Genomic DNA, 288,358 nt, shown 5'->3' with positions numbered 1-288,358 from the left:
GTGTGTGCTGTTTGTTGAGGCCATAAGCATAGGTTTAAATTGTAAGATTTTCGACCTTGGCGAATTTACAAGACTTGCTCAATAATCTATAGAAAATCAGGAAGTTACAGTCTGAAGTTCTGATTAATAAATCTTGGAAAATTAGAATGGAGCTTTCCTTCCAGACATTAAATAGGTTTGATTATTGGACTAGACTATGCAATTTGAAGACAGAGCTATGGCTAAGTTCAGAAACCCAAGAAAATGCTGATAATGGAATCTTGAGCAAAATACAAAAAGCTGGAGGAATTCAGCAGGTTAGGCAGCGCCTATGAAAGAGTAACTCAGCGGGACAGGCAGCATCTCTGGAGAGAAGGAATGGGTTACATTTCAGGTCGAGACCCTTCTTCAGACTTGAGTCAGGGGAAAGGCAAACGAGATATAGATGGTGATGTAGAGAGATATAGAACAAATGAAGGTAATGAACAAATGAAAATATAAAATTAATGTTCCATACCTGTCTACATCACCATTTATATCTCTCGTTTCTCTTTCCCCTGACTCGTCTGAAGAAGGGTCTTGACCCAAAACGTCACGCATTCCTTGTACCGCTGAGTTACTCCAGCATTTTGTGTCTATCTTTGATTGAAGCCAGCATCTGCAGTTCCTTCCTACACATCTATGAAAGTCCTGACTCTACATGTTATCTGTCCATTCCCTGCCTGCCCAATCTCCCTGTAGCTCAGGCCCCTGAGCCCTGGCAACATCCTTGTCATTCTCCTTTGCACTCCTCCAGTTCAATGACGTCCTCCCTATAGCAGAGTGATCAAAACTGGGCACCTCACCAATGTCTTGTACAACTGTAACAGAATGTCCCAATTTCTATACTCCATGCCCTGATCGATGAAGGCCAATGTACCATGACTGTTTATATATTCTACATCCAGTGCAACAGGAAATTTATTTTTTGTTCTAGGCTGATTCTCAAGTATTATCTGGGAGCAGAAAGTCTATGCTTACTCTGTATGAGTATTTCACTACTTCCAGAGGGAACAACTATTCAGCACGATGTAAAAAAAAGGCGAAATTGCAAATAAGTATCATTTCTGATTTGGCTGGCACCAGGGCAGCAGAATTCCTTCAGAGGAGCACAAAGCATGCGTTTCTTCCTGAAGAACTATTTATTGATTTAAAACGAAGGTTGGTGGGAAAGCTTCAATCTCTATGTTAAATGTGTTATACTTTTGAATTAAAAAGTAATTTGGGAAAAATTGAAAGACCTTTCAATGTGGCTTTTGGTTCCTGATGATATCCCAAGGCATTTCATTACTTATTTAATAATTTGATCTTGAAGTATTTATATCTTATAGGCAAACACATGGATTCATTTGTACACTAGAATATCCCACTAGCAAGAGGTGTCCTTTATGGAGTCAGTATCGATAGAACTAAAGAGTTGTACGGGTAAAAATACCCTAATGGGACATCTACAGGCCCCCAAACAGTAGCCTGGACATAGGGTGCAAGTTGAATCAGGAGTTAAAATTGGCATGTAGCAAAGGTGATGCTGTGGTTGTTATGGGAGATTTCAACATGCAGATAGACTGGGAAAATCAGGTTGGTACTGGACCCCAAGAAAGGGACTTTAGAGATTGCCTTTGTGATGGATTCTTAGAGCAGCTTGTATATTGGAGCCTACCAGGGAGAAGGTAATTCTGGATTTAGTGTTATGTAATGAAAAGGATTTGATAAATGAACTTGAGGTTAATGAGCCATTAGGAAGTAGTGACCATAATATGGTCAGGTTTAATCTACAATTGGAGAGGGAGAAGGGTAGATTGGAGGTGTAAGTGTTACAGTTGAATAAAGGGGACTATGGGGCCATGAGGGAGGAGCTGGCCAAAGTTGACTGGAAAGATACCCTAGCAGGGATGACAGTGGAACAACAATGGCGGGTATTTCTAGGAATAATACAGAAGGTGCAGGATCAGTTCATTCCTAGGAGGAAGAAAGATTCCAAGGGGAGTAAGGGGCGACCATGGCTGTCAAGGGAAGCCAGGGACAGTATAAAAATAAAAGAGAAGAAGTACAACGTAGCAAAGATGAGCGGGAAGCATGAGGATTGGGTAATGTTTAAAGAGCAACAGAAGATAGCTAAAAAGACAATACAGAGAGAAAAGATGAGGTACGAAGGTAAGCTAGCCAAGAATATAAAGGAAGATAGTAAAAGCTTCTTTAGGTATGTGAAGAGGAAAAAAATTAGTTAAGACCAAAGTTGGACCCTTGAAGACTGAAAAAGGTGAATTTATTATGGGGAACAAGGAAATGGCAGATGAGTTGAACAGGTAATTTGGGTCCGTCTTCACTAAGGAGGACACAAACAATCTTCCTGATATAGTAGTGGCCAGAGGATCTGGGATGACGGAGGAACTGAAGGAAATCCATATTAGGCAGGAAATGGTGTTGGATAGACTGATGGGACTGAAGGCTGATAAATCCCCAGGGCCTGATGGTCTGCATCCCAGGGTACTTAAGGAAGTGGCTCTAGAAATCGTGGATGCATTGGTGATAATTTTCCAATGTTCTACACTCAGGATCCGTTCTTAAGGCCAAGTGACTTAAGTGTCCATGTGCGAGCTTTTTTGAGACCAGTAACCACAGTTCTATTAGGTTTTAAATAGTTATGGATAAAGACAGGGCAGGCCCACTAGCTGAAATTCAGAATTGTGGCTAGGCCAATTGTGATATTAGACAGGAGCTTGTTCAAGAGGATTGGAGTAGGCAAATGAACATCTGGAAAGTGGGATGCTTTTAAAGGTGTGATGACAAAAGTTCAGAGCATGCATGTTCTTGTTAGAGCAAAGATCAAGGCACGTGGCAGTAAGGAAGCCAAGATGACAAGAGAAATTGAGGGTCTGTTCAGGAAAAAGGCATGGACTGGTATAGGCAACTGGGAGGAGTTTCGGGAACTGAGGAGCACACCTAAGAAGGAAATCAGGTGGGCAAAAAGGTTGCAGAGGATAGCTCTGGCAGATAACATTAAGGAAATTCCAAAGAGATTTTATATGTACATGGAGGGAAAGAGAATAACTAGAGAGAGAGAATAGAGCCCCTCAGAAACTAAAGCTGTCATCTCTGTGTGGAGCTGTAGGAGATGGACAAGATGGGCTCACTGATGATTTCTCCTCTGTTTTTACCATGAAATCATGGGAATTTGGGATAGTTAATGGAGATGTTTTGGGGATAGTCTATCATACAGCAGAGAAGGTGCTGGACACCCTATGGAGTATGAAGGTGGATAAATCTCCCGGTCCTGATCAGATATATCTGAGGACACTGTGGAAGGCTAGAGAAGAAATTGCTTCCTTGGGGCGAAGTGGCCAAGGGGCAATCTAGGGGTGTATAAAATTATGAGGGTGATAGATAGGGTGAATACATCGTTTTTTTTACCCAGAGTAGAGGAATCAAGAATCAGAGGACATGCGTTTAAGGTGAGAGGAGAAAGATTTCATAGGAACCTGTGGTGTAATTTTTTTCAGACACAGGGTGATGGAATGAGCTGCCAGAGGAGGTAGTTGAACTATAACAATTTTTGAAAGATACATGGAACAGGTACATGGATAGGAAAGGCTTAGAGGGATATGGGCCAAATATGGACAGGTGGGCCTAGCATAGATGGGGCATCTTGGTCAGCATGGGCTGAAGATTTCCATGCTGTATGGCTATCGCTCTAATTTGATACAATTTTGTGATTAAACAGTACCTCTGATAGTTCTTCATTCACATCTGATCAGAAATACATAAATATTTTTGCACGCTCAATCGTTTAACACTTCCTTTTGTTGATAAATATTGCTGGTACTGCCAGGTTCATGTGTCCTTGCTAACAAAATGTTCAGTCACTGTAATCATACAATTGTCCCGTTCTTTTGGGAAGAGCCTACCCAATACTAACTCAATTTTCTTTCCCTTACCACCACTGGATCAAGAACTCACCATGTTGGGAATATAGTTGGAAATCTATGGTCTAACACAACTGTATGGTGAATTGAAAGTATTTTTTTGTATTTGTGCAAGTCAGTTCGTTTTGAAATATTCAGATCATTCAGATAGAGATACAGCATGGAAATAGGCCCTTTGGCCCACCGAGTCCACGACAACCACCAATCACCTATACACTAGTTCGAACCTACACACCAGAGATCATTTACAGAAGCCAATTAACCCTACAAACCTGCACACCTTTGGAATGTGGGAGGAAACCGGAGCACTTGGAGAAACCATGCGGACAAAGGGAGAATGTACACACTCCATACACATAGCATCCATGGTCAGGATCGAACCCGGGTCTCTGGCGCTGTAAGGCTGCGCCATTTTGCCGCCCTAATCCGATTTTGAAGATTTAAAAAGTGGCTTCAATCCCCTGAGTATTTTTGCCATGTTCAGACACCTCGATTAAATCATAAACTGGAATCATGTTGTATCATTAGTTACAATCCAGACGTTGTCAGCGATTATTACTGGCAAGCATTTGATCTTTAAAAAGGAATAACTTTTGTCAAATTAGGGTAGTTTATCAAAATAATATATTATATTTTATAGGATTCGCTTGATTTATTTTGATCACTTAGAGGAGTGGTATGGCAAAGCCTTGGAAAACGCCAATAATATTGTTGTGGCCAAGAAGACAGAATTTCAAGCAGAAATGGAACTTCGAACTCACTTGCATGAGCCCAGGGGAAAGCGCATAAAAATGGATGTACTCCATGTTCGGGCTGGTACTGTATCAGCATTATCTCAGAGTATCTAATAAACTGCAACAAAGTGGTACTCTCAATGTATCAATCAGTTGATCAATGCATTGAATAGTGGTTTATTATACTACAGAAGCCTACAGAGCCTCCAGCGTAATCCCTCATTTAATCACAACCAAAGCTGCAATAGAGAACTAACAATTGGCCCCAATATCTCTTGACGAAAGGGAGAGAACAGTGATTTATTTCTCATCGTTATTTGATGACTGTACTGATTCATACAGATGAATCCTGTATCTCAGCTGGTGAGATACAGGATTGAGCTCATCTGAGATGTCACTTCAAAAATTGTCTTTTCTCCTGCCCAAACAATAATTAAATAAAGAATGCCAGTGCTGGTTCTGCCATGTACAAGTGACTTTAAAATCTACTTGATCTTACCAGGCAACAAGCAACTAGTTTACTCCCTGTTTCTTTGGCAATTCATAATAAAGTCAACACTCTGAATTGGTAACCTGCTCCCTATCAGATGTACTGCAGCTGTTGTCAAGTATAGATAGGTACCAGTTGTGCTTTTAACAAGAATCCACACTGAAGGTATAGCAGAAAGACACATTTCTTCCTTGTTGAAATTAACCATTGGTTTTGTCCAACAGCGGAACTACGCCTTCACAGTGAGAAAGTGGAACGCCACTGCAACGCCGTGGAAGAAACTATGCAAAAGCTAAAAAAGGAATTTGCTAAAATTCAAACAACACACTGCAAATCTGTCTTGGACTTTCGTAACAGCATATACAACCTGGAGCAGATCTTCAAAACTGCAACTAGATCTGATAGGTAAACGTATGTTCCAAAGATGAATTACAATGATCATCTCCAATAGATTCATGCATAAATCCACTGCTCAACATTATACGGGGTTGTTATAAAGGGCACGGCAAGGTATTATGTGCTGTTTATTACTCTATAGGGTTCATTCTCTTTTTTTTGTACCCTAGGCTGGTCAACCTGTTAAATTCACTTAGCAGCAAGCAGGAGAAATATATGGACGGTGTCAACAAATTACTTCGTAACTTTCAACAAAAGCTGGATAAATCTCTCGGAAAGTTACAAGATGATAACGCACATTTTATTAAATCTTTGAGGTACCAATGAGAAAAAAGACTGAACTTGACTTTAGTGTAAAATACTAAGCTTTAGATGCCTAGTGTAATGAGTAAAATTATCATTAATATTCACTTGCAGCTGAATGATTAGTGGATTCAGGATGGCTGCTGGGTTCAAATCTATCCAAAATTGCTGAGGTGAAAGCTAACTTTGTCAAAAGTAAAGCTAGACAAAAATGCTGGAGAAATTCAGCGGGTGAGGCAGCATCTATAGAGCGAAGGAATAGGTGATGTTTCGGGTTGAGTCCCTTCTTCACTCCTCTTTAAAAGTAAAATGGGGTTGGCATTCTCAGTCCTGGTAGCATACATTGGTGTGGCAGGTTTGATAAGTATATTTGCATAGGGAAGATTGCAGATCTGAGCCTGGAACTGAGGAACCTCCGTGGGGCAGAAGAGTAGTAAATTTAATGTACAATTTTGTGTTATATCTGACCTGGAGGTACTTGATGCTGGCACTGTGTGTTTGAAAGGAAAATTATTCCACTCTGCACAAACTAACATCCACCCTCTTGCTAAAATAATATCCTGATGAGCGTGAAGTTTTTAATAAATGGTAATAAAAATAAACCCACTTTATCTGTATTAGCTTGCAGATGGCTGCCCATCTATGAAAGAATTGTTTCTGCAAACAATATTCAGGCAGTGTTTACTAGAGTGTGGCTGTCCAATACAAACCAACCAGTACCCAGCTATATATATTGGATTCAGGTTGAGTTGGGTCAATATTCTTATAAAATACTAGACCAAGTGCGGACCCGTTGGGCCTGCTCCCCCAACGCAATATTCCACCAAACTGCGCATGCACGGCTGCCGCGTTGAAAGTTGTGCCGTTGTCGGCTGAAATTAAGTTAAAGTTAATAAAGTAAATAGAGGACCCGTGGAGGCGTTTGTAAAGTAGAAGGAAACTTACCCCATGGAGCCGTTGGGTCCCCGTTGTGAGGCCAGGCAAGTACACGCGAAAAAAAAAAACATGGCAATTTAAAAAAAAAAGAAATTTGGGATCCCAATGTGACCTCATTGTGACGTCGAACGCAACTGATGGGCAGGGTGTGGAAAAGTGATTTTTATAACGTTTAAAATGTCAATAACTTGTAAAATATACCATCAATCTGAACGAAACCTGTTTCATTTACATCACACGACAATGGTGAGCAAGGTGGGCCAAACATTGTATCGCTATCTGGTTTCCTTTGAATGTACTGCCAGGGGTGGTAGTGGAGGCAGATACGATAATGACGTTTAAGGCACTTTTAGATAGGCACATGGGTATGCAAGAGATGGTGAGATATTGAGTATGTGCAGGCAGATGGGATTAATTTGTTCTTGCATCATATGTGGCATGGACATTGTGGGCCAAAGAGCCTGTTCCTGTGCATAAAACTGTTCCATGTTCTATGTGACTTGCATTTTAAAAAAGCTTTTCACAACCGGAGGATGTCAAAAGTGCTAATCAGACAACTATGTATTTTAGTATAGCTTCTGTTGCATTATGTATTTATAAAGTGTTCTATCTGCCATGGTAACTGCTATTTAGTATCAGCCTTGAGGTTGAGAAAGAAGAATGAACAACAATATAAACCGATGCCTAATATCCCACCAGCGAAGGGATTTGGGGATACTGGTGAGAGAGGAGAATAAAACACATTATGGTATAGCTTTATCAAATATTGTTTCGGCCACTGCCTGAATATTGTTTGCAGTCCCGTCAGCCACGCTATGGCAAGGATGTGATTGTACTGGGCAAGGGAGATTCACCAGGATGCAACTTAGAATGGAGTGTTTTAGTAATGAAGAGAGACTGAATTGGCAGGGTGACCTTTCCATAGAATGGAAGAGGCTGATGGGGGATGGAACCTGATTGACACATAAAGAAGGATAGTAAAAGTAGATAATGAGAAACGTACCAGAAGTGTCTAATTCATGGGTTTAAGATAAGAGCAGGAAGCTTAGAGCAACTGGATGAGGGAATTTTACAAACTGGTTGAGAGCAAATGCCCACAGTATTGAACTAAAGATTGAAATGTAAGAGTGCAGCAGCTTAAAAGGTATAAGAATGAAGGTGAAACAGAACTCTGGAGCTAGGCGTTTGAGGAAGATCGTTTGAAGTAAATAATTTATGGTACTTTAAAGTGAATGAGAAAATCTTTGAGTGAATGAATCTTAGAATAATTGCAGTGCAGGAAGAGGCCATTCGGACCAATGTGTCTAGGCTTGCTGTCTGCAAAAGCAATTCACTTGTTCCACACCTTTCGCCCATATCTTTGCGAATGTTTATGACTGTATATTTATTCATTTCTCTCCTCAAGACTATAACGGGACTTACCTCCACTGCTTCTGCGGGTGATTCATTCGAGATTCCAACCACACACTACGTTTAAAAATAGTTTTTTATCGTCATTATTAGTTCCATTACCCTTCATTTTATTCCAGTGACCTCTACCCTCAACCCCTCTAATGGGTACAGCCTCCCACTATGCATGGTATTTAGACTCTTCACCTTTACATAAACATATCACATCTCTCCACTGTCTTCTTTTGTCCAAAAGCAAATAATCCCAGCTTCTTGTGGCAGTTGTCTTTCAACCCAAGAACCACTTTCGTAAACCTACTCCGATCCCTCTCCAATGCTTGACAAAATAGGTCCATTAGGATTAGTCTACCAAAAAGGCACAGGACTGCGGGACTTAAATCATTTTTCTATTGCTACTAAATGCTTCAGTTACTATGTAATGCTCGAACCTCTAGGTTATTCGCAGAAGGTGGCAACTTTACAGCAACAGAAATTGACACATACCGGCAGAATGTGGAGCAGGAAGCCTCGAATATTGCCAAAATAGAAGGGACAATTATGGTCGACCTGGAAGTAATGGAGTCGCTATCCATACAACAGGTGTGAACTCAATATCAAAGAAGTTAAGACATTTCATTTATTTTAAATTATAATTGGCCAGGAGATAGAGCTTAATATAGGATATATGCCTACAGCTGGCTTGGCTCTATGGAGACAAACCTCATTTACTTGATAGAGCCTGAATTTGATAGAGCCTGAATATTTCTTATAATTTACAGCTTGCAATTGACTTCAAAAAATGGTCATTTAAATGATTTGTCCAACCTCATATTTGAGAATTGTAGATGCTGAAAATCTGTAATTAATCCAGAAAATATTTTAGAAGGATGAGGGGGAGGAGGGGGGGGTGGGAGGACCCATTGATACTTGGCTGGATAGTGCAGATGTGGAGAAGATGTTTCTACTAGTGGGAGAGTCTAGGACCAGAGAGCACAGTCTCAGAATAAAATGTTGTTCTTTTAGAAAGGAGATGAGGAGGAATTTCTTTAGTCAGAGGGTTGTGAATCTGTATAATTCTTTGCCGCAGACAGCTGTGGAGGCCGTCATTGATTATTTTTAAAGCAGAGATTGACAGGTTTTTGATTAATAAGTGTGTCAAAGTTGACAGGGAGAAGGCAGGAAAATTGAGTTGACAGGGGAAAATAGATCAGCCATGATTGAATGGCGGCGTAGACTCAATGGGCCAAATGGCCTAATTCTGTTCCTATGATGTATGAACATAGGAAACACTCAGCAGGCTGGGCAACATCTATGGAAAGAGAAACATTCAAGATTTCAATCCCAGATTCTTTATCAGAGCCAGCTAACATTTCTTTGGTTTGAACGTGGATGTGTGGAGCTGATCCAACCTACGTGTAGAGTCCTTAAATCAAGTCAAGTTTATTCGTCACATACACATACGAGATGTGCAGTGAAATGAAAAGCGGCAATGCTCGCGGACTTTGTGCAAAAAGACAAACAAACAAACAACCAAACAAACTACAGACAGAATCACATGTTCTTTTACATATTAAATATTATGGGCGGAAGGAAAAAGGTTCAGTAAAGTTAGTCCCTGGTGAGATAGGAGATTACAGTCCAAATGGCCACTGGGAAGCCAAGGAGAAGACTTTACATTTGGAGGGGGAAAAAGCATGCATTTATTACAGTACCATCATCAACATCAGACCCAACCTATTAACCACAATCAGCAATTTTGCCTGAATTATTTTTCTTCTGAAGGCACTACAGCAAAGCTCAATTTGAGGACAATCAGTGTTGCATTTGTTTAAATAAAGTGGGTGATGTGCATGCAGCGATGCATAACAAGCTGCCAAGGGTAGCAACATGTGCAGCACCATTGCTCTGACAAGGTCAGCAGATGAATGCATAGTGATTTAACACCACTTGGGCTACATTTCAGCTCCATACACCAGCTAATTTCTTTAGTCAGAGGGTGGTGAATCTGTGGAATTCTGCCACAGAAGGCTGTGGAGGCCAAGTCAGTGAATATACATAAGGCATCGATAGATAGATTCTTGATTAGTAAAGCTGTCAGAGGTTATGGGGAGAAGGCAGGAGGGAAAGATAGATCAGCCATGATTGAATGGTGGAGTAGACGTGATGGGCCGAATGGCCTAATTCTGCTCCTATCACATGAACTTATGAATTAATACCTCTTACCTTGTGTGTCTGAACAAGTACTATTGTCAACAATTGACGTTTGCTCGATGATTCTATAATGGGTGCTTTTTGGACTTGCTGAGAGTTGTTAGCACCTACCTACAGGGTATGATGTGCCAGGTGCGATGGTGCATATTTTTCACCTCACATATATTGAATCGGATCTGAACACTGACACTCAACAATTGAAGTGTACAATGTCAGGCACAACATTTCCCACTTCAATGTTTAAATTCAAGATAGAATACAATCCTCCAGGTATCAACGTGAACATGAAGTATAAAATCAAAACTTGTCAAAAATTAATATATTGTTAAAATAGTATACACAAAGTTTAACAAGTTTCTACCACCAGTTATTTGTCCAGTTACTGTCAGAGTTTGTCCAGTTATTGTCAGAAACAATCTCCCAAAGTCATTCCTCGCAGTTGTTATCTATGGCAAAATATGACATTGCTATTCACAGCCTCTAATATAACAGTTCACATGAAGATATTAGCTGCTGTACATCAAATAATTATGTCCCCGCTGCCGCTAAGTTGCTTAAGCTACTTAACTGCCTGAATTATGAATTACATTTTATTTTTTAACCCTTAATAGTATTTTTACAATAAAAACTGATAATTTATAATGGAAGACCATAAAAATTAAAATTCTAACAATTTGAAAATCTTTAAATTTTTTTTTTTGGAGTTGCTTGTTCGATGTACTGGCACGTACAATACCAAAAAATTAGCTCATCGGGATGGGAAATCAATACGACAGCAGCAATAAAAGGAAAAGTTACTGATGCAAATAATGCATAGCAGGACTGGTATTGCCTGGCGGACACAGATTGGATAAAAGTGAGGCTGCTAACAACTGCAGACTCCCTTCAAATGTAAATTAAGGGCAGATTGAAATCACGATACACCAATCAAATTATTAATATGGCATTGCAAAGAATGGATAAAGAAATGTGAGTCACGGCATGTTGTTGAACGTTGATACTTTTGTTTATTCTTGCACAAGTCTTTTGAGGTGATCAAAGAGGTTGAAGACAGGTTTATGCGTTATACTGTCGATTTGATCTTCATTGAGAAGATTAAACGATTTCTGACGAACACTCAAGCAAGAATCAAAAGTGCGGTAAGAGAAGCTTTCTGAGTACCTGACCCAGTTAAGTGTGGACATTACACAATCCAAGCACTAATCAATTCATTTAATAGTTCCAGGTTCTAGCCATCCTCTGAGTGAAAATATCCTTCCCTCTGCTCCTCTTTTGTATCTCACCCGAAAACTTTGCCCCACTGTGTTAGACACCTCTGGTATGGGGAAATCTTTTGAAAACTATCCTACAATTCATCACCTAATTTGCCTTACCTATTTTGCTAGATGCAAACTCAAAATGTTTCAAGCCGATTTGTGATAACTTCTCATTCATAAATCCATTTTGATTCTGAGTCTTTTATGACTTCTTTATTAATGGTTTCCAACCTTTCTCCTGCTTTTGTTAGGCTAACTGGTCTAAATTGGAGGTGCTGGTACATGTACATATACTCAGTACATGTCAGTCCAACCTTGCAGATTAAATTGGCAATGTTAGCAATAGGTACAGTATGTACTGGTAAAAACCTGAAGCCACTTTCAACTTTTCAATGATTCTATATATTTCTCTTCCTACTTTCTTAAATAGCGAAGTTATATTTCCTATCTTCCACCCTGGAACCATGCTGTAATCTATAAAAAATTACAGACGCAAGAAACTTCAGGTGATGGAATCTTGAGCAAAAATTAAAGTGCTGGGGGAACTCAGTTTCATCAGAACTTAGTAAAAACCAAAGAGCTTGGCAAAAAGCTTAGAAAAACTTGCCAGTAGTCAACTGTTCTGCTGTATGCTTTGCCATTGGTGATATGCTGCATCCCATAGTTTGATCAATCTGCCTCAATTGAAAATAAAATTCATATAATTATCCCAAAGTACATATGAGAATGGAGTACTGATGAAATAGCATCGACTTGAGAAGTTAAAACTGGTTTCCTCTGCATGCTGTCTGATCTGCTGATCAGTATTTTCCATATTTACACCTTACCCTTGTGCCTTGGCTGAAAAAAAATTGAATAATCTGAGATTTTAACTCTGGTACAAATTGTCATTTGCTAAAGATAATTTCACATTTTCACTAGGCTTTTTAGGCGACTGCAGGAGACTATGCGGTCGCCACATGTTCGCAGGTGGTTGCCGGGGAGTCGCCTTCATGGTCGTGAGGAGTTCCTGCATTCTGGGAACTAGTCGCGGCCTCATGATGGTCGCCGCGAATTTTTCAACATGTTGAAAAATTAGTGGTGACCAGAATGAAGCCGCCATGGAGAGCAGCAAGAATTCTCGTGCCGTAGGTGGATCGCCAGGAGGTCCTAGTGGGTTGCCAAGAGGTCGAAGTTTCTTGTAGGTTCTTGTACGTTGTAGCCGGTGCTGACCGGTGAATTTCAATGGCTCATTGGGAAACTACTAAGGCGTAGTTTTCAGAACCAAGGATAACTGACCAGTAATGTTAAATGTCCGCCAAGCTTCACAGCCGTGTATCTCTGACTTCTTAAAAGTTGTCTCCACTCCTTCTCCCTCCTTCTCCCTCTTTCTCCCCCTCTCCCCCCTCTCCCCCCCCCCCTCTTTTAAAGGACTAACCATACACTGTGCTTTAGCCATCTTAATTACAGCGCCAATCTTCCTGTTCATCGCGGTGTGTGTCTGTATCACCTTGGCTTTGCACCGTGTGAATTTCACTCAGACAGCGCTCCCCCTCGCCCCCCCCCCCCGCTTGCCCTGTCCCCCGCCTGCATAACCGGCTGATGATGGAAGTGATGTGTGTGTTCCACTCTTGTCAGTCGCCAGCAGTCACCTGAAAAATTGCCTAAATGGGACAGGCCCATAACATGTATAATTGTTTCCAAAGTTCATTCTTGATCTATATCTGAGGCCATCTCCTCCAGTCCTAGATTCTCCAACCAGCAAAAAGAGTTTATTTACATTTGCTTTGAATTGCACTTAATACCTTGACCAAACCTGAGGCTAGAAATCTGTATATACCGTCTGCATTTCCTATGACTTTATTTTTAGTAATTAACATTAAAAGTCTGCATTATCAGTGTTTTATTAAATCATGTAATCTAACTTGATGACCATTTGATTATCGTGTGAAACACATGATCTATTTTATTTTTTATTTATTTGATTATAATACAGGTCGCCAAAAGTAACCACCAGCTCCAATGTATAGCTTCCCATCTTGAGCAGCTTGAAAAGAAAATAGATGCATGCGCCAAACCCAACCTGGACAAAGAAGTGAGTTTTATTTTGGAGACACAAGGCATCTTTAAGCAAAACACATAGCAGGCCAGGCAGCTTCTGTAGAGGGAATGAATGGGCGCCGTTTCAGGTGGGATCCTCATTCAGACGAGTTCACTGCACAGTTTCACGGTACAGGGTTGGATTCAGTTCTCATACATACTGCAGTTGGCACCGTTTTCCCAGAATGAGTCATGAAGATTAGCCACCTGCTAAATGTTGAAAGATTTAGCAGCACACTGAAAATCCAGATACTTCAAAATGAGTGAAAACTAAACAAGTGGAAAATCAGGAGAATGAAAAACAATGAGGCTGAACAAAGCAGGGATCCTTCCTCTCCACCAACTGCTGGTTGGCACAGAAACTCACAATGATGAAACCTCTATAAACGATTAAATATTACTGCATGTTTTAAAGATATGGAATACATTAGAACTGTTAGAAGCTACAATAGTAAATAGCAGCTAAATATAACAGGATTCAGGAAGAGGAAAAGGAAGGTAACAATTTAGAAAGGAAATTTGCAGGTTATCTGACCATCTTGCTGAGAATTCTAAGGCAGGAGAGTGAATCTTGATTAAACCTGTGAATGTTATATTACTGTTACTTCATTTTTACCCTCCTTACTCCATCCCACCCTTCACAGTATGTGTTGTCTTGGGATCTATATCGCTTTGCCAAAACTATCAGGGATCTAACAAAGACATTGGCCATCTATCTCAACTGTTTGATGGTGAGTATGATTGAGCATTTTTACAACAACAAAAAATCGTAAAATCCGATCCCTGTTTTGTTCAGCATCAAACTGCAGAGGACAGAGTGGCCCCATGTTCAGTCTTGGATTTGAGCCTTCACACGTTCTCCTGGAACTGAATGAACTCGCTACACCTGGACTCCACGTCCCTGTAGTACAGAGATCAACACTCGACCAAGGCCTCAAACATTGCAGATCGACCCAGCACAGCACCTGGTAGAACTGTTGCCTCACAGAGCCTGAGACCCAGTTTAATCCTGACCTCGGGTGCTGTCTGTGTGGAGTGTGCACATTCTCCCTATGACCCCGTGGGTTTCCTCCAGGTGCTCCAGTTCTTCCCACATCCCATAGACATGCGTGTTTGTAGGTTAATTGGCCTCTGTATGTTACCCCTTCAAATTAATACAAAAGTAGGATGACATAGAACTACTGTGAACAGGTGATAGGTGGTCGACATGGACTCGGTGCATTCAAATGCCCGGTTCCATGCTGTATCTTTCAATCATAGCACTGGAAGTCAGATATAATGAGGCGAAGAACCTTGATTGTGAGAGGAACAAGAGCATGTCATTCACTCAGACACCATATACTGCTATTAAAATAGATCATGGTTGAATAATAGCTTAACTCCATCCACCCACCAATGGCACTCATCGTTGGATGAGTACTAGATTAAGGTGCCCAAGACCATAGCTCTGTAAGTCCTGTAAATATTGAGAGAAGAACTTGCTTGAAATGTTTGTTTGATGCCTTTCCTGACCTGAGAATATTCAGAGATGCTTTATAGTTAAATGAATGCCTGTGAAAAGATATCACGGTTATAAATCATCGCGCAACAAAAGGGATGTTTTTGTTAACAGCATTTATGTTTGCATAAAAATATATAAATTTTTCAGTGTTTCTCAATAACAAATAAAAGAGTTATTTGATATAGTCTAATAGATTAAGAAACATAATCTACTTCAGTGAAGGATTCAATGGTAACTATAAATGTTCCTCTCAGTAAGAGTTTCCAAACATCAGGGGCCACATGCTCACGCATTTAAGATGATCTAACTTTGATGTCAGGAAGAATTGCCCTGTTCTGGACAATATTGGAACAGTCTGCAAGCTCAAATGCCAGCTGGTTCCATTTATTCAGAAAAGAGCTTGGCCTTTGATTTTGAGCTGATTTGTCTGAAGAAGGGTCTCGACCCGAAACGTTGCCTATTTCCTTCGCTCCATAGATGCTGCCTCACCCGCTGAGTTTCTCCAGCATTTTTGACTACCTTAGAAATCACTCTAAATCAAAGGCCGGGACTGTAATACAGTAATCAGGGCCAGGGTGATCTCCAAGACTGGTTTTGATCATCTACTGGATGAGAAATTTCCCAGCTAGTTTTTCCCCCTCACATGACTTGTTTGGGTCAGATGGAAAATGTATACAGTGCTTTGTACAAGACGTCAGAATTCCCTGCCAATCACTGTTCATATGTTTCATGTGCCACTGGCTTGGTGCCCCAAAAAAAAAATATTCTGATCTTTTCTGCTTGTTGTTGCCAGAGCATTTCTTTTGCTGTGTGGTTACAGTAACAGCAGTGACAGTGTTTGCTGTTGGCTGGCTAACATTGTATTCTGGTTTCTGAGAATGTGACAATATTTTCAAGGAAGCCTCTGAATATCCTATTACCTTCACAGATTATTTATTTGCAGTGGATTTGAGGGCTGTGCCAGTTGTGAGAGTACTTGCTTGATCAGTACTTTGCAGGGTTTCCCTTCAGCAAAAATCTAAAATCACTGGTTTGATCCAAGGAAAAAATATAAAACAGAAAATCCAAGAGTGGGCGTCTGTAATGCGATATGTTGCAGTTGTACAAGATGTTGGTGAGGCTTTGAAATATGTCATTTAAGCTGGAAAAAGTCCAGAGAAGAATTATAAGGATGTTGCCAGGACCTGATGGCCTGAACTATAGGGAGAAGCTCGGCAAGTTAGGACTTTATTCCATGGAATGCAGAAGGCCGAGGGCTAAACTTGCTATATAGGTGAATGAACTCAGGAGGAGAATGAATACACGGGGTATTTTACCCAGGGTAGGTCAATCAAGAACAGGAAGGCATAGGTTTAAGATGAGAGGGGAAAGATGTAATAGGAACCTGAGAGGCATCTTTTTCTCAAAGAGGGTGGTAGATATATGGAATGAACTGATGAGGAAGTCATTGAGACGGGGACAGTAACAGCATTTAAAGACACATGGGCAGATACATGGATAGAAAATATTTGGAGAGTCATGGGGCAAACCCAGGCAAATGGGATTACCTTAGATGGAGCATCTTGATCGGCATGGACAATGAAGGGCTGAAGGGCCTGTTTCCATGCTGCATGCATTTAAAGCACAAAATGTGGTCTTGGTAAAAAAGGCTGCATGATTGAACACTACTCAACGCTGATTGCAATCATTATCAGCAGGACCTAGAACAGCGCAGTGTGAGTACATGTGAAAATATGTACATTTATCTAAATGGCTGTTGTGGAAAAATCATGTGCTGATGTGCACTGATGTTTTACTGTGAAGTTGTATTGAATGAGCGCAGGAAGTGAGGCAATCTCAGCTTTACGAATTCATAAAAGTACCTTAAAGTACCTATGCAGAAGTATGAGTTTATTATTGATTTTCAAAATTGTTCTTCTGCATCCTGATTGTTTCATTTCTTTCTTACCCACGGTGCACTTTTGTTTCAATTATTTTCCTGCTTACCCTTGGTCTTCTCGTGAGTAAATTGCTGCTGCCTGTTGATTTTTTGTTGGTGGCACCTTGTTAAATCTGAGTACTGGCTCAGTGAGGAATATCACTCATTACCCGTCCTGGGACATGGCCCATTGTGCACAGCAAATAAGAGATATTTAACAAATAAACTGGACTGTGCACTTCAGCCCGCATCTTTATTCTTTATTCGTTTATTGAAATTATGTAATCACCTTCAAACAAAGAATCTTTTACAACTGACATAAATAGCAGCACATATTGGAGACTACCTTGAGCCGAGATCCTATTCAGCCATGGTTCCTTCCAACCCCCTGAGGCCATTGTAAAAATATACATGTGGCAACACTTGGTGCAGAGGTTATTATGTTTATCATTTTCCCGTAATAAAACAAGAGCAAGATCAGCACCAACGGCAAGTGGGCTGTGATGTTACATCTGTGCCAGGTTTATAAAGATGGCTTCTTGCATTGAGCTTTGATAAATACACAATGGTTCTCATGGTGAAGTACTTTGGGAGGTCAAATATAAGGGACATGTATACAGTTAATGGCAAGACCCTTACCCAGTGATGTACAAAGGATCTTGGGGTCCGCGTCTATAGCTTCCCGAAAGTGGCAATGTGAGTAGATAGAGTGGTAAAGAAGGTGTATGGTATGTTTGCCACAGGGCATCAAGAGTCAAGAAGGCATGATGCAGCTTTATAAGACTATGGTTGGGCCGCATTAGCAGTATTGTGTACAGTTCTGGTCGCCCCATTTTATGAAGGATGTGGCGGCTTTGGAGCGGATGCAGAAGAGGTTTACCAGAATGCTCCCTGGATTAGAAGATAGTAGATATAAGAAGAGGTTGGACAAACTTGGATTGAATTCTCTGGAACAGTCAGAGGCTGAGGGGAGACCTGATAGAAATATATAAAATTATGAGAGACATAGGAAGGGTTGGCCGTCACAACCTTTTTCCGCCAAGGTGGAAATGTCAAAAGAGTAGAGGGCATAGGTGAGAGGGCAAAAGTTTAAAGGTGATGTGTTCATACATTCATAAGTGAAAGGAGCAGAATTAGGCCATTCGCTCCATCAAGTCTATTCCGCTATTCAATCATGGCTGATCTATCTCTCCCTCCTAACCCCATTCTCCTGCCTCCCCCCATAACCCCTGACACACATGTAGGGTAGGTTTTGTACACAGAAGAGGTAGGTGCCTGGACATTGTGGGCAAAAGGGCCTGTTCTTGTGCTGTACTGTTCTAAAATATAATTAATGAACCTGTGTGTCCAAATAATTTCACTATCAATCATTAGTTAACTAAACTGTTTAAACCCTAATGCCCCTGTCCCACTTAGGAAACCTGAACGGAAACCTCTGGAGACTTTGCGCCCCACCCAAGGTTTCCGTGCGGTTCCCGGAGGTTGCAGGTGGTTGCCGGAGGTTGCAGGTAGTGGAAGCAGGTAGGGAGACTGACAAAAAACCTCCGGGAACCGCACGGAAACCTTGGGCGGGGCGCAAAGTCTCCAGAGGTTTCCGTTCAGGTTTCCTAAGTGGGACAGGGGCATTAGCTTATTTTCATTTTTTTCCCTTTTTTTGTAGGATCCAGTTTTAATAGATGTCCCCCTCCAGGGGTCAATTGCTACAGCTACTCGTATTGATTTTCTGAAAAAAGAGAGTAAAGTAAGCTTCCATGTGAATGAGAATTTGTTTAATCCCATGAGAAAAGGAAGAAATGCCGTTGAAGATGTGGCTGTTGGCGTCATCAAAGAATTACAGATGTAAGTGAAAAAGGTTTCATCATTTCCCTGACACAAGCAGGCTATTTCACTGACACTTATACTAGATGGTAGAGCAGAATGCCTGAAAGGTACTACTACCCAATCCGTATTGTGAATGTGAATCCTCTCAAGTAAATGTAGAATGCTGGATATGTCTGTGCACTAAACCTTTGAACAACATTACACAGCGTAATGCTGATGACAACCTACACAACATGGAACATTGAGGAGGGCTGCCAAAGTATACAGTGTGATACAGACCAACAACAGAAATGGGCAACAAAAATGTTTAACCTGAGCAAGTGTGAGGTTTAGTGTTAGTTTTTCGTTTTAGAGATACAGCACGGAAACCGAGTCCGCACTGACTAGTGATCCCCGCACATTAACACTATCCTACACACACTAGGGACAATTTACACATATACCAAGCCAATTATCCTACAAGCCGGTACGTCTTTGGAGTGTGGGAGGAAACCGAAGATCACCGAGAAAACCCACGCGGTCACGGGGAGAACGTACAAACTCCGTACATACAGCACCCGTAGTCAGGATCGAACCCGGATCTACAGCGCTGCAAACACAGTAATGCAGCAACTTCACTGCTGCGCCACCGTGCCGTACATTTTGGGATGTCGAATGTAAGGGGAGGGTGTACAATGATCTGGAAAAATGTAAGCATCATAAATTGGATTTCACCCACTTCAGGTGAACTAAACTGATGTTATATTTTGCCCTGATGCTAAATCATGTGTTTTCAAACAATTTGGCAAGAACTCACTATAAAAAATCCAACTTAAAACCTGTGGGTCAAAAGGTACTGTTTCTGTACTGTACAATTCTGATGTGCGTTGACGGGTGGCAGCCACAAGCTGAGCGTGCAGCTGCAAAGTCATTTATGCGCTATGCCTGGCACATGGGTCAGCTTTCATCATGGCAGCCATGCTGGCTGGAGACTCTTCTCACCGCTTGTGAAATTTGGAGAAAAAATAATTATACGTTCAAGGATATTGAATGTAGTGTCCAAAGCAGTAAGAAGGGAAGGAAAAGTGGCTCATTCATGCTGGCACAGGTACACTGAAACTGATGTGATCTCCATTGAATATATGATAATTCTGTATTGTATTGAAAAATTTAATCTGCAGATCTCATAAGTCCGAGGTCGTATCCGATACCGTGAATGAGGACAGTAATGAACAAGCTAAAGTTGTAGGTAAGGATTCAATGGTACTTTATTGTCACTTGTACTTAGGCACAATGAAATTCCTCTTTTGCAGGGAGATGCGCCGTGGAAAGCATTTTATCGGGACTCATCACAGCATGGTTTGGGAACAGCTCCATGCAAGACCGCGAGAAATTGTAGAGAATTGTGGACACAGCTCAGACCCTCACACAAACCAACCTCCCTTTCATTGACTCCATTTACACCTCACGCTGCCTCAGCCAGGCCAGCAGCATCATCAAGGACGAGTCGCAACCCCGGCCACTCCCTCTTCTCCCCTCTATCATCAGGCAAGAAGTATAAAAGTGAAAATGCACACTTCCAGATTCAGGGACAGTTTCTTCCCAGCTATTATCAGGCAACTGAACCATCCTACCAACAACTAGAGAGCAACCCTGAGCCGCTACCTACTTCATTGGAGACCCCCGACTATCTTTGATCGGACTTTCCTGGACTTAATCTTGCACTACATGTTATTCATGTTATTTCTTGAATCTGTACACTGTGGATGGCTCAATTGTAATCATGTATTGCCTTTCCACTGACTGGTTAGCACGTAACCATATAACCATATAACAATTACAGCACGGAAACAGGCCATCTCGACCCTTCTAGTCCGTGCCGAACATGTATTCTCCCCTAGTCCCATATACCTGCGTTCAGACCATAACCCTCCATTCCTTTCCCGTCCATATAACTATCCAATTTATTTTTAAATGATAAAACGAACCTGCCTCCACCACCTTCACTGGAAGCTCATTCCACACAGCCACCACTCTCTGAGTAAAGAAGTTCCCCCTCATGATACCCCTAAACTTCTGTCCCTTAATTCTCAAGTCATGTCCCCTTGTTTGAATCTTCCCTACTCTCAGTGGGAAAAGCTTATCCACGTCAACTCTGTCTATCCCTCTCATCATTTTAAAGACCTCTATCAAGTCCCCCCTTAACCTTCTGCGCTCCAAAGAATAAAGCCCTAACTTGTTCAACCTTTCTCTGTAACTTAGTTGCTGAAACCCAAAAGCTTTTCACTGTACCTCGATACATGTGATAATAAACTAAACTAAACTTCAAAACTGAATCATTTGCATCTTCTCATCACCTCAAATAACAGTGTCAATTTATTCCTCGTTCCTTTTTAGTTGCTGAAAAATACAAAAATTGAGATGCTGCCATCTGTAATTTCAAATAGCAATGATTTGAAGCAACATATATGGTCACTTCATGCCTGGTCTTAGGTAGGGGAGAACAAAATGAACCTGCTTTCTGTCGCTGCCTGAGTGGCTATTAGAATGCCATCCTCATTCAATAATTTATTGTTTAATGTTTTATGTGTCATTACTAACTCTCACTGTATGTCATGTTGTTGCTTGTGGGCAGAGCACCGAGGCAAATTCCTTGTATGTGACTACTTGGCCAATAAACCTATTCATTCATTCATTCATTCATTCATAAGCTGATACCGTATGAGTTAACAATAGGGAAATACACGTGAATTACACGGTATCAATTCCACAGCACGAACCTTACCATTAAATAATTTAAACTTATAAATAGGTTCGATTTTCAAGACCAATTTATTTTGCAGGTGTTTTTTGCTGTGGGATTTTAACTGAACATCCTCAACTGCAGTCAACAGTACATGAAAGTGTCAATCAGGACACAGTTTGTGGTTGATCGCTTTGATTTTTCGAACATAATTTGCTTATTTTTACATTTTCTTCCCATATCCTCTCTCTTCGCAAAAGATACTGGGAGAGCAATTTTCAGGGTACTGGCAACTTCCACTATTTCACTCAACTGACCCTTCTGCAGTAGCTACCAGACTCTTACCCTTACTGTCAAACCCATTGCTGCACAACTTCAGCTTGGTCTCGCCGAAATAGCCACAAGTCACTAAATTGTGATTGCAAATGGAAGCCCTGGATGAATTTTCTTCAGGAACATTAAGATCAATTACAGTAATGTCCTTGTCATTGTGGATAGAGAGTTGAATCACAGATGCTGCCTGACCCGCTGAGTTCCCCATACACTCTGTGGTTTCATCAGGATCATAGTATCTGCTGGTTCTTGTGGCTCTAATCGAACTTGCATCTTTTTGATTCAGCAGTTCACCAGCTCAGCCCCACATCAAACGAAGCTTACACATTTCGCCACTGCGCCATTAAAGATTTTTGAAATTTTGTTTTTCTATCTGTAGAATAACAAATAACACTGCCAAAAATATTAGAAGTATGTGAAACACTAACTGCAGCTCCATAAAATATCACACTGTTTTTCATCCACTTTAACAGGATCTCAAGTATCTTTTTTTTCTGGCTCCATACATGGGCGCTCCAATATTGCATCGTCTAGAGGACAAAGGAACGTCTCGTCACCACCCAGGTCTGTTCATGTTTAAGACTATTATTACTTTTTACAGAGTTAATTTCCAGGGTTTTTATGTGAGCGTGGTTTATTTTTTATGAATCTGTTCATTCATTCATCTGGATTTGAACAGAACCAATAAATTCAGGTTCAGGGGAGGACCTGGGTAGGGCTTGAATGCTGTAGTAAATGCACTTTCTTTCCCTTCACGTTTGTCCTAGCATTAAAGAGTTTCTTCAGAAGGTGTCCTCATGCCTCACTTGAAATATCCTGTCCCTATTCCTGCAATTGGAACCGGGCACATCCCTTCTGAGACCTGATAAAGCCCAATTCTCTGCAGCGCAGCACCAGAACAAACTAATTTATCCCCCTGAGCATTAGTTAGCTTTGCTGAAAACACTGGGGACAGACGACTTGTACAAGAAAAATCTTTGTACCATGTGGATCCCAGGGGAAGTATCAAGATACTACCGTGCCTTACAAACCCAAGTCTGCTCAGTTTCAGGCCAACTCCACTCTACATGTATTCCTGCAAGTTTCCCTGTATAACTCTCATCACCACTCTGCACCTCTGCCCACCTACAGTTACCACACCCAGTAAACTACTAATCTTGTTCCCCGTCTTGTGCATTTTTAAACCAATGAAAGAAAGCATTGAGAGAAAATGAACAATGACCACATTTTAATGTTCCGCTAATTGTTGCTGCAGTAGTCTATAAACTGCTGTGATTCCAGCAGCTCCATGGAGAATCAGTAAAACGAGTTGAGCTTAGTTCAGCACCATTGATGGAACCTCTGCTAAGCCATGGTGTGTAAATGAGCGCATCAGTGGCATGTGGGATGGATACTTCTGACTAAGGCTTGAGTGCATAAGGTTTCTGCAGCATCACATTTAAACATGTCTCACTACAACTACCCCATGCAATAGCTTCCTTCATACTGGCCCACAAGGTTTGCTTTTAAAAAAAAAATGTAAACAGATGATTTTGTTCATCAACTCATTAAACACGTTGAAAATAAAGTTTCAAAGAAACTTTCAACTAACCCTTGCCACTATTTATCCCTTGATCAGCTCCTGATCATCTCTGTAAAAACAGATGATTTAGTTATTATTGGGCTTGTATTATATTTTATTCTTTGGCGGTGTTATGCATTTCGTAATATTCATGGAGTCAGTCAGCTTCACTTTCAGCAGCAGTGCAGCAGTTAGTGCTGCTAGCTCACAGCTCCACGGACCTGGGTTGGAGCTTGCATGTTCTCTCTGTCACCCCATGGGTTTCCCCTGCATGCTCCAGTTTCCTTCCACATGCCATAGGCATACAGGTAGGTTAAGTAGCTACGGTGCATTATCGTTAGTGTCAGTGGCTGGCAAGATAGTCCGTGGGGCATTGACAGCCATGTGAGAGAGAGTAGGCTACGGGGAAATAAAGGGGGAACGGGACTGACAGAATTGCTCTGCTGGGAGCCAGCACAGACTCAGTGGGCCAAATGATCTTCTTCAGAGACATAGTATGTGATACATACAAACTTAAATGAGCATTTTTATCTTTCTAGTGCAACTAAATATACTAAGCCAAACCGCTTTGATCCAAAGTATCAAGTTTTTGGTGAAACTGCAGAACCATCTGAGTAAGTAGATTCTCAGTTCAATTACTTTTCTGATGACTCTTGGCAAGTGTGTCCTTGCGTTTGTAAGAGATCATTAAAATGAGCCTTCCTCCATTGGTGAACGTTTGCAAAGTAAGTATAGCTTCTGTAATCATAGCAACAACATCAGCTCAGGAGGGTGCTCTCAGTGAGTGCCAAGGCGTTTTTAAACACTTTCTTGAGAATTTCAGCATGTCTCACCTTTTTAACACATTCACACGATATTAGCCTGATGCCAGTTACATGTGGCAGTCTTGGCAACAGCCAAGCCCCAGCAGTCAGCAGCTAGGCTCTCACACATTCAACTAAGCAGCCAGACAATCACGAGGATCAGCATGAGCAACAGCAGACTGCCACCTGCTCTGTTGGAGGATGTGGTGGGAATAGTCACCCAAGAATACCTTTGTCAACGAAAAACCTTATAGTTCAGTTTGGTTTATTGTTACGTGTACCGAGGTGCAGTGAAACGCTTTTGTTGCGTGCTATCAAAACAGTAGAAAGACAATACATGATTACAGCCATTTACAGTGTATAGATACATGATAAGGGAATAACATTTAGTGCAAGGTGAAGCCAGCAAAGTCCAATCAAGGATAATCCGAGGCTCACTTTTGAGGTAGCTGGAAGTTCAGCACTGCTCTCTGGTTGTGGTAGGATGTTTTAGTTGCCTGATAACAGCTGGGGAAAAATTCTGTCCCTGAATGGTGGTGTGCATTTTCACACTTCTACGCCTTTTGGCTGATGGGAGAGGGGAGAAGAAGAATTGGCCAGGGTGTGATACGTCCTTGAATATGCTGCTGGCCTTGCTGAGTCAGTGTGAGGTATAAATGGAGTCAATAGAAGGGAGGTTGGTTTGTGTGATGGGTTTGGGTGAATATAAATTGAAAATCAAATACCTTTTTAGCCATTAAAATGAATCACCTTTATTATATTTAGTACTTTGGTGTGAGATGTAATTTAGTAACTACTAAATCTATATAAATATTACCTGAATGGTTTGAATTGCCGTCACTCGGTGGATGTTAAGTGCCATGTTTATGATACTCGATCATGATGAGGGAAACCTCCCATATATCATTTTTTACTATCATGTCTGCCTTCTCCCCCCCCCCCCCCCCCCCCTCCCCACCCACAAAAGTACAGCCACCTGAATCACTGTCATATGAAGAATCAGTCTGAAGAAGGGTCCAGGCCCAACGCATCATCTGTCCATTCCCTCCACTGATGCTGCCGGACGTGTTGAGTATCTCCAGCACTTTGTGCTTTGCTCAAGATTGCAGCATCTGCAGTCTCTCGTGTACCGACCATAGTTGCTCATGTTCCTGTGTTCAACCACCTGTGTGGCTGGGATGTTTACATGTGATAAGATGCATGTGGAGGGAGCCTATCTCTCGGTGGCCATCCTGCCGCTGGGATGAGCAGATACTGTGGTATTGTAGATAGACACAAAATGCTGGAGTAACTCAGCGGGACAGGCAGCGTCTCTGGAGAGAAGGAATGGGTGATGTTTCAGGTCGAGTCCCTTCTTCAGACTGATGGGATTGTAGAATGACCACTGACCTGACAAAGTTCTGCCAGTGGCTGCACGTTGATGGAACTGATGGCCTTAACTGCTGATGAATATTACTTGCTTGTATTTAACCCAGAGAGTGACCGGACATGTGGCACGGTAGCCATTGCTGCAAATCCCTGAGCCTGAGTGGCGAATCTGATGTGCTGGTGGAGTGCAAACGTTGCGTTTTATGTTTCCTGCTGTCTGATATCACACTGCTGATGCCCCGCAGCAGACTGATCGAAAGCTGCAACATCCAGTTTTGAAGTTATGATGGAATTACCTGCACTCAGACAAATATGGCCCAATGATGTGGAGGAAACTAGCCCCCATTGCAGGAGAATGCAGAGGAATTTATAAAAAGGAATACTGCTACTGCCTCTATAAATTGATCCAAAAATCAGTGCTTTCATTGTACACAAAAAGGTGCCGGAATGCACGATTAATAAACATGTGTCACGTGGCTGGAAAACAAAATAATGACATTTAAGTTTTTAGAGGTGCCCTTCTGCCCTATCATCACTAAAAATCACCGCCAAAAATAATCTGATGTGCACCCTCTCAGAGGATGTGGCATCAATGGATGGCCAACACCAATCCCATCTTCCACCCTCACCACCACACGCTATTTTCTGTCACCTTTAGAAGTAAAGTTGCTTCTGATGCTGGTTGTTATTGATTATCTGAAAACAAAACAAGCAATGTTGGCATTAAACATCAGCAGATAAAGCTCAGTTAAGGTCATGAGTGAATGAAATGACCTTGAACCGAGACGCATTGCTCAGCAAGCAGGATACCACAGCTGAATGTTTATTTAAGTACAAGCTTCAGTGCCTCTGACACTTCAAGTGTGGCTTCCAACCAGGTAGAAACAAAGAACTGCCGATGCTAGTTGATGCCAAAGATAGACACAATGTCGTTGAGTAACTTAGCAGGTCAGGCAGCATCTCTGGAGAAAAAGGGCAGGTGGCATTTCAAGTTGGGATCACTAGTCTGAAGAAGAGTCCCAACTCGAAATGTCAGCCATCCTTTTTCTCCAGAGATACTGCCTGACCCGCTGAGTTACTCCAGCATTTTGTGTCTAGCCTTCCTACCTAGCAGGAAACATAGAAACATAGAAAAATAGGTGCAGGAGTAGGCCATTCGGTCCTTTGAGCCAGCACCGTTATTCAATATGATCATGGCTGGTCATCTAAAATCAGTGCCCCGTACCCCTGCTTTTCCCCATATCCCATGATTCCTTTAGACCAATGAGTTAAATCTCTCTTGAAAACTTCCAGTGAAATGGCCTCCACTGCCCTCTGTGGAAGAGAATTCTACAGATTCATAACTCTCTGGGTGAAAACGTTTTTTCCTCATCTCAGTCCTAACCGGCCTACCCCTTATTCTTAAACTGTGACCCCTGGTTCTGGACTCCCCCAACATCAGGAACATTTTTCCTGCATCTAGCCTGTCCAATCCTTTAGGAATTTTATATGTAGTCCTAACAGGACTCCTAACAGTTTCAGTTAAAATCCCCCCGAGATCTTTCATCTTTCCATTTGACCATTTGACCCCTGTCTGTAGGTACCTTTCCCATAACCTAACGCAGCAGACTGTTATGTCAGTGGTGAATCATCTTTACGTTGGTTCCTTCCCCGTTAGCTCTCCTCAGCCATAATTGGTAATAAATGATCAAGGTCAATTTCTAGATGTATCATCTAATGAATGCCCTAAAACTGGTGAATAACTTCTGCCGGAGGACTCCTTTTAAAGCAATTTATCTCATAAAGGGACTTGAAATGGGCTACTTTTAAAATATATATGATAATCTAGGCGGCGGATGGCAGGGAGACCAGTGGATTTGAGGAATCTCGCACCACTACCACCTTGAATTCTTCTATGGTCACAAAATGTGGGGTTATAGATGTTGTTATCCTGCCTGTGTTCAGTTGCAGAGGTAACATGAGTAGTGGCGGATCCATGCCACTGCTTCCTTCAGCGGTTCAGATAACATTAATGTCCGTCGCCAATACGTGTTCCCAATGAGTCAACTTTGATCCAATGTTGGTCATGTGCAACTTGGCTCCAAAGAAATTCCAGTCCAATATACTGTATGAAACCGTAATGCAAACCATTTGTCTTTTCCAGCTATTATAAAGGAACAATAACTTACATTTTGTGGGAAAGTACCAATGCCTTACTGTCAGTGGCTGAGGTAAATAATTAATTTGTTAGAGTTGAATATTTTACTATTACTATTATGTTTTATTATTAAAGTTAAAACATTTGTCATAATTTCACATTTACATTGATCAGTTTAAGTGATATGTGGAACTATTTTATTGTAGTAATAGGATTAACTTTTAAGCCCTTCTAGCCTTTTCTACTAGTTTTTGAAGAACATACCTTGCAATGTTCTTTACTTTCCTTCTTCTGAAGACACTGACTCTGCTGGGGCAAGGTTCCGCTGTGCTAATTTTGTTTCTGTACCTTACATAAGTGGCTTTTCATACAAAGGTCCATTGTGGACTAGAGTTTGAGTCACACTGAGTTTGATAGTCAGGTGCTAAATAGGTTCTTAAGCTTGCAACATACCAAACAGCAAGTGTGTGCTCTTTACAAGGCACAAGCACATCGTGCTCCTGCTATGTGGTATTAGGCAAACTGATAAGCACAAGTTCATATGTCATAGGCGTAGAATTGGGCCATTCGGCCCATCGAGTCGACTCCACCTTTCAATCATGGCTGATATATCTTTCCCTCTCAACCGCATTCTCCTGCCTTCTCCCCATAACTTTTCACATCCTTGCTAATCGTGAATCTGTCAATCTCCCCTTTAAAAACACCCAATGACTTGGTCTCTATAGCCCTCATCATCCGAGTACAATGCTCAAAATAGGCATTGAGCTTGGACCCATCACATGTTCAGGCAGGGTACCTGCTGCACGTTAGAGACAGTGGGGGAGTAGTTGGTGAATACAACAAGGACCCAGGTGGAACGATGTCCAAGTACGGCTAAACCACGAGGCTGCCATCACAAACAAAATTTTTTTTACAGTATTACCTGAACATACAGCAATAAGTGTTGTAATGTTCCTTCGCACTCCATGTAAAAACCATTGGCTGCTACCAACTCCCATCCCAGTTCTCAGCTCTTGGTTGGCATCTGCCTCCGTCATGACCACCTCTCCCTTCCTTTTCCCTTAAACAATTAATCAAAGGATGAATAAAAAGTCACGGTCAGTGGCCCTGTTGAAAAGGAGAGACAAGGAACTGCAGATGCTGGAATCTTGCATCGAACAATGTGCTGGAGTAGCTCAGTGGGTCAGGCAGCATCTCTGGAGGACCAGGATAGGCGATATTTCAAGTCGGGGACCGTTCTTCAGCCCCATTGATAGCACAGATTCTGAAAAGCAGATAAATATGCAAGGCAGTTACCATTCAGACTTTTAGTAACATTGAAGTATTGCCCTGCATCACCCAAAGAATGAATGCCTATTAGTACCTGGTGTTTGCGAGTGAATCAGTTTAAATGGATGGCATGTCCTCGGTAGTGTAACTCGACTGTTATTGGTGTGGTACATTGTTATTGAAGGCACAGACATGATGAGCCAATCTCTTTATCAGTTCCTACTCTTCCCAATCATATTCTTATTAAGGTGGCCCGACAGCTTAATTTCACATGTCCCTCGACTCCTTTCATCATACCCGCTGCCTTTTGGCTTTAACCTAACAAACTCTTAAGTACCATTAATCCTTTTCTTTACCTGTGAAAGGACTATTACAAAAAGAAAGAACGAACTCTAATCAGCAGGCCTGAGTACTTAAAGGACACATTTGAACAATGCGCGGAGGAGGTGATTCAGAAGATGCTGTCATATCAAGTTCAGGCAACTGACTATTACAATAACAGTCTGCAAGGTAACGGAACAGTAAATTTTATCATGTAATTTCCATCATTTGTGTAATTTCATGAGGTTTACGAAGAAATACATAGCAGAAAACCATGTGTCACCCTTTGAGTACATTTTATTTTCTATTTGGTAATGTCTTCATAGTTTGTTTCAGTTCATTTTGTGGTGGCAGGAACAAGATGAGTAAAAGGGTACTTTTGTGGCGTCAGCTGATACACAGACCATTTATGGTCGAACCCTCGTCAGTAGTTACAAAGGCTGTCACGTGACGTCAGGGGCTAATGGGAGTGTCCTGCTACATAAGTATATCTCACCTTGAGATCACCCCAGTCAACAGGTAGCTGAGCTCGAGACAACACCCTCGCTCAGCTACAGCAGCAATGACAATTGAATTGAATTGAATTGAATTGAATCCCTTTATTGTCATTCAGACCTTACGGTCTGAACGAAATTTCGTGCCTGCAGTCATACATACATCATACAATAATAAACAACAATAAACACAAATTAACGTCCACCACAGTGTATCCACCAAGCACCTCCTCACTGTGGTGGAGGCAAAAAATCTTAGGGTTACTGTCTCTTCCCTCCTCTTCTCCCTCTGCGCTGAGGCGATTCCCCACCGGGCGATGGCACAACAGTCCCGCGGCTCACCGAACCCCGCAACGGGCTGGCTCAAACACCGCGGCCCGGGGGTGGTCGAAGCTGCCGCCCTCCAGTCCAGCATACGCAGCCGCTGGCCCGCGGCTGAACCCAGGACTCAGGTCACCGCCGCCAGAACGCCGTCCCAGCCACCGGAGCACCGTTCCAGCCCCGAGCCGGATCGCCCTCACGTGAATGCCGTTCTCCCTCAGGCTGGGCCACTCCGACGGGAGCGCCGTTCCTCCCTCGGGCTGGGCCACTCCGACGGGAGCGCCGTTCCTCCCTCGGGCTGGGCCACTCCGACGGGAGCGCCACAGCCCCTCACGGGAGAGTCTCGGCCCCTCGTCAGGCCGTCCTTACGGGAGCGCAGTTCCAGCCCCGAGCTGGGCCGCCCTCACGGGAGCGAGCCCAGGGCAAGTCCTGACAGGCTGCCTCCGGAGTCCCGAGGTCGCCAGCTCCGCCATTAGGCCTCAGTGCAGACGGAGACAGAGAGGGGGGATACGACGAAAAAGTCGTATTCCCCCCAAGGGAGAGACAGCAAACCCCGTTTCAACCCCCCACCCCCCCCCCCCCCTCCCACATAAACACAACCTAAAAACCAAAAATGCAACTACACAAAACGAAAAAAAACAACACAAAAAAGTAAAGACAAACGGACTGCAGGCGAGCCGCAGCCGTTCCCAGCGTCGCCACTTCCGGACAATTATGTTAGTGGACCAAACTTACATGTAACACCTGAATAAAGCAACTGTTTATTCACCACGTTTGGTGCCGCTACACTTTTGTACTTTTTCTCTTCCCTTTCCTCTCACCCTGAGGTTATTTGCTTGCTGGGTTACAGCTCAGTGGGTATTGACTCTATGTGAGCACCAGTACTGAGGTCTCTGATACCAGAGGCTGGAAAATTATAAAAGCTTCTAACAGTATCAGGCAGAGATCACATTATTCAGCCCAAACCAGCCATGTCACAGAATATGAGACTGAAGAAGGGTCTCGACCTGAAGCATCACCCATTCCTTCTCTCCAGAGATGCTGAGTTACTCCAGCAATTTGTGTCTACCTTCGGTTTAAACCAGCATCTGCAGTTCCTTCCTACACACTTTGGAACTGAATAGTTTTCAAATATTGTAAGCAGTTTACCTCTGTTCAGCTTCTGTCTTCTTTGTCACATCCATTCAATCATTTTTACCGTAGTAAGTCAACACATTTTCCTCATATTTTTCCCACATTTATGCTGCTCCGTGCAGTTATGGTCGAAAATAGCTACAAAGGCTTCCATCACTATTATTTCGAAAGTGCTAAAGTTTTCCGTCTTGAGTCTCTCCCTGGCATGTCTGTTCTCCATTGTCTGATCTAAGGCTGTTATGACCATTGATCTGACACCCACACATGCAAAAAAAGAAAGCCCGGGAGTGAAAGAAAAACAGAGAAGGTGCATCAAGTGTTCTCTCATGCTCACTCAATTCTTTATCTATTAAAGTATAAAGGAAGCATTTCCATGGTAACTCTGTTACTTGGTGACGATAACCACTGCAGTTAATGATAGGATCCTCAGAAAAATGGCATAAGCAAAAGATCTGGGGGTTGTACAGTGAACCTGTGAAAACTTTTCTGACCTCTTCCAAGGCTGGGTCCAACACCCTTGGTCACAGTTTGTGGGAATTTGGCCAAATGGGATTACCTTAGAGAGTCGGGTTGGGCCGAACGGCCTTTTTCCATGCTGTGTGACTCCCTACCTGACACATTATTGAAAGCCCATTCATCATAAGTTCTGTCATTTTTCTAGGGTACTGCTCACCTCCACACTGTGAAGGGGCAGTTTAGGCCACCCATGGATTGTTGCTACATCTCTGTAAGAAAGTAGTGTTGTAATATTTACTTTTAGCTAAACATTGAAACCTTCCTTCAACCTTCGTGTTTTATTTTGTTCCTTCAGAGTTCAAAGAGCTGCTGCTGCTGTTTGAGCAGTTGCTCCCTGCTGTTCCTCAATTCCTGATTGAAGAAATCCTGAAAAATCACATGGAATCATTCACAAAGTCGATAGCTGATAAACACTGCGCATTCTGCAAGAAACAGCAGCAAATGGCGAATGTAAAGGTAGAAGGGCAAAATGGAAAATATATAAAAGTAGATAACTCTGCTTATTGTGCCTTTTCTGTTGCTGCAGTTGGCTAGTGACTACTCACACTCCTCAAAATCATCCCATCTTCTTCAGACATTAAGATTGTTCTTACACCTCACCCTATTCACCCCCAGCCATCTGCCCAGCATACACACATGTACAATGGATGGTCATCTTGTTATAAATACTTCAACTAAAAACTAAGCTGAGAATGTGGAGAGGTCTTTTTCCATCATGATCTTTAATATGCTTAAATTTCTGATTTCACTATGTATGAACTTAGTTTAGCAGGTTTTTAATCTATTTTTACTACATTGTCACAAAAAAAAAGTTAACATGTAAACTAGACTGCATCATAGGCTGAATGAAGGGGCTAAGCCCTGAATGCATACTTGCTTTATTCTATTTATTTCCATTAGGTTGGGAACAAACAGAGGCTGAGGCCAATTCTGGGTCATCCCAACAACCTCGAGATGCTGAAGAGTTTGTGCGAAGAGGAGGAAGAACGACAAGGCACTGAAGCCACAGAGATCACATCTAATTGGGAGAATCTCAAGGCAAGAAGACAATTTACCAAAACCAGATGGGCCATTAACGCTCTTAAATCATTTGCTGTTTTTGGACGGTTCTCTAGCAGAGATCTAGTGAAAAATCCTAACTTTAGATCCTGTAAAGATCTTAGTTCTTAACTGAGATTTAGTTATAAATGAAATCCCACTGTGAGGGGGGCAAATAATAATGCACTCAGGGAGTTATAGAGATGCAGAGCATGGTAACAGGCCCTACGGCCCACCATGTGCATGTTGGCATCCTGGGCTAGTCCCATTTGCCAGCTTTTGGCTTACAGCCATTGAAACCTTTTCGATCCATATCCATACACGTGATCCATAGATTGTCTTCACGTTGAACTTCCTACAACAATCCTTGACATAGATACTTTAGTGAGGTAGTGGAGAATTACTGTTACACCTGGAATTGAATTCTTGAAAGAATCATTATTATTACAATATTACTCTCAGAGAGTAAACAACATGGCATTCATTCATTAAAGTATTCTTTCATTCATGGCAAACCAATGAACAATTTGCTTGTGATAAGGTATTATTCCCACCCGGATGTATGGCTGTATGAAATATGTTCTAACCAGACCTTCTTGCCTCTCTTCCATTAAAGTAATTTTTATTTAACATTTTCACAGCAATGTTTAAATGAACACGCAAATAATTTTGTGTTCGAGCTCTCCAAACTCTCTGAACTGCTCCTCCTGGAGTTTGACAACTTCCTCATCATTGATGATATCGAAATTTCCGGTAAACTTTTTTTTTTCACATTTCTTGTTTGTTCAGTCTAAGTCATCTCGGGGGTCTCAGAGAAAGTGAATTGTTTGTGTTAAATTATGCTGTAAACTCTTTGCCTCTCTAGATATGCCTCTGAAGATATTCCTCAAATACTGCTCTCCCTCTGTTGCAATTGATGAACAAGTTTGTTTACTAATAATAATGTTCTTGTGAAGCTTTTGTTTCTCATCTACGTTGAAGGCACTACATAAATGCAAACCATTGTTATTGCTTCACAAGTAAGTGTGGTTGCCTCACCTACAGTGCCCTCCATAATGTTTGCGACAAAGACCCACCATTTATTTATTTGCCTCTGTACTCCACAATTTGAGATTTGTAATAGAAAAAAATCACATGTGGTTAAAGTGCACATTGTCAGATTTTAATAAAGTCAATTTTTATACATTTTGCGTTCACCATGCAGAAAATACAGCTGTGTTTATACATAGTCCCTTCATTTCAGGGCACCATAATGTTTGGGACGCATGGCTTCACAGGCATTTGTAATTGCTCAGGTGTGTTTAATTGCCTCCTTAATGCAGGTATAAAAGAGCTCTCAGCACCTAGTCTTTCCTCCAGTCTTTCCATCACCTTTGGAAACTGTTATTGTTTTTATTAACATGAGGGCCAAAGTTGTGCCAATGAAAGTCAAAGAATCCATTATGAGACTGAGAAACTAGAATAAAACTGTTCTTCATCAGCCAAACCTTAGGCTTACCAAAATCAACTGTTTGGAACATCATTAAGAAGAAAGAGAGCACTGGTGAGCTTACTAATCGCAAAGGGACTGGCAGGCCATGGAAGACCTCTACAACTGATGACAGAAGAATTATCTCTATAATAAAGAAAAATCCCCAAACACATATCCGACAGATCAGAAACACTCTTCAGGAGTCAGGTGTGGATTTGTCAATGACCACTGTCCGCAGAAGATTTCATGAACAGAAATACAGAGGCTACACTGCAAGATGCAAACCACTGGTTAGCCGCAAAAATAGGATGGCCGGGTTACAGTTTACCAAGAAGTACTTAAAAGAGCAACCAGAGTTCTGGATAAAAGGTCTTGTGGACAGATTAGACGAAGATTAACTTATATCAGAGTGATGGCAAGAGCAAAGTATGGAGGTGAGAAGGAACTGCCCATGATCCAAAGCATACCACCACATCTGTGAAACACGGCGGTGGGGGTCTTATGGGCTGGCATGTATGGCTGCTGAAGATACTGGCTCACTTATCTTCATTGATGACACAACTGCTGATGGTAGTTGCATAATGAATTTTTAAAAATGCCTCAAAACTCATTGGCCGGCGGTTCATTCTACAGCAAGACAATGATCCCAAACATACTGCTAAAGCAACAAAGGAATTTTTCAAAGTTAAAAATGAGTTTTTCAAAGTTAAAAATGAGTGGCCGTCAATTACCCGATCTGAACCAAATTGAACATGCCTTTTATATGCTGAAGAGAAAACTGAAGGCTACTAGCCCCAAAACAAGCATAAGCTAAAGATGGCTGCAATACAGGCCAGGCAGAGCATCACCACAGAAGACACCCAGCAACTGGTGATGTCCATGAATCGCAGACTTCAAGCAGTCATTGCATGCAAAGGATATGCAACAAAATACTAAACAAGACTTCTTTCATTTACATGACATTGCTGTGTTCCAAACATTATGGTGCCCTGAAATTGGGGGACTATGTATAAACACTGCTATCATTTTTACATGGTGAAACCAAAATGTATAAAAATGGCCTTTATTAAAAGCTGACAATGTGCACTTTAACATGTGATTTTTTTTCTATTACAAATCCAAAATTGTGGAGTACAGAGGCAAATAAATAAATGATGGGTGTTTGTCCCAAACATTATGGAACAGTTGTATTTAACCAACTCAAAGGCTATATTGCCCCTGAATAAGAATATAAGGATATTTGAACACTTTTTCTCTGGGTGGGGTATTCTAAAAACGTACCATCTCCGAATACGTATATAGATAAAGCAGCTTAGTCAAGAGGAAAGAAACTGGAGGCCACAGGCTTAACATCAGAAGGGAGAGATTTAAGAGGGGACCTCAGGGGGTAGTTGTTCACATCTGGAATGTGCTGCCAGTAAAAGCTATAGAAGCGGGTATTATTATGACGTATAAGACATTTGGACAGATATATGGATAAGGAAGGGTTTGGAGGGAGAGAGGTGAAATGCAGGCAAATGGGACTAGCCCAGTATGCCAAATTGATCGGCATGACGATGGGCTGAAAGGCCTGTTTCCTTGGTGTACAGCAAAGGCAATAGGTGAGCATCAAGCCACAGACTGTGATTATAACTGAAACGTATCTCCCATTTATAGTAGATAAACAATGCCTGACCTAAGTGACACATGATGGGTGTGACCCTATATATGCACACAATCAGTAGTCAGAAGTTCACAGCTTCTTCCCCCTTGGTTAGGCTGCTTAGTTTTGGAAAATGTAACTGCTGAGTTGAACAGGCAGCATCTCTGGGGATAAGGAATGGGTGACGTTTCGGGTCGAGACCCTTCTTCAGACGGATTCCCTCTGTCTCCATCCCCTCCCCCTTCCCATTTCTCCCACCAGTCTTACTGTCTCCGTCTACATTCTATCTCTGCCCCACCCACTCCCCTGACATCAGTCTGAAGAAGGGTCTTGACCCAAAATGTCACCCATTCCTTCTCTCCAGAGATGCTGCCTGGTCCCGCTGATTTACTCCAACATTTTGTGTCTACCTTTGATTTAAACCGGCATCTGCAGTTCTTTCCCACACCATGCTGAGTTGAAGCTACATTTTACCAGCAGGAACAGAATATACTGTATATTATGATATATGTTTTCTGTGCAAGCGTTATCTTTGCCCTACACTGACAGCTAAAACCATGGGAGGGCATGGTGCAGTGGGGAATGTGTTTTGCAACAGATAGGTCAAGTGAAAGGGGAAAATGCTCAGTAAGTGGGGTTTCGTGTAGGAAAGTGTCAGATCAGGCTCTTCTTTATGAGGAACCGGAAGGCAGACTGTTTTATAAATGAAAATAGATTGCAAATGAGTGGAACACGAAGCACAATAAAATGTGTAGTCAAGACAATAATGCAAATATATATTGGCCTGATTGATATGGGCATCAAAGGTTAAGGAGAGGAAGGAGGCAAGAAGATGAGGTTGAGAGGGGGAAATAGATCAGCCATGATTGAATGGCAGAGCAGACTCAAAGGGCCAAATGGCTTAATCCTGCTCCTATGTCCTTTGGTCTTATGGCCTTGGTTGCAAGGGGATTGGATTTTAACAATATAAAAATATTCTTACAATTGAATATGGTGTTGGTAGGCTGCACCTGGAGTACAGTTCTGGTCCCTTTATTTAAGAAGGGATTTTCTAGCACTGGAGCCAGCCAGAAATGATTCACCAAAATAATTCCTGGGATGAAAGGATCGCCTTATTGCAAAACGCCTAAAAATGTTTCACCTGTAATCTTTGAAGCATGGGAGAATGGGGGGTGCTATTATTGATAGGGGACATAACAGGTTGGATTTAAGATGTTTCCACTTGTGAGGGATCCCTAATGAGGCAACAAAATTACAGAATAAGGAGGCAGTCATTTAAAACTAAGGTGCATACATATGTCTTCCTGCAGAGGCTAGTGAATCAATGGAGCACAGGGGGTTGTAAAGGATAGTTCATAGGGCAAGTGAACGCATTTTGAAAGGCTGGCAATTGTGGGCTGTGGGTAGCTGATGCAGAAAAGGAGATGGTGTGAATCAGCCACGACCATGTTGAATCGCGAGGCAGCTTGCTGAGCTTGGTACCCACTCCGGTTCCCAGTTACACCTTACATCTTATGTCAGTTGTGTAACATGCCCAGTACTATATATCCTTGCGGTGTAATTCTTCCTCTTGATGTAATTCAGTCATTTTGGGCCCCATTGTTTAATCTACAGACATTTCACTCCTGCGGATAGTTACAACGCTGATCACATTTCTTGTGTTTCTAGCTTCTACTAACAGACATGAGCCATAACATCAGAAATATATGTCACAAAATAACTCAAGAACGCTGCCTTACTACAGATAGCTGCTGTAACTCAGCAGGTCAGACAGCAAGTCTGAAGAAGTCTGAAGTGAATCTGAAGAAGAGGCCTGACTCAAAACATCACCCATCCCTTTTCTCTAGAGATGCTGCCTGGCCCGCTGAGTTACTCCAGCACTTTGTGTCTATCTCTGGAGAAAATGGATAGGTGGCGATTCCGGTTGGGACCCTTCTTCAGTCTTCTTCAGTTCCTTTTTATTACATTTAAATTCTGTTTTATTTTTCAGAAGTCTTTGCAGCACATGAAAATGACTTCACTTTGTCTGAATGGAAGCAATCTGGGCCCCAACTGCAAGAGAAGGAAGCCTACGACAAACTTTCAGTCCCAGATGATCGAGCTGGCAGGTGATCAGTTCAGAATTACCTGAAGCAAACTGCTATATTGTCATTTCCAAATCTTGCTCCGAAATCTCACCAAGCCGTGTAATCATCCTCTTAAACCCCAATTTTCCTGCGGGACTCAGGATGGGATAGGACTCGCTAGAATTTCCATTTATCATCATTGTTCAAAACTTGCGATCTGAATATCTAGCCTTGATTGTGAAGGTATTGACCATGTGGCAGAGGGGAGGTGTTGGAAGCATATCACAGTTAAGCACATCCCTGAAAGTGGCATATCTGCTAGACACAGTGGTGAAGAAGGCTTTTGGCACCCTGGCTTTCAACAGTCAGGATATTGAGTATCGAAGTTGGGACATTATGTTACAGTTGTACAAAACATTGGTGAAGCCACACTTGGAGTACTGTGTTCAGTTTCATACAACTCCATCAAATCAACCCTCAGTCTCTTGTGCTCTGGGCAGGTGAGGTCTTTGTAAGGAACAAAGACCTCACCTGCCCAACCTCTCCTTATAGCTCAGGCCCTTGAGTCCTGGCAATATCCTTGTAAATCTTCTCTGCCCTTTTTCCTGTTTAATGGCATCTTTCCAATAGCAGGGTGATCAAAACAGAATGCAATACTCCAAGTGTGGCCTTTGCCAATGTCTTGTACACTATAACATAACGTTCCAATTTCTATCCTTAATTCCTTGACTGGTGAAGGCCTTCTTTATCACCCTGTCTACTGGCGATGCCTGGTCCTTCCAGCTTTTCAGTTTATGATTCAGATTCCAGCATCTGCAGCTTTGGTTGTTTCCCATGACATTTTGTTCATTATGGATTATTATTTCCCCCCCACCCCACTGGCAACTTTACCCAAAAGAGATGCTTCGTGGATCACTTTGAGGCAGTGCATGGATTTCATGTTCCGTGGAATATATTCCACAATCCACGTCCCTTGGAGGATTTTTTTCCTTACTCTATACCTGCATGAGATTACTGGTGAACTTTGTGATTTGGTATTGTTTTATTTTTTCCTTATTCCCTTGTGCAGGAGCTGGCCAGGAATTCCAGCAAATGAACTTTTACAAGTTAATGCCCTGAGTTCGATCAAGAAGCCGGTAGCAGCGGGAGCCTTGTCTGCAGAAACTGCAGCGGTAACAACTGCTAAGAACACACTGGCTCACCTGGCTACCATGGAGGCGAGAGATGCAGCTTATGTGGTCAGTTGTTTTCTTTTTATTGATCTTTCTTCATATTTCTCTCGGATGTGAATCATTAACACAATCTGCTGTTTCAGAAAATGCACATGCTTATTTCGAATGTAGACCCATCTAGTTGTGATGCTTTGTTCCACCCATCTGTGGCAATACTCTCAGAGCAGCAGATGCAATCCTTTTATCAGTGTCATCTTTTGCTCAGCGGGTAGAACAGCTGCCTTTCAGACAGAGAGCTATTGTTTAAAATTCCACCTCAGAAATAATCCTAGTCAGAGGCTCTGGGCTGTATTCTGGGAGTGTTGCACTATGTGTCTTTTTTTTTAACTACTCATAGGAGCGTTCTATCTATCTGTCAACTGATTGCTGCATAACATAACAAGTCACTACACTTCAAAGGTGCTTCATCATTGTAAGTGCATTGGAGTGACCTGAAGTACTAGATTAATGTATTTAGCAGACAACTGGCCTCAGCATTGAAGCTGTAAAAGGCAAAATAACAACCCACCCACTGTGGATAAACACCAGTGCTTTTTTTGTAGACAAAAACTTTCTATTACCATATGTATGTAACACTCCACGCGCAGTCCATCAATCTTGTTTTTAACTTTTTATGCCGTACTCATACAGAGTGATACAGTGTGGAAACAGGCCCTTCGGCCCAACTTGCCACACCGGCCCACATGTCCCAGCTACACTCGTCCGATCTGCCTTCGTTTGATGCATATCTCTGCAAACCTGTCCTATCCATGTACCAGTCTAACTATTTCTTAAATGTTGGGATAGTCCCTGCCTCAATTACTTCCTCTGGCAACTTGTTCCATATACCCACCACCCTTTGTGTGAAAAGTTACCCCTTAGATTCCTATTAAATCTTTTCCCCTTCACCTTAAACCTATGTCCTCTGTTCCTTGACTCACCTACTCTGGGCAAGAGTCTACCCGATCAATTCCTCTTATGATTTTACACACCTCTCACCCCTACTAAGATCACCCCTCATCCTCCTGCGCTCCAAGGAATAGAGTCCCAGCCTACTCAACCTCTCCCTATAACTCAGACCCTCTAGCCCTGGCAACATCCTTGTAAATCTTCTCTGTACTCTTTCCAGCTTTACATGTCTCCTATAACGTGGTGCCCAGAACTGAACACGCTACTCTAAATGTGGCCTCACCAACGTCTCATACAACTGCAACATGACCTCCCAACTTCTATACTCAATATTCTGACTGATGAAGGCCAATATGCCAAATGCCTTTTTAACCACCCTATCTACCTGCGACCTCACCTTGAAGGAACCATGCACCTGCACACCTAGTTCCCTCTGCTCTACAACACTCCCCAGAGCCCTACCATTCACTGTGCAGGTCCTGCCCATGTTAGACTTCCCAAAATGCAACACCTCACATTTCTCTGTATTAAATTCCATCAACCATTCCTCAGCCCATTTAGCCAATCGATCAAGATCCTGCTGCAATTTTTCACAGCCATCTTCACTATCTGCAAAACCATCCACTTTTGGATCATCTGCAAACTTGCTGATCTTGCGGCGTATGGTCTCATCCAAATCATTGATGTAGATGACAAACAGTAACGGGCCCAGCACCAAACCCTGTGGCACACCACTAGTCACAGGCCTCTAGTCTGAGAAGCAACCTTCCACCATCACCTTCTGCTTCCTTCCATGAAGCCACGTACTGTCATGTACTGTCACACAAATAACACTGGTAAAAACAACATTTGGTACAGTAAATTAGTACTTTTGAAGTTAGAAGCACAGCCAATTAACATACAGCAGGCTTCCTCAAACAGCAATGTGATAATGACAATGCAGTATATTTAATTATGTTAATTGAGTGATATATATTAACATGGATACTAGGGATGACTCATTTGTTCCTCTTTGGGCCCTGGAGCTTTTTTATCTGACAGAGCTAGCATAACCTCTGATTATCTCCTCGCCTGCATTCGGCACTTCTGGTAGTGCCTTAGCTTTTCTTAGTATTTCTGTTCAGTGAGGGGAGAATTTCAGCTGGTTTTCAAGCCCGATCATCAAGCAGGGATGTAACAATGCTCTCTCATAACCATTATCTTAATTTGCATGAACTTGTGGAATATGATTACCAATGGGAATCCATGGGATAGATTGCCCAGCGTCTGTGTGAACGGCTATTAATGAAGTCAGCAATATTGGATGATCAGTTTTGTTTATTTATTGTCACATGTGCAGAGATATATAGAAAACCTTGTTCTGCAAGCTATCCATCCACTGTTCCCGACGTATCGTCCGTCACCTCTACTTCTGTGCGCCGAGGTCACCAGCAAGATTCATAGAAACATAGAAAATAGGTGCAGGAGTAGGCCATTCGGCCCTTCGAGCCTGCACCGCCATTCAATATGATCATGGCTGATCATCCAACTCAGTATCCTGTACCTGCCTTCTCTCCATACCCCTTGATCCCTTTAGCCACAAGGGCCACATCTAACTTAAATATAGCCAATGAACTGGCCTCAACTACCTTCTGTGGCAGAGAATTCCAGAGATTCGCCACTCTCTGTGTGAAAAATGTTTTTCTTATCTCGGTCCTAAAAGATTTCCCCCCTTATCCTTAAACTGTGACCCCTTGTTCTGGACTTCCCCAACATCGGGAACAATCTTCCTGCATCTAGCCTGTCCAACCCCTTAAGAATGTTGTAAGTTTCTATAAGATCCCCCTCAATCTTCTAAATTCTAGCGAGTACAAGCCGAGTCTATCCAGTCTTTCTTCATATGAAAGTCCTGACATCCCAGGAATCAGTCTGGTGAACCTTCTCTGTACTCCCTCTACGGCAAGAATGTCTTTCCTCAGATTAGGAGCCCAAAACTGTACGCCAAGACCCTGTACAACTGCAGTAGAACCTCCCTGCTCCTATACTCAAATCCTTTTGCTATGAATGCTAACATACCATTCGCTTTCTTCACTGCCTGCTGCACCTGCATTCGAGTAAGGGCATGGTTACTGCCACTTGCCCAAGAAACTCAATGCCATCAACTGCCCCCGGTGCATCCCGATCACTCTTAGCAATAAAACATGCCCAGTTTGTAACGCAGTTGGTTTGAAATAATTGTTTTATCCCGCACATGTCCAGCAAGACATGTTTGCCCGATACACACCCATTGCATAGTCACCATCCCGATATTAGCACATGTCCTGTCCAACCCTGATTCTTCAGTTTCTATTTGATGTAATTATTGAATTCTTTCTTCCAACAGAAATACAAGCAGTATTTTCTACAGCAGATGTCACACGTAGAACAGGAGATAAGTATGCAGCTTATTGATGTTCAGCGATGGACACAAGGCTGGAAAGACTCAGTGACAAATATTAAGAAGCTGTATACCTAGCTGACCTCCTTGGAATATGCTTTAATACTGTGCTTTGGATTGCTTAATACCTAGCCATGTTTGTACTTTAGTTAGTAAATTAATAAATATATGTTTTTCTCAATTATTGAGTAACTTTATTAATTGCCCGTGAAATAGTCTCATATAGTTCCTGGAGAAAGTATTTCTCTCAAAAATGTTTTGTTCCAATTATGCATCGCACAACCCGACTTTTACAGATACAACACACACACACTCCAGGTGAAAGGGAGATTTGAGGAGAGTCAGTATTACAGTCGAGGAGGTGCTGAAGGTGGATAAATCTCTGGGGCCTGATGAGATATATCTGAAGGCACTGTGGGAAGCTAGAGAAGAAGTTGCAGGCACCCTGCCTGAAATATACAAATCCTCATTAGATACGGGCGAGGTGCCGCAAGACCGGTGGATAATGTTGTGCCTCGATTTAAGAAGGGCTGCAAAGAAAAGTCTGGGAACTATAAACCAGTGAGCCTAACATCTGTGTTCAAAAGGGAACTGCAGATGCTGGAATATCGAAGGTACACAAAATTACTGGGGAAACTCAGCGGGTGCAGCAGCATCTATGGAGCGAAGGAAATAGGCGACGTTTCGGGCCGAAACGTCGCCTATTTCCTTCGCTCCATAGATGCTGCTGCACCCGCTGAGTTTCCCCAGCAATTTTGTGTACCAGCCTAACATCTGTGGTAGGTTAATGACAGGAGAGGATTCGGAGGGATGTGATATATTTGTATTTGGATAGACAGGAGTTGAGTGGGGATAGTTAGCTTGGGTTTGGACGTGGGAGATTGTGTCTTACGAATTTCATTGAACTTTTTGAAGAAATAACCAGAAAGGTTGACAAGGACAAGGCCATAAACATGATCTATATGGAGTTATACACAAAATGCTGGAGTAGCTCAGCGGCTCAGGCAGCATCTCTGGAGAAAAAGAATAGGTGACGTTTCAGGTGGGAAACCTTCAGAATATATGGACTTCAGCAAGGCCTTGTTGCTAAGGTTCCGCATGGTAGGCTGCTCTGGAAGACTAGATCGCATGGGATCCAGGGAGAGCTAGCTAACTGGATAGAGAATTGGCTACCTGGAAGGAAGCAGAGGGTGATGGTGGAAGGTTATTTTTTGGTTTAGAGACCTGTGACTAATGTTGTGACTAACCTTCTTGGAATATGCTTTAATATTGTGCTTTGGATTGCTGGGTCATTTGCTGTTTGTGGTTTATAAGAATGATTTGGATGAGAACATACAAGGCATGATTATTAAGTTTGTAGATGACACATAAATGGGTGGCATCTGTTCATTCCAACTCTTAATATTAAAACTTTAGTCCATTTTCTTTGATCTTAACACTTACAGGCTTTTAATTCGTTTTTTTTTCCCTCTCTGAACTATTGGCTCCAAACCAGGTGCTTGCAAGGTCTGAAGAAGGGATTAGACACGAAATATCACCTATCCATGTTCTCCACAGATGCTATCTGACCCACTAAGTTACTCCGGCACTCTGTGTCCATTTCTGCTTGGAATCAGTTAGGTGAAACACGTTTACATCATATCCGGAGTCACAGAAGCAAATAATGTGGAAAATGCAAAGGACAACTGAACTCTAGCAAAAAAGTGACTAGGAATTAAGAGATATAGCATAGGATCCAAGGTTAAAACAACTTGATTAAGAACCATTAAGGAAAAGCAGATTTGGGATGGGGGTTAGTGTTGCGTCATAATGTCATAGTCATACGGCACAGAAACAGGCTCTTTGACCCAACTCATCCATAGATGTCCCATCTAAACTTGTATAGGAAGGAACTGCAGATGCTGGTTTAAACCGAAGATGGACACAAAACGCTGGAGTAACTCAACAGGACAGGCAACATCTCTAAAGATAAGGAGTGGATGACATTTCGGGTCGAATTCTTTCTTCAGCTGAGTTACTCCAGCATTTTGTGTCTATCCCCATCTAAACTTGTCCCATATCCCTCTATACCTTTCTTATCCACTTGAGTGATAGATTAGAGCATAGGATTGGTTAGAACTAAATATAGAGTACAGTCTTGGGGAATAAGGTGTGAACATTGAACACAATCGAAGCCTTTAGTGCTGCCATCCAAGGAACTGACTGGAATGAAAGATAAGAATGGGATTAAGAAATGTAGAGATATACTCTGGGGCTGAGAGAGACAGTAGTTTTTGTGAGCTGATATGTTGAACAGGGTTGATGTAGAATAAGTGATGGCACATTTTAAATTTGATCGTTTTTCTTTGCGCTGTGAGCTACCTGCGGAGCGAGAACAGGAAAGATTTATTTTGTCCTAATTTTCCTAATTGTTGTTTACACAGAATGGTGGAGAGGTCTGGGATAATCCAAAGTGTAGATAGTTGGCACACTCTGGAGACAGAATATCTTGGGTACAAATCCCACTCAGTTACACTCCAGTCTAGTGCCTGGATTAATTTATTGTCATATACACCAGAGGGCATGAAGACAAAGGTAACAATAAATACAATGTTGAGTGCAAAACAGCAGAATGGTGCAAGATTGCGGTGTAAAATCTGAATAGGACAAAAGACTATTAAAGTACAATTCTGGAATAACCAACTGAGATATAGTTAAGAGTACGTGGTATCTTCTCCAGGAATGGGGTGTGACAGAGGTGATTGGTTCAGGACCTGCTGAATAGCTGTAAAAGTGTGTAAAACGTTGCCTATTTCCTTCGCTCCATTGATGCTGCCTCACCCACTGAGTTTCTCCAGCATTTTTGTCTACCTTCGATTTTCCAGCATCTGCAGTTCCTTCTTAAACAAAGTGTGTATGTCGTTTATTTCAAGAAAAGCAGGGATGTTATTCTTGATATCCTCCCTACTATTCACAAGTCGACCAACATCAGCTATCTGTCCATTATCATACATACTGTAGACCCTGACTATGAGGAATTGCCTGCTATGTGTCCGCTATTGCTGCTGTGCTCCGTGTTGGCTGCAAGGTTCTTTGACCTAGATGTTTAAAAAACTTTCTTTTTTTTGTCCATATCCTTTTTCCTAAAAGACACCTTTTTTGAACAATTGCATAACATTTGTAGATATTTCAATTTTGAAATTAAATTGGATAATGCAGGAAGCACACAGATCTGTGCAGAAGAAAAACTGTATTCAAAGGTCAATAGTATAAATATTTCTAACTTGGCATGCTCCTGCAGTCACTTTTTTCTACATGGAACAGATCCTTGATATAATACAGGCAGCCACCCAGTGGCTCTGAGTTTGTGGGAATAGTAGCTTCCTCTGGATATTTCAGACTACTGGGCTAGTTTAGTTTATTGTCATGTGTACCGAGGTACAGTGAAAAACTTTTTGTTGCGGCTCTCCAGTCAGCGGAAAGAATATACATGATTACAATCAAGTCGTCCACAGTGTACAGATACAGGATAAAGGGAATAACGTTTAATACAAGATAAAGTCCAATAAAGTCAAATTAAAAATAGTCCAAGGGTCTCCACTGAGGTTGATGGTTAGGTCAGGACTGCTCTCTAGCTGGTGATAGGATGGTTCATTTGTCTTATAACAGCTGAGAAGAAACTGTCCCTGAATCTTGAGGAATGCATTTTCACACTTCTTGTCAATATTTGCTAGTAGTACCTCATCTTTGTCTCCCTATTTTTGGGCTTTGACAGTGAGGATCAGCTCATAATTGATTCACAATGATCAGCAACACCCAACACCATTTCACGCTCGCAGATAAGCATGCACATTTCAGTAAAAACCATCGGGTTGTGAACAGGAGCAGCTCCTTGACTGAAGGACCATTGAGAGAAATTGTAAACAGAAAACCTGTATTTCTAGGACACTTGCGTTCAGATGGTAACTGTAGTGTTACTGGACTGGTGAGTTACAGTTTCGATGTAATGATTTAGAAACATAGATTCCACGCTAGTCCCACATCTGGAGAGTTTGAATTTAAATAGATCCAAACGTAGGCAACTGCTGGATTTCTGTTAAAATCCAGTTGAGTTCACTTGCAACCTTAAGGAAAGGAAGTTTGCCCTCCTTGTCTGGCTCCTGTGTGAATTGAATTAAATACTTTATTGTCACGATGAAGTCACAGTGAAATTCTTTGCTTGCATACATTGCCAAGGTATGCAAATAGTCACTCATAAAGGGTGATTGCAAAGTTACAAATTCCCCCCCCCTCCCCCGAGCCAGTCCCCCTTCGTTCTCCCCCACCCCCACCCCCACCCCCTCCCCCTCCCCCTCCGTCATGGCAAATATTCCCCCCACGCCGGGTCCTCTATTGTCCACTGTTCATTATTCCCTTCTCCGAGGGTCTCCACCTTGTCATGCTGGAGAAGCTTGCGTGTGCCTGCGATCCTGAGATCTAAACCCTCTGGAGCTGTGCTCCTGGCAGGGTCACCCACAGCGGGCAGGTCGATTGGGAGGTTCCTGACAGAGCACGGACCGAGAAGAAGACCTCAGTGGTGGAACACGTGGAGAGTGGAGGCCGGCGAACAGGTGGAGCAACCCACCAGCTGAGAAGGCGGCAGAAGGCTGCAGCAGATGGGGACTCCCAACCGTGGTGGAGACTATGCCGTTGGACCAGGTTCTGTCTCTGTCAAGGGCAGAGTGGTGTCTGTCCGTGCACCACTTAAAATATATCAAACACAGGCGTCCACATGGAGAGCATCGCACCTAGTCATGCCTGTGAAGGTCCCGTCCTGCTGTGGTGATTTCAGATCCACAGCAATGTTCACTACTCTCTGAAATCCCCAGAAAGCTAGTCTGTTCATGGGTTAATTAGAGAGAGGTATTAAATGCAGGTAAGTCACAAAATGCTGGAATAACTCAGCGGGTCAGGCAGAATCCTGGGAGAACATGGATAGGTGATATCTCGGGTCGGGACCATTCTTCAAACTGATTGTGAGGGTGGGGGGGGAGGAGCTTGGTAAACTAGGCTCTGCAGTTCAATGCTTTTGCTAATAAATGCAGGTAATGTTCAATAGAAAGCATTCAAGGGGACTCAAATCCTGGTGCATCCAGTTAAGATGCAGTATCATTCTAATATAGAAACATTTCAGCAGAGTTGAGTTAAAGTTTCTGGTCGGTATGGTTCAGCAACATGGGCGGTGAGAGTTAAAACCAAATCACATGCTGATTCAATTCTAAACATGGCAGTGATCTGATATCCCAAAGCTGCTTTGACAGACCTGCCGTGTAAGTCCAGTGTTCGCTATTGTTGTTGACATTCTTCATAGAGACTAAAGGATCTGTTCTTGTGCCATCACCTTGTTGCAGAGCGACCTTTGGTTTTATTTCCCCGGCTCCCCCGCGGCACTTATTCCCTGGAGGAGTTCATTACTGAGGTTGCCCCCAAAAGATCCCTGGTGTGCAGTTAGCTGCAAGCATTATGCCTGAAAAAGCAACAATCATTCTCCCTCTCGCAACCACCTCCTCCTAGCGTGGTGCAGCTACAGTCTTTAGTTGCCATGGCGACAGCCGGCTAAAAGGGTTGTGACACATTTCCATGTCACCTCCTGACGAGATGCAAACGGCAAGTTGAACAAAGCAACATCAAGGCCGCCGACTACTACTGGAGGTTTCCGAGCAATATCTGACAGAAGGAATAAATTGCCAAGAACTCTCTCTTTACATTTGACCTATGGTTCGGTTTGATTGAAGACATCTTGATTACATCCAAGTCCTGCCCTGCATGCAGCTTTCAGTCTTGGGAAGCAGAGGGTGGAAGGCAGATAAGGTCTTTGGTTAACAAGGTTTAAAAAAAAAATCAAAAGATTGTTAATTCCTGACGTGATAGGAACCATATGTGTTTATACTGCAAGCAGAAAACTATCATTGCTTTTAAGCCAATGTTTGTGGAAACAAATTCTCAGAGCCCATCGACTGAAAGGGGTCTGGATTTTGCTCTTCTTTAGTTCCCCGTGGCAGCGAGACTTGCACAGATAGTTGCCAGCTGGGATCTCGTTCCTGAGAGAGGTCGTAGGGTCAAGTCCCATCTCAGAAATATGAGCACTATACCTGGGAGTCTGATGAAAGGCTATCAACATGAGGCATTAACTATTGTTTCACTCTGACATCAACACATATATTGTCTGCTGTGTGGGTACTTCTAATATTTTCTGTTTCTGCTTGACCTTTCCACGATCCCCATGGCATTTTGCTGTTGCACAGTAGAGGTTTCTCATGCGAAACGCAAAGTGCTGGAGGAAGTCTGCGGGTCAGGAAGCATGTGTGGAGGGAATGGACAGACGACATTTCAAATCGGGATTCTTCTTCAGACTGATTGTCCAGAGTGGATAAGTCTGAATAACAGACCCGACCCAAAACATTGTCAGTCCATTCCCTCCACGGATGCTGCCTGACCCGCTGACATCCTCCGGCACTTTGTGTATGATCAGGATTCCATTATCTGCAGTCTCTTGTGTCTTCATTTTAAAACTGAACACAGTCCCATCTTACTCAAATAATTTGATTGGATCCAGCCACTTTGGAAGCCACCTCTGATCTGAACTAAACATCAATATGTTTTCATGGAAGAACACTGACAGACTTAATGCATTTTTAACCCAGAGCAGAGTACTGGAATTCCAAGTATCCACCAAGATGAATAATGTATAGAATCTGCATCAAGCCGGACTGCGCAGGAGGCACAGTCACGCAGTTATTTAATCTTTTCTTGGAGAAGTGATCCACATTTTTTTGGCTATTTGGATTGCCAGAGGTTTTAATAAACTTTGGGTGTAAGATCAAATGCTTGAGCCTTGAGTGCCTGCCAGTTTCAAATTCCCTTCAAGGATTCTGGAGAATGTTGGCAATTTGGGGGCATTTCAGTGTCATTTTCCACGCCAAGCTTACTGTTTTTCACAAAAAAATGTACACTTACAATTTTAATAAGTTTCTCTGAGACTTTTTTTTCCGAATTGTCAGCTGTTAGTTTCCTCCAATTTTGATTTTTTTTTTGCAATTCCCTGATTTCTTTTAATTGACCATTGGTGGACATCCTCGCAGTCATTCACAGTACCAGGCTTTGGAATCCTGTCTGGTACTCTGCACTGCAACGTCTCACCAAAGGTTATTCGGTAGCAACTCTCAGACTCGCAACTAGCATCGAGAAGGACATGGGCAGCATCTTTAAAAGGACACCCATATCCAGCCCACACGCCATCATTGGCTGGGTGTGTCCTGCCTGTCCTAAAATCGTGGAAATGCCTAACTAAGAGCACCGCCAGAGCTCTTTCTCCACAGGGTCAACAGGGGAGTGGTGCAGAGCACAGGGATCTAGGAGTGCAGGTACATAGTTCCTTGAAAGTGGCACTACAAGTGCATAGGATGGTCAAGAAGGCTTTTGGTACATTGGCCTTCATCAGTCAGGGTATTGAGTATAGAATTTGGGATGTTATGTTACAGTTGTACAAGGCATTAGTGAGGCCGCATCTGGAGTATTGTGTTCCGTTTTAGTCCCCCTGCTATAATAATGATGTTGTTAAACTGGAATGTGTGCGGAGAAGATTTATGAGGATGTTGCAAGGCCTGAGCTACAAGGAGGGGTTGGGCAGGCTGGGACTTTATTCCTTGGAGCGCAGGAGAATGAGGGATGATTTTATAGAGATGTATCAAATCATGATGGGAATAGATTGGGTAAATGCATTGAGTCTTTTACACAGAATAGGAGAATCAAGAACCAGAGTGCAGATGTTAAAGGCGAGAGGGGATAGATTTTATAGGAACCTGAGAAGCAACTTTTTTTACACAGAGGATGGTGGGTATATGTAATAAGCTGTCAGAGGAGGTAGTCGAGGCAGGTACTATAACAACATTTATAAGACTATATGACATTTTGACAGATAAATGGATAGGAAACGTTTAGAGGGATATATGCGAAATGTGGGCAGATGGGACTAGGTCTAGATGGGCATCCTGGTCAGTGTGGGCAAGTTGGGCCGAAAGGCCTGTTTCCGAACTGTATGACTATGAACCCTCATATGGGTGGCTATAATGCTATGTGTAAAGAGAAATGGAAGAGCTAACACTACTGGGTCTAACAATAATAATAATGTGAGGTCAAGGCAAGAATGTGATAATAGTTTTACTTTTTTTTTAATTTTGTAAATATTTTTTATTATTGGGGAAAAAAAATTGAGGAACTTGCACCAAAAGTTTTCAAAGGCAAATGTCTTCGAATTAGTCTGGAGGCTTTTGGCTCAGTAACAGTCGGTGATGCACAAGAAACTGCAGGTGCTGAAATCTTGAGCAAAACACAAAGTGCTGTAAGAACTCAGCAGGTCAAGCTGCATCGATGGAGGGAGTGGGCAGGCAATGCTTTGGGTCTGCACTGTACTGTTATTCACACTGATGGAAAAGTGGGGGAGAAACCTGGAATGGGGTAAAGCCCAGCAAGTAATAGGTGGATACAGGTGAGGGAATGGAATACTTCAGTGTCACATGTGACTAGGCACAGTGAAATTCTTTGCTGCATACCCAATGTATAGGGGGGGTTGCACTTAAGGTCATCAGGTCGAAGGGCATGACGCACGGAGTAGCTCAATCCTTCTGGAGTACAAGGCAGCTTCCGGCATACACTAGTAACATGGGAAACACGTACGTTCTTACCTGTTAGAAACCGCCAAAATCTTCAATTTCTGCGCTGTAAAATATTGTGGAAATAGGGGTGACCGTGAGAGGAAACCACCAAAATCACTGCTGCTCACTGACTTGCGAAAGAGCAGCGTGCTAGCGGATTGAGAGTCACCCTCCAGTCTGAACCCGAGCACCAAGGTGTAAGTGGGGTAAGCCATTTAGAACGGAGATGAGGAAACACTTTTTCACACAGAGAGTTGTGAGCCTGTGGAATTCTCTGCCTCAGAGCGTGGTGGAGGCCGGTTCTCTGGATGCTTTCAAGAGAGAGCTAGATAGGGCTCTTAAAGATAGCGGAGTCAGGGGATATGGGGAGAAGGCAGGAACGGGGTCCTGATTGTGGATGATCAGCCATGATCATATTGAATGGCGGTGCTGGCTCGAAGGGCCGAATGGCCTACTCCTGCACCTATTGTCTATTGAGACCACGGCGCCTCGATAAAGCCCTCTGGCCGCGTTCCCAGTCCACAGCCACGGGCCAGCGAGAAGCCTTCTGGCAGCGCGGTCCGTCAAGCAGCCTTGCGACCGTTGTTTGCGAGATGGGTGGAGTAAGTGATAAAGATGGGAGGTGAAAAGGAACCAAAAGGAGAGCAGCTAAAATAAAGACGTGAAATATAAAGCTGGAGGGAGGGAGGGATCATGGAGGAATTGGACAGGAGGTGGTGTAACAAAGGAGATGTGCAAACAAACGGAGGAGGGGAAAAGAATGGTGTGTCTGGGGTGGTGGAAGATAGTGGTAGAAATAGGGTGGGAGCAGGAGAAAGAGAGGTTGGTTAGGAGGTTATTACTGGAAACTAGAAGACTCAATGTTGATAGTGTGGGATGTAAGATAGCTAAGAGGAATATGAGCTGTTCTTCTAGTTTGCGTGTGAACTCGTTTGCATGTGGGGATGGTTTTGCATCAGTATTCCTCATTGGGCTGCCATTACTCTCATCAACTTTTAACTGCTTGCATCCTTAAGGGCCTGTCCCATTCGCACGCCATTTACGCGACCTGCTAGCGTGTGGGTAGCGCATGGGTAGCGCGGGGCAGGTGCATGGAGTGGTGTGGAGGAGTGTGGACTTCGTCCCGCACTAAATCTTCGCGCGCCACTGCCCTGTTGCGTAACTGATGGCCAAAGTGGGACAGGCCCAAGACCCTGGCGCGGCGCAACATCTCACCTCCAACGATCGCCGAGCTCGGCCCGGAGCTCACGGCCGTTGCAGATCCGGATCCGCCCCCACTCCTACTCCCAGAGCGGGGCCAAGACGATTGGAGATAGACACAAAATGCAGGAGTAACTCAGCAGGTCCGGCAGCATCTCTGGAGAGAAGGAATGGATGATGTTTCGGGTCGAGACTCTTCTTCAGTCTGAAGAAGGGTCTTGACTCAAAATGTCATCCATTCCTTCTCTCCAGAAATGCTGCCGGACCTGCTGAGTTACTCCTGCATTTTGTGTCCATCTTCAAATGACGTCACACGCTCCTGACGGCTGTGCGGGCGCATGTTGACGCGCACGACCGTCGCGCGTCTGTCACTACCGGCCTGTCGCGTAAATGACAGCCCAAGTGGGACAGGCCCTTTACACCATGAGCATTGTTCAATGTCCAAAGCCCAGGTTCCCCTCCTCGCCCACCACACCTACCCTGTGTCAATCTGAGAATCAGTGTGCCAAATAGACGCATGATATTTGCCGACCAGTCAGTGATCCTGATCAAAATAATAAAACCTTAAAAAAATATGCAATAGGATTACTAACTCGCCAAAGAGTGAGACAGGAGTCTGCCATGGTCACTGGAGAATTTAAATAATTTGACTAAATTTGACTCTGGAACAGCATCTTCCCCAACCTCCATCACGGACAGGAGAGTTTTTCTCTGGAATTGTTCTGCTACAATGCTGAGAAACTATATTCTCCACTCTGGTATTTTTCCATTCGCTTTACCTGTTGTACTTATGTTTGACTTGATTGTGTTCAAGTATAGTATTATTTGATTCGGTTGGATCGCACGCAAACAAAAGCTGGTCACGGTGTCTTGGTACACGTGGCAATAATGAACCCAAACCTAAACCAAACCAAACCGAACAAAAAGGTGGCACCATGACTAAATAGTGACTGTTTCGTTAAAACCAAATCTGGTAGACAAATAGGTAGACAAAAGTGCTGGAGAAACTCAGCAGGTCAAGTCAAGTGAGTTTATTGTCATGTGTCCCTGATAGGACAATGAAATTCTTGCTTTGCTTCAGCACACAGAACATAGTAGGCATTGACTACAAAACACATTAATAAATAAACTGATAAAGTGCAAATAACAGATAATGGGTTATTAATGTTCAGAGTTTTGTCCGAGCCAGGTTTAATAGCCTGATGGCTGTGGGGATGTAGCTATTCCTGAACCTGGTTGTTGCAGTCTTCAGGCTCCTGTACCTTCTACCTGAAGGTAGCAGGGAGATGAGTGTGTGGCCAGGATGGTGTGGGTCCTTGATGATACTGCCAGCCTTTTTGAGGCGGCGACTGCGATAAAGCGGTGAGACAGCATCTATGGAGCGAAGGAAATAGGCAACGTTTTGGGCCGAAACCCTTCTTCAAACTGGTTCAGTAATGTTCTCTGGGACAGGAAAGCTGTCACATTAATCTGATTTGATCATAATGTGACTCCTCCTCCAGAAATGTCTTCGCCAGCCACCCAGATCCAGGGCAGTTAGGTGCCCAGGGTAACACATGCCCTTCTTAACAGTCACACCCACATCCAGAGGCTAAATAACAAAAATGACAATGCTTTTTATTCACTCCACTAATTTCAGTGGAAATCCTCTTAACAAATTATGCTTCAAGTGCCTATTTGAAATCACATCCATCATTATTCAGTAACCATGGAAATAAGACACTTGCTATAATCTAATGCAATTGCATTCTATGCTTCCCATTTTACCAAGCAATACACAAAATGATGAAGCTCCACAGCCTTACATTGGGAGCACCAGGATTTGGATCACATGCTTATGGCACATTAGCAATGCAATTAGCCACATCTATTTTCTGAATTGGCTACAGATGGCTGATTGTTGATGGGCTGGTTTAGATGAATCCAATGCTGCCTGCGATGCCTTCCATTGTCTTAATAGTTACTGGCACTCACTGTTTGCCCTAACATGAAGCCTGAAGAAGGGTCTCGACCTGAAACGTCACCCATTCCTTCTCTCCGGAGATGCTGCCTGTCCTGTTGAGTTACTCCAGCATTTAGTGTCTATCTTCGGTTTAAACCAGCATCTGCAGTTCCTTCCCACACATGAAGAATGATGATTAGCCTTGGAGCCAATAAATATTTGGGCAGGATATGGTTGAATGAGAGAAAGACTACATGTACTCAAGTGAGAGAACAGCTCCTGGTATAGAACTAAGTCACACTTCCAGGGCTATTTGAATGCCCATGAGTGCCCCAAATTAATTTATTAGAGAGGGTCAGAAGATTAGATTACACCTATGAACCGTGTTCATGCAAAGAGAACAAACAAGAACGTTACATGGAATGAAATGTTTATTTTAAGGATTAAAAAGGGGGAGGGGAGAGGGGGAGGCATTACCCAATTAAGGCATAGGTTTGACAATTCCCCACCCCACGGGAAAACTGTGACGCTCTTCTACGGCGTCAACCAACGTGGGATTATTTTGTATTGTTGAAACGAAAGAGGAGCGAAAGAGAAGGGAGATTATGTGATGGTCTGACGGATTGAGACAGTGGGGGGGAGAAGGAGAAGGTGCCTCGTGCGAGTTGAATGTGAAGCGGAGGGTGCAGAATTCTTCGAGTGTGAGCGGTGAAACATCAAAGAAAGCGCCTCTGTACCTGATCAGCCGACAACCTGCGGGAGAGGGGGAGATAACAAGGGGGGAACCGAGCAGCGACCTTTGCTCAGACTGGTCCTCATTTGTACAACAGATTATCATTCCTTTGGATTTCTCTCTGTGCTGGAATATCTAAAATGAATTCGTTTATTTGCTCATCCATTTTTAATCGCCTCCTCGTTTTAATGGTTTCCCAAATTGTTCCCGAAGGCTGGATTTCTCCTCGGTTGTCAAACTGAAATTGCAGGTTTTATTTCGCTGCTCTTAAAGTGACCGTGCACTCGCCGGAGGTAACCCGTGGATTTAACGCCGTGGGTGGATGCTCGCTTCATTCCTGCGATAGATAGAAGCGATTTCACCCAGGATGGGACGAGCCGGGCAGACGGTGCCGGGGAAGACCGTGTAGACCCACCACCCCGCGGCCCATCGTCCCCAATACAACCCGGAGCTTCGCATCGTTCGGCGCTGGGGGAGACCGAGGGCTGTACGGGGGACCCTGGGGAGACTATGGTTCGGAGATGATGAGGTGGAATGCCCAGGTAAGGTGTTTCCCAGTTCCCGCTGCATACAGGAGCTGTACATTACATCCATGTTGGCGGGGGGTTGTGTTTACAGTTGAATGTCTGTGTTGTGAGTTTCCTCATCTCCGGATGGCTGTTCCCCTAATTTAATGCTTCCAAATGAATATGTAATTATTATTAATATGCATATGGTAGAAATATGTATATATGCACAACGTATGCATATTAATTATAATACACGCATACACATATTAATATATATTATGTGTGTATATATTATATATATATAAAACTATATAGTAATATAATATATTGTACATATTTTGCAAATAGATGGATGCATACGAGCTAAAAACTCGAGTGTTTTGTTTCTCCACGATGTGCGGTCAGTGACACAACCCTCCGGGGTTGGTTTTCGGTTCAATCTCTGTCGTGCATGAAGAGCAAAGGCAACGCTGAGTGTTTGTTGCTCGGCGTCGCCCACTCCGTGTCGTGACGCCGGCTTCTGCATGATGTAATGTCAGTCAGCACAATAGCGGCGGGTTCATTTGTAAAGCACAGAGTAGCCGGCTGTTTTTAAAACTCGAGAGTACGGCTGCAACTGGTCTCCTGTGGCAGTGATGGTGTTGGTCCTGAATGCACTGCTGTGGGAGTTTAATCCAAAGTGTGTCCATACTGTGGGCAAGGGCGACACTGTGGTGGAGAGCTGCCGCCTCACAGCGCCGGAGACCTGGGTTCGATCCTGATCTCGGAGTTTGTCTGTGTGGAGTTTGCACTTTTCCGGGTGGGTTTCTTCCCACGTCCCAAAGCTGCCGCGGGAGCTTTACAGATTAGATTTGGAATGTAATGGAATAATACAGAACTAATGTGAGTGGGTGATCGATAGTCGGCAAACACTCAATGGGACCTTCCTGTTTCCATACTGTATCTCTAAACAAAACGGGTTACATAATGTAAACGGTGGCGCTGGGAGTGGAGCCCCATTGGTACCTACTGGTTGTCATTCTGCAATCAAATCATCCATAGATACTTGACTTGAGTGCGGTGTGATCGATACTGCACCAATCACGTACTGTACATCGATACTGTACCAATCACATTCTCTGCACTCTAGGGATGAAGGCATTTATTCTGAATTTCTTGTTTTATTGTATTGACATTCTCTGGCACTTTCTGGTAAAAGCTATTTCAATTTCAAAAAGAGTGCAACCTAATTTTATAGCCGCGTGTAATGAGTGCCTTGCTGTTATCTATGTGGAAATTCACTCGCCATCAATCTGGTTACTCTGCAAGTTCATTTTTTCAAGGGCCTTCTCTGTGTCATCAGCCCAGAAAATATTGTGCTGTTGTCCAAATTGTAAAGATTAAATATAAATAAAAATGGGCCCAGCCCCAATACTATGGACTACTTTCCCACCATCTGCATAGTTGGCCCTTCTACTAAAGGGCCTGTCCCACGATGCGAGTTTACCCAAGAGCTCTCCCGAGTTTAAAAAAAATAATTAACTCGTGGTATTCTATGAACTCCTACGACCTTCCATGAGCTCCTACGAGTAAAAAGCAACAATTTTTTTCATCAGGAGTATTTTTTTTACTCGTTGACATTTTTCACAGTGTTGAAAAAAACTTCACGAGTAAAACAATACTCATGATGAAAAAAATTGTTACTTTTTACTCGTAGGAGCTCGTGAACATACTGTGGAAGGTCGTAGGAGTTCATAGAATACCACAAGTTCGATTTTTTTTTTAACTCAGGAGAGCTCTTGGATAAACTCGCATCGTGGGACAGGGCCTTTACTTTCTGCTTTGTCTTAACCTAACATTTTTGCTTTTTCTGTTCTTTTAGAAATTCCATGTGTAATTTAGCAGTTTGTTTTTATGCTTGTGATGGGCTGCATGTAAGATTTTCCATTGCATCTCTACCTTACTTTGTGTATATGACAATAAACTCAACTTGCTTGTTCCCTACTCTGACCTTCAGGAGATTATCTGGCATCGTATCAAAGATTTTTAAACTCCATATTAATTTCATCATCTGACATACTTTTGTATGCTTCCTCTGTGAGAAAAATAATAACAAGGTTGAACAAACATTTTGAAATCCACATGAACTATTCAATGCTGTTCTAGTAAGGAGACCTTTGTTGTTAAGGTGATAGGTCCACCTTGCGTTTGGTATTTTATCTCCTTCTTAAATATCCATCTGTGTTCGTTGATCCTGAATATCCACCTTTCTCCAACAATTAAAAAGATGTGTAACTTTGTATCTGGTGTCAATTCTGATGTCAGATGCATGTGCACCTAATAAGCTCTCCTGATTAAACCTCAAACTGAACCCAAGTTGTTATTTCCTATTTATTCAATTTCATTGCGTGTTAAGCAAATCCTTGATTCAAATCCATTAGCTATTTGTTCTTCCTCTAACCTTTGAAGCGTTTTTCCTTTGTTCTTGATGGGTCTTGGGCATGTTCATAAGGTCATAAGCGATAGGAGCAGAATTAGGCCATTCGGTCCATCAAGTCTACTCTGCCATTCAATCATGGCTGATCTATCTTTCCCTCCTAACCCCATTCTCCTGCCCCCTTCCCATAACCTATGACACCCGTCAGGTGTTGACCATCAATGTTGACCATTCTTCGGTGTCCAAGGTAACCTGGTGGACTGGCAGTTTGTTTAGATATGTGCCCTAGTTTGGGTCAAAGATCCTATAGTGGATGAGCAAGATAGACCACTCCTGCTAAATGCAATGGGCTGCCATGTAGTACGCAACAGAGTGGAACGTGGGCCTTTTTTTTTTCATCCATTTCAGTAACCCGACCCGACTTTGTAAATCCCTCTCGGCGTTAAGGGGGAACAGTTTGTATGTGTGATATAGGGTTATTCATAATTCTGTTCATTCATAATTCTGTTAAATTTTGTTGAAGATTAATATGTTAACAAATTATGATTCTGTTAATTGTCTTTTTTAATGTTTTTTTAAAAACCTTTTTTTAAATGGCTCATGTGCTGTGTTTGAGTTTGAGTTGATTTTTGTATTACTCTTGCACTCTGTAATGCATCTAATCGCACTGTTCACAACTGCAGCATTTGGAAAATAATAGCAATATGAAGATTCCAGTTGCTCTGCTCTTGGAATCTTGGAATGTTCCTTAATGTTTTTTTGTGTCTGTGGAATAGTTTTTCAACAATAAAATGGGTCTGGTCTTCCCAATAGTCAGAGTGGAGCGCGATCTGTCTGTAATGGTGAGATTATCTAAATGAGGTATTTAACAAAATAACATTAGTTTTGAGCTAGATTAAAGAAACAACGTATAATTTAAGGATGGTTTTATTCAGCGACCATACAACTGATTACATTGTGTAGGAAAGAACACACATACACACATATATGTTTAAGGAGGAACTGCAGATGACGGAAAATTGAACCCGCACCCGCTGAGTTCCTCCAGCACTTTTGTCTACACACATATATGAATGTGATATAGATGTATATAATCATATCACACACGCACACACATACACACGCGCACACACACACACACACAGTGTCCAGAAGGTAAATTGAGATTTGATAAGTAAGAGGGTAAAGGGTTACTGTGAGTGGATGGGAATGTGAAGTTGAGTTTACATTCAGATGAGTCAGGATCGTATTAAATGAGACAAGAAGCTTGAGGGGGTGGGTAACCTGTTCCTAATTCATGTTATTCTGTTTATCTAGTTCAAGGACTCTTGTTACAGGTGATGTGTGAGTCATCATTGTAAGGTGTGGTCGCAAGTTCCCCAAAGAATAATGAACAATAGATTAACAGAAGTAGAACAAAATGTGCAGGAAGGAACTGCAGATGCTGGTTTGCTCCGAAGATAGACACAAAATGCAGGTGAAACTCAGCAGAAAAGGTAGAAGGATCTCGACCTGAAACATCACCAGTCCTTCTATCCAGAGATGCTGCCTGTTCCATTCAGTTACTCGAGTACTTTGTCTATTAACAGAAGTAAGAGTTTAGGGTCTTGATGTGGACTTCATTAAGCCAAGAGCAGGCTAATGGAGATTGTTAAATAGTCCTCTCTCAGAAAGCCTAGACAATTTGCAAAAGACATGTCTGAGCACTATTGTTTAAATTAATCTTGGGGTTACTTCAGCCTAATACAGGAGATCAAGCAGCCAACACTGCTGCTGTAATTCCATTCCCTGCCTCACAGTAGGCATTTGTGCCTTTCATGTTAAAACAGCATTGTCAGCCCAGAGCTATCTGAGGGGCCAAGGCCTACAGTGTGAAACTGGTCCAAAATAATCAAATCTGCAATTGGACAGGAGGCCAGATTGTTCTTCAGCCCTTCGTGACCCCCCTCCCAATGTTTAAATGTCAGATTGAGCTGACTATTCACACTACTAGCACAGAAAGTGACCAGCACATGTCATTGCCTAGACATATAACCCCTCTAGACCCACCCCCCATTTAAAATTATTGAATGGTGCTATGAATTTGACTATAAAGGAGGCATCACTGATTGTATCACAAAGAGTCTCGACCCGAAACGTCACCTTTTCCTTCGCTCCATCGATGCTGCCTCACCTGCTGAGTTTCTCCAGCATTTTTATCTACCATCACTGATTGTAAAGTACTTTTGGATGCTTCGAGGCGGTGAAAGATGATATAACATTACAAGCAATTCCCAGTACAAAATGATGTACATTGATATAGTGAGATAATGAAATTATTCAATTAGTTCTCCTTTGCCTTATTTAGCACCAGGAACTGCCACACAATGCTTCCTGAAAGAGGAAGCACGGCTGCCATGTATTTCCCACATCAGCTAGACGTCTTGATATCCTTCGGCCTCTCAGAGCGACAGACACCCGGGCACGATATTGACCTCATGATCGCACATTCTCCCTGTGACCGCATGGGTTTCCTCAGGGTGCTCCTGTTTCCTCCCACATCCCAAAGATGTGTGGATTTATACGTCAATTGGTCTCTGTAAAAGCCCCCGAGTGTGTAGGAAAAAGATGCGAAACTGGGATAACACCGAACGAGTGATGGATGGCCAGAGTGGACTCAGTGAGCCCAAGGCCCTGTTTCCAGGCTGTATCTTTCAATTCAATCAATTCTGTTATTTACCTTCTTTTGGGAGACCTCTGCTGCTTCCTGAGTGGTGTCCAGCTGTGGGGTCTGGGCCGTCACTTGGCAATGCTGAGCATACACGTCCCAACAATCTCCAGCTCATCCTTTTCACTGCTGGACAGGAGGTTCTTCCTTTGTTACCTCTAGGTTTCAGGTTCTTCTTCGCCAGAAATGTCTACTTATTTTGGAAGGTCTCGAGCTTCTTTCATCAATCTCCGTGCCAGCTTTCCCCACTCCGAGTCAATTAAAAAAAAACATACCAAGGGTATTGCTGTTTATAGTAGCTTCAAAGTGAATGGTAGCCTAGTCCTTTATGTTGAGAGGCAAATCTTTTATTTTTCTAAAGTAAAATGGACAGCATAGTGACACAACCTTTGGAGCTACCTCATGGCTCCAATGGCCTAGGTTCAATCATGACCTCCAGCAATGACTGGAGAAGGAGACTGAGAATTTCAGTCGATGCGAAGGACTTTCACTGCATATCTTGTCGATCCAAAGCCCTGTCCACCAATGACCCCAAGATCTGCTGCTCCTGATCCTGATCTCTGGCTCCTCGAAGCCAGAATTTGTCGCCTTTAATTCTGGCCTCTTCCTTCTCCAACCACCCCCCATCGTTACCAATCTCTGCCTCCTTCCCCCCCCCCCCCCACTTCTGAATGCCTATCCACACTCGGCTGTCTTCCTCCCAACCCTTCACGTGGTGAAAAATTAGTAATCGACTGTCCAAGAATGTTGTGCATTGAATAGTTATGCTACTACTACAATCACAATATTCCTAATTGGAACTGATCCAAAATCTATATTCTCTTGTATCTGCATTCCACTGGACTAAGTGAAGAGCGAATCCACATTCAATGTATTGTGGGCTCCATGATGTAACATATGCTTATTTTAATACATTGTGATTACTGTGTTTAACAAGTCGTAACATATGTTTTTATTATGTTTTGCTCACTGTTTATTACTTGCCCCATGTAAACGCAATAAATGTTTCGTAACATTAGCGGGCACTATTTTGCATAAATGGCACAGGCCATACACACTGTAGAGTCTGTACTTGCTTTTGGAACAATCCCATTTCCCTGCAATGTTCTTCTCTTTTACAAGCATGTCAATATCCAACCCCCTGCCGATTCTCCTGCCAGCCTCCTCCAACATGGTTGATTTACACCAACTCAATCTACTGGCCAGCGTGCATTTGGGATGTGGGAGGAAACCAGATCAACTGGAAGAAACGTAGAAGCACTAGGAGAATGTGTAAACCGGAGGTCATGAACAATCTTGGCATTATTTATAATGTTTTACAAACTATATTGAGAACAGCACTGCTGAAGGCTTATACAGATTAGTGTCTAAACCAGGCATGTCAGAACAACAACAGGAAATGCTGGAGACACTCGGGTCAAGCAGCAATGTGGAAAGAAAAACCGAGTTAATGATTGAGGTTGAAGATCCTTCCCCTGATGAGAAGGTCAATTCCCTCTCTTCCTACATATGCTGCTTGATCAGCTGAGTGGATCCAACATTTCATGTTGTTGTACAGCTTTACAGCGTCTGCAGGTTTTATGTCTGAATAACACTCCCAGTTTTGTGCAGATCTGCTTGTAAAGTTCTGCCTTAAACACGTTATTTCAAGCAGCCTCAATGAAACAGACGTCCAGAGGTCGCACCTCCCTGACACAAATAGTTGCTGAGCATGTCGGCCTCATCCTGTCAGGACACATCTGTGTCTGAGTCGTGCATACGTGCTCTTGCGGTTTAAATCGGCACCAAACGCTGCTGAGTTCCAGCCCTGTTATCTGCGCTCCTTAATTCTATGGCAATCCAATGATTCAGCCTCTCCCAACATCATGCACTCTTCCTTTCTGGCTTATTGTGTGGTCTCGTCTGTCAACACTTAACTCTGGAATTCCTTCCCCAAACTTTTCTTCTCCAAACTGTTTCTCAGAACCAATGCTGTGGTCATATGACATAGTGATCCTGTGAAATATCATAAAGTCTGAGTTGTATTGCATGTAGACAGGCCCTTCAGCCCAACTTGCCCATGCTAACCAACATGCCTCATCTACACTAGTTCCATCTGCCTGGGTCTGGCCCAAATCCCGCTAAACCTATCCTATCCATGTATCTGTCCAAATGTTTTTAAAACGTTGTGATAGTACATAGAAACATAGAAAATAGGTGCAGGAGTAGGCCATTCGGCCCTTCGAGTCTGCACCGCCAATCAATATGATCATGGCTGATCATCCAACTCAGTATCCTGTACCTGCCTTCTCTCCATACCCCCTGATACCTTTGGTCACAAGGGCCACATCTAACTCCCTCTTAAATTTAGCCAATGAACTGGCCTCAACTACCTTCTGTGGCAGAGAATTCCAGAGATTCACCACTCTCTGTGTGAAAAATGTTTTTCTCATCTCGGTCCTAAAATATTTCCCCCTTATCCTTAAACTGTGACCCCCTTGTTCTGGACTTCCCCAACATCGGGACCAATCTTCCTGTCCAACCCCTTAAGAATTTTGTAAGTAGCTTGCTCAACTACCTCCTCCGGCAGCTCATTACCTCTCTAACTCTCTTTAGGGAGTTAGATTTAACTCTTGGGGCTAAGGGAATCAAGGGATATGGGGGGGGGGGGGGGGGAAAGGCAGAATGGGGTACTGATTTTGGATGATCAGCCGTGATCACATTGAATGGCGGTGATAGCTCGAAGGGCCGAATGGTCTACTCCTGCACCTATTTTCTATGTTTCTATATATCTTCCATCTTGGTACATGTTATAAAGGTGCTAGATAAATGTAAGTTTTTGCCCAAAGCTGGAGAGTGTCAGATTAACAGGCGATGACTCCAAACCTTGTGTCTGCGCAGGTACAATGTTGAGCAGCTGAATGCCTTGCAGCTCCTTACACAACCCGTTCAGCCACGTCTCCCAGAAATGCCTTGGGCTGTTCTAAGTAAACTGAGCTGCTTTGCGGGACGGTGATTGTTGGAGCCAAGTGTCTTGTGTATAGTGCAGCAGCTTCAGCGTTGACAGTACAAACCATCATCTTCCAATTTACAACCTTGCGTTGTGCAATGAAAACAACCATGTTGCATGTTTCTCCTTTGAATTTTCCCGTTGCTATGTTGAAATCAAAACATGTTTCACCAACCTCTGCTTCAACTTGCCCTTCCTTGGAACTCAGCTACTCATCAGCCCAAGGATTTTTCTTCCCATCTGAAAGGTTTTGAAATGCAAGCAGGGTGTTGGCGAGCAGCTGTGTTTACTCCACTGTGGTTTTGTTCAGTGCAGCTCGCCTTCTGCCCACTAGATGGAGTCATTGACTCAACCCCATACCAGCAAAGGTAGACAAAAATGCTGGAGAAACTCAGCGGGTGAGGCAGCATCTGTGGAGCGAAGGAATAGGTGGTGTTTCGGGTCGAGACCCATCTTCAGACTGATGTGGGGGCGGGAAGAAGAAAGGAAGAGGCGGAGACAGTAGGCTGTGGGAGAACTGGGAAGGAGGGAGAGAATGGAATGGAATGCTATTTATTGTCATTCAAACTTAGGTTTGAACGAAATTACATTTACTACAGTTTTTTACATTACAAAAAAAAACCAAGACCACACTTAACACAGTTTACATAAACATCCATAACAGTGAGTCTCCAACACCTCCTCACTGTGATGGAAGGCAAAGTCTTATCTCTTCCCTTTGTTCTTCTCCCGCGGTCTGCAGCATCGAGGCGAGCTGGGGCTCCGATGTTAAAGCCCCTCCGCTTGGTAGGATGGTAAGTCCCGTGGCCATTTAGCCACACCGGGTGATGTTAGGCCCCAGCTCCGTGTCCTTTAAACCCTGGGGATCAAGCAGGCCAACCAGCGGTCCAGCAGTCCAACTGCAGCGTCTAGGCGAACTGGGCCTCCGATGCTAGAGCCCCCGGTGACGATGGTAAGTCCCCGTGGCCACTAACCCGCACCGGGCGATGTTAGGCTACGCTCCGTGTCCTTTCAACCCTGCTATTCCAGCGGGAGAAGCTACCGTTGCGGGAGCTCCGAAAAGCCGTCTTCCACCAGGGACCTGCGAGCTCCCGGTAGAGCAAGGACTACCTGAAATTGGAGAAGTCAATGTTCATACTGCTGGAGTGTAAACTACCCAAGCGAAATATGAGGTTCCAATTTGCGGTGGGACTCACTCTGGCCATGGAGGAGGCCCAGGACAGAAAGGTCGGATTCGGAATGGGAGGGGGAGTTGAAGTGCTGATCAATGCGAACTGGTTAGTGCGGAATGTGCGGTGGTGTTGGGCGAAGCGATCGCCAAGCCTGCGCTTGGTCTCACCGATGCAGGGCAGTTGACACCTAGAGCAGCGGATGCAATAGATGAGGTTGGAGGAGGTGCAGGTGAACCTCTGCCTCACCTGGAAAGACTTGGATGGAGTCGAGGGGGGAGGTAAAGCGACAAGTGTAGCATTTCCTACGGTTGGAAGGGAAAGTGCCAGGGGAGGGGGTGGTTTGGGTGGGAAGGGACGAATTGAGCAGGGAGTTACGGAGGGAGCGGTCTCTGTGGAACCACTGCTCCACTGCCAAACCAGCAAATCTCAGGCTAAACATTAACTTGCACCACTCAGAAGTGTGGCAGCATTAGACTGCTCCCAACACAGAATAATGCCATTTTGCACACATTCTGGGCTGTTCTAGCTGAGATACATCTCGTTTTTTGGAGGAAGCTTCATTCTTGTTTTTGGAAGCCAAACCTTCTCCAAATGACATCGGTAGAGGTGCAATACGTAAACTTCATCCACAGTGAGATTTTCCATCCCAGAGGTGTGAAAAATGACAGTTCTTATTTACTCACAGAATAATCTGTTCTTTGTAAATCCTATTTTGCCAATAACTGAGACTTTATAAGGATCAACGTCAAATGTTTCTTTGTCCTCATTCAAATCTGTGATCTGCTGTGACCTCAAACACAGGCTCTCACATGACTGCACTGCTTGTCAAGAGAGCTCAAGGTCATGGTGACTCTCAGCAAACCTAACCTCAGGATCAATCCTGGATGCTATTGACCAACACTTCCTCCACACTGCTATGTTGGGGATGTTGCTTAATCTTTGGGCTTGAGGAAAGGAGACTTTAACTACTTTGGACTTGAGGTGAGGAGACTTTCGCTTGGGTAGTTTACACCCCAGCGGTATGAACATTGACTTCTCTAACTTCAGATAGTCCTTGCTTTCTCTCTCCATCCCCTTCCCCATTCTCCCACTAGTCTTACTGCTTCCGACTACATTCTATCTTTGTCCCACCCCCTCCCCGACATCAGTCTGAAGAAGGATCTCGACCCGAAACATCGCCCATTGCTTCTCTCCAGAGATGCTGCCCGACCCGCTGAGTTACTCCAGCATTTTGTGTCTACCTTCGATTTTAAACCAGCATCTGCAGTTCTTTCTTACACAGACTTTTAACGACCTCCAGCTCGCATCAATGGGCAGGGTGGGTAAATGCCAGTGTTACAGGCTGCACTAGTGCACAGGCTTGCTTCTAATAAACACTGGGGGGTTTTAACCTGGTAGAGTTGCTGCCTCACCAGGTAGCACCAGGTGTAATAGGTTGTGGGGAGAAGGCAGGAGAATGGGGTTAGGAGGGAGAGATGGATCAGCCATGATTGAATGACAGAGTAGACTTGGGCCGAGTGGCCTAATTCTACTCCTATTCCTAATGACCTTACGACATCCATAAATTGCAACCTTCAATATATTGGTTTCTAATTGTATGTGCACCAATATACCGTGCTTACCTGCAATTAGTGGGGAGGGGGTTGTGGGTGGTCCATAGCATCTCCATCTCGAGAGAGGCTGACTAAAAAAGCAGACTCCAAAATGCACTCAGCATGCCTCTGTCAATCTGTAACAGAAGAGCTGATTGATCAAGGGTTATTCCTGCACATAACCTGCTCTTTAAAGAGACACCTGTAATGAATGGACATTTGGCAGGCCCACTAATTAAATACATTCCATTCCCAGTGTCACATCAGCTTTTACCCGAGTTCCTGCCATACGTCAGTGAGCAGCTGGGTTGTACCCACTGGATTTGATCTTCTGGTCATGACCTGAATCAGGGGAGATATTAAACAGGGAACTGTCTGTCTGTCGGTTGGAATAATTGTAAACAATCTCATCGTTCTGCTTGGGGTCGAATCAGATGTCAATACCCAAACTCTTCCTTTCAAACAGATAGATCATCATTGATCCTTTCAATTGCTGGTGGGATCCTTCTGGGCAAAGGTTGACCTGTGAGTTTGTGTTTGACTGGACTTTTAAATTCCTGAGCTGTGAATCACTTTGGGAAATCCTGGGATATGAATAATACAACTTAAACTCTGCCATTCCCTCGCTCCGCTTTCATCCTCTCTTCTCCACCACAATCACTTTTACCTTACTTTTCCTTTCAGCTGTCCTAATGGAATGTAACCCTTTATATCCAGTGGGCTGGAAAATAAAGCAAGCCCTGGTTGGACCACATCTTGGAGTGCTATAGCCAGTTCTGACTTCAGAAAGGATGTACATACTGGTCTTGGGTGAGAGCAGCAGAGACTGGTTGTAATGCTTCTGATAACAGAGTTAAGGAAGTAGTTACGGGAATTTTAGAAAATCATAAAATCTAATCATGAAGAATAAATGCGGTTTTATGAAAGAGAAAACCTGTTTGCAAACATATCCGTTTCTATAGCATTTATTGAATAAGGTGGATAAAATGGATTCTGTTGATATTCCTCTTTACTCATGTTGCTTAATGCTGGAAATGGTTTGAAAAGTTGCCACATGAAGGATTACTACACAGGTAAGAGCTTGGGGCACAGGGTGTAATTTATTACTATGGCAGGAGGATTGGCAATAACTAGGAATAAAGTCCAAATAAACAAGTCTTAAACTGGTGGGAGCTGTCACATCAACTATTTATAATCTACATTAATGACTTGTGTAGATAAGAGGTGGAGTGTATTATAGCCTTGCACTGATAATGCAAAGACAGATGGGAACGCACATTGTGTGGTGGACACAGAGACTGCACAGACACAGATAAGGTTAATCAAGCATACAAAAATGTGAGCTGAGATTAATTTGAGAATCTGAGGTTTGGACAGAAGAATAGAAACCCAGAATGAAAGTTAACCTTATTGAAACACACAATTGTGAAAGTGCTTTAGTGGGGGAATGCTTATTGGATGTTAACTCCCAGGGGGAAATCTAAACCTGGGACATAGTTTCAGAGTAAGGTGGAGACATGAGAAACTGCAGATGCTGGAATCTTGAGCAAATACACAATGTGCTGGAGGAACTTATTGGGCGGGCAGCATCTGTGTCACCTCCTCCACGGATGCTGGCTCTGACTGACCTGCTGAGTTCCTCCAGTCCTTTTTACTTTCAGAATACCATGTTGTCCATTTAACACTGAGATGAGGATGACTTTCTTCCCTTGTGTTTGTGAGTTTTTGCCGATCTCTTCCTGCCACAATAAAACAGTGGAGGCTGAATCATACTGAAGGCTGAGGGACATTTTTGGTTTATGGAGGAAATGAGTTGTGATGGGGAATGTCAAGCTGAGACCAAAATTAGCTATAAACTTATTGAATGTTAGTCCAGGCTGGAGCCATTTGGTTATTATTTTTTCTCCGATTCTTGTGTTCTTCCTCTTCACGGAATAGGTTACCTAAATTGGGGTTCTGGTCCTGGGAATTCTGGAGTTTGATGGGACAGATAGAATTTTAGGCTTTGATGGAACAGATGGAAATAAAACTTTTGGACAAATTGGAAAATCTAGGGCAACTTAGTATCAGAGCTGAGCCACTGGGATGGAAAAGTAGGAAGATAGTGTGGAATTGTCTCTTACAAAAACCCATTAAGTTAGTGCTTTATCAACATATATAACTCCCAGATTGATATTCAGCTGTGTTGTGCTGTTCAGTGAAATGCTTCCAGGTCAATTCAACGGAATTGGGATTCACATCAGCAAATATGTAATTGAACGTTGAGAAAGCCTCAAAGAATTGAATGGCCTCAGCCTGTTCCTAGACCATAAAACATACTGTAGAGTTAGTTGAAGGTACACAAAAACGCTGGAGAAACTCAGCGGGTGCAGCAGCATCTATAAATGTCGAGTTAGTTGTTCTGCACATAGTTCATATACAGCTCCTATATTAACCCCCTGCCTACAGCAGACATTCCAATAGCACTATTCATAGTACAATGGGATAAGCTAATTTATAGTTTCCAGAAACATTATCAGACACAAATTGATCCCGTGCCAAAGAAACATTAGGGCAGGTGACCAAAGAGAGATTTTTTAAAGTATGTTTTAAAGGGGGAGAACGAAATATTTAAACAGGAAATTTCAGCTTGGGACGAAAGCAGTTCTTTCTCTCCACACATCGCTACTATTCAAGTATGAAAAGCACAAGCAGAAAATGCCCAATAGATCAGGCAACACGTGGAAGAAAAAACAAGTTAATATTTCAGTCAAAGACAAATGTCCATTAAAAGCCACACTGACTCCCACAGTTATCCTGATTTTGCTTCCTTCTGTAAAGACTTTATTCCATTAGACTTACAAGGAGAGATTGCGTAAACTGGGTACGTAGAGGTTTGAGTGGTGACCTTGGAGCGATTGACAAAATTAAGAGGGTTATACAAAGGAAAGATCATCGGATTCTTTCTTTTCCCCAAGCAAGGAGAATCTTAAACAGGAAGACACAGGTTTAAGTTCAGAGGAGAAATTGAATATTGAATTTTACAATTTTGGAAAAACTCCCTTACCCTGTTTATATCAGAACTAGTCAGTTTTGCTACATTTCATCCACTTGTAATATTGCCTTAGTTTTTCTCCCTCCAGCAGCATCAATTGGTTTGCTGGACTGTTCTTGTAGCTCTGTATTTCACAGCCTTCACATTCCTTTATTTGCATTCTTTCTAATCCTCATTTCCTAGCCTTTACCTTCCTTTGCTCGTCCCTCTCTCCCTCTCTTAATTCAATTCAATTTTAAAACTTTATTGGCATGATAAAAAATACATTGTTATATTGCCAAAGTATAAAACATGACATACATATTTAAGCTGCATAAGTATAAATACAAGTATACAGTGCATGGATAGATATGTCCCTGTACATAAACTCGCAATAGGCCTATAGCCCTTTATTGATTGCTACACGTTCTTGCAGCTGTAAGCAGTACAACACAATAGCAAGTTTAGCAATTCAATATTAATTTCTTAGTGTCAGCTAATGTCAATTAGTGTGTGCGTACATATGTGCATGTTGGTCATTCACCGTCTCTCAGGTTATGGCATGCTGTTACGTATTGTGCACCAAGATGTGCCGTATTTCCTTCGCCAAGGATTATTCTTAGTTTTGATGTATCATCTAGTTCTTTAAAATCAGGGGTTGCCACACTGAGTTTGTCAAAGTATGCTTTCCTTGTTTTGTCAAATGTTTTTGCATTTTAGGAGGAAGTGCACCTCTGTTTCAACCTCATCTGTCAAACAGTGGCCGCATATTCTGTTTTCTCTTGGTTGCCAGAATCTCTTCTGTCTTCCTTTTTCAACTGCCAAATAGTGGTCACTTAATCTGTATTTGGTGAGGGTCTGTCTCTGCTTTCTGTCTCTAACAGTTGAGAGATAGTCTGCCAATTTATAATCTCTTTTTAGGGCACGGTAACATTCTAATCTGCTTTGGCTTTTGGTTTCTTTATCCCAATGTTCCAAATACGTTTCTTTACATTGTTTGATAATTTGGTTCACTCTAACTGGTGATTGGGGATCAATATTGATCTGAGGCTGGTCAGGATTTAGCTGGATAGGGTTGAACAGAATAGGGGTAGTTAGTCTCAGTACCAACTGGCACAAGTAACTCTTTTCTGGGCTTCTCTCTTGTGTTTGAAGGGCTTTAAACTGGAGGGTATCTGGGGGGCTAGATTTAAGATGATTCCAAAAATGTAGTGTTCTTTTCTGGATATTTATTATCACTCTCCCTCTCCCTTCATTAATGCATCAACCAGGTAACTTCATCTACAGTTTATCCCCATGACAATCCCGGTTTTGGTGATATATCCTTTGTCCTATCCATTCCTCTCCCACACTCTCATGATATTCTCTATTTTTCCGGTTCTTCGAAACAGTCCTTGACCTTAAATGTTAACTTTATTTCTCTTTCCACGCATAATGCTTGAATGCTGTGTGGTATTTTTGGGGGCATTTTCTGGTGTTTTAGATTTCAGATTTCCAGCAGCTGCAGCTTTTTTAATTTTTAATGATCACGTGTCTGGTGCCTTGAAATTGTAACTTCAACAGACACGGCACCCTCTGGGGATGAGAGGGTGCGATTATGCATTGTACACCCTGTAACAACACTAGCTGAACTCTCTGCTGTGCTAAGTCCCCCACCCTTCTAATTATCTGTCTGTGTATACGTTTTCTACTTTGTTTATCTTCGATACAATTCTGGGCTGAACCTATTGCTTGGAGCTAGAAGTATGTAATTGCTATTACTGTGCAACGTGACCTAGGTTGTCCTGGGTCCCCAAGGTACAGCTTGGCCTCTGAAAAGTTTGGCAGAATTCCAAGTGAAAGGACAGCCATCAAACTTGCGTCAGGTCGGGGCAATCTGCGTCAGCTTCTGAGCAAATCTCACGTATGTTGATTTTGCCCCAAGCAAGTCTCAGAAGGGTGACTTTAGGGATAGATGGTTTATCATTGTGTGTGGCCAAGATCAACAAATTATCTTCGAGAAATTCTTAAAAATATATATTACTGTACAAATGGTTCCCACCATTACTTTCTCCCTGTCCCCCCCCCCCCCCCCCCCCCCCCCCCCCCCCACCAGAAAGGAACAGACTGTTGAGAAATGATATTTAAGTGTGAGCCTGGACAGCAAATTTGATAACATATTTGACAATGAAGCTCCATTCGTGTGTAATCGTCCACATTAGGAGTTGGGGAATGTTCAGTGGGGTCTTGGGGAGAAAGATGTCAATTATATTTTCATCAATCTGAACATTCAGATCAGTCTGAAGAAGGATCCCGACCCAAAACATCATCTGTCGATTTCCCTCCAAAGATGCTGCTGACCACCGAGTTCTTCTACAGGTTTGGTTTTTTATTGTGCTCAATTAAAGCATCCGCAGTCTTTTGTCTGTATCTTATTACTCCACTGTGAAATCTCTTCAAGTACACCCACTTTGAAGAAGTTTGCATCCTCTATCAGAATGGGAGTTCTGAACAATGCTCTCTCACTGCTCCCCCTTCATGACTCCTACATCAATCTGAAGAAGGGTCTTGATCCGGGGTACTAGTTTAAAGTTGAGCACCGAGGTTTTTCTAAGCCGCTTGTCAATCTTTATATATATTTTCCTATTTTGTACAGCCTTTGTTTGCCAAGTTCATTCCCTCCCTTCTTACTCTAACTGGGGGAGGCCACATACCTGGCAGTACATTGCATTAGGGAAAGAATGACCTGTTGTTACAGTACCAAACTATGATTGCAGGTATGGAAAATGTTGTAACCTCCTCATAAGCAGGCTGATAAGTACTGATTTTATTTGAGAAATGTATAGGCCTTCAGGAAGATTCCAAACACTAGTGGACAATCAGTCTTTTCCAAGGGTATGAGTGTCTAAGATGAGAAGGCATGGGTTTAAGGTGAAAGATTAAAAAGGGACGTGTGGTGCAGCTTTTTCACAGAGGGGTTTGGCATATGGAGCAAGCTGCCATAGGAAGTCGGAAAGGCTTGAATAAATCTGTTTAAAAAGTGTTTGGACAATAGGAAGGGGATAGATGGGGAACGGGCCAAATGCAAGCAAATGGAATTAGCTCAAGTAGGCACTTAGGCCAGCATGGGCTGTTTCCATGCTGTAAAACTCTGTATAAATGCTCTCCCTTCCAACTGCACACAGCTCTGCTATTTCTCCCCATGTTCTCACACTACTCTCTCCCATGATCTTGGATGACCTCCAGCCAACATAACCTCCCACCATTTCCCCACTCAACTATTTATGACTCCACACTGTCCTCATCTACAGAGCTGCTGTAGAGATAGTTGGCAGCTTCAGGTTCCCAGGCATAGATACCACCAGCTACATAATCTGGTCCCTTTACACTGATGCAGTTAATCAACTTCAAGAAAGCTCTTCAGTATATCTACTTGCTGAGAAGATTCTGCATGTCCACAAGGATGCTCTCAAACTTTTACAGATGCACAATATAAAGTATTCTGACAGGATGCATCTCGGCCTTGCACAGCAACTGTTCTGTTTTTGACGGCCTGAACTTGCAGAGTGATGAACACAACCTAGTCCATCACAGGGATATCACTTCCTTCCATCCAACCCATCTTTGTGGTAAATTGCATCAGTAAGGCTGGAAGTATTGTCAATGATTCTTGCCAAACTGGCCATTCTTTTTTTTTCCCCCTCGTTTTCCTTATGTGAGAAAGTACAGGAACTTGAAGCCTGGATGTCCAGACTTAAGAACATCATCTTCCCTACTTGAACCTCTTTCTCACCCCCTTGCTGGGCGTGCTGCCATGTACTGTCTCTTAAATACCTCATTCAGTTGATCTGTTATTGCACTAGTTTTGCAATACATTGCACTCAAACCTTTGCACCATTTTCTGCTTTGCATTCGTTATTTTATTTATCTATCATTATCTAAACTGGGCACTCCGCTTCTCGTGAACAAGGAGTTTAATTGCACCGTCATTTATATGACAATAAAGTAATCTGAATCTGAACTAACCCAGATGGCAGGAATGCGTGACTATGATGCAAAATTAGGTGGAGCGGCAAAGTGTAGAGAAAGTAGGGACTCTGCAGAAGCAGGTGGACAGGTGGGGAGAGAAGTGGCAGATGGAATATGGTGCGGCAAAGTGCGGAGTCATGCAATTTGGTAGTAGGAAAAAAGGCGTAGACTATTTTCTAAACCATTTTAGAGAATCCAGAAAGTGGAGGCAAAGGGACTTGGGAGCGCTGGTGTAAGATTCTCAAAAAGTTAATTTTCAAGTTGAATAGGTTGTAAGGAAGGCAAATGCAATGCTAGCATTTATTTCAAGAGGGCTAGACAACAAAAACAGGGATTTAATGCTGATGCTCTATAAGGCGCTGGTTAGGCTGCATTTGGAGTATTGTGAGCGATTTTGGGCACCATATCTGTGGAAGGATGTACTGACTCTGGAGAGGGTTCAGAGATTTACGAGAATGATCCCAAGAATGAATGGGTTAACATATGATGAGCGTTTGACGATACTGGGCCTGTACTCGCTGGAGTTTAGAAGATTGAGGGGGGACCTCATTGAAACTTACCGAATAATAAAAGGCTTGGATAGAGTGGATGTGGACAGGATGTTTCCACTAGTGGGAGAGTCTAGGACGAGGTCATAGCCTCAGAATTAAAGGACGTTTCTTTAAGAAGGAGATGAGGAGGAATTTATTTAGTCAGAGGGTGGTGAATCTGTGGAATTCTTTGCCACAGAAGGCTGTGGAGGCCAAGTCAATAGATATTTTTAAGGCAGAAAGATAGATTCTCGATTAGTACGGGTGTCGGGGGTTATGGGGAGAAGGCAGGAGAATGGGGTTAGAAGGGAGAGTTAGATCACCCATGATTGAATGGTAGAGTAGATTTGATGGGCCGAATGGCCTATTTCTGCCCGTATCTCTTATGATCTTATGACTTGATTTTTGTCGCCCTTTCCAACGTGTCCTAATCACACTTTTAATGTTGGAAACATAGAACCCAATTTCTGCACTGCAACTTCTCACAAACAGCCAAGTGATAACCTGTAAAAAAAACAAGCGGCTAATCTGTTATTAATTATGTTGATTAATAGTAACACAGTAAATAACTTGTGATAAACCTCTGGCTTTAAAATGACTGCTTACAATCTTCAATGTTCAAAGAGGTTCTTGTCCAAAAGCACCTAATCTAAAGCCAGCTCCTGGAACAAAGGAGCACTCTCAACAGTGTGGTGGAGCAGCAGTCTGGATTTTCTAACTGCGATCCCTGCAGTAGGACTTTAGCACTGAATCTCTTGCTCCTGAGCTAGCCGGCCACCACTGGTGAAAGATGGAAGCTGAGGCAAAAGGGAATCCAGCTCACCTTCTATATCTGCACTGTTATATCTGAACACCACTGTATTTCTGACACACAGTGCTGGAGTAATGGCCCTGCCCCACGATGCGAATTCATTCAAGAACTCTCCCGAGTTTTAAAAAAACAAAAAAAAACAAACTCGTGGTAAGCACGGAGAATGAACATAGCGGATACTTCGGAGCTCGGGGACGTCTCTTAGCGGCTCGTAACGCTAACGGCAGGTAAGCTCGGGAAGATTCGTGAAGATTTTACAACATGTTGAAAAATGTCAACGAGAGCCCCGAGTACTTTACGAGCGGCCATTACCGTAAATCTCCGAGTTCGAATCAGGGTAAACTCGGGAGAACTCTTTGAATGAACTGGTACAGTGGGACGGGGCTTTTACTCAGTGGGTCAGGCCGCATCTCTGGAGGATGTGGATGGGGGACATTTCCCAAGAGTTTGAAGAGTCAGAGTCTGAAGATGGATCCCAACCCAAAACATCGCCTATCCATGTCATGCCAGACCCGCAACCACTCCAGCCCTTTGTGTTCGACTCAAACGTCCAGCATCTGCAGTTCCTTGTGTCTCTGTAATTCTGAACTTATTTTATTATTTCTTGTTTAAACTTAAAGAGCAAGTGAACAAGTTGTGGATTCTCCCACAAAGCGTCTGTGCAAACCTGTTCACCCGCAGATATGTGCGACAAATCAGAACGCAGGGAATGGAGGAATCCAACAGAAACAGACTAACCTAATTGATGAAAGTACCAAGAAGATGAGGATAGGATAAACATGGGAGTGACTGGAATATATGAGCAAGAACAAAATAACCAGGTGTGAAGATAGAATGCGTATACACATTGATGAAATTATAAACAATGATGACTGCAACTTAACATGATCCGTAATACAAACAAACCATGAAGCAAAACCGATAACATTTAAAATAAATTAATTCAATTCAATCCCTTTATCGTCATTGTGCAGTGTACAGTACAGAGACAACAAAATGCAGTTAGCATCTCACCCAGAAGAGCGAACATAGAATAATGAACAGTAAAATATAACAACCTTGCACCAGTATTGCTACATTTGCCTGCTGTTTTATCGTGTTCTCCCTGTGACTACGTGGGTTTTCTCCGGGTGTGCCCACACTCCAAATGCATATGGGTTTGCAGGTTAATTGGCTTGGTAATAATTGTAAATTGTCCCTAGTGCGTATAGGGTAGTATTAGTGTACGAGGGTCGCTGGTCTGTGCCGATTCGGTGGACCGAAGGACCTGTTTCCACGCTGTATCTCTAAACTAAACTAACGTGGGGTGAAGAAACTGGGTAATGGGGTTGGGAGTGGACACAACGTGTGAGGCTAAGAAGCTTCACCCCCTCACCTCTTTACACTGGCTGTTGTCACATTACATTCTCATACCTGATGATGCATGGTCTCAACCCAAAACGTTGACCACTCCAAATACGTACAGGTTTGTAGGCTAATTGGCATCGGTGACATTTGTAAATTGTCTCTAGAATATGTAGTAGGATAGAGCTAGAAACACAGAGGGCGTGAAACTCCACCCATCCGTAAATGGGGCTGGTCAGATAAAGATATTAGCACTCCACACATAGCATTAGACAGCAAAGAAGACAAGGATGGGGTGGGAATTGGGGTAAGGTGTGTGGAGCTGTAGGAGCAGGTGGTCTGTGGACGTTGTTTCTGTAGATAAGAAATATAAGAAGAAATGGAACATTCTGTTCTACCAGTTTATGCATTTTAACCTTATTGTTTGTTTTTTCCATTGAACAGGGTCGTTACAGTACTTGAATTAAACCGTATGAAGGTACTGCAAATCTCTTGTAACAACCAACACTTGAAATATTATCTGTATAGTTGGGATAGCATCTTTACCCCAAACACTCTCATTTTATGAGCAGAGTGTGTTAATGAAATATCTTTGTTGTTGAGATGATTTAATTGCTTATCAGACGTTTGTACTTTGTGGGAGGCCACACCCAAATTCAAGAGTTATATTATTCTCATGTCCTGGGCATGTTGAGGACAAATGGATCTCAATCATATTAATGGCATGTCATTATAGGTTGCTCTCTGAAATATAAATCATGTGAAATGTGTTTACCATGTATAAAGGAAAGTATGTTGGTTTCTGACATGATGATTCACATCAACAATATTCGAAGCTCAAAATGTGCCAAGGAGAGTGAGTCATTGCAAATTGTTTGAAGTGCTCAGCTATGGAAAAAAAAAAGAGACTGCCTGCAAACCTGTAATTTTGCAAAAATAAGCTATCTTTGCTGACAGTTCAGCCAATCCAGTAGAAATCTTTTCGAAGGGTTATGGGCCGAAACTTTGCATATTTCCTTCGCTCCGTAGATGCTGCCGCACCTGCTGAGTTTCTCCAGTACTTTTAGACAATAGGCAATAGACAATAGGTGCAGGAGGAGGCCATTCGGTCCTTCGAGTCAGCACCGCCATTCAATGTGATCATGGCTGATCATCCCCAATCAGTACCCCGTTCCTGCCTTTTCCCCATATCCCCTGACTCTGCTATCTTTAAGAGCCCGATCCAGCTCTCTTGAAAGCATCCAGAGAACCAGCCTCCACCGCCCTCTGAGGCAGAGAATTCCACACACTCACAACTCTCTGTGAGAAAAAATGTTTCCTTGTCTCCGTTCTAAATGGCTTACCCCTTATTCTTAAACTGTGACCCCTGGTTCTGGACTCCTCCAACATCGGGAACATGTTTTCTGCTTCCAGCGTGTCCAAACCCTTAACAATCTTATATGTTTCAATAAGATTCCCTCTCATCCTTCTAAACTCTAGAGTGTACAAGCCCAGCTGCTTCATTCTCTCAGCATATGACAGTCCTGCCATCCCGGGAATTAACCTTGTCTACCTGAAATCTTTTCTAATGTGGATTTCAGAGTGAGAATTATCTGACACCACATCGCCACTTGCATTGACGGGCCTTAGCTCAACTTCTGGCCTGTCCCAAGGACATTTATCTTACCCAGAAAGGGAACATCTATGTTTTCATGATTCACACCACCAGATGCATCCATTGGCAGGCCACATTAAGGACACAAGATTTCCTTCCCTTCACGACATGGTGAATCTGTTTTTTTATAAAGACACATTTTAATGAATAAATTGTCTAGTTATTTGAGCACATTATTCCAGATCATTATTTTCGGGTTAATCCGTTAATTAACATAAGAATTAACAGTAATCCTGTAATTTTTTTGCCTTCGCTTGGGTGATTACTGAGGTTCCTACTGTTTATGCTATAAGGGTGAGTGAATTAGACATTGATTGCTCCAACAGGTGTGATGAGCTTTGGGGGCAAAGGCAAAAGTATTTTCATTGTTCTCATTTGTCAGCTACTGTGGTCTTCAGATACACGCTTCCCTTGGAAAAATTACAAATGTACTCTGCACCTTTAATGTGGTAGAAAATTCTAATGTGCTTCAAGTGGGTCGAATGATGAGACGCAAAAGGAAACAGGAGGCAGGGAAGATGTATGATCTGGAATGAAGGCATGTTATTATCTAGCAAGGTAAAGAGGATTAGAGTTTTCCAGATTAAAGATAAATTAGCTTGAGAGTAGGATGAAAAGGAGCCATAGTGAATTAGAGTTAGAAAAATTGGAAGGAATGAGGGGCCAGAAGAGAATGGAATAATAAACAAAGCTTTGAAATGGAGAATTTTGAAGATCGGAGAAGGAATTGAAGCTGAGACATGTTCTGGGTGATGGGAATTACCTGCAACCAATAATATGGGCGGCAGCCCAAGGCTGACTGAATTGTACTAAAGACTTTCTTCCCATAATTAGAAACCTCCACGGAGACAGCAGTTGACAACTCATAACATTTTGAGAATCAAACCATGTGTGAAAGTTGGTTGACATGTTTTGACGATCCTTGTGACAGAATCTCTTTCTCTGTAAATAAACTGCTTTGTGAAGGAGGCACTTGTTCCTTTCTCAGTTGAAGGACACGTCCTCAGAATGTTAGATTAAGTTTACTTTTCATACGTCTGTCTCCCTTTGAACCTCTACCTCCATGTTTTTGAAACATTGAAACATTGAAAATAGGTGCAGGAGTAGGCCATACGGCCCTTCGAGCCTGCACCGCCATTCAATATGATCATGGCTTCTCTCCATACCCCCTGATCCCTTTAGCCACAAGGGCCACATCTAACTCCCTCTTAAATATAGCCAATGAACTGTGGCCTCAACTACCTTCTGTGGCAGAGAATTCCACAGATTCACCACTCTCTGTGTGAGACCCTCACCCCGCCCCCATTGTCCAGGCCCCTCCCCCATTGTCAAGACCACGCCCCATTGTACAGACCCCTCAGCCATTGTCAAGACCACGCCCCCATGGTACAGGCCTCGCCCCCATTGTCCCGGCCCCGCCCCCATTGTCCAGGCCCCGCCCCCGCAGAGCGCGGTGTGTTTGAAGGGCCGCGAGGCGCCGCTGGCGGTTGGTCCTCAGCGCTCGAGCCCCCTCCTCCCCCCCCGGCCCCCACTCACTGTTCTGAATATACCGGTCATTATACTCTTCCACTTCTCCCCATCTCATTAACTTTCACCATTAACCCTGAAGGCAGAGGTGAGGTAAGGGCTCAACATGATTTCCATCACTGTCTCCTCTGACACTGGCTGCCTTTTCGATAAAATAGGTCAACATTTCATCTGCTTGCCTCTGGTGGGGGGGAAAAAATACCATGATATGATATTAAGATGAGCAAAATTGCCCTGGCCCATATTTATCTTTCAGTCATTCATATGCTCTTTATGGGAGCTTGCTGTTTGCAAAATGGTTGTTCCAAAGTACTACTTGGGCTGTGAGGCAACCCAGGGTGTACTGAGGTTGTATAAGCAACTGTAGACCACCTATCATTGTGGTCCCAGGAGCAGGCACTGGGGCGCATTTAACATGGAAGTCGCACAAGTATAAGGTGCAACAGTAATTTAAAAAATAAATGGTCTCAGGATCTGGTAAGGGGGGGATGAAAAATACGAAGTTGGTATATCCCTTTTTGCGATGTTTTTCATAATAGAGCATTTGTTTCTTATTCTTTCTTTCTTTTCTAGGGTCTATTTCTTAACTTTTTTTCCTAACTATTTCTCAAATGGACTTATTTTTGTTTTTTGTTTCAACACTCTTTCACACTATCACGACTTTTTCCTCACTTTCTTTACTTTCTTTATTTCTATCTTTCTTAAAACTCAAAAAATGAAGGGGTACAACAAATGTAATAAGATATATGTGGCTTGTACTACTGTAATTTATTGTACATCTAATAAATAAAAATGTAAAAAATAAATAATAATAACATGGAAGTCGTGACCCCACAAAATAATTAGGGTCTGAAACCCAATGAGAGGAGCAGAAGGTGCTTCCTCTGAACTCCACCAAATGACACTGGACTGACCATAGATCTCTTTGATGTTGGGAAGATCAGGAGCCTTGATGAACCAGGCAATGCCCAACACTTTCTGCAACCTCCTTCATCTTAACAAGAAACTAATACCAATTGATTCTCTCCACCATTGTCCCGTCTATGAAAACACATGCACGCACCCTCGACTTTCCCTTCCTCAAGTCAACAATCAGCTCCTTGGTACACAAAAATGCTGGAGAAACTCAGCGGGTGCAGCAGCATTATAGATAGATCATAGTTATCATAGATGCTGCTGCACCCGCTGAGTTTCTCCAGCATTTTTGTGTACCTTCGATTTTCCAGCATCTGCAGTTCCTTCTTAAACAATCAGCTCCTTGGTCTTGGCTAATATTGGAAAACAAGATTGTTCTGACACCACTCGAGTTCTCGGAGCAGAATTGGGCCATTTGTCCCATCAAGTCTATTCAGTCACTTCCCCAATTGCCTGCCTTCTGCCCATAACCCCCGACAACCTTACTAATCAAGAATCGGTCAATCTCCACCTTAAAATTATCAATTGACTTGGCCTCCACAGCCATCTGTGGTAATGTATTTATTCCACAGATTCACCACCCCCTGACTAAAGAGCACAACCAGATTATCGATCTCCCATCTGCACACTGACTCGTTGATACCTGTTATTCATCTAATGACCGTAGTATCATGGGCGAATTTACAAATGAAGATGGAGCTAAGTCTGGCAACATAATCATAGGTAGAGAGAGAGTGGAGCTAGCTACTGAGAATACCGCCCCGAGGTGCACTTGTGATGAGAGTCAGTTAGAAAGACGTTCTGATTAACGTCTGCCAATACGGAAATAGAGGCTCCAGTTACATCGGAAGGAGCAGAGACTCTGTTTCTAATTTCAACAATGAGTTTGGAAAGAATGATGGTGTTGTATGTGTTGCTGTTGTCCAAGTGGTCCAATGGATAGCAGTGAGTTTGCTGTTGATTTGTTGTGGTGAATTGAAGTTGATCCAAGTCGCTCTGATGCAAGAATTGATTTGTGCCATAAGCGACCTCTCGAAACATTTCATGACAATGGACCTGAATGCAGTCGTCAATGAAGCGTGTCACTTTGCATTTTCTTGGGCACTGGAATGATGGATGTCCCTTTTTACGCAGATGGAGGCCTGGGATCATAGTTGTGAGTGTTTGAAGATGTATGTGAAAACTCTAGCTGATTGATTCATGCACGTTTTGAGAAAGCAGTCGGGTACGATTAGTTTCCGAGGGTTCAGCCTCAAGAAAGATCTTCTGACACGAGCCTTGACTACAGATCACAGGATCATCTGTGGTTCTGGGTACCCATGAAGGTACATCATTAAAGAAAGTGGATAAGGCATTGAGCTTGTCCGGGAGTGATGCGTCACTGTCACTTGGGCTATTGGGTTTTGCGTTTTAGGAAATGATGGCACATAAGCCCTGCCACAGTTGCCGAGCATCTGTCTGTGCCTCAAGTTTAGTCTGGAAGAGTTATTTTGCATTTTTGATGGCCTGGAGGGCGTACCATCTTGTATGATTCTGGATCGCCAAACTTGACTGGTATAGTTCTGGTCCTCAGTAGATTGTGGATTACCTGGTTCATCCAAGGCTTCTGGTTGGGAAACACTCCAATGTTCTTGGTAGGAATGCATTCCTCCACATATTTTGTTATGAAGTCATTAGCAACCGTGGTGTTTTTATTTAGGTCCATTGCCAGGTCCTTGTATGTTTATCCAGTCTACCAAGTGAAAACGGATGTAAAGTCATTTTTTTCCACTCCCTGAGCAATCCTCTTTGCCAGATCTGTGTTCTTCAGTCGTTGCCTATACATAGGAAGGAGGAGCCCAGCCAAATGTGATTTTCTGAAGTATGGTCTTGGGATGGAGCAGCAAGCGTATCTGGTGCTGTAACAGTGGTCAATGTTTGATCCTCTGGTGCTGCTGCAGATGTGCTGATAATAGTTTGGAAGTGTTTTCATGCCAGACTTGTTGAAGTCCCCAGCAACGATGGAGAAGGCTTTCTGGTGTTTGTTGACCACAATGTATGGTTCCTCAAATGGTAGCAGAATGTCTGCCTGGGGAAGGATGTAGACTGCAATTGTGACAATGGAGGTGAATTCCCTTGGGAGATGGAAGGATGGCACTTTACTGCTAGATGTTCCAGGGAGCAAGAGCTGAATAAGATTGTGTGTATTATTTATAAGTATCCATGCTGATATGCTATGGGACATCCTGGGGGCATAAAGGGCATTTTTAAATATGAATCAGCAAGTTTGGAAAATTACTTATCATACATTACGGGGACTTTACAGAATCTCTGTATTTGCACGATCATATTACAACAAGGAACTTCTGTGCTTTTAAGGTGTGCTCATCCTATGAAAGTAACAAGATACATTGTGAAATCTTTGTACACTGTCTTTAGCAGTTTTTTGTTATGTGTACACATGTCTTTAATATACCAATTATAGGCTTGGATGCAAAGCAAATTCATCAGTATTATGATCCAAATGGTAGAGTCAATCTGTACACAGCAATTGCGCAAACACAAGTGATAATTGAGGGATGAACTTTGATTAACTAGTCTTGTTTGGTATCTTTTATGTCCACTCAGAAGGGCAGACAATTTCTCTTTCTCGTGTTATCTTTCTCTTGCTAAATTAAAAATAGAAGTTGTACAAAATGTATTATGTCTTATGCCACGGTTCTACTGTACACTGTTTCTAATGAAAATACAAATTTAAAAAAGCATCTAATCAAAAGAAACAGCATCTCTGACATTGTAACATTACTCATTGCCACCCAAGGGATTTAAGTTTATATGTTTCTGGAATTGGACTCTTACCCCCAGCTCTTGGAATTGGATCCACTGAACCAAGACCTAACACACAAAACCCAGAATCACATCTATGTGCCAGGCAGATTATCGTGGATGTTTTTCAGGAATTGGGTATTTTTGTGAAAAAGTTGGGTCACGAGTCCCTGTTTCTTTGCTTAAATGAAAGTGATTGGCCCTGCAGCTTTAGCTATCACATTTCTTGGCAAGAGGCTTAATACCATTTTCAGTCGGGCACTTGTGTTCTCCACTGCAACAGCTGAGGAATGCTGACCTTTAACTTCAACTTTATCAGCCTGCAAAAAGGAAACGAGGGAACAAGCTGACATTTGTCATAAACAATTACGCTTCCATTGACATGGCGATCAAAACCATGTGTTAACTGAATTAAATTGGCTTGTTCATTGACAAAAATCTATGGTAACAATCCTTGCTGGAATCCATGGTATTTTAAAAGGACTGTATTTCTCTATTGTGAAATTGGGTTGTATGTCTGGTTTTTGAAATAGATGGCTCCAAAAAGCACATTGTTTAACCACTGAGCTTTATGCATATTGTAATTGTATTGTCTCTCACAATACCCACTTATGTGGCAATTCTCACGTGCTTCTAGTTAGCATATGAATTGCTAGTGGTGAATGGAGTGCCTGGCTATCTCACTCAAGACCAACAGTCCAGGTTTGATTTTGAATTGAGTGTATACTCTGATAAAACATTTGGGATTTGGACAGAGCATGCTGTGCTCTCCCAGTTCAGTCTGTTATCCAGATCAGGATGATTTTAATTTAATATTAGATGTTTGTTTTGACCTCAACTGAGTGGTTAAAATCTTTTGGAAAAATCTGAGGTGGCTGTGACTCCTTCCCTATGGACAAGAGCCTTGCACATAAATAGTACTTTTCATAACCTCAGGACATGTATGATATTTTAAATATCATACATAAATATGATTTAAATATTTTAAGAGAGAATCATTAGAGACACACTACATCCAGCTCACTCCCTGCTCAAACACAAAAACTGCACATACAACCTCAGGCACAGACGAGCGGACAGTATCGCCACAAATAGAACACGCTTTTTTAAGAGTTTCTTCCCTGCAACAGTGAGACTCTTGGCCAAAACAAAACAAAATGAACTGATGTCCTGATATAGGGTTTGTGCAAGTTACAATGCTCTATGTGTCTTTTTTTTTTTTTAATTAATTTTTTAATTTTTAATTTTAATTTTTAACTTAACTTGACTCTCTGACTAGCCACACAAGAGTTCCTATGTGTGTAAGCACAAATGGCAAATAAAGTTTTTGACCTTTTGACCTTTTGACTTTTTTTAAACAGAAGGCAGAAGGAGTGATAGAGGTTTCAACATTTCGATTGGTAAATGTAGAGCTATCTAGATGGGATTAATAGAAAGGACCCAGGCAACATCTAGATTTACGTTGATTAGTAGAAAAAATAGATTTGTGTTGAGAAAAATATATCACTCAACAAGTGGTAACTCATTGTCTGAAATGGTGGTGGAAGCAGAAATCCTCCCCATATTATAAAAGAATCTTGGAATCACTTGTAGAGCAATAACCTACTGGGCTATAGACCAAGAGCTGGGAAGTGAAATCAATATAAAGTATTTTTTCCCTGAAAAAAAGTTTATTTAGGGATTTTTTTTTTTAACCAGTATAGATATATTGGGCTGAAAGGCCACTTCCTGGGCTGTACATGTCTATGAATCTATCGCTTCGGAAGTCTAAAACTAGGGAACATGAACTCAAGAACAAGATTAATATGTCTAATGGGGCGATTGGGAAACATCTTACCTCTGGAGTGATGAAAATATGGAGCTAACCACTTCAATGAATCGATGAGGAGACTAGAAGGAAAAATGAGACCAGTACTAGAGGGGAAAAAGGGTATTGGTTTAATATTGTCACATTGAAAAACTGTCAAATCATACTATGTATGAGATCAATCAAACCGTACAAAAGTACAACAGGTAGTGTAAAGACAAAAAAAACAGAATGCAGAATATAATGTTACAATATTGTAGCATTACAGTTACAGGGAAAAGTTATATGGTCAAGGGATGCTAAGAGGAACTTTTATTTAAAAAATAAATTAAAAAAAATAAATTTAAAAAAGCTATGCCAAATGGCCTATTTTTGTACGGCTAATTCAATTAAATAATCCTGGTAACCTGAGAATCCGAATTGGTAGATTACACTAAATCTGTGAGGACATTTCCTTAGATGAGGGATTAGAGAGCCAGAGGGAATGATCACCAAATAAAGGTTTGGCCATTTAGGACTCGAGACTCAAATGATGAGGAAGTGACCTGTGAATATCCTGGAATTTTATATCCTCGTAGATCTGCGGAAGATGTGTCATTGAGTGTACTGGAACGTTTTGAGCCCAAAGATTAGATTTCCCATTATCATACTGAATAGCAGTCGGCTTGAGGGATCAAACGTCTTACTGCTGCTCTTTTCCAAGATAGATCGCCAAGAAGTCGCCATGAATAAAAATAAAAGGAGGCTAAAGAGCCTGTCCCACTTGGGCGACATTTTCGGTGAAAGCCTGACAAGAGGTTGTCGCGGCGTGGTCGGAACGTGATGCGGGGTGACGCACGGTGTCTCCACGCCGCCCCTGGATTTTGGAATGTTCAAAATCTGCAGGCGACATCTGGGTGTCTTAACCTGTCGTGCGCCCTGTCACACGCTGTCGTACGCTGTCCTGCGGGTGACGTCCAGTGACGCTGACGTTAAATAAACAATTTATTTGTTAAAGAGTTATTGGTCCTTAGATTTATTGTAGATAAATTCATTTCCAATGTGATTATTATACTTCGGTCGAACCTTCTTGTGTTGTGAAGGCAGGTGATGCGGAGTGTCGTTGCTTGACGTGACGGTGACGCGGAGTGTCGTACAACTTAGGGCGACTACGGGCGTCGGTCGCTGACGTTCGCAGTCGCCGAAGAAATCGCAAAGTGGGACAGGCCCTTAAGTAAACATTGTGTGTTCTAGAGGCCCGTGATGCATGGTGCTACACTATGTGTTAACCAATCTCTCTTTACAATTGCTGATAAACCTGCTATGACTGTCAGCATTTTCTATCCATTGACCATGTTCTTTCAACTGGGCTTTGTCCAGCCTGATCCCAGTTACTGCCGGTGCCAATACTACTGTCTGGAGTATAAACACTCCTGACCATTGAAGTTTTTTTTCCAGCCCAGTGAAGACTCGAAGACATCTTGTCAATACTGGATCGAAAATGTCTTGCAGTCAGGGTGAATTAGATCAAAGAGATGTACTACTGTATGTATCTGCTGCTCATCCACATTAAATCTGAATCTGTGCTTGGCTAAATTAATCCAAAGAGTATTTGTTAGTCATACTTTTATTTCTGAATTTTCTGAATATCACATTGAAAATATCAATCTATCTGCATTAATGTTGTCGACAATAAATCAGAGCATTTGTTCATTCTCCGGCAACTGCCAAGTTCATTTTGCTGTTATTCTGGATCTTTTCATGTAGTCATACAGTGCAGAAACAGGCCCTTCAGCCCAACGCATCCATGACAACCACGTTGCCCCATCTAAGCTAGTTTCATTTGCGCGCATTTGGCCAATATCCCTCTAAACCTTTTCTATCCATGTACCTGCCCAAGCATCTTTTTAATTTTGTTTTAGTGCCTGGTTCAACTACTGCATTGGCAGCTCATTCCATAAACCCACCACCATCAGAGTGAAAAGGTTGCCCCTCAGCATCCTATTAAACTTGCCCCTCTCATCTTAAACCTCCGTCCTCTGTTTTTTGATTCCTCTACCCTGGGTAAAAGACTGTCAATTCTCCCTTTCTATTCCCGCCATGAATTTATACACATCTAAAAGGTCACTCCTCTGCCTCCTCACTCCAAGGAATAGTCCTTCCCTGCCCAGCCTCTCCCTGCAGTTCTGGCTCACGTGTCCTCACAACAGCCTCATAAATCTCAACACTCTTTCCAGCTTTTCTTTCATTTCTTTTGCAAAATATCACAGTTGTTGGACATCTGATGAAACAAAGAAAATGCTGGAAATGCTCACATTTTGACAAAGTTATCAGTTTTGAAGGAGTAACTCTGTTTTCCCCTTTACTGATGCTGTCTGACCAGCCGAGATTGTCCACTATTTATGACATATGCATTGATACTCCTCCGCTCATCCCAACATTAAAGTCAGTATTAGGCTTACCAAGAAAGCCTTGGAAATAATTATCCCGAGGATTCCTAGGCAGGATATCCTTGGGAATCATGGTCACCATTCACTGGGAATATTTATACATAACATCTCAGTAGGAAGCCATTACGTATATCCTGCATTTTATTGTAATCATTCATGTAACCTCTTCTTTTAGTTATAGACTTTTGCTTGTTTTACTTATTCCAAATCAGAATTTAAATTTAGGGAAAAGGAAGGTACACAAAACTTAATGTGTGAAGCAGGTGCTGTAATTGCTCAGTTAATTCCCCCTGTCATATTAAAATCTACCTCAATAAAGTTTTTGTAAAGACCAACCCATTGACTCATCTGCCCGGCGCTCATTAACATGCTTAGAATGGTGATGCACTGAGATATAACATCGGACAAGAAACCACTGTTCAGTTCAATTCGAGCCAAATACTGCATACAATGTGAGCCATTGTATTCTGGGTTGTAATAAAGGCTATTTTGATGGTTCCCTGGAAGCTCAGTAATCTTCCCCAATCAATGAATAAACTGATCCAAGACATTTTGTGTGGGGGGGGGGGGGGAGAGTCTACAGGGCTCGCTGGAATGTTCTGAATCAAATTTTTACTTTTTGTTTTGGAATGATGGACACATGATACATTTCTAGTATTTTGTTTTGGATGTTTAACTATTCAAATAAAAATATTTTCAGAGCTATGGTAGGTTAAATTCCTCTCAGTGCAGTATATTAGTGATCTTCAATTGCCTTTCATTTTATTCCATTTTCTGGTCCAAGCTGAGCAACATATATGTGGGTACACAAAAATGCTGGAGAAACTCAGCGGGTGCAGCTGCACCCGCTGAGTTTCTCCAGCATTTTTGTGTACCTTCGATTTTCCAGCATCTGCAGTTCCTTCTTAAACAACATATATGTGGCTTGGGTGATAGCTAAAATTGGCCTCAACACTCTTAGATCATAACATGCTAGATTATTCACTCAATTATCAATTGGGTTGAGTGGAAATGGCTGACAAAATAGAATGGCTAACCACAGCCAGGTCAATTCTTGTCTGCAGCCATTGGTGATAGCAGGTGCCATATTTGACAAATGACCATCTTGAAGTCACTAGGATGGATGTGTGGACCACAAACTGGTTTGAGAATCAATTCAATGTCGGTGATATCACAGTTCATTTTATCCTTCAAGTAAAACAGCTATCTGAGTATATCCTCTCAGCGTCAAACTCACTAAAACCTGGCCCAAATCCTCTCCCCCTGCCTTTTCACTGCATTCCCAAACGGGAATGCTGCCTTGAACCATGGAAATGTTGACAGATGGCACAATGGGCTAAGTGTTCGGCTGGCGACCGGAAGGTAGCCGGTTCGAATCCCGCTTGGAGTGCATACTGTCGTTGTGTCCTTGGGCAAGACACTTCACCCACCTTTGCCTGTGTGTGAATGTGTGTGAGTGATTGGTGGTGGTCGGAGGGGCCGTAGGCGCAGATTGGCAGCCACGCTTCCGTCAGTCTGCCCCAGGGCAGCTGTGGCTACAGAAGTAGCTTACCACCACCGAGTGTGACTGAGGAGTGAATGAATAATGCGATGTAAAGCGCCTTGAGTATTAGAAAGGCGCTGTATAAATCCCATCCATTATTATTATTATTATTGTCACTCAATAGGCTCTTTTTAGTAGCAATCAATGGTTGGGTAATGGGGAATATGAGTTCCGCCTTATTTTCTGCTCATCTCCGACCACCTCAAGTATTGGGGTCAATAATTGTCTATCCACTAAGATCCATAATACAATACAGACCAAGGGATCTCTACAATCTTCCAAATACCACAACCTAGCTCCTCGAAAGGAAGAAAGCTAGAGAAGCCACAAGAGACAGCTGCTCCCAGCCATTCCACAGAGGGTCTGTCAGCCTCTGGCCAGCTGTAGTAGAACACTGGGGGAAAAACTCGGGTAATTACAGTATCATTTAAATTTCCAAATCTTCTGAGCACACTCCATTGCCAGCACTCAGTGCAGTGTTGAGAGCAGCACTGCCAGAGGTGTCTTCTAAGGAGACCTGAATTGTAGGCAGTCCAAACATCAGGTGTGTGTACAAATGCGAGACCTCACCTTTTCTTCAGTATAGTGGCATTGGATTTGTAACAAATCCAATGCCACTATACTGAAGAAAAGGTGAGGTGCTCGCAGTATCTTGTCCCTGTAGCAACGATCCTCGAAAACCGTGTGGAGGACATTGCTACCACCTTTCTTGTATCGGAACAATGACCCCATTATCAATACCACTCAATCATTGAGTCAATGGAATTCCTTGGGATAGCACGAGGCGATGAAAGACGTTATAAATATGCAGTTAGCTGATATTTATTTTTTGTAGCTACACTTGTGGGCAGTGGTCCACGCGTCAGTTTACACAAATTGAATTGATCCGATGTTTGAGCCACAGGGGATGAGGGATGAGGCCGCGGCGACTCCACGGCAGCGGTGAACTCTTTATTCCGTTCTTTGACCAGCATCTGGCCTGGTTTGGCAATAAAATGCAAATCCGGGAGCGTGTTGCCGCGTGTGGAGGGAGCTGCTGAGGATATCTCGAGGGCCGCAGTAAGAGGAAGGAAGCTTTGTTACAGCGTCCGCCACATCTCGGCGAGGAGGGAGGGGGGGAGTTTCCTATCTTGTCCCGTCGAGCTTGGGCTCGAGTCGAGTGCGTGGCGAATCCAGCATGTGAAAGGTTCAACTCTCTTCACACAACACCGGGGAAATGGAGACCAAATCGCTGTTTAATCTCCAGAAAGCACTCGCACAGCCCGTGAAAGTCTGCATGTTTGATCTGGTGGACGATGCGGTAAGTCGGATGTTAAGATCTGCCCTTTGGCACTGGGTTAAAACTGGCCGCCCGCTGTCTCAGCACCGCCTAGTGCAGGCTGACTTGCCGCGGGGTGGGAATGAGGGCAGGCTCGGGAGCGAGTCGTCTTTCGAGTTTATTTACTGATTGCTGCGGATCGGTGGGGATTACAACACATACAATAGATTGTGCTGAACAACAGTTTGTTTACCATTTGCTCGCTTCGGTGGGCCACACGGTAGTTTGCATTGGATGCATTACCAAAAGAGCATTTGCATAATAAACCCAAATAACAGAACAGGCACTGGTTATATGGAATTAAATACAGAATACACAGAGTTGCTTGTCCCGTCCGCCTGTCTGTCTTATTTAAGGATCGTCTCATCTGGGGTCAAGGTGGAACTATGGTGACACCACAGCAAAAGTTATTAATCATGATTATACTCTTTTAAACTTTGATCGTACTGTCAGTTGCCCTGCGCATTTATTATTATAAAACATGCTTCTAAAATGAGCTTGTGAGTTTTTGAACAAATGGAGAGGATGTTGAAGAGATTTAAATGTGGATCTGCTTGCTGCCTGCACTTTTCAACATTGAATCATTGTCACCTTAGCAGTTCAGGAAAGAGCAAGTGTTATCTTTCACCTCCCCTTTACACACCCATTCCTGAAGGAGGTAGGAACCACTCAGACATGTGGCAAAGATAACAAGGGATCTTGGTGTTTGAACATCTCACTACTGACAGCTCCATGCGAATGGAATCTTTCTCCCTGGTTCCTGGAATTTAGAAACTGAGGGAGATTTGTGGTTTACACAGTTCTGTTAAGGGCCTGTCCCACTGTACGAGGTGATTCAAGAGTTCTCCCGAGTTCTCCCCTGAATCGTGCTTGTGTAATGTACCTAGCGGGTACGTAGGAGTTTGTGGATGTCACGTAGCGGCTCATATGAGTAACGGTAGGTACTCTGGAAATCCGGTAAACTCGTGACGTTTTTTCAACACTGTGAAAAATGTCCACGAGTAAAGAAAATACACGTGATGAAAACAATGGTTACTTTTTACTCGTACGAGCCCCTACGTACCCGCTACGTACATTACACGAGCTCGAATCGGGAGAACTCTTGAATTACTTCGTACAGTGGGACAGGCCCTTCTTCCAGACATGGCCCCTGGAGGTGGTTCGGCATTCCCTTTCCTAAACGTTGCCAACTCTCCCAGTTGAAAACCTATCTCTTGAATCAAGTTTTTTGATCACCTGCATATATAGCTTACACACGTGCATGCAAAAAAAACTAAACATGCAAAACCGGTTCTCCCAGCAGATTACAGTCAAAGATCAGAAGTAACATTTCGGTTAACGAGAATCAAGAGTCAAGAGAGTTTTATTGTCACGTGTCCCAGATAGGACAATGAAATTCTTATTGTCAAATTCTTAGTCAAAGATCTGAAGTAAAATTTCGCTCACTCTGGGCAGAAACCTTTTAGGGAATATCTCTGTGTTAAAGATGAAACATCAGCACATGCATACAGTTGCTTTAGAATGATTAAAAACAACAAAACACCATCACGTTATTATAGACGTTACAAGAAACTTCTAATGTTGGAATCTGAAGCAAAAAAAAGCCAAGTTGACAGAGGAAACCAGCAGCCTATGTGGAGGAAAAGAGACCACCCCTTTCCCTCCATAGATGCTGCCAGGCTCACTGAGTACCACCATCATTTTTGCTTTTTGCAAAGGATTATAGACGTTTACCTCATAAAAGGTGCTGTTTAACCTATGAGTCCATGCTAAATGATAACTGGAAATTTATTCATGGCATTGTTTCTGTGATCCTTGCAACGGAGTTCTTACTGTCATTCCATGGAAAGTGGTCTTCAAAAACAAGAACGAGATGCAGCATCAACAATAAATCCTTTGATCTCTCCGCATTTACCTAAAGGCCCCAACGCATTGATCAGGTATTGATACCTTTCTCTTCCAATGCTCATTCCTTGAAGAACAAACCCTGGAAGGATTTGCAGGCTACCCAACACCAATTATACTTCCCATTGAATGGCAACATTTTTATGCAATCGGTAAGGTGGTTAGTCCTGTGGAGAAGGATTTTATGGAAATCACACAGCTTTTCCAATGAGAAGCATTCTTCGCCAGAACAAAATGCAAATATTCTGCCAAATATTAACCTACAATTCGACTTTGGAGCTTCAAACTCCGCAACACAGATCTGTTAATTGTGCCACATTCTAAAGTCACTGGTATTAAAACAATTACGTGAGTTGTAGTTTCACTAGTCAGCTTGCTCTCTGAACTTTCATTGTTTTCTCTTGCAAATGATCTCCAGCTAACTCTTTCTGATAAAACAAAAATTAATTCCAGTGTATCTTCTCGACAGTGATCATGTGATTTTTGTGTTTTCTTTTGGAAAAATCCATCCAATTTTCGGCCCACACATGGAGTATTGTGTTCAGTTTTGGTCACCCCGTTATATGAAGGATGCCATTAAGCTGGGAACACTGCACAACAGAGAAGATTTGCGAGGATGTTGCCAGGACACAAAGGCCAGAACTATAGTGAAAGGAGAGGTGGGGGTGGGACAAAGTCTAGCAACCAAGCCTCCCTCACCCATAGATAGGTACAAAGAGCTGGAGTAACTCAGCGGGTCAGGCAGCATCTTTGGAGAAATAAGATGTGAGACGTTTCTGGTCTTCAGTGTCTATCCTCAGTATATACCAGTATCTACAGTTCCTTTCCTGCACCTATATCCACCTCTCACTTACCAGTTGAGCCAGGTGCAGGAAAATGAGAACGGCAACTTAGTCAACGTGTATAAAATGGGCTGCAGCTTTTGCTTTGTGCTGAGTGACTCTAAATGAGCTTCTCCCATCTCCTCATTTCCCATCTCCTCCCTCTGCTGGGTGCTGTAAACTGCTTTTCACAACTGTTGCATGCAGTTGATGCTTCTTTGTACAGTTGCTCAGAAAAACAACCTGCGCAAGTAAATCTTACTCATTCAGGGACATTGGTGCATGTTGTTACAAAGCATTTTAAATGGGGATGGTTGGCGTGCAATTTGAAAAGATGCTTGAGATTTTCCAGCAAAGGAGGTGAATGGTAAAGGGGAAACATTTCAATGCCAGCTTTGAAAGTACGAGAAAAAAGCAGATGGTTTTGATTTCTGTGTTTTCCTTTGGATACGCAAGTTTATTCAAGTACACAATCAACTTTATTCGGTCTAATACGTGTCCTATCCCCACAGTGCATGAGAGCTCTAGCGATGGTTTAGATTTATTACTGCCACGCATAGCGAGGTACAGTGAAAGGTTTTGTTTTGCATGCTATCCAAGCACAACAGATATACCGTACATGAATGTAATCAAGTCAATCTCGAATACAATCGTTAAAGCAAAGATGAAGTGCAGAATATAGTTCTCAGCATTGCAGCACATCAGTTCCATTGACAATTACCAATGTCCTCAATGTGGTTGAGGTGAATCAGACAGTGCCTGAGCCTATGGAAGGACCATTCAGAAGCCTGATAATGAAGCTCGGGAGCAGGCATAGATTTCTTCTATGGATCATAGTGGTGGGAAAGGCAGATCAATGTTAGTATTGTGCTCTTTGTTCCCCAGACAACATATCAGGTGAGGAACAGGTTGTAGAATAGAATATGCATTTTATATGGATCCTTAAAAAAGAAAGGGAAAGAGAGAGAATGGTCACCATTTATAATAAGCAGAAGTCATTTCATTCTGAGTATTAGGTTTGTACTCTGTTATCAAGGGGATTTTTCATTTACATTTAGTATTAGTCCACGTGGGTTTTATTTTCCATTTTAACTACACTATCCCTGTTATGACTGCACTGTGGTAATAGTGATATCGAAAGCTGCTTTTGGCACCACATTCTAAATTTATGCAATTTTTTTTCCCCCTCTGCATTCTTCTGAAGAAATTATTATTTATGTCAGTTTTATTTTCCATTTGTAAGGGAAAGGCTGGTAAAAATATGAACATCGATATTGAAGATGAGAGTAGGGCAGTCGAATGGATGAATGGGAGGAAGACTGGTAGTCTACAGACATAGTAGTATAATCGGGCAGACAGGAACTTGTGTGAGCGCCTGATCTTTCTTAAATGAGAAAAGTGGTTTGTTAAAAGAATGTATTAAAAGGTTGGACCGTAACAATTTGTAATGTTAACTGTTGGGAGGAGAAGTCCCTAGAGTGTAAATGGTAGAGAAGATTAATTTAAGAATGAAGGTAAGGAACATAGCGTACTCCACATCGATAAGCGACATTTTAAAAAACTTTTGTAGCCCCTGAACAGTGGGAGATGTCCACAGACACAGCTTGTCAGGGGCTTAGAAGAAGAGGAATTTCTTCCCTTGGAGTGCAGTAAATCTTCGGAATTCTTTACACCAGAGAGAATTGATGCTCAGTCAATATGTATTTTCAAAGGTGGGATCAATAGAGTTTAGGACGATGAAAGGTTATAGTGCAATTGAAGATCAGTTCAGTTGTGAATGGCAGAGTAAGCTCAAGAAGCGGTCTGATTAACACCCACTCTTGTGCGGCAACAGAATATAACTACAGTGCCCTCCATAATGTTTGGGACAAAGATCCATCATTTATTTATTTGCCTCTGTACTCCACAATTTGAGATTTGTTATAGAAAAAAAATCACATGTACGTTAAGTACACATTGCCAAATTTTAATAAAGGCCATTTTTATACATTTTGGTTTCAACCGTGTAGAAATTACAGCAGTGTTTATACATAGTCCCCCCCCATTTCAGGGCACCATAATGTTTGGGACACAGCAATGTCTTGTAACCTGAAAGGCGGTGACAGAAATTTAGGGGACAAATTCCAGAACTGGAGGCCCAGGTGGCAGCAATTACTATAACGGCACTGAAAATGGGCACTGCACAAGAGGTACAGGCAGTAAGAATGCAGAGTTGATCCCCTAGAGAAGGCTGATGCTGTAAATACATCATGAATAACGTGTTAAAGGCAGTGGCATTGTAGTGAAGGGAAGGTGTGAGGAAGCTCTAAATAACAATTGTACTAAACAATTGTGACTAATGTCACATGAGCAGTCGACGAGCGGCAGCATAGTATTTTGCATATGACATAGTCTGCAGCACCCGTGGCACTGCCTCTTGTGGAGAGCAATAACTGATGCAATTTAATCACACACTTCATCTAACTCATTTAGAACTTTTTATTTGTGCATTATATCCCTCTGAAAATTAGCTTGATTAACTTCCAATCAAGATCTTTACAGGCAGTTATTTTTGACCTGGCTTAGATTCAGAGTTTATTCCAACTGCCTATCGGGAGTACTTTCCACATGACAACAACTCACCACGCAAATCTTTCATTCTCATTTCTTCCTGGTTTCTTTTCTGATTCTCTCGAATCTTTGTCCTCTGGTTACTGACTCCCCTACTGCAGAAAAACTGTCTCTTCATAATGAGATGCATGTCAATGTCCATTATGATTTTAAAGACTTGTATTAAATCTGTTAAATGCCCTGGGTCTGACCGGGTGAATCTTAATGACTGTGATCTCCAGTCACATCTTCAAACTGATGGAGTAGGGGGGGGGAAAGCTGGCAAGACAATAGACAATAGGGTGCAGGAGTAGGCCATTCGGCCCTTGGACCCAGCACTGCCATTCAATGTGATCATGGCTGATCATCCCCAATCAGTACCCCGTTCCTGTCTTCTCCCCATATCCCCTGATTCCGCTATCTTTAAGAGCCCTATCTAGCTCTCTCTTGAAAGTATCCAGAGAACCGGCCTCCACCGCCCTCTGAGGCAGAGAATTCCACAGACTCACCACTCTCTGTGAGAAAAAGTGTTTCCTGGTCTCCGTTCTAAATGGCTTACCCCTTATTCTTAAACTGTGGCCCCTGGTTCTGGACTCTCCCAACATCGGGAACATGTTTCACGCCTCTTGTGTGTCCAAACCCTTAACAATCTTATATGTTTCAATAAGATTCCCTCTCATCCTTCTAAACTCCAGAGTGTACAAGCCCAGCCGCTCCATTCTCTGGTGGAGGTCGTGCAAAGCTTGGCAAGTGATAGGAGAGTGCAGGTGAAGGGGTCGATTGGCAGATGGGTGGAGTAAGTGTCAAATGTTAGAGGTAAAAAGGAGACATGAAGTTGTCAGAAAAAATCGAAGATGAGGAGTGAAATGTAGAGCTGGAGTGAGAGATACGGGTAGAAGGATATTGGTAGCAATAAGGGAGATAAAAGGAAAATATTTGACACAGGGATGGGAGATGAGTGTACAGAGGAGGGGAAAGGAGCAGGGTGTCTAGTGTGGCGGGTGAAATGTGTATGTACTGGAGTAGGGATGAAAGTGGAGAATTCAAAGATAGCGACAGAGACTGGGAGGTAATAAATGAAGTCCACAAAGAATGACTGCAAGTTATGGAATCTGATAAAAATGGAAGAATGGGAGGCAGATAAGGGAAGGATGGGCAGATTATTTTTCCATACCGCGCTAGACTGGCATTGCTGTAACAAAAACAGCTTTAGTACAAGGGTCAAGCACAAAGAATTGGACAGATTGTATTTAAACAATGTCATGTTTCATAGAAATAATGTGACTCACACTAACAGCACTGGGTTGTGGTGTTGAGCTGAGATTGTTTTTGAAACAAGATAGTTTACTAAAGAACCAAATTGCCACACCAATGCTTTTAAAGAGCGAAAGAAAGATTGATTTTCAAAACTGAATACAATGGCAATTTCACTTTAATGGTACGCTAGATTGATAACTGATAAAGCCGTGTCATTAAGATAAAAACTGCCATCTCTGCTCAGTTATTACTGACAAACTAGCCTGGTTCTATCAAAAGTAATACAGCACAAAAATTGGCCCATCTGTCCAACTTGTTCCTACCGACCAAGATGCCTGCCTTAGTCCTGATTGCCCCATATCCCTCATGTACGAGTCCACACTTCTTTTAAATGGTGTTGTTGTACCTGCTTCAACCATTTCTTCCCACCGCTCAATTCATAAATGTAAAACCCTCAGTGAAAAAGTGGTCTCTCGCGTTCCAATTAAATCTGTTCCCTCTCACTTTGAACCTTTGTCCTCTAATTCTTGATTCCCAACTTTGGGGGGGAGGAGACTATATGCATTCACCCTATCTATGCCCCCTCATGATATAATACATCTCTATCTGGCCACTCCTCAGTCTTCATCGCCTCAGGCAATAACATCTTAGCTTGCACAACCTCCTCCAATAGCTCAGGCCCTTGCCCCCGTGAATCCTTTCTGCACCTTTTCCAAATGAATGACATCTTTCGATAGTAGCATGACCCCACTCAATAGAATACTCCAATTGCAACCTCTCCAATGTTTTATACATCTGCAACATAACATCCCAACCTCTGTACTGCACTGTTGGAAATTACATCTTTGAGCTGAGACATTAAAGCAAAGGATGGTTTGTATCTCTGGTGGTCATAAAATATCCTATAATTTGATCTGAAATCTTTTTATACATTATGAGGAGCACTATATATATATATATATATATATATATATATATATATATATATATATATATATATACACAGTGCTTGCTGTACACTATATATCAAATAAAACAGCTCGCTTTATCTATTATTACTTACTTAGACTTAGTTCCTCGAAACACTGTTGATGGCATTTGGGCAGCAAGCTTTCGCCATTCTGTTCGGTCATGTGCGATGTCTTCCACCCTCGATAGGTTTATGTCCCGGGCTTCCAAATCCTTGTGGAATGTTCGCCTCCATGTGAGTTCTGGTCAGCCTCTTTCCCTTCTTCCATCAGGTTGCCATGTCATTGCTATCGTAGGTGCTCGTTATGGTGACATTCTGAGTATGTGTCCTGCAAATTTCACCCTGCGTCCCTCTGTCCTGGCTGGGAGGCGTTCTTGCAGTTTCCCGATAGATACAGAATATACAGAATTATACAGAATAGTATTCCATAGAGTGAACATTTTGCCAATTGCATATATTACATCTTGCATAAATTGTTGAACGGAAGGGCGTGCCTTCAATATGTGACAGGGGAAAGAGCATATTGTACACATTATAAATAATGATATATGCTTTATGCATCGTTGTGTAATATGTAATCATATCTTAATGAGTATTTTGAGTTTCAAATTACACATATTCTGCTCAAGCTTCACTTCTGGGATTTGTGGCATTAAAGTCTGTGATTGGGTTGCTGTTTTTGTAGCTGTCATTTCATAAATTCTATCCACATGCCCTGTGATTGCTTGTAGTCCTCAATTTAGGAGGGAAAAAAATGAGAAAGAAACGCTTCTTAAACAGAACGTAAATTTCCTGCTAGGAATCGCGGTGCCTTGTGCAATAATGTGCAGGTGTTATTACAATGTTGTTATATCTGAGGCTGAGAATAAGATCCCTCGTAAAAAAAAAAAAGAGTGCTGGGTGGTCCACTTTAACTTATCGAAGGGTCTCGACCCGAAACGTCGCCTATTTCCTTCGCTCCATAGATGCTGCCTCACCCACTGAGTATCTCCAGCATTTTTGTCTACCTTCGATTTTCCAGCATCTGCAGTTCCTTCTTAAACAATGAATGAAAATGGTCTCTTTACTGTCAGGTTGTTAGAGATACAGTGAAATGCTTGTTCTGCACACGATCCATCAACTTATACTGTACTTGAGGACACTAGATCCACTCCTGAAATGACACACAGAGTTGCCACGTTCTGGGGCTATCTTGCACCTTCCAAGTCTCGGAGAAATCAGACCTAAGCCCGAGGAGGCATGCAAATGTTTATATTTCTCACTTTTAAGCCCTGTGTTCTGGCGGCTCTGGATGGATGAAGTAGGGTTGGCCTGGCCCAGGGTGATGCTGTCTGCTCCTTCCATCGCCATTCCGTGCAGCTGCCATCAGCTGCACACGAACCACTTGCTCATCTGGTTGCTCGATGTAGGGCCTCTCATGGCTGTCTCTGCCACCATCACGTCTCGACACCACCATGAACGTGCTCTCCAGCAGCCACTTCACACTTCTGTGCACCGTGGTCGACATAACCTGCTTCCTGAGCTGATCTTGGACATTCGAGGGCACAGGAGATGAGTTAGAACCACTGACTTTCCTCCCTCACCTTCCACCACACAAATTCATTGTGCAGTGATTTGCAATGCCCGGGCTGATGATATTCTTATTATACATTCATGCGGGTAGAGTAAAGTTCCAGAGTGTAATTGGCACTTGTGAAGTTGAAAGATGATTACAAGTTAAATTATAGGCAAATCCCAATACTCCGACAGAGATGTGTTAATGTCATGTCTCACTCCTTTGACGTCTGATTGCGAGACAGACACTAATTTCTGAAAATACTGCACAAAGCTGACTAAAAGTTGTCACTGAGCAAGAAGGGTGTCACAGGCTTTAACAAGAGGTCTGATTCAAGCCCTCCATTTGGTGGAATACCTCTCTGTTTGATCACAGTGCCTTTTCTGTACAGCAGCTTGTGTAGGGTTGGAGCAGTCGGATGTTTTACAAGTGCATTGTGAAATGGAAGAGGAGAGGTATCAAAATGAGACTATCATTCCTGAAAATTCTCTCGGTGCTGATTCCACTGCTGATACTCTGAGTCAGATGGTTGTGGGCGAAAGGCTCCTCTCCAGGCTCTTGTCCACAAAAGTTTGGAGAGGACTAGCCCTCCAGTGCAGTGCTGAGTGACCACTGCACTATTGGAGGCGTGATCTTACAGGCCTGTCCCACTTATGCAACCTTTACAGGCGACTGCCGGTACTCGTCATAGGTCGCCGAAATTTCAACATGTTGAAAATTCAGCGGCGACCGTGAAAGACGCTACGACTCTTTGGAGACCTCTCACGACCATTGGAGACCTCTCACAACCATTGGAGACCTCTCACAACCATTGGAGACCTCTCACAACCATTGGAGACCTCTCACAACCATTGGAGACCTCTCACGGCCATTGGAGACCTCTCACAACCATTAGAGACCTCTCACGGCCATTGGAGACCTCTCACAACCATTGGAGACCTCTCACAACCATTGGAGACCTCTCACAACCATTGGAGACCTCTCACGACCATTGGAGACCTCTCACGACCATTGGAGACCTCTCACGACCACTGGAGACCTCTCACGACCATTGGAGACCTCTCACGACCATTGGAGACCTCTCACGACCATTGGAGACATCTCACGACCATCGGAGACCTCTCACAACCATTGGAGACCTCTCACGACCACTGGAGACCTCTCACAACCATTGGAGACCTCTCACGACCATTGGAGACCTCTCACAACCATTGGAGACCTCTCACGACCGTGGTCTCCAAAGAGTCGTAGCGTCTTTCTGGTCGTTGAAATGTTGAAAATTTCGGCGACCTATCACGGGTGCCGGCAGTCGCCTGTAAAGGTCACGAAAGTGGGACAGGCCCTTTAGAGATCAGCTATGAAAACTAACCCTTTGTGCTCTCAGCTAGATGGAACCAACCGTTTGCCTTGGTGTGATATCCGATATTTATCTCTCAATCAATATCACAAACCAGGTTGTGTGTACATTATCATATTGCTGATTTGTTTGGAGCGTGCTTAAATTTCTTGTCCTGCTTCTTGTGTTACTTTATTGCCACTGCAAACGTACTTTATTTACTGTTAACATTTTGGGCTGTTTGAGGTTGCAAAAGATGCAAAGAAAACCAAGTGTTTCTTTTTATGGAATTCAGTATTTCAAATTTAGTTTGATTCTATAATGAAAGATCACACTAGATGTCATCGGGTTCATGTTTCCGTGGTGTGGTGAGCACTGCGACTTTCTTTTCGCAGATGTTTGTCTGGCCAGCTTCTTCCTTCAATCTGTAGTGAGCTAGATGATCACAACCAGGAAGAGATGGGGAGGGAAAGGCTGGGACTCTGACTGTTAGGTTCCACAAATAGATAGTCTGAACAGTTTGTATAGTCTGATAGGCTCGGTCAGAGGAAGGGTCCTGACCCGAAATGTCACCAATCCGTGTTCTCCAAAAATGCCTGACCCGCTGAATTACTCCAGCACTCTGTGTCTTTTTTGTTGTTGTAAACTAGCATCTGCAGTTCCTTGTTTCCACAAGTCTGGATAGATTTGGGCTTTGCCAGGACACCCAATCTCCCCTACAATTGTTTATTATTTATTGTGTTATCTGATGGTACCATCACTGGTGATTTTTAAAGGAAATTGGAGGAACTACAGAGGGAGAAATAACTGAACGATTGCTGGTTCTAGTCGAGAAAAAACATAAGATTAGGAACCGGAGAGTGAAGATATGGGCAAAAGATTGGCAAAGATGGGGCATATTGGTCAGAATAGAGGAGTTGGGCCAAAGGGCCTGTACCTGTGATGGACGGGGTAAGCTAAAGGGCCTGTTTCTGTGGCTCTTGCCCAAGGACCATCCTGGTAAAATAATCTAATATTTCCATAATGCCGATTGTGTGGATGAACACATTCAACTGCTCTTCCCTCATACTGGAGAACAAGTGGCCATGCCAGATGTCTTTCTTGATGTTGGAGGCAGCATTGTAGGCTCTGCCAGCATTGCTTGCAGACATTACTGGCTTTGTACATTGATGAGATGCTCTTGGCCCACAATCCATGGGTCCCAGCTGCAGCCTACAATTAAACAAACTGATTGGCTGCTGCATGAGCAACACACTGACATTTTTCACTTGCAGGAAAAGACTTGGAACGAGGGCAGGGGGTGATAGACAGACAGGGCAGAGTATCTGGCCTGGCCTGGCAATCAACTCGCTTATAACTGCAGCGAGTAACAGCTAATCTCTTTAACCAGCTTGCAGCAGTTTTGAACATCTTCCTTTTGAATAAACTTTTCCAACCTAGACCACACTGATACCCTAACCATAGTCGAGGACTGTGTTATATTGTTTGACACCAGCTTGTCTTTCTTTAATGAAAGCACTTCTCGTCACATTGTGTGTGTTTCCTGGTGAGTTACATGATATAATTATCTCAGAGCTACTTAAGGGCAGTGGCGGACTGACCAGGGTGTCAGCTTGCCCGATGGCAAGTGGGCCCCTGATGAAGTGGGCCCCCGATGAAGTGGGCCCCCTATAGCAAGTGGGCCCCTGATGAAGTGGGCCCCCTATATCAAGTGGGCCCCCTTTGTCTCCTGGCAACCAATATTTTTAGACCCAGTCCACCACTGCTTAAGGGTGCAACATGGTTGTCCCCTATCTTGCCAATAACCTCTGAGACCTGGAAGGGCTTGTATTTGCTCCAACTTTTACATCCTTGTAATATTTATTCAAGAGTTCCAGTGAACCAGAGTAAATTTACGTGCGTTACTGAGTATTAATCTTTGTGCTTCATCTTAAAACGTCAAAACAGGCCATCTGCAGGTCGAGAACAAAGGGGGAACCGTCGTGGAGTGGGGGGGGAAGGGTGGTATCGGGGGTCGGGAGGCCTGCGCTCTCGTGAGGCGGCAGGCAGTAGATGGGACGGTTCGGTGGAACATTTGTGTAACATTGTTGGCGCCAAAAGATTGTGACACTTTTGTACTGCCTGGGTGAGGTTTGCTACATGGTTTTACCAGGTTGTACACAAAACAAAACATTTCACAGCACCTATGTACATGTGACAATAAAGTATTGAATTGAATCATTGTATTCTGTTGATGCTGGTGTTTAAACTGCATGTGAGCTATTCACACCATGCTTCATTTATCCCCATGCGAATAATCCAGATGTCCAGTCTAGTAATCAAGGGATCAGAGTTCAAATTCATTGCAGCGCATGGGTAATTAGTTTAATCAGGAAGAGAAATCTGTGCCTGACTGATCTATCTTGATTCTTGCATGCCCTCTGAAATGAAATGAAATGAAAGTATCTTTTTATTCAAACTAACTCTAAGCATTGTAGTATGAAGGGCACTGTGCACTGTTGCAGGTGTGTCTCTGATGAAATGTTAGACTAATGCCCTGTCTGTTCTCTCAGCCATGCGAGACCAAAGAAGAGAACATCATTTTCATGGATAGACACAAAAGCTGGTGTAATTCAGCGGGACAGGCAGCATCTCTGGATAGAAGGAATGGGTGACGTTTCGGGTCGACGGCCTTCTTCAGACTGAGAGTCAGGGGAGAGGGGAAACGAGAGATATGGAAGAAGGGTCTTGACCCAAAACGACATCCATTCTTTCTATCCAGAGATGTTGCCTGAGTTCCTCCAGTATTTAGTGTCTGTCTTCGGTGTAAACCAGCATCTGCAGTTCATTTGCCTTCCACCACAGTGAGGCGGTGTTTGGTGAACTCACTGTGGTGGATGGTAAATTTGTGTTGATTGTGTGTTTTTGTCATTTTTTTATGTATGACTGCAGGTCTGAAAGACCGAAAGGTCTGAATGACAATAAACTAATCTAATCTAATCTATGCATATCATTTCCTGGCTTTTATTTACCCTTTATTCAACACTTAGAATCACAGAGCAGTGCAAGATGGAAACAGGCCCTTCTGCCCAATTTATCCATGCCGACCAAGTAGGCATTCTAGGCTAGTCCAATTTGCTGCATTTGAACCATATCCCTCTAATTTCCTTCCTGTCCATATAACTGTCCAAATATCTTCTGAAAGTCATAATTGTATCTGCTTCCATGGCTTCCTCTGGCAGCTTATTCCCGATATGGGTTATTCTCGGAGTGCAAAAAGCTGTCCCTCGTGTCGCTCTTAAATCTCTCAACTAAAGCCTCTGCTCTATGGGGAAAGAGACTGTGAGTGATCACTTTACCCATACCCCTCATTAACTTGTATACTTCAATAAGGACATTCCTCAATCTCCTACACTCTGGGGGAAAAAATGTTCCAGCCTATCCAGAAAAAGAGATTATTTTTGAAAAATTGTATTATTCAGTCATTGTTGTATTGCAGTACAGATCTGTTGCAATTGCAATATCACAGCAGTGAATACACTTCAAAGGCACTTCGTTGACAGTAGAATGTTTTGGGATATTCTGTAAGAGGTGGGAAATGGCTATCCGAATGCATTCTTTACCAGCATTCCTAGCTTTCCCTTAAACATATCAACACAGCTTTCCTTAACCATTCTGTAGGGCAGTGTCTTCCATATTTTCCTCACTATCTATCTCACTGCACCAGAGGATTTCTCTGTGTGGAAGACTATAGAAACTCCAGAAATCCTCATCGTAAAACCATGAATTGATTGCAGAGTCCAGAACTAGGGGTCACAGTGTAAGAATAAGGGGTCGGCCATTTAGAATGGAGATGAGGAAAAAAAAATTCACACAGAGAGTTGTGAATCTGTGGAATTCTCTGCCTCTTAGGGCGGTGGAGGCTGGTACTCTGGATGCTTTCAAGAGAGAGCTAGACAGAGCTCTTAAAGATAGCGGAGTCAAGGGAAATAAGGACGGAGTCAAGACAGGAACGGGTTACTGATCGTGGATGATCAGCCATGATCACATTGAATGGCGGTGCTGGCTCATATGCCCGAATGGCCTACTCTTGCACCTATTGTCTATTGTTTATTTTGAGGGATTTGAAAGGGTTAATAATAGTTGTTGGGAGCAGAGATGCTAATTAGATGCTTTGATTGCCACAAGTTCACAAGTTGCCGAATGAATGTAATATTTTGCGGTTAACAAAACATACACTCTGCATTTGTGTTTGCAAATCCCTTTAAAGGTCAGTAATAGCGAAGATGTGGAAAGCTGAGTTACATGATTTGTGGAGTGGAGCACACCATATCCTGTGCAGTCAAGGCAAGGAAGCCTCAGCACAGTCTTGTTACCATATGGGAATATCATTATAGGGGATCCTGGGCACGATCAAGGTCCATGTCACATGAGGACAGGAAACTAGGTAAGACATTGCTGGAACAAAACAGAGCACACATGATATGGGCAATAGTTTGAATAATTAATTAAGTTGTAACCAGATTAATGAAGCAAGCTTGGATGGAGTTGTGCCTCTGTGTACATGGTAAGGTCAAGCCAACGTGATGGGAGAGATGGAGAAATCGCAATGATTAATGTGGAGGAATTGTTGCCCGAGTGATAAAATGCAATGATGCTGTTCCTTATGACCCCAGCATACAAGCTCCTTGTTTAAACATCATGATACCAATGAAGATAAACATTGCTGGCATGGTTCTTTTCCTCTTTATCTTCCCCAAGCAAGTTCCACACGGATTACATAGGAGCCCATGTATTCCGAGTCTAGTGGGTGACACCAGTCATTGCCTTGGCTAAGGACTCTCCTCATTGTGGAGGCAAAGTAGCTCTAAAGTGATGCTCTTGGCAATGAAACATCTACAATTTGTAAGCCCTCCTGTGAACTCAGCAAAATAGCATTGGATTTTCACAGTCTAGGGACAGGTGTCCTTAGATCTGCTGTCTGGTACCAGGTAAACAAATACAGCCTATTCCATGTTTGGTTTGTTGGCAACTAACCTGACATTGTCGACACAGGCTAGCCCAGGTGCAAAGGAGGTGAGTCTGAAACCATCCTGTCAATGTGGAGATGAATTACCCATGAGCACTGGTCATTTGTACCTGGAGAGAAGATGGATGTCAATGAATCAAAGCAGCTCTCAACTGCTCACAATGGATCATTTGAGCCAACACTCAGTGAAACAAGATGAGCATTTGCTGGGCGGAGGAGGTTTATGGCAGCAGCTAAGTGATCCATGATCAAAGTTGCATCCGTCAAGAGTGCTTAATGTCATATATATTGAAATAGAATAATGGATCATTGAAATTTGTGCTTGCAGTGTTGACTTACATCAACGTTGACTCAACCACACAATATTGGCAACAGACATGTATCAGCTGTTGCACTTTGCACTTTTTGCCTGCTAGAATAACAAATGGCTCGGCTCAGTGCGAACTATGCGGCAGATCCTGTGCCCGATCAGTGATGCCTCCAGAATCAGTGGGTTGGTGGAGATTCAGGGTGCATCTCGGAACAGATGAGATGTGCAGTGTACAACGTGCAGTGGTCAACGTCTGACAAACTGCTGACCAACACGTTCTGAAAGATTGGACAAATGGAAAGGAAATGTTGGCTTGGAAATTGATGGCACTGAATAAGAAAGGCACTTGGTAATGCATCCCCGAGAAGTGAAAAGCTTGTATCTGCAAAAGGACCATGAAATCATTGATCTGCTTTAATAAAAAACTTCATCTAGTTCACTAAGTCCTATTGGTTGAAGGAGGTCCTGATCATTTTTTAGAAAGTTAAAAAAAAATTAATCTGTATCCCAGCTGGGGAAAGAATTTGGGGAGGACAGTAAATGCTGACAGCCCTTACATAAAACTTGTAAAATGCCTGCCATCTTGCATCATGATTGGTAAACGGTGATTTGAAAATGAGAATTGTGGAATATATTTCTTCGCACCATTGGTTCAAAAAAGTTCTCAAATAACAAAAACATAATCTCTGCATGAATCGCAAACTGTGATTAAGGACAGATGGAGCAACATGATGGGATCCAAAAAAAACACTGGTTTAAAAAAACAACTGGTATCTCTTAATCAAAACCAGGATTTGATTAATTCTGATCTTATGATCAACACACCCCTGTTGTCCTGCCATAGCCTCAGATTTTGTCATTAATGCCCAATGGCTTGTTGTCTCCTTCAAGAAGATCTTGCCATCTTGGTCTGCAGTCATAAAATATATGTCTCTGAGTCAAACGTTGTATGATGTTGCTGCTGGTGAGGTCCTTGGGATATTTGGTTATGTTGGAGATGTTTTAAATACAAGTAGTGGTTGGAATGCATGTACTGTCAATCACGGGCCTTACCTTCAGGATGTCAATGTACGGTTAGACCTTAACAGGACCGTCTCAAAAATAATACTGTCTCTAGTTCAGTTTAGAGATACAGCGCAGAAACAGGCCCTTCGGCCCACCTAGTCAGTGCTGAGCAGTGATCCCCGCACACCAACACTATACTGCACACACTAGGGACAATTTACAATCATACCAAGCCAATTAACCTACAAACCTGCACGGCTTTGGAATGTGGGAGGAAACCAGAGCTCCCAGAGAAAACCCACGCAGGTCACTGGGAGAACATACAGACTCCATACACACAGCAGCCTTAATCAGATCGAACTTGGGTCTCTGGCGCTGTAAAGGGCTGTCGCACTTGGGCGCCATTTGCACGGCACGTAGATGGCGCGCAAAGATTTTGTACATCCCACAATCCTGGGGCGCTGCGCACGACCACACGTCACTGCCTATGTCACCACGCACCATGCGCGCATAATGCCGTGCGTTGTGACGCGTAAATGGCGCGCAAATGTCGCCCAAGTGGGACAGGCCCTTTAGGCAGCAACTCTTTTGTAGCGCCACAAAATAATTTCTGCCATTTGCCACATTTCTGTCTTGCCTATTAGCAGTGTTAAGTAATTAACAGTTGCTGCAAGCACTTTGGGTTTCACCTGAAATTGCTAATTGTTGCTCATTAGCTGGAAATCTCAGCGAGTGCAAAATGAAATAGTTTCACAGGAAACCAGCAATGTGCTGATGGGTGGGGCTGCTGCTTGAGCCTGTTTGAGGAAAACAACAGAGCCCCCTTCATCCTCCCCTGCCGGCTGTCTGCTCCCTCAGCCTTCATTTGGCTATCTCTTGCTCCTTTAAAGTTGGGAACTTCTGTGAAAGTGCGTAACTACCGACCCTGGCCCACTTGTATTCATCACACACTGAGTCTGCAGTGTCTACAGGTCATTTTGCCATGAAGGTTTCATAATTTATCATTCCTGTTCCTCCCAATCCCCAAGTAAACTCGTATATATACCAATGACAAATACAAGATGCTGGAGCAGCACAGCGGGTCAGGCAGCATCTCTAGATGATAGTCTGAAGAAGGGTCCCGACCTATCCATATTCTTCAGAGATGCTGCCTGACCCATTGAGTTGTTCCAGCATTTTGTGTCTATCGTTGATATAAACCAGCATCTGCAGTTCATTTGTATTACATTTATACCAATGACATTGAGTTCAGTTATAACGTGCAGAGTATATATAAAAATACAATGATCTCAGAAGAGCCCTGGGCACTTTAGAGCTTGCTGAGTGTTTTGAAGTATGGTAACTATTGTAATGTAAGAAATACAGTAATAATTTTTGTCCACAACCAAGATATCACATATGAGCATGGTAATAAAGACCAGAATATCAGTTGGATGAGTGACAGCAACAAAGTGATCTTCCGGACAGGACTAAGCCTGACATTACCAGCAGTGTAAAAAGCAAAATGCTGGAGGATACACAAGGCATTGCAGGTGCTTGTTTAACAAAAAGAGGCACAAGGTGCTGGAGTAACTCAGCAGATCAGGCAGCATCTCTAAAGAACATGGATAGGCGATGTTTTGGGTCAGGACCCTTCTTCAGACTGTTGTAGGGGGGATAAAGCTAGAAGTGCACAGAGGTTGTGAAAGGTGGTCTCACAGAACCTTTGTGAGGGAGTGGAGGAGAACCTCATCAAAGTGGGCATACCTTGAGGAGCAGTAAAAATAGCTCAGCAGGCCAGCGGTATCTGTGGAGGGAAATGGACAATGTTTCAGGTCGGAACCCTTTGTCAGATTCAACAAATTCTCTCCACAGGAAAATGCTGAACTGGTGATATAATACTTGCGATAACCTTATAGGAACATTTGGCTCCTCGCCTATGAACGGGCACGATAGCAGAAGCCATTCCTTGCTGGGAAGTATGGGGTCAACTCAACTCTAATTCTGCTGAGTAAGCAAATGAACTCATCAGGGGTTCCCTGCGGGTTCAAAGGGAACCAACCTAAGAATACATTTTGTTCAAGAAGGAACTGCAGATGCTGGAACATCGAAGGTACACAAAAATGCTGGAGAAACTCAGCGGGTGCAGCAGCATCTATGGAGCGAAGGAAATAGGTAACGTTTCGGGCCGAAACCCTTCTTCAAACCACATTTTCCCTTCCCATCTATAATACTTGGACATGTCGCATCGTTTAAATGAGTTAAGGGCAATTAGTAAGTGGATTCATAAGGTGCACAGAAATAGGATGTTGTACATAATCGAGGCTCCTGTGATCATTTGTCACTGATCTTGTCTGTATTAGACATTATTGCAGGGAACAAACCAAGTTTAGCAGATGATTTTGTGTATCGTTGCTAATGTTGATTCATTCTCCTGTTATACTTCATCAAACAGATTCCTGATATCATGGGTTTGTTGTACAAGGAAGATTTTCTAGAGCTTGGAAGAATGAGAGGTGATCTCGTTGAAACATACAAAATTCTTCTTAAGTTTGACAGGGTAGATGCAGAATGCTGCTTACCTAACGGGGTATCTAGAACACAGCCTTTAAATCGGGTTGGTCATTCTGAACTCACAAAGAAGTTTGTTCACTTAAGGGGTTGGGGATTTCTCACCCCAAGTAGACTGTGGAGGCTCAACTGCTGAGGATGTAAACCAAAAGATCGATAGATTTTGGGACATTGAGGGTATCAAAGGGCAAGAAAGTGGCACTGATGCAAAAGATCAGCGATGATATAATTGATTGGCGGAGCAGGTGCGAGGAGCTGACTGGCCAACTCCTGCTTATGTAGCTTATGTTCTGTCTGCTGAATGCAAAATGGAATGGAATGTACAGTGAGCAGCCGAGTCAGTACTGACTGCGTGATGCCATGGAGTGGGGAAAAAAAACCTTTCTCTCCCTGGGACATCCATTTTTGGCCTTGTCCTCAATGACATCTCAACTATGGTATGAGCAATGCCTGGTGATTGAAGAGGGAACCATTTACCATTCATACCTTCTCTCGACCCAACCAAAACTTGGCAATTAATTTTGACGGGAAAAGTAGAACCAGAGTATGAGGAACAAACAGACATGGATGCAAAAAGGGAGGTGTGACCAACCTCTTTGGAAAAAGCAGTCACAAGAGTGTAAGTGGCCACCCTGTGCTGTAAATTTTCATGATCCTTCAGCTTTGTCGCCATTACCACCTCCATCAACTCCTTTAAGTCGAGACTAAAAACTCATCTTTACTCTCAAGCCTTTCTTCACGTCCTCTGAGTGAGGGATATATGTATGTATTTATGGAATTAATCTATAAACCACTGTTGTATAACGGTAGTACCTCCACCAATGTAAAGCACTTTGGCCAACGAGAGTTGTTTTGTAAATGTGCTATAGAAATAAAAGTGACTTGACTTGACCTGACAGAATTTGACGATGAAGTGTAGGACAGTTTAACAACCAGCTATACATACTCATTACTTGACTCTGATGTGGAGCTGAGATTTTGTGAATCACGTCACCACTTGAACAGGGTTCAAGAAAAATAATTGCAGAAAGACTGAGCATTTTCCATTGTCTCACTTGGCTGAAATCACACAAGATGTTTGGATGAAGCAGGGTTGTCAGTCAATTTTATTTCATTCTTCCAGAATGCCAACTCTACTCTTGCCCTGATATAGCATTGAGCTGTTTCTCGAATGAGATCAGTGTTCTGGTCCTGACGAGATTTCCCGGCAATGAACTTCAGCTGTTGATCACGTTCCTGCTGGCATCAGTCCCAAATTTGGCTTATCATAGTCAGATGGTGTGTGCATCAGCTCCTGCTAAGGCAGTTCAATGAGGAAAGTGACACTAAACTACAGAAACCAAGCTGTGTTGGAGGCAGCCAGTACCACGTTTAATGGAAATAAATAAGCCGTGTATAATCTTCAGAGAAAAAAATTGTCATTTAAAAGAAAATCTATACATAACTAAAACTCTGATCTTGTGCTCTTCCAGTTTGCGCGGATTTTCTATTTGCGCAAAAACGGTACATGATAGCGTTCCGATGTTTCACCTGCGTACTCACCGTTCGCCTGTGCTGCGAGTGCAACAAGTTTCATTCCGATCGATGGAATATTGTAAAAGTTATTAATGTTTATAAATCCTAAAAACCACGCATGCGCAGATTGCTGTCAGTCACTGCCACGCAGATTGGTCTCCTCTCCTGTCAGTCTGCTGTTCCTGGCACCATCGCCGCACTGATTGGCCGCTGTCGGGGCCTGGACTGCTTCCCAGGCAGCGGCCGAGCCGAGGGCCGGAGTCGTGCCCAACCCCGGGGCCTGGTCATGGTGTACCAGTTCCTCGGGGGCCGCCCGGCCACCATCATCCTGGTGCACAGCCTCTGCTTCCTGCTCTGCGGGCAGCTCTAGCTCTGCCGCCCGCCGCACTCACCCCGCCCCCGGCACAGCAAGACCGGCTCCGTCACGGCCCAGGTCCTCGTGTGCTTCAGCCGCCAACAGCCAGGGCCGGGCCAAGTACGAGGACCAGGCCGAGTTCCAGGCGCTGTACTACCACCTGGGAAGATGCTGGGGCAGGGAATTGGAGTGAGGGGAGGAGGATGAGGGAAATGGGGAGGAGGGAGATGGGGTGGTAGAGGGAGAATGGTGGGGGGGTGGGGGGGGGGGGCAGCACCGAGCCCCGCCGTCTACCCGCTGGTGAGGGACACCGTGGGTCCCGGGATGGGCAGCACTCCAGCGGCTCCTGCCCGTGGGCGCGGTCACCGGGAGCGGCCCTAATGCACCACAACATTACATGGAGAGAGGGAGCGCTGTAGCCCGGCCCACAGCTTGGGGGGGGGGGGGGGAGGGAGGACGGAGGGGAGAGAGGGGGAGAGGAAAAGGGGGAAGAGAGGGAGGGAGGGAGGCGGGAAAGAGTGGGAGCGAGTGGGGTAGAGGGGTTGAGGAGTGCAGGGGGGGAGGGAGGGGGGTAGAATGGAGAGGGGGACAGGGAAGGGTGGATTTGATGGGGGGGGGGGGGGATAGGCGTGAGTGGTGTAATATTGCGTTGAAGAACGCAATGAGTTGGGGGAACAGGCCTCCTGTGTGACAGGGACCCAACGGGTCCCACTTAGTCTAGTATCTTTTAAAATTCATAAGAGTGTTTGGAAAATGCAGAAGTCATTTCTCATCCAGCTTCTTACAGCCGAGATGTAGGGTACGGAATTGAGTTGCAGAGAAAGAAGTCCAATAAGTCCTTTGATTCTTCACTCCTCACTCCCCTTTCTATTAACTGAGTCAATAGCTGTTAATTCAATTACAGTATTTAACTCTGATCTTTAATTGAAGTCGGGATTATTAGGCCCCCCCCCCCCCCCCCCCCCCCGTGCTCACCGACCCACCATTGTTCCCAGTTAAACAATGCAACAGCATTTAAACATCTCATTACTCTTTCCAAATCCCTTCAGGATATGACCCCCCTCCCGCTTCCCTTTGTCTCTACATCTTCCAACTCCCAGATTTCACCACTCCTCCAATTCTTACTTCCTGTTTGTTCCCTGGATTTATTGCTGCAGAAACTCTGGAATTCTCGCTACCACGCTGTCTCTGTCTGGATTTGAGAAGCTCCTTCACAAACTCTCTTGACGATGAAGCATTTGGGCTACTGTCCTAATAATATCTCCTGATGGAGCTTTAGTTTGAGAAAACCCTGTTGAAATACCTTGGAGTTTATTTGCAGCATTAAATGCACAATGTTACCTGTACATAAAATTTCACAGCCAATGCAGCCTTTAAAAAAAATATTTCATGCTGTTGTGAGAGAGAATCATTGTGGGGGACTGCTAGTTCAGAATAAAGACCAACAAACAGCAACTGAAAATGCAGCTGGCTGCTCAACTTTATTTACAGTTCCGTCCATATGTTAACCAGGAAGCGAGTTGATGATGGTAACGTCGTTTCAGTGCCATGAGTGCCTTTCACCCAAACACCTGCAGAAACACAGTGCTCTCTCTGTGAGATTATACAACTGCCACTTGAAGCCTCAGAAGTCAGTATCCTGCTGATTAAGCCGAGTTAACGCCAACACGCTCAACTGGTAAAGCTGGGTAAGGGTGCAATCAAGAACCCAAGGATGCTTTATTATCATTTGATCAGACAACTGAACAATGAAATTCTTACTTGCAGCAGCACAACAGATATGTAACCACAGTACTCTGTACACACAATAATAGACAACAAATAGTTCAGTAAAATATCAAAATACAAACAGATCAAAACAGTGCCCCCTGCAGTTCGGAGCTTATTTGGAGGTTGTAGTGTTTAATAGCCTGATTGTTATAAGACAAAGTTGCTCCAGAACCTGGATGTTACAGTTTTCAGGCTCCTATACTTTCCTCCCGATGGCAGGAGTGAAATGAGGGTGTGGCCAGGGTGGTGTGGGTCTCTGATGATGCTGGCTTCTTTTGTGAGGTAGCGACTCCTGCAGATCCCTTTGATGGTGGGGAGGTCAGTATCGGCGATGTACTGGGCAGTGTCCACCACTTTTTGCAGTCTCCTTTGTTCTTGGGCATTCGAGTTGCCAGGACAGGCCGTGTTGCAACCAGTCATTATGCACTCAAAATACGGCCTTTGGTCTGTGCTGCTTTATTTTCCAGCCCGCGTATTGCCATCGTATGAATTCAGCAGCGTTCCGAAAGTACCTGAAATGAATGGAGAAAGGCAGATAAAGAGAGAATTAATAATTTATTTTAGAAAACAAATGAAAATTTGATGCACAGTGGACCTAGATCAGGAACTTCCTAATTTGGAATGAAAATTGTCAAACATATTTTGGGGTGGGGATTACACAGCCTAGAAGATTGTGCTATTTGTGAAACGAAATCTACTTATCTGATCAGCCCAATCCTTTGTTCATTTTCTCATTACCACTAATGAATATTAATTCCACCCTGAAAGGTGAGAAAGGATGTTCCTTTAGTCCACAATCCAAGGAGGCAGGGCATCTGAGGAGAGAAGGGGGGGGGGGGGGGGGGGGAAGCAAGCGTAGTGGAGCATGTGGCTAGGATGGAGCTGATTGTTTTACTTCAGGCTCACCTCTGTCAGCCAAGTGTTGACCATCTGTCAGTTATTAGTGCACTTGCTCCTGAATCGGATGGATGCCTGGGGGTTAAGCTACAATTGAATCATTTGAGAAGAAAATCTATATTGATGATGCTGCCAGGGCAGCATTGTAGGTAACTTAAGTTTCTTATGCATGAGAGGTCTTAAGGGGTTGGACAGGCTAGATGCAGGAAGATTGCTCCCGATGTTGGGGAAGTCCAGGACAAGGGGTCACAGCTTAAGGATAAGGGGGAAATCTTTTAAAACCGAGATGAGAAGAACTTTTTTCACACAGAGAGTGGTGAATCTCTGGAACTCCCTGCCACAGAGGGTAGTCGAGGCCAGTTCATTGGCTATATTTAAGAGGGAGTTAGATGTGGCCCTTGTGGCTAAGGGGATCAGAGGGTATGGAGAGAAGGCAGGTACGGGATACTGAGTTGGATGATCAGCCATGATCATATTGAATGGCGGTGCAGGCTCGAAGGGCCGAATGGCCTACTCCTGCACCTAATTTCTATGTTTCTATGTTTCTATGAGAGGCTGCACTGATCTTTTCCCTGTCTTTAAAGTGGATGCAAAGGATCCAAAGATGAATATGGCTAGGTGATGATTTTAGGTTTAATTTCTGTCCATTTTAGGACCCTTTTTGAATTTCTAGTAGGAAGGGGACGTAGGTATTTAAATATCCACAACCCATATTCCTTTCAGAAGAATGGATGAGATCAGGACGATGTTAGAATCAGAATGTCTGCTTGCCCCCCCCCCCCTTCCCCTCGTAATGTTGGTGTATTTTTGAAAGAAGGTGGACCACATTGCCGAGCTCTAAACAATAAAGGCCAATTCTCTGGAAATGGATTTCCACAAGATATTTCTCAAGAATTCCTCTGGGACATATGTTGGTGTATTAGAGGAAAAATCAAGAAAGGACTTGTGCTTACATGCATTTCAGCCCCCCTGAATCTCAAAGCTCAGCGCTTATCAGGACTATTGAACTGACCTCTCATAAGCTAAGGATGTATTCCTGATCCCCCAATCTAGCTCATTGCAGTCCTTGCACATTCTGGGGGGGATTTTTCCTGCAGCTGTAACACTACATTCTGCACTCGGTTTCCTTTTGCTTTGCACTAGCCTAGAGAACGCATGTATGGATGGTTTATTGTACTCGTACATGGTACGACTTGTCTAGCAAACATGTCAAACAAAGTTTTTCACTGTATCTTGGTACATGAGACAATAACAAACACATACATTGCTTATGAAGTAGAGTTACCATGAGAAACTGTGAAACTGGAAAATCAATGTGCACATAGAAAGCTCCCAATGATGAATAATGGTGATCAAAGGGAACGTATTGGCCAGGCCCTCAATTTTTTTAATTACAGGATTTAAATCTGATGTTTAATTGAAGTCTGGGTTATTAGGTAGTATAGAGTAAAGATGGTTAATAAGAGATTTTGTTTAAAAAAAATACAAGTTGATTTGATAGAGTAGAATGGAAAAATTCTTTCCAGGAGCCTTAGATTTTGGAAACCTGGCAAAAGTATCAGGATTTTTGTTTTTGGCATGTAAATTGGTGAGCTGGATAAAATGTCCCAGAGGGTGGTGGAAATAAAAGTAATTGTCAAATTGAAATGGAAATTGGATATAGAGTTTAAAAAGTAAAATTCAACGCAGGATCTGAGGAAAGAACAGGGGTTGTTGAGCGGGAAGGGGTGAGTGGCATTCTGCTGTGCTTATACTAGTCTTTGATTCTTGTCCAGACCAGTTTTGGGCCAGGAAGAGCGGAAAGTCAACTTTCCCTTTTGTTATGCTGTAAATTGTCCTATTTCTCTGCACAACAGAGGAAGAAGTTCATTTTCCAACAAAACATGACCAGAGATCTGGAAACTCATCTCCCTGGAATTTCCTGGGAATTACCCATTAATGCTTTTGCTGAAATGGCCCATGGCAATTATAATTGGTACAGCATTTCAAATAAAAAAAAACAATTTAACTCAATCATTTTGGGGAATTCCATTTAATACAGGCTTTGTGCGGAGGATTTATGCACTGCAGGAGGAGGCCAGGGTTCAGTTTATCAAAATAAAATAGGTATGTCCTGCCAAAGTGACCCCAAATTCACATTTCTAAACGCTGTGGGTCATAGAAAAAAAGGGAAAGGTGTATAATGGAATTTATAGCCAAGATGAGGCGACCCTTTTAGGGAGAAGCATGCAAGCTCAGAGGCAGTAGGGAGAGCTGAATGCTATAATGAAGAGAGAGATTGCCTTCTGAAAGGCAGCACCACTTACATTGTCGAACTTCCTTAACCTGAAGAAGGGTCTCGACCCGAAACATCACCCATTCCTTCTCTCCGGAGATGCTGCCTGTCCCGCTGAGTTACTCCAGCTTTTTGTGTCTATCTTCCATAATCTTACATTTGTTTCAGCCTGAGTTATGTGCTGCATTCTCCAGTGCTGCTTTAACCCTTGGCCTTCCAATCTGGAAGCATGACGGGTACCAACCGAGCTACTGTTGCCACTTGTGTGGTCCTGGGGCTGTGGACAATGAGGAGGGCATGTCATGCACTAGTGGGAGCTTCCGGCTTAGATCAGTAGTGAAGTGTTTCTTAACCTTGACAACAGATTCTCCAAGAGGGTCACGCCGAGGAATGAAATGGTGTCACTCCTGAACTTGTGCTCCCAGCCCAGAGCTTTGCATGCCTGGAAATGAGTCTGGTCACGGAGTGTTGAGAAATTCTGCAGTGAGCTGATTTTCATCAACCAGGTCCCATATGCACTCCTGGCAAAGACTGCTTGCTTTAATAAACAATATGGGTTTCTAGTCCTTCCATTGATATTGGAAACGTATAATTTTTTATCACTGTATGTTTTGTAGTTTCTGATCGTACAACCATGGGAGAAGGTTGCTAAACTAAAGCTCTATGTGATCTATATCTATAGATTCAGATTCAGATTCAAACTTTATTGTCATTGTGCAGTGTACAGTACAGAGACAACGAAATGCAGTTAGCATCTCCCTAGAAGAGCGACAAAGGATATGAGCAATAAATATATTTTTATATATTTAAATATATCGACATAGCAATGGAATACTGTGGTTATACATGATTATAACTGGCTCTTGTCATGTGTGTTAAACCCGAAACCCCATCTATCTTCTCAGACAGAGAGTGGTTCCTCTGTTTTTAAAAGGATGGCTTCTGTGCCTGGTCCCCTGGCCAATGTATATCCCCCAACTAATCTTTAAAACCAAAGCTTTTATCTCATTGCCCACTTGGGAGCTTGGCTGTGTATGAATTGACTGCTGCTTTACACCAGTGACTATATTTCAACACCTTCATGAAACTACTCAGATGGCAGTGAGGGATGGAGACTGGAACACCAATACCTGAAGAAGCGCAGTTGTTCAAGAAAGCAGCTCGCTGCCTCCTACTCGAGGGGCATTGAGGTGGGCAACCTGGCTCAGCCTGTGAGGGTCCATTTCTCTTGAATGAATAAAAAAAGTTGCTTCTTCCTTAGTGCTGAGCTATACAGAGTGCAAAGATTACCCGGTTGAGTTGAGCTGTTTCAAACACCACAGTCACTGAAGGAGGGTGAAGTTATCAGCTCAAATGTTAAGCACAAGGCTCATTCTACCTGACAAAGATTCCCATAGTATAATTGAAAGAGCAGCAGGATTTCCTCAGTGTCTTTTACAAGATTTTAAACTGCATTAAGCTCAACTGATTAGAGGCAGAACAGTATTGAGGCTAATAAATCAATCATGACCTTATTGGATGTCAAACCAGGCTCAAAGGGGTGTTGGGCCTGTGCCTACTATCTTATATGTTATAAACTATATATCTTATAAACAATGTTATTTTCTTATGCACTGAGTCATGGAATATACAGCACAGAAGTAGGCCCTTCGGCCCATTGAGCCTACACCAACTATCAAGCACTGATCCTATATTTTATTCTCCTGGCATCCCCATCAACTAGCCCCAGATTCTACCATTTGGCCTAAACGCAAAGGACAATTAACAGCAGTCAAGTGGCACATCTTTACGATTTTGGAAGAAACCTACACAGTGACAGGAAGATCATACAAATTCCACACATTCGCTGCACAAATCCCAAGAGGAAAGACTGCATTAGTTTAATGTTTAGTTTTCTGTTATCGAAGGGAGAGACAAAAGAACACGAAAGAGATTGCACTGGAGATCAACATTGAACCGGCATTGTTGGAGCTGTGATGTAGCAACTCGATCAGTTGCACCACTGTGCTATTTGAAGTGGGTTTGTTATGATTGAAGATTTTCTCCAAAGGCACTGAGAGAATAACAGGAAACTCTTCAAACCCTCAAAGACTTCCAGATTCAATAGTTGCTTCTTACAAGAGAAAGTGCTCTGCTCCTGGCCCTCAGCCAAGCCTATGCAGTATTATCTGTGTGTGACTCATTTCTCATTCACTGTTGGGACCGGCTTGTTCTGCTGTTTGATGTGAGGTCCTGTGGCTGCCACACACTAAAAGTTATTTTCCCCAGCTCAGCAATAAACAGACCACATGATCTAAACGGTGTGCCAGAGGAGTCGTCGTCTTTCCACCCCCTCGGAAAATGCCTGTGCCCCATGAGCTGTTTCCCTGGGTCACATCTTATCTTGAAGCAAGCAAAAATAATGATGCTATTTATCACAGAATGCAGTGGGCCAGCTCAGCTCTTTGCCATTGTTTCTGCCTCAGATAGATAAGCATAGATACAGCAGTGGTGACGGTGGAGGGGTTAGATGCAGGAGGGAAGAATTACACGAAACAATAACATCCAATTTAATCCTCCCCACATCCTTCCAAAGCCGACCACACATCTTGCAGAGTACTTGCACACACTGCAGCAGGAATATTGTCTTAAGTATGCTCAGCCCAGACTCAGGAGCCCCATGGAAATCCCACCCTCTTCCAGCTAAAAATTATAGTGTGTAGAAACCATTCACAAAGAGCCTTTAATGACGGCATTTGGCGTGATATTTCCAGAAGATTCAACTAATAAAATAGTCACTGCACAGATCCCAGGAGGAAAGGTTGCAATAGTTTGATATCTGGTTTTGTGTTATCCAAGAGAGACCAGAACACTAAAGAGATGTTAAAGTGTGATCATTCTTCCTGTGACTGCACTGAATGTAAAGATCTACACCGTTTATATTTTGCACAGGTTGTAGGTAAGAGAATAGATATGAGCTTCGGGTTATCAAATATGGATGTAGTCTTGATCTGAATAGTTAGTTTACAACTTAAGAACACTCTAAAGACATCATGAAGCACTTATGGAGTGACTACAGGATACTGACCAGATGATCCTCTTCAGTGATCGGAATTCGCAAGTGAGGGATGATTATTGGCTGAACCATCAAGGAGGACTCTGAGTACAGTAGCCCCCACTGTATTGTGATGGATTTGGCACTTTGCCTTTTGGAGAGGGACTAATGCTGACATTCGAGATGGTTTGGAGCCTCTCAAGAAACAATGTGGCCATCGTCAGCTTCTCAGGGTAGAATGATCCTTCTCATTTTTGGACCCTTGCCAAGGAAACATGACTGTGAGGAGACAACCATATTAATGGATAATGTTGGATTACACTTGTATTTATTATGCTTACGTAAAGTTTAAGTATATGGTTGCAGTTCTTGAGGAGTGTCAGAGTAGGAGGGAGAATGTCTGAGAGTGTTTTGGAAAAGTCCCAAGGATATATCTGCCAATAATCACTATTTTCAAGAGTGTTGGGAGAGAGCATAATGAAGAAAGAGGTGGCCTGAGGGCCATGTGTAAAGCAGCAGTTGAACAATGGTGCCACCCAGTAGCTTGGAGTTAAAACCACAGTTATGCTGATTGAACAGGGTGACTGAGAGCAGGCGAGTCATCCCTGACTCTCGGCTTCTCTGTGGCAGTGATTGCCTGTGAGGCGGTGGAAGCAGGGATAGGAGCTACCTCTGAGCACTATGGACGGCACCCCCACTGCCTTTTTCTCAACCTTCTGCCTGCCATTGGCCTGAGTTCGGCCAAACCCCGCCAAATCATTAACTCACAGCAAGCCCCCTGGTCATGGAAACACCTTTACAAACCTTTCATCCTCAATTTTGATTCATTTCATAGCCTTCCCCTCCTTATCTCTGCAAGCTTATCCAGGACACTGTGATACCTCCAGCTTCAGGTTCACGCACTTCCCTTTTCTTATGTGTAATTCCTTGGTTTATAAAGCAATACACTCTCGCTCTTTCTCTCTCACTGCTCACCAACTCGCACTCTCCTCCTTTACAATCTGCCTTTCTGATCAGAGGCATTGGTCAATAATAATGTCTCAGAGTCTGCTGATCAATTTTGTGCGATATCACTCTTCGGAACATTTACCTACATTACAATTGCAATTTAGAAGTTACTGGTCCTTATTCAACCATCGTCTGTGATGCAATTGGGTATAATCCAGATTCAATAAGGATTAAGATTTCCTCCCCAGAGAGTTACAATATTCTGTACTTTCATTGTATCCATTTCAGAGATTAGCCTTTATCTTTTAAAACCATAGATTTATTTCATTCCTTGCATTCCTAAGTTATATTGGTAGGATTTGTATTTGTGACTCCCGGTGAATTATCAAAAGTACTAGACATTAGATTCTTGATTTAACTCCGTACAAGCACATTCCAACCAGCATTTATTGCAGCACGCTGCTTTATATCATTAGCCCAATCTGCTGTTGCCGACTTAAAAAGCAAATTTATAGAAAAAAATAATTAAGTTTGTCTTTTAAGAGAGATGACTGGTGCCGGGGGAGTGCACTGCTTATCCTCAGGCCTGGTTTGTATTAATTTCAGTACAAAGTGGGTGCCTCCCTCTCATGGCTGGATATAAGAGTCCTGTCGGCAATGAGTTTGAACAGCTTTAACCCAACAACTGCCAGCCAGCAATGGAAATTTGCCCTAAATTTGAGCCTAAAATGATGCAGTCGTGTTTGCCGTTTGATACTGGGGGCAATGGTATATTCTTGTGCCAGATTAGATGGCTAACACTAAACGGATTATTCCATATGATGCTGACATCAGTTGAGTGGAAAATGAAAGGTTTCATTCCCCATTGTCAACGACCTCCGATAGACTGATACAAGAGTATTTCAAGAGAGTTAATACATCTCAGGGTGGAGTGTTTAAGAAACAAATTAATTTCCTACTTGATGTGCTGTGTAAGTCACCCTTGAGCGTGCAATGCACTTAACCTCTTAATTCTCCTGGATGCAACATGCACCCACATTGGCCTGTATATAACATATTGCCCTTTCCATGTTGACCGGTGTATAACATTATCCTTTGAGTGTTGTACTATACATAATGTATTACCATATTTGTGTTGCCCACTATCTTTCACATTACTACTCATGCATTATGCTTGATATAAGACATCATCACAAGTATGTTGTGTCTTTTATAACACATCCTCACCTCTAGGTTTTCTTGATGTTCAACTGTGCCCCTATAGTTATGACCACTGACTTTGTGATGTTTTTTGGTTCAAAACAGTTTTTTTTAAGAAATAACTGTGGAGGAGAATAAGTGCTGTCAAATTATTTGTTTTATGATCACAGACAGTTCATTGGGAACTAATCCAGACTCAGTTGCCAAAATCTGTTTTCCCGATTGTTAAAAATGAGCAAATGATGGCCTTCTCTGTAATATTAATCAAAACACTTAAAGCAGCTTCACAAGGCTGCAGCCACTGTTTGAATATCTAAAGGGGCTGCTCCTTGCCTTCTGGCTGCATTTTTCGCCCACCATCCTCATCTTTGGACACCCTGTGCGTAGGGGAGAGGGTAGGGCTCAAGATGTCCTGGTTGGGTTGCTCCTGGGCCTGGCCAAGCTGGCCATCCGCGAGTCACGGCGCCAGACGGTGGAGGGCTCTACCCGAGCCAGCTGCCTGCCCCTTTTCCGGGGTTACGTCCGTGCCCGGGTGGGATTAGAAAGGGAATACGCCCTGTCTGCGGGCACCCTGAGGGAGTTCCGGGACCGCTGGGCTCTGCAGGGTGTTGAATGTATCCTCAATAAGGATTGTATCATAGTTGTATAGTAGTTTATTACATGTTTGTATTGTATTATGGTGGTGGGTTCTGGCTTGTTTTATTGTAGTGTAATATTATTTTTTAATAATTGAATAAATTTATATTAAAAAAAAACAAAAAAAAAACAGCTTCACAGGTCCATAAACTGTGCATATCTACGCGTATCTTACAAAGGCAACATCCGAGGGCCTTGGCTTACACCTGGTGTTCCTGATGGATTTCTGCTTAATCAGGAAGATACTTGAAATTTCACTGTGCTGTGTGTTTTCTCTGGATAACATGAGTATTTTTTGCACATAATTTCTGTAATGATGCAGTAACAACAACAACAACATGTGATATTTATTTGACCAAATAGTAAGGCTGGACTTCCTTCTTTGTCGCACTAGACTTCATTCTCCCCTGGGAATTGAATGCACAAAGCTCTGACTTGGTGCATCTCACTAAGCCACAGTTGATACTCACAGCAAAGCTAAGAAGGAATTACAGCTGAGTCCTAACTCTGTGCTTCATGCAAGGGTTGTTGGACGGAGATCTGTGTGGTCTCTGGCTCATTTCCCATCCTGACTCGGACGTGCTGTGACCATTTGTTGCACATCCAGTATTTCTCCAATTGGCATTAACTAAACCATTTAAGGTTAACACAAAACTATTCTTGCTTCTTCAACCAGTCGGGTAGGGGGAACTGTTGTTTCCAATTCCTTGCGTTTATGGGAATCTCCAACCTCTGATTAGGGGATTCACTGAATGAAAATATCCTTGAAGCACAATTCTGAAAACTTCCCCCTGAACTGCAACGTGGCTTATTGGAAAACTACTGAGTGGATTGTTTATAGGCACAAGAGACTACAGATGCTGGAAATTGAACAAAAAAACAAACCACTTGAGTAACTAGGCAGTATTTGTGGAGGAAAATGGCCAGTTGACAATTCAGGGCAAGACCCTTCATCTGAACTGGGATTTCAGTTTTGTTGGGAATTAACTTCTGAAATTGATAATTATTTCAATCCTGCTTGTACCTCGAATGGCACATCAGTTTCTCTGGAATAGTGCACCAGTGTTGCTAATATGACACTCATTTACACGCATTCATCTCCTTTTTACCTTGTCACCTTGGGATTACCCCTTTTATTCCCACTGACTGTTCCTGGACCTGTGTTCTGGGCAGTGGAGCTAACGATGTTGCTACATTTGCTCCTTCATAGAGTTTGAACAATAGCTTTTGTCTTTAATTCAGCTCTCATTTTTGAGGGGGTTTTCAGCTTAAAACTTCTGAGCTCTTCTTTATTCATTTGTTTTGTAGATCTCAAATTTGTCTGGAGAAGGGTCCCGGCTCAAAACGTTATCTCTCCATTTCCCTCCACAGGTGCTGCTGTGTTCCCCCAGCACTTTGTTTATGTTCAAATTTGCCAGCTCCCCCCCATGTTAAACCATATAAACACATTGAGGACCTCTGCTGTGAAAGATCTACAGTTTTGTTTGCAGTCCGTTACTTTGCCATCCAGATGTTCTTCAGCATGGCATAGGACAGATTGGGTTTTGCAAATTCTTGCCACATCTCAGTCGTTGATTTGGTCTCATGCCATTTCACATTTCAGATAGATGAATTTGTTTGTTTCCAGTGTATTCTTGCCAAGGTTGGCCGAAAAATGAGTTTTATCTTTTATTCAATTTCATCAACTTTGGCTTGCTGGCGTTCACTCTTAGATTAAGTATCTTCCCTTGTAACCTTAATAGTCTTTCTCAACACCTATAACTAGAAACATATATATAATGTTGTCACCTACCAATGCACAGTAACCAGCAAAATTACTGCTAACTTTAGTAAGTTACTAGTATAAGTAATAGGCAGAACAATGTCAGTTTTGATAATTGTAGTACTGAAGAAGTTTCGACCCAAAACGTTGCCTATTCCTTCTCTCCATAGATGCTGCCTCACCCGCTGAGTTTCTCCAGCATTTTGTGTCTTCCTTCGATTTTTTTTCCAGCATCTGCAGTTCTTTCTTAAACTAACCATCCCTCAGGGCAGTAAGCATCTGTGTGAAAAACATGTGAGTCACTGCTTTGGTCTTTGTACGAGGAACTTCCACTCTGTTCATCAAAGGATCCAAAATAGTCGCGACACATTAGCTGATTATCCAGTTCATTGTCAGTATAGATAAGAGAAATCTAGCGAGTAGCACCCTCCCGCTCTCCCCCCACAGCCTTGCAAATGATTAAATATTTAACACAACAATTCAGTCAGACTCCACAACTACGCCGGATGTAAGTATAGAATATTGTTCCTCATGTCACATTTGGGTCTGCTGCCACTCATCTTCATTCTGTGATTCGTAGTTCCACCAATAGGAACAGCTTATCTGTATCCACTCTGTCGTGATTTTATCAGGCCTTTCCTCGAATTGCTGCCATTTACGGCCTTTTCCGTTTCTCCAGTCAATAGCTGGCTACAGGCCACAGTGACACACACTGGTGATTGATGATGCTATGTACTTGTAATGGTGGAACGCTGCAGAGCAGTTGTAGTCAAACACTTGTTCGATCCCCCAGCTCCCCATGGATTAGAACTGATTGTGGCAGCTGTGGTAGGGGAGGGGTTGGAAGCAGGCCAATTACTTAGTCCTCGGGCCAAGGAAGGAAGGTCACTGTGTCCCTTGTCCGCTCTCCCTCAGCTTCTCTGCAGCCTCATCTCCTCTCAGCAGTCCCCCTCCCTGGTCCACCTAACGGGTGGAGGAAGAGAGAGTGGGGGAGAGATCAAAAATAACAAGGACAACTCTTTTACATCTTAAACAGCATGGAGAAGAGGTCAAACAAAATCACAGAAAATCATTCAGCCAGCACAATTCTGTATGGATTAATCAGGCATGTCCATTTTGACAGGCTACAGTGCACACAGATTCATTGACTAAGCTAGCGATTCGAAAAGGGCAGCATTGGTTAGCAAGGTAATTCATATTAAACCTTAGTAAAATGACCAGTTCAGAATTACAGTGACCCTTGGTGAGGCATGTTGAAACATAGCGAGAAACACTACACAGTGAACAAAGCAACATCTCCCAGATAGTGCTGAAAAAGGTTCAACAGATGCTGAAAGCTTCATCAAAAATGTCGGGACCTAAGATGTCGCCCATCCATTCCCTCCATAGATGCTGCTTGACCCACTGAGTTAAGGGCCTGTCCCACGAGCATGCGACCTGCATGCGGCAAGCGCGACCTAAAGGGCCGGTCCCACCAGCATGCGCCTGCATGCGACAATCAGTCATGCGACCTAACGTGGTCGCTTGAGCCGTACGGCATGCGGCAAGCGCGACCAAACCAGAAGCGGGAGCCGCGCGGAGGTCGAGTGAGTGACACGGCGTTGAAGCGGCTGCGGGCCGGCAGGTCGTTGCCGCGCGGAATTTTTAAACATGGTCAGTTTTTCGGAGCCCCGCGCGATGTCGGGACCAGCTCCGCACAACTCCATACGGCTCCGGCGATCGAAGTGGGACCGGCCCCGCGAGGCCGTACGGCTCAAGCGACCACGTTAGGTCGCGCTTGCTGCATGCAAGTCCCATGCCCGCGGAACAGGCCCTTAACTCTAGTTATTTTGTGTTTTGATCCTTATTGATGCCGTTAGTTGGTCTCAGTTTAGCTGGCAGCGAGGAAGCCTCAGCATTCCCGATCTCTGAAGGGTTATTTCACTGTACTAATTACTGTGGCAATGTGTATGTGTGAACATCAGGTGATGACAGGTCCACATTTGCACGCGACTAATAATCGCCTGCTGATGCTGTGTTGTCACCAGTGAAGAATGACCACTTGAATAAAGTGCTGCAAGAAAAATATTAGTCCTGGCATGGCTGAGTCGGATGGTGATATTGATCAAATGTTGTCCTTCACATTTTTCCTGCAGTAGTATCACATTTGTCTACCTTGCCTGTGCCTACTCGTGGAAATAATTAATTCCAGTTCCCCTTCAAGTTCATAATGGATTCTTAATTGAAAGTTGCCATTGAGTTGCGTCCACCACTCTATCCTTTTGTGCATGCTAGATTATAATGCACCTCACAGATATTTATTTTTTTGTCAATTATCTGAAATCATTGTTCTGTGATTAGTGACCGTCCTTCTTTTGAAAGCAGCCCCAGTGCAAGGTATCCCCGATGAGACAGAGGTCATCATTCGGCAGGAGCTTGGATTCCACTCTGCTGCAGTTCCCTTCCTGCAGTGCAGTCCTGCTGCCAACTGCGACAGAAAACAATGTTAATCATTAAAACCGGCTGGACTGATGAGTAAATCTAATTAAGGACACTCACTGCCAGGCTCCCATCAGAGGGTAGACCACTTAGTGAATAAAGCTGAAAAGCACAGCAGAGCTGCCAGTTCTGAGTTGGAAACATTCCAGGAGTTCTGATCGTGTGACTTTCGGCTAGGGCTAAGTAAAATGAGACAGTTCTGACTCCATGGTAATGTTGTCATTTTGCAGTTGCATGGAACTAAGTGTTTTGCCTTAACTGCCAATCATGCTACTTGCTTGTCAGAATGTCAGAGCAAGAGGAATACTCTGATCCCAATTCAGTGTTCTGGTCGAGATGTGCTTTCAAGTATTTGTATCTTCTGCCCGATGGGAGAGAGGAGATGATAGAATGACCGGGTTGTGAGTTGTTCTTGATTTTGTGGGCTGCTTTCATGTTGCAGTGTGGGGAAGAGACTGGACAGGGATGCGTTCACATCTCTGCAATATCTTGCAGTTTGAGCACAGCCGCTGCTATACCAAGCTGTGATGCATTCAGATTATATTTATCTGTAGAAATTGGTAAATCCATCAGAAACATGCCAAATTTCCTTCTGAGTTAGTCCAGGCAATGGTATTCTTTCTTAGATATAGCATTAATATGGTTAGACCAGGACACATTATTGGTAATATTTACACAAAAGAACTTGAAACTCTCGACCATCTCTATTTCAGCACCATCTGGGGCGTGCAGTCTACCCCACTCGTAAAGTCAAAGACTAGCTTCTTCCCTTTGTTAACATTGAGGGAAAGGTTGTTATCTTGACACCACGCCACTAAGCTCTCTATCTCCTTCCTGTGCTCAGTCTCGTCATTATTTGAGATCTGGCACACTACAGTGGTGTCATCTGCAAATTTGTAAACCTAGTTATGGGGCTGAGAATAAGGCCTTGTGGGCACCAATGCAGTAAATTATCATAGAGGATGTTTTGTTGCCTTTCCTTATTGATTGCGGTACCTATGGATCACATGTATCTATGAGTACAGGATACTGAGTTGGATGATCAGCCATGATCATATTGAATGGCGGTGCAGGCTCGAAGGGCCGAATGGCCTACTCCTGCACCTATTTTCTATGTTTCTATGTCAGGAACACAAGGATCCAGAGGGGGTGCTGAGACCTAGGTCCTGGAGTTTGGTGATGGGTTTGATTGAATCTGATGTAGGTGTCCTTGTTATTCAGATGTTTCAGGGCCAGGGAGATGGCATCTGCCTTAGACCTGTTGCAGTATTAGGCAAATTGCCTCCAGACAGCAAAAGGCTGTCTGGAGGCTGGAGTTTGTATACACCATGGCTGGCCTCCCAAAGCACTTAGTGATGGTGGATGTCAGAGCCACTGGAGGGTAGTCATTATCTTAGTATCTTTGGTTTTACTTTGGCACTGGGATGATAGAGGTCTTCTTAAACCAGGTGGGACTAGGGTTGCCAACTTTCTCACTCCCAAATAAGGGACAAAAGGTCAAAATAAGGGACTAATTCCCGACGACAATTCATTGACCGACTCGGATGTGGCTGGGTGAATGATGAGTTGGCCGGGGTGCTGGACTGCACACAAAGCCCAGCCGGCGGGCCAGTTGAGGAGTTTTAACCCGGGCTGCGCGGCGTCGAGTGCAAAGTCCAGCACCCATCCAAAAGTCAAAGTCGAGTTTATTCGTCACATCCAACTCTTGAACCGATGATCGGCCATGAGAAGGAGGGAGAAGGATGGTGGTGTCGGCGGTAAGCGAAGGTCCGAAGGTCGGACAGCTGGCCGGGCTGCCGACCAACGGGGCCACGGGGGAGGCTCTGCAGCTGCACTCCATGGGCTGCACTTCATCGGGACGGGTGAGGCGGGGCCGGACAAGGACAGTCCCGTATGGGACAAACCAATTTAGCCCAATATACAGGATGTCCCGGCTAATACGGGACAGTTGGCAACCCTAGGTGGGACCATCAGATACAAGTAGGGAGAGGTTTAAGATGTTTGCAAATAGCCAGTCAGCCGCTGGTCCATGCAGGTTCTGAGAGCTCCAATTGATTTTCCATGGGTTCACTTTCAGGAAGGCCAATCTAATATCTGTGACGGTGACCATGGGTACAAGTGCAACCGATGCTGTTGGGGCAGGTGACTTCACTCCACTGACATGTTAAAATTGAGCTTGTCGGGGAGGGATGCATTGTTGCAGGGGTTCGGCCCAACTTCGCTTTGTAGACTTATCACATGCGAGTCTTGCCAGAATGGATGGATGGATGTCTGCGTGGTTAGTCTGGGACCATAGCTTGGTCTGGAATTGTTTCGTGACGTCCCTGATGGCTTTGCCAAGGTGGTACCTAGATTTCTTGTACAAGTTGGGATCATCTGAATTGTTCGTCTTTCTCAGTTCTGATTAATTAAAATTGTTCTGTCTCCACAGATGCTGTCTGACTTTTGACTTTACCGAGCAGTTTCCGTTTTTAATTTCGGATTTCCAGCATTAATTTTAATTAAAGTTGAAGGCAATGTTGTGCCGGAGCTGACCACACGGGGCAACATAGTGACTGCTCTTGCGTCCCTCCTAGAGTAGCGACTGTGGTTGGAAGCTTCCTGGACCCAATATGTTGGGGGTGAAAATAGGATGGTTTCATGATCACAGCGTCTTGCAGCATAGAAACCGGCCCACAGCCAAGCTCACTGTCATTCGAAGAATAAAATGTATTCATAAGAACATATATATTGAAATATAATGGATCTCTTTTTTTACATTCATAATGTCATCACGTGTATGGAATTATTGCACAATCAAAACAATACATACAGTTTACAAAGCAGAGGCCTCTGAACTGTACATTCAAATATTTGCGGAGTTCTTTAACAGGGCCCAGCCCCTTCACTGTCCAGCGGCGGTAGGACCTTGGGCTGCAGTGTTTTCCTACCAAGCCCTAATGGTCTGTCACTCTAACTGTTGATCACTCAGAAGGTCATCGATCTTCGTACTTGTCGATTTGTTAGCATTGAATTGCGATGCCGCATCAGATAATTCGGTCTGCTTTTTGATGATTTTGTTTTGCACTGGGCCACTTGGCTGTGATTCCACGGGCCAGATGTATTATTGACAAATTTACAACCTAACTAAACTCTTCTCCAAAGTGCCCTTTGAAAGTGAGACCGAGGTCTCCACAGGGAAGTTTTCTTGGGGGTATCAACATAGAGCTAGCTGTAGCTTGAAAACAAGGGCCAGAAAACATGTGGTGGAGGACAGCCTACACTGGATTGGAGTGTAGTCGGAGAAACAAACGGTTAATAACTGATGATCTGAATTTATTTTTAACGAAAGCACTACACTTCATTTAAAGGTCACGTTGAACGTGGCGATTTTAAAACAATTTAATCAACTTTAGTTCAAATGGAATGTGGACTGTGTATTGAATATTTGATGCAATCCGGTGCCCAGGGAAGTCTAGTCCACTATTGTGAGTCTGCAGGAGGCTCCGTTGAACAATGGTGACATCATTGGGCTGGCTGGCTGGCTGCCCCAGAGGGCGGGTGTGAATCGCTGCCACATCCCATTTATGGCTCAGCCGCGGCTCCGCTGAGAGTTGAAGCAAGGTCTTTCTTTAAAAGGACCCAGCACTCGTGTTTACATTCGCCCTTGGCTTTTTACGAACCGACGTGGCTTGTTTCTTGTCATTTTAACAAGTGGGGGCACAATACACGCAAGCCTTTCTCATGGTTTACCTAACGTGGCCGGAGTTGCAAAATGACTGCGCAGAGGGCGGGCAAAAGATGTTTGACAGTTCGAGACGCATGAAGAACCTCTGGGATGCGGTGAGACTGGAGGTGACTGGAGACCCGAGCTCCGTGGTCCTCAACAGATTCACGCAGTTGGATCCCGATCTCCCCCTAACCGAGGTAAGCTTGGATGGAGTGTAAAACTCCCTGTGATGAAGGGAGCGGTTCCGTTAGTGGATGCTTCAACTGCGGACACAGATGTAAACATTTAGACCAGAAACTAGTCCAGATGGGCTGCAAATATATTAGAAAAAATCTCGATCTGGAATTGCATCAAAGGACAGTGGAAACGAAATCAGTCAGTGAATTGGACGGACAATCGAGGGGGAAAAGTTTGGAGGGGATGGGACTGCCGTATTTGTTTTTTTACCAGGCACTGGCATGCAATCCGCGGTCTGGAAGGATTCTGTGATTGCAGGAAAAATATTTTCACCGGTTAGTTGGCGCATTATGAGCCATCCCCGCAGTTACTATGCAGTTCTGAGTAATTTCTGCAATGTGTTTGTTTGTGTAGTGGAATCCCGCTGGTGTCATGAGGTGTTGTAATGCCACTTAATCATGTGTTTAACTCTGCTTACTGTAACCCAGTGAGCAATCGCGCCTGGGGAAGAAGGGGGGTGTGGTATTATCAGCACCAGTCTCGGATTAATGGGATGTTATTCCATTATTTTTCCCTCAGACTTTTGACCTATTCAGGGGAAAAACAGGCTCTCCAAGAGTTACATTTTTGTACAAAAAATGAACTCATAAATGGAACTGGGCAATTGGTGTAACAATTTCAAATGCTCAAAAACAAAGTGCTGCAGGAACGCAGTGAGCCAGGCAGCATCTGTGAAGGGAATGAAGTCTGTGGAAAAGTCCCGACTGGAAACGTCGACCGTCCCCTCCCTCCACAGATGCTAGCTGAACCACTGCGTTCCTCCAGCACTTTGTGTTTTCACTCGAGATTCCAGCATCTGCAATTTCTTGTATCACGAACTGAATCAAATATTACGTGATTTTCCAGCTGCCCACTTACTACAGTTTGCAGAACAATTTATTTCAGGCGTGCAATGATTGCAATTTATTCTGCAGCAGGAGAGGATTTCTCATACTTTGTGTAGCTAAATTGTAGATTTTTTTTTTAAAGGAATGGCTTGGGATCGGTCTAAATAGATACACAATGGCCATTTTTTGTCCTAAATGTAGAAGAGTGAAAATTGTCTACATAGCTCATTGACACAAGGAGACATCAGTAATTTGCTCTATCAAAGATGAAAAGTTAGGCTGATTTAAGTTAACTGTACCAAGGTGAATTTGTGACCTCTGCATTTTTAACTGCAATCCAAGTTGAAACTGCCCTTGTGTTTCTGTGGTATTGATTCGATCTCATTGCAATATACCACATGGTGTGCCGAAAGGCCCATTTCTAAGTCCACACTGAAAATCGATCGCTCGTTCACACTAGTTCTATGTTGTCCCACTTTCACATCCACTAGATACACACTGAAAGCAATTTATAGAGGCCAATTAACCTGCAAACTTGCATGTCTTTGGGATCTGGGAGGAAACTGGAGGGCACAACAGATATCCTTGCAGTCACAGGGAGGATGTGCTAACTCCACACATACCTGTTCTTGCTGCCACCAATCGATATGATGCACTGCTCATCCAAAGTGGTCATTTGACGTCCGAAGGCATCACGCTTGCACTTGCTTCTCCCATTTCCAGATAATCAGATGCCTAATGTCCTTCGGGGAAGGAAATCTGCCTTTGCATCCTGCCATTGTCTGGTCAATATGCGTCTCCAAGTCGACCACCATAATAGCAGGTTATCTACCTCCTCAGTTCAGGACAGTTAGCACTTAGTTAATAAATGCTCAGCCTAAGTGTAACATTGCACCATTGCCCTTTATTAATCTGAGCTTCTTCTGCTTTGTAGATGCCTTATAATCACATTCGGGAATGAAATCAGCCTCTGGTGTAAGGTCCATTTAACAATATTTAATTACTTTTTAAGATGCACTGAATCTCACAAGTGGAAAATCTAGCTACATTCTCTGTGGTCTTGGAACATCCTGAAATGTAATCCTCTGCAACTCGTTTTATTGTAGGTGTGGCTTTAAAAAAAAAAAAGACTCAAGGACACTTGGATTAAAAATAAAATGTCCAACAGGAAGCCACAATACCTGGAAACAGGCTCTGCAGCCTTCAACAAAAGTCACATCGCTAGAACACCAAGAACAATTTCTCCTTTTGTAATATCAAGAGGAGGGAATGCAGTATGCTTGTCTGCTCTGTACATTAACCAGTGATGGCTGCCCTGCACTTTGAACATACAGATCATTAACCTTTTGCAGCCTTGAGTGGGAGTGGAGTTCTGCCCAACACTGCTGTTCATCAAGCGTCACCAGGGTAATAGGTATTGGCATCACTTAAGCCATGGGGGAGGGTCGCAGCCTACCCCTGCCCTTTGCTAACAAACAGGCATGCGGTTTCATATAGCTACTGAAAGAGGAAACTCAAAGCAGCTCGGTGGAAGTATCGCTACTACCACCTGGCACTGAATGGCCAGAACTGACCCCTCCCTAGTTCTGCCTTGTAAAAGGCAAATATAGAGACTGCAGACCAGGAAATGAAAGCAATTAATATATTTCTAGTGCCTCCTTCACAACCAAAATAGCATCCTAAAATGTTATGAGTGTCATCGAATTCATTGCTGCACTGTAGGAAATGGAGTGTCCAGTTTGTGCACAGAAATCTCCCTTAAAGAATGATGGGGCAATGGCCTATTTATCTATTCTTGGTGATGAAGGATTATGGATAGGTATTCATTGATGCAAACTGCCTTGGATGTCTTGGAAATTCTGCCAAGAGGGTTTCTACATCCAGCTCCAAGGAAATCTGGATCCACTGTTCTACGTCTCATCCACAAAGACGGTCATTCCAACAGTGGATCACTCCCATGGTATTAGAATTGAAACAGTCAGCCCATACATATACCATCAGAACTAACTTCTCGAATGGTATTTAAACCCATGATCTTCTGCATCCGAATTAAGAAGCATCATTAACTGAGCTGCGATGAACACTTCAGGGATAGATAGCAGAGGCAGAAAATCTAAAATAATTTCAGAAATACTTGAATATAGTAGTGAGGGGATATGTTTGCTCATAATATTGGATTATATCTGGTAACTATTGTTTAACTTTTAGCATAATTCAGAAACCTAAAGATGATTCGGACGATCTCCTTTTCCCATTGATGCAGAATAACTGCCAAAAGAAAGGAATTGTAAAGGAAATATATTATGTTGAGTTTGTGAGCTGTTTATCGGCATCTGGCCATCATGTGGAATGTTGTTGAATTGGAATTCAGGTCACGTGTGGATGGAATTCAGGTTAAATCTAATTTATTGCCACATGCACAATGAGGCTAGGTACAATGAAAATCTTGCATGCAGGAGGATTTTTATTGCAACAGATTACAAATAGAGAAATTAAGATACTGTAGCTGCTGGAAATCTGAAAGGAAAAGAAATGCTGGGATCAATCATATGTCAGGCCGATATCCTTTCAAGAAACCAAGCCTTGAAGATGTAAAGTAAGACAAGAGGTTATACGGATGCAAGGTAAAAATGTAAGGAACATGGATATGGATGCAGCCAAATCACTCAGCTGCTCCTGGATGGAACAATAAGGTTATGTTTATTCCTCAACCAACATTCATAACTCATATTATCTGACTATTGCTTATTGGGAGTCTTTGCTGTACGTAAATTGGTACCTATGGTTCCTTAAATTACAAGAACTCTTGTTTTTAAAGTTCTCCAGGGTATCCAAGTTCATGGAGGCTGGTGATAAATACACATTATTTTCCCTCCAGCATAAAGAATGCTGAGATCATAGATGTAAAACTATACTATCCAGTGATCTCAGCTGGTCAGGTCCATTATCATTGGGTGTAGAGCACTTTTCCTTGCACCCATATCATGACCTGAGACAAGCCATGAAGAGCAGTGTGTCTCTAGTGATGTATCTCTGTTTTTTACATCTAGCTACCCTGGCTTAGTGATATTGCTAATTAGTTAGAGCTTGCATTGTGCAAAGAGCTAGAAGATAGATTGAAGCTGTAAAATTTCACACTACTTTAGACAAGGTGGGGAAACGACTTGCCAAGGGCACTCTCATGTACAAATCTGTTTTAAAAGGGTATTTATGGGACTCTCACATGGTCAAGAAGGCTTTGAATATCAGGATCACCATTGACCCATCTGATCATCGGCTATTTGCGTTAATCGTCTCTGCTCTGATTAGTGATAACTGCACTCTTGCTTGCCTATAATTGTTTCCACATGAGATAGAAAGAAAACAAGTACATTGTTCACAGAAATAAGGGGTTCAAACAAGCGAATTAGCTCAGCACAATGATTGATGGTTGCATCGGTATACCATCTGGAAATATTGCTTTCTCCTTACAGCATATAAAAATTGCTATCATAATTTAAAAAATGAATAATGCTTGCAAAGAAGTGGTGCTGCTTTAATCCACAGAGCAGTAACTGTGCTGAAATCTAGGCGGGGCGAGGAGGTGGAGAAATGTGAAGTCAGGGTGGGACAAGATCAGTTTGTCCGTCATTCACACACCCATAGATACACTCACTTAGAGACAGAGGTACATACACACATTGCTGTTTACTTTCAGATGTACATCATGCAATAAATCTTGGATGACCTTTCTTAAGGTTATTGTTTTACTTGCCAACCTCACCATCTCAGTTACCTATTCCAGCCCACCAACACTAAAATGCTCTTTTAATTCTAGTCTCATGTTCTTTAGCCGCTCTGTCTGAGGACACATGATAAAGGGTGCACAGCTTTGGAATTCTCTCTGTAACCTCCTCCATCTTTGTATTTTCCCAATTTCAATGTAAGAACCTCCTTAAAACCATGTATCTTGGTCACCTGTTATTGTCACATTGTGTTTGACACTTCTGTGAGACTCGTCAGGGCCAGGTTATTATTTTTCCCCACTAATGAAGAATGAGCATGCGCACAACGTTATGACTGATTTGGATGAGTTAAAGTGGATGGAAACTGCTCCCATTAGTGCTCCATTGCTGAGGTGGATTTTGCTGAACCTGGGAGTTGTAGGAACATAGCTGTTGTTGAACCTGGAGGTGTGGGACTTCAGACTGATGGTAACAATAAGAAGAAGGCAATGTTCGGAGGGAGGGGATCATTGAGGGTAGATGTCGCTGTCCAGATGCAGCATCTATCTCATGGTAGATCCTTTTGATGGTGGGGAGTGCTGTGCCCATGTGGACTGGGTGACTCTACCAGCCTCTGCAGTCTCTTGCATTTCTCTGCATTGGCATTGCTGTACCAGCCATGGCGCACCCAGTCAGAACTTACATGGAAAGATTTAAGGAAGAACATTTTACACAGAGACCGGGAAGTTCCGACCAACAAAGATGGTGGAAACAGAATTAATCAAGAGAGTTTATTGTCATGTGTCCCTGATAGGACAATGACATTCTTGCTTTGCTTCAGCACAACAGAACATAGTAGGCATTACTACAGAACAGATCAGTGTGTCCATATACCATTATATAAATATATACATACATGAATAAATAAACTGATAAAGTGCAAATAGCAGATAATGGGCTATTAATGTTCAAAGTTTAATAGCCTGATGGCTGTGGGGAAGTAGCTATTCCTGAACCTGGTCATTGTAGTCTTCAGGCTCCTGCACCTTCCACCTGAAGGTAGCGGGGAGACGAGTGTGTGGCCTGGATGTTGTGGGTCCTTGATGATACTGCCAGCCTTTTTGAGGCTATAAAGTTTTATAAGGAGATTGGAAAGACACTTGAAGGGAAATAATTTGCAGGGCTCTGGGAAAAGACTGGGGAAATGGGGTTGAAGGGATTGTTTCACAAGGAGGTGGCATGGACTCAATGGGCCAAATGGCCCTCTTCAGTGAGGGAATTTTAAGGGTGAATAGCTGAAATGTAATGGTTGAATCATCTCCAATGTGATTGATCAGGAGTGTAGAGGCATTTGTCGTTATGATTATGCGCATTTATGGTAGGAATAAAAGAGGGATCTGTTCTTCCTTAACACTGCAGCATTTATTGACGAACTGGCTACATTGTGAAAATGTTCCTTTCTTTCACATATTCGTGCTTGTTCCAGAGTGACCCAGCGTATTTCACTAACACTGGCCTGCAACCCCTGGTGGAGTGAAAGAGTGGATAAAAACTGCAGCGTGCTTGTATTTTTTTTTCTTTGTCCCTGCATTCATTTGAAACCTTTAACCTATTTGTCTGGCCTGCATTGAGCAAAATAACAATACATTATTGAGCAAATGTGTTGCTGAAATCAGTTTTCATAGACCCAGCATTGTGCAAGGCCACAATTGTTGGGGCTAATGAATGCTGCTAGTCACACAGCCTGAGCAGGGAATATTGCAAAGTTTCAAGTCAGGCATTAATGATATAATTATGGCTGTGGCGCTGGCTGGAGATAATTGCGATTCAGCAATGGTTGGAGGTCTGTGACTCTTCACGGACATGCTGAGGGATTGCATTCTCTGTGATCCGTGTACATTTCAAAATCAAACTGGGTTGAGATTGTTCTCCTGTCATTGTAGGGCCTTTTCTATTGCAGGCGCTATGTTCGTTCCCCCTGCCAGCTGGTTTCCTGACAATAAACAATCTAGAAAATAAGGCACGAACTTGTGGCTCTGTGAGTTAAAAAATTTAATCCTGCAAAATCAACGCAGTTGTTTCCCCCTCTGTTTGGATGTCTCTTGCCAATGGTGGAATTGACATCCGAGTTTGAAAGGCCAGAGCATGGAGAGTGGGAAGCGAGGGTTCCTCGGCTCCACTAACAGATCAGACATACCATGGGCTAATCACCCGGAGCAGTGCTTGGTCATTCCTGGGTTAGCTGGTGAGTAAGGGAAGCTGCTCTTATAAATGGTTAAACAGTAATGGGCGAGCAAATGATCTAGTTGAAGGTTTGGGATCAGGCATGTGTCATTTTTTGAAAGAATGTTAGGTGTGAATGGGATAGGGCTTGGCTTTGATTAGCTCCATTAAATGGTCCCTGAATGTTCACCCCCTAAATGTTTGTTGCTGAGCTCTTCTCAACTTCAAGGCAGCCCCGATGCTCTACACTCACTGAATAACACTCGAAGTGTTGCAGCTGCTGATTTGATCGAAAGGCACAGCAAGATCCATCAAACAGGAATATGATGATCTGCTTCTAATGCTGTTGGGTGAAAGATAAATATTGGCCAGGGTACCTAGGATAAACTCCCCGCTTAGCTTCAAGAGAGGGCAGATAAAGTGCAGAGGCGCAGCGGTGGAGTTGCTGCCTTACAGCGCTTGCAGCGCCGGAGACCTGGCTTCAACCCCGACTACGGGTGCTGTCTACGGAGTTTGTACGTTCTCCCCGTGACCTCGTGGGTTTTCTCCGAGATCTTCAGTTTCCTCCCACACTTCAAAGTCATACAGGTATGTGAGTAAATCGGCTTGGTAAATGTAAAAATAAATGTCCCTAGTGTGTGTAGGATAGTTTTAATATGCGGGGATCGCTGGGTGGCGCAGACACGGTGGGTCGAAGGGCCTGGTTCCCTGTTGTATGGAAGTGAAGCCTGAATGTTGCTGACCCAGGTGTGCAACTACAATAAATCATCTTGGGAGACACGAGGCAGAAAATTAGAAAGAAAACATTCAGCAGTTTTTACACTTGACTGGAGATTAAGATTTAATGGGGAAGACAAACTAATCCACAAGGAGACAACAGTTTCAACATACATCGTTTTGACAAAGTTCCCCAGTTGTTTATGTGGCTCTCTGAGGAATGTTAGGCAGCAGGACTCTCTGCTCCTCCATGTCCCAGCACTGCCCTGCTCCCAATAACCAGACAAGCTGAGTAGACACAGGCACTGGAGTTCAACTCTCTCTCTCTGTTTATTGAACATTCCACAAATATTCACAGTAAAGGGATAGTGAAGAATATATCGACTACCTCAATTCTATGAATGGCTTTTCCAAAAAGTGCCGTATCTCAGCTGCCAGAGATACGTGGTGCATCAGTAGATGGGGTTATCTGGTGCTCTGCACATGCTCACTTGCATTCATTCTACTCACTGTCACTTTCATTCTTGTACTCACGAGATTGACGGACGGCAATGCTTACTTTTTTCTCTTGAGGTGCAGGAACATCAAACGTGGTGATGGGGGAGGGGGGGACCATGGGCGAGGCTTCCGATTATAGTTTCCATGATACTTTATTTCAATGATGTTTTATTGTCGCATGTACCTAGTTACAGTGAAATGCCTTGTTTTCATACAGCCCGGTAAAATCATATGGCAAACGCCGAGAAAGTTACAAAGTCACTGAACATTCTTATCTAGTGCCTGCCACCGCACGTGACAGCAGGTATCCCCCAACCCACACCCTCCCCCCCACCGGGTCCCCCTTCATTCTCGACAGCTCCCTGCCAGCACCCCGATTGTTCTCAGCGGTTTAGTTTAGAGATACAGCTCTTCGGCCCACTAAATACAACTATTGATCACCCATTCACACTAGTTCTGTGTTATCCCGCTTCCTCAGCCACTTCCCTCACACTAGGCGAAATTTAGAAAGGCCAATTACTCTGCAGACTCCCACATCTTTAGGATGTGGGTCAAACCAGAGCACCAGGAGAAAACCCACGTGGTCACAAGGAGAACGTACAATCTCCACACAGACAGTATGCAAGGTCAAGATAGGATCTGGATGTCTGGGGTGGGTGGGTGGGTATGTGTGTATCTGTGGCATAATTAGAATCCGCGTCGAGTCTGTTTGCTGCCATCTGCAGTCGGATACCCCATTGCTGCTCACCATCGAAACTCGCAGATCAAGAATGGATAATGAGGGTTTCGGGGAGTAGCTGAGTGCTTGAGTCATCAACTCGAGGAGGGAAAAAGTTTAACACTGAAAGGAGGAAGTGTTCTCGGAGTGTCTTTTGTTCTTAATCATCATTTCATTCTGCTAGCAACAACTTTGACATGGTTATTTTGAGGAAGAAGGTTGAGAAGGTTCTCTACACGTTGCTAAGTCTTTCAAAACAATGAGTCTAAATGTAACCTTAAAGTACGGAGAAATGCCTTTCTTAGCATCAGCAGTGATGTACAACACACAATCGAACATTCTGTTCTGATTATGTACTCTGAATATATTATCTTTGAAAAACTAGTTCAGCAAGGTCTGTTCAACCCTTTAGTGCCTCTATTTGAATATAATGTTAAATAGTAACTATGCTTGCTTACTGTTATGCCTCTTGCCCTGAATAGACAACATGGATATTCTGACAAGCTGAACTTCCAGATGTTACAATTTCCATGATCTGTCCTTGAAAATGAACCAGAAATGAACCAGAGAGCCTTAGCTAACTAAAGTGGGGGAGAATATCAGTCCATTCCTTGTGTTCTAGCCTGTCCACCCCCTTTGTTTCATTCTCACATGAAAGAGTTGCCTTGTGTAGGTGCAGGCAGGACACAAACTGAATTCAACTGAATAACAAAGCTCATAGCATTGTAACTTGTTTAAGAAGGAACTACAGATGCTGGAATATCGAAGGTAGCAACTACCTTCTGTGGCAGAGAATTCCACATTAGACAGACATCTATGAAGCGAAGGAAATAGGCAACGTTTTGGGTCTGAAGAAGGGTTTCGGCCCGAAACGTTGTCTATTTCCTTCGCTCCATAGATGCTGCTGCACCCGCTGAGTTTCTCCAGCATTTTTGTGTACCTTCATATCATTGTAACTTAGTTGCTAGCACTCTTGTGTCAAAGCAACATATGCTGGAAACACTCAGCAGGCAAATTGCATCTAATATCCTGCATCACATAAAGGGTTGTGGTTGGATGGGACATTTTGACATAACAAAAGGTGCTTTGAATTTGCAAATCATTTGCTCATTTGATCCAGACCTGTAGTTTATGGGAACCAACCTATTATGAACAGAGAAGATCTGGGAGATGTCTATCTAATGTGGAATTCTCTGTCACAGAAGGTAGTTGAGGCCAGTTCATTGGCTATATTTAAGAGGGAGTTAGATGTGGCCCTTGTGGCTAAAGGGATCAGAGGGTATGGAGAGAAGGCAGGGATGGGATACTGAGTTGGATAATCAGCCATGATCATATCGAATGACGGTGAAGGCTCGAAGGGCCGAATTGCCTACTCCTGCACCTATTTTCTATGTTTCTATGTTTAATGGATCATCATGGATCCTGGAGAACATAATTAATTACTGAAATAATGACGTAGATCTCTTGTATGCCCTTAATGATTCGCAGTTGGAAATATGGACGGGGGGTCTAAGCTCGTCGGCTTTATTCAATTAATTCCTCACCGGGCTGACGATGAGCATGTTGAGCTATCGTTCCTACCAGCCTGGATATCGCATTACACTAATCACCCAACCCGGGTTTACACACAATACTTAGTCGCCAAGGCAGCTGGCAACCCAGTCGCATCAGAAATGAGGATTGGAAAACTAGAATTAAACTGTAGTGGAGTAGTTGTCATTGATGGCAAATGAACACTTTTTACCTTAACATCAATTTGGATGGTAAATATTTAGCGTAACCATGGTGCTTTATCTGGCGTGGCTCCAACGCACTAAGAGATGGGGAGCAGTGAAAGGAGAATCAATAAACCTTCTCCCTGCAGGAAAATAACTCCAAAGTTTTCATTTCATGCATGTGGGATTAAAAACCATGCCAAGTGTGTGATGTGTTCATGTTCACGTGCATTTGTATAGTTGTGTGTTTGCACTGTGCTAAGCTGCTCCATGGGTGGAAATACTAACCACAGGAATACTTCCATTAACCTGTGCAGGAAGGAATCCAGTAAATGGAATTGTAGACCATAATCTTTCCAGACAAATTTTGGAATTGAAAAGAGAATGAAGGACAGATCTGCATTTACTCAAAACAGTTTCAAGATTCCATCCAAATCGGTGTCCATAGCTACCATCCACATAAGACAAAAATCAAGGCCAATGGATTTGTTTTGTGGTTGAAGGAAGAAAGTGAGTCAGTCCCATTCGAATTGGTTCGCATCTTTCTGGACAGGTAGAGGGAACATCACTGCAACCTGACAAAAAGAGTGATGCTGGGAGAGGAGAGGCTTGTGATGCTTTTCGAAAGGAGAATCTGATGATGTGTAAAAATAATGACATCAAGCCAAGCGCACTCAGCACTTATGTGAGTTAAATGTTATGAGTTGTAGATAAACCATTATTTTTGCTGTAATTGGTTCACACTTCAATGGAGTTGTGACGGCATTACAGGCAGGTGTAGCAATATAGCCTTTGCGCAAGCCTCTTGTGTTACACGCCACACGAGAGCCTAGCCTCTTGTGTAACCTTTCCTCAGGACTGTTGAAGAACATTGACTCTTGCCTGAATAAGTTTTATTTTTAGTTTTAGTTGAGTTCGCAGCACCGAAACATTTTTTTCTTGTGACACACAAACTGAATTTGTGCGTCTAAAGTGTGCGCGTGTACTGGTGAGAGGACATAGCAGAACAGGCCACAGGGACGATGGTATTGACCACACCAAGTTTGGCCATGTCACTGTTCAACTGTAGTGGGCAACATGGCTGTCCTGATACTAAGCCTCGGCATGTATGAATAAATTAAGAATGTGGACTGGTAAATGAACAAATTCACTCTACGTTTTTGAGAATGCAAAATCTTCACTTCAAATGTCCAGACAAATTACATAGTTTCTATGGAGGAGACATTGAAGAATGTGGGAGAATTTCATCAACCACAAGCGACTAATACAGCTATAGACGTAAACAAAGAATCAAAGCAAAGTCCTCGGCTACAAAACTTAGCATGGGGTGCACTGAGACCAGCCATTTTAAAACGGCCAACTGTTGTTGTTCCTTAAAGATGGGTCGCATTTCAACAGCTTGCAGATTCAATGTTAGTAGTGGCAGCAAATGGCCAGTGCATTAACATGTGAAACGATATAGCTACAGACTCGAAATAAGTCAAGATGTTTTACTATATCAAATTCATCCCTAAAGTGCTATTGGAGAGTCTTCTCTACCAACCTACTGACAGCCTTCTCTACCAACCTACTGAGATTTGTGTCATTAAGGTCAATGCAGTGCACAGTGCAACACGACATAACGTGAGTTATACGAACTGAAAGACTTGTGAGGAGCCTCTGCTTTACATCCAAAGACACTCCAATGTGCATCCCTCCCTAGGTAGTGTCGGTCTGGATTATGTTTCTAACCAGTTTATCCAATGACGCATTTCATTTAAAAACATCCTCAATCTCCCAGCCCGGATTACTTGGGAATTAACTCTGTGCAGACAGCACTTTATCTGCATGTCTTTGCGGCACATTGTTTTACAAGATGAAGGACAATATATAAATGCAGTGTGTGGTTGAATCTACTTTCAGACTTAATCTAGATGCATCTTGAGGGAGGCATTATATAAAAGTGGCAACAGCAGCTGCTGAGGCAGAAGCGGTCGGTGTGTGTGATGACACAGCGGGGAAACTCCTGCCATGTATGACACAAAGGGTTTAAAAATAAATAAGAGACTGAACGGCACAGTGGTCAGGGCTGGAGTGGATAGTATTTGCACTGTTCCTTCCACTCGCCGTGAAACTGAATTTGCAGAAGTTTTGTGGTTGTGGCTCCTTCAGAATGTATTCAAACCGAGAAACTCAGCAAACCTTAAATTAGTAACCACTGCCTTCTGAGTCATGGAAGATTGAATAGTGGAAGTCTGAAATCACGCAAGCATCACAAAAGCGTGATATGAAAGTGTAAACTGAATGGTCAGCTCAATTCTGTTTTTTCGCTTTCTCCTGAAGATGTCCAGAAGGAATATTCTCGAGGCCGATCTCTCTTTCCTGCAAATATTTTATCCAGATGGACATTGTTAAATGATGAGCTATTGTAATTGAAACAAAATCTGAGGCCACACATTTACCAATTCTCATCAAAACATCCCACTTTTTAAAAATCAAACTTTAGTCAATCCAATGCAACCCTGGTTTTCTTCATCATTGGTGCCCAGACCCAAACATTGGCTTTTCTTTCTTGAATCTCCTTTTGCATGGTGCTTAAAACCTTCTACATTGCTATGCCGTTGGGGAACGTTGACCAAACAATTGGAAAAGTAACTGGTTTGAAAAAAATATCTTAGGGCTCCTGAAAGGAAAGCCAGTGGTTTCGGCCTCAGTGAAATGATGAAAACTAGGGTTGAACTGGACAAGATTAGCTTTGAAAATTTAGTTTTTCATGAGAAGCAGTAAAAATGCAAGGTGTTAGTTTTTGTTTCAGTTTAAATAGCCTTTCATAATCTTACAATGTTACAACAGCTATTGTAGCTGGGTGTTGAAGATCATGTTATGGTTAAGTATTGAAGATGATATAGAAATGTAGGTCATTATTTTGTGTTATGTATATATCTGATGTATCCCATCAACAGTAATAAAGCAAAAAGCCAGTCAAACTGCAGAGACTTTTAGATAATAATAATAATAATGGATGGGATTTATATAGCGCCTTTCTAATACTCAAGGGATATGGATCAGGTGCCGGCAGGTAAGAGTTGGTCTAGGCATCATGTTCAGACATTCTTGGCCGATGGGCCTTTTCCTGTGCTGCATTGTTCTACGTTTAACGTTAATTAGGTTCTACTGACATTACTTGAGCGACACTGTTACCCAAAGATCTTATAGTGGAGCTATATATATCTATAGGATCTTTGCTGTTACCTAAGCAGGTTCAGTCTTTAACAAAAAAACTGCAGCTGCCAGAAATCGGAAATAAAAGCAAAATTCTGCAAATATTCAGCAGGTCAGGTGGCTTCTAGGAAGAGAGTCTAACATATTTCAAACTGACCGTTCATGTTATTTAAGGGTTTCTGTTCATGATGATGAAGCATTAACAGTCAAGTTCAAGTAATGGTAGGGTGTTTTGTGTAAAGCCAGACTTGATTCATCTCAGTGGTTGGAATCCAGAGGGCTGGGTCGATGCTTCACTCAATTAATCCTCAAATAGAGCCGTGTTCAGTCTTGAAACATATTCTTCATGAAAGACACAATGTCCTTTGGAGGGTACAGTAGGAATTCACCGGGGTAATGTGTGACTTATAGGGTTAAATTCTGAGATTTTGATGCATGAATATGGCTTCTACTTTTAATTCTGAAGGCAGATCCGTTTATCAAGGAATAGCTTTTGTGTTTGGATGAGATGTTTAGTAATGTTAAAAGAAGTTTGTTTACACAATGCAGCGAACTGCAACAGTGGAATTGCTGATTTAGCAAAAGTAACATCTGCTGTTTCTGTCTCCACCAACCAAGTAAGACAAAAAAAAAATTGTTGAGCATTTTATTGTGAAGAGATTGAGCAGCTATTTTCGACAGGAAGTTAAAGCGAAGCTACATCGAGCTATTCATTTGGTATTCAGAGAAGCTGGGATAGTAATCAGAGCCTCATAACTGTGCACATGCTCAGGGTCATCAGACAGGACAGAGAACCAGAGGGACGTCTAGGCTAGAGGGATTATACCCAAATGCCATGGCTGTTTTGGCAACTCTTTTTCCTATCCTCGTCTGCACACACGCCTGTTTGCGGTCATATATCAATGGATTTGATGCTGGCTCATAAAGTCATTCAGTACGTAAACAGGCCCTTCACAAGTTCTAGGAGCAGAATTAGGCCATTCAGCCCATCAAGTCTATTCCGCCATTGAATCATGGCTGATCAACCTTTCCCTCTCAACCCCATTTCCTGCCTTCACCCCATAACCCCTGACACCCTTAATAATCAAAGTTGGCCCTTCTGCCCAACTCACAGATGCAACCAAGTTGCCCATCCAAGCTAGTCCCATTTACCTATATTTGGTCATATCACTCTAAATCTTTACTATCAATGTACCTGTCCAAATCTTTTAAATCTCGTTGTTCCACCCGCCTCGACTACTTCCTCTGGCAGCTTGTTCCATAGCTCAGGTTAAATATAGAATCTCTCACTGCAGTAGCAGGCCATTCAGCTTATTTATGCTCGTGCTCGTGTGTTTGACTAACACGATACCCCTCTCTTTCCATGTAAACGATACCATCACAGATATTTATCGAATACCGTCGCAAAACGTACTGTTGAATCAGTTTCCTCTGCTCTTTCAGGAAGTGCAGTCACGATCATATGAAGCCAATGTAAACCATGTTGGTTCTTTTGCCTGGGCGATATTTAATAGCTATACTTGGCATGATATTTGTGGAGCTAAACTAATAGCCCTGTCCCACGGTATGAGTTCTTTCCAAGAGCTCTCCCGAGTTTGCCCTGATTCGAACTCGGAGATTTACTGCAATGGCCACTCGTCGGTACTCGGGGCTCTCGTGGACATTTTTCAACATGTTGAAAAATCTTCACGAGTCTTCCCATGCTTACCTGCCATTAGCGAGTCTTCCCGAGTACCCGCCGTTATCGTTACGAGCCGCTAAGAGACGTCCCCGAGCTCCGACGTACCCGTTACGTTCGTTCTCCGTGCTTACCACGAGTTTGATTTTTTTTTATACTCGGGAGAGCTCTTGGAATGAACTCATACCGTAGGACAGGGCTTTAAAGCTTTTCACAGGCCTCCCATGTGCAAACAGAAGAGAGAGCTATCCCTTAGCTCCATCCTTAGATTAGAACTGAATGTGTATCTCTGCTGATTGTGATAGACTGGCTGACCATGTTGTATCTGCCCATAAAACAGTTGCTGGACTTTGAACATTTGCAATGTGAAGCACCTGCTGGTGTTTTAATATTGTAAATTAATGCACCAAACAGTAAATGGTTCACCACCTGAATAAATCCAGTTCAGATTTTTCTATTCACCTTTTGGAGATTCTGCATAGTAAATTTTGGCTCTCATAGCATCAAAGGCAAATTTTTTAACAACTGGTCTCAATACTGCACAGACACTGTCATCCTAAGGAGCCAGTTTTTAAATTAGTGATAGGTTTCACACACCATCTCCATTTTAATTAAAAGGTAGGCAGAACACTGATCATAAGAAGTTATATTCTCGGCAGATTCCATCCGAGTCCGCAGTATAACAACTCCGAGCACATGTATTTATTTGGAGTCTTTAACATAACAAATCGTCCTGGGCCTCTTCTTGGAGATATTAACTATGGGTCACATAAGGGGTACTGAGGTACATAATTATCACAAAAGGACAAATGTTAAGGAGTTTAAAAAGAGAATTTGATCGAAGGAGGAAAATCTGGAGCTCAATGTCCATTGTGCCAGAATTTCGACACCGCATCCATTTATTCTCCCCATGTTCCCAAAGACCAGGTTCGACCACCCACTTACATAATAGGGTGAATTTACAGTGGCCAGTTGACCCAATCAGCTGAAGGTGGAGCTTACAGTGGTGGATGAGAGAATGTCATTAAGTTTAAACCACTACCTTGAGAGAGGTTCCAAGATCTCCAAGGACACCTTACAATATAGGTACATTTCTGGTAGAAGCTATCATTTTGTCTTCCTTCAACGAGCTATTAATGGTTAAGGTAGGAAATAGAAATTGATTTCAACCCAGGGCCAGCAAATCAAGGAGTGTAATGATTCACTGAGTGCATAATGTGGGAGAGTCACACTCTGACGGAAAAGCCGCACACACAGTAATGGCTTGTTAATGTTTGACAAGACTTCACCTCTGGCATTTTACTGGCATGATTCAGGAGTGTCAGAGACAACTCTGTGCTTGCCTGGATGAGTATAGCTGCAACAATTCAAGAAGCCCATCTATCAGGACAAAGCATAGGCTTGATTTGGACTCCATCTAAACCAGGGGTGGGGAACCTACGGCCTTCTAGGCCATTAAGTGCGGCCTTTTGAATGAATCCAATTTTTGTCGAACAAATCTTTTTATTTGTATTAATATGTTTTTGTTCGTCTATTACTATTTTTATTTTAATCTCAAAATGAACGTATTTAAAATACCAAAGAGTAAAAGAAGATTCAACAAAATAATCCTTCCCCGCACGAGAAATGCTTTCTTGCTTTTCAACCACTTATTGCTGCAAATCTACATTCTCCTACCTAACCCAAATCAAGACGCCCTTAAGGTCACAAATGACGGATACCCATCTAGAAGATCAGCTGAAACTGCGTACCTCCATGTTGCAACCAAATATTCAAATGCGTTCCCACAAAAAGCAGTCACAACAAAGTCATTAGAAGGTTAGTTAACTTTAGAATGAAGAACATTTTTTCATTTTCTTGAAGTTAGTACCTGTACATAGTAGTTAGATTTTTACAAAATGGTGTACATTTTGAAGTATATCTAATTGAAGTTTCTTGGATGCGGCCTTATTAGATTACAGCTAACTTAATGCAGCATTCCAACATGAAAAGGTTCCCCACCCCTGGTCTAAACATTGAATCTGTCCACCATCTACACAGTGTGACTGCAATGTGTAAATACATTGTCTAGGATTCCTGCCACCCTGGCCATTTCCTTTTCCCTCTTCCACCATTTGTGAGGAGATAAGGGAGCTTGAAAAAACAAGACGTCCCGACTTTAAGAACAACTTCATGCCCGCTGCTATCACTCCTGAAACCATGGCTTTTTTCATACCACATTCCCAGAGGGGGCTGCTACGTACGCTAAACTCCACCTCATTAGTGTTTCCATTATTGTACTTTAATATTCTTTTGCACTACAATATCACATCATTCTTTTGCACTCATATTTATTGTTGCGTTTATCAATACTCTATGTACTTTGTTTACTCTGAGCTCAATGTGAAATTCATTGCATCCTGGTGTAGATAACAATAAACTAATCTGTAATCTGTAAAATAAGATGTCAAACTCAATTTGTCTGCAACAGCAGGGTTTTAATGGGCTGTCCAGAGAAATATTGTGTATCACCATGGCAATGCCCTGTCTACTTCCCCGTGACTGCCTCATCGTTCATTAATATTTAGGGCAAGACAAGCTACAGGGGACACTCTAATTACCAAGAAAACAGCAGGAATGGTGATGCTGGGCACATTGTTGCAATGTGTTTTTATTGGACATGGCAGGCTGCCTTTGTTACATTCCCTCCCTCTAATAAACTGCTGCACCGCCCTCCTCTTCTGCTTGTCCGGAGAACAAAGAGTGTCAAACTACAGCTCTGGTTTGTTTACAGCATGCGTAATGTCAGAGGGGTTTTTAACAGTAACTCTTTTGCGGAACTCCTAAAGGCTCTTGGCCTAAATGCCAGTTCGACATTCAGAACAGCCGGAATCTGGGCACCACGGTATCTGGCCTTTGAGGCTACCGTGGAGGGAATGAGTTGATGCCCATCTCCCACAGAGTGTGTTGTCCAAGGAAAACTGTAGTGTGTGTGTGCTAAGGCTCATCCCTTGCTCACTCTATCCCAGGGCTCTATGGATTGTTCTCAGTGATGCACACAGCGACAAACATTGATTGCTGCTGGGTTATCATTAGCTCAGTGAAAAATACACTTTGGTCTGCCCGGGACCTGTTGGTCATCAAGTACAGGGAGCTGCTCGTAACTGAGTGTTGCCAACTGGCACATTCCATGCAGGATTACGTGCGGAGGGAGGGGCTGGCACGTAGTACAGCTGCCGCGAAAGCTCTGAGGAAATGCCACAGTTTTAAGGCATTCCCACAACAGCCCATGGAGGCTGGGCTCTGCAAAGCAAACACCTCAGACAGAGAATGATTGGGATGCCTTGCTGACATCATGTAACTATGGTAAACAGATGTACTACAAGGCACACATACAATGGATGAGTAGGATATTATGCAATTGCAAGTTTACTAATGAAGTTGTTAGAAATACAACTTTCAGATCTCCATGACAGGCGCGAAATCTAGAAATAGTTTGATGGGCTTTTGTTGACTTATCTTCAACAGTATTCTGCACAGGTGCTCCTCAATGCATTCTGCAAATTCTCTTCTGTGTCTCCCTTAATTTGTCAAAATAGCAGAGACGTGCGTGCTAACCCGGAGTCACTGCAGACTGACAATCCTGACCACCACCCATCCCCAAGTTACTTGTGGACACCCAACAGTATTGCTGTCGAAGGGTCTTGGGATCAGCAAACATTAGAAGTTCCCACACTGACCAATGTGGGTCAAGGTGGTGGGGCAGTATCGTCGAGATCCCCTACTCGTGTCTGATGTGGGCCCAGCATAGAAAACATAGAAAATAGGTGCAGGAGGAGGCCATTCGGCCCTTCGCACCGCCATTCATTGTGATCATGGCTGATCGTCCCCAATCAATAACCCGTGCCTGCCTTCTCTCCGTAACCCTTGATTCCACTAGCCCCTAGAGCTCTATCTAACTGAATTGATCCAGTACATCATTGTATCAGTGCTTTGGTTCGTCACTGAAAGCTTGAGGGATGCCTGTGCTACTAAACTGCCTTTTGTCACAAGCTGACAGTAGGTGTAAGTAGTGTTATTTTGATTTAAGGTTTAGCCTCTAATCAGATGTCAGCGCTTGAAAGAAAACAGCTCTCTCCAAAACATTCAGGCTGCGGCAATGAGTGGAAAAACAAATGCAACCGGGCTGCCTGGCTACATGGTTACAGAGGGTAACCATCTCCCGGCCGGTAGCAGTTCCCACTGTGTCCCAACAACCCGTGACACTGTTCTCTGGGCACAGTGGCTGCACTGTGCGAATTCACAAGAAACTGCAGATGCAGACTCTGAAGAAGGGTCCCAACCCAAAACGTTACTGTCTCAAATCCTCCGGGGATGCAGCCTAGCCCGCTGCGCTGCTCCAGTGCTTTGTGTCTTCTTGCCTACACATGCCTTCAGTATCCAGGGCTGGGAACGAATGGAAAAAAAATCAGCAGAGTTTCCCAATGAGACATACTGCTGAGTGGGTACACAAAAATGCTGGAGAAACTCAGCGGGTGCAGGAGCATCTATGGAGCGAAGGAAATAGGCAACGTTTCGGGCCGAAACCCAAGGGTTTCGGCCCGAAACGTTGCCTATTTCCTTCGCTCCTTAGATGCTGCTGCACCCGCTGAGTTTCTCCAGCATTTTTGTGTACCTTCGATTTTCTAGCATCTGCAGTTCCTTCTTAAACATACTGCTGAGTGGTGTGTCTGCGGACTTCAAAAAGCAAATAACTACGATGTTGGGAATCCAAAACGAAAAACAGAAACTGCGGGAGGTACTCGACAGGTTTGGCAGCATTTCCAAGAAAGGCCACAAACCTGAAATGCTCTCTCTGCTTCGCTCTCCACAGATACTGCCTGAGCTGCTGAGAGCTTGCAGCATGTTCTGCTTTTATTCACAAGAGCTGAAGGTTACATGGGGCATTGTAGTTAAAGGTGTATTTGCCTTACAGAGCGCAGCGCAGGAGATTGGTGAGGAGACAGAAGACGGTGCAATCTATACCATAACGCTGAGGAGGGTGCAGGTGCACCACACAGCGAGCAAAGGACAACGATGGCTTGGGGTAAGCATTGACCCAGTACATCACTACCAAAATCCCACAGTGCCGGGACCACCCCCAACTCCGCCAGTTCCCACCAGTAACCCGCTCATGGTTATTATTAGCAACATTCAAAATAATTGCTTTGAGTGACCATTAAAGACAAAGATGTAGAAGAACAAGCGATACATTTGCATTTCTGTCACACCTGTGTGTGGAAGGAGTGCTGAGGTTGCGTGCGAGGATGTGGCCAGGACTAGAGTCAAGTCACATTTATTTATATAGCACATTTAAAAAACAACTCTCGTTGGCCAAAGTGCTTTACATTTGTTATAAGAATAGTATAAACAAACAAACTACATACATATAGCCCTCGTTCAGTGGACGTCAGGAAAGGCTTGGGAGTATAGATACGTTTTTAGTCGTGACTTAAAGGAGTCAATGGAAGGGGCAGTTCTGATGGGAAGGGGGATGCTGTTCCACAGTCTAGGAGCTGCAACCGCAAAGGCGAGGTCGCCCCAAGCTTATGCCTAGACCGCGGGATATTCAGCAGCCCCAAGTCGGCCGATCTGAGGGACCTGGAGGTGGAGTGGTGGGTGAGAAGACTGTTAATGTAGGAGGGGGCAAGCCCATTGAGGGCTTTGTAGACATAGAGGAGGGTCTTGAAATGTATACGGAACCGCACAGGGAGCCAGTGGAGAGAGGCCAGGATCGGGGTGATGTGGTCCCTTTTTCGGGTGCCCGTCAGGAGTCTGGCTTGAGCTATTGGGAAAGTTTGGGCAGGCTAGGTCTTTATTCCTTGGAGCGCAGGACAACGAGGGGTGAACTTATAGAGGTGTATAAAATCATGAGGTGAACAGGCTGAATAAATGCATCATGTATTTTTCCCAGAATAGAGGTACCAAAAAACTAGAGAGCATAGTTTAGTATAGTTTATTGTCACCTGTACCACGGTACATTGAAAACCTGGATTGTATTGCGTGCTAACGAGTCGGCGAGAAGACAATACATGATTACAATCAAGCCATCCGCAGTGTACAGATACATGATAAAGGGAATAATGTTTAGCGCAAGATAAAGCCAGTAAAGTCTGATCACAGATAGTCCAGGGGTGTTTTTAAACGTGAGAGGAAAGATTTAATAGGAACCTGAAGGGCAGCTTTGTCCACACAGAGGGTGATGGGTATACAGGAGGACCTGCCAGACCAGCTAGTTGAGGCAGGTACAATAACAGCATTTTAAAAACATTTGGACAGGTACATGGATAGGAAAGGTTTGCCCAAACACAGGCAAATGGGACTGGCTTAGATTGAGCATTTTGGTCGGCATGGATGAGTTGGGCTGAGGACTTGTTGTCATGCCTCATGACTCTGTGACTCTATCCACTGTTTCTCCCTCAATGTATGCTCTTGGCTGTGTGCGTCTGGCCATTTGTATTACTTACACTGGAATTTCTAGCTTACTTTCATGTTGCATTTTGTCTGATTGGCTTGTGTTACTCAGCCCCTCCCTGGATAATTTTGCCCGAGCCATCATGGGAGCTGGCATTTAGGGCTGTAATAATGTTTTGTTGTTGTTTATGCAATACCATGTAGCAGCGGGCAAGAAGCTGACCTTGTCCCAGGCCATTTCAACAGCAGTGATATCAGGGCGTTCAGTTCTGAATGTCTTGTCTACAGTTTAATGCTTTTAACCCTGGGTCCCTTGCGTCCTGACATGATGTGCATCTCACAAGGCACTGGAAGCACTCAGCAGGTCAGGCAGCATCTCTGTCGGGAATGGACAGGTGATGTTTTGGGTTGGGACTCTTCTTTAGATTGGAGAAGGGTCTCGACCCAAAACTTCTTCACCTGTTCATTTTCTTCACCGATACTGACGGACCGGCTGAGTTCCTCCAGTACTCTGTGTTTTGCTCACGATTCCATCATCCGCAGTTCCTTGTACCCCCTATGACATGCCTCTGCTTCTTCTTAACAGGTGGAGAATGAGTCTGCCATGAATCTGTACGAAACGTGCAAAATTCGGACCATCAAGGCCGGGACCCTGGAGAAACTCGTGGAATACCTGGTATCGGCCTTTAAAGGCAATGACTCCACCTACGTCACCATCTTCCTCTGCACTTACAGGGCCTTCGCATCAACCAAACAAGTGTTGGACCTACTGCTCAACAGGTGACTGCAGCGGGCTGGCCTGTTCCCTAGAGCGGAGACAGCTGGGGACGGTGACTCAATAGAGGCCGTTAAGCCGTGTGAAGATTCGATAGGCTTAACGTAAAGTTAATTTGTGCTTGTAAAGAGATGAGATAGAGGGGGACTTAAATAAAAGCAAGTCATTAAAAGCAAATTAAGGGGAAAGCTCTTCCCAAGGAGCACTTACATGTAGAGCTCAACATTGTGAGCTCGAGCTGAAGCAAATGTATTGAAGAGAAAACTAGTTAAATACTTGAGGCAGAAAGGAATAGAACGTTACAATGAAGAGATGTGTGGAGCACGAGTGTAATTACCTCAGCTAATTTTTGTCACTGGCAAATTCAATCGAGCCACCCCTGTAGCTTCACTGGTAAAGAGCTGATAAAAGACTTGGAGGCATGGTGTCCTTTAGTTTATTAGGGCTAAGCAAGAGCTGGCATTCCCATTGTGACAGTTCTGCTCACTCTATAGCTCACCAGTAAAGCTAATATCTGGCTTTTCGCATTGAGAATGGTTATTTGGCTGAAGTATTGGATGTTGAAACTGCACTCCAGTCTGAGTCTTTCCTCTCATGACCCAGTACAACTGGCCCAGCAGAAACCCTCAGGCCACTACTCCAACCCCCCTGGAATCTGCATGGTGCATCACCAGCTGATCCAGCAGAGAGACGGGATCAAACCCGAGTCCTTTAGAACGAGAAGCTACAGTAACTGGATATTCAGTCTCATCAAATTGTTTTCCCTTCATATAACCTGAACTCATTTGTTTAAATCTCTCGTGTTTCTTACAGATATGGAAATTTGCATCAAATGAATGGAGACGTTTCTAAACTTACACCTGATGACAGGATGGAATTGAAAAAGTAAGGCCTTTTGTGTACCAATACTTCTACAGCATTATTAATCATTTATCTCAGAATTTGAGGAAGGACATTCTTGCTATTGAGGGAGTGCAGCGTAGGTTTACAAGGCTAATTCCCGGGATGGCGGGACTGTCATATTCTGAGAGAATGGAGCAGCTGGGCTTGGAGTTTAGAAGGATGAGAGGGAATCTCATTGAATCATATAAGATTGTTAAGGGCTTGGACACGCTAGAGGCAGGAAACATGTTCCTGATGTTGGGGAGTCCAGAACCAGGGGCCATAGTTTAAGAATAAGGAGTAAGCCAGTTAGAACCGAGACGAGGAAACACTTTTTCTCACAGAGAGTTGTGAGTGTGGAATTCCCTGCCTCTGAGGGAGGTGGAGGCAGGTTCTCTGGAAGCTTTCAAGAGAGAGCTAGATAGGGCTCTTAAAAATAGCAGAGTCAGGGGATATGGGGAGAAGGCAGGAATGGGGTACTGATTGGGGATGATCAGCCATGATCACATTGAATGGCGGTGCTAGCTCGAAGGGCTGAATGGCCTACTCCTGCACCTATTGTCTATTGTCTAATACTGAGTAACAGTTTTTGCTAAAACTTGTTGCATTCTGAAAAGAACAGTACTGTCAAATGAGAATGATTGTTATTTGTGAGGGAGGGCTATTTCTAGGTGCCAAGTTTTCTTGCTTTGCACATTTGTGCTGTGCCAGTGAATGTTGAGGGGATTGGCATCTGCTTAGATGTGGGCTGTAAGTTTGATGTTCTTTGGAAGCAGTTTAATTCTCATTGACCTTTGCTCATACATAAACAGATGCTCTGACGATGGGTTTTGTTTTTCTTTGGTAAGGGGGAAAAACTCTAAACCTACCTCTGGAGGTTGTAAGGAATGAATTCCATGCAAGCCAGGTTAGTCAGTGGTGGAGATGAGGTAGACAAACTTCCTTTACCCTCTACAGTCAGTGCTCGGCTATCCATGAAAATGTTTATTATTTATTCGCGAGGCTAAGGCAGCATTTCTTTCTGCATTGCTCATTTTACCCTGAACCAAGATGGTCGCATGACTATTTCAGAAGGCAATTAAGAGTCAACCCTTTAGTGTGAAGGAGCCAGGCATGAATTGAGATAGGTAAGAGTGGCAGGATTTGTACCTGTCAATGAATCATTGAGCTGTACGGCACGAAATATGCCCTTCAGCCAGCCAACGAGCCATGGTAATACAGCCGTTTGCTGTTTGTCATAAAGCATTAGTCATTCATCGCCAGGTGTTCACATGTTTTTCGTATTCTTCTTTCAGTACCATTTCAAACATTCTTGGAGCCTGGCTCGATCAGTATTCTGAAGATTTCAGGAAGCCACCGGATTATTCCTGCTTGAAGCATCTCTACACTTACATCCATCAGATGTTTCCAGGTTCGGATCTGCAACGCCGTGCTCATGTCCTCCTTGGCTCATTCCAAAGGCACAAAGAGCTGGACCTTGTTCAAGGTAGGTTCTTGCAGCACCATGCCCACACCCCCAAACCCCACCCTGCACACAAGAGAAAGATGCCACAACACGTTCACTTTCTCCTGGCACTTAGTCTCTCACTTGTAATATTACTTCCTGGCAGTGGGTATAAGATGGCTGTTGGCGACCACCACCACTCACCCTCACAATGATAAAGAGGGTTACAGGGAGGAGACTCTGTGGGGTTTGGTGCAACCTCACAACTTCAGTAATCCTGGATCGATATAGACCTTTGGTGTTGACGATGGAGTTTGCCTCTTCTCCAAGTGGGTTTATTCCAGGTGCTCTGGTTTCCTTCCCCATTCAGACACTTGCTGGTTGGTAGATTCATTAGGTACCTTAAACTACCCCAACTGGATCTAACAGTGTAGCTGATGGGCGTGTGAGCGGGAATAATTTAGATACTGCGATTGATGGGATTACTTTGAAAACAGCAAAGAGTTAACAGGCCAAACAGTCACTGTCACGAGGAAATATGAAACATGCGAGATGGAGTGAAGCTAGAAATACAGACAAGAACAAAAGATATGTTGTTGCTTCTGTGTATGTAAATAATCTCCACAATGTTCTCGTCCCGGCTATTGTGTGTTTCTGCGAATCCAGCAACACGCTGCTTGCAATGTGCTGAACACCATATATCCATGTGGTCTGTGGCAGCAGTTATTGCCTGCCCAGTCTGTTTCCAATTATTTTGCTTGCAATGGTTTCTAAAAAGTTGAATAACCGCAACTCATGTTTACCGATTGCTTTCAACATCCCAAGAATGTTATCAAACTCATTGGACTGTGCAAGGCAAAGAGATTGGAATCAAAAAACTATAATATTGTGAAATCCTGAAAGAAAAAATGCTAGAGACACTCAGCAGGTCTGGTAGCATTTTTGGAGATTAGATAAAGTGCTTATATTTCAGGTTGATGGTTTTCCATAAAAATTGACCATAAATGTTAACTGTTTTTCTATCTGATCTACAAGGAATTTCCACCATTTTCTGCAGATAAATAAGATTTTAAGCCCACGTCCAGGTGGCTAGTAGAGCTGCTGCCTCACAGCCAAAGACCCGGGTTCGATCCTGACCTTGGGTGCTGCCTATGTGGAGTTTGCACATTCTCCCTGTGACCTTGTGGCTTTCCACCCACATCCCAAAGAATTGTGGGTTTGTAGGTTGATTGGACTCTGTGAAATTGCTCTGAGTGTGTATGGAGAGGTGTGGGACCATCCCCCTCCGCCCCATGTTTTGTAATCCGGACTTTATCAAACGCTTTCTAAGGGCTGAATCGGCCCATTTGCAGGGCCTTTCAGCGACCGGCGCAGCTTAAAATGAAACTGCTGCATCGAGGCTCACGATGATGAAGCCCCCGTCGGCCGATGAAAGGCCCCGCGAACGGGCCGATTCAAGTCCCACGTTTCAGGGCGGACGAAGCTGCTGTTGCTGGAGTTCGGAGTCAGTCACCGACCAGGTCAACTCCCGATGTTACTGTCCACAGGGGCCACGGCCGAAGTCTCGCATGTGTGTGTGTTTGTGCGCGCGCGCATGCACACGAGTGGCCGCCAAGACATTGTGTCCCCCGCATGTTTTGAAAGCGATTTCCGTGCCTGGTCAGTGTGGACTTGGGCTGAATGACCTGTTTCCATGCTTTATCTCTAAACTAAACGAGAAGAGATGTTTTTCAAAGAGTACTTTAAAGAAGGAGAAATTGGGAGAGGCAAAAGGGAGTGAATTCTCGGGACAGACAGTTGAAGACATAGCTGTCAGTGGTGAACAGATAGGACTAGTAAGAGACAGTTGAGAACCTAACCTGTCACTCCTGACCTGACGGTGAAGTGGAAAGCTGATGATTGTTGACTATATCTTGTGTTGTGTTTACAGCGGCAGATCACCGTAGCTGTACCTTCACGATGGTTGAGGAGAACGGTTTTGAAGAGCCAAAGCCTGACTTCCTCTCCTTTGTTGCCAATGTGGTGGCCGAACAGTTCACCTTAATGGACGCGGTGAGTGGACATGAGGCTTGTCGCTTACCCGACTGTGAAAGCACAGAGATGATTTGTTGATTGGCAATGAGAAATCATCTCCCATTCCTGTGCCCCGGAGGAACTATTGGCTTGAACTTTAAATTAATTTATAGTGTACTGCTGGAGGAACAAGGTGCTGGAGGAACTCAGGCAGCATCTGAGGGCCCGACCCAAAATGTCGTCTATCCATTCCCTCCTCAGATCCTGCCTGACCCACTGAGTTCTTCCAACACTTTGTTTAAGAAGGAACTGCAGATGCTGGAAAATCGAAGGTAGACAAAAGTGCTGGAGAAACTCAATGGGTGCAGCAGTATCTCTAGAGCGAAGGAAATAAGCAACGTTTCGGGCCGAAACCCTTCTTCTGACTGAAGAAGGGTTTCGGCCCGAAACATTGCCTATTTCCTTCGCTGCATAGCTGCTGCTGCACCTGCTGAGTTTCTCCAGCATTTTTGTCTACCTTCTTTCAACGCTTGGTAGTTTTCTCCGTTGCACTTTGTGGATTAGATTCAATGTTGTTAACTTTCTACAGCGCCAACTTACCCAGCTGAATGAATATTTTCACCTTGTATTTAAGCAGGCAGAGGGATACAAAGGTTGAATATCTGACAATTTTGAGCTCCCTAGGGTGGGCTAGTTCATGGAGCACGCTTGGTTGTGGTGGCCCTGTAAGAATTCCCAGTTTAGAGGGAGATATGCATTGTCACATTCATGCCAACTGTATCAGGCTCCGCCCTGGGACATGAATTTGATCACTTACATTGGAACACATGTAGACTAGTCCGCCCCTCTAGAATGCACTGAAATTCACAATTATTCAAATAAATCAACGTACAGAGGGTTGTTGATTTTCTATGATTGTTCTGTTTTCTGGATGTTCAGGTTATGAGTTTGTATTTCTTTTGTGCAGGAGTTGTTCAAGAAAGTAGTTCCATATCACTGCCTGGGAAGCATCTGGTCCCAGAGGGATAAGAAGGGGAAGGAACATGTGGCACCAACAATACGCGCCACCGTCACACAGTTTAACCGGGTCACCAATTGTGTCATTGCAACCTGTTTGAGTGACAAGACGTTGAAGCCTCAACAGAGAGCCAAGATCATAGAGCGATGGATTGATGTGGCCAGGGTAAGTTAGAAGTCTGAAGAAGGGTTTCGGCCCGAAACGTCGCCTATTTCCTTCGCTCCATAGATGCTGCTGCACCTGCTGAGTTTCCCCAGCAATTTTGTGTACCTAAGTTAGAAGTGAGGCAGGTGTATGAGAAATATTTCTAAGCACCAGCGTTGTATTGGAAAGGCATTCATGACCATCCCAAATGGTGGAATCCCAGTCTAAGAGGAGTCAGTGAACATGGCAATATCTGGATAAGTCACTGCATCTCCATTACAGCCCAGAGCTTAAGTTGCCAACTCTGGTTGGAGATGTTCCTGGAGCTTTAGCCACAAGACCTCCCCATCTCCATTGTGCTGCCCATACCTTATTCTACACACCCAACGCCACCAGCACTTTCCACTTTTCAATTAACTTCCCTCATAAGATTGTTAAGGGCTGGGACACGCTAGAGGCAGGAAACATCTTCCCCATGTTGGGGGAGTCCAGAACCAGGGGCCACAGTTTAAGAATAAGGAGTAAGCCATTTAGAACGGAGACGAGGAAACCCTTCTTCTCACAGAGAGTGGTGAGTCTGTGGAATTCTCTGCCTCAGAGGGGGGTGGAGGCAGGTTCTCTTGATGCTTTCAAGAGAGAGCTAGATAGGGCTCTTAAAAATAGCGGAGTCGGGGGATATGGGGAGAAGGCCGGAACGGGGTACTGAATGGGGATGATCACATTGAATGGCGGTGCTGGCTCGAAGGGCCAAATGGCCTACTCCTGCACCTATTGTCTATTGTCTATAATAAACACTATGGAACCGATGCGCCACTATATTCTGCAATTTGTAACTTCCCCATTGCTTTATCTAGTGCACTTGGCTTTAACTTGATTGTGTTTATATATAGTATACCAGATCTGCTTGGAAAACATAGCTTTTCACTGTACCTCGGTGCACATGAAAATAATAAACGTAATCCTAATCCACTAGCTCCCTGAGTGAATGAGTAAAGGGCTGTCATGGCCAGGCCAGGTGGTTTGATGACTCCACTAGGAGTTGAATGCTTTTCCCTACAGAGCTGCTGGGGTGAGGAAATACAATGGGATATTGTGGGGAAAAGTAGAACAATAAGGAATGGAAATCTCTCTGTGACTCTCAGTCACAAGCTGTGGCCTCTTAATCACTCTGATTTAAAGTTTGGAAGCACAGCATAACACATGGCTGTTATTAACCATGTGTGTTCAGAATAATCAAGCAAGGGCAAATGTCCACATACAAGACTTCTGTGTTGAAAAGAAAATATTCCTTTTATAATCCATCTTCAATCCTTCCTTCCCTTTGTCACAGGAGTGCAGAATCTTCAAAAATTTCTCCTCGCTACGAGCCATCCTCTCTGCTCTACAATGCAACTCTGTCCATAGACTCAAGAAAAGTTGGGATGAGGTATCAAGGTAAGACCAAGATAAAGTGCAAATTGTCAATCCTTTATTATGTTAAAAAGGTGCTAATTCCTCTTTGGATGTGGATTCAACGTCATTTATTGCTGAAAACTCATTCGTAGTTTGTTGCCTCTAATCTTCATTCTCTTGCTTGATTTCCTATCTTTCCCCTCTGTAATATTATGCTCAGACCTCCAGCCATCTCCCAATCATTCAGCATTCCCATTTTCATTGACTGGATCTATTTAAAAGTCCTGATCCTTATTTTTAGATCCCACGTGGTAACATCACACAATAACTATCTGCAGTCGAGCGCAGATAAAGATCTGTGTTCCTTCATCTCTGGCCTCCTGAGCTCCAGGTTAACCACTTCCCCTTTGACTGGCATTTCTTCAGTTGTTTCGATGCTAAGCCCTGGAACTCCCTCCTAAACCCCTCTCTTTTATCCTTTCAGATCCTCAATAAGTCTGCCACAACAACTGGGTCACTTAGCATTTGCCTCAATAGCTTTTCATAAGCTTTAATGTCATGTCTGTAAAGTTCATGTAAAGTGCATGGAGATGTTTCATGTTTAAAAGGTGCTGTGTTAATGCAACTTGTGGTTATTGAGTGATATTCTCCCCATTCCTTGCCTAATTTGCAATTCTCTGTGTGTGTGACCTGAGCAGTCCGTTTCCTTATGGAGCTTCATATCTAGGCCTCGACCCTATGCAATGGTGACCTGCCCTCAACCCAGAATGTTTGTGCCCATCTCTCACCTCTCAGAAAACACAGCAGTGACCAGAGAATGAATGTGAGGCCTTCCAATTTAGTGCCGTCTAGAGGCCTTCCAATTTACTGCCATCTAGAGGCCTTCTATGGAAATTAACCCAGCAAGAGATTTAACAGTTGGCATCATTTGGAATTACTTTGACCATCTTTCCACAGAAAGGACAGATAAGGAGCTACTTTACTTCAGAGTTTTAAGAGATACTAGACCAAGTGCAGACCCGTTGGGTCTGCTCCCCCAATGGTGTGATCCCCCAACCCAATATTCCACCATGCACTCGTCTCCTCCAATGGAACTGAAGCCGTTCCCAAATGTAAGATTCCAGCACTCCCCTGCCTCCCTCAGCAGTGGATTTAAAAAAAAATCCAATTGCACCTCCCCTGCCTGCTGCAGCAGTAAAAGGTTCAGAGTGTTCCTGTCTTGCAAGTTTGTTTCGAAGTGTGTTGGAAGCTGATAGGAAGGAGCAGCCGTCAACAAATCAAAAGGCAGAAAGTCAACGAATCAAAAGGCAGACAGGCAGCCGGACGGCAGCCGGTCGGATGGCACGAGAGTTTTAATAGTATATAGATACAGTAGCATGGAAACAGGCCGATCGGCCCACCGAGTCCACACCGACCAACCATCGCCCATTCACACTAGTTCTATGTTATCCCATTTACTCATCCACTTCCCACACACTAGGGGCAATTCACAGAGGCCGATCAACCAACAAACCTGGTTGCTTATGGGATATGGGAGGAAACTGGAGCATCCAGAGGAAAGCCATGTGCTCACGGAGAACATTCAAATGCCACACAGACAGCGCCCGAGGTCAGGATCGAACCCAGGTCCCAGGGTCTCTACATCAGTTCCACCAGCTGCGCCAAAGTAGTTTATGTTAAATCGTGGTGTATTCATGTATAATTACTACATGTGCATTTTAGAGCATGATATTTGAGAATAGTAAAGAAGGAAAACCTGTTTAGGTTTCGTCCATCCTGAATCCAGCTGGTACAGTTCTAGTTTCCTGACAGGTGCTTGTGGTGTGGCTCACATTGTTGCCAAAACCCTACCCTTCAAAGGTTGGTGTAGGATAAGGAGATAGTTTGTACATTTCAATATATGTCATGAAAATTGTGAAGCTGGTGGACTAGCCAGCGATTTGAATTTAGCGAATGGAGAATTGCAGTGTTGTTTCACAGAAACCAGATACCAAATGAATGGGCAAGATGATGTTGAGGTACATAACCTGGTGTCTGCAGTCCTGTACAGCAAGGATTGGAAATACACGTTGCACTGTGACAATCTCCAGCTGTGCTTGGATGTAAACTATTCTATGTAGTGAACAGGATGGATATTGTCCCGCGCCTGCTCCTCAGTAACACGTACAACGTGTACTCTGGAAGCAAGACCTTGCAGATTAGGTTTCCTGGAATTGTGCACAAATCAATTCTCGCTTCAATTTCCAGTTTCCCCTGTTCTGCTCTGAATAGGAATTTGACTGTCTAATTGAAGGGTTGTTCAATATGCTATAGTTATCAGTTTTCCTGTGAATAGCAAATTGTGTTGCACTGCTTCTGACATTTTATGTCCGTTTGGAATTTTGCAGAGAGAACATTCGGATATTCCAAGAACTGTCCGAAATCTTCTCTGATGACAATAACCATTCCCTGAGCCGTGAGCTGCTCATCAAGGTAAGAGTTCACTGTCTTTCTAATAAACTATAATGCTTCTGTCCCACTTAGGAAACCTGAACGGAAATCTCTGGGGACTTTGCGCCCCGCCCAAGGTTTCCGTGCGGTTCCCGGAGGTTTTTGTCAGTCTCCCTACCTGCTTCCACTACCTGCAACCACCTGCAAACTCCGGGAACAGCACAGAAACCTTGGGCGGGGCACAAAGTCTACAGAGGTTTCCGTTCAGGTTTCCTAAGTGGGACAGGGGCATAAGGGTTCTCTTTCCCAATCTTGGTGGGATCCTGTTACCCAGTGAATGTTCACCCCACCGTAAACCCACACAAGTGGAAGATCACTGCATGGACTTGATTAGTGTCCATACTCTTTCGCCTCCCGGCATGGCTGAACAGAGATAGGACATGCCAATCCTGAATGACCTGCTAGACGCCCCATCCCGGGCCCAATAAGATCAATGGGCGGCACAATGATAGAGCTGCTGCCTCACAGCGCCAGACACCCGGGTTCAATCTTGACTATAGGTGCTGTCTGCATGGAGTTTATACTTTCTCCCTGTGACTATGAGGGTTTTCTCTGGGTGCTGCGGTTTCCTCCCACAGGTTTGTAGGTCAATTGGCCTCTGTAAATTGCCTTGGCATGTAAAATACAAAAAGGGGATAGAAACATAGAAACGTAGAAAATAGGTGCAGGAGTAGGCCATTCGGCCCTTCGAGCCTGCACCGCCATTCAATATGATCATGGCTGATCATCCAACTCATTATCCCGTACCTGCCTTCTCTCCCCTTAGCCACAAGGGCCACATCTAACTCCCTCTTAAATATAGCCAATGAACTGGCCTCAACTACCTTCTGTGGCAGAGAGATAACATAGAACTAGTGTACGGGTGATCGTTAAGTGAAACTACTAAAGTTAAGGCACCCCCATCAACTGTCTGATAATTTGTCTTATGTACCATGCACTGAATCAGGATCCCTCTGGTATATCATTGCCTTTAATTCTGCGCCATCAACTTTCCACTTAGAGTTTTTTATTATTGAAGATAGTTGTGTTTGGGGGATTGTTAACACAGAACACTTAAACAAAAAGAAATGCATTGTTGTGGTTTAAAGCTTGTGCTTTCAATACAATTATATTCAGGTATTCTTTATGAACTGAAGAGACGGTTGTTTAAAACACTAATGAGCCTTTCTGAATTGGACTTTGCTCAAGGACTCTCAACAATAAGTCATTTATAATTGTGCCTGGGTAATCCATACCTGCTCACACCTGCTGGTTAGTTTGTTGGCTGGGGTTCTGGGCTCCAGCGTTATAAATAGTAAGAAGTCGAACAAGCAGTTTGTAATACTGAATGATGGAAGGGGTCCTTGGTGTAAGAAATTTGGCAAATCAGACATGGGATCTTTCTGAGTTCCAGCAGACGTCTCTGGTAATACATGAAGTTTTGCACCCAGTGTCAGCGTGTGGCGTGAAACCGCTCTCGCCAGTGGGAGCCTGTGACCTGAATGATCTCAAGGTCAGATCCCTGGAAAAGCCCCCAGTATGCCAAAAGAAAATGGGAGTTACTGGCTATTATTCTGTTTAAATCAGGCAAAACTGTGGAAATATCCTTGTATTTGTTGGTTTGTTATTCCACTGGTGCGTCTGCATGTCCATGTCACTATGGTGTGATGTGTAGCAGTTTGTCAATCAATTCAAGCAAATATTTATTCTCACTGTCCTTAGAGATTGAATCATCTACACAGAAGTCACGAGTACCCAATTTAGATCACTGTTTGTTAAGATAATCAAAAACAACATCAGATGCTGGAAATTAGAAATGAAAACAGACATTGATGGAAGCACTCAGCAGGTCGGGCGTCTTCTGTGGATAGAAAAACAAGAGTTAATTTTTCAGATCAATGCTGATGAAGAGTCTCGCTCCTGAAACATGAACTCTCATTCTCTTTCCACAACTGCTGCCTGACCCGCTGAGTGCTTTCAGCAACGTCTGTTTTTGTCATCTCTCTTTATTATAGTGTCTGTTGAAACAGTCCGAGGCATGTGAAGGTATTTTTTTGAGGCCAACTGCCTATACTCATATCCTTCTACGGCCTGGCCTCTACAAAATACAGGCTCCCAAAATACTCTTCCCAAATTCCAGCTCGAGCCTCCACTATTGTGGGCTGTGCAGGCCTCAACCTTTGCATTTCTCTCTCTCTGATCCTCTCCACCTCTCTCCCCTCCACGAAATGTGCCTCTTTGGGCCATTCTGTTGAGAGGAAGTTTGGGAGGTTATTGTGAAAGGCACAATGGAAAAACAAGCTTTCATTGTTGTTGAATTTAACAAGGCTTAAAGTGAAAGCAACTGATAGAAAAATAATAATAAGAGCATTCTGCACTTTTAACACCAAAAGTAACTTGCAGAAAGCCTTATCAAAGCTGCTCGGTGAAGCTATTGTATAAGATCTGCAGTGTGTGGTTAAAGTGCAGATTCTGGGAAGCAACAGTGGGGGCAACGTTTTTAGGCATGAAGTAGATGCAATGATGGCAGGATGTGGTTGTATGAATAATCTGTAAATAACTGCTTTTACGGACCAGTCACTGTGTTCTTGCAGAAGACACTGCTTTCTTCACCAAGCTGATAGGTCAGTCAATAAGTTTTGAAATGACTTTTGCCAGCAGCAGGAGAGTTTCCAGCCGAGGCCAATGTGTGGCAAACCCGCAGTGACTAGGGGAAAGTTGTCACCACCGTACTCTTTAGAAACAGTCCATGACCGGCTCTTAGTTTCCGTTCTACCCCCGGCAACCCACAATCATCGCTCTTAATTAACTTCTCTTACAGTAACTTGCAATGTCTTCATAGTGTGGGTTGTTCAGCTGCCGTGTCTGAATCACTGGGTGAGTGAATCACTTGGAACCGCCCTGGCGCTCTTTGAGCAGCACTGGAAGGGAAACCATTTTCAATCAGGATGGAGGAGGCCAGCCAATGGGTAGAATAGAGATGAACAGAATCCAAGGTTGAGGCTGCAGAAAACGCTGGAAACATGAAGTCAGGCAGCATCTGAAGGACGAGAAACAAAATAGATGGGCAAAACTGAAGAGTTGCTTCACCCCCCATAGGGAAGTTATCTCTAGTGGCCCCAAGCAATATCCAGCCCTCGCTCAACACCGCCAACAAAAACAGGCTGGTCATTAGCAGGTTTGTAGGATTGTGTTTTGTACAAATTGTACAATTGTACTCCAATGACCCACTTCAGAAAAAGAATCTTAGCATGTCTCAATGTCCTGAGCTTGTTCGCTCTCTTTAAAGTATTCTGGCAAGATGCATCACAGCCTGCTCTGGCAGCTGCTCAGCTCTTGATCGCCTGAACCTGCAGAGGACGTAAACATAGCACAGTCCATCGCAGACTTGTCTTTTCCTTCTTCCTTCCATCTTCACGGTGTGATGCCTCAGGAAGGCTGAGCCTCACCAATCACGTCTGTCACCCCGGCTTTTCTCTCTTCTACCTTTTGAGAGAAGTAACAGGAGCTTGAAAGCCCAGATTTAAGGACAGCTTCTTCCCCACAGCTTTCAGACTCATGAACCAATCACTTCTTCACACCCCCTTCCCAGAGGTGCTGCGCGATGTCCTCTTAAACACAGCTTGATTATTCCATAGGTAGACACAAAATGCTGGAGCAATTCAGTGGGTGAAGCAGCATCTCTGGAGAGAAGGAATGGGTGATGTTTTGGGTAGAGACCCTGTTTTTAGACTTTTTTTAGAATATTTGATTATTCCATAATTTACTTTAGTATTTTTTCTCCACTACTTCAAATTGCACTACAACTTTAGACACCTCTGCTGTTTTGCATCCTTCATTGTATTTATTGTTATCTATTATTATCATGTACACCGTGAACTCTATGTGAATGAGGAATTTCTTCGTGTATATTACTAACCTGAATCTAAAATCCCAAACCCTTGTTTTGCATGGGTGCTGCCACCTACTGGAAAGGCAAGGTTTAGCACTTGATACCACTTTACACTGAAGTTTAAATAACACACAAGCATTCTTTGACCTGTTCGTAAGGTGCTCATTGTGTGTATGTCTCCTTTATTTTCATATTCTGGAATTCCAGGAAGGGACCTCAAAGTTTGCTACACTTGACCTCAACCCAAAACGGGCTCAGAAAAGGCAGCAGCAACAAAAGGAGTTGGTAGGTTTGCTCCAGAGATCTATTTGATGCCACAAGTCATTTATTCTAATGGCTGTCCTTAATCAGTAATGCAAATGCCTTCTGTGTTTCTCCAGGGTGTCATGCAGGGTACAATCCCTTACTTGGGAACCTTTCTCACTGACCTGGTTATGTTGGACACTGCGGTGAAAGATCATTTAGACGTAAGTGAGAATTATCCTAGAATCTGTTTACAAATGGAGCATTCAATGTATGTAACAAATGGGTTTAGTGTGGGGAAACACGGCTTGTGATATTGGAATATGGTGACGAATGTGTTCTCCACTGGTGTAAGTAACTAAGTAGTTAAATGTGTCCACATCTTTGTTTATGTAAAACGCAAAGTGGTAAAATAACTCAGTGGGCAGGCAGTGTCTATGGAGAACATGGACAGGCGATGTTTTAGGTGGACCCTTCACACCATGTCCTCCAGGGATGCCGCCTAACCCGCTGAGTTAATCCAGTACTTTGTGTTCTCCACAAGATTCCAGGTCCTTGTGTCTCCTCTGTTTATGTGCTAGCTAAACGTGTGAAGTAATTATCCACAAGTCTCACCAGCAGTTCCTTTAGTGCCAGTCTGTGTACCGCAGTAGACCTTGTACTGTTGTACAGTGCGATGCCAGCAAGTGTCTGATGCCTCTACCTGCTCCCCAGAAGAGGGAAGGGGAGAGAGCGAGTGTGTGGGGAGAGGACATGTAATCATTCAGGTTATTAATCTGTTCCTTTCCACTTCACAGGGCGGTCTGATCAACTTTGAAAAGAGGAGAAAGGTAAGACATTTCATGCTTGTTTCATTATTGAGGGCCATAGGTTTATAAATGAACATTTACCTCCACAGCTCGGAGCGTGAGCTCCCCATGAAGGAGCCACTGTGCTGACTCCCAGGGAGAGGTCAAATCCCAGCTGGACCGCCATATATCACCTGGTGCTGAAAACCCACCGCCACTCCTCTCCCCTCTATCCCATTACTTAGTCTAAATTACTCGGCCTGTGTCCAGAGGCCCGGCAACAACACTGAATCCCACCAATGCACCTGGGTTGCTTTAATTCAGTTACAGGGTATTCCCGAGGGACCATTTATTCAATGGCTGATGGGTCAGTTGGGGATGGGCACAACATACTGGCATGACCAGTGGCATTTGCATTTGGGCAATGAACACTTTTTTTTAATGTGTCTTATAAATGATTCTGTGTAAAGGCAGTGTGCCCACTCACATGCTTGGCTTACTGCTTGCCTTCAGAGACAAGCTGATAGCCACTCCATTTGGAAGCAGATAGAAGCTAATAGTTAGTATGGGAGCTGCCATTGTATTTCACTGGACCTTGGTGGGATGTTCATATTACACACAATACTGTAACATTGCTGGCAGCATTTGGAACGCCCACCGCACAATGTGAATTGGGAGTTGTGGTACACAGGCATCTGCTTTGGTTGCCACCTCTGTATGGTTCATATGGGATACTGAGGACTGGAACTGATATAATGGACCAGTATGCTATGGAAGGCAGGAAATGTGGGTGTATTTTTCTGCAAGCTCCACTAACACTGGCGAATATTTTCTCTGCTAGGAGTTCGAAGTGATTGCCCAGATCAAGTTGCTGCAGTCTGCCTGCAATAACTACTCATTTAAACCGGACCATCGGTTTGTGGAGTGGTTTCGCAGCGTGGGGAGGCTGACGGAGGCGGAAAGGTGAGGGGACGCTTGTGCTGCTGTTGTAGGGTTGGGCATGGGTCGGTCGGCGGTGTTGTCAGAGAGGAGAGAGCCAGGGCGAGAGCCTATGTCCCTGCTCGGGGCTCACACTTTCACAGACACACCTGCCCAACACAAGCTTTCGTGAAATCAATCTCAATGACGGACATGGATCTGTTTTTATCTGAGTAGGTGGTGTGAGTACACTACCCTATCCCAGTGACATCAGAGAGCCAGTGACTGGGGAAAACCTGGCTGGGATTTGAATAAAGAGCGCTAGGTGGGGAGAGGTGCTGGAAAATCATGCCCTGTCTTGATTTTGTTAACTGTTTTAATCTTCTTATAATTCCAGTTACAACCTGTCCTGTGAAATTGAGCCTCTGGCAGAATCTGCGAGCAACACTCTGAAGGCAAAGAAGAACACAGGCATCATCAAGCGGTGGAGCGAGTGAGTGTCCTTTGCCACTGTGGTTAGACAGATGTACATTGAATGTAAGGGTAGAGAGGGGATTGTGACATTTGGCCTGGGCAATCCTGGGGAACTGGGGCTAGGTGGAGGACAAGACGGAGGTTTCTACTGCAGGTCCATCCTGGCAGATGGAAAGTGGGAGGTTAGGTGTGGATGGTGGGAGCACTTCACACCTTCCCTCAGCATTGGGTTAAGGGAGGACTCTGACCTTCCTTCCATCGAGGGGATTTATCGCAGTCGCTGCCTCAAAAAGGCTGGCAGTATCATCAAAGACCCACACCATCCTGGCCACACACTCATCTCCCTGCTACCTTCAGGTAGAAAGTACAGAAGCCTGAAGACTGCAACGACCAGGTTCAGGAATAACTACTTTCCCACAGCCATCAGGCTATTAAACCTGGCTTGGACAAAACTCTGATTATTAATAACCCATTATCTGTTATTTGCACTTTATCAGTTTATTTATTCATGTGTGTATATATTTATATTATGGTATATGGACACACTTATCTGTTTTGTAGTCAATGCCTACTATGTTCTGTGTGCTGAAGCAAAGCAAGAATTTCATTGTCCTATCAGGGACACATGACAATAAACTCACTTGACTTGTGGAAGGAATTACTTATTGGACATGGATAATTATATTTTCTTATAACATAGAAGAAGTTTAGTTTGAGTTCTGTTTATTTATTGTCACGTGCACAGAGATACAGTGAAATGCTTGTTCTGGATGCTATTTGGACAAATCATACTATACATGATTACAATACATCCTCTACTGGCCACGCTCTCATTGTACTCCTGCCATCGGGAAGAAGGTATAGGAGTCTGAAAACCATCACCTCCAGGTTCAGGAATAGCTTCTTCCATTGGATTGTTGAGCGCAACAAAAAACATCAAGACTTTGAACTATGAACTGTTTTGATTTGCACTGGGGACCAGTCTTTTGTTTTGATTCGCACTAATATTTTTATTTTACTAAACATCTTTGTTTTTTTATTGTTATCTATTGAGTGCCGTGTTTACAGGCCTGTTATACTGCTGCAAGTACGGGTTTCTTTGTTCTGTTCAGGTACATATGACAATTAAACGCACTTGACACTTGAGCAAAGGTGGGAAAGGCCAGAATGGTTACAAGGTGGACATTGCTGTGCCCCGCCATGACTGTCACATTGGGTGGCCGTGTAGAAACATTATCGGTACATATAACAATTAAACACACTTGACTCTGGACTTGGAAGTGAGTTGATAGCCAAGAGTCAAGTGTGTTGAATTGTCATACTGACAACAGAACAATGAATTTCTTACTTGCAACAGCACAACAAGTCTGTGAACATAATACTCATAATACATATTAAACAATTCAATAAATTAATAACCATATCAGGCCATGCTATCAGCCAGTAAGCTCTCTACCGCACACCTGTTGAAGTTCAAGAGAGTATTCGTTGACATACCAAATCAATGTTCTAGGGAAGCAGAGCTGTTGGTAGATTTTCTTTACCATTGCATCAATGTGCTGAGCTCAGGACAGATATCAATGGAAATAAAATGTGGGGAGAGTAATGGGGGCTGCTGATGACCCCAATGAGGTGTCTGCTCAGTCCAACATGAGGTCTATCATTGGACTATCCAGTTTGTTAACACCTTCTTCCTTCCATCCCATCGACGATTGCAGCAGGAGTACGCCAGCCGCAGATGCTCCATGTACAGGCGCCCAGTCCCGATCCTGCGAGCAGCTCAAGTATGGGCCCTACCTGGGCGGTGGTGATGCAGGAGACTCAGTCAGTGTCACATCTGCTGGCTCCAGCAACTCTGACGTGGAAGAAATCAACATCAGCTTCATCTCCGAGTCACCAGATTCCCAGGAGAAGAAGGTAGGGAATGATTGTGCAAACACAAAACAAATTGTTCTTTAACTCTGATGTCCAGTGCCAGAGGCCGAGTGTGATCAGCCCATTAGCCCAGTAAAATGGGACAAGCCTAGACTCCATGGAGAGCCTTGTGTAACGCAACAGTCTGTCACTAAAGAAGCCTGAAGTGGGTATGATGGCAGCAGTAGGGCTGCTAGAATGAGCTAAACTGTTCGTGGCTAGTTGTAGATTCTAACCCTAGGGTGATCACTGCCTTCTCTCCATTCCTCTCCCAAGATTTATCCATTCTACATCCCTCCAAACCCCAAACCCCAGTTAAAAGTGTAGGCTCGCACAACCACTGGGATTTCTAAATCTTCCATATTATCCTGAATTCTCCCGGGATGGGAAAATTAATATCCCGGACCAAAGTAAAATCCTGCAAATTAACAGGAGATACAACAATTCAACGGCTCTATCTCTTTGCTATAAACATGCTGGAGTTGAGCAAAGAACGGCTAGTTAATTGATAGTCCAGAGTCACCGTGTGTCTGTTTACCTTGTGGTTATCCCTGGAAGGTATTACCTGCCATTAGTGGGCATATTGACTGGCCAAAGGCAGGCCTCTGGGGTAGGGAGATGAAGGGAGAGATGATTTGTTGAGGTGTTCAAATAGCCTGGAGTTGGGAATCTTCCCATCCTGACACATCCCTGTTGGATCCCCGATGAATGTTTACTCCATGATGTCCCTGAAGCCCAAAGTGTTCCACATTCCCTCCCATGGTTTAAAAAGGAATCCTACATTCGCAACTTTCCACACGCTTGCATTATTAAGCAAAACAATATCTTTGGAAAAGTCACATTGTTATGGACCTTCACCCTAGGCCTCACCAACTGTGATCTCCTCAGCCCCACGACCCAATGAGATATTTATGTTCCTCCTATTTGAGCCTCTTGAGCACTGCTGATGTTAATCCCTTCATAGTGTGTGACAGGGCTTTCAGCCACCAAGACGCCCAGTGTGGAAATTCCCCTGCTCCTTCCACTTGTAAGATGCTTGTTCATCACCTTATTGTTCAACATCCATATTGTGAATGAAAGAATAATTTTGTATGCCAGTGCATCTTGATGCATTGAAGGTGCTGTGCAAATGAAATTTGTGGTTGTGAGGTAGGTAGACGTGAATTGAGCTTGGCGCTGGTGTTGGGAACACATGAGGGTGATGGTGGCAATGCTGGGCTTACAAGAGGATGTACTCTGCAAACCTCTTCAGAACTGACTCAGCACCTCACCTTTAGTTTTTTTTTACTGAACTTTGGAAGTACCAGCTTTTAACTGGCAGGTACAACATTCCAAGCTGGGCCAGACTGGGCACTGGTGGTACCAGTCTTGTCCCAATGGTAAACCTTTTTTTTCCCATATTTTATTTTCTTTTAGTTCTGGGAATCAACATCGCTGTCCTCATTGGACACGTCCGGAATCGGCTCTGGGTCAAGCAGCGCCTCCTCATCCTCCGTCTCCTCCACACCTATAACGTCCACCAGGACGCACAAGCGCTCGGTCTCTGGAATATCCAGCTACTCCACACTATCTCTGCCACTTTATAACCAGCAGGTGGACGACTGCTGTATCATTCGGGTCAGTCTGGACGTCGACAATGGGAACATGTACAAGAGCATTTTGGTGAGTGTCACGTGCTCTTGGACTAGGGCCGATCTGTTGTAGTTCATTGCTCGGTCTTGGGTGAGATGGGGAGCAGGAGATGGCGAACATTGGTTTGGTCTAAGCAAAACTGCCTCGCATTCCTCTGGGCAACAAGTGTGTATCTTTCAAGACAGAAGAGACCGCAGATGCTGGAACCTGGAGCAACAACAAAGCAACAATGCTTTTCCATCCACAGATGCTGCACGACCCACTGAGTTCCTCCAGCATTTTGTTTGTTGCTCTGAGTTCATATCTTTTTAAAACTCACTCCACATCCACTATCTCACCCATATGAAAATTCTTGGCACTACTATTTTGAAGGAGAGCAGGGTTCCCCATGTGTTAAGGTGGCACAGTAGCACAGCAAGTTGAACTGCTGTCTCACAGCTCCAGTGACCTTGGTTTGATCCACATCCTTGGCTGCTGTCTGTTTGGAGTTTAGACATACTCTCTGTGACTGCATGGGTTCCTTCCAGGTTCTGCAGATTCTTCCCATATCCTAAACACATACTGGTCAGTAGGTTCGTTGACGTGTGGAAATGATTCTAGCAGCAGATGAGTGGTAGAAAATGTGCAGTGTTAATGGGATTAATGTCAATGGATGCTTCATGGACAATGAGGGCTGAGTGGGCCAGAACAAGGGGTCACAGTTTAAGGATAAGGGGGAAATCTTTTAGGACCGAGATGAGAAAAACATTTTTCACACAGAGAGTGGTGAATCTCTGGAATTCTCTGCCACAGAAGGTAGTTGAGGCCAGTTCAGAGGGCTATATTTAAGAGGGAGTTAGATGTGGCCCTTGTGGCTAAAGGTATCAGGGGGTATGGAGAGAAGGCAGGTACAGGATACTGAGTTGGGTGATCAGCCATGATCATATTGAATGGCGGTGCAGGCTCGAAGGGCCTACTCCTGCACCTATTTTTCTATGTTTCTGTTAAGGGCCTGTTTCATTGCTGTGCCTCAACATTTATACTATGACAATCGAGGGTGGTAGTAAATGGTTGTTTTTGACACAGAGGGAGGTGAATGGTGGCATTCCCCAAGCATTGTTGATAGGACCACTGTTCAAATAAAATCTACTTTGATGACCAAGACTGAGGGAGACAAGTCACAATTTCTGCCTTGGATTGCCAGCCGTGGTTGAGTTAACTGAGATTCTAGAGTTGGCCTTGCCCTACCACCACGGTTATGTTTTGAGCCCCACGCCACTGCCACCAGGAAATTGGGAGGGAAATTATTCAAGGTTCCTCGTGTTGCCTTGGCTCTGATTAATGAATGTGGCTGCAGCTTGGAAGTGGCTCTGGTTGTGGTGCTTTCTCCAAGACAAAATATCTCAATTACCACTGCTCCAAGAGTCAACATGAGATGCAAGCCCATGTGAACATCTATGTGTAGATATCCTATGGAGAGGATGGGAGATAATGTGTAGAGACATAAAGGTGAGGGGAGATGAGGATGGGGTAAATATTTTAAACTACTGAAAGGATAACAGGGCAATAAATACCAAAGCCTGGTCTTTTAAAGGGTTAAAATTCTGTTCCAGGTGACAAGCCAAGATAAGACGCCTGTTGTCATTCGAAAGGCCATGGCCAAACACAATTTGGATGGGGACAGGCCTGAGGATTACCAACTGGTGCAAATCATCGCTGAAGACAAAGGTATGTGTGTTATGTAGGTGTGTGGGTACTGAAGGCTGAGCATAGTCATGCAGGTCACTAAGACTGTCCCAGGAGAGCTCCAGTGAGTGTCACTACCCCCGGTCCCAGAGTGAAACATAGAAACAGAGAATAGACACAAAAAGCTGGAGTAAGTCAGCGGGACAGGCAGCATCTTTGGAGAGAGGGATTGGGTATGTTTCGGGTCGAGACCCTTCTTCGGCCCTTCCAACCAGCTCCGCCATTCAATATGATCATGGCTGATCATCTAAAATCAGTGCCCCGTTCCTGCTTCTCCCCATATCCCTTGATTCCCTTAGCCGTTAGAGCTATATCTAACTCTCTCTTGAAAACATCCAGTGAAATGGCCTCCACGGCAGAAGAGAATTCCACAAATTCACAACTCTCTGGGTGAAAAGGTTTTTCCCCATCTAAATGGCCTACCCCTTATTCTTAAACTGTGACCCCTGGTTCTGGACTCCCCCAACATCAGGAACATTTTTCCGGCATCTTGCCTGTCCAATCCCTTAAGAATTTTATGTTTCTACAAGATCCCCTCTCATCCTTCTGAATTCCAGTGAATATAAGCCCAATCGATCCATTCTTTCATCATGTCAGTCCTGCCATCTGGGAATTAACCTGGTGAACCTACGCTGCACTCCCTCAATAGCAAGAATGCCCGTCCTCAAATTAGGAGACCAAAACTGCACACAATACTCTAGGTGTGGTCTCACCAGGGCCCTGTACAACTGCAGTAGGACCTCCTTGCTCCTGTACTCAAATCTTCTTGCTATGAAGGCCAACATGCCATTTTCTTTCTTCACTGCCTGCTGTACTTAAATGCTTACTTTCAGTGACTGATGTTACAAGGCCACCCAGGTCTCGTTGCACTTCCCCTTTTCCTAACCTGACACCATTCAGATAATAATCTGCCGCCTTGTTCTGAACTCCAGTGAAAATCACTTGCCCTGTTCCAGGAGAGCTCTAGTGAGAGTCACTACCCTCTGTCCCAGTGTGATCTCCAGTCTAGGTTACTAACACTGCCTGTTCCAGGTGGGGTGTTTCATTTAAGAATGATATGTCCTTTGAAATTGGGCAGCAGGTGTAGCCTGCACGGTGCCCACAGGCAGCATAGGATTGGTGGAAGTGAAGGTATCAGACTAGCGCCAAACAGCCACTTATCTTCGAAGAAAAGCAAAATGCTGCAGATGTTGAAAAAAACGAAATAAATGCAGAAAATGCTCGAAACACCCAGCAGACCGAATAGCATCTGTGGGGAGAAACCTTCACCTTGATTAAAATGATTGAAATTGAAAAGTAAACAATGAGGTGGAGATGGTTGGGAGACGCTATAGTGACGAAGTTATTCAGCTTCCTTAGTGAAGAACCACCCAATGCAGCATACACAGATAATGTAATCTCACGCTAACAATGCTGCCTGTGTTAGCTTGCATGAACTCAGCCTTATGACTGACTTTAGCCGCCTCCATGCTGGGGAAGGCTATATTCAGCCTGGATTATCTTCCCACTTGCAAACTAGTGACTCTTACTGGAAATGTGGAGTCAGGTTGTTCTGTGCCTACAGGGTCAACACCCAACCCGTCTCACTGCCACATGAACAGTGGTCACCAAGTGAGAAGTCAGCATGTATCACAAGAGTGTATATTTTGGAAGAAAATGAAGTGCAGAGAGGGTTGAATAAATTGGGAGCTTATGGGTTTGCTTTCTCTTTCTACAACAGAACTGAAAATCCCTGACAATGCCAATGTGTTCTACGCCATGAACTCATCTGTCAACTACGACTTTATGCTGAAGAAAAGGGGACACTTAAAACCAGGGAAACCAAAACACGTTTCAAGCTCAACTCTCCCCAGAATGAAACAGAAAGGACTGAAGATCACAAAAAGCATCTTCTAGCTCCTCCGAGCTGAACCTGTTGCCTGTGTTCACTGGATTCACCCCAATGTTATATATATCAATATGTGAAAAATCAGTGTTACCGATAAATGTGCAATATTTTCTGCGACTAAGACTACTGAAAGTACCATACAACCAGCATCCATTCAGTTTTACCTGAGACTGAAAGACATGAAACTGGAATGGATTACAGAGTTGAGAAGGAACGGTGAAGGGCAGCCATTGGATCCACCCTTTTCCCTCAGGAGTGGGGGAGGGTTAAATGCCCTTCCTCGTTATGGTACAAGGAAGACCATGCATTCAGTGAAGTCTCCTGGAATACATCCAGAGTAATGATGGGAAAGTAAGAAGATGGAACTGCATTTCCATCATCTAGCTGATCAAAGGGTAAGCTACTGCGACACGAAGTCTGAACCATTGCCTTTCAGCCCTTGCACAGCAACTGGCTTTGCCTGGAATGTCAGGTTATTAAAATGCAAAGAGAACACTAATCTATCATCAAATATAGAAGTTGTTGGTTTTCAGTTACAGTACACATATCCCTGTGGCTGGCCGATTCTCTAAAGTCACGGTGAAACACAAGGTCCATACTGAACTGATCCTGAACAAAGCTTCGAGTTTGCTCGTGTCTGAGTATGAGTGACTCTGAATCCTGCAGGGAGAGCTCCCCACTTTAGAGGTTGTTCTCAACGTAGTGTAACCAATGACATATTGTGGGGAATTCCAATCCCAGTATCTCTCTCCTGGATGTCACTAATCAGATAAAGGACAAATGACGTATGACACGATGCAGAGATGTGCAGCCAATGGTGGATGCTTTTGTCTTACTGAATAGTTAAGCTGGAAATGACAGAATTGTACAGTTATAATCTGAGCCATTCTTGGCTAATGAGAAACATTTGTTTTTTATTTACAAATAATATGACTCATTTTCAAATGAACAGCGTTAATTTTTTTTTTAAGTTTGTTTTGTACAAAAAAGCACTTGAATCTTTTTTGGTCCAATATTTATTCATTGTACAGCCATTATATTGATGAGTGGAATTGTAAATTTCTTACTGTTGAATATGATCTAATATATTGACTTGTTACTTGTATGCAGTTGCCATTTGCTCAATGGTCTTTTGTCTGGTGAGATGTGTTGTCTTTGGTACATTTTTGTATATTGTAAAAAGAGGGACGATCACAAATACAGCTTCAAATAAGATCTGTTCTGACTTTTTATATTTGACTTCCAGTCAGCCATGACAAGCAGCTGGCATTATTTGTCACTGCGACACACTATTCTGCCCATGATCACCCTATCATTCAACACAGTGCTTGTGTACTACTGTATGTGGTTTACTGGAGCCAGGTCCTTACCTCACCAGTATGATTCTTTGTTCTGTTTTGAGTTAGGACAGGATAGCAGAATCTCCAACCTCCTGTCAACATCAATAATATCTGTGGCAGAATCCAGGTCCAATACTAACTGAATGGAATGTTCACGCACCACTACATAACAAAATCAAATCCCATGTTGTTTCTGCACATGCAGCGAGACACAGGGTACAGAAAGTGGTTTACACTTGATTACGTTATCTTCTTCTCCTGCTACTCGAGTACAGCGCACTGGGTCTCTGGCAAGTTTTCTATAATGCCTAGGCAAACTGAACTTTGAATAGTTAAACCTCATTCAGAACCATTCTGCTAGAAGAATTAGACTGAAAATATCACATATGATGTAATATGTCTAAATGCAAAACACACCAGTCCAACCTGTAGTTCATTATCCATTTGACAAAGCCACTGCTATTGTGCAACTTTTTCTTAAAGCGTATTCCACAGGACTGGAATTCCTATTCAGACAGGAACCTGTTCCCCAGGCAGCAAGACTCCTTGTACCTGCAATTCCCCCGTAGTCTCCTATCCTTGAACTAAACAGGCCTGAGACTGAACTCCTTCCAACTTAATTGTCAGCTGATGGTGTGAGCTCAAGAACCATCAGAGGCAAGGACTCTCCTATTCCAGGACCGATACCCAATTGGTATCTACTTCTCCAGAACCTTATTCCAGTCTTACTCAACCCTCAATATCAAGTGGGTCCTTAATTGTACGTGATATTCAAGAGCCCCAAAACAGAAGACAACACGAATCAGGAAAAGGACAGCATCAGCTGCAGTCATATCACAACAGGAAGGACCACAATACCTGCTGGAGAATCAATCACTTTAGCTCCTGGCCAGTACTGAAAATTTCTCAAGAGCCCCGCCATCACCAATGGCCTTGCATCATGAGGTTAGAAGTTGGACACCCACTGATAAGTGCACAATGCTAATTTCCCTTCCCAATTCCCTTCAAAAGCCTACAAGATGGATGCCATTCAGGCTTGGCCGTGTCTTCATTTGAAACCAGGCTGGCAGTATCAGTGATTTGCGTTCATTAACAAAAAGCAGCAGAGGACGAAAGAAACCTCCTTCAATTCATAGCAGAGACCAGTATACCAGTGGTGCTCTGGTGTGATCATACCACATACAAAACAGATAGCAAGTTTTCCATCAACTGGATATTTAAAAAACACTAATAGAATAATCTGCATCACTAAAGTGTTACATAAGCAACGGGTGAGATGCTTTATGTTTTTCAGAGCTACTTTAAGAAACATTTTAATGCAGAGACAAATCGCACATCATCAGTTACCATGGAAACAATACTCGGTTGTGAATCTAGCTGCACCATTTGCTTTGAATGTCTTCATTATGTTAACTCTAATCAGAGTGCACAGCGTGGAAAAGAATACCTCACAATCTCACTCATGGACACACATACATTAATCTTTCTCTTATGGAGGTATCCTATGCCACATTGCACAATATTTCATACTTGACACATTCCCTTCTCTTACCCATTCAGTTTTTTAAAAGGGACTGATCACTTAGTTTCCCTGGTCTATTCTTCAGTCCAATCACCCCCTAGCCTATGCACTTTCACTATCCTTACCTGCCATTTCACCTCTTCCTTCCCTACTATCCAGGAATCCAAACTGTCCTTCCCAGTGAAACAATAATACACAAGCACTTTTTCCAATCTTGTGTCCTGCATTCGACATTCATAATGTGGTCTGACCTACACTGGAGAAACAAAATAATCGACTGACCACTTTGCAGAGCACCCGCATTCAGTGTGCAAGGGCAGCTTCAAACTCCCACATACCTGCTATTTAATCTCCCATTTACCCCCACTCCGCTCCGACTTAACTATCCGTGACCTCCTGCACCATTACAATGAGGTTCAACGCTAGCTTAATGAACCGACGCCTTACCTTCTATCTGGGAACACTGCAGCTTTTATGACCCGGTATCAATTTCTATGATTTCAGATAACTTGCTTTCTTCAATTTCAATAGAACTGTCTATCTGCTACAAGCCATCCACCTCTGATATTGATTCCTTTTTTCACTCTCCAAGGCTACAGCCAGACCTACTGGACATGTCACACAGTGCTGGATTTTACAACTATCTACATTATTTTGTTTGTATAACCATTTCCCATCATTCAGACCCCCTTTCCTGCAAGCAGATACTGTCCTTCCATTACAGACTCTCAATCCACCATGGGATCAGTCTGTCGTTATCCAACATAATAATTGCACTCAAATCATCTCACTTAGAAAGCTTCACTGGCCATTATTTTGGGGACAATTCCACTGCCCTCTGCCATGGGTTATTTTACATGCACTGGAAAATAATAAGGCAAAACTTCAGTTTACTAATTCTTCAAATACAAAAAAAAAATCTTACAGCCCCTTAGAAGTGTTTGGTGTGTCTGCCGGGAACTTTGCGCTCAAGTCTACATTAAACCTCCAAATCAAAAGTGCTCATCAGCTCGCCACAGGTAACACAAGGTAGCCATGGCCTCTCACTAAATACATCTGTTGCAATCACGTCACTCACTCTGAGACACAGCAAATCCTACCTTTTCTGGATCAAGAGGTTTCTCCCGGAATGCATATTTGATTTCTTGATGAACAATGCGGTAGATTACTGAATAAATGAAGCAAGTACAAAAATGAGTCGCTGTATCTTGGAATTAACGGTAACCTTTTCCAGGGCATAGTTTTCAGCCCCTTTTCATTGACACGATCATTTGGCAAGCAGTCTTGGCAACTCTTATTTTTAAACAGGCCATAACTTGGAAGGATAACAGCAAGTTCATATATACACACCCACACAGACCGGTTATGCCTTTTGTGTGGGTGAAAATAGGATGGTGTGACAAAGTGTTCCACTAGATCTTGCTACATTCGACAATAATAAATCAATATCAAGCCATGTGCAAGCCAGGCTGTTTTTGTATTTGCTCCTTTTCATCTTTGTGTATTGAGACATTTCAACGTATATCTTGGATGTCTTTAAATAATCATAATTTCCATATGGCATTTTCCTAATTAAGAAGCAGATGGTCCCTCCACCCTTATATAATCATTCCAATTTCCTTTTCCATTGGATGAGACCAAGCCAAATTGTTCCTGTGCCAACCCTCGGGTTTTAGCCATATAGTTTGCCCATCTGGAGAAGCCATGCCTCAAGGTTTCTATGTTTTAATTGTTTTAGCTGTCAGCATCTGTCCCCAGTAACTCACAACGGTACTTAGCTTTGTTATAGCCATGAGCTAAATATTAATTTATACAGGTTTATTGCAGCTTATAACATAGAAAAGTACAGCACAGGATCAGGCCCTTCAGCCCACAATGTTTGTTCTGAACATGATGCTATTATAAAAAATAATGTTATCTGCCTGCAAATATTCCATATCCATCCTTTCCCTGCATATCCACGTCTACCGAAAAGCTTTGTTAATGCTACTATCATATTTGCCTTCCGCCTGTTTCCGATACTCACTATCCACTGTGTATATAACTTGCCCCGGACATTCCTTTAAATTCTGCCCCTTTCACCTTAAAGCTATGTCCACTAGTATTTGACATTTACTGACTGTCTACCCTACCTATGCCTCTCATAAACGTACATACTTCTATCAGGTCTCCCATCAACTTCCTGCATTGAGATGAGACCTAAAAAAAACCCATTTAGAACATAGAACAGTACAGCACAAGAACAGGCCCATCGACTCACAATGTTTGTGCCGAACATGATGCCAAGACCAACTCTTATCTGCCTGCACATAATCCATATCCATGCATAGTTCATACCTAACCGCCTCTTAAATGCCACTATCGTATCTGCTTCCACAACCGACCCTAGCAATATTTTCCAGGCACTCACCACCCTCGTGCAAAAAAAGTTGCCCTTGCACATCTCCTTTTAACGTTGTGCCCATCACCAAGCTTTGTCCTGTAATTTTTGACATTTCCATCCTGGGAAAACAGTTCTGACTCTACCCTATCTATGCCTCTTATAATTCTATCAGGTCTCCCCTCAAACACCGGTGTTCTAGAGAAAATAATCCAAGTCTGTCCAACCTCTCTCGATAGCTAATGCCCCCTGAATTAGACTAACTTGTAAATATACTGGAATAGTTACAACATAGGCATCCAACTGACAATGTCAAAAATTGTACAGATATGTTCTGGCCACAAAACAAGACACATGTGCGCACACACACTTAAAGTAATAAAACCACATACCTAATTTGGGGATTCCTGGCCATGGCCCCTTCAGTTGCAATGTTGCCTTGTCTATGATAGTGATGCATATTTAAAGAACTCGCTCAGCTTCTGACATTTTCCATATCATCTGCTCACGGCAGGATTGAACCCCACAGAAAAACAGTGGGATTGGATCATCACAAGAGACATTTTAAGAGGCATTCTTGTCCACTTTATTCATGGCAGGATGGGTTCAATAATAGAAGACAGCTGTAACCTGTGGAACTTTCCCTTAAACACTGCCAGCAATAATGCCATGCTATATAATAGAACTGTTCATAGTGGCAAATTACAAAAAGTGTTCCCCATTGGTTAACTGAATTGGAACCTTGCAAGTTATAGTCCAGACAACTTAAAAATCTGCCATCATAGTCCCTGTCACCATGAATTGTTTTCTTAAAATAAGTGATTATATTTATTTTTCCAAAATGTGATCAAAATTAGTGGCCTGGAAAGAATAAATTTACTTTGCTGTTGATCATTTAAAAATGTAAGTTTAACTACAAAACAATGGCATTTATTACTAGGTCCCGATAAGACCTAACAAGGTAACTTGCACACTTGATCTTGAAGACAGTATACTGCATTGATTTTGGGCAGGATTGAGGTCTGCATTCCCCGATCTTCACAAGCCAAATCCTGAAAATAAGGTGGGAGGAGAGAAAGATATTTTCAAAATACAATGCATGAAAACTCCAGATGAAAGCCATCATTTCTTACAATAAAATACTGTACTGGTTCACCTGAGAATTTAGTCTTATAAACCACATTTGTTTGTAATCACTGAGCCAATTTTATATCCTGGCAATCTAATTATTTAATAAACTTTATGACCATACAATGTCATAAGATTAAAAGAACTCGGACCAGAATTAGACCATTCAGCCCATCGAGTCTGATCCACCATTCGATCATGGCTGATCTATTTTCTTCCTCACAACCTCATTCTCCTACCTTCACCCGGTAACCTTTGACACTCTTACTAATCAAGAATCTATCAATCTCTGCTTTAAAAATGACTTGGCTTCCACCATCATCTGTTTCAATAAATTCCACAGATTCACCACCCTCTGGCAAAATAAATTCCTCCTAATCACCATTCTAAAGATATGTCCTTTTATTCTGAGTCTGTACCCTCTGGTCCTAGATGCTCCCATTACTGGAAATACCCTTTCCACATCCATTTTATCTAGGCCTTTCATTATACCACCTGGGGTCAAGGAAAGAGCGTTCACGTCGCGGCCCTGTTTCCACCAATCTTTCCACCACCACGCACAAGAAGCACAAGAAGCGACAAGACAGACACCATTGTACGCAGATGCCGAGAAGTGTATTCAGCTCTAGCTGAACACTTCTAATCTTGCGTGTGGACTCGATAAGAAGAAGAATTATACCACCAGGGGGGCACAGACGATGGCTGCCTAGCCAACGATCTTGTCTGTCTTTTCTTCCAGTTTTGTTATTTTAAGTATGCGTTAAAAGTATGTTTTAGTGTTTCTTGGTTTGTTTTGTGTGGGGAGTGGGGGTTTGGGAGAAACTTTTTTCAATCTCTTACCTCGATGGGGATGCGATTTTGTCCATGTCGTATCTCTGTCCTCCATGGCGGCCTAACATCATGGAGCGGCGCAGCCTTTCCTGGAAACCGACCTGGCGCTTCAACGCAGGCGCGGCACGGACTTACCATCGTGGAGCTGCGATCCCCCTGCCGGGGATCGACTGTGGAGAGCTCCAACCACAGCCCTGTGGACTTTAACTTCTTGGAGTCCGGTTTAAACATCGCGCATCCTGGTTAAAGGCGGAGTCGGGGCTCCAAGCCTTGGTAAGTTTCAACCGTCCGAACAAGGGAGTTCTATCACCCCGACGCGAGGGCCTTGGATCGCCGGCTGCAGGAGGTTTGATGGCCCCGACCACGGATGGTTCGAAAGCCCCGACCGCGGAGAAGGAAGAGGGAGAGATTGGACTTCATTGCCTTCCATTACAGTGAGGAATGTGGGGAGCCGCTGTGGTGGATGTTTATGTTAAATTTGATTATATGTGGTTGTGTGTCCAACTCCTTTTCACTTGGTGTGGCCGTATGGTAACTCGAATTTCACGCTACCTTACGGTACATATCTTGAATACAGTAGGTTTCAATGAGATTCACCTTCATCTGAACTACAAAGCCATCATCCAGATCACTAACATACAACATGAAAAGTAGTGGACCCAACAACAACCTGCAGAACACCACTAGCTACCAGCAGCCAACCAGAGAAGGTCCACTTTATTCCCACGCTTTGCTTTCTGCCAGTCACCACACTTTCTATCCATGCTAGTACCTTGTATACTGCTGGTGTTTTCCACTACCGCAAAAAACATATTGAGTTTGTTTGTCATTTGTTTCTGGCGCAAGACTACTTCTCCGGCTCATTTTCCAATATCTACTCTTGGCTCTCTTTTATTCTTCATATACCTGAAAAATCTTTTGGTATCCTCTTTTATATTATTGGCTAGCCTACCCTTCATGTTTCATCTTTTCTCCACTTATTTCTAGTTGCATTCCGTTGGTTTTTTAAAGCATCCCACTAATTTTTGCCGTGTTATATGCCTCTTCATTTGCTCTAATGCTGTCTTAGACTTCCTTTGCCTGCCATGGTCACCTCATTCTCCCCTTAGTATGCATCTTCCTCTTTGGGATGAAAAAAATTGGATGAAAAGTCTTCCGCATTACTTCCAGATCCTGCCATTGCTGCTCCACTGCCATTCCTGCTAGGATCCCCTTCCAATCACCTTTAGGCAGAGCTTCCCTCACCACTCTGCAGTTAGTTTTACAGAACAGTTATACTGGTACATCCACTTTCAGCTTCTCTCTCTAACTGTAGGTTGAATTCTATCATATTTGATCACTGCCTTCTACAGGTTCCTTCGCCTTAAGCTCCCGAATCAAATCATATTTTATCAAACATCTGCTGCACATCCACTTCCATTCCCAACTGCATCTCCTGCTTTAAAAACTTCATGAATTTGATCAAGATATTCAAAAGCTATTGCTTTAACAAATCAATGCACCGTATCTTCCCCTTTGCTGTATCCATGAGTTGGATTTGACTGCATTCATGTACAGCATTATCTGATTTGCATGGATATCATGCTAAACAAAACTTTACACTATACCTCAGTACATGTGACAATAATAAACATAAATTCAGTGATTGCAGGGTTGGAAGCATTGTAGGATCCTGCCTCCACATCAGGGACCACATTTTTTCAAATGTTCATTAACTTTGTCCTTGATTCGCATTGTTAATTTTTTTCCCAGCCATTCATTATTAAAGGGCTAACCACTACATAATTCAAGCGTATGCCTCTTTCCTTTTTTCTTAAAACACAAACAATTGCATTCTTTATTCTCTTGTCCCATTCCTAAATTCAAAGGCCATTAGACCAGTTACAGCACCACCAACCTCTGTAAAATGCCATTTTATTCAGGACGTCTTACAAGCATAGGCACTCTTTAATTTACAAGATGTGGACCCGAACTTAAATTCTACAAATGAAAAAGATAGTAGCAGCCTCCAATCCATTTTACATCTTTCCAGAGAAAACTGAGACTTACCTTGGGTAAACAACTGAATTTTGTTGGTGCTGATCTTGAAAAAGGCCTGAGTGATCCAAGACGACTTGATGATGATAGCTGGGTCACTTTGTCAACAAGACTGGAGGTCATTTGCTGTGGCCGTGGAACTAGACCCAGGTCACCTACTTTATAGTGGGTCAGAAGGCCTGATTCTTCAGCAGCGCTAGAGGCAGAACCTGGTCTATGGGGTGAAAAAGAACAGGTCTTGAGGATGGAAAGGAGGTGAAAACAAAAATTGTTACCAACGCTGCTTTAGCCTATGGTGAATTACTACCAGCTAAACAACCATTTAACCCACATTGAGGAAGCTATTAGATAGGTACATGGATATGCATTGATATATATGGATCACATGCAGACAGGGGAGATTTGTTTAATCTGACATTATGTTCGGCATGGACATTGTAGGTCAAAGAGCTTATTTCTTGCTGTACTGTGAAACCAACTATGAATGACACAGTGATAGTCCTAGCAGGAGGATTAAAACAAAACCAGGAATTACACCTTGGATTTGATTCCTGGATTTACAGCAAATGATCTTGGGTCTAATGACCAATGGCAACGGGATGAAATCAGCAGGATTTCTGAGTCCAGACGGCCATTAGTCACTCTCCATGGAAACACATCCCAGGGAGCCTGCATTAAATCCACCACCAAATAGCAATAAACACATGCTATTCAATGTAGAGTGAATGAATTCTGAATATTCCAAACCACAGTGGCGTAGCGGTAGAGTCGCTGCCTTACAGCATCAAAGGCCACAGTTCGTTCCTCATTATGGGTGCTCTCTGAACAGAGTATGTACATTCTCCGTGACGGTGTGAGTTTTTTCCGGGTGCTCCAGTTCCCTCACACATTCCAAAGACATGCAAGTTTGTAGGTTAATTGACTTCTGTAAATTGTCCCTAGTGTGTAGGATACAACTAGTGTACGGGTGATCATTAGTTGGTGTGCACTCCACGCTGCATCTCTATACTAACAGGAATTAAATTCAGTTCAAGTTTGTAAAGATCGCATATTACAGCCATTCCTTTATCAGTTGAATCAGCCTCCATTACAGGGACAGGCAGCAACTGTTTGACCAGATCAACACTGGAGAAAATGGCACACCTTATACTGTACTTGTGTTCTTATCTCATGCTGATTTCACAATGATGACGGCCTCACAGGGAAGACCACAGAGAGTCAGATTGGACAGAGTGTAGCTTTTCATCCAAACTTGCAGGTCTCCTGTATCATGAACTGGATGTAAGTGACCCTGTGCCACGTAGGATCAGAGGTGCTGGAAATCTTGCTGCACCTCAAGCTAAATCATCATCTTCAGACAACAGGGACAACACTGTCAAGAAGAACAAATACTGGGCCCCAAGGAGAAGATGCAAGGTGTAGGTATTACTCAACATACTACATTAAACTGTTAATCTTCTGGGGATTTTGAAATTTCATTTGCACAGGGTTAAAAAATTATGAGACCACTTTACATCTCAGTTGTAATGTGTGGATTTGTGCTCTTGCTTTGAGCCCAGTTGAAAAGTGCCAGAGATCAGAATTATCCGAGGTTTAATTCTTATTTTATGCTGAATGAGATGATCTTGGGTGAAACAGATATTTGTGTACCAAAAGCCAGTTTGTGCCAGTTCATGTCCCCATGGCTTAAGTTCACATCCTTGGCTCATGAACAATTGTGGCTTGGATGACATATCACAGGACTAATCCAGCACAAAACAGTGGTTTCATACCAAGGAAGGAACCTGAACTTAAGTTTTAAAAGGATACACAACAATTAAATTAATATATTTTCCTGAAAAACAAAATCACACCATATAAAGGCAGAAAAACAGAGCAAAATAAATGGATTAACACCTGGATTGAAAAATATGTCCGCACACCTTGCTGTTATATTCCCTGGTTTATGTTCAATAATAGGCAGCTCAGTAATAATAAATTCCTCTGGTGCAGGTCCAAGACTAAGTTCAGCCGCACTGTTCAGTAACTGCAGCAGTTTCTGCATCATTTGACTTCGGCGAGTATACACTGCCATCTCAGATTCTGTCTTTTCCACACCGATGGTAAGAAAGTTTTCATCTGTACATTCTGTGCTCTTCTGTGGAGAAAAAGGTTCTGTAAAATTTCTAACCCTGCAATTACTATCTACTAAATAGCACCATGCAGGTACCGTTAAAAAACAGCAGTGATTCACGATGGGTCATCATTGTGTCAAGAGTGTTTAAGAGGTAGACAAGATATTCTTAAGGGGTTGGACAGGCTAGATGCAGAAAGATTGTTCCCGATGTTGGGGAAGTCCAGGACAAGGGGTCACAGCTTAAGGATAAGGGGGAAATCCTTTAAGACCGAGATGAGAAAAATATTTTTCACACAGAGAGTGGTGAATCTCTGGAACTCTTTGCCACAGAGGGTAGTTGAGGCCAGTTCATTGGCTATATTTAAGAGGGAGTTAGATGTGGCCCTTGTGGCTAAAGGGATCAGGGGGTATGGAGAGAAGGCAGGTACGGGATACCAAGTTGGATGATCAGCCATGATCATATTGAATGGCGGTGCAGGCTCGAAGGGCCGAATGGCCTACTCCTGCACCTATTTTCTATGTATCTATATGCTGGTGTTGCCAGTATTGCCCACATCCCATATCATCATTTTAAAAAAAAAGTATAAAGGTCTTTACAAGGGACAGAGAAAAATTGAAAATAAAAATTGATCCTTGGAACTCACTTTAGAGCCACAGAGTCATATAGCACTGGAAGAGGCCACTAGGTTCAACTCTCCCATGCCAAACCAAAATGCCCATCTACACTCATCCCATCTGCTCACATTTGGCCCTTATATCCCTCTAAACCTGTCCTATGCATGTACCTGTCCAAGCGTCTTTTAAATGTTAAGAAAAGAAAAAAAGTGCTCAAGCAACTCAGCAGGTCAAGCAGCATCCCCGGAGAACATGGATAGGTGATGTTTTTGGGTTGGGCCCAGCACTGTATTTAAAAAAATATATATAAAGTAGCATCAGCAGTTCGTTGTTTCTACATTCTATCTTTTAAATGTTGTTGTAATACCCATCTTAACTACCTCATCTGCAGCTTATTCCTTATACCCACTACTTTCTGTGTGAAAAAGCTGCCCCTCAGGTTCCGACTGTATTTGAGTGTGTAAATTGCATAGTTTTGTGCCTACAATGAGCAATAGGGCAAATTTCTAACCAATTATTGTATGGATCCTTTAGGATTTCTGTCAAGACGTAAAGCATTGCAAACTCCTGGGGTGGCCATTCACAACCAAATCCCAATTAGCTGCCTATTCCGCAGAGAGCCTTATAATATGGGAACAAATTTATTTTGGGGCTGGGGGTGATCATTATTGCTGATTGTCTGCTATAACCGAGTTAGGGATTATCATTGTATAAGTAGTAGAAACAAGGAACTGCAGATGCATGAAAGGACACAAAAGGACACAAAGTGCTGAAATAACTCAGCAGGTCCAGCAGCATCCCCTGGAGAGCACGGATAGGAGACATTTGGAGTCGTCAGAGTCTCAGTCTAGAACTGGGTCTGGAATCCAGGCTAATTGACGGTCTGGCATCCAGGGGAGAGGCGAGGATCGGTGAGGGGTTGCGGCCCAGGAGCATCCGGAATGCAGGAAAATGGTCAGCGGCAGCGGTAGGCACAGCCTGGAAGCAGCCGAGGTAGCTGTGTGGGACGGCGGTGATGTCAGAAGTCCTGCATGAAAGCAGCCGGGGAGGCAGTGCTGGGCTAAGGGTGGTGGCGGCAGCCCAGCTTGGCGGTGAAGGTCAGTAGGTCTGTCCGCTATAACCAAAATCAGTTATAAACCTCTGTAATAACGAGGGTTTACTGTAGTTTTAAAACTGTAAAGTGTTTAACTAGTGATCAACCATGTGGTGGCAGCAGTGGGTTTTTAACCAATGAATTACAGGGCACTGGGCACTTACACACAGAACTAAGGATCAGCAGCCTTCCATACGTTCAAGATCAACTGCATTTCAAGTACTTTAAATAGGTGACTTCCACATTACGGGGTGATGGGGGTGGGTTTGTGAGGAGGTTTTACCTGTATGGGGGCTGGAATTGGAGCAGGCTGAAGCTAGAGAGGTAGCAAGGTACTCTCACATTAATTAATTTGATAGAGTTACTTTAATAAGGTCTAAAAAGCATTAGATTAACAAAAGGAAAGCAAATTTAAGATGCTGACAAAAAGGATTAGAAAAACTTTGTTAAAGGAGTTAGAGCACAAAATTTTCTCTTCCAAACGGAAAAGAATCTGAACAAGAGATTTAGCTTTTTTTCCTTTAAGAAAAACTGAATTTATGCTAGTCTTGTGTTCAGTAATTAGTTTGGGGCAGGAATTAACATTGCAGGATCAAAGGCTTCTGTTCTCTGAAGGTTTGGATGTAACAAGTGATGCCGCTGAAGAAGGGTCTCGACCCGAAACGTTACCTACCCATTCCTTCTCTCCAGAAATGCTGCCTGTCCCGCTGAGTTACTCCAGCACTTTGCTCCTCAGAGATCTATATTTGGGCCTCCTTCCCTTTTACTGATATTTCATAATGAAGGAGAAAGGAGGAACAAAGAATTGTTCAGCCAAATTTGCAGTCAACACTAGTTACAAAGGACAATAGTTTTGAGGAATAAAGGAGCTCATAGGACTAGTGTTAACAGATTGGATAGGCACATGGATATGCAGAGAAGAGGGGGATATGGAGCATGTGCAGGCAGAAAGGATTACTTCAACATGGCATCATGTTCAGCACAGACATTGTGACCAAAGAGCCTGCTCCTGTGCTGTACTTTTTTAATGTTCTAAGTGAGTAGCAAAACTATTCAGATGAAATTTATTATGCAGAAATGTTGATCATTTAATTCTTCTGTAAAGTAGGGAGCTGCAAACTATCATGTCACCCCATGAATTAAATGAGCATAGAAAAGATTTTGAATTGTGCCCATAAACAAGAACATGCCAAACCCAAGTGCTAATGGCGCAGTAAACAAACCTCATCATTGATGTTCCTCATCTGATAAATTGGAAGACCAGTCCAAGTGGAATTTGTTAAGAGCATTAAGGGAGGGAACAGCAAAGTATACACAATCTATTGCATTTTGAGCTCCTGAGAAGCATTGAAACTAATTATATCTGCTTAGGACCTAGCCTTGCTTAATAATTTTGACTGCATACTACCACAAAGTTAAGCCTTGCATAAATCCAAGTTTTTAAATTTTCACTTATTTCATCCAAAATCGGAATAAAAAGATTTTATAACAAGAAATACTAGGAGAGTTGGTCTGTTATAGTTTGAAGCCATTCTAAAAATTGAGTATTAGTCTAAATTGCTTTCCAGAGATCTATATGAAGACCATTATAGGACAAGTGCTCATTTTTCAAAAAACACAGAAGGAATAGCAAATGAACAAGGATGGACGAGGATTAAACCCCCCAAATGCTGGCCTCCCTTCCTCAGTGTCCCAAATGGATTTGCATTTAAATTGAGGACCATGGCTTGCAATGGGTCTCTGCCAAACATCTGCAACATATCTTGTGTGAATGCAAAGCATGGACTCTGATTCTGGTTGACACAAGATTCTTGAAAAAGATGTTGAAACGGTCAGTCTCAAATGGGAAACAAAAAAAATACTGCTTCGCAGTTGAGCACAAAGCAAACCAAAATAAGCTCAAAGGGGGTGGGCACAAATCATGCACAGTGCAAATTATTACGTTGTGAAAATGCCGTAATTGTTTATTTTATGTTACTTTCCATAGTCCGTGCAAGTTCGTAAAGAATAATAAACTCAACACAGCTGGTCTAGCCTTTAACTTTTTTTTCTGTTAGCAAATTACATATGGTTCTTATTTAAACCAATTTGAGAAAATCTTTGAGTTGAAGAAATTCTAAAGGAAGAGTAACTCAATGTGCATTTTTCTGCCAGCACCATGCTATCCTTTGGTTCCAGGGACACTGCTAGCTAAGTCCAAGCAGCTCGCAATCAAGCTAGCTAAGTCCAAAGCAGCTCTACAACTGTTAGTAGGCTATTTGTTCATGAGGAACTGCATCACTACACAAAAGCTCCCTCCTTGGACATCTATGAATAAAGTTCCATTGTATCATGTCATATTTCATTTTTCAGCAAGGAATTATAGACATCATTCAAAAGTAAGAACCCACCGCAGGCAAAGGATACCAAGGCTTTTTATAAAATTCTGGTCAATGGCAATTAAACTGATTAAATCTAATATTCCCACAATTCTCAGTGGCATCTTGGCATCATTTTCAGCACCGACATTGTGGGCCGAAGGGCCTGTACAGTGCAGTAGAGGGCATATTGATTGGTTGCATCACAGCCAGGTTTGGCAATTTGAATGTTCAGGAGCAAAGACGTGGAGCAAAGACTGAGCATTGCCCAGTCCATCACGGGTTCTGACCTCCCCACCATCAAAGGGATTTACAGGAGTCGCTGCCTCAAAAAAGCAGCCAGCATCAGAGACCCACTCCACCCTGGCCACACATTTCATTCCTGCCATCGGGAAGAAGATATAGGAGCTTGAAAACTGTAAGGTCCAGGTTCAGGAACAGCTTCTTCCCTACAGCTGTCAGGGTATTAAACACTACAAACTCTAAATACTGTTGTGCTGCTGCAAGTAAGAATTTCATTGTTCTCTCTGGGACATGTGACAATAAAATACCCTTGACTGTTCTCGTTTTGTACTAATCTATATACTCCACGCCACCAAGAAGGACAAATATGGGTGCCTTGTTGTAGTGGACAACATACCTGAACAAAACCAAATAAGGGTGCAAGAACGGAAAGCAGCTTTCAGCCACCAATCAGCTTTCAAAAAGATGTCATGCATTTGCATCCAAATAGGTCTATTCTCAAAATGTAAGTTTTCTTACCAGCAGGGCATCTTTCAAAGCATAGGCAGCATCAGAGAGGACTTTCTCCACCTGCTTCCTGCGCCTTTCCTGGTGTTCCGCTTTGGCCATCTGTTTTTCCAGGTGAAATTGTTTTATCTCCAGATCCTCCTTTACAGATGTTATTTCATTCCTGAACATTAAACATAGTGAGATAACAGCCTTCTTTAAATAAAGTTACTCAATATTAAGTTTCAGTAACTTCAACTTCCCACATTTAGTAAGACCATAACCATCTCAAAATACTATATTCTAGTCCTCCCTCGAGTGTTAAGACTTAACTCTCCCTAATAATCCTTAGGTTGATCAGTTTGTTCCCTGAAGTGTAGAGAAATTAATTTCCACATTTAAGATAATGACTTACTGGGGTTCATAAGCAAGGAAGATCTTACCTGTGGCAGTGACGTTTTTAAGAAATAAAATGAAAATAAAACTACAGGGTATCTAATATCTAATATTTAGTTGTCAAAAGCCCACACAAGGTTTAGGTTTATTATTGTCATGTGCACCAAGGTACAGGGAAGAGCTTTGTTTTGCATGCTATCCAATCAAATCAAATAAGATAATACGATCATAATAAATACGATCAAGACAAATTCAAGTAGAATAAGTAAAGCAAAGGGAAGAATCAGAGTGCAGAATATTGTTCTTGGCATTGTAGCACAACAGTTCCAGAAACAATGTCCAATGTCCACAATAGGGTAGAGGAGAATCGTAAAGTACCCTAGCTTATGGAGGTTTCATTCTGAAGTCTGGTAACAGTGGAGAAAAAGCAGTTCCCGAGTCTGGTAGTGCACATGGATGGAGTTGCAAATACCTTAGAGATTCATTCTGAGCCTCAAGGTCTTGTATTGTTATCTCAAATTCTTGAACAATCTTCTCCCTCTGCGTGCAGCTTTCCAGTGACTTCTGCTGCACTTTGCATTTCTCAGTCAGCATTTGAATAACCTGTAATTCAATCAATAGATTCCAGTCAGACAGGGAGAAGAGACTTTTTCCATGGTAAGATCAATAGGATAAAACAGGGAAGTGGATATTCCTGAAATAAACCATCCTTAAAGGATGAAGGCAGAAAGAGGGTTGCCAATTGCATTGTTTGAAGTACATGTTGCTTTGATTGTCAAAAAGGCAAACACAGCACGTGAGAATTGTCAGCAAAAATGAACCTCACGGGACTAAAGAGATAGTGGCAACAGATACTATTTAAAAAGCAGAAAGTAGCAATTATGAATACCTGTTTAATAGATTGGAAGGAAATGTACGAATGTTGAATGATTGAGGGGGATACCAACACCAGCCCCCCACCTTCCTCTCCCCGCAACCTGAAATATTGCAATAAACTAATCACACACTCTGGGCACAATTTCTAAGTTGGTTTCTGAAATGAAATTGAAAGTAATAATAAGGAGTGTCATGAATAGTTGCAGATTTCAGGAGCATACAAATTGGTGAAATCAACAGATATGCAACAACTAAAACTTTCACATGGAAGTGTGGACGACAAATTGTAGTAACACAAACTAAATGGTACAATTTGAAAAGTACGAGAAACAGAAAATTAGAACCAGTGAACAGAATCTTATATAAAGGCATAATATATGAACTCTGCAGTTTGCTAGTCAACACTCAGTTGGAGCTTCATGTCTAATTCTTGGCTCTTAAAGTCAAAGAGTGATACAGTGTGGAAACAGGCCCTTTGGCCCAACTTGCCCACATCAGTCAACAAGTCCCAGCTACACTAGTCCCACCTGCCTGCATTTGACCCATATCCCTCAAAACCTGTCCTATCCATCTACCTGTCTAACTGTTTCATAAATGTTGGGATCGTCCCTGCCTAAACTACCTCCTCTGGCAGCTTGTTCCATACTCACACCACCCTTTGTATGAAAAGGTTACCCCTCAGATTCCTATTAACTTGGCAGATGGATGGAAGTGAAGGCAGATCCTTCCAAAACAAAGAAAGATGAGAGATTTAGAGAGGTTCATAAATTTTACAACCATGTAGCTGCCATACCAAGGATTCTGATGGTCAACCACATCCTTGCTGTCTGTATGGTATAAACATTCCCACTTGTCAGCATTCCGCATTTCCAGCCAACTCTGATAGGTTTTTAAGGGATGCTAATGGAAAGTCCAGTGTTTTGGTATAATGGTATGTTTCTACAGAGGTGATCAAGTCAAGCCATTGTTTGCCACGTACGTTGAAGATCTCTCCTAATTCTGGCACTTATTCATCACATTTAGAAATTAGGACGTTGCAGAGCTGTGAATGTATCAGGTGCCATGATAGGTCTGATTTAATTCTTACTTTAGATTCTCCAGTATTTGATACCTCCCTCACATATGGTAATTGGTAACTAGCAAGACGGCAGATAAAAGTGTTGGCATTGCTGCAAGTTCCATTGCATGGCATACACCAACTTGAAATGGAAGTACATGAGTGTTCATCTCTGTCAAAGGCCTGAAACTCCTTGCTTTACACCACTCGTGCCGAGCTGTTAGCTACCGTTGACACAGAAAAATATACAAATCAGTGATGGTGGTTTACAAAGGAACCATTAGAGATGTGCATTAAATATTGGCCTCACCAACTGACTACATCTCAAGACTGATTATGCCACATGGCAGCTGGGAGTCCATCAAATTAGTGTACAATCATCAACAGGCCAGAACAGCTTCACCATTTTCCTTTCCTTTTTACCATGATCTAGTGGATCCTTATTTGATAATCCAAATTACCAATTACTATCATGAGATTGGAACACACCTCTCTGGATCACGAAAGAACTTCTGGATTACTAGTCCAGTAATATAACTTGCAGCAGCCATACCAAGGTTTCTGATAGCCAACTGTGATGGCTTTTAAGATTGTTAAACTGGACAAGAGAACATTTCGGTTCTATGAAGAGCAGGGTGTGGTGTGGGTTAATTAGATTGCTTTTACCCATTGAGCATGGTACAAGCACAATAAGCCTCTATCTGTGCTGTAGGATTTTATGCATTTGCCTCCTGCAAGATAACCCAGCTGCTTCTTTTCACACTATTTACATCTTTTTTGGCTCAGCTTCACAGAAATAATCTGGTTTAAAAGTGCTGAATAGATACAAGACAGTGTTATACAAACAAGCCCTTCATATCGTGCACTCACTGGACTATCTCTTCCCAAAAAGAAATTTACAAACCTTTACATTGCTGAGATTCTTCCTGATCAGCTCTTTCTGACTTTCCTCCAAGATATTGATGTTTCTCCACTGCCTCGTGGCTTCAATTTTCAGTTCGTCATTCTCTTTGATTATTTTAATACTTTTATCTGACATCTTTCCCAGCTGGCTGCTAATGGATACATTTTCACGTATGGCTCTTTTTGTCGTTTCTGCCACTTGCTTCTTTGAAATGCGACGGAATTCAGAGGCCACCGCATTCACCCGTGCAATCATCTCCTTCTTTAATCTACAGGAATAATGCAGTTAGTGACAGATACAGTCAACATGTTTTCTGATGATCCAATTGGATTAGTACCAGTTTAGTGAAGGAGGAAGTGAAACCCACAATCACATTTTCCCCCTGTCTGTTCAATGTCCAGTAACTCATTGATACACACTTGAAGATTGGATGAGACTAGGATCAGTTTTAACCATATTGCTTTACCTGCTCCTCTTTTCCTTCTCTAGTATAAAATAATCTTTTGCATTTAGGTCTTGGGCACAAAACTTGAAAAATTGCTGCAAACTAAACAATTGACACAGCTTATGGAAGCAAAGTTTAATGGGTTACAGGCCTTGAAACTAACTTGCACTGCAGTGGTTTTGCAAATGATAACCTGTACTTCCAATAATCAGACAGTGATTTCATGTACACACTATGCTGAAATTAAAGTAATAACTGTCTGATGAAGGGTTTCGACCCAAAACATCACTTATTCCTTTTCTCCAGGGATGCTACCTGACCCGCCGAGTTATTCTAGCATCCTGTGTCTATCTGAAATTAAACTCTTTAGTTGGGCTCTTCTATAGATGAGCATTCAGATGAGAATTGACATTAAAAATTCTGACAGGGAGACATAACAATGGTTTAAAGTGTCCTTGGCAAATATGGACCGTGATTAGCTGCAACAAAGGAATATACGTATGCCAGCTGAAATAAAACCCAGAATATCCTGGAAGAACTACGGTGGTCAGATAACATCTGTGGAAAGAAAAAGTCAGTGCATCAGGTCTGTGATCCTTCAGATGTTGCAATGACTTCCTGAGTTTTTCCTGCTCCAAGTAGAGTCAGTTTTTATTTTAGATTTCCAGCATGAGCGTTTGTTTTTTTCAGTTTTTGCAAAATGATGCAGCAGATTTTTTCAGCCCTTTAGCAGGCAATCTTTGAAAGTACTGGAACAGCGCATGATTGTGACCAAACTTGACAGTGATTCAATATCCAGACCAATGCTTTAATATAGGGATGGAAAACTCAAGGGGAATGCTAAATGAAATATCCATAAATTGCAGGAACACTTTACATTTTATTTGCCTCAAACTGGAAATTGGAACCAAGTTTCAAGCATCCAATTACAGCATCAATTGCTCTTGGAGTGGATCCAGTAAAAAAAATGATAGGCAAAAACGTTATACTTCACCCTGGCATCACACTGTTTATTTTCCCATTTTTAAGTGACGAGTGGTGTAACAATTAGTGTAGTTGAGAAAAAAAGATATTAGTTAAGAGTTCTCATTCCCAGATCTGGATTGCAAGTGTCTGTGTGCAAACTAACTGCAAAATATCTCAATCAATTGGCTGTCAACCTGCTGTTCATGCCAAAATACATTATGCCACTTTGTCTAGACTTGCAAAGGTTTCCTGAAAACCTAGGTATAAAAGTTTTTACCTATCTTTATCTACCACTGCCCTCCTCTCCAAGTTGTAAATAATGTCACTGTGCTCTTCTTCCTGCTGCTTTAGCTGCTCTTCAAGTGCAGCAAACTTTGCCATCAAATCCTCCTTTTGAACTCGAAACTCCTCCAGTGCATCAAGCTTTCCAGCTGCAAGGCAAGAACGGAAGAACTGAAGTCAGTATTCTTGATAAAATCCCATCATCACCATGACAGTGGCATTTCTGCCACATATCCATGCACAATGTTATCTTTGACTGGGATACTCTATGTTAAAAAAGACCCACAATTTCTCTATGAAAAGGGCACAAATTTCCACTCCTTTGTCCAAATGTTGGGGCAGATTGCTACCAGTTTGATCGGGAATGGTGCAAAACCAAGGAGTGTTAGAGTTAGGGTAAGTGTTATAGGTTAGCCATCCAGGATGGCCAATGAGGCAATTTGTACAATTCTTACATGCAGAGGGTTGTAAAAATTAAAGCTCTGAACCTCAGCAGTCTGTGGATGATGAGTCACTATATAACAATGATATTCCTAGATCTTTCTACACAAGCGACTCAAGGGATGTGTGGGGTCAGAGGTGGTTAAAGAAAATACACAGGAATTGAGACACTGCAACAAGCCTTCATCTTGCCAAATGGCAGAGCAAACTCAAGATTTAATCCTACTTCTATGCTCCAAGTTTGCAATGAGATAGAACAAGTGCAAGTATTTATCTCTAACTCTTTCTTATAGCCTGTACCTTGTGTATTCTGCAACTTTCAAAGGCAGAACTATTATAACAATATTTAAAATACACTTGGACAGGTACATGGATAGGAAAGGATTAAAGGGATAAAGAAAGAGGAGAAATAATTTGGCAACTATTAGTGTCACACAAAAAGGGTCAAGGTGTAGGTAGCTCTTTACCAATTAGATCACTGGTCAAAGACCTAATGCACGGGCCCCAACATATTTATTTAGATTCCAGTCTTGACCTGAAACGTCACACATTCTTTCTCTCCAGAGATGCTGCCTATCCCGTTAAGTTCCAGCATTTTGTGTCTATCTTTGGTTTAAAACAGCATCTGCAGTTCCTTCCTACATATTTAGATTGCAAGTCAATGAACACAAGGAACTTCAGCTGAATATTTTCCTTTCCTCGGGCTGCAGGTATGAATGCAATTTTCCTTGCCCTACCAATTCAAGTTTAAGTTTATTCAGGTATAAATAAAACCCTGAGATCTTCGGTTTCGTACAATGTAAAAAGAATGTACAAAATTATAATATGGACAAGAGCTTCAAGTTGCAATTATGATAATTGTAATGACAATTATGTTTTCCGCACCTTAATGCAACAAAATGTTAATGCAACAAAATGTTATTCCTGAAAACATCCACAATATTAAAAAATGAAAATAACAAATCCCCTCATTTTCTGTACCTAAAACCATATTCTCCGATGTGAGTTGATCCTTTGTTTCATGAAACTCTTGACGCAACTGTGTCATCTGGGATTCATAAGTCGTCTTATCAGTTTCCTTGGCTTGCACCAAACCAACGATCTTGTCATTCAAATCAGCAATCTCATCAATTCTCTGACTCAGGCCCTTCTTCAGGTAGGCAATAACGTCTTGCAAGTCTTTGCTAAATTGTTCATGTTTCTCATCAGCATCGATCTTTGTCACTTCCAGTTCATCCAGTCTCCGTTGGTACCTTAACAGTATCACATGATGTTTATTGATTTAAAAAACATTACAGATATATATGTTATAAAACCTTAACAGAATGTGTTATTTAGAAATGACTAAAGATTTTTAATTTTCTGGTTTGCAAAAGTAGTTTGATAATCACAGCACAACTATATATTTTACAATGGAGACACAAGAAATTGCAGATGACACAGAATCATGAGCAAAACATAAATTGCTGGAGGAACACAGGGTGTAAGACAGCATCTATGGAGGGGGTGAAATGACGGCGTTTCAAGTCAGGATGCTTCTTCAGACTGAATGCGCTAGCCCTTGCTGTCTCCTCCCCTGCCTTAACCCTCTAGCTGTCTCCTCCCACCCTCCCATCCGCCCGCCCTCGGGCTCCTCCTCCTCCTCCCCTTTTCCTACTTTCTTTCCCCCACCCCCCATCAGTCTGAAGAAGGGTTTCGGCCCGAAACGTCGCCTATTTCCTTCGCTCCATAGATGCTGCTGCACCCGCTGAGTTTCCCCAGCAATTTTGTGTACCTTTGAATGCGATCAATCCTGTGTCAAGAAAAATCACGATGCATGCCCATTCCCTCCACAAATGCTGCCTGACTTACTGAATTCCTCCAGCACTTTGTGATTTACTATTTATCCTACCATACAGGTGCCATTAACAACACTGTCTTTAAGCTCTTGTTTACTTGAATTTCACTAACGTTCAAATGTACTCCAGAATTCAGATGTATTGGTGTTAATCAATTTTGTCTGCTCTTTCATACAAGTAGCCTCTGAGGTGTTATATTTTAATGTTAGTGCAAGCTACACCCAGGTCCTATTTCCATCCAATATCCACCCAGTTTCCAGCATAAGGTATGGTGTAACACGACACAGAATAGCAACCAATCCAACTATTTTTCAGATCACAACATGCCGTGATCACAATGTGCTGTGGTCATTGATGGGCAATCAACTAAAACCTGCTTGTTCGACCATTGTTTGTCATCAGAGTGCAATCTTTATTTGTTAACCTCTGGTAAGCTTCCTATTTCTGACAAAACAAAATAAAATTGTAGCTTTGAGCATAACTTTTTATAGCAGATTCCATTTTCACAGACTTTCAAGTCAAAGTTTCAAAAAGGAATTGATATTTAACTCCCAGTGTGAATGCAGTCACTCCAATCTGCCCTGCATATCTTTAGCATCCTCTGCAAATATGCATTAGTCTTATATTCCTCAAATGTCCTGAAATCACATCTCATGGCTGTGTAACCAGATACAACTCCGACACCAACTATAAGTCGCCTGCAATACCACTGTTGTTGGACAAATAACAGCTAATGGTGAGTCAGAGTAGTTTAGTTTAGTTAGAGATACAGCATGGAAACAGGCCCTTCGGCCCACTGGGTCCGCGCCGACCAGCGATCCCCGCACATTAGCACTATTCGACATCCACTAGGGATAATTTTTACATTTACCAAGCCAATTAACCTATAAACCTGTATGTCTTTGGAATGTGGGAGGAAACCGGAGATCTTGGAGAAACCCCACACAGGCCACGGGGCGAACGTACAAACTCTGTACAGACCGCACCCGTAGTCGGAATCGAACCCGGGTCTCCGGCGCTGCATTCGCTGCAAGGCAGTACCACAGTTACAGCCTGAAGTATAGGAGGGATAATCGGGTTGAGTGGTGCCAAAACAACAAACTTGATGCAACATAAGTGGGACCAAGGAGCTGATTGTTAACTTGAGGAAGGGAAAGGAGAGAGTCCATGAACCTATCTTTATCGGTGGGACAGTGATATGGAGAGTCAAGTTCCTCTCCGGTAATTTACAGAGGTCATTTATCCTACATACCCACACATATTTTTCATTTTGGTGGAAACTTTGCAGGAAACCCACGTTGTCACAGGGAGAACGTGTATACTCCACACAGATAGAAATAAAGGTCAGGACTAAACTCAGACACTGACACTGTGGTGGCAGCTGCACCACCCAATAAATTCTGTAACGCTGAGAGCTTCTGTACACTTGCCATCTGAGGTGTGCTTGGGTATGGGAATACTCTACAGGACTGTATGTAAGAAAAGAATTTCACTGTGCATTTGCACGTGTGACAATAAAAACACTATTGAGTAATAGACACAAAAAGCTGCAGTAACTCAGCGGCTCAGACAGCATCTCTAGAGAAATGGAATAGGTGACGTTTCAGATCGAGACCTTTCTTCAGGCTGAGAGTCAAGGGAGGAAATGAGAGAGGGTAGCAAATTCCCCCAATTTGGCTAGCCTGTGCTGTCCCCTCCCCTTCCTTCACCCTCTAGCTGTCTCCTCCCACCCTCCCATCCGCCCGCCCTCGGGCTCCTCCTCCTCCCTTTTTCCTTCTTTCTTTCCCCACCCCCCATCAGTCTGAAGAAGGGTTTCGGCCCGAAACGTCGCCTATTTCCTTCGCTCCATAGATGCTGCTGCACCCGCTGAGTTCCTCCAGCAATTTTGTGTACCGAGGAAATGAGAGATATAGACAGTGATATAGAGGAATAGAGAGCAAATGAATGAAAGATATGCAAAAATGTAACAATGATAAAGGAAACCAGCCATTGTTAGCTGTGAGTTAGGTGAAAACTAGATACAGAAAATGGGACTCAACAAGACGACTTTGAAGCTATTACGACTTGGGTGGGGGAGGGTTAGTGAGAGGGGAGGATGCAAGAATGCTGCAGGGTACTGAAGAGACACGTATGAGGGCCTCATCTATGATGGGAGAGGGGGCCATTGTTCCTAAAAGAATGAGGACATCTCAGATGTCCTAGTACTGAACATCTCATCTTGGGTGCAGATACGGCATAGACGCAATTGGGAGTAGGTGATAGAGTCTTTGCAGGAAGCTGGGTGGGAAGAAGTGTAGTCCAAATAGTTGTGGGAATCAGTAAGTTTATAATAGACATCAGTCAATAGTCTATCTCCTGTGATGGAGACGATGAGATCAAGAAAGGGGAGGGAGGTGTTGGAGATAGACCAAGTGAATTTGCGTGCAGGGTGGACATTGGTGGTAAAGTCCTTGAGTTCTGCATGGGTGCAGGAGGTAACCCCTTTCCAGTCTTCATTGTAACGGAGAAAATTCGGGAATAGGGCCAGTGTACGCCTGGAACAGGGATTGCTCAACGTACCCTACAAAGAGTTTAAGAAGGAACTGCAGATGATGGAAAATCAAAGGGACACAAAAATGCTGGAGAAACTCAGAGGGTGCAGCAGCATCTATGGAGCGAAGGAGATGGGCAACGTTTCGGGCCGAAACCCTTCATTGCCCATCTCCTTCGCTCCATAGATGCTGCTGCACCCGCTGAGTTTCTCCAGCATTTTTGTGTACCCTACAAAGAGGCAGGCATCGCTCCCATGCGAGTGCCCATAGCTACGCATTTGATTTGGAGGAAGTACGAGGAGTCAAATAAGTTGTTAAGAACAAAGATGACGCCTCCACTCCGCACTGGACCACTTGGACAACAAAAACTCATATGTCAGGCTGTTATTCATTGATTACAGCTCGGCATTTAACACAATCATCCCCTCCAAACTGGTTACCAAACTCGCAGAACTGGGTCTCTGCGCATCCCTCTGCAACTGGATCCTCGACTTCCTCGTCCACAGACCACAGTCTGTTCGTATTGGTGGAAATGTGTCAGCCTCAATAACAATCAGCACGGGAGCACCTCAAGGCTGCGTGCTCAGCCCCCTGCTGTACTCACTCTATACCCATGACTGCGTAGCGAACCACAGTGCGAACTCCATCATCAAGTTCGCTGACGACACCACTATTGTGGGGCGTATCACTGATGGGGATGAGTCAGAGTACAGAAGAGAGATCGAGCAACTGTCCATATGGTGCCAGCGCAATAACCTGGCCCTCAACACCAGCAAAACCAAGGAACTGATTGTGGACTTTGGAAGGAGTAGGAGGGGGACCCACAGCCCCATTTATATCAACGGGTCGATGGTTGAAAGGGTCAAGAGCTTCAAATTCCTGGGCGTGCACATCTCTGAAGATCTTTCCTGGTCCGAGAACACTAATGCAATCATCAAAAAAGCACATCAGCGCCTCTACTTCCTGAGAAGATTACGGAGAGTCGGATTGTCAAGGAAGACTCTCTCTAACTTCTACAGGTGCACAGTCGAGAGCATGCTGACCGGTTGCATCGTGGCTTGGTTCGGCAATTTGAGCGCCCTGGAAAGGAAAAGACTACAAAAAGTAGTAAACACTGCCCAGTCCATCATCGGCTCTGACCTTCCTTCCATCGAGGGGATCTATCGCAGTCGCTGCCTCAAAAAGGCTGGCAGTATCATGAAAGACCCACACCATCCTGGCCACACACTCATCTCCCTGCTACCTTCAGGTAGAAGGTACAGGAGCCTGAAGACTGCAACAACCAGGTTCAGGAATAGTTACTTCCCCTCAGCCATCAGGCTATTAAACCTGGCTCGGACAAAACTCTGATTATTACCAACCACTTTCTGTTATTTGCACTATCAGTTTATTTATTCATGTGTGTATATATTTATATCATGGTATATGGACACATTTATCTGTTTGTAGTAAATGCCTACTATTTTCTGTGTGCTTAAGCAAAGCAAGAATTTCATTGTCCTATACAGGGACACATGACAATAAACTAACTTGAACTTGAACTTGGTTAAGAGTGAGTACCTGCAAGAGAGCAAATGCAGTTCCTTCCTACACCATTGAATAAACGTTTCCATCTCTGGTGTATTTCTCATTACTCTACCTGTTGTATCTGTGTTTGGCTGGGTTTTTTCGTGTATGGTGTAATTTAATTTGATTGTGTAGCATGCACAACAAAGTTTTTGTCGGCGCATCGGCACAGGTGGCAATAATAATAATAAACCTAAACCTGACCCCGACCCCGGTCGCTCACCTGTTCACCCTGCCCTCCAGGTCTTTGACCTGAATGATGTACAGCTCCCGCTCCATGGCGGTCAGCGGCTCCACATTCTCGTCGGTGATCGACACCGGGCTGAGGGGCCTCTCCTTCTTCTTGGGCGGCATGTTGACTTGGCGTCGCCTCTGCAGTTGTTGTTGTTGGTGTTGTTGGTGGTGGTGCTACCGGTGCCCCTGGTCCTATTGCTGTTGCTGCCGGTGCCGCTGGTCCTGTTGCTGTTGCTGCCGGTACCGGTGCCGCTGTTGCTGTTGCTGCCGTTACCGGTGCCGCTGGTCCTATTGCTATTGTTGTTGCTGTTGCTGCCGTTACCGGTGCCTGCAGCCGCTCCACTGCCCGTTGCTAACAAGCGGCGGCCCTTAGCAACCAGACCGTCTCTGACGCGTGCGCACATCACACCGGGCGGGGCCTCGCGAGACTTCATCTGCCCCGCGTGCGCGCGCACGCCCCCGCCCCCTGGACACACACTCGCTCGCACCACGCGTGCGCGCGCACATAGAGACAGAGGTGCAGCCAGGAGTAGGCCGTTCGGCCCTTCGTTTTGGTGCCAGCACCGCCATTCACCATGATCATGGCTGATCATCTGAGATCAGTACCCCGTTCCTGCCTCCCCCCCCCATATCCCTTGATTCCTTTAGCCCTAAGAGCTAAATCTAACTCTCTTAATAATAATAATAATAATTTTATTTATAGAGCACTTTAAAAACAATCATAGTTGCAACAAAGTGCTGTACATCACTAATCATTGACAAAAAAGTTAATACACACCAATAATAATAATTAAAAGATGGAGTAAGTAAAGATATTCAAAATAAAGAAATATTAAAAACACTAAAAACAGGAGCAAAGTCTCATGCATGGTCAAAAGCCAGGGAGTATAAATGTGTTTTAACACTGGCTTTGAAGATGGACAGTGAGGGGGCCTGTCTGACGTGCAACTATGATCTTTGTTTCAGAGTGCCGGAGCAGCAACAGAGAAGGCTCAGTGGATGCTTCTGCGATAGAACTCTAGGATGATCTGATGAAGCGTTTTCGGGGCTTCCGCAACGGCGACTTCTCCCGCCCGAGTTGCGGGGTTGAAGGGCGCCTTACACCATCGCCCCGCGCGGCTTGGAATGGCCGCGGGACAATCGCCATCGCCAGCCGGGGGCTTTGACTTTGACTCTGACTCTGACATCGGGGGGGAGAGTGCAGTGGAGAGATACGTTTTTTTTGCCTTCCATCACAGCGATGTGATGGATGTTTGTGTAAACTGTGTTGTGTCTCGGGTCTTTTTTTGTTTTGTAATGTATGGCTGCAGAAACGACATTTCGTTTTGACCTCAAGGGGTCCAAATGACAAATAAATTGAATTGAAAAAATAAATAAATAAAGGATGATCTGATGTGATGTAATTTAGTTATTTGTCTGTTAATCATTACCTTAGTTTTCGCCCGGAGCACCGGAGCGAAGACTCTATACAGCCGTCAGGAGCTATTAGAGCTCGGCCGTCTCTGCAAAACGAGCCCCCGATGCGACTTCCAACTGCCGCCGGAGCTCTCCAGGACAGCGTGGTCTAGTGGGCCAGCTTCCCCGACGGGTAGTGCCCGGAGGCGGCGCAGGGACCGCAAACAAAGACGTGGGAAGCGGGGAGGACATCGAGCTAGGCTGAAATTAAATCCTCACCAGCCAGCTCTGCCCAGCATTTTCCTCGCGAATGTCCGATCCTTGGTGAGTAAAATCGATGAACTAAGGCTGCGGATCACCTCACATAAACGGATCACTGACTGCAACGCCATGGTCTTCACTGAAACATGGCTCAACGGCAACATCCCGGACAACGCCATCGAGCTGGAGGGGCGCACTGTCTTCAGGGCCGACAGAACAGCGGAGGACTCCGGTAAGACCAAGGGCGGCGGACTGTGCATCTATGTGAACAACTCGTGGTGTACGGACGTCGTTAGGATTGGTGGCCACTGCTCTGCTGACCTGGAATACCTGATGCTAAAGTGCAGGCCCTTCTATTTGCCAAGAGAATTCTCATCGACTGTTATCACCGCAGTCTATGTACCCCCGGACGCTAATGCCAGGCTAGCAATGGAAGAGCTGCAAGCTGCTATCAGCAAAAATCTATCTGCTCACCCAGAGGGGGCATTTATTGTTGCTGGTGATTTCAACCACTCCGACCTCAAAACTGTACTCCCCAGGTTCCATCAGCATGTTTCCTGCCCAACCAGAGGAAACAATATTCTGGACTTAGTTTACACGAATATTACCGAAGCCTACAAAGCCCTCCCCCTCCCCCACCTTGGTCAGTCTGACCACCTCTCTCTGTTCCTGCTCCCCAAATACACACCTCTGATCAGACGTGTGAAACCTACCACGAGGACAGTCAAGGTCTGGCCTGAGGGGGCTGTCTCTGTTTTACAGCAGCAGTTTCAGCAGACAGACTGGAGTCTGTTTGCTACCCAGTCCACCTTCAATTCACAAGTGGACATCAACTCATACACCTCAACAGTTATGGACTATATAAAATTCTGCACCGATAATGTCACTACACACAAAGAAATAAAGACCTTCCCTAACCAGAAGCCGTGGATGAGCAGGGAGGTCAGACTCCTACTGAAGGCTCGCGATGCCGCTTTCAGATCTGGCGACGCTGAGGGATACAGCTCATCTAGGGCCAAGCTGAAAATGGGAATTAGGAATGCCAAACTCAATCACAAACGGCGGATTGAGGAGCACTTCCAAAACAATTCTGACCCCAGGCGCATGTGGCAAGGGATCAAATCCCTTGCCGATTACCAGAAAGTTAACACCCCTCCCCCAGACAACGCCACCCTTCCTGACGAGCTAAACAATTTCTATGCTCGCTTTGACCGTGATAACAAAACCCCAGCCATCAAAATTGCTCCACCCCCAAATGAACAACCCCTCAGTCTCTCCACCTCTGCTGTACAAGATGCACTGAGCAAGGTGAATGAGCGCAAAGCTGCCGGCCCCGATGGCATCCCTGGCCGGGTGCTTAAGGCATGTGCTGGACAACTATCCCAAGTCTTCACCGACATTTTCAATCTGTCACTGGCCCAGGGTGTTGTCCCCACTTGCCTCAAGACATCAACCATCGTGCCAGTGCCCAAACAGTCAGCCACAGGGAGCCTCAACGATTTCCGCCCAGTGGCACTCACCCCTGTCATTGCTAAGTGCTTTGAGCGGCTGATCTTGGCTCACCTCAAAGCCAGCCTCCCCCCCACACTGGACCCCCATCAGTTTGCCTACCGGGCCAACAGGTCTACAGAGGATGCCATAGCGGCGGCCCTACACTCTGCCCTGACCCACCTGGACAACAACAACTCCTACATCAGGTTGCTGTTCATTGATTTCAGCTCCGCTTTCAACACTGTCATCCCCGCCAGCTTGATCACCAAACTCAGCGGGCTTGGCATCTCCACCTCCCTCTGCAACTGGACACTGGATTTCCTCACCAACAGACCACAGTCTGTTAGGGTCAACAACCTCAACTCCACCACTATAACACTGAACACCGGCGTGCCACAGGGCTGTGTGCTCAGCCCTCTCCTCTACTCCCTCTTCACCCACGACTGCATCCCTAAGTACGGATCCAACGCCATCATTAAGTTCGCTGACGACACCACGGTGGTAGGACTGATCAGTGACAACGATGAGTCAGCCTACCGAGAGGAGGTCCAGCACCTGACAACCTGGTGTGCCAATAATAACCTCGTCCTCAACTCCAAGAAGACGAAGGAACTTATTGTCGACTTCAGGAAGGTCAGAGGGGGCAGACATACCCCCATCCACATAAACGGGACTGAGGTGGAGCGCGTCTCCAGCTACAAATTCCTCGGGGTACACATCTCGGAGGATTTGTCCTGGTCCCTCAACACCTCCAAGCTGGTCAAAAAGGCACAGCAACGCCTTTACTTCCTGAGGAGGCTCAAGAAAGCCCACCTGTCCCCCCAGATCCTGACCAACTTCTACAGGTGTACCATCGAGAGCATCCTGACCGCCTGCTTCACGGTATGGTACAGCAGCTGCACTGTTGCGGACAGGAAGGCACTACAACGGGTGGTGAAAACCGCGCAGCACATCATCGGCGCCCCGCTCCCTGCCATGGATGCCCTCCACCGAAAACGGTGTCTGAAACGAGCTGGGAAGATCATTAAAGACCCCTCCCACCCCAATCATGGACTGTTTGCCCTCCTCCCATCAGGGAGGCGGTACAGGAGCCTCAGGTCTCGTACCAGTAGGATGAGGAACAGCTTCTACAATCATACCATCGCATTGCTGAACTCGGAGTCCCGCCGATAGATTCCTCCGGTCCCTCCGTCCCCATTGTTTAATTATTTTGCATTTTCTATTGTTCTGTATCCTCTTTTAAAAAAAAATTCTATATTGCACTACTACGGACTGACGCAAAACTGCATTTCGTTGTACCCATACTCAGTATTTGTGCAATGACATTAAAGTTGAATTGAATTGAATTGAATTGATGCTGACAGCTGCTGTGTGATTTGTATATCTTGTTTGTACGTGTACTTAGTCTTGTTAATAAATGTTGAGTGCAAAAAACAAACAAAAATCCAGTGAATTGGCCTCCACTGCCTTCTGTGGCAGAGAATTCCACAGATTCACAACTCTCCGGGTGAAAACATTTTTCCTCATCTCAGTCCTAAATGGCTGATGAGTGGATAGTTGACATGATTAGATAAAATTAAGTTCAGGTCTAAGGGAGCAAACAGCCTTGTTGAGGGGAAGTGCCTTGGTGAGGTAAAGTGCGAGTCTTTGGCTCAAGAGTCTTCGGTAAGGAGGCTGAGGCAAGGAGGCTACACTTGAATCAGTTGTGTGATTAATTTAATTTAAATATTTAAACTTGTGATGGCAGGAACGTTATTGCAGTGCATTTGTTGCAGGATGTGGGAAGTCAGGGGCACTGCTGGTGTCACTGACCACTACACCTGTGGGAACTGTGTCCAGACACAATCCCTCAAGGACCGAGTTAGGGAACTGGAGCAGCAGCTCGATGACCTGCGGTCCATCCAGGACGATAAAAGCTTCTGGACTGGACCTACAGTCAGTTCGTCACTCCAAGAGCGCAGGAAGTGAGATGGAAAGAAAGGGGATAATATGAGTGCAGGAGACCTCAGTGAAAGTACCTCTTGAAAACAGGTACACCCTCTTGGGAGCTGTCAGGGCAGATGACACTTCCAGTCCGAACGGCGGACAAGTCTGTGACTTGAATCTTAGCTCTGAGACTCGACCGGTGTGACTGAAGTCAGGCAGAACCATAATGGTGGGTGACTCCATTGTCTGAGGTGCGGACAGGAGATTCTATGGCGACAGGCAAGACTTAAGGATGGCGTGTTTCCTCCCTGGTGCCAGGGTCTTAGATGTCTCAGACTGACTTCAGAACATCCTCGAGAGGGAAGGTGAGCAGCCGGAAGTAGTTGTGCATGTAGGCACAAATAACGTGGGTAAGAAGAGGAAGGGGTTCTGCAATGTGAGTATAGAGAACTAGGTAGGAGGATGGAAAGCAGGACCTCTAGGGTGGTTATCTCTGGGTTGCTTCCAGTAGCTCGTGCTAGTGAGAGTAGGAACAGGGAGATAGGGGACTGTAAAAGTTTCTATAGGTATGTAAAAAGGAAAAGATTAGTGAAGACGAATGTAGGTCCCTTACAGTCAGAGACAGATTAATTTATAATGGGAAACAAGGAAATGGTGGAACAGTTAAATGAGTACTTGGGTTCTGTCTTCACTAAGGAAGACACAAATAATCTCCCAGAAATACTCGGGGACCGAAGATCTAGTGTGAGGGAGGAACTGAAGGGAATCCACATTAGTCAGAAAATTGTGTTAGATAAACTGTTGGGACTGAAGGCAGATAAAACCCAAGGGCCTGATGGTCTGCATCCCAGAGTACTCAAGGAGCTGGCCCTAGAAATCGTGGATGCATTGGTGATCATTTTCCAATGTTCCCTTGACTCTGGATCAGTTCCTGTGGACCAATATAACTCCACTTTTTAGAAAGGAGGGAGAGAGAAAATGGGGAATTATAGACCAGTTAGCCTGTAAATAAGCAGATTTATTCTTACTTTCTTTCTATTGCCTGAAGAAGGCCCCCAACCCAAAATGTCTTTTAAAATGTTATTGTACGTATGATGAAAGAATGGGGTCACAGTTTGACTCCTGGCTCTGGACTCCCGCAACATTTTTCCTGCATCTAGCCTGTCCAATCCTTTAAGAATTGTATATGTTTCTGGAAGATCCTCTCTCATCCTAAATTCCAGTGAATACAAGCCCAGTCGGCCCATTCTTTCATTAAATGTCAGTCCCGCCATCCCGGGAATTAACCTGGTGAACATACGCTGCACTCCCTCAATAGCAATAATGTCCTTCCTTAAATTAGGAGACCAAAATTGCACACAATACTCCAGGTGCGGTCTCACCAGGGCCCTGCACAACTGCAGTAGGACACAGGCACCACCGTGTGCCCACGCAAGCCCAGATTAGAAAGGTTTCATTGCTTCCATTTGCAGCTGGGGTTGGAACCATGAAGTGTTGATCAGAACTGTCAATGTTGATGCAATGTCACCAGCTGCTTGCATTTTAAAATGAACTCTTCCTATCCTCAGGCAAGAACATTTCTTGAGGATTTCAGGTAGGGGCGTTGAGGCAAATATTTGTCATAGTTTCATCCAGAGAGAACATAAATTGTAATGCCATCAAAGGCAAGTTATCCTGCTATGCGGTTTCCTTTAGAGATACAGCATGGAAACAGGCCCTTGCGCCCATCTAGTCCACACCAACCATTGATCACCGGTTCTCACTAATTCTATGTTATCATACTTTGTCGTCCACGCCCTACACTCTAGGAGCAATTTACAGAGGCCAATTGACCTATAAAGCACCTATTAACCTCCAGCACTTTGTCTTCTTTGTAAACCAGCACCCCATAAATCAGCAGGTCTTTGGGCTGTGAGAGGAAAACTGAGCATCTGGAGGAAACCTACACTATCATAGGGTGAATGTGCAAACTCTACACAAATTCAACGGTGTCAAGTTCTAGTCACCATGTTAAAGGAATCATGTCATTAAGAGATTCACTAGTCCAACCTGAAATGTCACCTATTCATTTTCTCCAGAGATGTTGCCTGATCCGCTGAGTTACTCCAGCATTTTCTGTTCTGGGCTTGCGGACAGATGTTGAAAGGTTGGATAAACTGGGACTTAATTGTCCAGAAAGGGAAGAGAGATGTCTTGAACTATCTCTGACACATCTCTCCTCTTTTGATCTCTCTCGTCTCCATCACAGAGGGCAGATTATTGGCTGACATCTACCATAATCCATAAACCCTCCCAGTTATCTGGACTACACCTCCTCCCATTCTGCCTCTTGTAAAGATGTTATCCCCTACTTTTAATTTCTGCCTCTCTGCCACATCTTCTCCCAAGATGTCCTCTTTCTTTACTAAATGTAGTATCCCCCTGCTATCATAGATGGATCCCTCACCTACGTCTCCTCTGTGTCCCATAACTTTATTCTCGTCTCCCCTCCCCTGGATGGAACAAGGATAGAGTTGCCCTGGTCCTCACCTTTCACCCCACCAGCCTCCACACCCAACACATCATTTTCTGACATTTTTACCACCTTCAACGTCTAATCAAGTTTGATCGTCTTCTCTGCGCTCTGCCAGCACCGTTGGTCACTCTATAGGGGCCAATCCAAGGACCTCACTAAACCATCCAATCAGTAGTGACAACAGGCGATGTGATTTAGTCTCAATGTTCGTCTGAAGGACAAATCAGATATTGGCTCACACTCTAATTTGGAGAGGTTCATCCTTATTTTTCAGGCTCATATTCTAGACCAACCATCCTTGAAGATTGGGGTTGTCCTTGGAACCTCTGCCCGCTGTTATGTATATATTTGTCCACCACCAATGCTATATTTGTGACGGTTAATTCTAAAATGTTAAACAACAAACGCTCACATTTTTATCTTATTCATTCTTACCCTCTTCAATTTTAAATGATCAATTTTTATTACAAAAAGCTACGTTAATTCACGGTTACTCCAGGGACATCAACAGCAAAGAACAAAATTGGAAAATTGCTTTTGACTTAACTTGGACAAAATTTAGAATCTTCTGTCATTATTTTAACAATATGTTTAATTTTAACGTGTGTTGATTTAATACTTTTTTTAGTTATTACTTTATTAAATTAGAAGTTGATTGGTTATAATATCAAAACAGAAGGGGGGTGGGGGGGAATATATTGATGGAAAAATATTGTTGGAAATGTAACTTAATTTTTAATTGATTACGTACTGGCACCTTTATGTCTTTAAAAAAAGCACTGATCATCACCATTTAGATTTATCAGCATCAAAGAATTTGATTGAGAGATCGCTTGTCTATTTCTAGCTCTTAAGCTGTTTTCTGCGCATTGAATCCTGTGATCCAGCTTCTCCAGGTTAACACTTCATTTTTAGGTATAACTGGTGCTGCTCAGATTAATGAAGGGACCTGACCTGAAATGTTGCCTGTCCATTCCCCACACATTTGCCGCCTGACTGCCTGAGTTCATCCAGCACTTTGTGCTTTGTTCAAGATTCCACCATCTGCAGTTCCTTGTGTTCATTTCTGAATATTTTTGAGCTCATCTTAGAAACATTCCTCAGGGACATGTATTTGAGTTAATTAACAATAACACTGTTAATTATTGTAAATGCTGTTTCCTGCATCTATATCTAGGAAAGGGGCTGGTGAAAAAACATAAAACACAAATATTTAATTCACAACGATCTTTTTAAAAAACTCAGACCAGCTGAACAGTGTGACGAAAATATCAATTTGTGGTACAACATTGATCCATCCTAAGGAAATGCTCCCAATGCAAGTCAGACATTTCTACATGTTTGCAATGAAATGCAGTATACAAAGAGATCTGCAAGACAGCATTACCGATTATTACAATATCTTGACCAGAAGAGTAGACTTTGGCTTCTCTGCTCCCACTTTGCCTCCATAGTATGTTGGTTGTTTAAATAAAAAGCAACATGAATTGCTGTGCATTTATTGGTAGACAAAGAGTGATTAAGATTGCAGCCACTAGTGCGAAAGCAGAGGAACCTTTGCCCGGTTACAATTCTAGGGTCTAAAAGGCACAGTTGAATCCAGCACTTGAGTCACAAGGTAGGCACAGAGGAGGAGGCCACTTGCTGCCAATTCTACCTCGCTTTGATGAGAAAACTACACATGCTCCTGTAGGTCCATTTTAGTAGACACCTGTCCTTCTGTTGGCACATTTTAGCAGATACCTGTCCCTGGGTGCTGTTCCCCAGATTTCATTCTGTCAGCTTTTCTGCTCTGTAAAGTTGGTCTTCCTGACATCAGCCTTGAGTTTGTCTATTTCATTATGAACCTGCATATCGGCACCCACTGTAAGGGTTCGTCCCGAACTGGTGCTTCAGGCTCACCCTTCCTCTACTCCTCAACTCTCATTATGAGCCCTCTTTAAAGGTAAAAAGCCACAGTATCTCCAGCCTTAGAACTCGAGCCTTGAACCTCCAGGCATTTCTCAACAGAAGGAAATTTAAATAAACAAACCTTCATAGTGGGAAGTCAATTTTGTGAACTTAGCTGGAAAGATCAGACATTTGTTTTTACATTCAGGAGAGAAAAAAACCCAATGGGGCATATGTCTGCCATCCTTCCAATTTAGATAGGTGTATGGTTCATTCCTGGGCGTACACATCACTTCGCCCAGAACATTGATGCAATCACAAAGAAAGCTCAACAATGCCTCTACTTCCTCAGAAGTTTGAAGAGATCCAGCACGTTGGCAAATACCCTATTGGATTTCTACAGTTGTGCAGTAGAGAGCATATTGACTGTATGCATCACGGCCTGGTTCCGTTACTCAGACGCTAAAGAATGATCGGATTGCACAAAGCGATGGACATTGCCCGGTCCATCACAGGCATTGTCCTTCTCATCATTGAAGGGATCCACAGGAATCAAGAAGGCAGTTAACATCATCAAAGATCCATAGCATCCTGACCATGCTCTCATTTTGTTGCTACCATCAGGAAGAGGGTACAGAAGCCTGAGAACCTTAACCTCCAGGTTTAAGAACAGTTTCTTTTCATCAACCATCAGGTTCTTGAACCACTCTGCACAACCTTAACCACAACCCTACCTCAGCACCAAAGCACTACACACTTTGCATTACTATGGTTGCTCTATGTATTTTGTTTTTTGCACTAACATTAATCGATAATTTATTGTATATCGTTATTATTGCCTCTAACGTGCCTGTAAAGCTACAGCAACTAAGAATGTTATTGTTCTCTTCATATGGCAAATAAACACTTGTGAAGTTGGGTAAAACATTTTAAGCAAAACATTTTGAACTGTCCATCCTCCCCACCAAAGATAGTGAATAGAGGTTGGTTTGCTATTCTAAAATGAGCTACGAATTTGGTCATAAAGTCATAAGTGACAGGAGCAAAATTAGGCCATCCGGCCCATCAAGTCTACTCTACCGTGTTTAAGAAGGAACTGCAGATGCTGGAAAATCGAAGGTACACAAAAATGCTGGAGAAACTCAGCGGGTGCAGCAGCATCTATGGAGCGAAGGAAATAGGCAACGTTTCGGGCCGAAACCCTTCTTCAGACTCTGCCATTCAATCATGGCTGATCTATCTCCCCCTCCTAACCTCATTCTCCTGCCTTCTCCCCATAACCTCTGACACCTGTACTAATCAAAAATCTATCTATCTCTGCCTTAAAAATATCCACTGACTTGGCCTCTACAGCCTTCTGGCAGCAAAGAATTGCACAGATTCACCACACTCTGACTAAAGAAATGTAATTTCATCTCCTTCCTAAAAGAACGTCCTTTAATTCTACGGCTATGATCTCTAGTCCTAGACTCTCCCACTAGTGGGAACATCCTCTCCACATCCACTCTATCCAAGCCGTTCACTATTGAATCATTCCATTGTTTGTTCTTCAAACATCTAGGCCATGGGCCACTGGACTTACAATAGTCTGGAATAGTCTCACATTGGCTGTTAATTCACTATGAGCTTCCTTTGCAATTTACAAGTAACACTCCCAGTAGGCTTGGTGTGACTCGATCATAAAGGAACTGATCTCTCCCAGTGTCTGCACAGTGACTCCATCCCAGTCCTCAGCAGCTGCCATCAAATAATCCACAAACCTCTGTTCCTACAGATTACTATCACAGCAGGAGACAGCCATTAGGAGATCATGAAGTGAGGGTATGTTTATTTAGAGGTATGATCTTCCCGGATAGTGAAAGGCTTGGATAGAGTGGATGTGGAGAGGATTTTTCCACTAGTGGGAGAGTCTAGGACTAGAGGCCATAGCCTCAGAATTAAAGGGCGTTCCTTTAGGAAGGAGATGAGGAGGAATTTCTTTAGTCAGAGGGTGGTGAATCTGGAATTCTTCGCCACCAAAAGTTGTGCAGGTCAAGTCAATAGATATTTTTACAGCAGACAGATAGAATCTTGATTAGTGTGGGTGTTGGAGGTTATGGGGAGAAGGCAGGAGAATGGGGTTAGAAGGGAAAAATTGTGTAGATGGGGCGAATGGCCTAATTCTTCTCCTATCACTTATGACCTTATGATCTCCAGCAATTTACAGCATCTTTTGCCTTGCTTTTTACCTACCGAGGAGTTTCAAAGAGTTGCAGGCTGAAATTCACAGAATAATTAAATGATATAACACAGAAGGAAGCTGCTTAGTCTATTCTGCATCGACTTGATGTTACGCTCACTTTCCCTGGTATACAATCTCATGATCTCAACTAGGGTACCAATCCTCTCTATGCTTACACAGTGTGCTGTGTCTCAGCATTGTGGACGCACACAGGACCAGCAGGAAGTTCTAAAACTGTCTGTTTCAAGCACTGGCATTATTAACATTGCTGACTACATATTGGGTGCATATCAATAAAGAGCAGATCGTAAATTGTTTTTTGCGGTTCAGAAATGTTGAAATCTATCTGCACAATATTTTATGTTTCTTGTTGATAAACTGGATTATTTTGCGTTTAAGTCAGTGATTTGCCTTTTGGGCAGTGGGTACCACCTTCACACTACACACAGGTGAAGGCCTGAGACGGAACTGAACCATGTTGCTCGTCGTCCAGGTTCCTCTGACTGGTTGGCTGGCCTGTCTTTGGCAGGTGAACTTTGAAAGAAGTCCGCAACATTGCAGCTGGCCGATCTTTGTTTAATGTTTGGCAGTTCTGTCGGTCCGCAACACCAACTTCCTGAGAACGTTCACCTTCTGAAAACAGAGAATGTAAAATAAGATTTACTTTCTTTAAGAGAGGGAAATAAGAGTGGCACAGTGGTGTAGTTGGTAGAGCTGTGGCATCACAGTGCCAGAGTCCTGGGTTTGATCCTGACCACGCGTACTGCCTGTCTGGAGTTTGCACGTTCTCCCTGTGACTGCATGGGTTTCACTGGATGTTTTCAAGAGAGAGTTAGATATAGCTCTTGGGGCGAATGGAATCAAGGGATATGGGGAGAAAGCAGGAACGGGGTACTGATTTAGGATGATCAGCCATGATCATATTGAATGGCGGTGCTGGCTTGAAAGGCTGAATGGATGACTCCTGCATCTATTTTCTATGTTTCTAATACCATGTTGCCATTTGTGCTGATGATTTCTCCTATTTTATACATGTCAAAGATTCTGATAGAAGATAATCAACCTTGATGTTCATGCTCCTCCCCTCTCTGCGGATGCTCATCCAAATACCAGTTGACTTACTTCACCCTACCTCCATCCCCCACTCGGTTAGTGTTCAGCTCTTTGGAGTGTGAGGCCAGTGGAGTGACCCATTGTTTTCTCAGGAGGAGTAGCTTTACCCAGTAGACAGTCAACCCATTTATTCTTGTGCTTTACATTTCTCAGCCATGTACCTATAATCTGAATGACACCTGCAACCTATGTAATGGGAAGGTCTAGGGCCCCATGCCAGGAGATCCCTGGGAATACTGGAGATCAAGTTGCCTGGTGTGCACAGAAGCTTAAGGCAGTCCCACTGATTACAGCTGGAGCATCCTCATTACCCACTCAAAATAACATAGCTCAGTAAATGAGCTCAGTAACTCATTTTCTGAGAATAGATACATTTCTTTATATTTACAGGAACACTAGATTTAATTTGGCTTTTTAAATATAGTTGAGTGGTCATATCAGTCCTTCAAAACATTTTAGCTCCTATACAACAACGTAACAAAACACAGTGATGACTACTTTGATGCCCTGAGTACCTACGGCTGGCATTATGAGCCACTACGAAATATCTACGGACTCCTACGGACTCACTACGGACATTCTCCGAGTTTGAATCAAGGGGAAAACTCGGGAGAATTCGTGAGGAACTCGGGAAAGTGGGACAGGCACTTTACTGGTTAGCACTCTTGCACAGGTTGTGAGTTCAAACCTCACGTCACCCATTCAAACATAAAAAGCTCTGAGGGAATGCAGGACTGTGTAGCCAGGAAGAGGCCGGGAGGGCGCCTGATGTGTTAACCTGAAACGCAATGAACTTGCCAGGGAGAACAAAGGCAGGGAGACGAGGGAGGGGTGATAGACTGAACTGGCCAATTGTATGTATGTGCGTTTCAGTAAGAGGGATGGAGAGTGAGAGAGGGGAAGGATGAGAAGGAGAGAGGAGGGCGAGAGAGAGAGAGAGAGAGGGGGAGAATTGGGGGCTTTAAACAGAGAAATGTATATTCACTGTTCGTACCCCATCTAGTCACACTTTACATTCGCTCTGTGCCCGTCTCAATCAGGCGGGGGGAGGGAGGGGTCAAGTGATATGAAGCTCATGGCCGGGATATTTCTCTATTCTATACATTGGACCATTGGATGAGTCTCAGCAATTTACTGATGGATGTGAAAAAATGGCCCCCTACGGACTGTCAGATACATGTATTAGGTTCCATGATATTATTCTGGAGATTCCTCGTAAACATTGAAACAATTGTGTATAGTTTAGGTCACCGTGTGATAGGAAAGATGCCATTAAGCTGGATACAGTGTAGGGACGATTCACAAGAATGTTGTCATGACTCAAGGGTCTGAGATATAGGGTTGAGTGGGCTAGCATTTTATTCCTTGGCGTGACAGAGGCTGTGATCTTAGAGAGGTATATAAAATCGTGAAGGAATAGACAAGGTGAATGCACAGTCTTTTTCCTCAGAACTAGAGGGCATAGTTCTCATTATGCCATAACATTCTCCAGACTATAAAGAACCTTAGATCAAAGGTTGTAAAAGGTCCAAAGAAATGCAGGTACCTGTAACCAGAGAAGAGAGGCTTCTAAACATGTTCTTAAGTCCCGAGGGGTTGACCTGATTTGGTTTAGGTAGAGGTTTATTAATGTCACATGTGCTGAGGTACAGTGAAAAGCTTTGTTTGCATGCTATCCAAAGAGATCAGATATGCCATACAAGTAAAAGTCAAGTCAATTTCCAACACAATAGATACAGCAAACGGGAAGGTACAACTGTGGGCAAAAGTGCTGGAGAAACTCAGCGAATGAGGGAATGGAGTAATGGAAATAGGCAAAGTTTCGGGCCGAAACCCTTCTTCAGACGTTTGCCTATTTCGTTGCCTATTTCCTTTGCTCCATAGTTGCCTATTTCCTTCGCTCCATAGATGCTGCCTCACCCGCTGAGTTTCTCCAGCACTTTTGCCTACCTTCAATTTTCCAGCATCTGCAGTTCCTTCTTGAACAAGATACAACTGTGACTGAATTCGAAGACAAATGTCTAAACCTCATCACTTCTTGGATTGATGATGTAAATGGTTTAGTTGGCATGGGAGCTGATGATTGAATAGCGCAGATTAGATCCCCTAATGGGAAGGCAATGATGCTGAGTTATACCAGTCTAGCGAATGATCTCCTATCTCAACCCGAGTTAAATCAAGCTTCCATTATGCCCTGCAACTCTGCCCGGCTCGGCCTGTGGACTTCGGGAGCTGCGGACTCCGGTGGGAGGTGGCTGATCTGGAGGTCCGGGCAGCTGAGGATGTTCTCCGTCGAGGTTTGGCGTCGGTGTTCCATCATCCCGGCGTGAGAGCCTGGGCATCGGGCCGCCCGTGGCGGGCGACTGCGGATGCTCGGGAGGCCCCGACCACGGGTGAACATCTGGGAAGATCGGCGGGGAGGCTGGCTGGACTATGGTACCTTCCTCAACTTTGGTGCCACTGTGGGGTTATGTTGTGTCGTGGACTTCTGTGTTTGTGCTTTAAAAAAAAAAATGTTTTATTTATCATTTATTTTAATGTTACTTGACTGTGAGGAAAATCCATTTCGTTGTCTCTTATGAGATAATGACAATAAATTGAATTCAATCCAATCCAAAAAAATTCTCTGGTCCTTTAAAACAATTCCTCCACTTTGATGACCTCGAAAAGATCATCCACACATTTATCTCCTCCCGCCTAGATTACTGCAACTCTCTTTACACTGGCATCAGCCAATCTTCCCTGTCCCGCCTGCAACTGGTCCAAAACGCCGCAGCGAGACTCCTGACGGGCACCCGAAAAAGGGACCACATCACCCCGATCCTGGCCTCTCTCCACTGGCTCCCTGTGCGGTTCCGTATACATTTCAAGACCCTCCTCTATGTCTACAAAGCCCTCAATGGGCTTGCCCCCTCCTACATTAAAAGTCTTCTCACCCACCACTCCACCTCCAGGTTCCTCAGATCGGCTGACTTGGGGCTGCTGAATATCCCGCGGTCTAGGCATAAGCTTAGGGGCGACCGCGCCTTTGCGGTTGCAGCTCCTAGACTGTGGAACAGCATCCCCCTTCCCATCTGAACTGCCCCCTCCATCGACTCCTTTAAGTCAAGACTAAAATCTTATCTATACTCCCAAGCCTTTCCTGACGTCCACTGAGCGAGGGCTATATGTATATACAGGTATGTATGTAGTTTGTTTGTTTATGCTATTCTTATAACAAATGTAAAGCACTTTGGCCAACGAGAGTTGTTTTTTAAATGTGCTATATAAATAAATGTGACTCGATTTGACTTGACTTTTGGTGGAGTAGGGTTCATGATGTGTGAGGCCAGATTGTCCTCCAGGATCAGTGCAGCAGATGCTGGCAGGCTGTCACTGGTCTGAATTTACCCACTGACCCATTGAGGAGTGGAACTTTCTACACAGGCAATGATGGACGAAGAACTTATGCGAATAAGTCTTATTTTTTCTGCCTTACCTTACATTGACGCTGATTACAGTTCATCCCTTGAGGCAGATCCAAAGGACTGACGTGAGGTTCCTGTCTGTGCGGCCTTCACTGTTTTCTGAGAGCCGCTCCAATCCGTCTTCACCAAGTCGTCATCCCAAATGGTGGAGGTTTCCGTGTCGCTGAACCATCCGGGCTCCCCGGTGTAGTGGGTGGGGAACACCAGGAGAGGGTTGACGGAAAAAGCCAACAGGTCTCGTTTGGGGTAAACCTCCTTGTATTCCTCACTGGAAGAGAAAAATGCACATTTAGCAACGCTCCAGGTTAAGTGTGGTCAACAATGCACGAGTTGAACAAGTGGTAGAAACAGACCCAGTAGCAGCTTTGCAGAGGCCGAAAGAAAGATGAATACTGCAAAAGCTGTGGGGAAAGGTTGGAACAAATGTGGTTGTCTTTTTGAAGGCCCTCGTTTTGTCAAGAGATTGCATCCTCCCTGCTCCTTCCCTTAAATGGCTGCCCCTCTGGTGCTCAATTCCACAGGACTTGCTCAACTGGTCATTCTATGAGTTGGAGCCCCAGTATCAGATTGGGGCATGGCAGAGTCATAGAGCTGTACAGCTCCTCAGCCCAGCTTGTCCATACCGACTGAGTTGGCATATTGGGCTAGTCCCATTTTCCTCCATTTGCCCCGTAGCCCACTAAACCTCTCATCTCCTTATATGTGTTCAAATGCCTGTTAAAAAGGTATCTGCTCCTATAGCTTCCTCTGGCAGCTCATTTCAGATACGGATTATGCTCCAAGTGAAAACTTGCCCCCGAGGACCCGCTTAAAATTCTGCCCTCTAGTTTTAGAATCAGTGCACGTGACAATAGGATGACTACACTACAACGGTATTTTCTGCTACAATAGCATTCCACAGCATGACACAAACAATATTGTTCTGCAAGTAAAAACTGCGGCAAGTAAGAATTTTATTGGTCTATCTGGGACATATGACAATAAAACACACTTGATTCTCTTGACTCTTGATATTACAAAAGGACACGTTGTCCTATAAATACTTAGGGCGCACAGTGCTACACCCACTAGAGCCACTGCCTCACAGCGCCAGAGACCTAGGTACGATCATTTCCTTAGTTGCTGTCTGTGTGGAGTTTGCATGTTCTCCCTGTGACTGAATGGGTGTCCTCTGGGTGCTCCGGTTTCCTCTGGGTGCTCCTGTTTCCTCCCACATCCTGGGTTTGGAGGTTAATTGGCCTCTGTAAATGTACCCCCAATGTGTAGGTCGTGGATGAAAAAGTGGGATAGCATAGAACTGGTGTGAAAGGGTGATCGATGGTACTCGGTGAGCTGAAGAGTCTGCAGTGTCTTTAAGCTAAATTAAACTCTTTGGGACATCGCAAGGTAGGTCCGGTGTGGTACAAACCCACGTCCTTTCAATGTCACAGTATTAAAGATGATCTCACTCTACAGCATACTCTGCAGATGTGTCCTGTCTGGTTTGTCTCAGCACTGAGTCATGTGTTAAGCTCAAGAACATTAAATACTCAAGTAAATTACGTTTCCATGTTTCAGCAATTTCCTGAGGTCAGAATTCCACCTTGTGGCCAACAATAATATGAAGCTCGAATGTTCCAGTCCCTTTTTATGTGAGTTTGCACACTACCAGAGCACTATATGCATTACATCATTCTGCCTGTTCGTATAAGTGCTTAGTTGGAAAAATGGCAGGCATATAATGTAGTTCCCTCAGTGGGAAATACAGTTTGAAATCCTCTTATTATTTACTATGAGGAATTAGCTGATAGAGGTGGTTCAACAAGGAATTGGACGTCATATAATGCATGTTATTTAGTTTCACATTCGGTGCAATGCTATGCTGATTATAAATATATATATGGCTCCTGCAATAATTTGTTCAGTTTCCTCACTCAGTAAAATAGCAGTTTCTAACATGATGGAAGCTTGGCTGGGTAACAATTGGCTTTCTCCTTTTACAAGCCAAGCTACTTACACGAGAGGGCCAAGATCTTGTACTCTGAGAGAAGTTATTCAGCACTTCAGTTCTTTGCCCAACTTTACTTAAAGGTGTAGCAGTATCTGTGGTGTGGGTGTTTGTACTTCGAAAAGTCAGTGCATTTCCTTCAGAAGCAAATTTGTGTTGCATTTATACTCCATTAGTCAAATCTCTTAATGCAGTGAGAAACTGAACTAAGCGCAGTCTTTAGAGTCAGGGACAGGAGGACAATTTCCCAAGGTGTGCAACATTAAGGTTTTACACAGGGTCTTCACAAAACTGGCTTGAAATTGGTACAGAATCTCTGGGTAATTTTAATCTGGCAAATTACATAGAGATCTAAGAAGTATATAAAATTGTGATTGGCACAGGTTGGATAGACACTCAGACTCTTTTTCCCCAGAGTGGGAATATCAAGGACCACAGTGCATACCTTTAAGGCAAGATGGGCAAAGGAAATGTATGGGGAAATTTGATTTACACAGGGGGCAAGGGGTGCCTGGAATGCACTGTGGTGGTGGTGGTCATGGCAAATATATGATAGTGACATTTAGGAGGCTTTTAGATAGGCACATGATGTGCAGAAAATGAAGGGATATGGATTATATGCAGGCAGTGGAGATCAGTTTGACATGGCATCATGTTCGGCACGGACATTGTGGGCTGAAGGACCTATTCCAGTGCTGTACTGTTCTAAGTTCATGTTGATCAACCTTGTGCAATCTTTTGGGTTAATTTTTTTTCAAGTACTTCTCATAGCCAGTTCCACTGTAAACCTGGCAGACTTCCAAAACTTCCTCTGTATATTTCAAAAATATATATTGGAACTGGCATCTGTACATCAAAATTACTAGTCATGTTTCTATATTTGGAGAAAGCATTTTCTGTAATTTAAAATTGTATTACTGGAGGTGGACCAGACAATGGATAATTCCTTTGTGGTAAACTCATTTTTAGATGCATGAGCATTCTTAAATATGACTAGATGTCCATTCCTGTACTATTTCTACTGCAGTATGCTGGTTTGCTGGAAAAAGTGTCTGTTTGCATTGATTTGCGCCACATTTTGCATTCACTTGTATAAAAATCATCTGGAGAAAAAACTCGGGGGAAAAGAGACTTAGGAAAGGTGAAAGGTACTTGAATCAGTGGCTGTACTCAAAATTGAATCTCTGAACCAAGGCTTTTAATCATGTCTAATCTGCGATATGTTGCAGACTGAGGTGATGAGAAAGGAAAAGTGAACGGGGAAAGATGATGACAATGGCAATTGTCGGCACAGACAAAGGATGGAATGGGAACTTGCAAGGTTATGAACTAACACTGGGAGTCAGCATGAAAGCAGGTATTATGGACCAAATGCCTTCCTTCCAAGGAGGAAAACACAAAAAAGCTGACAATAGGAGGGAAATTTTGGAATTAGGAAATATACAAGGTGTAAGGTTTTTTTTTAAAAACATCACAGATAAAAAGGCAAAACACAAAGTCCTGGAGTAACTGAACAGGTAAGGCAGCATCTGTGGATATTTCAGGATGGAACACTTCAGGCCCGAAACATTGTTTGCCTATTCCCTCCACAGATGTTGCTGACCCACTGAGTGTGAGTTTCTCCAGCATTTTCTGTCTACCACTGAGTGTTGTGCTTTGCTCTCGATTCCAGCTTTTGTAGTTCCTAGAGTCTCCACCGATATAAAGGGACTGCTTTGAAATTCTCTTTAGATAGTTATAAGTAGTCTAACTTGATCATTGTTGGCTCCATTTGCCTTCTCCAACATGACTTTTCAGTCGGATTAGTTGTGAAAATGTACCCTTTTGTTTCTTTAGTAGCTCTGTTGAGCTGAGCTATCAGACGTAGGACACTCCCAGCTCAAAGAGAGAACATAAACATCGACTAAAGAGCTGGCAGTCCTGAATCTGGAGAAATGCCACATTATTGCATTCATCCTTTAGATCAACAGGAGCCGCCTTATAATACTTCCTCTGCCAACTTTGCTGAATATAAATACCCAGCTGCCATTCCAACCACTGCGGGAACATCACACTGTTTACAATTAAAAGGTTTTTTTTTTTGACAACTTGTTTCTTTTAGCAAAGTTAAGGAACTTAATTAGAATTTGAGTGCCTAGCCAAGAAAACTCAATCATCAAAAGAAAAGAAAAAGTGATTCTTAACCAGCTTGGAGTTGATGCTTTGTCTGGAGATGCTGCCAATTTGTGCAGCGGAGATGACGAGAGTGTGGCTTTTTAAGTGAGGCAGCAGAAGCCTCCTCAACGCAATGTAATGGTGCATGAACACCAGCATCTGATGCACTGCTAGCTCTCACATGGGTGGATATCTGTCAACCAAAGGCAGAGCTGGAAGACTGGGCTCTCTCCAGCTGGTCAGAGCCAAGTATCCACCTGAGTGCCGGATCACCTTATCTTGGACCGTTTCCAACAGCTTCCAATATAAACACTAAAGTTCAGAGCGCTTCCAGCAGTATACTCTGATCAGAATTATCTCGACAACCCAGCAGCATGAATATTGATTTCTCTAACTTCAAGCAACCCTTGCATTCCCTCTCTCTCCATCCCTAGTCCTCTTGCTAATTTCACCGTCAGTATTCCTTTGTCATCACCTCGTCTCCAGCCAACAATGGACCATGGTGGGCTCCACCTTTCCTGATTCATCGATGCAGGCTCTGCTTTGTTCTGTACCTTCCCAAACCCCTAGAGTCCCCCTCCCTGACTCAGTTTGTTGACGGGTCTCAACCCTAAACATCACCTATTCCTTTTCCCCCCAGAAATGTAGCTTGACCCGCGGAGTTACTCCAGCGTTTTGTGTCTATCTTCAGGATTATCTTGAGGTCACATCTCACTACGAACCCTTCCCACTGAGTTTCTTTGTCCCTCCAGGGCATCCACTCACACTGACGGATGCCAAGCAGACAGTGCCTCTATCATCATTTAACTCCACGATACACCTGGAGACTTAACGATTCACAGCCAACTTCTTGCTGTACCTCAATACATAATCAGGGTTACAGATTCAGGACTGATCATGTCATAATGAACCAAGGAGAAAGCTCTTGATGTAGAAGGAATTATCCACCCACTAATGTTTGTGGCTGCTTCACCTTCAAATATGTCCAAGGCTGAGACAGGGAATTCTGAATACTAATTAAATCTGTATATGTGCATCAATTGTGAGAGTGAATTTGAGGCATAAGATCATCCATGACTTGGTTGCATGGTGGAGCAGGTTGAATGGCTAATGCCCCTGTCCCACTTAGGAAACCTGAACGGAAACCTCTGGAGACTTTGCGCCCCACCCAAGGTTTCCGTGCGGTTCCCGGAGGTTGCAGGTGGTTGCCGGAGGTTGCAGGTAGTGGAAGCAGGTAGGGAGATTGACAAAAACTTCCGGGAACTGCACGGAAACCTTGGGTGGGGCGCAAAGTCTCCAGAGGTTTCCGTTCAGGTTTCCCAAGTGGGACAGGGGCATTACACTCTTTCTTCTGCTCTTACGTTCTTGTTAGAGTTAGATTGCAAAGATGCTGGAGAAACTCAGCGGGTGCGGCAGCATCTATGGAGCGAAGGAAATAGGCAACGTTTCGGGCTGAGACCCTTCTTCAGACTTGGCAGGTTTTGTCTCCCCACACCTCTCTTTTTCAGCTTTCTCGCCCCCTATTACAATCAGTCTGAAGAAGGGTCCCGACCAGAAATGTTGTCCATCCATGTCTTCCAGAGATGTTGCCAGACCCGCTCAGTTACTCCAGCACTTAGTGTTCTACGCAAGATTCCAGCATCTGCAGTCCCTTGTGTCTGCCAGAAACAGCCCATCTAACAAGCGGATTGCCCACATGAAGGAGCACTCTGCCAATTTCATGGCCAGCGTCAGTTCGAACGATGAACTGAAACAGGTGCTGGATGAAATGCTACTTCCTAGGCAGCCAGCGGGTAAAGTCATTTTCACGTAAAAATACTCAGCAGTCATCCTCTTGTGTTACACTGCACACACTCCAAGACCTACAGAGAGGGATTATTTATAAATCATTATCCAGTGCCAAAGAACAATGCTCAGGACTCTGGGCCAAGGTATATTTTGCTCTTGCCTTTTCAGGGACAGCTATTGTACAATGACCCACGACAGGTGGCCCGAGTGCGATGACAAGTGAAGAGTTTTGAGGATGATCCATGATCAACACTCGAGACTAAGTTTTGGCAAGTCGGTGCCGATAGGAATGCTGTCAGAAAATGCAGTGGGAAATAATAACATTGCACGAAGATGCTTTGAAAAGTAGGAAACACTGCACTTCATTAATAAATATTGGGCACGTACTGTTTCTCCTCAAAAGAATGGCACAGCAAGGTAAGACGACCACCAGCTTCAGTGTTGTATTCGGTGAAATGGAGTCACAAGCGACTGAAGATGCTGGAGTCGTGAACAAAACACAAAGTGCTGGAGGAACTCAGTGGCCCGGGCAACAAGAACTGACTGAGCACGTTTCAAGTCGGGACCCTTCTTCAGACTGATGAAGAACAAAGTATCAGTCTAACATATGGTGTCCGAAGAAGGGCCCCGACCCAAAACAGTGTCTGTCCATTCCCTCCTCAGATGCTGCCTGACCCACTGAGTTCCTCCGGCATTTTATGTTTTGCTCATTCATTAAGTGAATATAGTTTGGTGCGAGTTGCTGCAAGCAATACGATAACACATGAGATATGTTGAAGGCATTGAACTTTCACAAGGTTGTCACAGGTTTAAAGCTCCATTATATGTGAAAATAAACAGCTCAAGAAAGATTTCAATCTGATGTGTCACAGGAGCTCCAACGTATGCCTTCAGGCAGGACAATCTCCCTCAAGCTCCAGCATGTTTATTCCCTTGCAAACAAGTTTGGGATGGTTAAGTTATGGAATGTTTTGCAATACTGGACAAAAATATGGAAAAGGTAGGCAATACTGTTGCTTGAAGCTTGAAAGCAGACACCAACAGACTGAGGAACAGCTTCTTCCTCTCGTTTATGAGGCTTCTGAATGGCCCTTCCATAAGCTAGGGTACTGTCTGATTCACCTCTTCCCCCACTGTGAACATTGGAACTTGTTTATAAAACTGTCGTGCTACATTCTGCTCTCTGCATCTTCCCCTTTGCTCTATCTATTGTACTTCATCAGTTCAGAAGTTATAGGAGCAGCATTAGGCCATTCAGCCCATCAAGTCTACTTTGCCATTCAATCATGGCTGAGCTATCTTCCCCTCTCAACCCCATTCTCCTGCCTTCTCCCCATAACTCTCACAACCACTTGAATTTGTCTTGATGTATGACACATCAGATCTGTTTGGATAGAAGCAAAGCAAAGCTTATCACTGGACCTCAGTACACGTGGCAATAATGAACTTAAACCTAAATCTAAACCAATACATTCCTTGCGTATGATCAGCCATTCAGTATCAGCCCAATATTCAAATTGCCTTAATCCGTTACTGTGTAAAAAGCTGATCGTTCTCAGGTTTGAATATACTCAGCGACAGGCTGGAGGTAGAGAATTCAAAAGATTCACACGCCGCAGTGACAAAAGGCATTCTTATTACTGTCCAAACTATTAGACCCTTTATTCTGAGGCCACGTCCACAGTTCCAACTCTCAATCCTGAGGGAACAAACTCATAAATTCATGTCATAGGAGCAGAATTAGGCCATTTGGCCCATCAAGTCTACACCACCATTCAATCATGGCTGATCTATATTTCCCTCCCAACCCCATTCTCCTGCCTTATCCCCATAACCCCTGACACCCGTACTAATCAAAAACCTGTCAATCTCCACCTTAAAAATATTAATTGACTTGGCCTCCACAACCTTCTGTGGAAATGAATTCCACAAATTCACCACCCACTGACTAAAGAAATTCTTCCTTTCTAAAGGTCTGTCCTTTTATTCTGAGGCTATGGCCTCTGTTCCTAGACTCTCTCACTTGTGGAAACATCCTCTCCACTGGGTAATCCAGAAAATGCTGCTGATTTCTGGGCAGTTAAGAATGTTTTTAACATGCAGAGAGTGCAGAGACACTAAACTCTGTTGGAAAAAACTCAGTGCTCATGGAAGGTGCAATTGGCAGGAGGGAGAGCTCATTCCAATGGGGACCTCTTCCTGTCGATATGCTTGAAGCACGGTCTTGTCATAACCTACATTTTATTTTTCCTTTACATAACTTGATGATAACTACTTCGTATGTTACTGTTCAAGATTTTGGTCGCATTCCCACTCCAAGGTGAGGTGACAGCTGTTGACAGAGACTTGGTCACGTTGAGAAGGAAGCAGGAGAACATGAGGAATATTATTTCACTGATGTATTTCCCCCACTCTAAAAACAAGCTGTCATTTATTGCATCAGTTCAAGCAGTTCCAGCTGTTCTCTGGAACGCTGGTTATGATGGCTGCGGTTACTTCACATTCCTTTCCCTCTACATATCTCCCTGGCGTTCTGCTTCCTTGTATAACAGCTCACACATTTCAAGCGTCGAGAGGGAAAGTGACAAGACCACTGCAGATCATGTGGCTGATCCTGAACCAGAAACAAAAGGTGCTAGCAACACTCAGCAGGCAGCTATCATTCTATGGAGAATGGAGACATGTTGACTGTCTGTCTGTTCTGTCATAAGGGTGGGCAAGCTTCCAGCCAGATAGGTAAATCTCCTCATTGTATTTCTGCACATTAATAGACAGATACTTTATCGTCACATGTACCGTGAAGTTCTTTATTTTTGCATACGCAGTACACAAAAGAATCGCCACAAAGTGCCGACAAAGTTGCAAAGCACCCTTAAATGTTGTTGGTCCCTTCTTCTTCGTTCCCCACCCACCACCAGTCTCTCTAGTTCTTGGCAGCCGGCAGCCCCCCCCCCCCCCCAACGACAGGTTCCCCCTTTGTTCTCGGCGGCCCCCACACGCCAGGTCCCCTTCGCTCTTCGCGGCGCGGCCCGTCCACCTCGGCCCACAGGGACTCAGACCTGTTCTACGAACCTCTGTTCCTGACAGCGTAGTCAACGCCAGTGGCTCGGGCCCACGCCCTTGCAAGGCCAAGTCCATGCCCATGCCTTTATACCAGTACATTTGTGTGGGATGCCAGAGGAAGTTTGCTATCCAATTGCCCAATGCTACCCTCACTTTCACCTTTCTACTTGCTCAACCTTGTTTGTGCCTCTTATTCAGGAGCATCTCTGTACTTTCTACACAAATTCCTAACATGCATCAGGTTATTTCTTGCCCCTGGGCATTCTAGGTGTTGACATCAAGATTCCTCACAGCATGTACCAAGGTCTCAAAACACTCGTTCAATAAATCCTTTCTCTAATAGTAAGCCTTTAAAACCAATCTGATAGTGTGTTTCTGTTAATGGTGATTTATGTCAATTGGTGTTCATTGAATTCAGCTGGAAAACATCAGTCAGGCACCCTTGAATACACCATTTTAGCAAAAAATAACATGGACATACCCAGGAGAATGTGTCACATGCATTTCCATGAACAAAAAAAAAACTGTCAGACTTGGAAAATAGAACTGTACAACACAAGAACAGGTGCAGAAACATAGAATTGCAGATGCTGGTTAATGTCCAAAAGGACACAAAGTGCTGGAGTAACTCAGCAGATCAGGCAGCATCTCTGGAGAACATGGTTAGGCTTCGGGTCATTGTGGATTATTAGTCGTAGTGGAAGCTTTCTTCTCCCCCCTCTCCAATCAGTCTGAAGAAACGTCTCGACCTGAAACATCCCTATCCATGTTCTCCAGAGATGCTGCATGATCTGCTAAGTTACTCCAGCTTTATCATACCTCTAGTTTCCCTCTCCCCTGACTCTCTCTCTGAAGAAAAGGAAGATGACTGAACTTTATTGCCTTCCCTCACAGTGGGAAACGTTGATCCTGCTGTGCGGGGATATTCATGTTAAATTCTATCGTGTATTGTGTTCTTATTATTCATATGGCTGTATGGTAATTCAAATCCCACTGTACCTATCGGTGCATGTGATAATACATGTAACTTGAACTTGAACTTGAGAAGGATCTCAAATGAAAACATCACCTATTTCTTTTCTTCAGAGGTGATGCCTAACCCGCTGAGTTACTCCAGCTTTTTGTGTCTACCTTTGCTGCATGTCCTGCTGAGTTATTCCAGCACTTTGTGTCCTTTAGTGTAGGACAGGTGGTTGGGCCCTTCATGCCCGTGCCAAACATGTTGCCAAGTTAAACTTCTTCTTTCGTGTGGCGTGCACAGCCTAAAGTTATAGGACAACTTGTTCTATTTGATCTTCTGTGTGTGCACGTCGAGTTGATTGCATTAGTCGAAACAGGGAGGACCACGTGAAGGTTGCAATCTTCCACCCCCCAAATTAAACTAATCTCCACTGATCCAAACCCACCATATCCATGTGCCCATCTAAACACCTCTTAAATGCCATTTGGCTCTGTTAAACCAGTCAGAATGCTTTACAATTAATTAAAGAGGACTCACTTGATGTGCTTGTCATACATTATAGGGAGGAATTCATCCACAGGCAGCATCTTTGTCAGTGGCTGAGAGTTGACCAGTTTCTCGGCCCCCTGCAGTGAGATGGCGTAGGCCAGCGTCCAGTATGAATACTCGGCCATTACTAAGTTACGGATACCTGGAATGGCCTCCTCCTGACCGGGATTGACCAGTTTACGACCAAGGTAGCTGGAAAAATGAAAGGTTGCATTTGTTAAACTTAATACTTGATTGTAACCAAGTGCCCACTTTTTAAATAAAGATTCTCTCATAATGCAAGGTTTTGTGATAGATTCGCAAACTATCGTGGTCCAGAGAGAAGCCATTTCCCGAGGTAAAAGACCTGAGGTGCTGCCTCACAGTGCCAGAGTCCCGGGTTCGATCCTGACCTCGGGTGCTGTTTGTGTGAAATTTGCACATATTCCCTGTGAACGTCTGGATTTCCTCCGGTTTCCTCCCATGTCCCAAAGACATGCGGGTTAGTAGACTGATTGGCCTCTGTAAATTGTCCCTAGTGTGTAAGGAGTGGTTGACAAAGTGGGATCAAGTAATTGTAGTGTGTACAGGTGACCAATGGTCGGCATGGGCTCGGTGAGCTACCTGCCTCTGTGTTGTGTCTTTCTATTCAATCCAATTCAATTACTAAGGGCATCAAAGACTTAATATGTTCTGTTCGTAGCACGAATGGATAATTCCTGCCTCGTGCATGTTTGATTTATCACCGTGCATTCACACGCCTTTGGCCCTCAGCTCCGAACTTTCTTTCCTCAAACTGTTCCACCATTTACTTCCTTCATTAAGGCAAACACTATAAAAGATGTGTTCACACTGACACGTAAATGCGATTAGCATAGATGGGCTAAATGGTCAGCACGGATGAGGTGGGTGGAGGACCAGTTTCCAAATTGTACCACCCAATTACTCCATAAAACATATCTTTAATCTGGCCCATTGTTTTCTTAAATGGCTCAATAATAATATTTATTAAGGGATCCTTGCGCGGTGTCTTGGAGCGTGTTAATGCAGTATAAGTACTGTATAAATGCTAATTGACGACGTCGCTGCTAATCATCAGTGAAACTCATTGACAGGATCTGTTTATTGGAGCAGAGGGAGACTGGAATGTGAAGGGCTGACATGCCTCGCTACATCAAGAGTCCTTGCTGTCTTTTGCTGTCTAATCTCAGAAGGTACACTAAACAGAGACTAGACACAAAGAACTGCAGATGCTGGTTTAAATAAATGGACACAAAGTGCTGGAGTAACTCAGCAGGACAGGCAGCATCTCTGGAAAATGTGGATAGGTGATGTTTCGAGTCCGGACCCTTCTTCACAACCAGTCTGAAAAGGGTCTCAACCTGTAACATCACCTGCTCATGTTCTCCAGAGATGCTGCCTGACCTGCTAAGTTACTCCAGTACTTTGTGTCCTGTACGGAACAATACCCTGTTTAGACCATGCGGAGGTCAGTATGTACTGTATAAAGTGAGAATTAGATCCTTGCTCCATTCGCAGAGCAGGATATCATCAGCTGAATTGATTTACTGTCTCAAAGACACTGGAGAGATATCCCTGCCATCGTTATCTCAATTGTCTGAGCTGTTGCCTTTCATGTTTACAGCAGTTCTCTGAGGGGAAAAAAAACGCTGGCCAGTGATTCAATTACAAAGTTCTGCTTATTTCAGGACCGTGTGTTTGAAAAAGGATCTTCAAAGAGTGAAATTCAATAGCTCCCATTGCTGGGTCACTCCAGAAACGCATCCTGGTACTTCCTGGAATGGCTCATCAAGTGACAACATTCCCCCCTGCTATGCAGTGCAGGCTTTCACAATAATTACCTCCCTTAGTGGATTTGAGAGGGAGATGGAAACTGAGACAAAGGGAGGAAAATGAGCAGTGATAAACACGTGCCCACTTGCAGGGAGAGAAAGACAGCTAATCTATAGGCATTTAGACAATAATGGGCTCTGATAGCACAGTGTTACATTGTTGGGGTTTAGGTTAGTTTAGGGATACAACATGGAAACAGGCCTTTCAGTCCACCAAGTCTACGCTGACCATCAATTGCCCATTCACGCTAGTCTTGTGTTAACCCACTTTCTCATCCACTCCCTGCACACACGGTGAATTTGATGAGGCCAATTAACCTACAAACCCCACGTCTTTGGAATGCAGGAGGAAACCAGAGTAAGCTTCACACGGACATCACTCGAGGTCAGGATCGCAACGGGGTCACTGACAAGTGAGGAAACAGCTTTACCAGCTGTGTCACTTGAGTATCATGTATCTACAGTATGGGTGGCTCGGTTGTAATCTTGTACTCTCTTTCCGCTGACTGGTTAGCACGCAACAAAAGCTTTTCACTGTACCTCAGTACACGTGACAATAAACTCAACTCAAACTCAAACCCATGGCCTCGACTATTAATATAGTTATAATTACATCATGGTAATTGTGTAATTTCAATTCAAATAAATTTGGAAGTAGAAAGCTTATGTCAGTAATAGCATCTGATTGGGATTAAATGTCTATTTAGTTCACTGAACCTTTAGGAAAGGAAATTTGTCCTTGTTTTTGGTCTGGCCTCGATGACATTGGCAGCATTTCGTGGGCTTTGAGGGATATTGTGATCCCCACATTGTGCGAATGAATGGAAAGTTAAAGGCCTGGTCGTGCAGGCTGAGGTAGCTATACGATCGCAGTAGCATAAACTGCTCAACCATCCAGGGACCTGGAGAGGCAGAAAACCAGGCAATATTCCCAGGGGATTGAGGTCAAACCAGCATACCTGCTTCATATGTTCACAGATACAAGTTTAATGTGCACTTACATGAGGTCCCATTCTAAAGCGACATCCTCGATGTCACTTAGTAGTCTTGTCAGCTTCCTCTTAAAGTGGCCCTCAAACCTCACATCATCTTCGAAGACCACAGCTTTGTTCAGCTTTCGATCCACAACCTGCAACCACATTCAAATATCATCCTATATTTTTCCCCAGTTTGGAGAACAGCTGACCTATAACTATTCTCAATATGATCGCAATGTGAATGGGTACCATGAGGCAGATACCTCAGATCTAAGAAACCCTATTTGTTGGCCTTTCAAAACAAAATAAGTTATTCCCATTCATCCTGTCCAGGATTTCTTAAGTGGATTAGTCTGCGGTTGTCTCTGTGGCGGAGTGTCTACTGAAATGAAGACTGGCACAAGAAGAACAGGTGCCACGGTGTCGCAACGGTAGAGTTGCTGCCTTACAGCGAATGCAGCGCCGGAAGCCCGCCTTCAATCCCAACTATGGACGGCTGCTGCCTGTACGGAGTTTGTACGTTGTCCCCGTGACCGGCGCGGGTTTTCTCAGAGATCTTCGGTTTCCTCCCACACTCCAAAGATGCACAGGTATGTAGGTAAATTGGCTGGGTAAATGTAAAAAATTGTCCCAAGTGTGTGTAGGATAGTGTTAATATGCGGGGAACGCTGGTCGGCGCGGACCCGGTGGGGCGAAGGGCCCGTTTCCGTGCTGTATCTCTAAACAAAACTAAACTAAACAGTAACTTGGTTAAGGCATCAGCTGAGTGCCAGGAGCCACACAATCTGCATACTTGGACCATGAGTCAGAACCTTCTAAAGTGGAGACACCCATACTTGGTCAAATCCCTGCATACAATGCCCTCTGACTACCACTAATGATAGATATATGTTCGTGATCTAACCAGTGCTTTTTCTTGCAGTCAAAAAGGTGCCGACAGAACATGATTAATGAACATACATATCACATTAGCAGAAAGTAAAACCATGCGTTTAACTTTTTTGGGATGCTGGTACGGTGTACTGGTGTGTACACCATCACACAAAAAAAAAATTTTTTTTTAAATAAATAAGATAAATTTATTATTATTATTACAAATAAAAAGCACTGGATATAAGCAAGATTTGAAATGCTCCTGTAAGATATAGAGCTTTGAATGCTAGATTTTAGGCGAAAAAAACCCCAAAAAGTTAAGTAATGGTACAAACTCATCATGTCAAAGATTCAAACCTCTTTCCAGATGGAATAATGGCTAAGGAAACATCCAATTTCTCCCTTGGTCAAAGTCCTGCCAGAGTATGGGTCAAAATATCCAGGCAACATGCTAATTCCCATCGCATTTAACGTACTACTATTGAAAGCACTGTGGAGACAAAATCAAGGTAGAAAATGTCAGTAAAAGTTAATGCCTTTAAGTAAAAGGTACACATTAGCCCACGGAGTGAAAGTGGTAACACTCTCGGATACACCTTTGTTTCCACTGTTTGCAGGAGGCTCAACTTTTGGATGAGATGGCAGTATTGAGAATATTCTGCTTCTTCAACATGAAGCCTAGCAATACAGTCTCGTCGTGAGCAATCCAAAGGTCAGTCCTGAACCAACAAGAGATTGAAGTGGGACCTTGCTTAGTTAAAGTTGGCAGGTCTTACAGGACATGTGTTACTACATTTACATAACATAAAACACAGGACCAAGCCCTTTGGCCCACGATGTCCATGTCGAACATGACGTAGAGTTAAACTAACGTCCTCTGCTAGCAAATGATCCATATCTCTTGATTCCCTCTAAAATCATGTGCTTATCTAAAAGCCTCATAAATGCCACTATCATATCTGCCTCCACCAGTACCTCTGACAACATGCTCCTGGAACCCATCACTCTGTATAAAAAACTTGCCCCATACGCCTCCTTTAAACTTCCCCCCACTGACCTTAAAGCTCCAACCTTTGATCTTTTCATTTCCACCATGGGAAAAGGGTTCTGGTTGTCTACCCTATCTAAGCCTCTCATCATTTATGAACTTTTATCAGGTCTCCCCTCAGGTACTGATGCTCCAGAGAAAATAATCCAAGGTTTGTCCACCCTTAGATCCCAAGATCCCTCTGTAAAGAGATCAATGCTCTTTAGGGTTCTGCTATGAACTGTGTACTTTCCCTTTAAAATTAGTCTTCAAAATTCCCTAACAACTCACACTTGCCATTTCTCTTCGCGTATCTCTAACTGATCTATATCCTGTTGCACCCTTTGACAGCCTTCTTCACTGTCTGCAACTCCACCAGCTTTTATATCATCTGCAAACTTACAAACCAACATGCAAAACAAAGATTTCATAGACATAGAAACATAGAAAATAGGTGCAGGAGTAGGCCATTCGGCCCTTGGAGCCTGCACCGCCATTCAATATGATCATGGCTGATCATCCAACTCAGTATCCTGTACCTGCCTTCTCTCCATACCCCCTGATCCCTTTAGCCACAAGGGCCACATCTAACTCCCTCTTAAATATAGCCAATGAACTGGCCTCAACTCCCACTATATCCCGTTACATGTGACAATAATAAGCCTAAACCTATCAACATTTGACACAACAGAGGTCCCAGCACTGATCCCTGTGGAATACCACTGGGCACAGAGCTTCAGTCAGTATCACACTCTTCCAACACCTCTCTTTGCCTTCTATGCGCAAGGCAGTTCTGAATCCAAAGCCCAAAGTCAATTTGGATCTTCTGGATCAGCCTACCATGGGGGACCTTCTCAAACGCCCTATGAAAATCCACATGGACAACATCCACCGCTGTCACCTCCTCAAAAAATGCAGTCAAGTTTGTAAAGGAAGCCCTGACACACTGAAAGTCATGTGGACTGACTCTAACTGGCCTATTCTCTTCAGCTGTGAGTAAATCATATTCTGAAGAATCCTGTTTTGCAGCTTCCCGACTGCTGATTGGAGGTTCACCGACCTATACTTTCTTGGATCATCCCTATTTCCCTTTTGAAGTAAAGGATCGATTGTGGTCACTCTGCTGTACTCTGGGACCCTGCCTGTGGCCAGACACGATACAAAGATCTTCATCAAGATCTGCAGTCTCCTCTCGTGCCTCCCTCAATAACCTGGAATGGATCCATCAGGCCCTGGGGACTTTAACACATTAATGCTGTTTATTTCTTAGACTATGCAAAGAGCTGTAAAATAATGTAGACCAGTTATTCGTAGATTCACTCCTGCTCTGCACTGTGCCGGCTCCTTTCCAATGGCTTTTTACAGAAAAGCTTCACACATCCCACTGCGTTGGGAATTAATCAGAAACCGCTTACGTTCCTAACCTAAATTAAAATGTGCTTGAGCATTGGTGTCAGATGAGTTCAGCAACTGCTTTGGGTCCAGCTCCCTAACAGTTCTACAAAGGCTGTCAACAATCAGTTTCTAGGCTTAAGGGCAAAGAATGGGCACTTGGCTGGAGAGTGGCAGGACACACACACATTTTGAAGAACGGCCCAGTGTGCACCAAATCTGGGTCAGTGAGAGAGATTAATGTGTGCCAACTGGGAACTTCTTGCGGGAACTCAGTCACCGAGAAGAATCCAACATGTAGCTTGCAAGGGTGAGCTCGCATTCCTATCTGTCCTTCATCTTCTGCCAATTTCTTCAACTTCCCAGACATACGAAGCACCAAAACCAATTCTTTAGTATTAGTGATTTGTTCTTTCATATAATACTGGTGCAGCTGGTAGTGCTGCTGCCTGGGTGCAGGGTGCATGAACGACCTGGGTTTGATCCTGAACTTGCCTGCTGTCTGTGTGCAGGTTGCAAGTTCTTCAAGTGACAACATGGGTTTGATCCGCGTCCTTAGTTTTCCTCCCACATCCCAGAGACGTGCGGATTTGTGGGTCAATTGGGCCTCTGTAAATCGCCTCGAGTGTTTAAGGAGTGAGTGCGAAAGTGGGAAAACATGGAACTAGTATGATGATGGCCGGTGTGAACTCAGCGGGTCAATAGGGGCTTTTTCCATGCGCTATCTTTCAATTGATTGAATTGATCAGAGTTGATGTCCATCATATGGAGAGCAGGAGCCAGGCCTGGGGACAATGTTAAACTCGAAAGAGAAGTGGCTTCCATGGGGTGAGGTAGGTGAGGTTGGGGGAGGGGGGATGGGGTGTTTGTGTAAGAACTAGTTAAGGGCAAGAGGCCAAGAGGCACCAACTCTTCACCTGCTGGTGAAAAACAAAACTCACTCTTCAAAACAGGCTCCCATGGTATCAGAAGACATCAATAGGAAACCAGCCAGATCCTCTAAGAGTGGAGTGGTTAAAGCGACCACAGGAAAGTAATTCAATTCAGTCTTCATTGATTGATCAAGAACATTAAACTTGGTCGCTCAACATATTCCTTTTCCCGTTTCAGACAGATTTATTAAATTAAAATCAACATACTGTATATGATCTCAGGCACTATAGAACTGTCAGCCACACATGACTGGAATTTAAAACAAGAACATTCTGATCTTGACTTAATCTTCCTCACTTGGCACATGGTTATTTTGCCCAAGATGCATTTGGTTTCCAAAATTGCTCCCATACTTTCTCTACCAGCAACAAACTAATTCATTAACCCCCCCACAGCAAGCAAGCTGGGCTGCGGTCTCAGCGATCCTTGCCAAAAACATCTTCTTTTTTATTTCAGGCGCCAGCTCAGGACATAAGTGAATTGTTGAGGGTGGATGAGAAGGTTTGTGGTAGTTAGGGGCAGGGCAACAAAGCAAGAGAAACTCATCTGGGGGGATTGTGTTTTTCAACAATTGATGATAATAAGAACCAAAAGATATTTATCCTCTTCATTTTCTGTTCTTCTTCCAGAAATGTTGCTTCCAGGCTTTCATTCTTCCTGGGAGACAATCAAATCCAATTCCCAGTCTTTCCCAGAACCAGAGCCATGTTCACATTCTCCACAGTAGGGAGCCTCCCAAGGGCATCTTAACTTATTTTTGAGTTCTGATAATATGCCCCTGGTTGAGGCTAGTTGGCACAAACCTAAATTCTTAAGGACAGGGGTGGGGAACCTGCGGCCTTATAGGCCATTAAGTGCGGCCTTTTGAATGAATCCAAATTTTGTAGAACAAATCCTTTTATTTTTATTAATATGTTTTTGTTCGTCTTATTATTTTAATTTTAATCTTAAAATGAATGCAAATAAATACCAAAGAGTAAAAAAAGATTCAACGAAATAATCCTCCCCGAATGACGGCCACAATTAAAATATTAGTAAGTCATGAGGGCTATTTTAACAAAGTAATGTACATTTTGAAGTATATCTAATTGAACTTTCTTGGTTGCAGCCTTATTAGATTACAGCTAACTTAATGCGGCATTCCAACATGAAAAGGTTCCCCTGCTTAAGGATCTTTTTCATCCCAGTCATTCCTTCGACTCCCTGCTCCTATCTGGCGGACAATACAGAAGCTTGAAAGCGCACAACACCAGACTCAGGGACAGCTTCTTCCACCCCACCCTTATCAGGCTTGTGAACTGTTCTTCCATACACTAGGGTACTGTCCAATTCAACCACAACTCAACCCCATTGTGGACGTTGGACTTAGATTAGCTACTAACTATTTATAGTGCAATCAAGTCAAACTCAAGTACAGCAGATAGAGCAAAGGGGAAGATACGGAGTGCGGAATATAGTTCTCAGCATTATGGAACTGATGCTCTACAATGCTGAGAACTATATTCCGCACTCCGTATCTTCCCCTTTGCTCTATCTGTTGTACTTGAGTTTGACTTGATTGTATTTATTTATAGTGTAGCTAATCTGTTTGGATAGCTAACATACAAAACAAAGCTTTTCACTGTACTTCAGTACACGTGACAATACTAAACCTAAACCTAATGTCTGCCGCCTTTCCATAAACTAGGGCGTAGTCCCAATCTTCCAGCCAACCTCACTGTGGACATTTGGTCTGGAATTGGGCATTGTGATCCTGCAGCACTCTATTGATTCTGCACTCTAGTAGTTTCCTCTTTGCTTCACCCGTTGTACTTGTGTTGCATTCATGTAAATCATACTATACATGCGAACAATCAAGCCATATAGAATGCAAACAAAAGCCTCTCATTGTATCTAGGTGCACATAATTAATAATAAACCAATATCAATATCAAATCCAGATCCGATCTTGACTGTGTAACTCAATCACAAAGTAGTGGAACATGATATTATATACTACTGTACCTCATCAGAGTTCATGTGAGTGTTGGTTGTTCAAATACTGGCATGCAGCGAAGTCCCACAATGAGTGACAAGCTGCTTCTGGTACCGATGGTTGGAGGGGGGGGGGGAGGGATGCCATGTAGAGTCCAGCTCCCCTCCCAGTCACATAAGGAGATCTCACACCTCCCTATGGGAGGAACGTGAGGGCGGTTTGGTCATTATCCCTGGTTCTGCCCAAAGGGCAATCAGTTTTCTGACTTTGCTGCTCTAAGGCCAATTAAGGTGATCTCCCCTGGGACTAGTACATCTGCAAAGGAAGCTGACTGACCTCCCGTCCACGGCATCTATTATCTTGCAGTTGATCTCCTGCTCGTACAGCGCCAGCAGCATCCTCTCCCGTCTGTCCGGACGTCGCTTGAGGTTTATCAGATAAACCTGCCACAAGATAAGATATGATCACATTGAACATACAACAGTACAGCATAGGAACAGGCCCCTGGGTATCTGGCACTGTGAGGAGGTGGCTCTGCCAGCTGCTCCACCGTACCGCCCAGTTCTGATGAAAGAACTCTGTATGCTCAGTAGTGTTAGTGTTAAGGGCCTGTCCCACTTGGTGATATTTTTCGGCGACTGCCGGCGTCATATCATTGTGTCGTCAAAAGATTTTGAACATTTCAAAATCCAGCAGTGACAAATAAATGTTGCGACACTTGAAAAAACACCGCGCGTCAATATCTCATCACGCTGCTAATTTTCTGGTGACCTGATACGTCAGTCAATGATGCCGGCAGTCACCGAAAAAATCGGCAAGTGGGACAGGCCCTTTAGACTATTGGCGAGAGGTCTCCTCCAGATCTAGTCAATGGCCATCTATACAGGTAAATTCTTTCTATAGAATATTACAATACTGAAAAACCTGTGTACCAAAGCCTCCTCTTTAAAAAAGATTTCTCATTAATCCCGTTGGCAACTACCTCTGCCTGCTTTCACCCCCCACCCCCTCCCCCCAACACAGCCCTTTGTAATTCTTTGAAGAACACAGCTCTGCTCAGCAAACATTTTTTTTTAATGGCAGTGACAATTTTAGGACAGTTCACCTTATACCCTCTCATTAGCCCTTTGAAAAGCATGGATCATTTTTCTTGACGTTAATACCACCACTGATGATCCAACTTGAGAGCAACTCGTCAAAAATTGGACAAACCCACTGCATCATCAAGTTAACCTGGCTGGAAAACTCACCACTGCCAGTGTACACAATAAAAGTTGAGAGGGGCAGAGAACTTGTTTAACTTGCTTTTAACAAACAAGACAATGTCTAATTGAAAACAGGAGGTAAAGGGAAATAAAAGAACACATAAAATTTCTACTTGGATGTAATGTTTTGATCTTAGTACCTTTGGATGAAAAGACAGCCACTAAATTTAACTATTACCTTAATATTTAGCCTTAAATTATGAGCAGTACAAGAATCATGAAGGGCGTGGATAAAATGAACGACTGCGGTCTTTTCTCTAGGCAGAGGATTCTAAAGTAAGAGGGCAAAGCCTTAAGGTGAGAGGGGAGAGATTTGAGAGAGACCTCAGGGGCAACGTTTTCACTCAGAAGGTAGTCTGTACCTGGAATGAGCTGCCACAGGAAGTTGTAGAAGTGGATACAATTATGACTTTTAAATTACCTTTTTACAGATATATGAATAGAATGGGTTTAGAGGGTTATGAGCCAAATGCATGTAAATGCAACTAGCCCAATGTGTCACCGGCATGGATAAGGTGGGCTGAAGAGCCTGTTTCTATTCTGCAAAGCTCTTATTTCTTTATGAGCACTAAAAATGCACTAAACCAGTTTTAGATCGAACAGATCGAACAAGAAATACATACATTGAAACGCATCATAGTTTCAGCATGGAGGCAGATCCAGTTGGCACCTACCCACAGCAAGAGCAAACTTACATTTACCACTTACACAGCACTCATCATGTTCCTGAACAGGTCACTAAAATGACAGGTATTGAGCAAGGAGGAGGAGAGAATAATCAGTAGAGGTGACTGTGGGTGGGAGGACATTTTTTGTCGGTGGAGAAAGTGGCAACGAGGCAAAGGGGGTTGCTGGGAAGATTTGCAAGCTTCACTGCTAATGATGAGCTATGTGGGGGGTAGGAGGACATGATGTGACCCGATCATCGAGGACATGTGCAGAGGCACTGTAGTTCAGTTTAGTTTAGTTTAGAGATACGGTGCAGAAACAGACCCTTCAGCCCACTGAGTCCACCCCGACCAGCGATCCCCGCACATTAACATTATCCTACGCACACTAGGGACAATTTTACATTCATACCAAGCCAATTAGCCTACAAACCTGTGGGAGGAAACCGAAGATCTCGGAGAAAAGCCATGCGGTCATTGTGAGAACGAACAAACTCCGTACAGACAGCACCCGTAGTTGGGATCGGATCCGAGTCTCTGGCGGTGTAAGGCAGCAACTCTACTGCTGCGCCACTGTGCCACCCTGTACAGGAGTAGATGGGAACAGAACCCTGGAAGGAATTTGTAAGTATGACCAAGTATTCTTATGTCCATAATATGAATAATATGGACAGCATGAGGGACAGAGAGGTTGTCACGGACATTACTTATGAGAAGCATGTGATGGCTCTGGGCATGTACCCACTGGAGTTTAGAAGGGTGAGGGGGATCTAATTGAAACCTACCAAATAATGAAAGGTCTAGATAGAGTGGACGTGGAGAGGATGTTTCCAGCAGTGGGGGTGTCTAGGATCTGAGGACACTGCCTCAGAATAAAAGGGCATTCCTTTAGAATGGATATGAGGAGGAATTTCTTTAGCCAGAGGGTGGTGAATGTGTGGAATTCATTGCCACAGACTGCTGTGGAGGCCAAGTCATTGGGTATTTTTAAAGCGGAGATTATTGATCGGTTCTAGATTAGTAAGGGCGTCAATATTTCCAGGAAGGCGGCAGGAGAATGGGATTGAGAGGGAAAAATAGATCAGCCATGATCGAATTGCGGAGCAGATTCGATGGGCCGAATTGCTTAATTCCACTCCCATGTCTTATGGGTGGGTAAGGCTGCCATAGAACTCAAACCCTCTCTCACCCCCATGCTTCCAATGCTGTTTCCTAACCCAACTGTGTAGAGAGGCCAACCCCTATCAGACCTCACTCTGCCAACCCGAGCTTACCTCGTCAAAGTCCATCTTATCTGGAAACTTAGGTGGGAGGTGGATGAACTGCGATGGGGCCATCGGGGGCCCGGTAACTGCAGGGAGAAAGACAAGGCGTGTTTGTTTATAAATCCCACCAATGGTTCACAATATGATGGTGGATCAGGTAACACTGACAATTAAGCCAAACTCAAGTACAATAGGCAGAGCAAAGGGAAAGATACAGAGGGCAGAATAGTTCTCAGCATTGTAGCAGTTCCAGAGACAATAGACAATGTCTGTAATGGGGTAGAGGTGAATCATACTGTACCCTAGCTTATGGAAGGACTGTTCAGAAGCCTGATAACAGAGAGGAAGATAGACAAAAGTGCTGGAGAAACTCAGCTGGTGCAGCAGCATCTATGGAGCAAAGGAAATAGGCAACGTTTCGGGGCGAACTCCTTCTTCAGACTTTTGTCTACCTTCGATTTTCCAGCATCTGCAGTTCCTTCTTAAAAACAGAGAGGAAGAAGCTGTCCTTGAGTTTGGTTGTGCTTGCTTTGAAACTTATGTATCTTCTGCCCAACAAGAGCAAGAAGAAAGGTTGGGACAAGTCTTTGAAAATGTTTGTCTGCTTTCCCAAGGCAGTGTGATGTGTAGATGGAGTTATTGGTGGGAAGTTGGGTCTGTGTGATGTACTGGGCTACATCTCTCTGCAATCTCCTTGGTTTTCGGCAGAGCTATTCCAAAACAAAGCTGTGATGCAACCCCACATCTGTAAGCTATAGCACATCTGTAAACTTCAACTTGTTTGATCAGTATCAAACAATACCCCACGGAACATGAGAAAAATAAGTGGTCACCACTCTCGTCCAGCATTGGTATTTCCACCCTGTTACCCTCTGTCTCCTAAGCCATGTGAGTGTCACTTTGCGTCATCACATCAGCAGCCCATGGTTTCCCGGGTGTGCCCGACCACTGTAGTCTTCTTCTTCTTCTTGCGTATGGCGTCCACAGCCTAAGTTGTAGATCAAGGGTAGACATCCAGGCCAGGACAGCATCAGTTACTGGGTGGGTGGCCTCGATGTCCCCAGGGAAAAGCCTCAGTGGGCAGTCATTCACGATGTACCACTGTAGTAAAATGTACCTTTGTGGATGCAACCACTGTCCAACTATTTCCCTGTCTTCATGCATAGGTAAAACATCCATAACTATGCCAGGAGTAGTGGTGGTTGAGGCAGATACGATAGTGACATTTAAGAGACTTTTGGATAGGCACGATTAAGTTTTTGGGACGACAGATGGCACAATGGGCTAAGTGTTCGGCTGGCAACCGGAAGGTAGCTGGTTCGAATCCCGCTTGGAGTGCATACTGTCGTTGTGTCCTTGGGCAAGACACTTCACCCACCTTTGCCTGTGTGTGTCCTTGGGCAAGACACTTCACCCACCTTTGCCTGTGTGTGTGGATGTAATTATGTGAAGCACTTTGGGGTCAATGCAAGTTGACTAAAAATGTGCTATATAAATTTAAAAAAAAATTTTTTTTTAAAAGGCACATGGATATACAGGGATTGGAGGGGTATGGATTATATGCAGGCAGATAGGAGCTGGAGATACACGAAACTGCAGGTGCTAAGACACAAAGTGCTGGAGTAACTCAGTGGGTTAGGCAGCATCTCTGGAGAACATGGACAGGTAACGTTTCGGGTTGGGACTCTTCTTCAGACTGATTGTGGCTGGGGTGGAGGGGAGAAAGCTGGAAGAGAGGAGGGGCAGGACAAAGCCTGGTGAATGATAGGTGGATGCAGGTGAGGGGGGGTTGATAGGTAGATATTTGGGCAAAGGCCAGAGATAAAATGATAGGTTGAAGGGCCTGTTCCTGTGCTGTGCTGTGCCATATAAACTGACTATTGTGTAATCTGCCAGGCTTTGTCCCATCCCCGTCTCTCTTTTCCATCTCGCCCTCTTACTCCAATCAATCCGAAAAAGGGTGCTTACCCAAAACTTCGTTGGCCCATTCCTTCCACAGATGCTGCCTGACCCGCTGAGTCCCTCCAGCACTTTTGTGTTTTGCTCCAGATTTCAACATCTGCGGTTCTTGTGTCTCTATTGTGTAATCTGCTTTAATTATTATAGAATGAGGCTAAACTCTGTATTCTGACACATTATATATGTGTGTTATATAATGTACGAGCACTTAACTACTTCAGCTCCTCCACCACTGTGTTTTCTATTCCAGATTCCAGCATCTGCAGTGTCTTGTGTCTCCACTTCACTAACTAACTTACTTTGGGGGTGAGGGGGTCTTTCATCAAAAGCTCTTCCAAATCAAGAACGGGCGACTGAGGATAAAGAGTTCCAGCCACTTAGTGCTTCAGTATGTCAATAGCATCAGAGTTTCAGACAGCAGTTAAACTTAATAAAAAGAAAAAAAATCTTGCCATGGTTACACAGCTCTGGTATGTTTCCCAGAACGGGCTGATATTCAACCCCGCTCGCTGGATTAAGAGTTTGAGTTACGGAAGTAAGAATGCCTCAGCGATCGGCTTTCTCAGCTGCTCTGCATCCTGATCAGTCCCGAGAGGTCTGGCTGAGAGCCAAGGTGCCTCATTTCACGAGGTGGATTCACAATCCTGGTGGTGCAGCTGGTAGATCTGCAGCCTCACAGTGTCCGAAACCCAAGTTCAATCCTGACTTTGGGTGCCATCTGTGTGGAGTTTGCACATTTTCTCCGTGACTGCAAGGGTTTTGTCTGGGTACTCCCACATCCTCCCACATCCTTAAGATTTGCTAGTCTGCAGGTTAATTGGCCTCCGGTGTCATAGAATCATGGAGTCTTACAGCATGGAAACAGGCCCTTCGGCCCAACATGCCCACACCGGCCAACATGTCCCATCTACACTAGTCCTACCTACATGTGTTTGGCCCGTATCCCTCTAAACCTGTCCTATCCATGTACCTGTCTAAACGTTGCAATGGTACCTGCCTCAACGACCTTGTTCCATACACCCACCATGCTTTGCGTGAAAATATTACCCCTCAGATTCTTATTAAATCTCCCCCCCCCCCAACTTAAACCTATGCCCTCTGCTTCTCGATTCCCCGAATCTGGGCAAGAAACTCTGTGCAACAACCCGATCTATTCCAAACACACTGTGTGTGGGGAGTGGATGCAAAAGTGGCTTAACATAGAACTAGAGTGAACAGGTGATTGACGGTTGGCGTGGACTTGGTGGGCCGAAGGGCCTGTTTCCATACTGTATCTTCCAATCAATCACAACCCAGCTTGCTGCACCGAAGACAGTTGGCGTAGTTTCCTTCCCGCTCCCCCTCCTGTGTTTGGGGACAGGAGAATGATCCCAGCGCTTGGCCTTACCCTCAACACAAACACCCCCAGGTGACGTGCTGCCAGGGTGGCCCCTGAGGCTGAAGTGTAAGTGTGCGGATTGCCCAACTAATCCCCAATTGTGTATGGCGCTAAGCACTAGCCTTTTCTCTTCACTGTCTTGTAGAATTCAAGTGTGATTTATATATATCATGTGTTTATGTGTGTGTCCGAGTCTATCTGCCATGTTGCTGCTGCAAGGATGATTTGCATTGTGTCTGTACATAGAAGATAGAATAGTACAACACACAACAGGCCCTTCGGCCCACAATATCCATGCCAAACACAGTGCCCAAACCAACTCTGCCCTGCCTAGATATAATCCATGTTCCGCCATTCTCTGCGTATCCTTGTGCCCATCCAACAGCCACTATCGTATCTGCCTCCCCCACCACCACTGCCAGCAAGTTCCAAGCGCCCGCCACTCTCCGAGGAAAAACTTGCCCTGCACATCCCCAGTTATCTTAACACAATGCTCTCTAGTATTTGATATTTCCATCCTGGAAAATAGCTTCTGACTGCCTACCCTCTATTTCTGCACACAACAATGCATTTGTGTGGGTTTTATCCCCATCCTACCCAAGTAGAGACACAATCTGGCTGAAACAGCTCTACCCTCGTTAAGGGGGACGATGGAAAAAAGTGTGCGATATTACAACAGGCTCAGAACTCGTTGAGGTGTGGGCGCAAGGGTACAAAGGTGCAGCTTCAGATCCACATGTCCACAGGAACTTTTGAAAGTTTGTTTTCTGTTCTAGGGCTGCGGAGTCCTCTGCTGAGGACTGACCATACTGCATTGGACCAGGGAAGGTCGTGGGAGGGGGGGAAATGGTGAAAATCCAACAAAGTGGTTAGGGATGGAGTCAGACCCATGCTCTGAGGAGGCTCGAGAGGGGGAGAGGAGCTCAGGGAAGGTGCCGCGGAGGATCTGAAGATGGGTTGCGTCCCGAAACGTCACCTATGCAGGTCCTCCAGAGATGCTGCCTGACCTGCTGAGTAACTTTCGCACTTTGTGTCTACCCCCATTGAGTACAGACAAGTGTTGAACTGAAGACACATTCCATCAGGTGCTGTGTTTAGCCCTGTTTGGGTCTTAACTCTCTTCCCTGCTATTTTTGCACTCGCTTAATGAAAGGCAGTAAAGTTTGGCCAACATTTCCTTCCCGTGTCTTGCAGTGCTATCTTTCCCTTACACTGTGGACATTTATGAACTGTTAGTTAATGCATAAACCACAACTATTTTGTCCTCGAGGGTTAATTAAAAACCTGGCACCGCTTCAAAGGTCTTTATGCATTGGTTTAATTAGCAAGGCAACATCATGCTCCTCTCTGCAGAGGGTGGTGACCTCGACCTGCCACAACCCTCCCCACCATTGAAGGCAAATATTTACATGAGGCACTGGCTCAAATAGGCGGTATCAAACATCAGGAATCGCTATCATTTGCGCCATGCCCTCTCTCACTGCTAGAATTGGGCAGGAGGTACAGAAGCTTGAAGGTCCACATCACCAGGTTGAGATACAGCTGCACCATCAGTTTAGTTCTTAAGTTTAGTTTAGTTTAGTTTAGAGATACAGCACAGAAACGGCTCTTCAGCCCACCATGTCCGCTCCGACCAGCGATCCCAGCAGATTAACACCATCCTACATACACTCGGGACAATTTACACCAGGCAAATTACCTGTATATAATCACCTACATTCCTGTTCGTCTTTGGAGTGTGGGAGGGAACCGAAGATCTCGGCGATAACCCACGCGGTCACTGGAAGAACGTACAAACTCATACAGACTGCACCCGTAGTCGGGATCGAACCCGGGTCTACGCCACTGCAAGCACTGTAAGGCAGCAACTCTACCGCTGCACCACCGTGGAGTTCTTGAACCAACTTGCACAACCTTATTCCTACCTTGGCAACTACGGGCTACCTCTTGCAATACCGTGGACTTGTTTTCTTATTGTGGTTTTGTAATGTCTTGTTTTTTTCACAGACTTTTTCTCTTCACTGTCATGCAGAATTTATGGGTCATTTATCTGTGTGTGTTTTTGTGTGTTGTCCGAGTCTATGTGCCTGTGATACTGATGCAAGCACGATTTTTGTTGTACCTGTACCTCAATGTACTTGTGCAAATGACTTAACTAGTTGCCCATATTCACCCCATGTTCAAGAAATCATGAGCGGAGCTCAGAGTCTTTTTGTTGTCCACGATGATTTTTGTTTCCCTGTCCCACTTATTCCACAATATCACCAACAACTTGTCCTGGAGCAACCACATTGAAGCCACAACTAAAAGAAAAAACACCCTAAAGGGGCTGTCCCACTTGGGCGACCTAATTGACGAGTTTAGAAGAGGTTTCTTTTAAATGACACATTGAAGACCTCCTTCGACTATGTTGAAGACTAGCTACGACTAACTTCAGGAAAATTGGACACTGAATAGTGGAGAGTGAAGACGACCTCCTTCGATCTCCTTCGACCTTTCTTCGACCTCCCTTAGACTATGATGAAGACTATCTACGACTACCTTCGACTACCCTCGACTACCTACGACTAACATGCCGACCTACTACGACTAAACCTACGAGCTTTGGGAATTCTCCAACGCCTCTTACCAACTTCTACAGATGCAGCATATGAAGCATACTATCGGGTTGCATCGCAGCTTGGTTTGGATATAGCTCTGCTCAAGACCAGAAGAAGTTGCAGACAGTTGTGGATGTAGCCCAGTCCATCACACAAACCACCCATTGACCTCATCTACACTTCGCGCTATCTTGGGAAAGCAGTCAACTTAATCAAGGACCTTTCCCATGCCGGCCATTCCTTCTTCAAATACATCATCATCATTGTTGAAAACATTAGCGACGCTGGTTTACGACGGGCAGGGTGACGGACGCACCACACATCTCTGTCCTCCATGTAGTTGGCAAGTTCCTCTTTGGTCTCTACACACGTCTTCCATCAACGTCCTCAGCATCGTCTTGATCGGCGTTTCCGGGTCACGTCTTCCATGGGCGGGTTCTCACAGCACGACCTTGTTTGCTGGCGTCTCTGGGTGGTGGTGGCAGTGACCAGCGAGCCTCATCCTTCTCCACCTGATCTTCTCGGTCAGAGGCGGATTCTCCCCATAGAGCAGGGCGTTGGTGATGTGGTCCCTCCAACTGACATTTTAAACTTTCCTGAGCATTCGGGTGTAGGTACCATCGAGAGACTTGGACAGCGCTCGAGTGAGAGTCCATGCCTCACAACCGTACAATAATATGGTCTCTACAGTTGCATGGAAGAAAATACAGAAGATTGAAAGTATGTGCCACCAGACTCAGGAACAACTTATTCTCTCTGTTAACTGCCCTTCAATAAGCTAAGGAGCAGTCCTAATCTTCTAACCTACCTCATTTGCATTCATGCAACATGTTCTCTGGTACTGTTATGCTACCATGTTGAGAAACTATCTTCTGCACTCTGGTATTTTTCTCTTCACTTTACCTGCCAATAATAAACCTAAACGTAAACATCAATGATGAGTCAAAACTAAATTTACGCTCAAAGATGCTCTTACTCATTGCGTCCAATATAAGATGGATGAAGTTCTGGTTGTCATCTTCCAGTGTGCTCTGGGGCTTGCCAGGAATGTTGATGAAACCATATTGCTCTTTATTGCACACATACATCTGGACCTCTGTAAACAAAAACAGCAGGGAAGCTGATCAGACATGGCAGCTTGTTTAGCCTCATCATCCAGCCATCACTGCCTGGAACACTTCACATACAGTGCAGAACAGGCTCGTTGGCCCTCGCCAAGTCCCACTTGCCTGTATTTGCCCCATATTCATCTAAACCTTGCCTATCCATGCAACCTGTCCAAATACTTTTTACATTTTGTTATTGTACCTGCCTCGACTATTTCCTCTGGCAGCTCATTCCATATATCAACCTCCCTCTGTGGAAAAGAGTTGCCCCTCAAGTTCCTATTAAATCTTTCTCCCCTCACACTCGAGTTCTTGATTCCTTCACTCTGGGGAAAAAAGGCTCTGTGAATTCACACTATCTATTCCCCCTCATGATTTAAAGTCTCCAACCTTTAGCCAATCCACCTCAAGTTACCCAAGGCCCAGCACCAACCCATTCACTTGATCCAATGCCACTGACATTGAGAACAAGATAATAACAAGAGACTTTACAAACCTAAGCCATTCAATTAACCAATGTCTTAGTACATGGCAGGGTAGGCTTGAGAGTCTTACTGTATCTCTGAGTTCTTCACAAGTTCACAGGTTATAAGCAGAATTAGGCCATTCAGCCCATCGAGTCTACTCCGCCATTCAATCATGTCTGATCTCTGCCTCCTAATCCCATTGGCCTGCCTTTCCCCTTAACTCTCGACACCCCTTCTAATCAAGAATTTGTCTCTCTCTGCCTTAAAAAATATCCCCTGACGGCCTCCACAGCCCTCTGTGGCAATGAGTTCCACAGATTAACTACCCTCTGGCTAAAGGGACAGGTTGGTGCTCAGCCGTACTATCCTGGCCCACCCGACGTTCCATCATCCCGCAGTATCTGAAAAACCCACAAAAGTCCCCATCTTAAAAATGCTCAATGACTGAGTGTCGGAACGGACCCTAAGTCAAAAGGACTGAAAATAGCAATATGAGACCAGGGAGAGGTGCGGGTGGAATATCAGCCAACCCTGACCCACAGCATGGTTTACACGCTCTTTGAAAGACCGAGACGTTTGGTCTTGGCAGAGAAAGTAGTTCCGTGCATTAGAGCAGTGAAGGTAACTCTGCCGGTGGTTCTTCAGCCCGTGACCTCCTGCCCGCGCTCGCGCCAGCTACCTGAGGCACGACAGGAAAACGCAAACACGATGATGTCGTCGAAGGCCCAGGAGAAGTCCGGGTGCGGGGGGTAGAAGGCCAGGCCCTGTGTCGCCTCCTTGCGCAGGTCGATCAGGACGGTGGAGTGCACCATGGGCACGGCAAAGCAGCCTAATCTCTGGCGGTGTCGCGTGGGGAAGTACTCTGCTGTCCGGCGGTAATACCCCTGCACCAAACAAAGCAAAGATACATTACAGTCCAGTGCCATTCACCACTCACTTTCATACGTTCATACGTAGTAGGAGCAGAATTAGGCCCTTTGGCCCATCAAGTCTACTCCACCAATCAATCATACCTTTTTTTTTAGTTTAGTGTTTAGTTTGGAGATACAATGCGGAAACAGGCCCTTTGGCCCACCGAGTCCACACCGACATTAATACTATCCTACACACACTGAGGATAATTTATATTTATACCAAGCCAATTGGTGACCTACAAACCTGAATATCTTTGGAGTGCGGGAGGAAACCGAAGATCTTGGAGAAAACCCACGCAGTCACGGGGAGAACGTAGAAACTCCGTACAGGCAGCACCTGTAGTCAGGATCGAACCTGCGTCTATGGCACTGAAAGCGCTGTAAGGCAGCAGCTCTACCGCTACTCCACCATGCCGCCATGATCTACGGCTGATCTATCTTTCCCTCGTAACCCCGTTCTCCTGCCTTCTCCCCATAACCCCTGATACCCCGCTCCTGCTTTCCCTGCTCATTTCATCTTCATACAAGAGGACGCCACAGAGGTGCAACCAGTAGAGCCACGTCCTCACAGAGTCACAGACTGGGGTTCGTTCCAGACTTCAGGTGCTGTCTGTGTGGAGTTTGCATGTTCTCCCCGTGACCATGTTGGGGGTCCTCTGGGTGCTCCGGTTTCCTCCCATATCCCAAACACATACGGGTTTGTAGGTTAATTGAACTCTGTAGGTAAATTGTCTCTAATTGTGTTGGTTCTGGAGCCTTCGACCCCTTCAGTCTGAAGATGAGTCTCGACCTGAAACATTCCTGATACAGAGATGCTGCCTGACCCGCTGAGTTACTCCAGCACTTTATGCTCTAATCTAATCCAATTTTATTCTCTCCATATTTTTGTCAATTCCCCTCAGATTTTCCCATTCCCCTACACACAAGGGGCCATTTTACAATGGCCAATTAACCTTAGTTAGAGAGATCCAGCGTGGGAACAGGCCCATTGGCCAACCGAGTCTGTGCCGTTCAATGATAGATTTGTTGAGCATTTCAGATTACGTGAATAACACTAGTTCTATGTTATCCCATTTTTGCATCCTACTCACTGGGGACTATTAACCTACAAAACTGCACGTCTTTGGAATGTGGGAGGAAACCAGAACGCCCGGAGAAAACCAGCGGCACGGTGGCGCAGCGGTAGAGCTACTGCCTTACAGCGCCAGAGACCCGGATTCGATCCTGACTACGGATGCTTGTCTGTACCGAGTTTGTTCGTTCACCCCATGACCTGCGTGGGTTTTCTCCGAGATTGTCGGTTTCCTCCCACACTCCAAAGACGTACAGGTTTGTAGGTTAACTGGCTTGGTATAAATGTAACCAAAATTGTCCCGTGTGTGTGTGTGTAGTGTTAATGTGCTGGGATCGCTGGTCGGTGCAGGCTCGGTGGGCCGAAGGGCCTGTTTCCTTGCTGTACAGTATCTCTAAACTAAACTAAAACAAAAACCCATGCAGTCACAGGGAGAAGGTACAGGCTCTGTACAGACAGCACCCGTAGTCAGGATCGTACCCAAGACTCTTATGCTGTGAGGCAGCAAGTCAAAAGGTCATAAGGAATAGGAGTAGAAATAAGTCATTCGGCCCATCAAGTCTACTCTGCCATTCAATCATGGCTGATCTATCTCTCCCTCTTAACCCCATTCTCCTGCCTTCTCCCCTAACGTCTGACACCCATACTAATCAACTCTACTGCTGCGCCACTGTGACGCCCTATCATTTCAACAAGCAGGATCTGCAGAAGCAGTTCATTACCTGAGGAGTGATCCCACACCAGAAGTTGGAGTAAGCTGCCTGCGACATCAGTAGTGGGGCGATCACGGTCTTGTTCTCTGCCATCAGCAAGTTGAGTGTTTGGTTGTCAGTCAGAATATTATCTGTGTCCACGTACTGAAAGTAAAATGGTCATTAAGTCAAAGCAAACATGGCAGAGACTGGAGACTTAGAACACAAAGAGCTGGAACTTGCAGAAGCACTGGGAAGTACACGGCAGTAAGACTAGATTTTAGTCCTGGTGAATTGGGAGGGAGGTGGTTGATAGATTCTACTCACTGTTGCATTGGGTGAGAGAGGGTTTGGAGATTTTTGTGCCTGTTTTGTTGAGAGGGGAAGGAGGGAGGTTGGGACCTCATTGAGACTTACAGAATAATCAAAGGCTTAGATAGAGATAGATCAGAGTTCATGCGGAAAGGATGTTTCCACTGGTGGGAGAGTCTAGGCGGCACTCTTTTAGAAAGGAGGTGAGGAGGAACTTCTTTAGTCAGAGTGTTGTTAATCTGTGTAACTCATTGCCACTGAGGGCTGTAGGAGGCCAAGTCAGTGGATATTTGTAGACAAATTCTCAATTAGAATGGGTGACAAGGGTTATGGGGAGAATGCTGGAAAACAGGATTAGGAGGCAGAGATCAGCCATGATTGAATGGCAGAGTAGACTCGATGGGCCGAATGGCCTAATTCTACTCGTAGAACCTGTGAACACAAAGCTCTGTCCCGACCAACATCTGATGGGATTGACAACTTGCCAACATCAAATGCGTGCTGCACAGGGCAGGAAACTTAGGGACATTTAAATTCAATTGAAATATATTTAATTCATTCATTCCGATTCACTCAGAGGATGGTGGGTATTTGAAGCGAACTGTCAGAGGAAGTTGTAGAGGCAAGCACAATATAAATGTCACTTGGGCATGTACACAGATAGGAAAGGTTTCGAGGGATATGGGCTAAATGCGAGCAAACGGGCATCTTGATCGGCATGGACGAGGTGGACCAAAAGGCCTGGTTCCATGTTGTTTAACTGTGATTATCTCCCCACTAAAATGTTAGTGCATCAGAGGACTGGGTTTAGTGTTTTAGACTGGACGATATTTTGGTTCTGTCCATTTCATCAGCTGCCAACAAGATCAACCACCCTACTAACTCTCACATCATTGCCCACCCTCTATGGGGTATTAACTGAGGGACCTCTTTCTAGATGATGTGCAACATACTGTCAATAATACGGCTGCAATTAAAACTCTCCAGGACACGCCATTTCTCAGAGAAAGGCAAACATTTGTTGCTGGCATCTCATCAAAATGAATTTTTAATTTCATGTTTTTTCCAGCGACTTTTCCAACAACAGATTGCAAGTGACAGACTCCAGAAGGCCCAGGCGAATGCCTGTTGCCATCACACCAACAGCAGCAGGGTTTATTTGGCAATCGGTTCACCTCCTTCACTCCTACCAACACTCCCTGCCAGAGGTGAGCTTATATACCAGCTGGCATGCAGCTGCAGATCTGCGCTGTTAGCTGGAGGCTGCTCTTGGGCAGATGTGTGTTGCTCTGGCTGCGTTAAGAGCAGTTGACATTTGGCAAGGAGAGAGCTCCTCGTTTTTCCATGCGCGTTGGCAAAGGAAGCAAAGAAGAATCCGAGGACTGAATGTACCAGATAGCTCCACAACACTCAGGACATCACACGGTCAAAACATGCAGGTGGGTGAGGAACCCAGACTGGAACAAAATGCTGGAGTAGCTCAGCGGGACAGGCAGCATCTCTGGAGAGAAGGAATGGGTGATGTTTCAGGTCGACACCCTTCTTCAGTCTGCAGAATGGTCTCGGCCCGAAAACGTCACCCATTCCTTCTCTCCACAGATGCTGCCTGTCCCGCTGAGTTACTCCAGCATTTTGTGTCTCTCTTCGATTTAAACCAGCATCTGCAGTTCCTTCCTACACAGATAGCAAACCCACTTCAGCTCCGTTTTACATTACTCATGGGAGCTGAACAGCTCTCGTCAACCTCTCCAGTGCCTGTGTGAATCACCACTGATTTATTTAACACATGTAACAGCTGGTCCAGAGCTCCACCAAACTCATCCTGTCATAGAACACAGAATGGTACAGCACAGGAATGGGCCCTTCGGCCCACAACGTCCGTGCCGAACATGGTGCCAAGTTAAACTAATCTCCTCTGCCTGCACATGATCCATATTCCTCCATTCCCTATCGAAAAGCTTTTTAAATCTGAAAAAGGGAATTAGGAATGCTAAACTCAATCACAAACGGCGGATTGAGGGGCATTTCCAAAACAACTCCGACCCCAGGCGCATGTGGCAAGGAATCAAATCCATTGCCGATTACCAGAAAGGTAACACCCCCCCCCCCCAGACAACGCCTCCCTTCCTGACGAGCTAAACCATTTCTATGCTCGCTTTGACCGGGACAACAAAACTCCAGCCATCAAAGTTGCTCCACCCCCGAATGAACAACCCCTCAGTCTCTCCACCTCTGCTGTACAAGATGCACTGAGCAAGGTGAATGAGCACAAAGCTGCCGGCCCCAATGGCATCCCTGGCCGGGTGCTCAGGGCATGTGCTGGACAACTATCCCCAGTCTTCACCGACATTTTCAATCTGTCACTGGCCCAGAGTGTCGTCCCCACTTGCCTCAAGACATCAACCATCGTGCCAGTGCCCAAACAATCAGCCACAGGGAGTCTCAACGATTTCCGCCCAGTGGCACTCACCCCTGTCATCGCAAAGTGCTTTGAGCGGCTGATCTTGGCTCACCTCAAAGCCAGCCTCCCCCCCACACTGGACCCCCATCAGTTTGCCTACCAGACCAACAGGTCTACAGAGGACGCCATATCGGCGGCCCTACACTCTGCCCTGACCCACCTGGACAACAACAACTCCTACATCAGGATGCTGTTCATTGATTTCAGCTCCGCCTTTAACACTGTCATCCCCGCCAGCTTGATCACCAAACTCAGCGGACTTGGCATCTCCACCTCCCTCTGCAACTGGACACTGGATTTCCTCACCAACAGACCACAGTCTGTTAGGGTCAACAACCTCACCTCCTCCACTATAACACTGTGTGCTCAGCCCTCTCCTCTACTCCCTCTTCACCCATGACTGCATCCCTAAGAATGGCTCCAACGCCATCATTAAATTTGCCGACGACACCACGGTGGTAGGACTGATCAGTGACAACGACGAGTCAGCCTACAGGGATGAGGTCCAGCACCTGACAACCTGGTGTGCCAACAATAACCTCGTCCTCAACTCCAAGAAGACGAAGGAAATTATTGTTGACTTCAGGAAGATCAGAGGGGGCAGACATACCCACATCCATATAAACGGGACTGAGGTGGAGCGCGTCTCCAACTACAAATTCCTCGGGGTACACATCTCGGAGGATCTGTCCTGGTCCCTCAACACCTCCAAGCTGATCAAAAAGGCACAGCAGCGCCTTTACTTCCTGAGGAGGCTCAAGAAAGCCCACCTGTCCCCCCAGATCCTGACCAACTTTTACCGCTGTACCATCGAGAGCATCCTGACCACCTGCTTCACGGTATGGTACAGCAGTTGCACCGTAGCTGACAGGAAGGCACTACAACGAGTGGTGAAAACCGCTCAGTACATCATCGGTGCCCCGCTCCCTGCCATGGATGCCCTCCACCGAAAACGGTGTCTGAGACGGGCCGGGAAGATCATCAAAGACCCCTCCCACCCCAACCATGGACTGTTTGCCCTCCTCCCATCAGGGAGGCAGTACAGGAGCCTCAGGTCTCGTACTAGTAGGATGAGGAACAGCTTCTACAACAACACTATCACATTGCTGAACTCGGAGTCCCGCCGATAGATTTCTCCAGTCTCTCCGTCCACATTGTTTGCTTATTCTGTATTTTTATTTCTATATTGCACTATTACTACGGACTGACGCTAAACTGCATTTCGTTGTACCCATACTTGTATTTGTGCAATGACATTAAAGTTGAATTGAATTGAATTGAATTGAATTAAATGCCCCAGTCATGTCTACTACACCACCACCCCTGGCAGTGTTTTCCTGGCACCACTGCGTAAAAACAACTTGCCCCAGTCTCCTTTAAACATTGCTCCTCTCACCTTAAACATCTAAAGGGCCTGTCCCACTTTCACAACCTAATTCACGACCTCTGCAGAGTTTTCCCTTGACTCATACTCGCAGCATGGTCGTAGGAGGTCGTAGGTCGGTCGTGGGTCGCGATGCTAGTTGTAGGTACTCGTGGCATCAAGTAGGTCGGGGCGTTTTTCTAGCCTGATGAAAAATGCCCACGGGTAAAAAAGGTCGTGAATTAGGTCGTGAAGTGGGACAGGCCCTTAAGGTGGGATAGAAGCAGAGTACTGCCTCGGCCAGTGTCCACAGAAGCCCATCTCTAAATGTGACCGTCAGCATTGATCTTTTATTCTCTTCCCCCTTGTGTGTTTATCTCGTCAATTCTGCCCGTCGAGGTCAGTAAATCCTTGAACCTGGTCAAGTCCTGGACACTTTGCTGATCTTTACTGAGCTAACCGGCGCCCTCCATCATCTCCCGTGAGGCAGGTCTCCGGGGCGTGACAGGTTGACTGGGATGCCCGAGGGGCGACCATGCACAAGTACTGGAGGAAAGACTGATGCCTGGGGGAGGTGCCCCTCCGATGCCTCAGGGTTATCCTTGTCCTTCTGTCCATGAGTAATGATTCTCTCTCTACCAGTCTCTCACCGCAGCGCAGATTGTGAGATCTTTGCCCGGGCTATGTCCAGCGATTAACATTTTTTCCTTCTTTGCCCCATCCAAGGTTAGGTGCGGCAGCCTTATTCGAACTCGGAGATTTACGGTAATGGCCACTCGTCGGTACTCGGGGCTCTCGTGGACATTTTTCACCATGTTGAAAAATCTTCACGAGTCTTCCCGTGCTTACCTGCCCTTAGCGAGTCTTCCTGAGTACCTGCCGTTAGCGCTAAGAGACGTCCCCGAGCTCCGACGAACCCGCTACGTTCATTCTCCGTGCTTACCACGAGTTTGATTTTTTTTACACTCGGGAGAGCTCTTGGAATGAACTCGTACCGTGGGACAAGGCTATTAGATGTTGAGCAAAGCTCTGCTTTCACGTGATCCATAATCTAGGCCAGAATGGCATAGACTAACGCCCTGTGTTTACTGTTCCAAAGCACAGGAGAGCTGGGCTAAAGAAAGAACATTTACAATGGGAAAAATTACTGAATGGAAAAAGTTACTGAGGCTCATGTCTGCAAATGTTCCGATGTTTAAACCACTACCGCGGAGTTATTAGTGACGAAGTGTGCAGGGAACGAGTGTGGTCAGTGCATGGGGTGGGGTTGGTTGGGAGGGATTATTGCAAATTTTAGTCACTCGGAACTTAATACTGGGGCGAAACAAACATAACATTGCCTGAGCCTGAGGGAACTTGCCAATCACAATCAACTATAACGCCATCAGATTTACAAAAATCTGATCAACATATAGACAGTGAGAGAGAATTATCAGCAGAAGGCCATCCGTCATCCGCCAATAGACCACAAGATGTAGAAAAAAAGAACTGCAGATGCAGGTTTATACCAAAGATAGACACAAAGTGCTGGAGTAACTCAGCGGGTCAGACAACACCTTTGGAGAAAAAAGATGGGTGATGTTTCAGGTCGGGACCCTTGATACATGCCGATTTACACCATTTAGATGTGTCCTGAAAGAGGCAACCATCTTTCATGTAGCCCTGTTCATGTACACTTGCGAGAGGACAGCATCTCGGCCCCACAAGTACAGTACGGAATCTGATGGTCTTAGCTACAGGAGACTTGTTCCAGCTTATGTCCATAAATTCACCATCAGCAACAGATCGCCTTGGCCAGTTCTATATTGGGAGAAGCCAAAAGGGGCTGTCCCACTTGGGCGACCTAATCGGCAAGTTTAGAAGAGTTTAGGAGAGTTTGCAAAAATGTCATGATGAAGACCTCCTTCGACTATGTTTAAGACTAGCTACAACAAGCTACGACTAACTTTGGGAAAATTGGACACTGAATATTTGAGAGTGAAGACGACCTACTTCGATCTCCTTCGACCTCCATTCGACTATGATGAAGACTATCTACGACTACCTTCGACTACCCTTGATTACCGACGACTAACATGCCGACCTACAATGACTAAACCTACGAGTAAAAAAAGTTTCGATTTTTTCCATGGCAGCCTTTTTTTACTCGCGGGCATTTTTCAACATGTTGAACAATACGCCGCGACCTAACTGAGGCCTCGAGTACGCGGAGACCACTCTCGAGCATGAAGGAGAGTTACAAAGACCTCCTACGACCTCACGTCGACCATGCTGCGAGTATGGGTCGAGGGCAAACTCGCAAGAACTCACGGATTAGGTGGCCCAAGTGGGACAGCCCCTAAAGGCTGTGCTGCACACTGAAGGTGAATGTGAATTTCGTCAGTGAGGTTGCTCCTGAATGTGGCAAATGGTCCATGTTTTCCAGAGTTTCACCAGGGGCCATTATTGACAGAGGGGGGTCTTGTACAATGATGGAGGACCTTTGTGGATGTTAAGTGCTCTGCCTTTCTGTGAATGTTTCAGTGAATGACTTAGAGCTTGGCCTTCATGTCCACAGGTCTTGTGTGTCCACTGCAGGTCAATCTCTGAGGCTGGATGATCTGAGTGAAGCACCTACAGGTTAGTTTAGAGGTACAGCAGAGGCCCTTCGTCCCACTGAGTCCGCACCGACCAGCAATCCCCGCACATTAACACTACCCATACTAGGGGCAATTTTACATGTACACATTTATGCCAAGCCAATGAACCTACAAACCTGCACGTCTTTGGAGTGTGGGAGGAAACCGGAGCACCCGGAGAAAACCCACGTGGTCACGGGGAGAACGTACAACCTTTATGCAGACAGCACCAGCATTCAGGATCGACCCCAGGTACCTGGTGCTGTAAGGCAGCAACTCTACAGCTGTGCCATCATGCCACTTGTTGGGAAACCCCCAGTGCCCCAGAGAGGGAAGTGGCAGAATCCATGCTCACCAGGATGTAATCAGCCCACTGTTTCCTGGCAGATTTGAGGGCAGCTTGCTTCAGCTTCATGATGTATTCAAACCTGGTTCGGGTCCAGTGCTTGGGGCCCATTTCGTTCGGGTAGGATCTGCAGCAGAGGAAATGCAGCGTTAAAGACAGGAAGCAATGAGCTGGTTGTTACGGTTAATGAGGCAAGCTCTGTCTCCTGGAAGTCCTTCTATGACAGAGACACCCTCTTTGTTGGCTTTCCATCCACTATTATTTCCCTCCATCACCATTGCACCATGTACTATCATCTACAAAATGCGCTGCAACACCTCAATAGGACTCTGTGGGCAATTGCTTTACAAACCCCACCAGGAAGGCCAAGGGCAATAGATACAGAGGAACAACATCAGCTGAAGATTCCCTGCCAAATCTGACATCATCCTGAATAGTTTTGTTTCTGTTAAATCTGTTCCTCTCTCCACGGATGCTGCCTGGCTTGCTGAGTACTATTCTATATTTATCTCAGATTTCCAGCACCTGCACCATTTTGGCATTCAAACATTGGAACCTGATTCACCATTCAATAAAATGATGGCTGACCTTCTACCTCAGTTACAGATTCCTGTCTTCCTTCAATCCCACTAAGTACAAAAATCTATTGGATTCAACTCTGCACAAAGTCCAGAACTGAGTATCCACTGCCTCTTGAAATACAGCATGGCTTTGATGGCCAACAGCACAGGATGGTACACCAGTTAATACTCCAACACACTTATAATTCACTTTTTAATTCATGTCATACAGAACTCCAATGACATTTCCTGCAAACCCGCTGAGGTTAAAAGAACAATGGAAGATGGGGCCCTGGTGAGTTTAAAGATGGAGCAGGGAATGGGGCTGTGGTGGGTTGTTGTACTAGTTCCCACATCCCCTTTAAATCTGTGTTAAAGGGAGCTCAGGAACTGGGACCCCCGAGTGTGTGAAAGGGGGAGCAGGAACCAGGGCCTTGGTGTGGGACGGCCCCTGCATGTGAGATTGAGTGCAGGAACTGGGGCCCCGAGTGTGTGAAAGATGGTGCTGGGATGTGTCGCCTGTGTGTGAAAAGGAGCGTGGAACTGGGGTGCCATTGTGTGGAGGGGAGTGCAGGAACCAGGTGTGTGAGTGGGAGCACAGAAACAGGAGAATAGGAAACGTCACCCCACGAGCCAGTCGGTGAACTATCCGGATGTGCGAACATTGGCATGCAGCTTATCAGAGATTTATGTCATTCAAAGCTGCATGATTGTTAGTTATTAAAAAGCGCAGTGGGGAACAGGACATGAGACAAGACGGGGGGAGAGGAGACGGAGGTGGAAAGGAGACATAAAAAGATGAAAATAAATGAGAATTGATGGAGGGGACGGGAGAGAGGTAGAGAAAAACACAGCAAATAGGGGGCAACGAGTGAATCAGCAGAGGGAAAGATGGAATAGGAATTGCAGCTACACTGAGAGGGATAGAAACATAGAAAATAGGTGCAGGAGTAGGCCATTTGGCCCTTCCAGCATGCACCGCCATTCGATATGATCATGGCTGATCATCCAACTCAGTATCCTGTACCTGCCTTCTCTCCATACCCCCTGATCCCTTTAGCCACAAGGGCCCCATCTAACTCCCTCTTAAATATAGCCAATGAACTGGCCTCAACTACCTTCTGTGGCAGAGAGTTCCATAGATTCACCACTCTCTGTGTGAAAAATGTTTTTCTCATCTCGGTCCTAAAGGATTTCCCCTTTATCCTTAAACTGTGACCCCTTGTCCTGGACTTCCCCAACATCGGGAACAATCTTCCTGCATCTAGCCTGTCCAACCCCTTAAGAATTTTGTACGTTTCTATAAGATCCCCTCTCAATCTTCTACATTCTAGCGAGTACAAGCTGAGTCTATCCAGTCTATGCCATTGATCATATAAGCCAAATGGCAGAGATACATGCAACACGGGAAAGTTTCTAGCAGCTGAAAGCTATTGTCCTGGAGAATGTCTTTAATGTAAACCACAGTGTTTGGATTATCTACAGCAAAAGTAAACATTAACATCGGAAGCATTTTTGCAGTCCCTATTGGTAACTATTTGATCAGAAGGTCAATGAAACACTCACCATTAGGACACCCTCCATCCATATGAATCCCCAAGTCCACATCTCCAGGTGCCGTGGCCAGCATGTGACGTGTGAATAAAAATGTGTAGCTGTGGGAATATCAGCGGCGCAGGTGCTTCCCAGTAACGCTGCACCCGTGAGCTGCCAGAGATCTACACATCCTATCTCCCATTACAAGCCCAGCAGATGGGCTAAGAATCAAACTCTGAGGCAGGAATGCGAGCTTTTGGAGATAGAAAAACCAAGAGCAAGAGAGAAGAAGATTCAGATCATCGTCAGTAATCATCTTGCATCGCAGGAACCAGGGTGAATGAGAGAGATCCCAGTCCCAGGGCCACGCTCTACACTGGCCCCACTCAACTACTTCCTCTGGCAACTCGTTCCATGCACCCACCACCCTCTGTATGAAGAAGCTGCCCCTCAGGTCTCTGTTAAATCTTTAAGAAGGAACTGCAGATGCTGGAAAATCGAAGGTGCACAAAAATGCTGGAGAAATTCAGCGGGTGCAGCAGCATCTATGGAGCGAAGGAAATAGGTAACGTTTAGGGCCGAAACCCTTCAGGTTTTGGCCCGAAACGTTGCCTATTTCCTTTGCTCCATAGATGCTGCTGCACCCACTGGGTTTCTCCAGCATTTTTGTGTACCCTGTTAAATCTTTCGCCTCTCACCTTAAACCTTTTCTCTCTAGTTCTTAATTCTCCTATCCTGGGCAAAAGACTCTGCGCATTCACCCTACCTGCAAAGTGGGATAGTTTTCTCCGCAACATCGGAGGCTGAGGGGAGACCTGATTAAAATATATAAAATTAGGACAGATATAGGTAGGGTTGACAATGAACCTTTACCCCCAGGGAAGAAATGTCAAATACTAGAGGCCATAGCTTTAACTTGAGAGGGGCAAAGCTTAAAGGTGATATGGAGGGCAAGTTTGTTTTACACAGATGATGGTGGGTGCTTGGAATGCACTGCCTGGGGTGGTGGTGGTGGTGGAGGCAGATATGGTAGTGGCGTTTAAGAGACTTTTGGATAGGTACATGGATATGCAACAACTGGGGGGATGCGGATCGTGTACAAACGAAGGAGATAGCTTAAAAGCAACATGTTCGGCATGAACATTGCGGGCGGAAGGGCCTTTTCCTGTGCTGTACCATTCTATGTTCTCCCCCAAGTCCACAGATTGCCAGCTTTCTGAAACTGACCAAACTCGAACTTATGGGAACACAGAGAAAACGATGAGCTCCCATTGCAACAGGCACGTCACCAGAGTTTAGTTAGTTAGTTAGTTAGTTAATTTGTCGTCACTGTTCAGAGATACAGTGAAATGTTTATTTTTGCAAGGACTACAGTCAAATATACAGTAATGCAATAAGTGATGCAATCTAAATTCCATTAGCGCCTCAGAGAGTGAATATGATAACTATAAATCATCAACATGATCACCGTGTTGAAGAGCAAACATTGCAAGTTGATGCTGGTGTTAAAGACAGTCCAGTCAACTGTGCGATTTGATCGAGAAAAAAAAACAAACAGAATTTAGCAGCGAGAAGAGGACTATTCCCAGGAGTGTCCCCCTTTTCAACTGGGAATGTAAATGTTCCTGGAAGAGGCAATTGGCTGATAGCATGATGGGTTAAATAGCGAACACATCTGTGATTACGTAGGAAGGCTGGTGAGAGAGTTGAACGATGCATAGGAAAGGGAACTAACTGATTCAACTTAATTCAAGGGGACAATCAAATCACTGAGGTTTAATTCCACGGTACACAGAAATGCTGGAGAAACTCAGCGGGTGCAGCAGCATCTATGGAGCGAAGGAGATAGGCAACGTTTCGTCCCGAAACGTTGCCTATCTCCTTCGCTCCATAGATGCTGCTGCACCCGCTGAGTTTCTCCAGCATTTTTTGTGTACCTTCGATTTTCCAGCATCTGCAGTTCTTTCTTATACAAAGGTTTAATTCCACGCTCTCTTGGGATAGTACAGGGGGAGCTAGAGTAAGTGTGAGGTTACAGCAAGCAGCAGGGGCAGCTGGAGAACTAATCTGAGGTTCTGCAGCGGTAGTTTGGGAGGAGGTGTGAGGTAATGCAGAGTTACTGGCAATAAGCACGGGGAAAGCTGGAGACTGATGGTGAAATTAAACAGGGAAATCCTTTGCATTATACACGGACAGCCAAGGTAAAACTGATAGGGACTTTCCGGGAATGCACACATTGTTATATCTTTTCGGTGGAGAGAGTCAAAAACTTCAAATTCCTATTTACGATGATCGTTCCTGGACCCAGCACACTGATGCAATTAGAAGGAAAGCACATCAGTGCCTCTACTTCCTGAGAAGATTACGGAGATTCTGTATGTCAAAGAGGATTCTCTTGAGCTTCCACAGGTATACAGCAGAGAGCATATTGACTGGTTGCCTCATTGTTTGGTTCGGCAACTTGAACGTCCGGGAGCAGAAAAGACTGCAAAAATTTGTGAACACTGTCCAGTCCATCACGTGCTCTGACCTCCCTACCATCAAAGGGATTTATCGGAGTCATTGCCTCAAAAAAGGCAGCCTACATCATCAGAGACCCACACCGGCCTCACAATCATTTCACCACTGCCATCGGGAAGAAGGTCCAGGAGCCTGAAAACGGTAACGTCCAGGTTCAGGAACAGCTTCTTCCCTACAGCCATCAGGCTATAAACACTACAACCTCAAATAGACTCTGAACTACAATAGTCTATTATTTTTATTATTGTTGCACTGTTTTTTTGTTCTTTGAGTATGTGTGTGTATATATATATACAGAGAGTGGTGAATCTATGGAATAATCTGCCACAGAAGGTAGTTGAGGCCAGTTCATTGGCTATATTTAAGAGGGAGTTAGATGTGGCCACTGTGGCTAAAGGGATCAGGGGGTATGGAGAAAAGGCAGGTACAGGAGTTGGATGATTAGCCATGATCATATTGAATGGCGGTGCAGGCTCGAAGGGCCGAATGGCCTACTCCTGCACCTATTTTCTATGTTTCTATGTTTCTAATACACACAGAGCTTTTCTTTTCTCTCTCGTTTGTCATATCATACTATGTTTGCATATTCTGTTGTGCTGCAGCAAGTAAGAATTTCATTGTTCTATCTGGGATATATGACAATAAATCACTCTTGACTTGTCTTGACTCTTGTTTTGAGATTGACAAAATAGACGGGGCAAAGAGTTAGGGTGTGAGGAGCGAGGGGGAAGGATGTGGAGAGGACGTGGATGGGAATGCCAGAGCTCAGAGAATACCCACCAATGGCTTAAAGTCCCGAATGTTCGAGCGGTCCGAGGCCAACACTGCCCACAACAAGATGACTTTATGACTGGGGAAGCAATCGCAGATAGAAATGCCGGGGTGCATGTCTACCTTCTTGCTCTGGTGGGTTGGATTGCCAGTGCCCTGTCGAACCCATCCAGTTTACACTCAATTACACACACAAACAGACAAACGATTAAGTTAACGTTTCCGGTCAGAGCTCCACTTTCCACAGATGCTGCCTAACCTGATGAGTGTTTCCAGCAGTCACTGTTTTTTTAGTTCAGATTTCCAACCCTCTGCAGTTTTGTAATGTGTTCTAATGCAATAGAGTGCCTCGCATGAAGCAGTCAAATTAACCATAACATGCTTCATTGTGATTGGTATTGGTTTATTATTCAATGTGTATCGAGATGCAGTGAAAAGCTATTGTTTGTGTGGGATTCAGCCAAATCAAATCATACTATATATGAGATCAGGACTACACCCTAGCTGATGGGAGGACCATTCAGTGGACCAATAATAGCAGGGAAGAAGCTGTTCCTGCATATGATGGTAATGTGCTTTCATCTGTTGTGTCGTGCCTGATGGGTGAGGGGAGGAGAGGGAAGGGTCGGGATGCGAATGGTCCTTGGTTAAGTTGGCTGCTTTCCCAAGGCTACTGAAGTGTAGATGGAGTCAGACTATACTCCAGCCACCAGGGCAGGGTCATTCTGGCTCCTGATCACAGGAGGGATTAAACTCGTGGCTGATGGAGGCAAGCAGACAGGAAAGAGATATTTCGGGCAAGAAACAGAAAAGATAGCCCCGGGCTACCCCTTGCAACAGAACCTCGCTCCAAAAACATATGGTCTCCATTACAAATTCGTTCAACGTTCTGCACCAGAGGAGCACACAATAGCTGCCAGCAGCAGTAATATAATTTGCAGATGTGCAAGACTTCGATCTGCCCCTCTCGTGCTGCTCACAACTCTTTTGATTGATTGAAAGATACAGCATAAAAACAGGCCCTTCGGCCCACCGAGTCCAGGCCGACCACTGGTCACCAGTTCATGCTACTTCTGTTATCCCACTTTTGTATGCACTCCAGGGAAATTTACACAGGCCAATTAACCGACAAACCTGCAGGTCGTTGAGATGCAGGAGGAAACCAGAGCACCCGGAGGAACCTCACATGGTCACATGCAAACTCTACACGATGCGATACGATAGAACTTTATTTATCCCAGGAGGGAAATTGGTCTGCCAGCTGTCATGAAGCACAAGATACGTGAAACATGGAACTAAAGTGACGAGTGGAAAGGATTGGGGATGAGCAAAGATTGGGGGGGGGGGGGGGGGGGGGGGGTCAGTCTATCCCACGACAGAAGGGGGAGGAGTTGTACCTTTTCATAGATACAGGGAAAAAGGATCTCCTGTGGCGTTCTGTACTGCGTCTTGGTGGAACTAGTCTGTTGCTGAAGGTACTCCATAGGTTGACCAACCAGTCACTCCCTCAGTACAGAGACCTCAGGGCTCCCCCAGGGATAGCATGCACAGCTTACTATAAAGTGGACTGACGTGGGTGTGAATCATTTCCCATCCTCAACTAGAATACCAAGCCACCCAGCTGCATGATGGTGCTTTACTAACCTGGGCTGCGCCCGGAGGAAATTAGGCTTTGGGTGGGTGGGAGAGGACAGGATGGAAATTGTACCCAACATCTCTCCCATCAATGCTGGAAGATGTTAAAACTAAATTGCTCGCCTGTCAGACCTCTACCCAAGTACATTAATAATGCATTTGAAGATATGAGTGCTCGAACACCCAGATCAAATATCAATGGTTCTTCAGCAGAGAAAGATTTAAAGGGAAATGGACCAAACTCAGCCAATGGAACTCGCTTTCAGAGACATCTTGGGCAGCACAGACTAGTTGGGCCATAGAGCCGGTTTCTGTGCTGCGTGACTCTATGACTCCAGTCCACCAGTTGCTCCATTTAGAAACAATGTCTGAAGAAGGGTCCCGTCACGAAATGTCACCTATCCTTTTACTCCAGAGATTAGTTTAGTTTAGTTTAGAGATACAGCGCGGAAACAGGCCCTTTTGGCCCACCGGGTCCGCGCCGACCAGCGATCCCCGCACATTAACACTATCCTATACCAACTAGGGACAATTTTTACATTTACCAAGCCAATTAATCCACATACCTGCACGTCTTTGGAGTGTGGGAGGAAACCGAAGATCTCGGAGGAAACCCACGCAGGTCACGGGGAGAACGTACAGACTCCGTACAGACAGCACCCGTAGTCGGGATCGAACCCGGGTCTCCGGCACTGCATTCACTCTAAGGCAGCAACTCTACCGCTGTGCCACCGTGCTACCTAACCCACTGAGTTACTCCAGTACTTTGTGTCTATCTTATAGCTGCTCCATGCAGTCCAGTTGGAAGTCAGTTCAAAGCGGTCTTCTGTCCAGCCAGCTGAGTTCCACACAATTAACCGACAAACCTCCACACATGTCTATGGGATGTGGGAGGAAACTGGAGTACCCGGAGGAATCCCAGGCAGTCACAGGGAGAGTGTGAAACCTCCACTCAGACAGCACCCAAAGTCAGGATCGAACCCAGGTCTCTGGCACCGTGAAGCAGCAGCTTTGCCAGCTGCACAACTGTGCTGCCACAATTGTCTTTGATCAACCCCTCTCCTATCCCCGCTAAGGATCAGCTCAGGGAAGGAATCCTGACCAATGTTCTGGGAATCAAAGGATGCAACAGTGTGGATGTCAGCAGCTCCCACCCTAACACAGTGCACCACTGCCACTAACACCAGCTCCCAGCAGGACGCAGGGCGGACAGCAGATGAGGGGACATACCTTGGCTCCTCCATCGGCCTCCACTCTACGTAGTGGTATAACCTCTGGACGCTGGTCAGCCACTCTCTCAGGATGGCAGTTGTATTGTCCACATTGTGATCAGTTGCTGCCCTGAAGGAACAGACATTAGATTTAACAGTAACTGGACCAATTGTGACCCGTTGGGTCCCTGTCACACGGGAGGCCTGGTCCCCCAGCGCAACCCGTTCCCCCAACGCAATATTCCACCACTCACCCATAGCCCCCACGGGAGGCCTGGTCCCCCAATGCAAACAGTTCCCCAAGGTAAATATTCCACCACTCACCCGTTCCCCATCGCAACCCGTTCCCCAAACGTAATATTCCACCACTCAACCATTGCCCCCAACTGAGCAGGGGTGGCTCATTTCCCCTTATTCCCCAGCACTCCCTCCCCCACCTCTTCACCCTCCCCCTTTTTAAACTTTATAAAATTGACTTTTCACTTTAAAAATCCAATTGCACTTGCTGCCAGGACTCAGTGTCCTGTGATTTGCAACATTGTACAGTGAAAAGTTAAGTCGGCAGTTTATGTAAGTAAGGTCCCATTGTGACGTCATAACTGCTAACTTCCACTGCAACTTGAACTAATTTTTCTCAAACTGGATTTTGAAAGGTTCAAAAGTGAATAACTTTTAAAATATGCCATCGATCTGAACAAAACTTGATACACCACACCACAGGACAACGGTGAGTAAGATGGTCCCACAATTGTAGCGTTATCATGTACCGTTTTGCCGTAATTCAGGGCATGACTCACACACACACACACACACACACACACACGCACACACTTACAGGCAGACAGACAGAATCACAAACAAACAAGATGAGAGTTTTAGTAATATACTAGACCAAGTGCAGCTGCTCCCCCAACGCACCCGTTCCATACCCGTAGCCCCCAATTGCCCTGCGTGTTGCAATAGCAATTCGCCCTCCCCTCCTGTGAGGTGAAAAGTTCAGCGTGTTCCTGTGCTGCAGCATTGGATCGAAGTGTGTTGGAAGCTGGCAGGAATTATTTTAACAGTAAAAATCTTGTGAAAGTTGGCATTTTTAAAGCTTTAATTACAAATAACGTGAAATATAGGATGAAATCTTCAGTGAAGCTGATCACTGCTAGCCGAGCCATTGTGACATCATCAGTTGAAGCTGGCCTTTTTAAATTCAAAGTATTTTGATTTTTTAAAACTTTAATCAGTAATAAGTTGAGAAATAAAGCATAAAATATTCAGTGACGATGGATAGGCTGGAACTTTACTCCCTGGTGCGTAGGAGGCTAAGGGGTAACCATGACAAGAACATGAGGGGCATGAATAAAGTGAATCTTCAGAGTCTTTTCTGCAGGATAGAGGGAACAATGGCCAGCAATGGCTGCCTCGCCGACAGTCTGTCTGTCCCTTCCTTCTCTGGTGTTTTATAGTTTGTGTTAAATGTATGTTTTAGTGTTCTTTAGCTGGTTTTAAATGGTTGGGGGGGGGGGGGGTTGGGGGAAACTTTTTTTTAATCTCTTACCGTTGTTTTTCCGTATCGCATCTCCGTCCGCACTGCGGCCTAACATCGAGGAGTTGGCGGCCTTTGCTGGAGACCGACTTCGGGAAGCCTGCCGGGCTCACCATGGTGGAGCGGGCGATCCCTGTCGGGGATCGACCTCTGAGCTCCGACAGCGGGAGCCTGCGGACTTTAACATCGCGGAGCTCGTGGTCCCTGGTTAGAGACCGACTTCGGGAGCTCCATGCCGCGGGGGGCTTCGACCTCCCCGACGCGGGAGCTTCGACCGCCGACTGCGGGAACTCCGATCGCCCCCATGGATGGTTCAACTGCCCCGGACCGCGGGAGATTAGAATTTATTGCCTTCATCACAGTGCGGAATGTGGGGAATCCAGTGTGGTGGATGTTTATGTTAACTTTTATGTAGTTGTGTGTCTTGTTGCTTTTTGTTTTAGTATGGCTGTATGGTAATACGAATATCACTGCATCTTAATTGGTACACGTGACAATAAAAGACCTTTGAAACCTTTGACCTAAATCTCGAGGAGAGATTCAAGAGGGATCTCAGCAGTAACGTTTTCACTCAGAAGTTTGTCCGTATCTGTCATGAGCTGACAGAAGAAGCTGGAGAACTGGATACAATTATAGATTAAAAAAAACATTTGGACAGATGTATGGGTAGGAAGGGTTTAGATGGCTCTGGGCCAAATGCAGGCAAACACTGGCCCAAAATGCTAACTTAGCCATGTGGACAAGCTGGGTTGAAAGGGCTGTTCCCGTGCTGCACAGCAATATGCCTCCATGTCTCTAAGTTGCCCACTGCTGCATCTAATCATTGAGGTATGAAGCTCTCCAAAACACCTCCCCCACCTCAGGGTAACCGAGACTGGGCAATAAATCTTGGCGGTGCTCAGTGCTGTAAAATGAATATCAAAAACACAAAAATGATTTATTTTAGCAAGGGTTATGAGTCGTATAAATTAGAGGCTGAAACTCAGCTGTGGGGATATGATAGGTTCCACAGGGTTTTAATGTTTTTTGGAAACGGGAGTCTCTGCGACAGAACTGGACTCCACAGATCATCCCATTTAATGTTCATCATCCTGGCCTGCGGGCCAAATTGTTAAAGAGTCAAGATTTAGACTGCATCAAGCATCGTTGGGCCAGTGTAAACCGACGCTTGGCAGATCCTACACTGGAAATCAACACAGGATCAGCAGCTTATTGAAGCCGCAGACTTTGAGAAATAAAGATGCAATGTGAGTCTGAGGCCGGGACACTCAATGATCCAGCCTGTGCTCCTTAATCCAAGCCTCAGGAGCATTCCTGTCAGGGATCCCACATGCACAGTGTGTACAAACTCATTTGCTTGTACAACTGACAGGTTATTTGTGCAAGAGACTGGTTCTGACCAGTCAGAACATAGAAGAGTACAGCACAGGAACAGCCCCTTCAGCCCTTCAGGTTCAGTCTGAAGAAGGGTGTCGACCCGGAACGTTACCTATTCATAGAAACATAGAAAATAGGTGCAGGAGGAGGCCATTCGGCCCTTCGAGCCAGCACCACCATTCATTGCGATCATGGCTGATCGTCCCCAATCAATAACCCGTGCCTGCCTTCTCCCCATATCCCTTGACTCCACTAGCCCCTAGAGCTCTATCTAACTCTCTCTTAAATCCATCCAGTGATTTGGCCTCCACTGCCCTGTGGCAGGGAATTCCACAAATTCACAACTCTCTGGGTGAAAAAGTTTCTTCGCACCTCAGTCTTAAATGGCCTCCCCTTTATTCTAAGACTGTGGCCCCTGGTTCTGGACTCGCCCAACATTGGGAACATTTTTCCTGCATCTAGCTTGTCCAGTCCTTTTATAATTGTATATGTTTCTATAAGATCCCCCCCCCCCCCTTCCCCTCATCCTTCTAAACTCCAGTGAATACAAGCCTAGTCTTTTCAATCTTTCCTCATATGACAGTCCCGCCATCCCAGGGATCAATCTCGTGAACCTACGATGCACTGCCTCAATCACAGGGATGTCCTTCCTCAAATTCCTTTTCTCCAAAGATGCTACCTGGCCCGCTGAGTTACTCCAGCTTTTTTGAGTCTGCCTTCAGCCCACAATGTCTGTGCCGAACATGATGTAAAGTTAAACTAATTTCCTCTGCCTGTACAGTACATGATGCATATCCCTCCACTCCTTGCGTATCTGCAAACCTATTGAAATGCCTCTTAATTGCAACTGTCCTATCTGCCTCCACCACTACCCCTAGCAGTGTGTTCCAAACACCCTCCACTCCCTGCATAAGAACTTGTCCCTGCACCTCGCCATTTGACTTTATCCCTCACACCTTCAATCTATGCCCTTTAAACCTTGACATTCCTACCCGTGTGTCTATGTTTCTCATACTTTTATACACTTCTATCAGTTCTCTCCTCAAACCACTGAGTGGCGCCAGCAATGGCTGCCTCACCAATAGTCTGTCTGTCCCCTCCTTCTTTTGTTGTTTGTTTGTATGTGTTAAATGTATGTTTTTAGTGTTCATTCGCTTGTTTTATGTGGGGGGGTGAGGGAAACTTTTTCTAATTTCTTACCTTGACGTAGATTAGATTTTTTTCCGTATCGTATCTACGTCCGCACTGCGGCCTAACACCGAGTTGGCGTCCTTTGCTGGAGACCGATTTTGAGAGCTCCACCGATTTTGAGAGCCTGCGGACTTTAACATCACGGAGCTCGCGATCCCTTTGCCAGGGATCGACCTCTGAGCTCTACCGCGGGAGTCTGCGGAGTTTAACATCACGGAGCTCGCGATCTCTGGTCAGAGACCGACTTCGGGGAACTCCAAAACACGGGAGCTTCGATCGCCCCGACACAAAGGCTTCGAGTGCCGGCTGCGGGAGCTTCGATCGCCCCGACTGCGGATGGTTCGACTGCCCCAACCGCGGGAGAATAAAAGAGGAAGTAGTTCAAAACTTTATTGCCTTCCATCACAATGAGTAACGTGGGGAATCAGCTGTGGTGGATGTTTATGTTAACTTTTATGTAGTTGTGTGTCTTGTTGCTTTTTTTTAGTATGGCTGTATGGTAATTCGAATTTCACTGTATCTTAATTGGTACACGTGACAATAAACTGACCTTGAAACCTTGAACCTTGAACCTCCAGCATTCCAGAGGAAACATTCCAAGTTAGTCTAACCACTCCTTATGACGTATACCCAGTGGCAGACTGGGTCTAAAAATATTGGTTGCCAGGAGACAAAGGGGCCCACCTGATATAGGGGGCCCACTTCATCAGGGGCCCACTTGCCATTGGGCAAGCTGACACCCTGGCCAGTCCGCCACTGCGTATACTCTTAGGTTGGGTGCGATGTCCCCCTCCACCAGCTCACCGCCCCCCCCTCCCACTTCACTCTGTACCATCAGCAGTCGTTCTCAGTCTCCCCCCCCCCCCCCCCCCCCAACCCACCCCCCAAAGAAAGCGGTCTGAGCAACTGACAACTCTCACACCCAACCCTGGATGGTGAATTGGCCATTGACACCAGGAGCCATCTCCCATGGTCCAGACAGTGTCCAGCTCTTTGGGGGCCTCAGTGCCTCCTACAAGGCACTCCAAATTCACCCTGCATTCCAAGTTAAATGTAGTGTTGGTGTTTTTTAATACTAGTTTTAAATGTGTATATGTGGGGGGCGGTGAGGGGGAAACCGTTTAAAATCTCTTCCCTGTCCGGGAGACCTGACCTTTTCCCTGTCGGGTCTCCGTTGTCGTTGGGGCCTAGCACCGTGGAGCGGCCTCCAACCTGAACGACCCGGGGGCTCGGGAGACTGCGGAGCTGCGGACTACTCACCATCGTGGGGCTGGCCGGCCTCGGAGCGTGGGGAGTGGTGGTGACTCGCTGCTGCGACTCGACTCCTGGGGCTCGGAGGCTCCAGCAACGCAGCCGCAGGTCCGGTGGACTGGGACATCGGGAGCTCGCGGGTCCGGGGCGAGAGAGAGAGACCGCTTCCCGGAGCTCTCGCAACGCGACTTCTCCAGCCCGTGTCGCGGGGTTGGAACGACCTGGAGCGGGGCCGTACATCGCCCAGCACGGCTTCATGGCCGTGGGACATTCCAGCGCCCGCCGGGGGCTCCAACTTTGTGACTTTTAGACTGGGTGCGGGGCCGTAAATCGCCCGGCACGGCCTAAAATGGCCGTGGGACTTAGCATCGCCCGCCTGGGGCTTGGATATCGGGAGAGACATGGAGAACAGGGGAGAGAAAAGACTTTGCCTTCCATCACAGTGGGTCCACTGTGATGGATGTTTGTGTGAATTAAATTGTGTGTATGTCTAGGAAATTGTCTTTGTGTTTGTATGGCTGTGGAAACAGAATTTCGTTTGAGCCTCACTGAGGCTCAAATGACAATAAATTGTATTGTATTGTAAGAACAACAAGAGGTTTGGAGGGAAAGGGGCGGGGGGGAGGGGGCTTCTGTAAAAGGTTTACGCTTTAGGTTTCTGTTCATTATCGTTACATGTACCGAGCTACAGTGAAAAACAAAGATACAATCAGTTCAAACTCAAGTAAAGTAGATAGATACAGTATAGAGTGCAGAATATAGTTCTCATTGTGGCGCATTGTAAAGCATACTAATGTTATTAGTTTAATCTAAACTTAATCTCCCGTGCAGCACTGAAGATATGTTGGTTGCACTGCTGAAGTTTTTGGTTTCTTCAGATAAAACAGTGATTAATTTTAGACAGCCACAAAAAGCTGGAGTAACTCAGCGGGACAGGCAGCATCTCTGGAGAGAAGGAATAGGTGACGTTTCGGGTCGAAACTGATTAGGGATAAGGGAAACGAGAGATATAGACAAGGATGTAGAGAGATAAAGAACAATGAATGCAAGATGTGTCTATCTTCGGTTTAAACCAGCACATGCAGTTCCTTCCTGCACACTAATGATTAATTTTACTGACTGAATACTTGGTTGTCAACTTCCCCACGGCTAACAATGAACCATTCGACATTTCCTTGATCACCATCTGTACTGATCTGTCCTTTTTCACACGTACCCTTCCATATCTCTAGTCTCCCACTCCCCGACTCTCAGCCTGAAGAAAGGTCTGGATTCGAAACGTCACCCATTCCTTCTCTCCAGAGATGCTGCCTGACCCGCTGAGTTACTCCAGCATTACGCTCCCTCGGGTTGATGCTCATGGCACAACACTGCACAGGATCGGGGACAAGTCCATCACTCTCCTCCACCCCCTCCCCTCCTCTCCCTCCCCCTTCCCTCCCACCCTCTCCTTCCCAATCCCCACCACTCTCCCTCCCACCATTCTCCCACACCACTCTCCCCCATCATTCTCTCTCCCACCCCTCTCCCCCATCATTCTCTCTCCCACCCCTCTCTCCCACCATTCTCCCTCCCACCCCTCTCCCTCCCACCCCCCCCCCCCCCCTCTCTCTCTCCCCCACACCTCTCCCACCCAATCCCCTTCTCTCCCCCCCACCACCCCTCTCCATCCCAATCACCTCACCTCCCCCTTCCCCTACAACTGCTGGCTAGCCCACTAAGTTTCTCCAACACTTTATAAGTTTTGGTCAAGATTCCTTCCCCTGCCGCCCGGGCTTGTCAGCTGAGCAGATGAACTCCAAACCCCGCTGCCCGCAAGTAGCGGAAGGAGGCACAAGAGACGGCAGATGCTGGAAACTTGAGCAAAACACAAAAAGCTGGAGTAACTCAGCGGGACAGGCAGCATCTGTGGAGGGAATGGCCAGAGCAAGGGAATAGTCAGTCCTTAGCTGCGCCTTTTCAACTGTGGAAGCGACCGTCTGGGAGAAAGGATTCAACGATTACTGTCTGTAGGAAGGTCCAGACGATGTTCATCCGCCCGGAATTGCTGCCTGAGCCGCTGAGTTGTTCCAGCACTGACTTTTGTGTTTTACTGAAATCGGGGGAAGGAAGGAAGGAACCTCATGGCGTTTCTCAGTCTGGTTTTGATCAGGGAGGGGAGTTGGAAGGGGGTGATGTAACCCACTCACCAGATCGAGATCCTGTCCTTCGGGTAGTCCAGTCTCTCCAGGGCGCCCAAGTAGTAGGGCAGGGTGTGAGCCGTGTTCCTGGCGATGATCGCGACCAGCACGGTGGGGCTTTGCAGCGGCGACTCGCCCGGCTGCCTCTCCTCGGAGAAGTAAGCGGCGGCGGCCGGGGGTCGTGAGAGCAGGGCGAGGAGCAGAGCCCACGTCGGCCCCATCCTTCGGCGACTGCTCTCCGCAACAAGCCCGCTGCCCGGGAGCTCGGTCCGACGCGTCGGCAGGCGGGGTGGGACAGGACGGGACGGGACGGGACGGGGCGCCGCTGGAAACTGAGGCGGAGCCGGGGCAGAGGGGGGAGGGGGACAGGAGGAGGGGTAGGGAAGGAATGGGGAGGGAGGGCGAATGGGGTGGGTGGGGAGGGGAGATGTCAGGAGGGGTGGTGAGTGGGGAAAGGACAGGAGGAGGAAGAGGGGGAGGACTGGGGGGGGAGTCAGGAATGGAGCGGCTGGGCTTGTACACTCTGGAGTTTAGAAGAATGAGAGGGCATCTCATTGAAACATATAAGATTGTTAAGAGTTTGTCAAGCTATAGAGGCAGGAAGCATGTTCCCGATGTTGGGGGAGTCCAGAACCAGGGGCCACAGTTTAAGAATAAGGAGTAAGCCATTTAGAACGGAGATGAGGAACTTTTTCTCACAGAGAGTGGCGAGTCTGTGGAATTCTCTGCCTCAGAGGGCGGTGGAGGCAGGTTCTCTGGATACTTTCAAGAGAGAGCTAGATAGGGCTCTTAGAAATAGCGGAGTCAGGGGATATGGGGAGAAGGCAGGAACGGGGTACTGATTGGGGATGATCAGCCATTGATCACATTGAGCGGTGGTGCTGGCTCGAAGGGCCGAATGACCTATTGTCTATTGGGATGGGGAGGAATTGAGAGTTGAGGAATGACAGGAGGGGGTAGGTGTGGGACTGAGGGGTGGGGTGGACAATCGGTGGGGAGGAATGGGGGGGGGGGGGGGGGGAGAGGAAGGACTGGAGGTGGGGAAAGGTCTGATGAGGTAACGGGGAAGGGTTTGAAAGAGTGAGTGAAAAGTTTTATTAAATGGAAAATATATTCTTACCCCCAAAAAATGAATGTTAACATCATATCTCAGAAAGAAGGGGATGTTCTGATTCCCTTTGAGTTTAAGTAGGAAAAAAAGTGGGTTGAAGTTTAAATCTGCCACTCTGAGTGAAGGCGCTAAGTCTACAGGGAACAGGCAGGAAGAGGCCCAGCATTTCAACAATTATTGACTTACATTGTAATAGTGCCTCTTTCTAAAATGCTTTCCCAGCCAGTGTTTCAATGTAGCAGTCTGACTGTGGAGACAAAAGAACTGTGGATGCTGGAATCTTGAATAAAACGTGCAAAAATCTGCAAAATGCAGGAACACAGCGGGTCAGGCAGCTTCTGTGGAGGTGACATTTTGGGTCAGAAACATTCATCAGACTGGAACGCATGAAGAAATCTGAAGAAGGGTCTCGACCCAAAACGTCACCCATTCCTTCGACATACAGGACTCCTGTATATCAGCGAGACAAGTGCAGGCTTGGCGATCATTTTGCTGAACACCTCCACTCAGTCCAAATCCTACCTGACCTCCTGATTGCTCAACACTTTAACTCCCCCTCCCATTCCCACACTGACCTTTCTGTCCTGGGCCTCCTCCAATGTCAGAGTGAGGCACAGTGCAAATTGGAGGGATAGCACCTCATATTACGCGTGGGCAGCTTACACCCCAGCGGTATGAATATTGACTTCTCTAACTCCAAGTAACCCTTGCTTTCCCTCTCTCTCCATCCCCTCCCCCTTCCCAGTTTTCCGACCAGTCTTACTGTCTCTGACTACTTTTTATCACTGTTTGCTTTGTTGTCACCTTCTCCTGGGGATCATGACAGAAGCCTCCTCTTGGCAATCCCCGGAAACCACGACACGATGCGTTCTGTGACGCGGCGGGCGACCAATTCTGTCAACATGTTGGACGATGACAGAAGCCAACAGCGAGCTACACGTCATCTGACACATGAAGCACAAGAAGCGCAAGGCAGACACCGTTGTGCAGATGCCGAGAAATGTGTTCAGCTCTGGCCGAACAACTTCTAATCTTGAACGTGGACTCGATAGAAGATCTATAGTATTGTCTGCTCTGATTGGATAGCATGCAAAACAATGTTTTTCACTGTACCTCAGTACAAGTGACAATAATAAACTTAAAATGGGGGACCTCATTGAAATGTAGCGAATAGTGAAAGGACTGGATAGAGTGGATATGGAGAGGATGTTTCCACTAGTGGGAGAGACTAGGATCAGAGGCCATAGTCTCAGAATAAAAGGACTCTCCTTTAGAAAGGATTTGAAAGAGGAATTTCTTTTGTCAAAGAGTGGTGAATCTGTGGAATTCATTGCCACAGATGGCTGTGGAGGCTAGGTCACTGGGTATTTTATAAGGTGGGGATTGACAGATTCTTGATTAGTACGGGTGTCGAGGGTTATGGGGAGAAGGCAGGAGAATGCGGATAAGAGGGAAAGGTAGATCAGCTATGATTGAATGGTGGAGTAGACTCGATGGGCCAAATAAGTCATCTGGAGGAGATGGAATCTTGCTGATGGGGACATGTAAGCAAGAAGGCTCATCACAAACTTGTCTTGAATGATGATTGAATAAACACAGCTGCACGAAATGGAAACAGAATGTTAGCGGCGGCTGGGATTGAGTTGATTCAAAAGGTTTGCATTAAATTAAATGTATTCTCTTTCTTTAATCTTCAAACACATGTGTGTGCCAGATTGACAGGAAATTCTCAAGGCTCCAGCAGCCTTGCTGATCGAGCCGAGTTCAACATTGAACAGAAATGGCAGCTTGAAGCTGTCGGCTGGTCCCCTGTGAAGAGGAGTTCAAGTGGAACATGAAAAACGGTTTTCCTTTTAAATATTGGGGTTGATAGTTTATGAGAATGCAGAGTTGAGAGCAGCCTTTAACAGTAACAGCGCCCACCAGAACAATGTGAGGAAGGTGGAGAACATGTCAGGACTGAATAAAGGCAGGAAAACCTGGAGAGACAAGACGAGTGCTTGGATGTTTACTGGGAAGGATGCATGTAGGACTGTTGGGTGACGTGGGTGAAGGAATTTTGTATTGGATGAGGATGCATACAATACCGGAACTCAAAGTGAATGGAATAAATGAGACCAGGAACATGATAAGTGCAGCACAGTGTTGTAGATGGTAGAGCTACTGCCTCACAGCACCAGAGACTCAGGTTCAATCCTGACTATAAATATTTGAAATAGTCGCTGAAACAAGCAGCTTCTGGAGTGATTTACGTTTGCTTTCATGGACGTTGCAGCCAATGTGCTTGGTGAAATGCAGTGTATGGGAAATGGTACTGTCCATGTGGAGTTTGCATGTTCTTCCTGTGACCAGGTGGGTTTCCTCTGGGTGCTCCCTGCCACATCTTAAAGACGTGCGGGTTTGTAGGTTAATTGGCCTCAGTAAATAGGGAGTGGATGTCAGGCAGCATCAGGAATAGGGAGTAGTTTGAGTGGATCTTTAAGAATAAAGTCCTCCCTCTCTTGTCCAGATCATTTGGATGAAATTGTGGTTCCCCGGATGCTAGCTACTCCAATCGGAGCATTATTTAACGATATAAAATGATGAGTGGCATAGACAGGGTAGACAGTCAGAGTTTTTCCCAGGGTGGAAATATCAAATACTAGAGGGATTGGCTTAAAGGTGAGAGGGGCACAGTTTTAAGGAGATTTTGCAAGGCAAGTATTGTGGTTTGTGCCTGGAACACGCTGCCAAGGTAAATAGTGGAAACAGATATGATAGCAACGTTTTAGAGGCATTTAGACAGGCACATGAACAGGCAGTGAATAAAGCAATGTAGATGAGGTGCAGTTTAAATTGGCATGGTGGTTGGCACAGACATTGTCGCCGTAATGCCTGTTTATGTGTTGTACAGTTCCACGTTCTATATTAATGCCAAGAGCCTATACAGAAATAAACAAGTGAAATGGTGAATGCTTCAAAATACTCACTAAGACAAGCATCTTCTGGAGTGATTTACATTTGCTTCAATGGAAGGAAGATCTTGCACTTACCTGATCCCAGCACGACATGCCGCCAGGAATGAGTGTGCTATTGGAACCATCCTGTTTTAAAAGTCTGACAGTGCTTTGTTTCATATCTGCCCACTCCTCCTCCTCCTCCTCCTCCTCTTTTCTCTCCCAGCGGTCACTGAGCTGTTGAACTCCCCACCATCGAAGAGATCTACAGAAGGTGCTCCCTCAAAGTGACAGCCAGTATCATCAAAGGCCTACACCATCCTTGACATGCTTTCAGCTCACCACTATCATTGGGAAGAAGGTACAGAAGCCTGAAAACTATGGCCACCAGGTTTGAGAAAAGCGTCCTCCTAGCAACCATTGAATACTGCACAACACTAACATCAACTATGATCTTCTATGGATTGTGCCTTTGGTTTCAGCATGGATTTGGGGTTTGCACTGTTAAGGCTACATGGTATTATGGTTATAACCATATAACCATATAACAATTACAACACGGAAATAGGCCATCTCGGCCCTTCTAGTCCGTGCCGAACAAGTATTCTCCCCTAGTCCCATCTACCTGCACTCAGACCATAACCCTCCATTCCTTTCCCGTCCATATAACTATCCAATTTATTTTTAAATGATAAAATCGAACCTGCCTCCACCACCTTCACTGGAAGCTCATTCCACACAGCTACCACTCTCTGAGTAAATAGGTTCCCCCTCATGTTACCCCTAAACTTCTGTCCCTTAATTCTCAAGTCATGTCCTCTTGTTTGAATCTTCCCTACTCTCAGTGGGAAAAGCTTATCCACGTCAATTCTGTCTATCCCTCTCAGCATTTTAAAGACCTCTATCAAGTCCCCCCTTAACCTTCTGCGCTCCAAAGAATAAAGACCTAACTTGTTCAACCTTTCTCTGTAACTTAGTTACTGAAACCCAGGCAACATTCTAGTAAATCTCCTCTGTACTCTCTCTATTTTGTTGACATCCTTCCTATAATTAGGCGACCAAAATTGTACACCATACTCCAGAATTGGCCTCACCAATGCCTTGTACAATTTTAACATTACATCCCAACTTCTATACTCAATGCTCTGATTTATAAAGGCCACCACACCAAAAGCTTTCTTTACCACCCTATCTACATGAGATTCCACCTTTAGGGAACTGTGCACAGTTATTCTTAGATCCCTCTGTTCAACTGCATTCCTCAATTCACTACCATTTACCATGTACGTCCTATTTTGATTTGTCCTGCCAAGATGTAGCACCTCACACTTATCAGCATTAAACTCCATCTGCCATCTTTCATCCCACTCTTCCAACTGGCCTAAATCTCTCTGTAGACTTTAAAAATCTACTTCATTATCCACAACACCACCTATCTTAGTATCATCTGCCCCCCATTCAGCCACTGTTGAATCCACCATTAATACCCAACAATTGAACCTTCTTAACCAACCTTCCATGAGGAACCTTGTCAAAGGCCTTACTGAAGTCCATATATACAACATCCACTGCTTTACCCTCATCAATTTCCCGAGTAACCTCTTCAAAAAATTCAAGAAGATTAGTCAAACATGACCTTCCAGGCACAAATCCGTTGACTGTTCCTAATCAGACCCTGTTATTAATTTACTGTATTCACAATTATATTTATCTGTAATCATTGCATTTACAGGACAGTTAAGTTGCAGCAAGTAAGAATTTCAATATTCTGTACCTGGTACACATGACAATTAAACACTCTTGATTCTTGACTTTAAAAAAAAACTAAATTGCTTTCATTCCTGGCACAGTGCTAGGTGTGGTACCTTGACCCATTAATACCAGCGCTTCTTTCAGCTAAGATCCTCAGAGACTTATTCATCCATTATTAGGTCAACAGTTCAAGATGACATTGTTTTATTTGTGGGATCTAGCTGTGTAAAGTTTGCCCGGCACTTTCCCCTGGTACAATATTGACTGAACACACTTCTTCATTCACGGCAGTTAATCAAGATGGCACATTGCACCTTACATTTTCTCATTGTTTTTTTTTTTTCCATTCCAGGATTTATTAAATATCTGATTATTTATTAAATGAGGATTTTGGCCTAGTTTTTATATTATCGAACCAGCAGTCTGCTGCACTAAGAGAGAAATTGCCTGAGGAGGGTGAAGTAGGGAATGCCTGTTGATTAACAAGTTGCATGATACATTCTACGGTTGAATAACTCACTGATATGAACTGTCCAGACACAGCCAGTAAGGAAGGCTCGATGTAGGAGAATGCTGGTCTACGTCCCTGAAATAAAGATTCAGAGGTTACAAGGTAGACTGACAGAACATGCCTGGCAGTAACTGGATGGAGATCCTAAGTGATGGGTTGCAGCCTCTGTGCCTGTACTGCTGTCTCTCCACAAATGAAAAGCTTGGTCCTGGGATATAGCTCCCTCTGTTGGGCACTATTAGTGAAAATCCTTCCGTTTCCCCTGTACCAGGTTTAAGGTGAAAGAGGAAAGATTTACTTCAAATCTGAGGAGCAACTTTTGCACACAGAGTGGTTGGCATATGGAACGAGCTACCAAAGAAGGTAATTAAGGCAGGTAGCATAACAGCATTTGAAAGTATTTGGCCAGGTACATGGATAGGAAAGGTTTAGAGAGATATGGGACAAATGTGGGCAAAAGGGACTAGCTTAGCCGGGCATGGACAAGTTGAGTCAAAGAGTCTGTTTCAGTGTTGTTTGGGTCTATGACTCTTAGTGAGTGAGGAAGGAGATTCAGTATGAAATTGAGGATGACAGAAACTGATGCTATCCAACAGGAACAAGGGCGGCACGCTGGTGCAGCGGTAGAGTTGCTGCCTTACAGCGCTTACAGTGGGAGTCTTATAGTGGGAAGGTCTAGACTAGAGGTCATAGCCTCAGAATTAAAGGATGTTCTTTTAGGAAGGAGATGAGGAGCAATTTCTTTATCAGAGGGTAGTGAATCTGTGGAGCCAAGATCGTCCCGTCAACGGAAGACTCGAGGCCCCTGACCACGGGAGAATAAAGAAGGGAAGAGATTGAACTTTTTTTTGCCTTCCATCACAGTGAGGAATGTGGAGTCACTGTGGTGGATGGTCATGTTAAAATGTATTTTGTGTGTTTTGTTGCTTTTTAATGGTATGACTGTATGGCAAATCAAATTCCTCGTATGTTGCAAAGCATACTTGGCTAATAAAGTATGATTACGATTCTGATTAATGCCCAGATCTTGAAATGAAAATGAGTAAATAAAATTAAAACATCCACTCAAAGCTCATGTTTCCAAGTTTTTTAGACTATTTCTGCTATTTTTATTTATGATATTTCTGATCAATACCACTAGAGGGCAGAAAGACATCAGTTAACATTATGCCTTACAACAAGACAATCTCTCCATTTGCTCCATCTTCCCACTCTGACTGTAGGTATAGGATCCATTCAGCAGCACCAGCAATTTGGCTCAGTGGTTACTTTGTTGAGCAGTATATGGTTGGCACAGTGGCAGGCACACTTCATAGAGCTGCTGTCTCACAGCCCGAGAGACTCAGGTTCAATCCTGATCTTGGGTGCTCTCTGTGTAGAGTTTGCACGTTCTCACTGTGACCGCAATTCCTCCCACATCCCAAAGGCAGACAAGTTTGTAGGTTAATTGGCCTCATAATCAATCTCCAGTAAAACACAAAGTGCTGGAAGAACTCAGTAGGTCAGACATACGTGGAGGGAATGGACAGACAATGTTTTGGGTCCAGTCCTTTCTTCAGGCTGATAGAGTATGGGGGAAAAGCTGGAAGAGAGAGCTGGGAGCAGGGCAAAGCCTGGCAAATAATAGATGGACGCAAAGTGCGGGAGTAATTTAGCAAGTCAGGCAACCTGTTGAGTTAATCCAGCACTTTGAGGTTTTTTTTTGTAAATGAGAATCTGCAGTTTCTTGTTTCTCTTCAGCATATACCAGCATCTGCAGTTCCTTTCTACACAGATGATAGTTGGATACACGTGAAGGACATTCATTGGCAGATGCGTGAAGTAAGTGACAAAGGCTAGAGGTGAAAGGGTCTCAGGTTCTCTATATCTTGCCAAATCCTTGGCAGGTTTCTCCATTTTTAGTTTTTACTTAATTCTCTTTTAACCCTATCAGGCTGCGATTTCCCATCACAACAACCTGTTGCTAGAATCATTTTGTCATCATCTCCCTTCTAGTTCCGTTGCTGATTCACAAACACCACCATTCCCTGTCCCAGTTAATAATATTCATGAGCTGTGTGGATCACCTGTTCGTTCCCATGTGTAGTCGTTTTACCCTTACATTCATCTATTATGAGTCCCCTTTGTTCCTCCCACTTACGAACCTATTTCTATTTGAGTCATCTGCCTCCTCATCATTTATCATTTTCAGGTGTGACTCTGCAAGATTTCCTATCTCACAGAACAAAAATGGTGTAAATCGCAACCTGTAGTGGTCTCAATGCTAACCTTGAGACAATGTCCCTATGCTTGGCCTACCCAAAATTAGCTTGAAATCTCTCTTTATTTCTTCCCTTAACCCAATTCTTATTCATATCCTAGATTTACCCGGAGTCCCGGGCACTGAGCCAAGGCATCAGCCTGTCTGAACTGTGTGCAGTTCTATTTTCCCAACTACAGGAAGGATGTCATTATGGTGGAAAGTGTGCTGAAGAGATTCACCAATATGAATGTCTGAAGAAGGGTCCTGATCCAAAATGTCGTTTATCCATATCCTCCAGAGATGCTGTCTGACTCATTGAGTTACTCCAGACTTTGAGTTCTACCAAAGATTCCAACATCTCCAATTCCTTGTGTTTTCACCAGGATGTTGCCTGGAAGAGGTTGGATAGGCTGGAACTTTATGCTTTGATGCATAAGAAGCCGAGGGATGACTTTATTGAGATGGACAAGATCATGAGGGGCATGGATAATGTGAAACGCTCACAGTCTTTGTCCTAGGGTAGAAGATTCTAAAGGTAGAGGGCAGAGGCTTAAGATGAGAGGGGTGTGACCTCTGGGGCGACCTTTTCACTCAGATGGTAGTCCATATTTGGGATGTGCTGCCAGAAGAAGTTATAAAAGTAGATACAATTATGACTTTTTAAATACATTTGGACGTATATATGGCTAGGAAGAGATTGGAGGTAGGTGGTACACAAAAATGCTGGAGAACTCAGCGGGTGCAGCAGCATCTATGGAGCGAAGGAAATAGGCGACGTTTCGGGCCAAAACGTCGCCTATTTCCTTCGCTCCATAGATGCTGCTGCACCCGCTGAGTTACTCCAGCATTTTTGTGTACCTTCGATCTTCCAGCATCTGCAGTTCCTTCTTGAACACAAGAGATTGGAGGTATACGGGCCAAATGCAGGCAAGTAGGACAAGTCCAGTATGCTAACTGAGTTGGCATCGGTAAGATGGGCCAAAGGGCAAGTTTTGCGCTGCACATCTCTCAGACTCTCTGTATATCGGTTGGACCCTCTGTACATCTCCCTACCTCTCTCTACATCGCTTGGATCCTCTGTTCCACCCCCTCTACTCTCCTAGGACACTTTTCAAGTGTTTGCTGGACTCTAGTTCCTGGAAGATTGATTGGAAGCATTCCGTCTCCTTGAATCTTTATAAAGTGGATTGAAACGCCAAAATCATTCATTTCCACACTAAAGTTCAGGAGAACCTTTTCAAATATTTGATTTTGTCGGAGGTTAATTAAAGTGAAAACTCCCCCAAATGAATCCTAAAACAAATACTGCGAGGGGTAATACAGTCAAAGAGTTGTAAAAACTGGTTCCAATCAATCTGACAGGAGCTAGAGTCCAGAAAACACTTGAACAGTTCCTCAGGGGAGTCAGAGAGTCACGGAACTCCACAACCCAGCACTTCAACCAAGTTAGAAACAAAAAGCTGGAGTAACTCAGCGGGACAGGCGGCATCCCTGAAGAGAAGGAATGGGTGACGTTTCGGGTCGACACCCTTCTTCAGACTGAGTCAGGGGAGAGGGAGAGATAGAGGTATGGAAGTGTGAGGTGTGAAAACGAGACAAAGGGAATGGAGATCAAAGCAAATGTAGTATAGATCATTGTTAGCTAGGAGAAGGTAACAACAAAGCAAACAGAGATAGTATAGTAGTATAGTATATCTTTATTGTCATTTTCCTGAGTACTCACATACCCAGAGGAAACAAAAAAAAGTTGCTCAACCAGTGTCCATTCAGTGTGCAGTAAAAAATAAATAAAAATAAAAATACATATATCATGAACAAATTAAACACTCTACTCTCTGCTAAACATCAACAGGCGTTCCGATCGGCAGCGGCACGACAGTGGCTCTGCTGCAGTATGTCCAGGTTGGTGGTTGGTGCGTGATACTTTGGCAGGGGGCAAAGTCCGTTTATCAGTCTTATAGCCTGCGGGAAGAAGCTGAGGAGCATCCTGCTGGTTTTGCAGCTAATACTCCTGTACCTCTTCCCAGATGGCAGGATGGAGAATATGTGATGCGATGGGTGGTAGGGGTCTTTGATGATGGAGATGGCTCTGTTGATACATATACAGACCCGCTGTATATGTCCAGCAGGAAAGGGAGTGGAGCACCAATAATCCTGCTGGCGGTCTTCACAATCCTGTCTAGTTGGTGCCGTTCATACGCCTTGCAGCTCCCGAACCAGGAAGTGATGCCGTAGGTTAATGTGCTCTCGATTGTCCCCCTATAAAAGGTTCGTAGGTGTGTAGTGGGGAGACCTGCTTTCCGTAGTCTTCGGAGAGGGTGTAGTCGCTGCTGGGCTCTCTTGACCAGTGCTGTGGTGTTGGTCGTGGACGTCAGGTCATCTGACAGGTGGAGCCCTAGGAACTTCACGCTGCTGACCCTTTCCACATCAGCTCCATCGATGTGCAGAGGTGTATGGTGTTGTTTTCCAGCCCTCCTGAAGTCAACCACCATCTCCTTAGTTTTTCCCACGTTGAGAATGAGGTTGTGGGATTTGCACCATCATGTGAGCAGCTCCACCTCCATCCTGTACGCCGACTCATCATTGTCACTGATGAGACCCACCACTGTTGTGTCATCAGCGAACTTGTTGATGAAGTTGTTGTTGAGTCTAGCAGTACAGTCGTGTGTAAGCAGACTAAACAGCAGGGGGCTTAGGACACAGCCTTGGGGCGAGTCAGGCGAGTCGAAGGACTGGGAACGGGGGAGGGATGGAGAGAGAGGGAAGGCAAGGGCTACCTGAAGTGAGAGAAGTCAATATTCATACCGCTCCGTTGTCCCTCCAATTTGGGCTCATGTTGGAACACACGGCGAGTCCCATTTGCTTGCATTTGGGCCAAAAACCCTTTGAAGTCTTCCTATCTTTATATATGTCCAAGTCTTTTAAACGTCCTATTTGTATTCGTTTATATTGCTTCCTGTGTCAGCTCATCTCAAATACAGACTGAAGTCCCTCTCAAACCTCCCCCCCCCCCTCACTTTAAACTTATACCCTCTAGTTTTAGAATCCCACAACCTGGGGGAAAGATTGTGAGCGTCGACTTTATCCATGCCCCTCGTGATCATGCCTATGAATAACGTCACCCCTCAGCCTCCTACAGTCCAAAAGAAAATAGCATATCAAACCTCCACCCTTTAACCCAAACCCGCAAGCCCAGGTAACATCCTGGCGAATCTCTTCTGCGCCTTTTCCAAATACAAGTGTACAAGGACCAGTTTAACAGGCGCAACAAAACATAATTTACTGACCCCCTGTATATGTCCTTTCACGTCTGGCGAAAATTATCAAAGTCAAAATTTAAAAAATAGGATCCGCAAACCATGTAAATAATTGAATAATTTTGGAAACTTGACGATTAATGGTTCACTTTATTGCGTCAATGGTAGAACTGGTGTTTATTAGTAACTTCCCCTGTCAACCCTGATCTGTTGCCACGTTGTGCACATGATGCCTGAATCAATCAGGTGAAGTGCAGAGAGCCCGTGAACATGAAACACCTCCACCTGATGGATTAACCAGTCGCGAGGCCGTATCAAGCGGAACATGTGGCTGAATGGGAGATGCCAGAGAGTAATGGTGGATGGTTGTTTGTCAGGTTGGAGGCCAGTGACGAGTGGGGTGCCATAGGGATTTGTGTTGGGTCCACTGTTGTTTGTCATGTACATCAATGATCTGGATGATGGTGTGGTAAATTGGATTAGTAAGTATGCAGATGATACTAAGATAGGTGGGGTTGTGGATAATGAAGTAGATTTTCAAAGTCTACAGAGAGATTTATGCCAGTTGGAAGAGTGGGCTGAAAGATGGCAGATGGAGTTTAATGCTGATAAGTGTTAGGTGCTACATCTTGGCAGGACAAATCAAAATAGGACGTACATGGTAAATGGTAGGGAATTGAAGAATGCAGGTGAACAGAGGGATCTGGGAATAACTGTGCACAGTTCCCTGAAAGTGGAATCTCATGTAGATAGGGTGGTAAAGAAAGCTTTTGGTGTGCTGGCCTTTATAAATCAGAGCATTGAGTATAGAAGTTGGGATGTAATGTTAAAATTGTACAAGGCATTGGTGAGGCCAATTCTGGAGTATGGTGTACAATTTTGGTCGCCTAATTATAGGAAGGATGTCAACAAAATAGAGAGAGTACAGAGGAGATTTACTAGAATGTTGTCTGGGTTTCAGCAACTATGTTACAGAGAAAGGTTGAACAAGTTAGGGCTTTATTCTTTGGAGCGCAGAAGGTTAAGGGGGG

At 44.1% G+C, this 288,358-nt stretch overlaps 4 protein-coding genes across 11 annotated transcripts in view; 2 read left to right on the top strand and 2 right to left on the bottom strand.

Moving 5' to 3' along the window:
• Positions 1-42,888, top strand: part of ccdc180 (coiled-coil domain containing 180) — a 76,771-nt gene extending 33,883 nt beyond the window's left edge. Inside the window, exons 21-40 of the mRNA XM_033048661.1 lie at positions 956-1,179; positions 4,582-4,757; positions 5,390-5,570; positions 5,732-5,878; positions 8,645-8,789; positions 11,423-11,539; positions 13,632-13,730; positions 14,380-14,466; positions 18,815-18,993; positions 20,136-20,203; positions 22,504-22,594; positions 24,131-24,205; positions 27,906-27,972; positions 29,534-29,678; positions 32,250-32,410; positions 32,855-32,992; positions 33,634-33,745; positions 38,096-38,213; positions 39,241-39,409; positions 42,654-42,888. Of these exons, the coding sequence (XP_032904552.1) occupies positions 956-1,179; positions 4,582-4,757; positions 5,390-5,570; positions 5,732-5,878; positions 8,645-8,789; positions 11,423-11,539; positions 13,632-13,730; positions 14,380-14,466; positions 18,815-18,993; positions 20,136-20,203; positions 22,504-22,594; positions 24,131-24,205; positions 27,906-27,972; positions 29,534-29,678; positions 32,250-32,410; positions 32,855-32,992; positions 33,634-33,745; positions 38,096-38,213; positions 39,241-39,409; positions 42,654-42,785 (2,631 nt within the window). The 3' untranslated portion in view covers positions 42,786-42,888. The remainder of the gene's footprint in view (positions 1-955; positions 1,180-4,581; positions 4,758-5,389; positions 5,571-5,731; positions 5,879-8,644; positions 8,790-11,422; positions 11,540-13,631; positions 13,731-14,379; positions 14,467-18,814; positions 18,994-20,135; positions 20,204-22,503; positions 22,595-24,130; positions 24,206-27,905; positions 27,973-29,533; positions 29,679-32,249; positions 32,411-32,854; positions 32,993-33,633; positions 33,746-38,095; positions 38,214-39,240; positions 39,410-42,653) is intronic.
• Positions 42,889-55,102: 12,214 nt separating this feature from the next.
• On the top strand, positions 55,103-177,004 carry ralgds (ral guanine nucleotide dissociation stimulator). 5 transcript variants are annotated; one of them, XM_033048892.1, is made up of 18 exons: positions 55,103-55,796; positions 150,701-150,811; positions 152,765-152,958; positions 153,767-153,838; positions 155,131-155,321; positions 157,210-157,331; positions 158,260-158,475; positions 159,785-159,888; positions 162,234-162,318; positions 166,415-166,492; positions 166,588-166,674; positions 167,248-167,280; positions 168,080-168,201; positions 168,554-168,649; positions 170,349-170,547; positions 171,961-172,206; positions 173,769-173,883; positions 175,622-177,004. In XM_033048892.1, the coding sequence occupies exons 1-18, from the start codon at positions 55,776-55,778 to the stop codon at positions 175,795-175,797; spliced, it is 2,268 nt and encodes a 755-aa protein (XP_032904783.1). In that variant the 5' UTR covers positions 55,103-55,775; the 3' UTR covers positions 175,798-177,004. The 5 variants fall into 5 exon arrangements, with proteins under 5 accessions (XP_032904783.1, XP_032904782.1, XP_032904785.1 ...); XM_033048891.1 differs by lacking the exon at positions 55,103-55,796 and adding an exon at positions 90,171-90,325; XM_033048894.1 differs by lacking the exon at positions 55,103-55,796 and adding an exon at positions 130,068-130,425 and having other exon boundaries at positions 172,135-172,206.
• A 4,589-nt stretch (positions 177,005-181,593) lies between these two features.
• cfap157 (cilia and flagella associated protein 157) lies at positions 181,594-203,817 on the bottom strand. Of its 2 annotated transcripts, XM_033048739.1 has the most exons (9): positions 203,463-203,817; positions 198,286-198,557; positions 196,859-197,012; positions 195,171-195,438; positions 192,806-192,936; positions 191,971-192,121; positions 186,950-187,164; positions 185,040-185,241; positions 181,594-182,083 (listed from the first exon to the last, which is right to left on the bottom strand). In XM_033048739.1, exons 1-9 carry the CDS (start codon positions 203,591-203,593, stop codon positions 181,985-181,987), a joined length of 1,623 nt encoding a protein of 540 aa, XP_032904630.1. In that variant the 5' UTR covers positions 203,594-203,817; the 3' UTR covers positions 181,594-181,984. The 2 variants fall into 2 exon arrangements, with proteins under 2 accessions (XP_032904630.1, XP_032904631.1); XM_033048740.1 differs by lacking the exon at positions 185,040-185,241 and having other exon boundaries at positions 203,463-203,624.
• A 10,934-nt stretch (positions 203,818-214,751) lies between these two features.
• On the bottom strand, positions 214,752-275,842 carry LOC116990927 (procollagen galactosyltransferase 1-like). 3 transcript variants are annotated; one of them, XM_033049090.1, is made up of 13 exons: positions 275,528-275,842; positions 268,002-268,112; positions 259,759-259,876; positions 252,680-252,814; positions 250,651-250,855; positions 249,375-249,494; positions 242,471-242,547; positions 239,600-239,706; positions 234,294-234,426; positions 233,088-233,215; positions 230,243-230,446; positions 219,769-220,020; positions 214,752-215,805 (listed from the first exon to the last, which is right to left on the bottom strand). In XM_033049090.1, exons 1-12 carry the CDS (start codon positions 275,737-275,739, stop codon positions 219,780-219,782), a joined length of 1,791 nt encoding a protein of 596 aa, XP_032904981.1. In that variant the 5' UTR covers positions 275,740-275,842; the 3' UTR covers positions 214,752-215,805; positions 219,769-219,779. The 3 variants fall into 3 exon arrangements, with proteins under 3 accessions (XP_032904981.1, XP_032904980.1, XP_032904982.1); XM_033049089.1 differs by having other exon boundaries at positions 219,764-220,020; positions 275,528-275,841; XM_033049091.1 differs by lacking the exon at positions 268,002-268,112 and having other exon boundaries at positions 219,764-220,020; positions 275,528-275,641.
• Between the last annotated feature and the right edge of the window lie 12,516 nt (positions 275,843-288,358).

The sequence above is a fragment of the Amblyraja radiata genome, chromosome 32 (genome assembly GCF_010909765.2).
Source record: "Amblyraja radiata isolate CabotCenter1 chromosome 32, sAmbRad1.1.pri, whole genome shotgun sequence".
Lineage (NCBI taxonomy): Eukaryota > Metazoa > Chordata > Chondrichthyes > Rajiformes > Rajidae > Amblyraja > Amblyraja radiata.
Note: the sequence above shows the minus strand (reverse complement) of the source record. Positions and strands in the feature narration are given on the sequence as shown.

Coding starts and splice junctions, on each gene's coding strand:
- LOC116990927 (XM_033049090.1), bottom strand. CDS start 275,739: ATGGGGCCGACGTGGGCTCTGCTCCTCGCCCTGCTCTCACGACCCCCG. Junction 259,877..268,001: donor AGGCCGATGGAGGAGCCAAG/GTATGTCCCCTC, acceptor CCTCTGCTGCAG/ATCCTACCCGAACGAAATGG. Junction 249,495..250,650: donor GTTTTCCTGTCGTGCCTCAG/GTAGCTGGCGCG, acceptor TTTTGTTTACAG/AGGTCCAGATGTATGTGTGC.
- cfap157 (XM_033048739.1), bottom strand. CDS start 203,593: ATGCCGCCCAAGAAGAAGGAGAGGCCCCTCAGCCCGGTGTCGATCACC. Junction 197,013..198,285: donor ATCGGAGAATATGGTTTTAG/GTACAGAAAATG, acceptor CTTGCCTTGCAG/CTGGAAAGCTTGATGCACTG. Junction 192,122..192,805: donor GCTCAGAATGAATCTCTAAG/GTATTTGCAACT, acceptor TTTAATGTTCAG/GAATGAAATAACATCTGTAA.
- ralgds (XM_033048890.1), top strand. CDS start 130,243: ATGGTTTACCTAACGTGGCCGGAGTTGCAAAATGACTGCGCAGAGGGC. Junction 168,202..168,553: donor AGGCTGACGGAGGCGGAAAG/GTGAGGGGACGC, acceptor TTATAATTCCAG/TTACAACCTGTCCTGTGAAA. Junction 173,884..175,621: donor AATCATCGCTGAAGACAAAG/GTATGTGTGTTA, acceptor TTTCTACAACAG/AACTGAAAATCCCTGACAAT.